This window comes from Artibeus jamaicensis, unplaced genomic scaffold (genome assembly GCF_021234435.1).
Source record: "Artibeus jamaicensis isolate MK-2021 breed Jamaican fruit bat unplaced genomic scaffold, CSHL_Jam_final scaffold_537, whole genome shotgun sequence".
NCBI classification, from domain to species: Eukaryota; Metazoa; Chordata; class Mammalia; order Chiroptera; family Phyllostomidae; genus Artibeus; species Artibeus jamaicensis.
Window position 1 is genome coordinate 6241524 of NW_026522047.1, and position 288358 is coordinate 6529881.

The 288358-nt window shown below is 43.3% G+C and overlaps 1 protein-coding gene across 3 annotated transcripts; it reads left to right on the plus strand.

Annotated features, from left to right (window-relative positions):
- Positions 1–52376: 52376 nt before the first annotated feature.
- On the plus strand, positions 52377–206110 carry FAT4 (FAT atypical cadherin 4). Of its 3 annotated transcripts, none has more exons than XM_053658327.1 (17): positions 52377–58281; positions 113729–113860; positions 123148–123409; positions 124716–125066; positions 132541–133463; positions 134370–134544; positions 150560–150740; positions 155081–155331; positions 157101–161450; positions 168043–168147; positions 172140–172447; positions 181977–182062; positions 183939–184118; positions 188212–188336; positions 189987–190204; positions 194388–194649; positions 205034–206110. In XM_053658327.1, exons 1-17 carry the CDS (start codon positions 53107–53109, stop codon positions 205117–205119), a joined length of 13170 nt encoding a protein of 4389 aa, XP_053514302.1. In that variant the 5' UTR covers positions 52377–53106; the 3' UTR covers positions 205120–206110. The 3 variants fall into 3 exon arrangements, with proteins under 3 accessions (XP_053514302.1, XP_053514303.1, XP_036985754.2); XM_053658328.1 differs by lacking the exon at positions 205034–206110 and adding an exon at positions 198909–201170; XM_037129859.2 differs by lacking the exon at positions 205034–206110 and adding an exon at positions 196477–201168.
- Positions 206111–288358: the final 82248 nt, after the last annotated feature.

A 288358-nucleotide genomic window follows, 5' to 3' on the forward strand; every position in this document is an offset into this window, starting at 1 on the left:
TTGGTGCCATCAGAGCCCTGCTTGCCTGGGTCGACCAGCTGGCCGTGGCACACGAGGGTAGGCCAGGGGGTTGGTGAGGACCAAATGGCTCTATGCAAATTTTCAACAGAACAAATTTTAATTCCTTAGGAGTATGTAATGTTTTCAGAAAGACAATGGGCACAGACGCTCAATAATATAAAAATCATTCAAAGTAGTATAAACAGGAATGGAAAGAGCGGAGGGGGGGGGGATGACCCGTGGAATCGACGGGAAAACAAAACCACTAGAACCGAGCAGGAGGAGGGGGCGGGGTGACGGGCTGAAGGGTAGCGTACTGGTTTCACCACACTCAGTGAAGGCTAGTGAAAAATGAAATAGTTTGTACTGTTACCCTAAGTAAATATTTACTAATCACTCTGTAAGAGTTCGATTTTTCTTTAATTTCTAAAGCTGTTTATTTGATCATTAGTTTGTGGGTTAATAGCAATATTTGGGCTCCCTTTTGCCACCGTAGTATTTTTTCAGTCTTCAGTGTTTGATTTGTTTTATATCTTCCACTTTCTCTTTTCGGGTTGTGAGGGGCCTGTGTAAGGATGATAAGAGTGCATGTGCGTCTGTGTATGTTTTATTTTCATTGGTAATTTTTTCCCTGGAGGTAATCCTTTTGTCACTTACTCACTGTGTCTGTTCCAGCCACAGCCAAAAAAGAGAATCAGGAAGCAGGAAGCCATGCTCTCTCTTTTAACACGCTCCTCCTGAACTCACATTTTTATCTACACCCCAGTGTGGCTAATTTAGTTATTTTCTCCCACCTGGATTTGAAGGGAATCGGGAGACACAGCCTTTTTCTGGCAGTCACGTGTCCAGCTATAATTCTGGGGTATAGCTACTGCGGACACAGGGAGAGGAGACTGGGGAATATGGGCAAGCAACATGGGTTGTAATATCTGCACATTACTCTGCTTTTAATTTAATAATTAAGGTCTTCACACACATTCCTAATTTGCATTCATTTAATCATCTCAATATAAAACAGAACAATAATATGTGTTCCTTCTGACAAAAGATTTTACAGTTCTGCTTTTTTCTTTCTGTCCTCAACCCTTTCAACTTGCTCATTTGTGTTTGCAAGTTTCTAAATTCACCGATCTATGGGTTTTTTTTTTCCATTTCTCTTTGTATCCTGTTTCTTTCAGAATGTCCTTCAGGGTGGACACCCTGTGTCCTAGGCAGACATAAATCTCAGCCAGAGGAGGTGATTGGAAATCAAACCCGGGAGATATAGACAGAAATAAACAACCCAACCAAGTATGTGAGTTTCTTGTCCACACTGGGCTCCTCTCAGAACAAGAGAGGGTCTGTGAGTTAGGCCAAAGGCCCCTCAGTCAAACCAAACTATCGAGGAACTAGAACCTCCTGAACACCTGCATCTACGTGGCCCTTCAGGTTCAGGAACCTTCTCCCTGCCTTCTTCCCACCTGCCTTAGACCCCAGAGGATTGCTTTTTCTGCGGTTTAAATATACAGAGTTAGCAGCATCGGTCTTAAATTCTTCTCATTATTAGTTACATAGAAACTTATTTGCACATTTTAAGTGTTTTAATCCTCACTTTAGAAACGATTATCGCACAGAAGGAATTTCTCCCCTGGTTTCCCCTCTGGTGGCCCAGTGTGTCACCAGGCCGTCCCCAGAGGTTTGACGGCAGAGCATCTGTATTTGCAAATGCGAAGTAGTGTTTGAAATGACATTACTCAATTTCAGTGAGCGTTTTGTAAACACTGCGTGGTTTTCCTTAGGCATTTATTATACTGAAGGAAAGGTTTGAATTCAACTTGATTTTAGGGAATGGTTTTTTTAAAGTGTTTAATGTCATTATTATCTCTCCTACTCACTGTGGGTGACAGATTTGAATTCTCGAATATGCCCTCACCTTCCCCAGCTCGATGCTATTGCCAGGCCCCGAGAGCAGCGCGGTCCGGTCTGCAGGCCGTGGGACCCGGCCCAGGTTCCAACGTGATCCCAGAAGGCAGCTCGCTGTGTCTCTGATTACTGGTTCTGACCCTGCTGTTTAAGCTTCTTGTTTTCCTCAGTCATAACTTAGATTTCTCAGGTTAGTTTTCTATGGCCACCCTCTTCTCCGATATTTTTCATTTCTAGTTTTCGTATAGATCCTGGAAATGCATCGTAAGTCTGTTTTATGTATTGTTCACTCGAATTTCTTGTGTTTAAATCTGCTTTTTACTCCTTTCAGTGACCATTTTATTGGGCAATTATTTCCCATTGAATTTCGTACTTTTCTTGTCCAGGCCTGTGCTTGTTTAGCAGAACTGAAGCTTTCCGTTACATTACCAGGAATAAGAAACAAATGTGCCCTGCATTTCCTTTTGTACCGTGCACTCAATTCATCCCAGGGGCGGATTTTCCCCTGAGTCAGCACCGTTCACTTCTCTCTTCCTTATGTCTCATAATGCCTTCTGATACATTAGTTGACATTTTCTATTAACTCCTGTTAGAACTTGATTTGTTAATATTTATTCATGCCGTGAGAATGGCTGATGCATCTTATTTCAACATCCGTCCCCCGGATCTCATTGCAGGGGAAGGGACTGGTTCGTGCCCAGCACTGGGGCTGAGTAAGGATGTGGGTTTTCAGTTCCTGGTCCTCGGTAGCCTCCTGGATGCTGGCAGAGCCCCCAGTTGAGCTGCACCCAGAGGGGAGAACACATGGGAAGTGAAGCACAGTGGTGTTCTCAGGGTGGCACTTAGCAAATCTAGGTTCCTTAGTAAGTCTGTGTGCCTCTTCAGACTGTCCACTAAATGCAAGACCTATTCAAAAACCATTGAAAAATGCATTTCTTTAGGCCTGAGGTCACGGTTCAGAGAGCGAGGAGACGCAGTCTGGCCGGAGGTTGCCAGTGCTGCTCCCAGGATGTACCAAAAAGCGTAGCTGTGACTAAACCCAAAAGGCAAGCCAGCCACGTAACTGCTAGCGACTGCTCACTGTGTGGCTTTGCTGCTCAGCATCAGCTGGAGGCGGTTCAGGGGACAGGCCTGGGGAATGGGCGGTGAGACCTCCGGGCCTGAGGCCGGGGCACAGCCTGTCAGGGAAGCTGGGAACGATTACTCCTGGTCTTCCTGGCCGAGCAAAAGGGCGTGGAATAGAAGGATGGTTCTTAATTCTGATTCATCTGCACAAACACCTACACAGGCCGAAACGCGCTCGCTTCTCACTTCTCACTGCAAAGATGGCAACCTTTCATTTCCAAACGAAGGGCTGTTTTATTAACAAATTTTAAAACAATGAAGGGGCAGGGGCCAGAGCCCCTGCCAGTTGCACTCACCCCCCTACCCATCATTCTCCCCAGGGGGCAGTAGGCAGGGACTGCACTGGGAACCCTCCCTCCAGGACCTACAGCCAAACAGCCAGGAGCAGGGCATCTGGGCAAAGGAAGGCTACATCGGAAGATGCTCGCTCCTGTCCAGGGAGGGGGAACATGAGCCAGCACATACTGAAGAGTTTTAAATCCGTGCACATGCGCAAACCCAAATCCGGAGGGAACTAGAGATGGGGGTGGGGTGGGGAGAGCCTAGAAACGGAATGGGGAGGAGTGTCAGCAAGATCTGAGGATGCAGCCGGGGACCAAGGAAAAGCTACCCAGAGAGTGGAGAGTGGGAAGGGAGAAGGCGCATGGGATTGTACCCGTGCCCGCGCTCGTGCACCCAGAGCTGATCTTCCGTCTGCTCCTGCAGGCCAAGGCGTTGGCCTGGTGATTTCTTACCCTGGTGATTGAGGGAATCACCAAAAGAATACGAAGAGTTTCAGATTAAAACACGGTGGATCATTTTTAGAGAGATGAAGAAAATACCTGTGAACATCAAAACTGCCTTTCGGACGAGGTGTGCGCATGCACAGAATTCGGCTTGCGAATGGTTCCGGAGTAAAATGGCATCGCCTGACACCATTATGGTTAATAACAGTACTTAGCACATCGCCTGCATTCAGTGCACCGCGTTTGTCCTGGGCGTTTTATGGGCACTCTCATACCAGGTTTCCAGCGACTGTTCTGAGCTAGTTACTGCTACTGTTACTATAGTTACTGCTACTCCTGTTTCACCAGCGAGGAGAAGCCTCCCACTTCACCAGGAGCTGTGATTGCCCCAGGTAGCTGAGCTTCTGTATGATGGAGCTGGGATGTTAGGTAGGTGTTTCAGAATCTAAGGGCCATGACTTCTGCCCTGACCAGAGTGGCTCAGCTGGTCGGGCAGGGTCCTGCAAAGCGAAGCGTCGCTGGTTCGATTCCCAGTCAGAGCACATGCCTGGGTTGCGGGTTTGGTCCCCTAACAGAGCACATACCAGAGGCAGCTCATAGATGTCTCTCTTGCACATCGATGTTTCTCTCCCTCCCTTTTCTCCCTCCAGTCCCCTCTTTCTAAAAATAGATGAAAAAAATCTTAAAATAAAAGTAAAGGCCACGGTTTCTCTACGATAGCATGACAGCATCTCAGGGGAGTCCCTTAAGTTCATGGGGTCCGAGGCAGGCGTAAGGCCTGTCCGCAGCCTTTTCATCTTGGGTATCCAGGATACCTTCCACCACCGTGGAAACTTTGAGAGAAGGATCGTAAACAGCCCTCACTTCACACATCCCCAAATGCCACTCCGACCACCTGGAAAACAGCTCAGCCGCTCCCGCGGGGCCATACCTGGCAGGCGTCCCTCTGGAAACTCATTCCCATGCCATCTGCGCTCGGGAGGGGCTCTGGAATGGACGGTGGGCGGTGGCAAAGCCTGTCCCAGCCGGCCCTGAGCCAACCTCACGGGTGAACACGGGAGAACACGGATGAGGGCTGGTGTGGCCAGTGCGGCAGAGATCAACACAGCTGCCCCGAAGGCCACGTGGCAGTTTGTCCCTGACACCAAAGTACGAGAAGAAGGAGCCTTTACTTCTTGAGGAAGGGAAACCCTAACACAAAGAACTGGCTGAGAGCAAGGCAGGCCAGCAAGGAGGAGGAGGAGGAGGAAAAGCAGAAACCAGAAGGGGAGAGACAGGGATCTTCCCAGCACGTGCAGGGGAAGGGCGAGTTCTCTTAGAGTTTCAGAAACCACGCACAGTGCCCTGAGAGCGATGCGGCCTTGCAAGTCCAGTGTCACCCCCAAGGTCACCTTCCACTGCTAGAGCTCAGTTTTTGGCCAGCCAGGAAGCCAGTCAAAACAGAGACGCCAATAGCTCCATTTTGTGACTGGGCTTTTTTCCCATTTAATTCTTTTAACTATGACTTGCTTTGAATATGTTTTTATTTAATCACTGCTAATTCACCAATTTTACAGTTTAATGAACTCTTCCAGAGGCAATACATCAGTGAACTAGAATCTCATCAGATTCTTCCCTGTCCCTCAAAGTACTGAGTGAACAAATGAAATTTGCTCAGTTACAGCATGAACTGAGAAACGGGCCTGTTGCATTAAAGGCATAATAACTGCAGGGCCGCAAGGATAAAGCATCTTTTTTTATTGGTTTGTTTCCAATTGCCTGTTTGATTTGTTCCAGTGCATTTTTTTCCTTATCTGTGGGTGAACATTCAAGAATGATCTCTGACATTTCCGCTCATACATAGGCCATGTAATTCCCTGTTCTCAGGTCTGCTTCTAATATATGTGTAAATTCAGTTTAAAGTGCTCAGATTTGAGAATTCCTATTTCAGGGCAATGATATAGAACCTGAAGAAACATCACTTCTATTTTTACCTAAAAGCCCCCTGCAAATATTAACAACTTTACCTGCACCTGTTAGAAAAATGAGCTCCTAGGAGCACCAAACGATCTGAAATCTGAAGAAAGACAAGTATTTGCAGTTATGTAAGTTTATATTACTTACATACATATGGTCTATAAACATGCATATTAATGTTATATGTGTATATGGTACATACATAAAGCTGCATGATATATTATAGATGCACATAAAACATGTGCATCATACGTTATACACATATATGTTATATATCAAAAGCTCTCACATATATACACATATGTGTTATATAGATAGGTGTATGCATGGTATATGCATATATCATGCATATATGAAATTTAATGTATAGTATATTCCTATATACATTTAGATGTTTGGCATAGTTATAACTGTAAATTTGGTATATATATAAATTTGTTTCATACTGTTATTTATTACTCCTATTAGATATTTAACACTAACCTTCACTTTTGTGATCTTCTTTCAAATATTATAAATTGAAAGTAGCCAAGAATTCACCTACTTAAACCATCTTCATAAAACGTACTCTGCAGCATTGACCTGCCCGGCCCCCCGAGAGCACAAGGAGGTGGGCATCCCTGCTGACCTTTACGTCTGGGCTGTTTCAGCAATAGGCAGGGAGAACCCCGCAGGCGCAGTGGGTAATGAAGGCTGACATGTGTCCTGCGCTGGTTTCTCTGCTGTGTCAAGGGCATTATTCTGAAACAGTGGACCCTGAAGACAATTTCTTGCCCCTTTGAAGAGAGTAGATTATGAGACTAAAGAGCATACAGAAAAGAAATCCTAATTTATTTTTACTTTAAGAAGCATTTTTTTCTTATCGTAAACTTACACACACAAAGGCATGTGCTTAAATAAATATTTGGCAGTTTTTCTTGAGGGCGATTCCCATATTTGCATTACTATTCTGTTCTTCCTGCTCTTTGTGTGAGAATTAAACTAAAAGTCGAGTAAAAGAAAGGGAATTTTGCCTATTAATTTTAATTCTCTTTTTATCTCTGCTCACATTTCCAGTTGAACACTCCCATGCTTACTTCTTGTGAGTGATTGAAAATTCGCTCCAGACTGTCTATGGGCCGGTGGTTACTGGTTTAGACGGGGTGGGGAAGGAGGCGTGAAGGTGTTTGCCCATCTCCTCTGCTTTGGTGGAATTCCAAGATAGACAGAGAGGGGCGGACTGGAAAGAAAACTCTGCATTTGATTAATAACAAATTGCTCTGTGAAGGTTTTATAGCAGCGATTTCAACTGGTGTGCCACCAGAAGCTTTAAAACATGCAATACTTGGCTATTTAGTCAGGGGCACGGACCTTTTTTCCCTCAGATTGTCAAATTAAAAAAATGACAAGAGCCAGCACAACAAGAGCTGTCTGGGGTGAGCACCCCATCTTGAGCCATAAATATATAGGTCATGGAGCAGAGTTGCATCTCAGTGGTCACGATGCATAATAAATTGCATCTGATTGGTTAATTCTTGCTACCAGAAACCCTTATATACTATTATAGGCATCTGATTTTTAAAAAACTCACTTTGGAGCAAAATGGGTAGGTAATTACTATTATTATTTCTTTTTGTAAATCAAAATCATACCTATTTTGTCAGATCAGCAAAAATATATTTTTACATGTGCTGTAGAATCTTAGTAATTAGTTTTTGTGTGCCATGAGATGAAAAGGGTTGAAAATTGCTGCTTTATAGAAATCAAAAATAAGAAATGAAATAAACTTAGGCTAATTAACTAGATTTAAAGGCTTATATGCTCTCCTATGGTTGGTAGAAAATTGCTTTTTCTAAGCAATGCTGAGACTTTATTATAAGGTTGCAGAAAGCTCATTAGGCAAGAAATTCTTGGAATCTCTTTTTGGTTTATAGCAATGAACTGTTTGAATGTAGCCTTACTTGTTTTGAGCAATTAACTTTGTGGGAAAATCCCCTGTTACATTATCTTTGAAGAATATTCACAAAACGACCGGCAATTGTTTCTCCTATAACTAAGTTTTTGTTATTTCTTTGGCCTTGTGGTGTTGCTGTTACAGAATATTTTTTTCCCACGTAGAAGGCCAATTTCCCCTGGTCGCTGCAGGGAGAGACCAGAAGGAGGGGTTAGAAGGGATTATACTGCGCATGCATTTTGCCGCCTCTGGTGGGTTAGCAGTCCAGGGCAGCAGGTGTCTTCATTAGTTTGCAGCCTTGACTCCCAGGGACCGAAGGAGATTCTGGACTAGTTCCCCACCACCCCAGTTTCTTTTCCTTTCTCCTTTTTGCCATTCTGGCCCCCAGAAGAGGCTGGGCTATCACAGACCAGAGAAGGGCAGAGGTGAGACAATGTCCTCCCAGTTGGGAACCAGGGGACCCCACCGGCCCGTGGCCCCTGGACTTTGGAAGGGAGAGGAAGGTGGAAGGTGCCTTCCTCCTTTTACTTTTAAACCTTTGGTTGCAATTGGAAACTTTCCCGAGTTTAGAATATTCACTTTCCTGAAGGCAGGAGAAAACGCCCCTGCCTTCCACGGGCAGTTCCCCTGTGGGTAACCTCTGCTTACTGTTCAGGCGGAGTGGCATTGCTTGCCTTTAAAACGTGTATTTTTTCACAAACATAAATCAAGTTATGCCTGAGCCTGTCCTCCAAGACTCCAATTACCGTAAGAACTTAATGCTTCAAACAAAATTTAAGAAATTATTTTAGTGTAACTTCTGTCAGTGGATGGACTCAAGATTTATTAAAAGCACAACATGTTCAGGTACATTTGATTCTAAGCACTTTAAAAACAATGGAAAGTCCTAATCTTTTTGAAAATCCTCACCCAAGGATATGTTTATTAATTTTAGAGAGAATGGAGGGCGGGGCAACAGCAGTCTGTTGCCTCCCGTAGGTGCTCTGAATGGAGATCAAACCCACAAACTAGGCGTGTGCTTTGATCAAGAATCAAACCCACAACCTTTCGATGTACGGGAGAAGACTCCAACCAGCCTGGCCAGGGCCTTAATCATTTAATATGTCAAGGATATACCTCTCGACAAACAGCTTCCGGCATACTGCTGGGCCCTGCTGGTGATGGACTGTCTGACCTCGGGACACCAAGCAACCAGGAACTCAGCCAGCCCTGCTCCCCGACCCTGGGCCCTGCGAGCCCCACCGGAACATAACCAGGAAGCCCCCACAACAGCCAGTGCCAGGGGGAGGTGGAATGTTCCGAGTGGCGCACACAGGCAGGCCGTGGGAGCAAGACGCCTGGGCCCTCCGTGCCCACGGCTGCTGTGCGGCCTGGCCCTCAGCTCGCGCCTGTAGCTGCACCGAGGTCTGTCGTGGCCAGCTGGGAAAGAAAGAAAAGCCAGGTCCTTTAATGGACGGGGTGACCCGGCATGTGCGTACAAGCTCAAAATGGACAGCGTTGCATGACAGCCTCGTCTTGAAGGATAGTGGCACGAGAACATCCCCCCAGAGGGCCAAGCACTGGGTGGTGCCCCTGGTCATACACTTTGTGTGAATAGAAAAGTAGCCCAAGGTTAGAATGTGCGTGGCCTGGCTGGATCGTCATCACTTTAGTTCGTGTGATTTCTATCAGGTATAAATATGGCAAGAAGAACATTGGTTGTTTTCATATCTAGGCTTACCCTCCCTTTCATGCTGAGGGAGAACTAAACTGGCCGTCTGTGCTCTGCTGTACACACGCAGCGTGCACACTGTGTCTGTGCACCAGCATGGTGAGCCGGTGCCTCTCTTGTGAGACCAGGCGGGCGGGCGTCGCACAGACGTCTAAGGAGCAGGCAGAGACTCGAGCTCAGATCCGTCTGGTTTCAGAGCCGATGTTGTTTTCCTCTGCACCACAGTGTCCTTCACATCCTTCCCAACGTTGAGGGTGGATCCCAGAAAACCAGGCCAGTGCATGCTCCCCGCTGCACTGCCGGATACCTCGTCAGTCGAAGGATAAAACTGCAAAATCTGAGGGTACTTCCCTCCCTCCCTCCTTCCCTCCCTTACTTTTCTTTTTCCTTCCTTCCTCCCTCTCTTACTTTCTTCCTTCCTTTCTTTCTTAGTTTTCTCCTTCCTCTTTTCCTTTTCTCCTTCCTTCCTTCCTTCCTTCCTTCCTTCCTTCCTTCCTTCCTTCCTTCCTTCCTTCCTTCCTTCCTTCCTTCCTTCCTCGCTTTCTTCCTTCCTTCTTCCTTCCTTTCTTATTTTCCTCCCTACATCCAACCAACATCTGAGCATCTATTCAGTGCTAAAAGCCTTATTACACAAGACAAATTACTTTTTCTAAATAGGTCCCATTCGGATTTGAAAACGAATCACAGGACTTGGAAACAGAGCCCCGCACATCATGCCATCGTCGCTCACAGTGATGCTTCGCTCCCTTGTGTAGCGGCCAGATTGTCATCTTAACGAGCCGTCCGCCTTATAAGTTATATGTAATAGCAGAATCACACCTACTGTAATTTGTTATTTGTGCACCTACTCTCCACAAGGTTTTCCTGTAGTAATTGTTGGAAAGCATTATTAATTTTAAGGGATCTAATGATCAGGAAAAACTGAGGCTTGATAAGTGTTGCTCATTATTGCTGTTTGCTTTGAGTGTACAATAATATTATTACTTCTTGCCCTCTCACTACATGTAAAGTTGTTAGGAATTTATTATTTCTGTTTTATAAGTGAGGAAGCTCAGGCCCACATGAGCTCAGCGCTTTCCTGAGATGGCACAGTTGACAATTCGGCAGAGCTGAGATTTCAACCCGTGGGCTTTGCCAGATCCTGCGCCCCCACCCACTCTCCTGGTTAGCCCTGGTGAAGGGAGAGCAAATGGGTTATGGATCAACCTAAAGGAGCTTTTAGAACAATAAAGTGTACTCTCCTCAAAGGCCTAATTATCTGCGTAGTTCCAAATTGCAATGTTGAAACAGATGGTGTAACTCTAAGATAATGAATGTCCTCTTATACTTGTAAATTTGTAATTAGGACAAAGACTAAATATATGGTTCCTACACGTACTTTCAAAAGGCCCACAATATGATTAGGTGGTTTTTCTGTCCTAATGAAACTGGGGCATTGAAAGGATTCATCGTGGCACATTTGTGGGTTTAGTAATTTTCCATAAATTGTTCCGTATTTCTCTTCAGAATCTTAGTTTCATTTGTTTCGGGAGAGAATTAGAGTTTTCATCACACTGACCCAAGGATATTGTGCTTAATTTCCCTGAAGGGCCAAGTTTCCGTGCCACACCGGTCACTGAAAGACACAATGGTCAGAAGACGGCGTGGCCGCTTGGCCACGGCTTCGATGGAGATGGGCGTAGGGGCACTGAGGGTGAACCGAACGCCAGAATTCTCCAGGCACTCACGGCTTCCATCGCAAAAACAGTGTTGGCCAGAAAACTGAGCTACGTAAAAGCTAAGTTCCTTGATGTTTTCATGGGAGTCAAGTAGTTTCTTAGCAATCCTTAGAGCCACCCCGACTTCGTTTTGGTAGTTTTTTTTCCCGAAGTTGGTAATATTACTGTTTCAAGGTATATAAAATCGAATGCACGAGAACTGAGCATGTCCACACGCACACTTGAAGGTGGTGAGGGATCCTGACCCCTCGGGCCATATATGAGAACCCACGCAGGACTTGGTGTTCCATCTCCTTTGGCAAATCTGGGGTTTCCTCACTATTGTGACTCATACTTTGGAGCAGAATATTCTAAGGGGAGAATATTGTTGATAATAATAGCCTTCTCAATATGACTCAAAGAACTTATAATAGAAGCTGTAAGAGACATGGTTTGGTAATGGTTACATTGTACTGTGTGAAAATGGATCTTTATCTACCTCAGCTGAGGTTGAGAAATTTGTAAACATGAATCTTGTCCAAACCTTCACAAATGTGTCACACTCCTCTGCTGGGCCTGTGACGTTTGTGAAGACTCTGGTCTACAAGAAACAGCCAGTCCTGGAGGCTAGACAGTCTTTCTGTCCTCTCCAGCCGTCAGGAGAGCCAGCCAGGCTCTGCACAGCGGCCAACGCTCTGCCCATCCCAGCCTGGCACAGGGGCCCTGTTTACGCTGAGTCCAGAACATCGAGGAAACAGACTCATGAAGGACAGGCTCCACCTTAAGTCACCTTTGTCCATTGTACCTTTTACTGAACGTGTGCGTCACATACAGATGGATTCTTGCTGTTATAACTGGGGACACAACACGTTTGTAACGGCAGATGAGAGCGAATGCCAGTCAGTGACTATGTAATGGAGTGCGTTCAGGATGAATGGATAAACATAACACCCTCAGACACCTATCTGTGGGCACTAGGGAGCCTCTGGCTGCGGTGTTTACGTAAGAACTCTTGTTTTCCTCTGATTGCTCTGGGCAGACTCTGAAAATGCAGCTCCTTGACTTCTATCATCCACTGTTTAGGACAGAGAAATGGCTTGCAAATGTTTAAAGAGTTTGCTGAGCTGAGCAGAAACATAAGCTTCCTGCATCCTTACAGGGACCTACAACGACAGCCCTTTCTGTTTGCCGACACGTCTAGTTGTTTGTCGTTCGGTTTGGTTTGTGGGCTCTTTTCTGAGCTACAGAGTTTGAAGTGTGGTTAGTCCAGAGTATTAGTTGCAACAATAGAGCATTGTTTTCTTCGAGGCCAGCCTTGTTCTGAAGTTAATTCCAAACAGTGTTTATAAAGAAACAATTGTCATCTCAGGGGTCCTGGCTCCTGTGTATATTACAGTGAAGATCCTGAGCATGTCCTTCAAAGATAAACTCTCAAAACCTCCACTTGTGCAAAACAGCATTTTATGTCCACATCATCTGTTCTTGTGTTAGAAGCAGAAAGCCAAGTTGGGTAAAAAACACAACTGTTCTAAATCAACAGATTATACTCGACTTCAGAATCAGAATTTTCTCAACCCATCAAGCCAAAATTCTAAGAAAATATTTGTTACATATTGAACTACTCTTTGGAATTTGGAATGTGTCTTCAATTTTAAGGCAGCCCACCACTTGCAATATTAACATGGGAACAGATGCTGCAAATATAACCATATAGACACTGAGAGATTTGGAAATAATTTCATAGTTAGAAGTAATATTGCTAACATAGAAATGATACATTTTGGGGGGAAACAAAGATGTTTATTTTAAGTATAAAATAGATTTACTTTCTTTAAGATGTTTTGAAAATTGAATTTAAATTTTATGTTAAAACTTATTCCATCACATACACTTAATTTTTTCTTTATGCTGAAATCTTCGTGCATATTCACTGTTCATCAGGAGAAATGTGACATTATTTTCACAGCTGTGCCTTCTGTTCTGCTAGTTGTATAAGAGAATTTCTCCTGCGCAGAAGAGAATTTTCTGTTAAGACTGTGTGTCACTCCCACAGAGGGTCATGTAGCTGACTATCAGGCTACCGCAGTCCCCTGCAGACCTGGGGACAGTCAGTGTGACAGGTGTCAACTCAGTCTTGTTCAGGTACATTTACTTAAGTTCCTCTCCCAGCTGTAACGCAAATAGCCCCCGCAAACTTTTGGTTAGAAAAAGGAAGGTGCAAGAAAACGTTTCTTTCCCTGGCAATTGAACAGAGTGAAAGATTCCATAGCTTTCCTTTTACAATTTCTGAATCTTAGTATTTTTGTCGATTTTTCTTGCAATTACTTATGAAATATCATTTACTTTTGTCTCTGTTCCTCCCCAAGTTACAAGTGTATATTCCATCCATACTTGAGTTCCAAGAAACCAAAACTGTGTGTAATTTTAAAGAGAGGATGAGACTCATTTCCAATCGCTATTTATTTACTTGTGTCTATTTATCATGAGTGGTTTCTAAGAAACTATTATCACTGGCACATTTGGTATCAAGGTTTTTGTATAACAAACCCACCTGACCTTCTGCATTCGGAGAGTCCGTGGGACTAGGGGGTGGTCCTCACTGGGGGTGCCCCAGGGAGCCCCACTACCCTCGGTGTGGAGGGCGTGGCCAGAAGGACGGGAAGGTCCTAGTGCAGCAGAGGTGCAAGCTGTCTGCTTCGCTCAGAGCTCTGCAGCAGATCTGGGGGGGCCGAGGAGTTGGAGGCTGGACAGGCGTCCTTCTTCCCAGCGGCCCCTCGAGGTGGCTTGACCTCACCCACTGCTGGGTGGTGAGAATTACCGCGTGCTCACAGCTCAGTTCTCCCAAAGGGAGTGTTCCGAGAGAGCTGGGCTGAGGACTCAAAGCTGGAGTGAAGTAAAAATCGCAACTTGCGTTTGGACAACCAGAGTCAATGGTAGAATTAGTCCTCTTAAAAAATCTGCCTCTTGTTCTGGCTGGTGTGGCTCAGTGGACTGACTGAGTGCTGGCCTCAGCACTCAGAACCTAAGTGTTGCTGGTTTGATTCCCAGTCCAGGCACATGCCTGGGTCGCTGCCCTGGTCCCCAGTGGGGGTATATGCAAGAGGCAACCAGTCAATGTCTCTCTCACACACTGATGTTTCTCTCTCTCCCTTCCCCTCTGTCTAAACAAAACCTTTTAAAAATTCTCCCTCTCCAGGAAATTAGAAGTTGTCCAGAGATAAATGATAAATAGTGTATATATAGATATAGATACATGTAAGTATATATTATAAAGGGTGGAGACATTTGGAAACTGGAGACAGTTTTGAAACCCATTTCAACCCCCTCTTGATCACTGAAGATGGACTTGTACAGAGGATACAAAGAGCTACTGGGGACAGAAACAGCACCGCAGCGAGCGGCATGGAAGACATCAGAGAGCTCCATGCCACGGAGAGAAGAGAGTTTCCACTCGGGAAGTGGTTGTAGTCATTCCAGATGTAGTTAACTAGTTCATAAACTACTGTGCTCTTAAAGACATATCTATCTTAAAAAAACGTGTGCTAAAGACCCATCAAATACCCCAATAGAGACTCAGAAAATACATTTATTTTTTTAGAAGCTATTCATTTATTTAATATTTATCGAATGACTTCTTTGTTCCAAGTAGGGCACTGGATAAATAACACAAATGCCCCTCCCTTTGGAGTTTGCCGCCCAGTGAGGAAGAAGATAATACACAATCAGCAGTCAGTCGGTCCCAACTGCCCCAGTGCCACGAAGGACCCAGATTCTCCCGAGAGTGTTGTTCTGTGGAGGTTGTCTTCACTGAGCGTGATCGAGGAAAGACTCAGAGTGGGGGATACTTTACTACATCTAGTAATCTGACTGTCTAGCAGCAGTTAATGGAAATAAAAGCTTTTATGAGAACAAAAACTGTATGTTCAAGCGCTCTAACAAGAGAAGTCACTAGCACATTGTAAGAGGTTGGTGAGGCCCATTCAGCTGAAATGTGGACGGGGAAATGAACTTGGACAAAAAAGATGGGTCGGAGCATTCCATGTCCTGTACACCGATGTCGGGAATTTAGATGTTCTCTGAAAGGAAAAAGGAAGCCAGTGAAAAACTTCACTAAGATATCCGATTTGTGGTTTTAAAATATAATAGTCTGTAATTGTTTGGAGACCCAGCTGAATGAGAGCAATAGAGAGAGAAGGCAGAGGCCGGAGGAGGGGCCTGGGGCTGCGCTGGGGCCTCCTGGGAGGGAGAGCGGGTAGGGCCTGGCAGGCTGCTGTGAGCCTGAAGGTGAAAAGATGAAAGAACAGTTCCCGGGAAAGTAGATTTTGGAACTATACGGAGGGTAGTGCCCTTCGCTAACATGAAGTAGACGAGGCTTCAATGGTAGCTCGGACATTCAGTTTTAGAATTTTAACTTTGAAACCCTAGTCTGCTATCCAAGGAAAATGTCAGGTACATCATTCTCTGGACCACGGACATACATTCAGGCCCTGCTGAACCACAGATGGTCTTTAAATCCACAGGATCAGGAGAGCTTAGCAGGGACAGGGCGGCCGGAGGAGGGGCCTGGCCGGTGGGAAGGAAAAGCAGAAGAAGCCGATGTCAGGGGACCCGGGAGAGCCAGCGCTCCACTGGGAGGGAGCAGGGAGTCCTGCCAAATTCCGTCGGGGCCCAGAAACAGGACAGAAGGAAAAACCTCTCCACTGCATGTGGCACCTGGCGAGGCCATGGTGACGCGCTGGGTCAGAGAGGACTCCAGGGGGACTCCGTGTGGCTCAGGCCCCTTTCAGTGATGCAGTTAAAGACATACTCAAGTTGCCAATAATAATTCATTAAAACTCTTGAAGTTCCCGCGTCTAAGAATATTAAAGGATATCCCATTCATAACCTAAAGTGAAAGTTCTCAAAACGCCACGTTCTCTCCGTCTCCACTCGCCCACACACTTGGACTTCCTCACATCCTCCAAATCTTCATGCCTGCTGCTGCTTTCTTGAACTCTCTCTCTCAGTTCTATGTCTATTTGAATGGAAAACCTAAACATCTCTGGATCTCCGTTGATTTTTTTCTGATGGCTGCTTTTTTTCTCTATCCACTGTTGAAAAAAACAGAACTTTCTCTTATTCTTTTTTTAAAAAAATATTTTATTTATTTTTAGAGAGTGGGGATGGGAAGGAGAAAGAGTGGGAGAGAAACATCAGTGTGTGGTTGCCTCTCATGTGTCCCTTACTGGGGACCTGGCCTGCAACCGAGGCATGTGCCCTGACTGGGAATTGAAACAGCGACCCTTTGCTTCACAGGCCCATGCTCAATCCACTGAGCTACACCAGCCAGGGCTACTTTCTCTTATTCTTTATGTTTATATTCTCTGAAGTAAAGGAAGGAGTGGCAAATACCCCAGCAGACACCGCCAGTTCAGTCTCTCCGGCTGTGTCTGGGCTCTCACGGTTCCCTCACCGTTCCCTGCTGACGTCCTTTGTCATTCGTCACCAGAACATTGGGGCTGAGATTGGCAGGGGTGGGCCTTCCCTTCAGTGGAATGAGGCACTCAAGGCACAAAGACAGAGTTCACATTAGTGTATAGGAGGAAAAGCCTCTATACAAGCCATGCATGTGTGTGAGTTCAGAAGCAAACATTGTTCCTTGTCACGTGGCAGTGACGGGGATTTAGCAGGCCCGGGCCACCCAGCCAACCAGAGGCATCCAAGCCAACCTTTCTACAAAGAGCCAATTTGTTGCCGGATTCGAGGGGTGGGGAGAGCCACGGGACCTTCCCTGACAACTCACCCCAAGGGCGTGCGGGTATCAGCTTTACTACAGGACACTTGCAGGCTTAGTGGCCTTAGCCCTGAGGGGAGGCTTCAGCAACTGAAGAAGAAACGAAGGAGCTGCATGGACAGCCACTTCCCTTCTCAGCAAAGCGCAGCCTAAGCCTCTGCAACTCCTAAATTAGAAACAGTGTTTGAAACGCATTCAAAAGCCAGAGGACCTTGGGAGTCGGTTTTTGCCTTTAGGTGTGTGCTCAGAACTGTGAAAATGCTCAGAGGTAATTCAAAGCCGCACCCACTTGGAATATGCTCCACTGAGATTTGCCCATAGGGTTCCAGACACCAGCCTCTGGGCACCAGCTGAGGCTCAAAAACACTGTGATTGTTGCCCTGGCTGGTGTAGTTCAGTGGACTGAGCATGGACTGTAGACCAAAGGGTTGCTGGTTCAATTCCCAGTCAGCGCACATGCCTGGGTTGCGGGCCAGATCCCCAGTGGGGGTGTGTGAGAGGCAACCATACACTGATATTTCTCTCTCTCGCTCTCTTTCTCCCTCCCTTCCCCTCTCTAAAAATAAATAAATAAAATATTTTGAAAACCCCCATTGTGATCGTGAAGGCTGTCAACCATGAGTGAGAGCTGGACACACGGCAGAGAGTTTCTGAACTCGGTGAGATCTGGGTCCTACCATTTCCATGACACCCCAGGCACCGGTGGGTGTGGACGGTGGCTTGTGGACAGACCCATTCAACTGCAGAGGGGACAACACCCGTGTTACGTGGCAGTTCCTCTCTGACTAGTTATATCATTGGCGTAGAGTTGGGATGGCCGGCTTTCGTGGAGGTGGGTAGAAATAACTGCACCTTAAAAAGTTAAACATTCTGTATGACCGACCATAGTCTGCTGCCAAAAATATCCGTGGGCACTATAAAATGCATAAAATTAACCCACTGACTGAAAAGGTGTTTCTCTAGTTCATTTGTCCCTAAGAAAACAGTCAGCTTTAGTTTACTGATAGAGTCTTTGAACTTACATGTGAAAATGTTTCAGCTGTAAAATTTGTATGCTTCATGATTTCATAAATGCAAGATTTTATTCAAAATACATTTTGAACGCTGGAAGCTCACTTCTTCATGAGATGAATAGCGAAGGTGGTGAGTCCCGGAATATGTTCCATCTGTTTCCGTAGAACAATGGAGCCCTGCGTTTGGAAAGGAGTCACCACGGTCTACACAAGCTACAATGAGTGAAAGATCAGAAACCACCTACACTGAAAGCGAGGTCTTCCGAGTCCCCAACCTATGCTTTAAAAAGCACACTGTTACCACGTCAAACCGTTGTCTGGACGGGATGTCACTGTGCACGCCGACTCCTGGGAGTTGCTGGGCCCCTGCCGCTGCCCGCCACTCCCCCTCGTGCAGCCCCCCCCCCAAATCTCTCTCCTCAACCTTCCTACCCCTCCCCACTGACTTCATCCAGCGTGCATACACTCGCTCTTTTCCCCAAATCTGGATTCCAAACTCAAAATGCCTCGGCCCCTACTCCCGCCTCCACACACTCTCCTCCCCGGTATATCCGTTGGCACAAGGGTTTCCTTTCTCCCAGGAGTCTCTGCTTCACAGCGCTCCCTCCCGCATCATTGGTCTTCTTGGCTGAGGACACCCAGGTTCAGCCTAATAAGCCCCTAGGGGTCTGGAGAATCCGCCAAGTCTGTGGAATAAGGACTCTAAGGGCAGCAGCCCGTGGCCGCGGCGTGGTTTCACGTGGCGCCAGGCTACCGCGATGCGCAGGGGCGTCCTTCCCGCTGCAAACGAACTCCTTTCCCGCAGGCCCCTCACCTGCGTTCTCGGCGGTTGTCTCAGTCATCAGGATGGAGTAAGTCTGATAAAATAATAGTTGGTGTAAATCTTCAGGTGTTTGGATCTCCACTTCATGCTTACTAGGCATAGAGAAGTTAGCTTGCTCGAGTTTGCACAGCGGATTTTGGACCAGAGGCCGTGTTCCCCGCGTGGTTCACGGAGCACCTACCGCACCCTTCCCGAGAGGCCCCGGCGGTTTACGAGACCGAACATTCAGGGGAGAATGCCGAGGAGTCCCTTTCCCGTGGGGCTTGCGTAAGCCGTGGGGAGATAAACAGGGGTAAAAAAGAGTGGACACACCGCAGAGGTGTGTGTTGAACCACGTCCAGGGTCAGAGTGAAGGGCGTGCCCTTGGGAAAAGGGGGGCAGGGAGGCCGTGAGACGGGCCTCGTATATTTGTTCCTGAATGGCCCAGTTAGCTGTACCTGTAACCCGGTCAACCGGTCCATCATTTTTCATTCTTTTCTTTTGGTAATTGACTCCAAAATATAAGGACTGAGTTTAAGAGCTTCGTAGGAATTTCAGGACCGGGGCCATTCAGCGCCCCCCTCCCCACAAGGTGGCAGGACCCAGTGGTGGGAGAGATCTGGGAAGTCACCGTGGAAGGCGAAGGGCCATCCATCCCCAGAGGCTTGTGTTTTGCATTGTTTTGTGTTTTGGTGGAATGATGGTAAGAAGCTTCATTTCTTCCTCTTCGAGGACGCGGTGCGCAGGTGCAGCCGGCTTCAGACCCCCGGGCTTTCCTCCTCTTTGCGCGTTCCGGTCCCAGGCCTCTCTTCCCCGCGTGAGCGGCTCACCTCCCCCAACAGCCCAGCGCTGCCCTGAGAAACTGCCCAGGCGCTTTACTCGTGGAGAAATGGCGCTTTTGCTGCTTTTAGGAACAGCTGATCTTATAGAAATAAGATTCTAGTTTTTACTAAAAAGCAAAAAAATTAGGAGTTAAAATAAAGAAGTTAGACTATGATGTAGGTGTTATGCTTCCATGGACATTTTATCATTTTCATCTGTGAACTTTGTCCAAACAAAATAACTTAGTGTGTAGCACATTCCGTGAAACTAGAATATACAATTGCCCAAAAAAAGAAAAAAAAAGCCCCAAACTTCGGCTATTTAAAATGTTAGATATCATCATTTATACAAGTTTACAGAATTCCATAAGTTGGCCGTAAAACGAATACTAAAAATATCCCCTTACTGTTGCTTTGGCACAGTGTTTGCGCCAAACAAACCCACTATGTGGATCGTTTCCTTTCCAGCCACTTTTACTGCGAACCAGGGATTCGTGTCTGTGTCTGAATGGAGACTCTCAGCTGTGCGCAGGGGTGCGGAGAGAAGAGGTTTCAAAGGAGACGTCTCAGCAGGCAGCAGCTGCTCCCTCCGCTGGACCCACCCCCCAGGCTCACATGTCAGGGATCTGAGCAAATAATGCGCCATTGTCCGCACTGACAGAACCGGGCTCTGGCCCTGTAAAGGAGCGGAGCGTTAGAGCTTCAGGAATCGAGCCGGCACAGCGCACCCTGTTCAGCGCCTTGCTGACGGCCTTCAGGGAGGGGGAGGGGAGAGCAGGTCAAATCAACCGCTCCCCAAGGTCTCCGCTGGAGACTGTGTCTTTACCTTCTCTGCTGCTCGGGGTAATAATAACAATTCTTTAATGCCGCAGATGGTGACTAACACACATCTCTGTTCAGTTGCTCTTGTCCCCTAGCAATGGCACAGGAACTTAACAATCACAATCTTTAAATGAGCCTCACAACCCTTTTTGTTCACGTCACTTTTCTGCGGAGCTCAGTGTTGCACACGCCGGTCACCACCAAGTGGGATGGCTGGAGGGTTGTGACTTCTGTCCTTTTGAGGGTGGAATGCTGCTGTGGGTAACTTAGCAAACAGGCCTTATCCGTCTGACCTGACAGTATCTGCAACTGTATGGCAGGGACTCCTGCTGACTAGCTACATGGTTTTAGAAGCATGTGCTACAATTATCTTTTGTTTTCAGAAGCGCATGCAAAATTGGATATTCACAGCTGTTAGGCATCAATTTGGTTGGGAAACCATCTCACCACACACACACACACACACACCCCAAAAGTGACTGATTCCAGATTATTGCCAGATCAGGCGTCTGTAGTGCAGCAGAGGACTCAAGTTTAAGTGCTACAAAAGTAGCCACGACCCAGGTGGGCTATAAGGTTTCACCAAGCCACGCCAGACTCTCGTCTGGCGATCCTGCCAGATAGCATCTAGGAATTCCTAGTAGTGGGGTAAGTATGGCAGCTACAGTTTTTTTTTCCCTTCTTCATAATGACTGTACTGAAGCAGACAACCAACAGAGAAATTACAAGATTGAAACTAATCCATGTCTGCTTGCTGGGAAACTGAATCAAAGCTCCTCTTTACAATATAAATAAAATCGGGACTGCATTACAACACGAGACCCATAGAGAAGCGTGGTTTCCATAAACTGATCTGGACTAAGTTAAGAAGCCATGTGTATGGAGTGAGCCTGGAGCCAAGGAAGATCATTTAGAAAGCAATTCCTTATTATTATTTTAATTGCCTCTCCTTAAATATCACTCTTGGAGCCCTCGTTCAAATTTTAAGAGGAACAATTATATGAGAAAAATCATCCTGGCCACTTAAAAAGGTGGAAAGTCATAACAGAAGGCAACAAAAACGGGGGGAGTATGTGCAGCGCTCTTTCGTACCCCGATAAGAATTCTTGTCGATAGCTGCAAGAATGAGGTCAGTTCTGGATGACTCATCTCTGTCCAACTCTCCGTGTGGCGTGTTTGTTCCACAGAAGAATTACTGCTATAAAATAGATCACACGTGCTTTCCAAGAATCAATAGGATTGAAAACATCGCATCTTTTAAAACTTAGAAATGAGCCTGAATTCACACGAGGCATCACCCTGACAATCTCTGCAGAGATTTTGCTTTTGCTCCGCCCGCCTCCTGTACTCTCAGCAGAGGCCTGCTGCTCCGCTCTCTGCGCCTGCGGCACCCAGGCATTTCCACGTGACTGTCCTCACAATCTCCACAGGTGTGCGCAAGTTACTTACGTGTATTTCTTGTGCTGTCAGCCCCGCCCTATGCTAGACGTGACAGTGGCGGTTCCAGTCCACCATCAGCCTTCACCTCCACCAAGCATGGTTTCTGCTTTCGTAAAATGAGCTTTCTCCACTTCTCTTTGTAGCCTCTTTCAGCTGTCTACCTACTAGATGTGTCTCTGGTAAGAACACCCAGAATAAGAACTACTCAGAGACCTCGCTGTACCTAAACTCCCAGACTCTACCCTGCTGCGAGTCCTTTGCCTTGGAGGCAGAGTGACATTAAGAAAAATGAAAACAAAGGGCCACGTAAGAGTCAGGGCTGGGTTTGGACAAACAGAAACCAGGAGGCCATGTTGCTGCATGTGGTGGGCTGGTCGGTTTCCTTACACGAATCTCACGTGGCCCGTGTAATACGAGGATGAGGGAGAGAGGGCCTCCCCAGCCTTTTCCAAATCTGAGTTGTTAGAATCGTTACTATAACAGACATCTGTATGTATATAACCTTATTACCAGTCTTGGATTTAAAGATGAACAAGCCATGGGCTTGTTTTACATATAGCTGGACAGTTGGATAATAGAGGAGAGTACGGATATCAGTATAGACACACAGATTTATCTTGTTTTGCCTTTTCCCTGCTGGTTTTCTACTGAATATTCATTCTCTCTCTTTTCTGTATTAAGAATAGGCATGACTGTATTTGGGGTTGCATTGGATACTGTTAAAATTTCTGAATTCCCACAGCCTCCTGGCTCGTACAAATAGCTATATGCTATTTTAAATCTGACCAAGAAGATCTAAGTTGAAATCTACCAGATGGATTAAAAAAAAACTTTGTTATGTTAAAAAAGTGACAGGCCCATCTAGCAAATATTACCCTTTGGAGTCCCCTTTCGGTCTGAGATTCAGAACCGATGGATGGAGACGAAGCAGCTGTCTTGCAGCCACGAGTGGGAGTTGGGTGAGGCCTGTACTTCAGCAACGAAGGACGACCATCCGGAGAGGCGTCTGCCCTGGGGCCCTGCCTGTTCTTGCAGGGCATTCCAAGAATGCAAGGTCCCCACCACGCTCCACCTGAGCCATCAGGGCTGGGATTGCCGCGAGCAACCTTGAGAGGAGAGATTTCCCCGCTCCCTGGACAGAGAGCAGGCTTGTTCTTACTTGTTGTAAAAGCAGTAAATCCCCCAAGCTCCGTGTTCCTTTGCTGTAACGCAATCCACTGCATGTTCGAGCATCGCGGGGCTTGGAGCGCATGAGCGGACTGGCACAAGGCGAAGCTCTGGCTGCTGCTGGCTGTGGGTGATGCAGCCTCCGCCTCTGACTCAGGGATTCCGCGTTTTCTGCAGCATCGGTGAAACGGTAGCAACAAGCTCACCTTCTAGTGGGCGGTAGGGTGACCTCTCAGACTCTGCTCAGCTCTGGGTGATGTGTGCATGTACATGTATGATTTGGGATGTATAATTTCACAGACACATGCACACATACATGTATATCTCATATCTACTTTTTTGATGGGGGGGAGCTCTTGTAACACTGCATTTGCGGTGTATAATATTGGGCCATTTAAACTCCCTGTCTCTTAGTTTTCTCAACTGTGCACTGAAAATACCATTGGCAGGTAACCCACGGACCTGTTGTGTGTAGAATCAAATGGCACTACAAATGTGACCATCTTGGGACAATGCTTGGTATTCGGTAACTTTAACCCTCCCCTTTATCTTTGATTTCCATGAGTGCCTTTTAGAATCCATCATCTTTGAAGAGATATTTCATTGAAAGTAGATTTATGACCTTTCTATTAAACCAATGAAAGGCACAGGCTTTGGGGGAAATAAATGCCATGTGAGGAGTAACATTTATATTTGTATGTAAATGTGACTCAGTTTTTAGAGGGAAATTTCACATTTTGTTTTAAGAGTACTGGACACCCATTATTCATTTTAAGTACCCCGACTGCACAAAAGATCATTAATATTCACATAGTTTCCCTCCTGTTTTTAAAATTGATCACTGTTGAGGTTATTCAGAGAGGATGAAAGGATTACAGTTACAAGACAGATCCAAAAGACAACAGTGCTCTCTAGTGCTGGTGTAAGTGCCTGCACGTTCTCTAAGTATGTGCACTGATGCCGGATTTGGAAACTCACCTACATTTCAGTCTATTAATGCTCGGCCTGGAGGGGAGCCCTAGCCTTTCGCTTCCCCTGCAACCACCCAGACTATGACTGTCGGCTTTGGGACAGTCTCCGTGGGACCCTCCGTCGTCGTCACGAAATAACCTCATGTTTCACGTCTGACCTTCCTGGGCAGGGTGACCACGTAATGGACGTGGCCTTGGAGACTCCCAGCCTACGCTTGTTATATTGTGTATTTATTTTTGGGGTCTCCTTGGGGGTCGTGATAATACGTGATGCAGTCTGGTCCCCTTCCCAAAGCCCCCTGCCCCTCCGGCCGTCCCTTGACACAGTCTGGACTAAGGAAGGTCAGTGATCTGCCACAGTCCTTCCAGCCTTCCCTGCAGATTCCTCTCCCCTTCTCACCCAGCTGTGGCCACGCTCCCCTGAGCAGGGAGACCTCCAGTCCTCGCCAGCAGCAGCCGATTCCCACCTCCTGCTCTCCCCCTGGTGAGATGCCAATGGCATCCTGTCTCGTTCTCCTCGTTGCTTCCGAACCCTTTTCCTACGTCCTGCCCTGAGAACTCTCCCCCGAGAATTTTATAACAGAGGTTCAGCACGACCCAACGACCCTCGTTGCAGCTCCTATGCCCTTCTCCCTCTTTCCTTCGAGATTTAGTATCTTGTCCTCTTGTTCTGTGTGTGCTCATCACCCGGGCACGCACCCCCCCCCCCCCCACGGCCGACCCCAGGGCTTCATCTTCTGCCCTCTCTCTGGGCTGAGCCCTCCCGCCCACGGCCACCACACATTCTCTTTGTTGCACCCCAGACCTTGTTCTCAGGGCTGCAGCCTCTCTGTAGCCACGACTGCAAGCATCCCGAACTTCTCCCCACCTTCAGCTGGCACCCCACAGCATCCTGACTCCAGTAACCTGTTAGCCCTGGGGGGCTTGGACACCTGCCATCTTTTACTTCCTCATGCCTGTCGTGTTGTCAGTTTGCACGTTTAAATCTTACCATCAAGCGTTACAACCATCGTCTTACACGCTCCCCATATGCAGTGCTCTGCGTACTCCGCGCCTGCATCTGTGATGAATGGGACAGAGGAAACACACACACGCACGCACACACACACACGCACACACACACGTGCCGACCCATCCCGCTGCACGTGAGCGACCACTAACCCAGTAAAGTGGAGAACAGCTACATTTCCCCGTCCGCTCACTCATTTTCTCCGGAAGGAGCATTTCCTACTCCCCATCTCCCGCTCTCACCTAATCGTCTGCTTCCTGTTTTGCCGAAACTCTCCAAAGCCTCAGAGGACAGTTGCTCTCCCCTGCCTGCCCCGCCTCCCTCTGTCTAGTCACCTGCAGGTGCCACTTCTCTCGTCCCCACATGCGAATTATTAGTGCCCCCACTCACCGCAAAGTACGCACTTTGTTCTGCTGCCTCTCACTATTCACGGCCACCTCTCCTGGGTTCAGATTCTCTCCTTCATCATGAATTCTCTTCTCCTCTCTTGCCTGTGCCCATTGGGTACCATGGTTTCTTCTATCTTTAGAAGAGAAAAACTAAACAAGGCAAAAACAAACCTCTCAATTTCACTTGCCTCTCCCGACTACCACTTCGACTCTCTGACTCCTTCTGACAAAATTCGCGGGAATGGGGTCTCCATTCACTGTTTCTGGCTCCTCCCTGCCCCTTCTCTCTGGAAGCCCTGGATGAGGCCTTCAGCCCCGTCTTTCTCCGGAAACTGCCCTCCAGCAGGCAGGTGTGGCCTCCCCTCCGCCAGCCCGGACCTCGGTGTTCAGCCCCCCTTAGGTGATCTGCTGGCTGACATGACGTTGGCTGGTCACTCCTTTCTCCTGTGAAATGCTTCCTTCTCTTCGACATGGCCCACTCAGGAATTTGTTTTTCTACTTGGCCGGCTGTGTTTATTCTCTCCTTCCCTGAATGGCTTGTTCCCATAGCCTGTCTCTGTTGAAATGGGATGTTGCTAGCAGTACAGAGTAACAAGCACCACGCGTGCAGTTTGAAACTATAAGCAGGGCACCGAGGAAGACTTCACCAAGAAGGTAACAAATGAGCCCTTGACAGACGGGAAGGACGCAGCCCTGTGGGTGTTTAGGGAGGGAGACATTCCAGCCAGAAGAAATACAAAGTGCAAACGCGGTCTGTCACGAGTGGGTTGTTTCTGCTCCCGAATCAGCAAGGAGGCCGGTGTGCGTTGCTCAGTGGGAGCACGGGGAAGTGCCAGGCAGCAGCCAGACCAGCAGTGACCTGGGGGCCTTTGGGAAGGCTTCCGTCCTTCCAGGGTGAAGTGGGAAACTGTGGAAGGAGTGTGAGCGGAAGGAAAGCACATGTGTCTCCTCTGCTAACGCAATTACTCTTGTGTTCTCTTTGAGAAGAACCTAGAGAAGGGCAGTGGTATCGTGTAATCAGAAAGATGAGTTTGAAAGCTACTATAATTATCTAAACCTTCTATAGTTCACTTTCTTTAATTCTGATGGCTTTTGGGAGCAATATTATTTTTCAAGATTCTTGGTGAAGAAATACTCAAAATATTTAATGAAGAGCGAGTCCCAAGCATGTACCAACAGGGAGAGTCACAGTCTTAGTCCCTGAATAGACCAAGTCCATCAAAATGAGGGACAGCCAGCCGCACAAGCTGGATGGGTCATGTCTGTTTTGCTGGGCCTCCTAAACAAGAGACGCCCCCCCTGCCCCCGTAACACTTGTTAAAAGGGTGGTCTCGTGGGGCCTGGCATGTGGGGCCCACCTCAGTCCACTGCCTAAAATTGAATTTCCAAAGCAATTTTTAAATCTCTAGAACTTTGAATGCCCCATATATGCTAAAAAAAAATCACTAATTTTAAAAATTCAGAAGTCACAACACAATCTTATGCTAAATAACTGGTAAGTATTTACTTTCATTAATTTATTATGCCACATGCTATTCAACATAAAATTGCACGTATGATTAAATATCTGAGAATTTTAGCACAGTACAGTCATTACATAGCATGATCTCACTGATTTTAGATGAAGAGGATTCATTGTTTACAGGCTACAATTTCCTTGATCTAAATATCATTTACACATGTACTTGAAGAAAATGATCTTGACTGTCAGGAAAAACAGATAAAAACTCCTGTACAGTTTGATGGCTTTCTTTACCATGTTAACTGAGCTAATACGCTCTCGTACCCAAATGTGAATCAGACAGTGGTGAATTGTTGCCTCACCAGAGAATTCGAGGCATCCATCTTCTTGGCCGCAAGCTTTCTAAAAATAGCCACATAGCTACAAGCCAAGCCTGTGAGATCAGGTTGAGATGCACACAGGAAGTCCTGCTTTCCTGGTTAGTTTCTCTAATAGAGGGTCATGTGCAAACATTATATAGCATGACCATTTTCTGTGGGAACAGACTCCTATACTTTCCATGCTGATGACAAAACACAAATACAGATACATGGGTGATTTTTTATTTTTTACAGAAATAAGGTTGCTATTCATGTTAATCTAAAAAATTAATTTTTTTCCCATTACACAATTTTTGTAGTCATTTTTTCAGGTCAATCATGCAAATCTAACCTGATATCTTAAATAGAAATGTAACATTTTCTATGGACAGTCAGATGATTTCTACTTAAAAATTTCAATTTAATGATAGGTCCACGATAACTTATTTGCAATTTCAAAATTAAAAGTTTTTTCTAGTTCATTGGTTAGGAGACTTAACCTGAAGCAATACGAGGCTATTTATAATCTCTGTTCAGCCCACTTAATTTGAATATTCATGCGATTTGCTGTAAGACTAAGGATGCGTTTGATGATGAAGTGCTCCCCAGGCCCCCCCTAGTGTTAAGTGTATGAAAATGCTTTACATTATTGTCAGAGAAATCCCACGCGGCAACGTTCTCGCACACGTCTGGCTCCGAGGTTTCAGCAAACGGCTTGTAGGTCTGAGCAAAGCACGCTGCGTGGCCCCCCACCCTCTACCCGGTACTTCTGCCATCAGACTGGGACTTGGGTCTGTATAAATTAGATTCTGGAAGTGAGCTTGGATCATGGAATACGCACTTCTTCAGTTCTTGAGGTTTTAATTCATGCTTCTATCAGGTAGGTGATTACACGTTTCTATTTCCCCTGGTTCTCAAAGCACAGACTTTTATTATAACGACGTGGGCTGCCTTGAGTTTTACCCTGAGTGCCCCCAAGGCGCACCCGCCCCAATGGGGTGACTTGCACAGCGCTCCACCCGCAAGCCTGAGGCCAGCAGGCAGTTCGGAAGAGGCGGCTGGGGATGTGTGCAGCGTGGGAGTTAGGTTGCAAGGCACTTTCTTCGAATCGTTTGCAACATCTATTCATTACCTCACTGCGTTCACTCTGCACCCTGGACCTCCATGCTTTCTACGCCGCTGTTAACTGTACAGTTGAGTAGCACCCGCCTTAGTGGGTCATTCCCCTCTTCCCGCCTAGTTGATACCTGGGCTGGCTGGGAGGTTGGTCTCCCAGGTTCACCCGAATGCTTGGCGAGCCCCTTTGCTTCCATGAGGTTCTCCCTACCTGAGCATTTCCTCTCACCATGGTGGCATCCAGCTGATAACCCCACCTTTATTTCTCTGCAGTTTTGTCCCCGTTCTGCACACACAAAATGTGCAGTATACTATGCGTTCCATACATGCTTCTGGAATATTCCATAGGCTTTTCGCACCCCACCGTTCCCTCGCCACCAGCCTTCTCAAAATGCCCGGTTTGCATCCCCCCCACCCCAAACTCCAGGATCCTGTCTTGTTTGGCCTTTGAGGGACTCAGGAAATGTTTATAAATTCAGGAATGGCGCAGAACAGTGCTTCACACTTCTGTGAACCATTTTCACAGTCATCATCCGCTGTTCAAACGCAGTCAGAATGGTTTTGAAGTTAAGCAGCCGGGAGCAGGGAAGACTCGCATGAGGCAGGATCAGGAGTGAAACCAAGTTTTCTGGCTCTGCATTTACTTCCGGACCGATCTCATCGTGAGCTTCGTAACTGGTGACCCCTTTGCTCGGTCACTTTCCTACGGCACATGCTGTCTTTGATTTTTTCGTTTGTCCATCCATTCCAGCTGTAAGGTATAGAAATGTTGAGTCACTGTGTCGTACACCTGAAACTAATATAATAGTGCCTACTAACAATACTTACATTTTAAAAAATAAAAATGAAAAGTTAAAAGGATGCCCTGATTTTTTTGTTTTGGTCACGCTGTAGCTTAAACATATTGTAAAAACTATAAAACCATGCTGGCATACTACATAGGCTGATAAACACTGACAATGATCCCTATAATGTGTAAACAGATGAATGCATGTCTGTGAGCGTGCATTCTGAAATCCAGTTTTCTTGACTTACAGCCATTTTCTCTGGGAAAACCAAAGGCGATGGTCCAGACGGTGGTGTGTTCTGTGCCCATCTGCCTGGGTAGCTTCTCATCACGTATTTCCTTAGGCGCAGCATGAGATTGCAAAGGAACGCTACCTTATTTTCATGGCTGGGACGTAGGAATTGTACGCCGTTCTTTGAATTTTTTCACAGAGGTCAAAATGAATCCAAGAATGATACTCTTAGATACTCTTTTCTTATCTCACCATGTTCCTGAAAGCGTGTGACCGGCAGACACCACTGCCTGTGTTCCTACATGTGGGAACATGTCCCTAGCTTGTGGCTTCTCCTCGTTTTGTGCCTAAATTGGCAGAACAGAGTTTTCCCACGCTGGCTTCCTCCCGGTGACTCAGCCAGGTTTCGCTCCTCAGGGAAGCTTGCTCCACACTGGCCCGTGCCAGGGTGTTGCACAGCCCTGTGGCGTGCACCTGTCAGGACTTGGTCCGGAATCCGAAGGTGGCTCTGTGCCTGGTGTGCATTTCAGACTCACGCAAACAGTGGGCAAAAGTGTCCTTCCGCAGCCACTGACCTTGCCCGGAGAGTCACCCCACTCCTGGGAGCACCGTCAGGGCTCCCCCTCCACTTCATCCAGACCATCATTTCTCCATGTACTTTTAGACGCATTGCTGGTTAACAACCTTCTAAAAATTCACAGTGCAGAGACTATTCACAATCTCCTCTGTAAATCTAACGTGAGCTTATGTGGAGGTAAAAACCTATCCTGACTAGACATGAGGTTATTCGTGATCTTTGTTTATCCCATTTACTGTGACGATACATTCAGTTCCTTGTAGAAATATGAATGTGTTTGATTATGGGCTGCCACCCAAGACATAATTAGAAAGCTGTAATAACATACAGTGTATGTATTATGTTCCTTTTTAAAAAAAAAAACCCAAAACCCTGGATTTCAAAATCCATTTAGTCCCAAGATTTTAAGTGACAAAAGTATGGACCTATAAAGATATACCAAGTTACATCTGTGTGAGCCTGCAAAGGTTGCAATGATATATTAAGTGCTTAAAAGTCTTTTAAAATATGGTACAATCCCATTTAAAACAAATACATATATGTATTTCTGTGCATAGCATGTGTGTTTAAGTACAAGCATGAGCAGAGAGGTGCCTGGAAGTATGTTATTCTACTGTATATTCTATTTTATATTGTTCGACGCACATGAGTGTCTCCATACACAAGTGTGTGAAGTTTCCTTGAGCACTTGGGGAGTGGGGGGGCGGAGAGTATGTGTGGGAGGAGGAGTTATATAATGTTCTCTTACTACAAATATAATTATTTCTAATTCTGGTGCTGTTAGCATAAACATTTAATAAGGATTTATTATCAGGCAAACACTAAAATAAGCATTTGTATTGACTATTTAATATCCAACACAACTTTTTGGAATAGGTACTACTATTACTCACATTTAATTCAATACACACTTTTACTCTCTGAGTCTTTTAAAGATGACCAAAACTCATAGGACCTAGAATATGGCAGAAATTTTTATTTGACGGTATACATTTTTAAGTAGTTAATTTATGCTCCTTTAATAAGAGATTCAATATTTAACATGCAGTAAGTTTTCCATAGCACATTTAATTACAAAATATCCATAAGTGAGAGTAATAATGAGGGATGTTGAACAGCCTGTTTGTCGGGTGGGAGAGAGGAAGGGGCAGGGGAGGGAAGCCAGATGGGTTGCATTTGTCTGTTTATGTCGCACAAATGCCCTTATTGCAGTTGATTTTTTTCTTTAAAAAATTTTTCTTTTATTGCCGGTGGAGGCTCACTTGAAAGGGAGCCCAGGAAACCTGCCTCGGATGACGAGACTGTTGCGGTTGATTTGAGGTGATCCCGAGAGGGCCCCATGGACCATGGTGGCCCTGACCTGTGTGAAGTCACCCTTGGACACTAGAGCAGGCTGGCACCTGTGCCCCTTGGAAAGATGACTTAGTGACCTTGGGGACGAGAAGTTCACTGTCAAGCAGGAGTAAACATGCAGTGCTAAAGTGGTGTTAGGCGTGCTCAATTAAAAGGGAAGAAATACAAATGAAGCAAACAAGTACAAGCAAGATTATTTTAACTGAGTTCATTACACTTTTAATACCCAAATATAATTTTTAGACCAGAGGGTTTTTTTTTTAAATAAAAACAAGTAAGTAGCTATAATTATTGAATACAATTGCATCTATCTAGAAAGTCAGGGTCATTAACTACATTCCAGAGTTTTATAAAGCGGGTTCCTTTGAGGTACCAGTGCACATCAGGTCACGGGGTTCAGGGTGAGAGCGTGTGGCATTTCTACAGCACTTTTCGAAGCTTGTTTCCTCAGGCTGCTGCTTGTGGAGCTCTGAAGAGTGTTGGCCAGTTTCTCCGTAATGAACACGGGAGGTTTCTTTTTAGTAGAGTGGATTAGAAGGTTAGGAGAGGGGAAAAAAAGCCATCTTGCAGACAAAGTGAAGGTCCAACTGCTCCGATCTTGAAAGTGGTGTCAGTGGAGTGATGAATGTTGGAGTTCAGGTAGATTTTTCAAAGGAATCGGCACACCGTTCTTAATGAAGTGTGGGGAAAGGAGGAGGCCGCATCCACCGACGTCGACATGGTGGGGTGAGCGCACGCTCATGTCTTCTTCCGGACCATCCGGGCATGGAAGTGAGGAACGCCAAATCCTGTGGTGGTTAGCCTGGCTGGGCAGTGGGCGGCCCAGACACCCGGTCAGACTCCGGTGTGTTCGTGAGGGTGAGAAGAAATCTGAATCGATAGAATGAATAGATCAGAAGGCCCTCCTTGCTCATGTGGACTGACCTCATCCGATGACTCGAAGGTCAGAACAGAGCAAAAAGGCTAAGTACGAGAGAGTCCCTCAGGCCCGAGTGCCCTAGAGCTGAGATGTGGTTTTTGTCTGCCTCTGTACTCAATGTAAAAGGTCGGCTGTTCCGGCTACCAGAGCCTGCAGGCCTCTGGACTGAACTCCCCACTCCGCTGGCTGGGTCTCCAGCTTGCTAGCAGCAGATCTTGGGGCCTGTAAGCCTCCGTAACCACCCAAACCGATTCCTTATAATAAATATGATCAGATCAATATGATATATTGGAGATATCCTACGTATGATATGTCTATGGATATGCTATATCCAGGGGTGTGATATGTTGGATATTTCCTATGCATATGTTTAAATTTTCTAGGTTTCATTTAAAATTCAGCATCACCAACCCAAGGTTGCATTACATGCTTTTCAACATACCCCTAATTCTGTAATGATACAGTATCGTGATAATAAGACACTTCATTTCATTTCATTTTAATGAAGCCACTGAGAAACAATGTTTTGCTGTACAGGGCACAGTCCCAAGCTACAGATCCGTGAATTCTGGGACCCAGCCTTCCACGTACGAGCTGAATGGTGGTAGATCACTATTTTACCTTTCTCTGCTGGAGGCCCCCATGTGTGGGTCAGAGGAGGTCATTTCTCAGGCTAATCATTCCAGTATCAAAGAAATGACACTTCTAGAGACAAACCTGGAAACTCCGCCAGAATACCACCTACCCAGCAAGAGAGTGTGCATATCTGACAGGCTTAAACATCCCAGAGCTTTTACAAGAGTCACTGTCTTCTCTTTTGCAACTTCCTGGAACCTACGAGTTTGGCGCACTGCAGTGTGGGGACACGGCCCAGGGATTGTTTAAGGCCCTGCCATGGAGGCCTCAGTGTCTTGTCTTTCTCGTCTTGCTAGGAGCCTGGTTTTTGTTTCATGACAGAGCACCCCAGGCCCTTGCTCCTGGTTTACTGCCATTACTTCACAGATATTGCACTTTTTAATTTTCGCTGGCTCATTTTTGGGAACCTACAGTAAGAATCAGAGAAAAAGTGCATTTTAAATAAAGATATTTGTCTTTAAGAACAGGTGAGCCTTAAAAATCTGTATATATTGTGGGTCTATGAACAAAGAGAAAGGGATACTTTTCAGGGATGTGGGATTTTTATTAACAATGTATTTATAATAGAAAATAGTAGTGTAACTGGAATAACTGAATGGTTGTAAACAATATCCACTATTCATCTGTTTTGTAGTAAAAAGACCGAGTGAGCTCCTTTCTCCGCCATAATGGCACTTGACAACGTACCAGCGGAGGGGAGAGAACATGAACCCCACCTGTAAAGAATGCTAATTGGGCTTGTTGAGGGAGGCATTGAGAAAAAGGTCAATAGCAATGCATACAAGATCACAGAAGAGAAGGTGAAGATTAAGTTGAATCAATATTGTAGCTATCATCTAACTTGAGGCACGGGAAAGGAGATTTCCATAGCTGTCCTGTCCTTGACCCTGAGTTTTCGGTGGAGTGGGGACCACTTGCGTGGGAGCTGCAAGCCCAGACAACCGAGGATGTTGAAAAACGGAAAAAGAACACGGGGCACAGAGAGAAAACGCCCCCTAGCGTCTCTAGTGTTATAGGACGCGTGGCCCACGGCCCTTTCTGGGGGGAGCGGGTGGGGTACAGTATCGGAGCCCCCACATTCACACAGCACAGGACACCTTATTGCAGCCTTGGAAGGTGGGGTCACTTCCTGAGAAGGGTTCACAGGAGAGAGGAGGGAAATAAAACTGATCTGTTTTCCTATTCCTATGATCACGGTCCCCCCAGGAGGAGCCAGCGCCTCCCGTTTCTGGGTGGCGTCTTACGGGGCTGCCCAGCTCCAGCGTCCCAGGGGCTTGGGGTGTGGTCATCTGTGTTCCCAAGAAAGGGCCATTCAGCTCAGGCAGTGTGCGAACCACGAGAGAGAGAGGGAGAGAGAGGGAGAGAGGGAGGGAGAAGGAGGGAGAGGGAGAGGGGGAGAGGGAAGGGGAGAGGGAGGGAGAGGGAGAGGGAGAAGGGAGGGAGAGGGAGGGAGAGGGGGAGAGGGAGGGAGGGGGAGAGGGGAGGGAGAGGGAGGGGGATGGAGGGAGGGGGAGGGGAGGGAGGGGAGAGGGAGGGAGGGGGAGAGGGAGGGAGGGGGAGAGGGAGAAGGAGGGAGGGGGAAAGGGAGGGGAGGGAGGGAGAGGGAGAGGGAGGGAGAGGGGAGAGGGAGGGAGAGGGGGAGAGGGAGAGGGAGGGAGGGGGAGAGGGAGGGAGAGGGGGAGAGGGAGGGAGAGGGGGAGAGGGAGGGAGGGAGAGGGAGAAGGAGGGAGGGGGAGGGAGAGGGGGAGAGGGGAGGGAGAGAGAGAGGGAGGGGGAGGGAGGGGGAGAGGGAGGGAGAAAGGAAGTTGTTAAGACAAGTCCGTGAACACCAGGGGTTGGAAAGGCCAGAGGGAATCCAGGGGCTTGCGTGTTGGCTTTGGAGTGGGTCAAGTCTGGGTGACTAAGGAAAAGAGAGCACGTTCCTGGTGGGAAAACACTGTGAGCGAAGCAGGAAAGGAAGGAGTGCACAGGGAACGTTATGAATGGACAGAGTGGAGGAGTTTTGGGTCAAGATGCTGCCGGACAGAGGGTCCGAGAGCGCGATGAACAGCGCTGGGCACGTGATGCGCACCGGCATTTACAGCATCTGTGGGGCAGCGGCGGACAGCGCCTCTTTGAGGCGTGAGTGTGAAAGAACGATAAAATGGAGATATTTAAAAAACTACTATTTATTATATGTATTTGTTGTGATTGATACTATGTTAAAAACTTTTGTACAGTGTCTCATTTAATTCTATGCAATAAAGATGTGAGGCAATTTTTAATTCTTTCTTAAAGTCCTGGCTGGTGTGGCTCAGTGCATTGAGCGCCATCCTGTGAACCAAAGGGTGGCTGGTTTGATTCCCAGTCAGGGCACATGCCTGGGTTTCGGGCTAGGTACCCAGTAGGGGGCGCATGAAAGGCAATGGCACACTGATGTTTCTTTCCCTCTCTTTCTCCCTCCCTTGCCCTCTCTCTAAAAATAAATAAATAAAATATTTAAAAGTAAAAAAAGAAAAGATGAGGAAAGTAAGGCTCAGAAAAGTTAAGTAACTTGCCTGAGACCGCACAGCTGATAACTATCCCATCCTGCATTCAAACCTAGACCAACTACAAACTGCATATTTTAACAATCACATCACAGGTCTAAATATTTTTTATTGGACATCATTTTCAGTGTAATGACAGCCAAATATGTATGTCATAACGTTTAGATGTGAAATCTCCATCGTATTATCATTTCACCCAAGTCCCAAATGCTGAGATCAAGAAATGTGATAAACCCTCAGACCCTCACAGTCTCCGGGGGGACACCATACTTCCGCAGAACACTGTGAGTCTGCGGATGCCTCAGCATCGGCCCTCATCCACATCTGCATCCTCGCAGAGAGAACCAAGAGTGAGTTTACAGTTGACTTTGGAAGAGCCCGCCTGTGTCCTGCCCCCTGAAGCCCCCAGCCCCGCCACTGTAGGGAGAGGGTGTGCGTCCTTTCACCCCAGGCTAAGCCAGAGGGAGGCTTAACGTGTGTGCTCTGGGCTCAGAGTAGGAAAGACATCAAGAGAGTGGGAAACCCGGGACCATGTCTGCAGAAAGTTTCAGGAGAGGCACGTTCTGCTGGGTTAAGGGAGACATCTGGGTGAAAACAAGTGTGCTTGCAAAGAAGGCATTCATTCAAGAAGTCCTTCTGACATCAGGGAGGTGACCGCTGAAGGGGGGGCACGAAGGTCAATGTTGAGCAGCCAGAAGAGGCAGCACCTGCACCAGGCACTTCAGTGGGAGGCCCGTGCAGGGAAGCCTTGGAGAAGCCCTGAGAAAAGGCAGCTTGGACACTTGTCACCTCTGATGACACTTCTGCCCCTCCAAAGGGCTTCGTCCATCATTGCAGCTCCTCCCAGCCTGGAGATGGAGTTGCCCAGGGCAATGAAGGGCAGAGGGGCTGCCAGCTGCAACCCCCCAGCCTGGCTGCCAGGGGCACCGTTGGGGCAGGCCCTCAGTGGGGCAATGACAAATCCTTCAAATCGGTGGACAATCTGCAGGTTTGAGAGTGGCCTGCGGTGGACTTGAAGTTTCTACACCTCTACAGCCCACCAAGATTTTATACAAGCGATGGGAGAGTGAGCGGCACCCATGCCCACCAGGTAGGCAGGTGAGAAGAGAATGAAGTTTGTTCCTTTGACACCCTCAAAGCCCAGGCTACCAGCTAATCCGTTCACTTACTCTCTTTGTAGCTGCGTCTCCAGTACGTTTAAAGCTGCACTAACGTATTGTAAAACAAGTAAGACACATCTTCAAAGGAAAAGACCCAAATTAACAGAGTTCTGACCTGCTCATCCACTTTGAAAGTTAATCCACTCACTAATTATCTCCCCGTCTCCACGGAGGGGCAGGGGTGCGTGTTCAACGGGAAGAGGTGGCCATAGTTGTGTGCATTTGTACGGGAGAGCTGCCTGCCAGGGAAATCACTCTGAGGCAGCAGAGGCAAGCTCTAGACTTGTGGCAGAACTCGAACACACCGCCACACCGCGATGTGTACTCGGGTGTGAGTTACACACTCAGAAAAGTATCTATACCAAAGACATTTTTTTTCAAAGTAGCTCATAGGAAATTTTGACAAAATGTGTTAAGGGAAGGGAGGCAAACATTGTATACTCGAGGGGACTTCTCAGTGTGCAGTGACCATTAAATGCTGGAACCAGGCGGGAAGAGCAATGGTCTTTATAAATAATGCAATTTAATTCTTCGTGCTATGTAATCAGTTTAAAAATTTTCAGTGACAGATATGGGCTTTTTATCATCATTTTATATAACTAATTGTTGCAGTGGCAGGAATGGCTACATTTGTTTTATTGTTTTATAGGTGACACTTACGCATGCGCTCAGTTAATCTCCGCTTGTCTCTGGTTTCCCAGTTTTCCATCTTCTCCCGTAACTTTTCCGTTACTTCATTTCACACCAGCTCCAGCTGCGCTCGCTGGTGTCTAAGGCAGAACTGGGTCTCGTAAACGTGTTTTTGTGAGTGAGGGAAAGGAGAAATGGGCGACGTGTTTATCTCTCTCTTCACGATGCACTGCGCGAATGGCAGCTTTAACTGGAGTTCTCAGCATTTCCTTCATGTCCTCAAGCTGGGTGAGAAAAACTGAAGTAAATACGTAACTTCGACCTGCAGTCTCTGTTCCCATAGAAACAGAAAAGTCTCTGTTCTTTCTGTGGCTTTTCTTCCAATAACCTCTGGGCCCAACGACTCTCGCCTGGCTGCCGGCAGTGAATGGGAGGGAGGAAGCAGAAACCCCCCCCCCCCCCCAAATATTCCTCTGCTTCCTTCCCTCTGCCCTGGGGATGCTGGGCCCAAGTTGAGGAGAGAGAGTTTGATGGGGGAACCTTCTTCAACTTTCCCTTACTGTAGGGCAGACCCGCCATTCAGCATTTCTGTGCTACTGCTGTTGCTGTCTCCAGACGCTCTCCAGTGTTCCCACGCCTGGACGATTCCAGACGGGACACTCCCTGTGTTTCCGGCCCTTCAGCTGTGGTGCGTGCATCTGCGTCTGATGTTCACAGGGGAGTCACTGCTGTGGGGCTGGGAGGCTGGGAAGGTGGGGTGCTGCGGGGAGGGGGCCGTGGACCAGGAACAGAGGAGTGGGAGCAGGGGGCAGGTAGGAAAGGACATTTGTGCTGGGGTAAGCTTTCCAAACGCTGAGCTATCCCCCCAAATTCTGCAAATCAAATTTACTAGGCGATATTTTCCTAATGTTCAGTTCCGGGCGATAAGCACTGCAGCCTTTCCTCTGCTTCCTTTTGTTCGTGATGACAGATAGTCACAGTAACAGCAGCGAGCATGGTGTTCACTGTGTGCAAACTCTCTCCTGAGTGTTCCGAACGCACATTCCATCCTCACAAGGAAACTTGGAGGCAAATGGTTTTATTGTTCCCATTTTACAGTTAAAAAAACTGAGGCAAGGACCATTAAGAAACTTGTCCAAGGTCAGTCAAGAATGTAAGGAGGAAAGCCAGAATAAGGATCTACTAACATCTGTGATCTTGACCCCAAGATTCACGTTCTCGAACTCTCACAGCACAATAGGCTTTTCCTGTTAGAACCTGTCTCCACCTGGTCAGAATGAGCAGTCCCGAGGGGGAAGGTGTCCGGTGCCAGGGAAGGTGAGTCTCCTCCCTGCTGAGCACCTTTGCGCCACGAGAGAGAGGCCCCACAACCGATACCAAAAACAACTCCCTTTAATACAAGAAATCCTATTTCTAGGTTTCTAGACTGTAGAGATGAGGAAGTTATGGTGTCTGTCCTGGGTGTGATTTTGTACACTTTGGACTTTTACTAGCATCCAAAGAAAACTGAGAGGTTGCCCACAACCTTAGGAATATTGTCTCTTTCTTGTGAAAGTCTGCCACCATGTGGCTGCTTTGAAAAAGGACATTTTTAGAGGCGATCTTCAGCATTTAGATCTAGAAGGGAAAACAGCGGATGTGCACAGGAACCACGTGAGGTCCTGTCGTTGTGGACCCGGTCCAGCCTCACCGATGTGGAGAGCCGTCTGTGGTGGTCGTGTGATTATGCAGAGTGTTCCATGTGCATGATTTCTCCATCCCCCACTACCAGCCTTCAAGGTAGATGCGCACGGTGGGCATCTCCCTGGTCTGCAAGTGGTACTTCCTTCAGACTCCACGCTCCCTCCTCCCCACAGACACCCTGAGATTCTAGATTGGTCTCTAATGTCAGCGAGCTGTATATCTCAGCATCACAGGACGGCGCCCTGGTGGTTGGATTTAACCCACTTCCGTCTGAAACTAGATTCATCAGAGTCTAAACTTTCCCCTCAGGCCTTGAAGTCTGTAGCTACTGTTCAGTATATTAATTATCTTCGTCAAGTAACCAAAATATGTAAGCTTCATTTTGTGCAGGTTCGACCTAACATTAATGGTGTTAGTAGTACTAGTATAGTATAGAATTAACAGTGTAAGGATAACTATGGATTATTTTATTGGGAACTAGTACCTGAGGATTTCAAAGGTTTCTTTTTCCCCACATTATGCCAAACAAACCACACACAAAAAGAATAAATAACACCTACTACTTATTGGTGTGATATTCATTAGTACATATACTATGCTTGTTTCATGAACTTCCCACTGAAACAAGAAATTGTTATCACAGTGTGAAGAAGTATTACTAAATGTATGTAATAGCAATCTACAGCAATATAGTTGAATGAAGGATTATTATTAATTGTTAAAGCTTATGTTTTAGACCCCAAAACATACTTTATAAGGCGAGGGGGCCTATTTCTCATCCTCAGAATTATCCCCAGAATTACCCTGGGCCACAATGGTTCTGACCTTCACAGAATCCCCTGATGAAAAGAATCTGTTTCCGTAAGAGCTAGTCATATATGCTGTATTTTCATTGTAAAACTGTTTCAATTGTATGATTTATGTAAAGTATCATTCAAGGGAAAGATACCTTATTATTCCAAATGTTTTTTCTCTTTTTTCTCCCTTATAATGTTATGCCAGAAAGGAAAAGAACACGGCTGACCACCCTCTTTTAATCCCTTCTAAAAATTATGGGTAGAGGAAAGTCCAAAAGTTCTTAAATAAGAGTTGAGTCTTTTTGTTAACCCCCCAAAATTTTATTGGCAAGAACTGTGGACTAGATTTCCAGCCCACAAAAATCTGGGAAATTTGAATATATATTTTTTCATAAGTCACAACCCAATACCACCAATTTGAGACTTACTGTTCTCATCTGACCTTTCTGCAATCCTTTAAAGTCTGAAATATGCTCTCAAAAAGCCAAGATCCAATGATGTTAGTGTTTGCTATCCTCAGGATTTAAACTGATTTGGCACTAGGGGGTGATACATTACTCTCCCTTTTTATATTAAAAAAACTGATCATGACCAGACTCCCGGTCAAGGTGGGGTGTAGGCAGATATGGCTTCTTTGCACAACCACATCAAAATTACAGCAAAAATATAGGACAGCCAGCACTCGGGAGCATCAGAAATCCAGCTGAATGGAAGCCCGACAACTACGGAATTACAGAAACCACATGTGGTGCGAAGGGTGCAGGTGTGGAATGGACTGGTCCTACACGCACGTGGATAGACATTCAAGAGGCCTATCTCCACCGCAAGGAGTCCCAGACCCACGCCAGGTCCCCCAAGCCCAGGGTTCTAGTGCCAGGAAGATAAGTCCCCACAGCTTCTGGCTGCAAAAACCAGTGGTCATTGAGTCAGTGGAAGAAACTCCCGGAGCCCCTAGCAGTTCCTCTTAAAGAACCCACACACAGCCCCGGCTGGTGTTGCTGAGTAAACTGAGTGCTGGCCTGCAAGCCAGGGGGTCGCAGGTTTGATTCCCATCAGGGCACATGCCTAGATTGTGGGTCAGGTCCCCAGTGGGGTGCATGCTAGAGGTAACCACGCATTGATGTTTCTTTCCCTCTTTCTTTCTCCCATCTCTTGTAAAAATAAATAAATCTTAAAAAAAAAAATAGAACCCCCACACAGATTCATTTCTTCCGACTCACTCGCTCTGAGCTCCAGCACCAGGGTAGCAGCTCGAAAAGCACCTGGGGTGCACAGGGAGGGACCGAAGTGTCTGGGATGAAGGTGAGCACAGGCCATTGTCCCTTTGCTCAGCCTCCCCCAAGAGAGCCAGCCAGCTGGTGCCGTATCGAAGACTCCATCAACCTGACTAACAGTATGTGACCCACCTGAGAGATCCCCAGAGGCTCAACCCCACCCAAATTATGGGCCCACCCGAGCTGCTTTCTTGTGAAAATGGCTGGTCTTGGCTCTTAAATCCTGTCAAATAAGCAACAGCTGGCCTGGCTTCTGTGAGCCCTGGCAGCAGCCAGATTAGATTCATAGTTGGCTTCACCAGGGAATCTCCCAGCCCAGCACAAGCAGCAGCCATCTCAGATTGCTTTACAGCTCAGGGAGGGGGCCCCGGGAAAAACACAGGTTGGGTCTGACCTTGGCCTGCATCACCCTGGAAACTCCAGGACCAGTGCACCCAGTGGACAGCTACAGACCACCCCAGAGCACCACCACCCTGCCCCTGCACAGCTGACCCTCCACAGAGGGCGGAAGTGGGTGGTCAGTGATCACAGCCAGTCCTTGCAGCTGACTGGCCTGGGTAAATCCCTCCCATTGATCTGCCAAGAGCAACCAAGGCTCAACTACAAGAGGAGGGTGTACTCAGCCCACAGGAGAGGTGAACTTGAGTACCCAGCTTGGGTGATAGGGAAGGCCGTGTCACCGGACCCTACAGGACACCAGCTACATTAGGCCACAGGACCAAGACTCAGTCAAAGCAGCTCTGCCTAATACACAGAAACAAACACAGGGAGGCTGCCAAAATGAGGAGACAAAGAAACACGGCCCAAATGAAAGAACAGATCAAAACTTCAGACAAAGAGCTAAACAAAATGGAGATAAGCAAAAATAAATAGCCCTTAAGTGTTCAAGATGTGTGTTGAATTCTTAGGTATGAAATGACATGATATCTGGTATTTACTGTACCTAACAGAACTTAAGTGTTTTTTTAAAAGAAGTAGATGAACTAAGATAAGCAAAATACTGATTTTTCTGAAGATGAGTGATAGATACTATTATCTTTCACACGTTTCAAAATCTGCATTAAAATTAAGAAAAATACATTCTGCAAGTTGAAGCTGCCACAACAATTCTAGAACTCATTCACTTTAGTGAGGGCAAGAGAAGAAGAATTCTCCAAGATTTGAGTTAATGTTCACCATGAACTTGAATTTACTAAAAACTTTATTAAAAATGTGATGACATGTATATGGTTTACTATTTTTGCTAACACACTCTTTGTTTTTGACAAAAAAAATCATGACTTTATTTTTTAAAATACAGACCCTGAGTCTGTCCCCCTGAAAGAGCCACAAGACAGCGGTGCCTGGAGCAGTGGGCACATCGATGCACAGTCCTCGTATTCACACTCACGTTCACACTGAAGGGGATGGGGACCCATGAGCAGTGGCTGATGTGGGCTTTCGGTGAGGAAGGGGCTGGTGAGTCTTGATGCATTGATGTGCCAGAAACCAAGGAAGGACTAAGAGAGAATGTCTGAAGGGCAAAGGAGCCAGTGTGATGGGGCTTCTGCTGCTCAAATTTGGGACATTTTGAGCATGAAAAAATGATACTAAGTGTATGTGGTAAAATACACAAAACGCGCACATCCGTAATGATGGTAGCCCACACTCGGCCGCCAGCTCTTCATCAACGTTACCGTCTGTGTGTCCCTACCAGCTGGTCCAGGTAAGCAGATCTCAGCTCTACCTGAGCTGGCTCTGGATTTGCCTGTCTCTCCAGATTTGGGGGAACTTGTTTTCTTGTAACCTCACTTCTCCGAGGAGTTCACCAAAAGTTATTGCTTTCCAGTTCTTGTTTTCTCGTTGTGAGCCCAGGAATGATGGCTTTCGAGCTCTTTGCACATTGGCCTTTCAGCTGGAATTCTGTGACATCGACAGTTTTATTGTCACCTTCATCAGGTTTCCCTCCATGGGACAGCATCTTCTCCGTGAACTCACCAGGTGAGAAGGATCCCACGGAGAAGAGCTCAGCATGGTGCCTTCTAGTTCGGGTTCATCAAACAAACAAGCAGCAAGTACGGTGGTCCCGCCAGGCACCGCGCTTCAGAAAAGGTGGAGATCTTCTCCAGCCCCCACGTCTGGGAGATGCCGTTTCCACTCTCCGTGGCTCCAGAAAATACTTGATCGCCTGCATTTTGCAAATGCTCTCTTCCTATCTCGTTGACTTGACGGAAGATCAACCAGTGGGCGAAAGACAAATCCAATCCCATCCCCGAGTCACCGTCCGGGTAGTTACTACCAGTGATGTGCACGGCAAACACGCCTCCTGGTTAAGTCCGGCCGCGTGGACGTTACTCAGATATCAACACAGAGCTGCCAGTCGGCCCCCAGAGGCAGCGGGGCACTTCTGCCTCACCCAAGGCACGTGCTGCGAGAAGACGGTGTTCCGGAGAGAACAGACTGTCAAAAACACGCGCGCCCCTTGTGTGCTGCCGGGGCAGGACAGACAGACGGTGTTCGTTCTGAGCAAACCTGCAGTGAGTGGAAGGCAGCCGGGCCTGGAGTTCTGGTGCACCAGCCCCTCATTCCAAGTCTCTTGACCACCAGACTGTTTTCATACAGAGCTTCTAAAAATACTCCAGAAAGGGGTCTGTAACATGCAAATCAAACAAAGAAATGAAATGATGTGCACCACTGATTTCATTTGTCCTTGGCACGCGTCCTCTGGGTCAGCCTGGGGTACACCTCGTCACCATGCCTTCGTCAGGGCTCTGGGTCCTGGGCCGTCCTGGCTCAGCACACCTGGCCACAGGCAGCGGTACCTGCTCCTGCCTACGCCCTGCTCACCATTTAATCCGACATAAATTATTAATTAAAGAAGAAAAAATAACATCACAGACCCACTGGAGATCAGTAAGAGTTTGGACAACCCTCTAACACATATGATATAAACCTATCACTACCAATCTCCTGGCTTAAAAAGCAAGCCACTTTTATAAACCAGCACTGTAAACTTTGAAATTCTATGTATGTAACGATGCAGTGCTGTTTTTAAAGAAATTTGTTTCCCTTCCATAAAAATTAAAATTATATTCCCCAGTACTTCCCAATATAAGTACAATGTTCTGTATTGAATTTTATCTGAAACGTTTAATCTGAACTTTTTCAGATATAAACTGAAGTATGTTTCATATGCTGACAGTAACCAATTCACAGTTACCATGTGATCTGATTTCTCTCATTTTTACCTAAAAGAACTCAATCATGTGGAAATGACTTACACTTGACCCGACGGTGAATAGGATGCAGAGTTTAGATGGGATTCAATGATTGTCAGATTCTAAAGCTGATCTTCATGTAAGAAAAACAATGAGGAATCTTAACCACCATGATGTTCTCGACATGATGGACCACATTATTCCAGATTCACTTTGTTTTCAAATATTAAGATGTCGCTTTTTATTGGTGTGTGTCTCCAGAAACATCTCCTTGGGATAACCATATAAAGGAGGCATTTGAACTGAAAAGTCGTTTATTTTCCTGTGCTTTGTTTACTTATTTTGTGTTCCCTGTTTCCTTGTGTCTTGTGAGTTCCTGAGCAGGGTGGGGAGGGAGGGGTTAATGTAGTCCTCCCTCCAAAATGCTGCCCACAACCAAAATCATAGCTTAGTTTCTTCTCAAAACACATGTTTGCCATTTTTAATCACCGACTCAGTGATTAAGAATGGAATGAAAAAGAGACATGACTAAGGAGCAATTCAAATAAACAAAGAATTAAGATGTTGTGATATGTTTATAAAGACTAGAGACATCTGGAATATTCCAACTAAATAGTACCGGCAACGCACTCTTTCTTTTAATAAGGGCCTGGAGTACCATGAAATATCAAAACGCTCAAGTACTACGGAGGCCCTCTCTCTTTTGTCCTTGACTTCTAATACGTGCGAGTTCTGAGGTTTTTCTTTATTCCAAAGTATATCGTGTTCACTACTTCTCACTCGTATTAGACTTGAGTCTTCTTCACTAAAGAGAATCTATTTGTGCTCAAACACTATTCTATTAATCAAACCTTGACAAACCGTGCTGGCCACACATGACTACGTGTGAGTATTCACTGGAGGTTAATATTCTGATACCAACCGAGGAATTTCTCCCTTCTTGAAAGATGAAGGAAGTGGTGTGATATTTTATTGCATGTGAATGTACTGGCCAAGGTCCAGCTACAGGAACCATCAGGTAGTGTAGCTATTTCAAGAAAGACACTCAGTGCTTTCAGGATTATCAGGACAGTGATAGAAACAGGTGTTGTGACTTTTGTAACCACCCACAAGGTGGGGAAGGAAGAGGCCACCGTTGGAAGAAGTAACTTCACCGACACACCAAAGTGTCTGGGATCCAGGAGTTTGGAATTTGCTGCAGCCCCAGATGATACACCTGGTGCAGCTCCAGGTGATACACCTGGTGCTTCGCAACACATGCCACTGAGGGCAGGCATCCGGGATCCGGGGCGGTGCTGGCTGGCAGCGAAATGGAGAAAGCAAAACGAAGACAGCTTCTGCGTGTGTTTGCATAACAAATTCCATGTATGCACATTTAAATACAGGAGCAAGGGAGAGTCTGAGAAACAGCCTCTAGAAATATGCACACACTGGAGGAAGGCAGGGAGGTTTGGATGGGAGGTGAATGTCAAGATAACGGTACCCACCGTAGCATTTGTTTAATTATTCAAGTGTTTCCTTGTCTGCTGTTCGGTATTCTGAGCATCGCCCCCACCCAGAATCACGTGTGACTATGACCCGTGACCATGTTTTAAAATAATCACGTTTTTAGATTGTCATTCAAACCAATTGTTATTGCCTTTTTTAAAAAACATTTTAGGCATTGTATGTGGGATGAAATTGAGCAGACATTTGTTGAATACTCTGAATTCCAGGCATCAGGCTAGACCAGGAGAAGACCAGTCACTCACTTTCCAACTGGCACAACTCAAATCAAAATGAAGAAGTAGAGGGAAGAACAGAGTGAAGAAACTAGAGTTCGAGTTTTACGAATACATATTTAGTTGATGAATAAATGAAATAAATTATAAGTTTAAAAGAAAATTAGGTGTTTGTAGAGGAAAACAAATAGATTTTACAACAGCACTAGCAACACCAAAAAAATGGTCTGAGACCCGAACTGATTAAATTGGCAACAAACGTGAATTTTTTTAAAAAGCAAAACAAAGAGCTAAGGTATGAAAATATAGTAGAAATGCACGTTAAGAGAAGACACCCTTTTCATCTTCCTTAATGCATTGGAAAATATTTGTTTCTTTGATGCAGAGACTTTGGTTTTGATTATTAACTGGGATATCATTTCTGGGAAGCAACTTGGACATGAGAAATAAGGATCATTAAAAGTTAAAATTCCTTTTTAGAATTTCGGAAGCTGCATCTGTTTTATTTGCCACTGTGTCTGCCGTAGCTTTTCAATTAATTGACAACATAGTTACTTACCAATACACTTTATTGGATGAATGAATGAATGGTGATCAAAGAAGCATGAATTTTCACAGCACTATAACTGAGAAAAACACTGAATATCAACTTTAAAGGAACAATTAAAATTTTTGGCCAGTTCATATGATAAAATATTTGGCCAATAAAATATTGAGAATCCTCAATAAGCAATAACACAATATAAATTAGTCTTATAGTGGTATCTACTTCTTTATCTTAAATACATTTAAAATAGAAACCATGATAAAATAGTAGCTGTATGTTGAGGTTATTTGTGTTTTCAGAACCAACCCTCAGGTAGGATTCTCCTACTTCTCTACTGGATACAGAAGACAAAAACTGCAGTTCACATTGTTTTGCATTCCCACAATTTTCCATGTGTTAAATGGAGTGAGCCTGGACAGAACAGCATATCAGCCTACTTAATACTTCTCTGACCTGACATACATATAAATTAAAGGTGTCTACTTTCTTTATCCTCCTTATATTCCATCATGAAATTCAATGCCAGTTTCATTTTTTAACGTTAATGCAGTCTTTGAGTATTATCCATATCAATATATTTTAGTTTGAGATAAATTGGATTTTATTTATATCTAATTTGGGTTGCATTTATACCTAATAAAGATTAAAATGTGAGCCACTATTCACATATTATATATTTCAACAAAAGGGTAGATTGTCAGAAACAGTTGTTGGACTGAGTAGTTTCTCCAAATTATGGTAGGTAATTACTAGTTTGTGGCAAATGCCACAATACCCAGAAACCTGGTCTCACATTTAGCATAAGCAATTTCCATCCCAGTGGGTTTGCTCACAGACTCACATGCACTGCATTATGAAGGATTGTAACCCTAACCCTTTATTTGGCTTCTCCCATAAGTGTGATGTTAAAAAATATGATTTTAGTTTCTATCTTATACTTTCAGATTTATTTGCATGTACTGGTGTTTCCATAAAACCTTTGGGAATTGAACACTGGCCAGAAAAAAAAATATATATATGTATCTCAAGGAGATATGGATACGAAAGGAGCAAGCTTAGTACCAAATAATAAAGGTCAGAAAGTTTTGATGAAAGACTACAAAGATGACTGGAAGGAAAAAAAAACCAGCTTTTGCCTCTACCCTGTGTCACCTTGAGGCGATTATTGTGCGATTTTCTGCAGAAATTCGCAGCAACAGCCAAGACGTCAGTGTCTTCAGGAGACACACGCATACACACCTGTCGCCCTTAGGCACTGAACGTCCCACCCTGCTCTGAAAACCGCAGCCTGGGATTACAATTCAGGGCCATGGGCACTTCCCAATCACACTGTACTGCAGAGTTTAACATCCAAGATTACAGAATGTCAAAGGAGAAAGGTAAAAAGGCAACTCATGTAAAACATAGAAATGTTGAATCTTATTCAAAATATTGACTTTATTGACTATGCATCTATGTAGGTACATAGATGTAAAAAAAGATCACAAATGGAAATGATGGACAGTGGTGGTTCTAGTCGAGACTCCTGTACAAGGCGCATCTCCTACGCTCTAAAACAGCGGCCATCCTGAGGGCCAAATTGGACCTGCTTTCTGTTTTGATGAATAAAGTTTTATTGGAACACAGCCATACATTCCCAGTGATTTCCACATTCTCCACAGCTGCTGCCTCATTACAAGGGCAAGTTTAGGTAGTAGCGTGACAGAGACTGTCGGGCTCTCCAAACCTAAAATATTTACTATCTTGTTTTTTTAGCTAAAAATGTTGCCAAGCCCTGCTCTCAACTCACAGACAGGCCGGGCCTTCAGAAATCCCTCCTCAGCACATGTTACCAGCTCAGCTGACTCTGAGCACAACAAGAGCTCACTAGCCCAACAGCTAACACGTAAGGAAAGCAATGCCTCCCAGTAAGGCAAGCTGGACACACAGGAGAGAGACCTTTTAACAGGTGGAAGGAGAATCTAAAAGGCATTTTAAACATCGAGAGATGACTGACGAATACTGTCAATAGAAAATGGGTTAAAACGCATTTAAAAACAAGATAGAAATATTAAGTATGAAAAAATGAGTTGGTATAAAGAGAATAAAAAATTAGTCAGTGGTAGAGTGGATATACCTGAAAAATAAATGAGTGAATTGGAATATCAGATTGTGGAAGTTTCCAGAAGACAGTGAGACAAACTATCAACCCAGTTTATGGGTAAGTAAGTACCAAATAAGATTTCCCAAAGGAGAAAGAAAAATTGGAAAGAGGAAAATAATTAAAGAAATAATGGAGATTAGGTTTCCTATTTTGGCAACATGTCAGGCTATTATTACTACTAAAATTACTTCATTTTAAAATATTTTCTTAGAAGATCAAAGAGCTGACACAATATGATAGGAATTGCCACATAAATTCTGGAAGATGAGAGTCCCCTTTTGTAACCTTTGCCGCTGGGGTCCCGTGATGGGGAGTGAAGAGGGGTAAAGACAGGGGAGGAGGGTGGGGTTGAATGAGGTCAGTATGATTAGCCTAAACTTCTTCACCTGGGGTCTGAAACATGCACAAATAGTAGTAATTTCAGACTTTGAATGAAGTAATGATGGCTGGTGCGTACAGATCAAGATAACAAATTGTTTTAAAGCTGTTTGTTTTTAAGTATTCCCTACAGTTCAAAGGAGCTAGAATCTCTAGTTTCTTTCATGCCTGCACATCAAAATGTAATTTTCCCTACAGCGTATTAAAGTTGCTGAACATCGTCTTTCTCATCTCATTTCCTGTTTAGTGAAAGCTTTCACTAAGTCATCCTTTTCTTAAAATAATTAAGCTTTTGGTGGAAGAGCAAAAATAAGCTATGTCTTTATTTTCTTTCATTTTACCTTTTGGGCTGCATATTTACTTAATTTTTTAAAATTAAAAAAAAAATTAACAGCAGCATCCTTACTTTTTAATCATGCATCATATCGACACAAGTTTTGAAACCCAATGGAGAAAAATAAAATAAAATAAAGTCTTTGTTCCTTATCTTTTGTTAAAACCATTCTCTATACTGTCCTTTAAATTATGTGCCTAGTATACATAAATTTTAACTTTAAGTGTAGGTTTTACCTATAAATGAATGTGTTACTTTAAAGTAGTTATCATGGGAAGCTTCCATTATTCAAATAACCGTACCATTATCTAAATCATTTTTGCTACTCCTTATTCAGAATTGTTCACAAGTTATTTCATGTACTGAATATATACATATGTTCTGTTTTACTTAATTCTGCCATCTTATTTTAAAAATAAATTTATATAATATAAAATATAGATTACACAGAATGGACACTCCCATTCTGCAGAATGAATGATTTTCGCCTGTTGCCCCAGATTAAATCCGCCCATAAATGATACTAATGTAACGCGCTGATACTAAATAGGAGATGTCCCACAGGCTCTCTCCGCGGTACTTGCTCTGCTACAACAAGTACCTGGTGTTGCCTTTCTACCTCTTGCAACTCGAATGACCAAAGTATGTTAGCAAAGAACAACACACAACAGAAAAACCCCTACTATTCTTTCAAAATCACACATCATAGCCATGGTTTGTACAAAATTTCGGTTCTACTTTAATGTACAACTCTTTGTTCGCTCAGTTACTCTGAAATAATGGTATTGAGATTGTAACTTTTTGGCAGGGGAAGGTTTGAGAAAAGACTTAAAAGGGGTCTCCCATAAAAAAAAAAAACAGCTTCCAAAGCTTTAAAAACTTTTTCGTTTCTGAAAGTACAGGAATGGTGAAATTTAACTTTCTTGTCTGTTTCCAATTCACTGATTACATATACTGTATGTGCCATTACGTATATCCACGCAGTGGAGGGGCGTGCAGAAGCGAACCTTCTAACCTAAACAAAGGAACTGGCGATCGCGTTTTTTAGTATTCAGGTTTCCATGGATGCTTCCGTTACAGGCTGTCCGCATCAGAGGACTTGCATTTGCTGTTTGCTCGACTGCTTTCTTTTCTTTTTTTACCTTAAATAAAGAAAGGGACTAGGAGATCCCTAAAGATCTTTTTTCTTTGCCACTATCCCTAGGCAAGAAGGAGGAATGAGCCGTGTAATCTGATCTTTCTGGTCTCTGCGTTTAATTTTGAGCAAGAAACCGGGCAACCAAAGACATAAGAGCGACCGAACAGCAGAGGGCAGCATTGACGCATGGCTGCGTCTTCCTCGGGCTCAGAAAGTTTTAAATTGGAGGGGATCAGGGTGGCAGAAGTGTATGAGATACGCCCTATACTGTATTTGCATTGCTCGTTTAAATTCTTATTTTCGAACTGGTTTCTCTTAAAGGGAAAGGAATACTGACCTGATTTCTAGTCTTTTTTTTTTTTTTCTAGACGCGATGCATGACACCACCAAAATTAGCCACAGTAAATAGCAGGGGAGTTAATCTGAGTGTAGTACAAGACACATGAGCAATTTTCAAGTTTACAATTCATTGTATTTACTTATATATTTTCCTCATATTTATCCTTTCCCCAGACTCCCCCCTCCTTCTCATCCACCCCCCACCCACTCGCCCCGCAGCAGCGCGCGCGCGCGCACACACACACACACACACACACACACACACACACACACACAAAGGTCGGTATTCCTTTGGCTACAAAATGTCAAGGGGAAACACTCCAACAGAGATCAAAATCCCAAACTCTGCAACCGGAAAAGAGCGCCTTCTTTCCCAAGGGCTACCATTGTTATCGTTGAAACCGTAAGGTTTGGCTACTGGCACCTGGGATCCATTTGGGGAGGGAAGCAAAACAAACACCAAGTTCCCCCGGCTTTTCCTCTAGGAAGTCCAAAGTGCAGTGGGTACCGAGGCCTCGGTGCCCCCCCGTCACCTAGGGGTTGGGGAGGCGAGATGGGTGCAGGTTTAGGGTTGAGCCAGCCCTGGAGGGCAGGGAGCACGCGCTGCAGACCCAGCAGGAATGGGGGAGGGGGAGTTGGTTTAGATTCTGTCCGATCCATCGAAGGGAAGGGGCAGGAAACGGTTAAAGCCAATCTGCTCGGTGCATTCCCAGACAGGCTTTGCTTAATCCTTCCTCCCCGCGCTAACAGACCCTCGCCCCCCGCCTTTCTTTTCTTTCTCTCGACCCCCTCACCCCTGAGTTATTACTAGCATAACAACCGAACGGTCTTCCCCCAGACCCCGCACGAAAGTTATTTATCTGCAAACCTGACCTAACCCCCATCTATTCTGCAGCAGCTTTTTGCTGTTATTGCTCTGACGCCGGCCAAGATTTGACCAAAAAGGAAAAAAAAAAATCGCCCCCTTTTCAGCGCCTCCGACTCGCGGGGCTCCCGCCCCCCCACGACCGCCCGCAGTCCCCCGGAGGCCGCCGGAGTGATTAGCGTCGCGAGCAGCCAGTCGGCGGTCGAGGCGGCCGGGCGCGCGGGCGGGGGCGGCGCGGGGCCCAATGGGCTGGGCGGGGGCGGGCCGTGGGTGACAGGCCGCGAGCGAGGGGGCCCCCGCGCGGGCGCAGCGCGGATCAATGAGTGGCGAGCAAAGTTTCGGAGCCGGGCGCGCCCCGCGGTCGGCCCGCCCCCCGGGTGTGCGTTTCGGCGGCGCGCGGAGCGTGTGCGCGCGCGCGCGCGGGCGGCGGGCAGGGGGCGGGGACAGCGAGGACCCGCGGGGGCCGAGAGGGGTTCCCGAGCCCCGGCGTCTCCGCCGCACAACCTCCAGCCCCGCGGGCGAGCAGCAGATCGCTGACAGGCGCCGCCACGGCCCCGCGCCCGCGTCCCCGCCTGCCCCGCCGACGGCGCAGCGGGAAGGGAGCCGACCGCCCCCAAACCTAGCGCCTTGCGGATTACAAAGTGAAACTGACCCGGGACCTCAAACGCAAAGGTCCCCGGGGCGGGGGCGAGGCGCACTAGAGTGGGCTCGGACGGGGCCGCCCGAGGACCGTGGCCCCGGCATGCCGAGGGGAGGGGACGCGGGGACCTCGCGCCGCTGCTGTCCGACCCCCGCGAGGCCGAGAAGAACGGGGGGCCTGCGCTCGCAGTGGATGTACAAATAACGGGCTGCCGGGCGCCCCGGCTGAAGTAGAATAGAAACATGCCGAGGAGCGCTGGACGTTGCCTGTGCCCGCAGCTGGGGCGGCGGCGGCGGCTGCCGGAGGAGGAGGAGGACGCGGCGGACTGCGCGCGGGCTCCGGAGCCCTAGCGCCCGCGCCGGGAGCGCAGTTCGCGCAGGCGGCCGCCGCCTGGGCCGCGCAGCCCCTCGTGCAGCCCCCCCGTGGAAGGGTGTCGCTGTTCCTGACGGGGAGGGGGGGGACTCGAGGAGCCCCCTGGTCTCCAGCCTTTAGGGAAGGAATTCGCCCACCTCCTGGCTCCCCACCGCTCCTCCCCGTGCGCCGCCGTCCTCTTCCCGCAGCGCCACCCGCGTCTGTCCTGCCCTCCTGTTTCTTGGCCACAGGCGAGCTCCAAAGTTTCTGGAGAGTGTTTGCAACGATTGCTCCTACACCTTAAACACAGACCACCTTTCCCTCCTCTCGGCGACCGGGGCGAAAACGCTCACACTCTCCGGATTCAAAACCAACGCGCTCACGGGGAAATACTGGAGGTTTGAGAAACTTTTGTGGAACTCATCAGCTCCCAGGAGCGCCCCGCGGAATGCCCGGCCGCCTCTTGTCCCCGCTTCCCTCCGGCACGACCTGTCTACATGGCCACCTGGTTGGAGTCCTTCCTTGAGCTGACTTGCTTCTTCTGCCGGGCTGGAGGCTCTTTAGAGTAGCAGAGTTCTCAGGGCTATCGGCTGTTTTTGCTGGGGCTGCTGAATTCCGCTCATTGCATTCCTTTTGCCTCACTTCTTCCTTCTGTTGGCCGCCCCGTTCCAAGGAGCCGGGACCATGGACTTGGATGCGGGCCGGGCTCCTGGCCCCGCGCGGCTCCCGCTGCCCAGCCCCTCGGCGCTCCAGCTCCTGCGCGTCTTTGGGCTGCTCTTCCTGCTCCCGGGGCCAGCCCGCGTCGGCGGGGCCGAACAGCGCCAGGTGTTCCAAGTACTGGAGGAGCAGCCCCCTGGCACGCTGGTGGGCACCATCCAGACGCGCCCCGGCTTCACCTACAGGCTCAGCGAAAGCCACGCCCTGTTTGCCATCAACAGCAGCACCGGGACCCTGTACACCACGGCCACCATCGACCGCGAGAGCCTGCCCAGCGACGTGATCAATCTGGTGGTCCTGTCCAGCTCGCCCACCTACCCCACCGAGGTGCGAGTGCTAGTGTGGGACCTGAATGACAACGCCCCCGTCTTCCCGGACCCCTCCATCGTGGTCACTTTCAAGGAAGACAGCAGCAGCGGGCGCCAAGTCATCTTGGACACAGCCACCGACGCGGACATCGGCTCCAATGGCGTGGACCACCGCTCCTACCGCATCATCCAGGGCAACGAGGAGGGTCGCTTCAGCCTGGACATCACCGTGAACCCGAGCGGGGAGGGCGCCTTCCTGCATCTGGTGTCCAAGGGCGGGCTGGACAGAGAGGTCACGCCGCACTACCAGCTGCTGGTGGAAGTGGAGGACAAGGGCGAGCCCAAGCGGCGGGGCTACCTTCAGGTAAACGTGACTGTGCAGGACATTAATGACAACCCCCCGGTGTTTGGCAGTTCTCACTACCAGGCGGGGGTGCCTGAGGACGCGGCCGTGGGCTCCAGCGTCCTCCAGGTGGCGGCGGCGGACGCGGACGAGGGCACCAACGCGGACATCCGCTATCGGCTGCAGGACGAGGGGACCCCCTTCCAGATGGACCCCGAAACGGGGCTTATCACCGTACGGGAGCCCCTGGATTTTGAGGCCCGGCGCCAGTACTCGCTGACGGTGCAGGCTCTGGACCGCGGCGTGCCTTCCCTCACCGGGCGCGCGGAGGCGCTGATTCAGCTGCTGGACGTCAACGACAACGACCCGGTGGTGAAGTTCCGCTACTTCCCCGCCACCTCGCGCTACGCCTCGGTGGATGAGAACGCTCAGGTGGGCACGGTGGTGGCTCTGCTCACCGTGACGGACGCGGACTCCCCCGCGGCCAACGGGAACATCTCCGTGCAGATTCTCGCGGGCAACGAGCAGCGCCACTTTGAGGTGCAGAGCAGCAAAGTGCCGAACCTGAGCCTCATCAAAGTGGCCAGCGCCCTGGACCGGGAGCGCATCCCTTCTTACAACCTGACCGTGTCCGTCTCAGATAACTATGGGGCGCCCCCTGCCGCCGGGAGCCAGGCGCGCTCCTCGGTGGCCAGCCTGGTGATATTTGTCAATGACATCAATGACCACCCTCCCGTCTTTGCCCAGCAAGTGTACAGAGTGAACCTGAGCGAGGAGGCGCCCCCGGGAAGCTACGTGAGTGGAGTGTCTGCCACAGATGGCGACTCTGGGCTCAATGCTAATCTGCGTTACAGCATCGTTTCTGGCAATGGACTAGGTTGGTTCCGTATCAGTGAACATAGTGGCTTGGTGACCACTGGGGCTGCTGGGGGCTTGGACCGTGAACTTGCTTCCCAAGTTGTACTGAATATCAGTGCTAGGGACCAGGGTGTTCACCCCAAGGTCTCCTACGCCCAGCTTGTAGTAACTCTGCTGGATGTGAATGATGAGAAGCCAGTGTTTAGCCAGCCAGGAGGGTACGATGTATCTGTGGTTGAGAACACCCCAATAGGGACAGAACTGCTAGTGCTTGGGGCAACCGATGGGGACCTGGGTGACAATGGGACGGTGCGCTTCTCCCTACAAGAGGCCGAGACTGACCAGAGGTCCTTCCGCCTGGACCCGGTGTCCGGGAGGTTGAGTACGGTCTCCTCCTTGGACAGAGAGGAGCAAGCGTTCTACTCCCTGTTGGTCCTGGCCACAGATCTGGGCTCCCCGCCCCAGTCCTCGTTGGCTCGCATAAATGTCAGTCTCCTGGATGTGAATGACAACAGTCCTGTGTTCTACCCAATCCAGTACTTTGCTCATATTCAGGAGAATGAGCCTGGCGGTAGCTACATCACTACTGTGTCTGCCACGGACCCCGACTTGGGTCTCAATGGAACTGTCAGATACAGCATATCAGCTGGGGACAGGTCTCGGTTTCAGGTCAATGCTCAGAGCGGGGAGATTTCTACCAGAATGGCCCTAGACAGAGAAGAAAAAACAGCTTACCAGTTGCAAATAGTGGCTACTGATGGTGGCAATTTGCAGTCTCCCAACCAGGCAATAGTGACCATCACTGTACTGGACACTCAAGACAACCCACCCGTGTTCAGCCAGGCTGCCTACAGCTTCGTGGTCTTTGAGAATGTGGCTCTGGGATATCACGTGGGTAGTGTGTCTGCGTCCAGCATGGATCTCAATGCCAACATCAGTTATCTCATTACCACTGGGGATCAGAAAGGTATGTTTGCAATTAACCAGGTCACTGGGCAGCTTACAACAGCCAGTGTGATTGACAGAGAAGAGCAATCCTTTTATCAGCTGAAAGTGGTGGCCAGTGGGGGCGCTGTGACCGGAGACACTGTGGTTAACATAACAGTTAAGGATTTGAATGACAACTCTCCCCATTTTCTTCAGGCAGTGGAGAGTGTGAATGTGGTGGAGAACTGGCAGGCAGGTCACAGCATTTTCCAAGCCAAGGCTGTGGACCCTGATGAAGGTGTCAATGGCATGGTGCTCTATACCCTGAAGCAGAACCCCAGGAACCTGTTCGCCATCAGCGAGAAGAGTGGGCACGTTAGTCTGCTGAGGCCCCTGGATGCCCACGCTGGTTCCTACCAGATAGAGATCCTGGCATCTGACATGGGTGTGCCCCAGCTCTCCTCGAGCGTCATCTTAACCGTTTATGTCCATGACGTCAATGACAATCCACCGGTATTTGACCAGCTCTCTTATGAGGTCACGCTTTCTGAGTCAGAACCTGTGAATTCTCGGTTCTTTCAAGTGCAAGCTTCTGATAAGGATTCGGGAGCAAATGGCGAAATTGCATACAGCATCGCTGAAGGAAATACCGGGGATGCTTTTGGCATATTCCCAGATGGTCAGCTGTATATAAAGAGTGAACTGGACCGTGAACTTCAGGACAGATACGTTTTACTGGTTGTAGCTTCCGACAGAGCAGTGGAACCCCTGAGTGCGACTGTGAATGTTACTGTAATTTTAGAAGATGTCAATGATAACAGACCTCTTTTCAACAGTACCAATTACTCATTTTATTTCGAAGAGGAGCAGAAAGCTGGGGCGTTCGTGGGCAAAGTGAGTGCTGTAGATAAAGACTTCGGGCCAAATGGAGAAGTCAGGTATTCTTTTGAAACGGTGCAGCCGCACTTTGAGCTGCACGCTCTTAGTGGGGACATCACAAGCACCCACCAGTTCGACAGGGAGTCTCTTATGAGGCGCAGGGGGGCTGCGGTGTTCACCTTCACAGTCATTGCCACAGACCAGGGGCTCCCGCACCCTCTCAAGGATCAGGCGACTGTGCATGTTTACTTGAAGGATGTAAATGACAACGCCCCCAAGTTTGTGAAAGACTTCTACCAAGCCACCGTATCCGAGTCGGCAGCCAACCTGACGCAGGTTTTAAGAGTGTCGGCCTCAGATGTTGATGAAGGTAGTAATGGACTTATTCATTATTCTGTAATAAAGGGAAACGAAGAGAGACAGTTTGCTATAGATGGCACCTCTGGTCAGGTGACGCTCATTGGCCAATTAGACTACGAAGCCACAGCTGCCTATTCCCTTGTAATTCAGGCGGTGGATTCCGGGGCTGTGTCCCTCAATTCAACCTGTACCTTAACTATTGATGTTTTAGATGAGAATGACAACACCCCTTCCTTCCCTAAGTCGACACTCTTTGTGGATGTTTTGGAAAACATGAGAATTGGTGAGCTGGTGTCCTCTGTCACTGCCACTGACTCAGATTCCGGTGACAATGCTGATTTACAATACAGCATCACTGGGACTAACAACCACGGAACTTTCAGCATTAGCCCAAACACTGGGAGTATTTTTCTTGCCAAGAAATTGGACTTTGAAACACAGTCTTTGTACAAATTAAATATAACGGCAAAAGACAAAGGAAGGCCTCCTCGTTCATCCACAATGTCAGTGGTGATACAGGTGAGAGACTTCAACGACAACCCTCCTAGCTTTCCCCCCGGGGATATTTTCAAGTCCATTGTTGAGAACATTCCCATTGGGACATCTGTCATTTCAGTGACTGCCCACGACCCCGATGCAGACATTAATGGGCAACTAGCTTATGCGATCGTCCAGCAGATGCCCAGGGGCAACCACTTTGGCATAGATGAAGTCCAAGGCACCATATATACAAACGCTGAAATAGATCGGGAATTCGCTAATCTCTTTGAGTTAACGGTGAAAGCCAACGACCAAGCCGTGCCTGTGGAGACTAGACGGTGTGCTTTGAAAAACGTGACCATCTTGGTTACAGACCTCAATGACAACGTCCCAGTGTTCATATCACAAAACGCCCTGGCAGCCGACCCTTCGGCCGTGATCGGCACCGTCCTGACCACAGTCATGGCGGCCGACCCAGACGAAGGTGCCAACGGAGAAGTGGAGTACGAGATCATCAACGGGGACACAGACACCTTCGTCGTGGACCGTTTCAGCGGGGACTTGAGAGTAGCCTCCGCGCTGGTGCCCTCCCAGCTGATCTACAACCTCATCGTCTCGGCCACGGACCTTGGCCCCGAAAGGAGGAAATCCACCACTGAACTGACCGTCATTCTTCAGGGCCTTGACGGACCTGTTTTTACGCAACCCAAGTATATAACTATTTTGAAGGAAGGGGAACCCATTGGGACTAACGTGATATCAATAGAAGCGGCTAGCCCCAGAGGGTCGGAAGCCCCAGTGGAGTATTACATCGTCTCCGTTCGCTGTGAAGAAAAGACCGTGGGCCGCCTCTTTACCATCGGGCGGCTGACCGGCATGATGCAGACGGCGGCCGTCCTGGACCGGGAGCAAGGAGCTTGCCTGTACCTGGTGGAGGTGTACGCCATAGAGAAGTCCACTGCTTTCCCCAGAACACAGAGAGCGGAGGTAACGGTCTCGCTGTCCTTTATGACTTCTTTGTTGCCATGCTGTTTTGAAACACCATTCTCTTTATATTACTTTCTATGATTATTTACCTTGATTGTTGATGGTTGATTTTACTGATGGGAGTATAGGAAAATACTCTGGCACAGAGACTTACAAGAATGACATAAAATTCAGCTTGATCCCAGTCAGATCTAAACAATGTATGGTTTTTAGGTTCTGTTTCCCCTCATAGAAGTCATATGTATAAGGCCAGGGAGAAATCTTTAGCCATTTCAGAAGTGTTCTTCCTCCCCTTCCCTCCACCAAAAAACACAGACCCACACCCAATTACCTAAGCTGAATCCCATCGCTAAACTAAACAGCTCTCAGTAAGGAAGTCTACTAGAGAATGGCAGTTCTCAGACTAAGACATTTCTGTTCCAAAATGAAGAACTGGGGTAGAAGTTGCCAATAACAGCCTCCCTGTCTAGGGGGGGCGTGGCCATGAGGACAGACTGACAGCTTAGATCCCGACCCCGTTCACTTTCCCATTCTCAGCAGCCTTGGCGGTTTCTGTAGAGGGAGGGACTGATTTCAATGTGCGGAGCCAAGTTTGGGGAGATTCCTGATTTCATCTTGCCTTCACATTTTAGACAATGTCTTCTGACTTAGGCCACTCCTTGCTCTTCCCTTCTGACCTAAAACATGTAATAGGCTGTGAATGGTCAGCCAGGAGAGGCTGTTTCCAGAGACAGGACTGCATTGCTCAGGCCATGGCCCGGGCGCTCTGTCTGCTGACCTGTGAGAAGTCCGGGTTTCGCGGCATAGGCCGGGAGAGCTGCAAGCTTGGCTGCCCATGCTCCCTCCCTACATCACTGGTCTGCTTTTTAATTGAAACACTTCCCGTGTTGTCTTGAGATCCATCAGAAATGACACAGCTACACTCTGGAAAGCTCATGTTTGCCATTTTCCAAGTTCTCTCTGTCCCTCCCTTCCCCCGTCAAAGACATTCTGGTGTCATTCAGCCAAAAGCAGAAAACATCAAATGTGGTTTGTGATACTTGGCAGTGACCCAGACATAACATGCTTGGGAGACGGTGGAGGCTCATGAATTTGTTTTCTTGCTTTTCTGTTTGGGGGAGGTGAGGCGTTTTCTTTATTTAAAATGCTCATTTATTATTATTATCTTTTTGAATCCCCTGTGATTTTTTCCATAATAGCTAGCTGTGTCTGTTCAATGGATGGAGCAACATATCCATGGCCTAGAGGATATTACAGATATACTTCTTAATAGAGATATAATTCTTAGAAATACAACCCAAAGTAGAATTCAGTTTTATCTTTTATACATAGCCCTGAAGGGACTTCTAACCCAAATGTCCTCTTTGACCGAATTAGTTTTTTGAAGATTGTAACATAGGTCTTATACGTTAAGCTGTTTGGTTTTACTCAGGCCTCGATTTACAAAATTTTATTTTGAGTTGGTATATTCCTCCCCTGAACCCATTCCCTGTCTCTGCCTGCCTTCTTTGGAATCACTTCTTGGATGAAGAGGTTCCACTGGTTTGAAGGCTGAAATATTCATTAAAGACAGGCAATTAAGTCCTTCCAGGTTTTAGATGCATTTGCTAAACTGTAAGACAAGTGATGTTGTTGTTGCTGGTTGGTTCCATGTATTCCATTTATTACAGAATATGGAACATGAGAGCGAGTGTCCCCTCTTATCATTAGACAAGAGTCTTGTTATTTACTCATTAGATATGCAAAGTTTGGCTTATATTAAATTTTTAAACAGTGCTGTCTCTGTAATAGGCCTGCGGATTTAAAAATCATTCTAAGTCATTTTGTTAGTAATAGGGGGTAATATGTTCGTTACTTTTTCTGGCCTCAAATAATACCCATAGGAAAAGTTATTTGCATTTCCTGTAACCTATTTACTTAGAAATCTAGGAGAATTCATTATGATGATTGTTTTATAAGAAAAAAAGTGGTCAGGGTGTCTTCTGTGAACTGAAGTGCTGAAATTGTAAACCACGCCTGAGTTCCCAAGGCCCAGCCACTCTTCAAATTGAAAGCAAATGTGCCTTTCCCCAAGAATATTGGAAGCAGTAGTTGGGAGCTAGAGTTTCATATTATTATTGGTTGTATCTCTTAAGTATATACAATGAAGTACTTTTTTTCTTCTGCCAAAACAATTAATTTGCCATGGTTCTGCAAAAAGAAGTTATACATTATGTCTGGTTGTCAGAGGTGAATTTTCAATTGTTTGTTTCCATGGGCAAACTTGCTCCAGTGGATTTAAAAAAAAACTTTATTCCTGTTCACTGATAGGAATCTGGGCGGCTTGCTCAGGTTTCTGGCTGGAGTCACGGCTGACCACATTCCCTGGGCAAGCCCAGGGTCAGGGGGTGAGAGGGAAATGCTTTAGCTGGCATTCCTTTTCCAGCTCTGACACCGTGGGGCGGAGCTGGGGTCTGGGGCTCCTCTAGTGCTCATTCCGGACATCTGTCCAGGGTGTACCTTCCCGAACCCTGCCTGTCTCACAGCTAAAACGTTGGCCTGAATAGGAGTGTCTTTGAAGGATGGTGTTGGGTTGCAGACATAAGGTTTATTATCTTTTTATTTTGTGTCGTTACATCCTGAGAAGAGTCTTGGTTGTGTGAGAATAGCTCGTATGCATTTTGAACCATTGTTCTGGGTTTGAGAACAAGTGGAGATACTGCACTTCAATAAGCACTTCTCTTTTAACGTGGGTTGTGTGAGAACTTGCAGCTGAGGGGCTAGGCTGGACCTCGTCAAGGTCAGAGGCTTTGCTGTGCTGGTCTGTGTTAGAGCCTGGTGTGTTGGCCGAGGTGCAGTAGCTGGTCTGTCTGTCCATGCTGAATGAGATGGTAGCAGAGTGTTCTTGTGCCTCAGAAATAAATTAACCGAGAGCAGCTGGGGGAATGCAGGAAGTTAGTAAAATCGATCTTGATCATTAATTGAACTTAGGACATAAGGGCATACCAGTTACTCCTGTTCTACGAATGAATTGAGAATTGTCAAAAAAACTCAAAAAGGAAAAAGAGGAACCTAGGTGGGTGGACTCACATGGAACTTAGAGTTTATTTATTTATTCATTTATTTTTAAAAGATTTTATTTATTCATTCTTAGAGGGGAAGAGAGGGAGAAAGAGAGGAACAGAAGCATTAATGTGTGGTTGCTGTCCCCCACTGGGGACCCGGCCCACAACCCAGGCATGTGCCCTGATAGGAAATAGAACCAGCAACTCTTTGTTTCACAGGCTGGCTCTCAATCTCAATCTACTGAGCCACACCAGCCAGGGCAGACTTAGGGCTTAAATGGGAGGAAATACTATACATGTGTCCAAGCTCTCAGTTCTTAAATTTGGTGGTCTCAGGACCCCTCCCTACTCTTAGAAATTGGCAAGGACCCCAAAAGACATTGGCTCAGGTTTGTCTTATTTATTGACATTTACTATTTTGAACATTAAAATTGAGAAAATTGATAAAATGTTAATTCATTTAAAGACCATATTAAACAATATATTTTATTGTATTGTATTAGATAAAACCTTATTTTGCTAAACCAAAAATAATGATGAGAGACATTATTTTATATTTTCATAAATCTCTTTAATATATGACTTATAAGAGAAGATAGCTGGATTCTCAAACCTTCTTCATCTATTGCAAAGAATGTTGCTTGGGTAATGTATATGTATATGTATATGTATATGTATATGTATATGTATATGTATATGTATATGTGTATGTATATGTATAAGAGAAGAATCCACCCTCACTCAGAGGTGTGGCTTGGTTACAGGAGGAACACTTGAACACCCTCTTCCGGTAGCTGTCCATTTTCTTTGGTGCTTCTCCAGAACTCCATCCACGAGGGCCAGTTTTTTAAAACCTACTTGCCATGTTGAATTCGAAACCCTATCAGTGAAGTATTCATACTTTGTTGAATACTAATATATCACTCTACTTTGTATTCTGAATGGCTGTTTACCTGTACGTGACTTGCAGACATCAAGGCATTGGTCCTTTGGAAAATATTGGTGTAAATGGATCTTATTGAAAAAGTCCTTAATTGTCTTGGCTCCCAACTTCATTGTGATGGTTAGAAGTGTTTCAAAATTTGACTTTTTCCCTAACAGCTCAAATTTTATCATTAGTAACATGGATGATTAGTTACTTTCCTTGAAGAGTCAGATTCCCTTTTTTTATTTTCAATCAACAAAAGAACTCTCTGCCAGACTCTCGAGTCTAAAAAATCATAGCATCTCTGTGAGTTGCCCTGCCGAGTAACATTCCGTCAACGAAGTAGCTAGTTCAGCTCGCAACTCCAACAGCCGCACCCCGCTTGGCTGGGAGGCAGCCCAGTTCTTAGGGGCAGGTGCCTGGTTCTTTGTGCAAATTTCTCCGTGTATCAGGACAGCAGGGAAGAGACCTCGAGATTTAAGGGTCTAGAATTAACAGAATTAATGATTTTACTACTTCATCAAGGAGAGTCCTCCAGTTTTTAGGTGAAACTGGCTCTTGACTTTCATTGTCAGTGCTTAGCCCTGAAGAATACAGTTACTGTGGCAATACTTGGGAGCTACTGTTTTGATTTGAGCTAGGGCAACAGCCTTACCCACCGGGGCATCTGCACCTTTAGTGCAAACGGGAGCACAGCGAACCAGGCAGACACTGGTTTTCGTTCTTATGAAGACAGTTTTGATTTCCCAGCCCTCTTCAGCAGCACTCTGGTGGGCCTGGAACCCATGTGCCACAGTGCAAGGACCGTGGGTGTGGATAATGAGAATTTTACAAGTCAGTAAAAAAAGGGGAAAAAGCCACTAGAAATATTCCACTAAATGTGTGTTTAGGTGACTGGACTGTGATTCACTAAAATTAGAAGGGAGTTTTAGCAGTTGGATAGCCTTTTATTTTCACGAGGAAACCGTCAAGGTTTCCAAATGCGGTGGCGCTGCGTCTCAGATCGCTGCTGACCACCAAGTGTGGAGACGGTTTCCCTGCAGAGGGTCTGGGTCAGAGTTCGTGCATCTTGGATTAAATGTGTGTGCATCTTGTATCATCCCCCCACAGGCAAGAGGACTGGATCTATAGTAATAATGATAATAATAATAATAATATAAAATTAATTATAAATGTATTGGGTACTGCTAAGTGCCTCTTTAGGGATTTTATCACTTGAGCCTCACACAGCAGTAGTAAGAATTATTCCCATTTTATAGCTGTGGAAACAGCCTCAGGAAAGTTAAAGGGCTAAGGGTCAAATACACAGTGATGGAAGGAGATTTGACTTTGGGAGGTGAGTGTAATGTGATATACAGATGATGTATTTACGGAATTGGACACCTGAAACCTATGCAATTTTATTAACCAATATCACCCTAATAAATTTAATAAAACATTAAATATTTAATGATTTGATTGAGTTCATTTAGACTTCCATAAATCCATTATTTGTACTCACAGCCGTTACTCCAAAAATCCAGGGCCGTCTATGGCTTTATTACAAGCTGGACCCTCCACTCTGTAGATATGAAGAGATGCACGTGATTTTGTGAATCTTGCTTTCATACCCTGTTGGTTCTTGAAAAGTCTTTGAGAGGTAGTGTTATGTATTGTCTGGACTACAAGGGACATGTGATTGTTGGCTGCCTCAGTCAAGGCCATGGGCAGATGCTGTACATGCCAGTGGGCTGGTCAATAGTGGCAGCTCTCGTCTGCATGTGGGGGGTGGGCAGTGGTCTGTGGCAGTGGCTCTGGAGGAGAGAAGGGGGTGAGATCATGAGAGGGGGGCCCGAGGCAGATGAGCAGTGCAGGTTTGCCTCCAGCCTCCCCTGCTCCGCGATGCCGTGCAGTTTGGAAGCTGTGGCTGTGATGTATAGAGGGGGAGAATCTGTTTTTGGATTTTTCAGATGATAAATCTTACCCTCCTAAGAAATAACAATAGAGTGTAGAGATTATATTAAAAGTAGAAGAGACTTTAACCCTTCCTGTCTTTTGATTTCGAGTGATTTTTTAAAAAAAAGACAACCTGTGATTATTTTAGATTTGCTTGTCTTCCTGTAAATTTATTAAACACGGTCCTTAGCAGATTGAAGGGCTCTATACGTTTTCGAGATGTGTACAAATGTGTACATAAGCAGGACTGTTGATGGGCAACTAAGCACATGCTGCATGTTTTATAAAGGGCTCTGGGTGCTTGCCTTGGTCTCTCAGTTTTGGTAATTGATTCCATAGACATAATTTGCCTTCCGATGAATTTATTGGGTTTTTTTGTGTGTCCTTGTTCAAGCCCTAATCATTTTAATCCTGCATTGTTCCATGGACATTGAAGAGACTACACTAGGAATAGTGTGGAGAATATTTATCTACATAGCAGCTTGTGGAATCGACTTTTCATCGCAGTGTGGGCATCTTGCAATGAAAAGATTTCGTCATCATTACGGAGAAAAATGGCCCAGGAACCTCATTAGTCGTGAGGACTGTTGAGTTAGTGACTTTGAAAGGATTCCCCAGGCCCTGAGGTGCAGGGTCTGGTCCAAGAAGGAATAAATCTGGGGCTCAGCTTTTCAATACACACAAAAGTAGGCGGCGTTCTGAATTAGAGCTTGTGACTGCAGATAGGAAAAGAATAATTGGCAAATTATATGGGCCAAGATGAATTGAAAGGTTCCTTAAAGTATCCTAAGTACAGAGTATGGTCAATATTTTCTAATGCTTTCAGGCTTTAAGTAACCTGGGACAACAGGAACCGATTTCAGTCACACATTATTAATTAAGGAGGAGAGATGATGAGGAATTCAGACAAGGAAAAAATTAAAAAATATATTAGACAAATATCTCATAAAATACATATAATATGTGATATGTTTATATATCATATATTAACATGTATGTAGTCATACAAAGACTGCTAGATTATTCCTGGTGGTAAAAATGCAATAATAAAGTTGTGAACATAAAATATAACCTAACTGGCAGATAATGTATATGTGTTCATCAATACTTGACTCTAGGGACACAGTCATTTTTCAGCTTCCAGACATATTTAAGAAGCAATCAGGGAGTAAGAATCGTCTCTTAGGTGTTGAAGAAACATTGAAAGACACAAGCCATGCTCAGCAATGGGCAGTTAGGAGCCAATGGCATTGTTACCGATTTTTTTGTTGCAGATATAGGAGACTTTTCTGAAATGTTTTGTCATTTGTGGATTCTAACATATTTAAAGTGCTTATTACATGGCACCTGGCACTGACTTGCCCTCACTGTAATCCTGGAGGGATGTACGGCCTCTCACCCTTTGACAAATGAGAGTACCGAGGCTAATGAAGGTCAAGTTTGTGGAGCTGGCTAATGGCGGATGTAGGACTTCACCCCAGTGGATTGACCCAGAGGAGGTCCAGTCGACCCCAGCACAGCACTGGGGAACACTCTGTATTGTGACAGTGGTTGATGCTTTGTGGATTCTCACAGGCATGCAGTTTTTACTACGTAAACAGTTGTCTTTGTGTTTCTGTTCCTTCACACTAGTCACTGAAGGAATAGAGAGGGTCAGGTGAAATTTAGGTGATGACCCAGTGGTAGGATCAGTTTAGGTCCCTGTCGGGTTGATTTAGGTCAAGCTTCAGTAAATGGACCTATAATCTGTCAGCTCTTCATTTTATTTTCTTAAACTGAAGGTGGAAATAGGTTTTTGTTCTTCCAGTGACTGCCTCATTTATTTTCTTCCATTTTCATCAAAATTTCCTGAAAGAGTTGCCTCTACCGGCCATGTTTCTTCTCATTATCTCTGAAATCCTCCCCCACCAGGCTGGGCTTCTGTTGCTCCAGTGAAATCCCTCCTCTCAAGACACCATGACAACCACGTTTCTGTATCCATGGTCACTTCTTTGTTCCCATGGATACATACTTCTAAGTCATCATACTCTGTAGATGCTTCTAAATCATCACACTCAAGATTTTTATCTTATTTCTTAGACCAAGTTCTTCTGTCTCCTTCACCAGCTTCTCTGCATTGTCTCAAATTCTAAATGTTGGACTATCTCTGGAATCAGTTCTTAAATCTCTTTTTAACCTTTACTTATTCCCTTGAGGATCTCAGTCTCATGGTTTTAAGTCTCACACACATGCATGACTAAGGTTTTGTCTCCAGCCCATATATCTCTTCTAAACTCCGTGTTCATGTGGCTTAACAACTACTTATTAGGTTGCATTAGCTTCTTCATACGTATTTCACATTAACATTCCCCAATCCGAGCCCCTGCTGTCTTCCCCGATAAACACCTAGCCCACCCTCAGCCACCTCCTTCTCCCTTGGTGGCAATTCCAATCTTCAGATTGCACAGGTCAAAAAACTCGGGTCATCTTTGACTCCTCGCTTTCACACCCTGTGTTACTCTAATCTGTCAGTGAAGCTAGGCTCTGTCTTAAAAATATATCCAGAAAATGATTATTTCTCATCATTTTGCCTTGGTCTAGCAGCCCATCATCCTCCCCTTGGATTGTTGAAGCCGTCTCCATATTGATTCCAACATCCTTTCCTGCTTCTTGCTTATCTGCTCCACCCACACGGGCTTCTTGTTTTCTCCAGAGCTTCCAAGGCACACACCTGCCAGCGATCTTGCTCCTGGCTTGTCCTGCACCTGAAGCGCTTGTTCCTCCCAACATCTGTTGGGGTGATTTCTTCCCGTGCTTCAAGTACTTGTTGATACCCCACAATCTAAGTGAGAATCACTCTTCCTTTACTAATGCCTGTACCCACCCCTCATCCAGCCCGACGATCTCTGTTTCCTTGTCCCCATTTTTCATGTTCCTGCCCCTTGATGTTTACTAGCTTCCTTCAGGTTCATCTCATCTCCCCTGTTTCCTCATCTGTAAAACAGAAATGATCGTACCTATTATATACCTAATCGAGAGGAAAACCAGAAAGAAGAGGTACTCAGAAAGTGTGTTCATTCCTGCTCTTTTCCCCAAAGCACTGGTAACTGAATAAATTACCAGAAGTTATATGTTTTGTAAAAAACAAAGTCGTCCATTAACATTAAAGAACACTTTCTACTTAGCTCTCTATTCTTCATTTTCCTTGATTTCTCTAAGTCGTGAGGAGGTGGGTCAGGCGTCTTTCTCTTCACTTTAAGACAAAGGCACAGAAGAGTTTAGGATGGGGCGTGGTCACATATCCAGCCAACCCCCAGGCTTTGTGACTGGGCCGAGAACATACTTGACGTGAAACCACACGGCCCATCCTGTGATTAAGTTAATGCTGTGTACCCATCCTTTTCTACTATTTTACTGATGTTGGGATACTTCTGTGACAGTTACAGTTCCTTAAGGAAAGTAATTTATGAATCCAGAAAGAGACTTAGTGGCTTATGAAACAAGCAAGTTAAAATACTGGGTTTTTCAGTGTTTCATATTGGAGCCTCACCTCTCATTGACATGGGGAATGTTTGTCTCTCACTTTCCTGTGATGATAGTGGGATATTGACCACCAGGAGTTGTGTGTTTATCTGTGAACCTATTTTGAAAGAAAAAATTTGTATTTTTAAACTATTGAATGCCCTTCTCATAACTGAAGTCAAATTGGCTTGGTCAAACAAGATATAAAACTATCATTTCTTCCAAACAACTTTGTTTTTTACAAAACATGTAAATTCTGGTAACTTATTCAGTGAGAGCTTTATAATTCACAAAGAAAACATTTCCCTGAAAAATGTTTTATTGATTACTGAAAAACTCAAAATAATAAGCACCCAAAGAGGGTGGGCTTCCCTTCTGCTTGGAATCGTGATCTGGAGTGTGTAAGTCTTTGTTCCTGAGTCAAAATGCTTACTATGTACATTACATATACATCCACTTCATTCTACCCTGAGTGCATGGAAATGCATGACTGAAGTGGACCTCTGAGTTTAAGTGGCTTTGCAAAGACCACATGAAACAGAGACATCCAATCAGCTGTGTAAGTCCTGGTGTCCCAAGACTAAGCGCAGACGTGCATGAGAGAGTTAACAAAAGAAATACAGATGCTCAAAAAGAGGCCCACTTCCAAGTGGGGGCCCTCGCAGTGGTGGGAACCCTCACAGCACAGTGACAGAATTCGGCCACTCTTTAGTGTGATGTCTTTAGTGTGGGTTTAGGGCACATTGTAGAAATGCAATTCCAGCAAATCATTTATTTATGGATCCAAAGAGACTCCCCATGGTAAAGTGCTTACGCTTGCCTTTATTTCATGGAGCAGGTTAATATTTTATAGCCACACAAAGAACATTTCTGTTGACGTTTCACATTAGCATATCCACAGCACATCATGGGGAGAACCAGACCATGGAAGTTTTCAGTAAAATTTTAGTTTAATCCACCAGGAGACTTTACGTGCATTTTTAGAGGCAAAATTGGTTAATTGAAGGCAACTGGTTAAAATACTTGACCCAGATCTAGAGATCTGGGTCAGGTTGTGACCACTTCTCGGAAACGTAACGTGGAGTTTCCTAAATGTTGCTTGACCTGATTCTGTTGGTTCATTGTGGCATTTCCCTCACCAGCAGCTGTATGGCTGTTCTTTAATTGCTACCAAAAGTTGACTCATAGTCTATTTTTTTAAGATGGTAAATTCTCTACTAAAAAGATTAAAATACGAATTCACGTGTATAACTAAGTGGGCAGCACTGCCTGTGTGGCAAGCCAACTTAATATTTAATGAATGTGCATAATAAAATAGGGGAAGTTATTTATTCATTGAGGCTGTAATTAGTTATAAGTTAGTACCAAATCCTTAGTATTTCAAGTCCAGCACCTGGGCGATTGACTGCCACGTGACCCCTGACTGGCTGGAAGATGAGAAAAGCTGGAGTAGAAATTTTCTCTCTAGGACAGGCTGGTTTGTGATGGGAGGGATGACAGACACTTGCCAAAATTTGGGTCCCACTGAATACAGATGGACGTAGCTCACAGAGGTGTCTACTGTGTTTTATCCTCAGCGCTTTTCTGTGTGTGTGTGTGTGTCTCAGTGTGTTTACACTTGGATGAAGGATGTTTGTTGCTCAGCAACCACATAAAATACATTCAAAGAGTCCATTTTTGTTAAAGAAATAGGTGGTCGTTGTAGATCCCAGAGAGCAGGGGGCAGGGTGGTGCTGTTCGGGTACCAAGGACATCAGGCAGTGGTGACGTTCCAGGACAGGGTGTCAGTTAGTCGTGTTTAAAATGGGACAGGTCTCACTGTACGTTTACGTCTGAGCGTGTCTTTGCCTTTCTCCTCAAACAGTGTTTGGAAAAAATGGCCTGAGTAAATGCCTTACATACCTAGTATGTTATAATGCACAGGGGTAAACATTTGAAGGAACAAAACTATAATTTAAATTTTATTTTTGTAAACTTAATATAGCTTAAATTCAATTTGTCTCAAACCATGATGAAAGGATTTAATATGTATTTCACTTTCTTTTTTAATTTTTATTTAAAACTTTATTTACTTATTTTTTAAGTACAGTTTTCTGTCTATTTCTCCCATCCCAGCCCACCCCACCCTGTGCTCCCCACCTCCCTCCCATTTCCACCCCCCTTAGTTCTTGTCCCTGTGTCCTTCATACTTGTTCCTCCAAATCCCTCCCCTTTTTTACCCTTAAATTCCCTCCCCTCTCCCCTCTCTCATGTGGCCCCCAGTGGGCCCCATGCAACCCAGGCATGTGCTCTGACTGGGAATTGAACCAGCGACCCTTTGGTTCACCGTCCACAGTCAATCCACTGAGCTACACCAGCCAGGGCCTTTTATTTGTATTTCACTTTCTGCAGGAGTTCTGTTATTTATAGTACTGAGTGCATTGCACAGTCCGTTAAATACTAAAACTAAGCAGAAATGTGGATGTCAGAATAGCTGTGTTCAAATCCTGGCTTTACCCTTTCACAAGGCGTGACCTTGAAGCATAAGCTGAACTTCTCTGAGCCACAGAGCCTTCACCTCTTAAAGGGGGAGCGTTCTAACCACTAAGGAAGCATCGTGACAAAAATGCTCGCACGCAGAGTGGTGCCCATTCCTCTGAAAGGCGGTTCAGTCCACTTTTACTGATGGTGCTTTCAGTTATTTTCTCTGTGTGTGGTCTAGACGGCAATGATTTAAAAAAAAAACGTAAACAGTCCCCCGCATGTCAAGAGCTACTGTCCATGCGGGAATTGTGATGACATCTCTAATGACACCCTGCAGATGGGAAACGGAACCACTTACAAATTCTATTTCCCGGTTTTAGGGAAATGGCTGAGGAAGCACGTTAATGAGGTGCCTCCATGGTAATTTTCCTCACTTTACTGTATGAGGTAGAAAAATAAATTTTAAATGACAGTGACTAGTGAGCTGAAAGGCAAAATGAAGAACAGGAAGGTTATTAGCTAAGAGAGAGAAATGGATGTAGTTTTCGACAAACTGACTTTGCATATGATGTAAGTAAATCACAGGATTCTATTTTAAATTTTAATGTGATGCAAAACCAGATAAGTATTATGCAATATATCGGCTGTGTCCTGATGAGAGCATCAAACACTGAAGACATTTAAAACACAGGCAGCTTACCTCGAGCAAGCGATAAAAATAAAAACTTTATGGAAAGATGGGATGAGCAGTTTGTTAATAAATATGCCAGAAATTGGACCTCAAAAATCTATTCAGGCTCTAAAAGACATTTATTTCAACTCAGTGGCCCAGTTGAAACCTTCAGCACAGACCTCTAAGAATTCCAGCTAACTTCCATTGACCAGGAGCCCTGTGACATCATGCAGAGTCTGTGCCAGGTCACCTTTCCCTGCTGTGTGGGTGCTGATGGTGGCTCTGATCAGACGGGGGAGCAAGGATGCAACACTGAGAGCTGTGTAAATGACACCCCAGTTCTTCAGACCTGCCTTTAATAGAGAACAAGCTCGAGAGCTTTCTTGCAGTGCTTCCCAGTTCAGAGGGCAAGCTACCTGAGGTTCCCAGCTTCCTTCTGAGGTGGAAGGTGGACATAAAGACACAGGAGATATTTGTATTTTCCCTGGCCATTTGCCCAGGTGTATATGCTAAAATATACACCTGGGTATACACCCAGGTGTATACCTGGTGTGTATACACCTTGGTAAAAAATATACACCTTGGTAAAAATCTTGTTTCTGGTAAAAATATACACCTTGGTAAAAATCTTGTTTCTGCACATTGTCACTTAGGCAGTAACTGTGGACTTCTGAATCAGGAGGGATAAGTACTGGGACCTTCTTCTTATTTTTCGTGGTGAACCGTTTAGTTCCCTTTGTAATGGCTTCCCAGCCCCAGCTCCCATCCCCGTATTCACTGTGCCAGACACAGTGTTTAGTAGCGGGGATTCACATCTGCGTTTTCCAGATCCATGCCTTCAGAAGACAGTCTAATGGGAAGAGAAAAGGCCCATAAATCATTTAGCAGAAAATGTAGAAGGTTGCTCTGATGCTAAAAAAATGTTACCAATTCGTTATAGTAACTGGTTTCACGCAACTGAGATTATGTATCCGACTCAAGGGCTCTGTTTTGTACTTCCCAAGGGGTTGGCTGCGTAGTTTAAATGATTTGCAGTGAAATCATTTTCTTGGTCTGTATTCTGAGAAAACATCTGTAAAACAATACCTGTCTTTATGGTCTCCATGACGTTGGAATATTGGATATGACATATCACCGTGTAAGTAAGTGGAGTCTGGTTTGAGGTGTGCCCGCCCTGGGCTCTGCCCGCGGGTACGAGCTGGGCACGCAGGCGACCTCTCAGTCCCCCTCTGCGCTGTGGCCCAGAATGCTACCTTTGCTCTCCCTGCAGGCTTAGGTTTCATGACGCATTCTTACTTCCTAGCCAGGAAATAGATTTATTCGTCAGTCCTCAACAGTATTTCCATCCCTGGTAATGGTTATTAAACAATAACAGACTGCTCATTAAACTGCAATTTTTAAACAATAAGAACATTTACTCTAACACCATATGATCTATTAAGAACAGATGGCTATTTGTGACTTTTAATTGAAATCTCAAAATAATGCTATGAAATAGAAGTTACTAGCATTTTATAGGTGAGGCTTAGAGAGGATAGCTTTGCTCAGTTTGGGTCACACATTACAAGCAAGGCAAGGAGCCGGGACTGGGTTCCAAGGCCGTCACTCGACATTCCGTCCCCCGACAGCGCACTGTGGCTGAAGTTTCTAATAAAGACGTCCGTTTGGGCACTTGTAACTAAGTAACTAATGCTTTCACTGTGCAGGATTTAGTGCTGGCATCATGTTATATGTGCATAGAGCATAGATGGTCTCAAAGATGTCATCAAGTCCTTTTGGGGATGAGTCATAAGAAATAGTTAGAATTTAAGAAGCAGGGTTTTCGTCAAATGAAACTGGAAAAACATTTAAAAAATGACTGACCCATTCAAAGTATAGGAAAGGATCCCCCTCAAAACCTGAAATTATCTTCTGGAGGGTGGGTCCCTTGTAGTACAGGCTTACCCCACTAGGGGAATGTTCTAGGGACCCATCTATCAGTGTACCAGCTGGTGTTGTTGTGAGAGGCTGTGTTTGGCTTTGGTGAATTTTTTTGAAGATTGTTCAGTGCATTTGTCCATTTCATGATGGGTGATTTAGGAGCACACCTACCCATACGGTGCTGAGGGTTCAGCAGTTTTTGACAAAAACCGGCAGGATCCCAGGGCCCCACCCTCCCAGGGCCCCACCCCCCAGTTCCCCTGATCCTGCCCTGAGCGATTTTCTTTTGTTTCCCCAGAGGAAAGTAGTCCTCTAAGGGGAATGTTTTGCCAGTGTGGAAAAGGTAACAAAAAACAGCAGAAGCAGAAAAAGGCATCAAATTTGATGAGTTCAAAAACTGTTTTGAGCAGTGGAAAAATGTCTTCATAGGTGTATTGCATCAAGTGGAAAGTTCTTTGAAGGTGGCTGAGGTTTAAACATATAAGAATAAATATACAATTTTTATAAGTAAGTTCCACTTTTGGGGGGGTCTCCCGTTGTATGAGAACATATGAAACCATCCTTTTTAGACATCTTCCCAGCCTCTTATGTTTCTATTTTGTAGATATTTAATTCAAGCAAATTTAAACTTCTGAAAAGATTCCGTTTTCATGTAGTGACATTATAGTTTCATTAGTTCTCAGAACCTAAAGCCTGTGAGAATCCCTTGCCCTGATGCCTATTTACAATGCAGATTATTTTTCAGAAGATTCAAGAAAGGTCCTTGGCGCCTGTCATTTTAACAGCCCCTGCAGGATTCTCATGCAGATGGCCAGGACCTCACTGCTGGGGACCCTCTTTATGAGGCTGGGGGGCGGGGGTTATACAAGAGATTAATTACACTTCTGCAAATCGGAACTCCCTGCTCTGAAGCAGCAGCAGTGGTGGAAATGGCGGTGGGGTCCGTGCGTGGAGCCCAAGGGGAAAGCAGCCTTGTCCCATCTCCTAGCTGCTCAGAAAGTGGGTGAGACTGTGGCAATAGGTGACGAGCTGTGTGTATCTGTAGTAAGTAGGGAAATAATGAAATCTAAGTGGGAATAAATAAACGTGTAGACTGTCCTATTTATGGATTAAGTTTGTGAAGTGTGTCTACAAAGCAATGTAGCCCTCAGAAGCCCCTCGCTGCCTTCCCAGAAATTACCTTTCATGGGATAACCTTATTTTTACACGTATTATGTATTTAGAAAGAAGAAGAGAACAATAGATTTTTGTTGGTATTCAAAAATAGATTTTTTTGGAGATTTAAGTGTTTTAAATCTTCTTAGGAAAACAGTATTTCTGAGAGATATACAGGAAGAAAGGGCACTGTGAGAGAACTGTGTAGTGTTCCAAGTACCAGGAATGGCTGAGTCATTCCTGAGAGACTGTATTGAAAAGGAACTGAAATAAGGATCTTTTGCTTAGAACAGGATGTATGGGTTTTTTAAAGTATATTAAGTGACATTTGGCAGCAGATATTAAGGAATTTGTGCTAATGTTAGAGATTTGTATTTAACGGTATCTGATATATTATGGGCTTTATTGGTTTATTGGAGTAAGGGCTCAGTTTTCTTACTATAATTCTGTAACTGTGGAATTACTATTAGTATAGAGTCCCAAAGTGTTTCTTGTTTCTGAAATCTGAGAAGTAAAGTCATGGAAGATAGACTAATATCCACTTATGAGAACACTGATTAATAATTAATAGAACTTTTTAAAAAATTAGGATTCTCAGGTGCTCAGTATCATTTTAAAGTTCTGACTTCATGTAATCTGTAATGTCATGTCTAATTCATGTCTATCCTGCCTAACTCATGTCTGTTCTCCTTTACTAAAAAGCATTTACATTTACAAAGCACTCAAGAGCCACGCACTTACACAACATTTACACTTTACCTGGAGCACTCAGAATACAGTCAGTAGCTATGGGTAAAACAGCCTTTATGGAGCAGACTAAGAGAACCTTCAAAAAAATTGTAATTCAGCTTCACTGAAACATGTGCCTAACCATCTGGAGCACTTCTGCATAATATAAAGACATTTGGCATTTTAAATAAAGGATTTTGAATTAAACCAGAAATCTTTTGTGTCTTCCAAAGACAGTGATTTATTGAGACTATGTGTGGCTTTCCCTCGTATAGAGAAGATGAATGATTCCCTAAATGTCCAGTCATTCCTTCATTTTATAAGGTGAATGCACAGAGTATTGAAATGCAATCTTTAAGGTTCTGTGAACAAAGGTGACAGGAATTATTGCAAAGCCTATTTCAATAATTCATTGAATGACACAAAATGTAAATTTTCCTAAAGTAAAAACTGATCTTGGCCTTATTGAATATTGTTGAGTGACTAATGAGTGGGAAAATATATGATTACCTTAACATTACATAAGAGTAATTTTATGAAAAGTGACGGAGCACTATAAGGTGATTCTAGCTTTTGATCTGTCGATTTCTAAAGTTTCAGTGTGGGGCTGAGTGTTGATAAACATAAAGCGGGAAGCAGATATCATTTAACTAGTATGAAGTCATTTACATAAAGATATTTTTTGAGAGTAAATTTTTTATTAAGCACAAATAATTCTAAATCTTATCATTCAGGTGATTAAAAATAGCTTTTGTGTTCTGAAATATGAAAGTGCTTTTACAACTAAAATCATAAAAACTGTAGTCACCCGAGAGGTAGACTTTTGTTATTTTGTATCCAGGACACATGCAAATCTCCACAGTCAAGTAAATCAGACGGTTTTATAAACACAGGGCTGGGCAACAGGATTACACCAGCAAAAACAGGCAAAAAATTTAGGATCACGAGCAAAACCCTGAAAACCCACTTACAAGTGGATGAATTTAACCAATTAGCTCTTTATTAGCTGATCAGATCCCTTTCACTGACTGACACATACATATTCTGAATAAAAAAATAAAAGCACATATTTTTAAACTGTTATGCGTGCATAAAGCCGACTGCATGGTGTCCACAGTGACTAGTAGGTGGTTTGTCTGCTACAGAGCATCCGCTGGGTCCCCCAGTAGTTATACTGTGGTGAGATGTTACAGTTAGTTCATGGGTCATTCTCAAACAAAGTGATATGAGAATTTTTTGAGGTACTTTAATTATGTTCGCATGAGAAACACACTGAATTGGTAGAAAAATTAACACATGCATTTAAAAAAATTAAAATATACTTTTATATTGGTTTTTAACTGTAGTAAATGCGTTGGCTAACAGTGGGCTTCTGATTTAAATATTTAAGTAATTTATAAAATAGTTACATGATATATTTTATGTAATGTTACAGTGTGTTTTGAGTTTCAATGTGAATATGTCTAAATTCTTAAAAGCCAGCTAAAATTGTATTTTTAATATGGAGAACATGAGGTATATTATATATATTTAGATTAGAAGAGGATTTTGTTTGGCATATATCACTTTTAATTTAATCCACAAAAACTTAGGTTTTTTTGTATTAAAAATTTAGGTTTTTGTATTTTTACATTTTAAGGGTCTTGTTAGGTTTGTAGGTTGCCGAGTTCCCTCTGCGCCCACTATTTTGTTATTAGTGAGTCATGGCTGTAGTGTTGCTTTTTGGTTTTGTTTCTTGTATCAGGTAGTATGTTTTGATCTGCATTATAAATCGTCTCACTACCCTTGCGAAATACTATCTTTTCTTTGGAAGCTTATTAGGCTGCTACTACCAGTTACAAGGGCAGAGTCCCAGTTTTGTTAAATTGTTCCCTCTCTCTCTGCCCCCCACACCCATTAATCAAAAAATGTAGTGAGCTCTTTGTTAATAGCTTATATTTAAAGCCAAATAATCATGTTTGGCATTGTATTTTATTTTAGCTTAGGATGCTGAATTGGAACAATTGCTTTTTAAAAGGGTTTTCTTAGTTACTATGAGTATTCTTTTAAATATTAAAAATTTCTAAAATGGAATTTTTGTCTAAATTTAATGGCTAGCACCTAAACATTTTGTAGACGTCATCATTTACATATAATTCTATGTTTTATAGCAAGAACAATGGCATGAAGGGAGAAACACGATTTTATATTACTCCACAGCTAAGCTTAAAATGAAGTTTAGAAATGGCGCCGTGTAAAGCCTTAGTCATTCATCTTCACTGTTGTTTTTATTTCTGTTATGTTAAATCGGGGTTTTTAAACAGAGCAAAATTGCTTCTTTTGGATAAAGGTTCTACAACAGACACATCAGTGCTATCTAATTTCGAAGCTACACATTGGCTTGTCAAAGCTACACTACGCTTGCCAGTATTGGTTGTGTGAGTTTCTTAGTTGCTAGGTAGCAAAAGTTCAGCCCAATTTGAAGGTGACCTGGTAAGCTATGTCAGCGTTAAGCCCTCCATCCTGCCCAGGTGAACTGCGTCCGCACTGGTTTAGATGGTCATGAGCCAAGCAGCCTCGGCTGTGGGGCTGAGTCCGTGTCCCACCTGCGACTGCCCCTCTCATCCACTGCTGGTCCCCGTGGACCTCTAAATCAGTCAAGAATTTTCAACGGATTTGTGTTCCATTTGGTTCAAAAAACTGATGGAACTTTAATTATACTTCTTAATAGTAACAGCAATTCTTTTTATTGATCTCAGACTTTTGAACGTGTTTTTAAAATGGGAGTTGGAGTAGTGACTGCCTTCAGGAAAATAAATTATTGTTCTTGCTCTGGTAGCAAATTTGAGAGGCCACACTATGGACAAAAAAGAAATGTAGCACAAGTTGTGTGAGGTGCTGCAAAGCACATTAGTTAACGGTATTGGTAGGTAGGTTAATTTGCAAGGGCTCCCTCAAGAGAAGTTTGATCTTGAACTTGCAGGAATCGCTACACACAAATGGGCAGGGAGAAAACCAGGCCTGTCTAAGGGAGAGGTCAACCCAGGACTGCGTTAGAGGCAGACCAGAACAGGGGTGGAGCTGTGTGGGGGCACCTCGTCCTGTTGTCAGAGGTGAATGGGGACAGCTGGGGTAGGATGAGATCGGGGGAGGGGGCTGGCTAAGGAGACTGAGTGGAAATCCATTTGCATTTTTAAAGTTGTAGGGCCTGCTCCTAGCCCACTCAGCAAGGTGCAGGAAGGTCCCTGTGAATTCACGTGGAGCAGTGCTATAAAGTTTGCTAGAGGCCTATCCAAGACACATCGCATGTGGATTTTGGATGAGAGTATCTACTTTATAAGTTTATTGTTTTAATATATTGTCCTCTCGATTGCCCCCTGAAAAATTGGGAGCCAGTTCATTAGGTAAATTATTTCATTATTGTGTCATTGAACAAACAACATGAGCAGAGGGAGAGTAGCAGGTCTGGGCCATTTTTCTTTGTGACCTTATTGACATGGAGATAATTCCATTCGAGTTTTCATCTCCAGAAACTTCTAGAGTATACCCCAAACACCAGCCACCCCCCTACCCAGTTTGGGGGGTGGATATTCTCACCTTTCCTATAAGGAAGACCCCTTTTCATCATTCACTTCATAGGCCAAGAGCAACCCTGTGAAACAAACAAACAAAAACCCTTCAGTTGCCTTCCAGGTAAAAATTAATTATTCCCTTCTCCCGAGACTCCTTAACATTTTGTTCACATCAGCAAGGTAGGCTTGCCGCAGTGAACTGCACTTATTTGCATTTGCAGCTGTCTCCCCACCTGATTCTGACTTGGTCCTGCCCAGTGAGTCTCTCTGGTCCCAGTGTCTTCCAGTCTTCGGTCCTGCCCAGTGCATGGCCGTGACCAGTAAATGCCCAGAGAATGCGTCCGCCCCGGGCAGTTGTTGCACTAACTGGCCTTTGCTGTTACGCGGCTGTTGCAACTTGTTCTCAGATTATTTCCCTCTTTCACTTTCAGAAGGTACCTTGTTAATGTGGTTGCAGCTTGCGTTGCTAATAGAAAATGGCCACCCTTGACTCCCAGCCCTACAGTAGCTGCCACTTGCTTGCACACTTCATAGGCGATCAGCACATGTTCCTGAGGTGGGTAGGGGTGAGGGAGGGCAGCCAGGTGTCTCCCAGAGGGAGGGGCGAGTGGAGCCGGTCGCCATCCTGTTTCATCTGCCCCCATAGTGTACCTCGTACATCAGAAAGGGGGACAGAGGCGGGGAAATCTGTAAAAGAAAAACACTGGCAGTGAAGGTGCTAAGTTTGCCTTTTCTGTATTTTGATTTGTGGGTCTGAGATGATGTTACCATACTTCAGGGTTCTTCCAGTCACCCTTCTGCTTAAGGGCAAGGAGAAATGTCTGTGGGACTCGAGAAGCATTGGGGGGAAAAAGAGAAGAGTGGTGATAAGAATACATATTGTTTTCATTTTAGTAGAAAATTGTTGTCCTTTAATTGTGTTTCTGGTATTTTGTTACTGTTGTCATGATAACCATTGAAATATAGCTAATGTTAAAGATTACTTTTGATACCACAAAAAGAAAAATAGTATATAGTGTGTTTTTTCCCTTTCCTATTAGTAGGAGAAAGCATACCTTTAAAAAATAATTCATATCTTTCAAGCCTATAGCAAGGGTGTAGACTTAGGAGCACTTAATAATTTTCTTTCTCCTACATATTGCCTGGCATGCATTATTAATGAGCCTTAATTTGCATTTGCATTGTTGGAATTTCGTTTTGGCTTATAATCAAATTACAGTGCATTGAGAGTTTTGGAAGTGTTGTAGTTTATATAGCTTACATTATTAACTATTTATAGACTTACAGATTTATTCTTCAAGAATCAGCAACATCTGAATTTAAGCATCTCTGTCCACATGGTGCTTTAACACCAACCAGGCTGTTTTCCCAGCTGCCTGGCCAGGAGACCTGCACCCAGTGACCCAGGTCAGCCGAAGGGCCGCTGGCTGCATGGGCTCAATCCTTGGGAGAAGGCAGTGAAGGTTTTCTTATTTAATTTGCTTTCAACCAGACTTCTTCTCTCTCTCTCTCTCTTTTTTTTTAAAATTTTAAGTAATGCTCTTAGTAGGTCATTAGACTTTGAGAGTTATTCACTTTGTTTGCCCAAACACTAAAACCTTGTGTCTTTTAACTCTGATTAGTGACACTTTAATAAAGTCATTTGAAGTTCAGTGGACTGAATTTTCCAACTCTTCTGATGTTTCTATGGTCACGGGAAAGCAACCTATATTGAAGCTGGTACACAATCTTTTAAATGCAAATCCTGGAAAACTGTGTAATTTTGTAAATCTGACTTAACGCTGACTGTGAATGGGAGGGACTGTGACAGAAGCAGTGGCGGCCTCACAGGCTTTCCTTTCCTTTTGTGTTTCAAGTTGGGGTACAGTAAATGTTGGGAAACAGGGAAGTCACTTGACTGAAATTGGGTGTCTGAGGATAGACGTTGGTGGTTAAAACGTTTATGGCTATGCTTTTTTTTGTTTAACCAATCAGACAAGACCTCGTTTTCCTGCATTGAGTAGATAGTACAGGCAGTGCAAAAGTATTGAGTGAAAAATTCTTTGCAGCTATGGCGTTGAGTGTTCTTTTTACATAAAGGAGAAGTATGTCCAATTGCCTATAATTAAATCATGCACGGTGAGCTCACTTTGGAGGAATTAATGCATTTTGCATTAGACTGTGGACTTGAGTGAACATTTACAACACGTGAGAATGGAAGGGATGAAAAATTATGGTTGTCTTCTGGTTCACAAGAAGCCAAGGAGGCAGGTCATTGACTTGATTTTCATGGGAAGACCGGCTCCGGCCGGCTCGCATGTGCAGGGGCCCAGCAGCCCTTGCGCGGACAGCGAGTTCGGGAAGCAGCAGCATTGTGCCCGGCCTGGTGGGGAAAACAAGGGGGAAGTTGACACAAAGCTGTGAATGGGAACAGTGCTCCTTGTGTTTTGAAGCTGACTGACTTCTCCTCTGCAGTGCTTCACGGAAAGGGTTACCCTTTTCTCTAAATCAAGTCTAAGGCAGTGCTAAGGGAGATATTTAAGTTATAATTCAGCACCTCTCACGAGACTGAAGAAAATAAGGTGAGAGCAGTTAGTTGCAAATGGCATCAGAAAGCAGGAGTCTGAGAGGTAGCCCGCTGCTAAGTTGCGGCATATAAAAAATAGCGGTATGAACAAAATACACTGGTAGCCTTGTGTGGGTTTTAAAATCTTAATACATTTGTGTGTTTGTATTATAAATTCACCTATGGGAGAAAATATGGCTTAGCAATTAGTTATTGCTTGGTGGATTTTAGAAGTCATTGTTTTATATCATCCAGAAATGTTATTGTACAGGCAGGTTCTCCCATCCAATACTAACCAGGCCCGACCCTGCTTAGCTTCCGAGATCAGGCGAGATCGGGCGTGTTCAGGGTGGCGTGGCCGTAGACTGTGCAGGCAGGTTCTAACTCCAAAAATATCAGTAGGTTCCCTGGGAACTGAACACGCGCTTGTGTTTAACAAGTGAGAACATCAGTGAATGATGACAAAGTAACAGAGAGACTCATGGCTGACAGTGCATACAGAGATTTATTGCACTTCTAATGAGCAATCATGTATATCATGCCATGAAGAAAATGAATATTTGTTTTTAATAAAGCAGTCTTCCAAAAACTGATAAAAGAATAAAGATTTTCTTTGAATTGATATTTTGTGATTTAGTAGATAAGAAATGCTTTTCTTTTGGTTCCTCTAGTTTTAAATAATGAACATCAACTATAGATTTATATCACCAACTCTACAGTTTATAGCACATACATACACAATATATATAATCTCTGCATATTTCAATCATGTGACCTGTAACTACTTTACATGTAGAGATACAGGCATAGAGATAGAAAGACCTGCCAATTAATGGTACTAATTAAAAATAATACAAAAAAGGTAAAAGAAGATTAAAGCCAGCATAATAACAGACAAAGATATTTTTTAAGTGGAAGTAAATGTCAATTATCCTTACAGTGAAAAAATAGTCAGTGTTCTAGAACTACTTCTATTTTACCTGTAACTCTTTGTTTTGTTTTTAATATTTAAAGACAAGGCTGCAAACCCTGAACTAAAAACATTGGAAAAGAGAAATTAATTTGTATATTTGAAACTATATTTGATATATAATTTGAATATTATATAGGAAATATATAGCATTAATGTAAACCATGAATAAATGATATCAGTAAATTTACTTTGTAAGAATTCTCACTTGCTTATATTTCCATTGGGGTTTGAATCCATTGTTCACCAGACTGAAACAATAATCACATTTATCTTTCTTGAATCAGTGTAGCTCAGTTAAAATGCTGAGTTATTTTAATACATACTTCATGAAATTTTGAAGAGACCCCAAACTTTATCATCATTGAACCTGTGAGATATGCGGCTAAAAATTTATTGACTTTTGGATTTGGGTGCACAACCCATTCACTTAGCCATGGCAATTGGGTTCACCGGCTGTTAAGGGTTAGCGATTTTATCAGCATAATCGTACTGGTGCACAAGGACCTTGCCGTCTCCCATTTGGGAATTTTAGAATTAAGAGGACTCACAACACAACCACACTCCCTGGTGCAGAAACATCAAAAAGTTGGGAGTCGGTGGAATCAGGGTTCAAGTTTCACACCACTCAGCTTCTGAACTAGCTCTATGAATTTAAGAAAGTTGTTAAAAAACGTCTGACTCTCCTTTTCTTTATCCACAAAACATTATGTTCATATCTACGTTTTTAAGTTATTGTTTATCTTAATTAGTTAATATAGCAGAACATCTAATGTAGTGGTTTCTATATTCTAAATAAAAATGGACATGGACAATAGGGCTGGTGATTGCTGGGGAGAAGGGGGTGTAAGGGCACTAAATGCTAATGGAAAATGTAACAGATTATATATTTAAAAAAATAATTGTTTATCTCATAAATTAGAACCAACCCTTTCTTACTGTAAAGTGGCCCAATAAGTACATCACTTCAAAGGCCAGAGACCATCACAGCACAATATCAGGTACCCACATCTGCACCAGCAGGAAAGTCTCCATCTAGGGTGTCCACTTCGGAACCACGAGGGTCCTTTAAGGGTCCTTTCTGTCTTTATTGGTCCTGCTTGTCACTGTGTCCCTTGAGCAGAGGCCAAGGCCTGTCAGCAAGTGAATCAGCAAGGATTTATTGAGGAAATGAATAAACATCACGGGACTGGAGTGGGAGAAAATTAATTCATGTGAAAAGTAAATTCTGAAGCTCGCTGTGCCCTGGAGGGACCACCTCCCCGTGGTATGGGTCCCCAGGGTAAAATCCCAAGGAGTGAGTGCGGGCAGCGTGGGTAAATGCCGAAGTGTGGAACCACTCAGTGCTGTCCGTGTGGGTGGACTCAGCCCACGCCACGTCGACAGTGCTGTGCCTTACTTGAGGTTGAAGTACAACTTTATTTTTTAGAGACTGGGCTAAATTTATTCTAAAAATGCAGATAATTCATATCAAAATGATCACATCAAAAACTGCAGGCATTTTATGATGCTAAAGAGTATGATCGAATCTGGGAGTTATATGTAGATAATTCTCTGAAAGTAGTTCTTTTCCAAAATTCCAACCAAATTCAGGAGGAAGATTAGAAACTAAATAAATCCCCACATAAGTAATAAGGGATCTATGCAGTAGGAATATTGTATATTGTTTTGGCTGCTTTAACGGAGAAAGATACAGTGACATTGAGAAAGGAACATACGTTCTTCTCCAAAGCGGTTTAGAAGAGTATAATGAAAGTATAAAAATTAGGGCTTTTGAGTCTAGAGAAGAAAATTTTTAAAAAGGCGTTTTTGGTGAAGTTTATAAAATGATGTCATGGATTGCCTATACTGGCCTGTTTTTCAGATTCCCCAGTGTATTAAACGTAATGGCTAACACTTGTAGCTTGAAAGAGATGTGTTTAGGAAAAGTAGTATTATAGAATATTCTATTATATATTAACACATGTTACAGATTAAATGACATGAATAGCACAAGAAGTACAATGTGTTGAAAGATACTTGTAAAAGAGGTTTAAATTAGTTGGAGACTGGCTTTCACACCCTTCCACCAACGGCCTTTTGCCCCTGTGGTCAGAGATGAGGTGTGGAGCCTAGTGCACTGAAAGGCTCACCTTCCCGGTCAAGGTCACACCCAGAGAGATTTACAGGGATGTCAACTGGCAAATAACACAAATAGCATTGGGTACGTAATCCATGCCATGGCATGATTTAACATATATGTCCACTTTTAAACTTTTAAATATGCCAACAGTGCATTTTGGAATATAATACTAAATTCATTTAGAATACTGTCCTATTGTTTGACACTTATATGTCACATAAACTAGATTCAAATTATATGAAAAGGCACAAAGGCTCAGTGCAGAAATAAACAGCAAATAGTGGTTATTAATTTTTACAAAAATGAAAGACAATAAAAACTGATTAAAATCTGGCTTTACTATAGCTCAGAGTATTCCCAGGGCCTGAGACTCAATGCGAAATTTCAGACATGCATATTGAATTCACAATTACTGACTACGTTACCTTTGTTTTGTAACTGTGCTCAGGTTTCGAGGTGTGAATCCATTAACTTCAGGGACTTCATAAAAATGCACAGCTCACGCGGTGAGTGAAGAATCTATATTCTGAGTTCTGTCGGGGAGGACAGCGTGTTTTGATTGCAGCATTTCATGTACCTTAGAACCAGCTGAACCAGGGTGGAGGCGCTCACTGTGTTCGTCTTTGGTCACGGTCCGTGTTCTCTGTCGTTCTCGTCAAGTCTCAGACGAGACACTTGAAACTTTTTCTCTACGTGGGTCCTGTAAATTGAAAGAAGACGAGAAAACCATAGCCCTATAATCATGGTACTTTTAGCTTTATTTTCCAAGGGCAAAAAATCAAAACTGCATCCCACTTTATTTGGATAAGCTTTCAGAGTTCTTGCTCCTTCATGCTGATTTTTAAAAAAAAAAATCCGTTTCAGGGACTTGGTTGCTTGTCTAGCACGGAAAGAATCCGGCCTGGTCTTTGTAAGGAGTGAAAGACTCGGAAGGGTGTGCCGCACAGCCAGTGTGTGGAGTTGGTGGTTTTCACTTTTGTTTTCTGTGTTTCTCATGCAGTCCGAATGCTCCCTACCGGTAACAGCTTTGGAGAAGCACCTTTGTCCCCAGAGCTGGCCTGCAGAAAGGCGGAGACTTTTGCAAGTTTGGGGAAATGGGCACTGGCTGACATCCGCTGGGAAACAGAGCTCCTGCTGGTGCATCGGGATTCTCCCTCCCCACCCCCCACCCCCACCCCCAGTGCACTGCTGTGAGCCGCTCACTGTCGCCAGGGACAGACACGGAGCAGGTGTGTTTCAGGGGCATCCATCCGTCCTCTTCAGGCAGGCCGTTAAGTTTGAAGAAGAATGCCTGACCCTTTTGGGCAGGCTGGTTCATCCTACTTCCTATTCTGACGAGTTAGAATGAAAGGGCCCTTAAATGGTTACTACTGTCAGAGTTGAAGCCTGAGGATGGTGACTGAGGCTTCCCACTAGAAGATTCCTGACTCCAGGCCCTGGATTCTTCAGGAGCCAACACAGCCAGGTCTTCGTGGACCCATTCATGTTCGGCCAGATTGGCGCACGCCTTGTTTCCGACGTTCTGTTCGACTCCTGTGTTTAATGAACTTGTACTCAAGGTCAAGGAGTCATGGGTGATTTTAGGATTAAATATTTTAGGTATATAAGTTTGATATCACCCATTTGGAATTAGATTGTACAGATGGAACACAAGAAACACTGCTGATATAGTAGCTACTTTGCAGTGTTTCATGCATTTCATTGTCGTGTTGATTTTGATCAATGTGCTTTTTTACTTTTACAACTTACAGTTCCAACAGCATGAGACACAAGTACATGAGCAAAACAGACACTCAGATTTTAGAGAAACCAGGAATAATGGGTTGCATTTTCTTTTGTTATCAGTTGCTCTTAAGAAATTATTTTTGTCTACTCATATTGCTTGCACCAGCCCGTCTCATCCTGTGAATCTTTTCGATCAGAATGAATTTTGTTTCATTGTATGTGTAAGAGCTTTGGTTCACACACCGCTAAACCATCGCAGGTGGCGGCGGGACTGTGCTAACGCATGGAACTGAGCTGCCTGTGAGGTCAGAGAACAAAGGCATCCCCAGTGTGGGCGCAGAATTTGCTGCAATTTCTCAGAACTTGTCGGGGGACATCCCGATCCTCCGGGTCATGACCCATGACCAGCTTCGGTACTCTCGGTTCTTCCTCCTGTGAGCTGGTCTTCGTTCTTAGCAAGGTGGTGTCTTCAGAACTCTTTACAATCCCCCTTCTTCCTAGAAATTCTAAACTCTTTTCTACTGAGGATAAACTTGTTTTTGAGGAGTCCCTCACTTTAGAAACAGGATTTAGTGCAGGAATTCAGATCACTTCAGAAAGAAAAGTACCTCTTATTGAAGCATTTTACATTGAAATTTCAACAAACAGTTGATGTATCAAGCTTTTAGCTTTATTGTAACTTTTTCTCCAACGAACACTTTTATTTCATAACAGACTTTAGATTGTTACAAATAGTTGTTATTGTAATTTTCATCACCTGTATAACATATACAGTAGTAGTTACACACACTACCATACATTGAATTGATGTGCTTAACTGTAGCATAACTACGGTTGACCACATGATGGGCAACTAGAATATTCTGGAAACAGTTTTGATCACCCGATGCAGTGATTTACAAACTCAAGCTGCAGAGGCCTCAAGGCCAGGGGACTCTGTCTTCTCTCCCTCTTTTCTATTTTGACCAAAGCAGTTCCAACTTGAAATGCTTCAAGTTTTCTCTTCCCCCTAACATTTATTTTTAGTATCATAATTCGTCTTGCATGAGTTTGAACAGAATAGGTCATCACTAAGTGTTTTGTTTGAAAACAGACCAGTGTGCAGGGTGCCAACAGATTTGGGAAGTGGATCTGCTCTGCTTGACTGCTCCTCTTGAATAAAGAGTTCATTTTCATTGTTACTTTTAAGCCTATCCATCAGTATCCGCAAATACTCCATGTGTGCACGTTACAGTAAGGGTATGTGTAACGTGGGGTTTTGAAAGGTCCCCGATTTCGAGAGGGGTTCTTTGGAATGCTTCCCCAGAGGTGTCACTGGAGATGGCTCACCCGCCTCCGTGATTGTGGCCTGTCTTCCCCTTTCTGTCTTTTTTCGGTATCGGTTGTCCTCCTGTGCAGTGACACTGGGACTTTCCTGTGCTTCTCCAACACGCCGTGACCGTGGCATTGGAGTGAAAGAAGCTAGCAATTTTACAGGCAGGACAGTGACATTAAATTCTATGGATGCGGCGGTGGTGTGAGAAAATCGAATCATTGCCATGTTTCCCTGTCCCCAGCAGAATGCTGTGCACAGAACAGGCCCTCAAGGAATGTGGTTTTAACTCCTAATCCATAATTAGGCCTCTTTGGTATCGTAATGTTAAAAATATGATTCCACTCTAATTTGAAGATGTTTATAAATCCTTCTGAAATCGTCAAAGTTGGCAAAGTTTAGAAGGAAGCAAAAGGTGCATTCTTAACAACTAATAAAGATTGTAAATGACCCAAACCAGATCTCATTTTTCAAGAAATGTCCAGTTCTATAGAAAGTTTGGCATTCAGTTAGAATGACTTCTTTATTCAAGCTGTTTTATAATAATTTGAAAATGAAAACCAGCCAGCATTTAGTGATGATAGTCTACAGAAGTTTCACAAAACCATTACTTCATCACAAACAAAGAAACTATTCATTGCCTGCTAGGCATCATCGCAACATCTGTCCACTATTGACTTGTCCATTTTTATATTGTCTGAGAGCATGATGTAAATTTAAAAACTTATTGTTTTCTTTTTAGTTTAAAATTGGACTTTGCCCTATTGGATTTGGCCCAAAAGTGAGATAAATATGTTTTAAAATAAATCCTTTTCATAATATGTTCATACATTTTTTGTCAATCTGTTACTTGGTCTAAGACTTGGTAACGGCTTTAATATTTATCTTTTTTTTTAATCTTTTTTTAAATTTTATTTTTTATTGATTATGCCATTACAGTTGTTCTATTCCCCCCTTCATTCCCCTCCACCCTATCCCCCATCCCCACCATTACCCCCCCTTTAGTTTATGACCATGTGTCCCAAGTTCTTTAGATTCTATATTTCCCATACTATTCTTGCCCCCCATCTGTTTTCTATCTACTGTCTATGCTACTTATTTTCTGTATCTTCTCTCCCCTTCTCCTCCTCCCACTCCCCTGTTGCTAACCCTCCTTGAGATCTTCATTTCTATGTTTCCACTCCTGCTCTAGCTGTCCTCTTAGTTTGCTTTTGTTTCAGGTGTGGTTCTTAATAACTGTGAGTTTGCTGTCCTTTCACTGTTCATGTTTTTTTAACTTCTTTTTCTTAGATAAGTCCCTTTAACATTTCATATAATAAGGTCTTGGTGATGATGAACTCCTTGAATTTGATCTTATCTAAGAAGCACTTTATCTGCCAAGTTTTGCTGGATAGAGCAATCTTGGTTGTAGGTCTTTGGATTTCATGACTTGGAATACCTCTTTCCAGCCCCTTCTTGCCTGGAAGGTCTCTTTTGAGAAATCTGCTGACAGTCTGATAGGAACTCCTTTGTAGGTGACTGTCCCCTTAGCTCTTGCTGCTTCTAGGATTCTCTCCTTCATTTTAATCTTGGCTAATGTAATGATGATGTGCCTTGGTGTGTTTCTTCTTGGGTCCAACTTCTTTGGGACTCTCTGAGCTTCCTGGATTTCCTGGAAGTCTATTTCCTTTGCCAGATTGGGGAAATTCTCCTTTATTATTTGTTCAAATAAGTTTTCCACTGGTGGCTGTTTTTTTCCCCCTTCTGGTACCCCTATAATTCGGATGTTGGAGCGTTTAGAGATGTCCTGGAGGTTCCTAAGACTCTCCTCATTGTTTTGAATTCTTGCTTCTTCACTCTTTTCTGTTTGGCCATTATTTGCTTTCTTCTGGTCCACTCCATTGATTTGAGTCTCAGTTTCCTTTTCCATTCGTTTCAATTAGTTTTGCCTTCATATGTTCCTCTAATTTGTGGCTATAATCCACCAGTTCTGTGAGGATCCTGATCACCAGTGTTTTAAACTGTGCATCTGAGAGTTTTGCTATTTCTTCATCGCTTAGATTTATAGGCTCTGGGGCTTTGAGATCTTCTTGAGCCATTTTTGGTCTGTTCTCGCCTGTTGTTAAGTGAGAGGAGCGGAGCCTTGGACTCCCAGGTCGCTGGGTTGTGACGCTGTATGTGGGGGCGTGGTCAGAGCAGGGGAGTGGCGGCCCCCTCTGCTGTTTCGGCTGGGTGAGGAGCAGAGCCTTAGGTGGTTCACCAGGGCGGGGCCACTCAGAGTCGCTGGGTTATGACGCTGTATGTGGAGGCGGGGTCAGAGCGGGGAAATGGCGGCGCCCTGTGCTGCCGCTCGCTGTGGGGCCTGCTCAGTCCCTAGTCTCACTGCCCACGCCCTCGCTTGTCTATCTGCGCAGGAAAGCGCGACCACAGTCAACCCGCAGCCCTGGTCCCTCGCTGTTTCCCCGCGGTCGCTCGCTGTGTCGCTCACTAGGTCCAACCCTGCGCCTGGATTCTGGGAGCCCGAGTCCGTCTGACCGAGTTTTCCTGTGCTACCTGCTCCTCCAGCTGTTGGTTTCGCCCCTCTTACTGGTCAGGCTGAAGAATTTGTTGTTATCAGACTTCTGAAAAGTTCAATTTTCTGTGTTCTGGCTGTGTTTTCTGTTGCTAATATTTAGTTGTCTCTAAACTTGGTTGTGAGAGAAGGCATAGCGTCTCCACCTATGCCTCCATCTTGGCGGAAGTCCCAGTATTTATCTTTAGAATAAAATACTGTTGTAACAGAGATTATAGTTACACATATTTGGAAGGACCATGGGTCAAGCGATTTATGCATATATATATATTTCTATCTCCCTGATTTCAAAGACCGGTTCTTCGGATCACTTCACCAGGTGGGTAACTAGTGATGGGATGGCTGTGATCTCTAGAGTGAAATGTTTAATGACTGTAAAGTTTCAGACGAATACTAAGTAAATTATGCTTTGGTTCGGCTGTGGCATTTGAGAATTTGCAAAGCCATCATTGTAAAATTGACCCAGAGGTCTCAGAAATGTTACGTAATCAATCATCCTGTTGTTCAGACTGAACTCAATTTTAATCATCACAGGCAAAGAGGTGTCTATGCTGTGATTCAGCAAGTCTTTCCAGACTTAACATATAAGTCGATAAGTAAATCCTGATAATATACCATTTAAAAATAATAGGAGCTGATATCTATGGTTCAAAGACAAAGGTTGGAAATTATGTTGTATTTTACAAAACTCCTGTAAATCACTATTACTAAGGTGTTTTTAAAAGATTTCACCCCAGATCTACGTGGGGAATGAGTGAGCAGGTGCATAATATTTTTCTCCAATCAGCTGTGGTTAAAATCAATAGTTTTTTATTTATAAGGGATTTCTTTTATTAATGAATATTTTCTGTTTGTAGCATTCAATATATACTTTCTCCTCTTTTGGGTACAGTTTGTGGCCCCAAGGCAGAGAGGAATAACTAAGATGCTGATGGTGATATTCTATGTGCAGGGGCAGATTTCAAAATTAGAGACTCTGTTGATTCTGGTTGGCCAAGACAGTTGCGATTCACTCTGCTGATGGAATACTGAGCAATGGCCACTCCCTCTTCTCATCCGATGTACAGTACTTGTGTGTGCCAAGAGAGGAGAGGGAGTCCAGAGGCCACTGAGACAGTGCAGGAGGTGACAAGGCCAGTTCAAGGGGAGAAATTAAACCACGGTCTAGAGGGTCAGAGGCTACAGCTGGGGAATTGTGGTGGTCAAGCCCCAGGTCCCACAGGGAAGAAGGGACATGCACATGTGTGTCAGAGTGACAGCGAGACCTGCAGGTGGGAGAACCACGAGAGGGCCAATGGGAATAACTAGGGAAGAGGGAAAACAAACCTAAAGTTTACTTTTTAACTTGATCGGAGTCCCGGATCAAACACGGTGTCCTCAGGAGCCGTTCAAAGCAGTATTCTTATTGGGTTCTGAGACTCCCTGAATTCGGGGGGTTCAGGAATGTGGGAGAAAATCATAATAGTTTAGCTCTCACTGTGCACTTATATCATGGCCACTTTCCCCCAAACCCACATGTTGTTCCATTCAGATACTCATAGAAAGAAAGTTAATACAGTCTCCACTTATTATTGATTTCACCTGCTCGCTTTTCCCAAATAATTCCCTGCATATCATCAACTATTTGTGTTTTTATCCCATTTGGTTTTAGAGGACCGTCACGTGGTATATCGATACTGATAAGAGAGGTAATGACCTTTCTAAAGAAATATTCGCTTACAAGCAGATGATTTATAAATGCCTTTATTATTTTTTCTAACCCTAAAACATGTGAGAGGGATATACTCTGTGGTGAAATGAAATGGCTTCTCTGCTGCTGTAACGGTGTACTCAGAGAGGACTCGTGGTGAATCCATAGCCTCCACGTGCTCTCCCATGACACAGGATAGGGAAAGCAGAACTGCCTCGTCTCATAACAGGGTGTGTTCCAGGTCCGGGTGACTGGAAGGAAGCAGTTGCCTTGGCGTCGTGGTGACGTGATGAGCACATCATCACCGGTGTGGTTTGAGTCCCAGCTCCTTCCCCGGGGCTACGCTCTGGGTCAGGTGTGTTCACTTGTGTGGGCATCAGTTTTCTCATCTGTGAAATGGGCAAAACATGTGAAGGGTTTTGTAAACATTAAAGGATGTAATTTATGGATAGCACATAAAACGCCTTTTGTGGTCCAGGTGAAATAATTTACATCTCTAGCTCATTGGTTTCCGGTGATGTGGAGATAGTGGTCGATTTTTTTTTCTCCAGTGAATTGGAGTGGATGGTGCTTTGTGGAAGAGAAAAAATAGATATGATAATGATGGTGATGATGAGGAAGGTGTTTTCCAGATCCCCTAGCTACAGGGCCTTGACAAATTACCTAACTGATAGAAGCACAAAGAGTCCCCCTTACCCCGCCCCCCAATATACTTGTGTTAGAGGCTTGTTCTCTCTCACAGCTGCTGCTCTTGATTGACACAGTAACATCCTCCAAGCCTCAGCCCCGGCACGTGGAGCGTGTTTGGTTTTCTGTCAGCTGTGTGTCAAAAGTGTTTTCTTCCGTGGGATCAACAGACCCCACATGTGGGGCCGATAAAAGCAGCCTCGTCTCCATGCGTCACTTTGAAAGATTTCAGAGAGCAGAGATGCAGCTGTGACAGTGCCCGCCGGGCCACACGGGGTGGCCTTATCTTTGTGGTCTGACGATCACAGTGCAGCCTGGCTGGCGTTCTGCAGCTCAAGTGCAGTGAAGTCGCCCAAGAATCATACGTTTTTATTCCTCAACATGTCTTAAAACTGGAGCTGTGATAAGGGAGAGGCATTGTCCTTGCCTCCCTGGGTAATCTGTCTTCAAAGTCAATGTTCAGAAGTGCTGTGTGTGGACTTATGGCAGGTCCGAAGCAATATTATAATATAGAGATTCTTGAACTCGTAGGTTACAGATTTGTATTTACGTAAGCAATTGGACATTTTTAAAGTTTGATTCGTTAAGGGGAGAGCAAGAGAGGGAAAAAGTCCCTCTTTTATGTATGAGGTCCTACATGTATAGAAGATTGTAATAATAACTATAGTCTGCTCTAAAATTGTAGACCTAAGTTTTTGTTGCCATTTTAGAAGTCATGAGCCAAGTTGGCATGCTTGAGAATGCCCTGTGTGAGAGTGATTTCCGAAGGTGACTGTGTAATGCAAGTGGTGAGGCCTGATGAGAGGAGCAGGAGGATGTCGCTGACCGGAGAGTGTTTCACATGATTTAGCCGAACGCCATGCACGTAAGAGACAGGAGTGGTTCCCCAGAGCCTGGATGGCAGGACTCCGCGTGGACTCTTTGGGAGCTAGGTCGGTGTTGAACAGTCTTGGATTTGAGCAGACGACATCGAGTTCCCCGAGCATGTGACTGTGCCTTTGCCTGTCTTCTTCTTTTCCGTCTCACCCTAAGTCCCAACTCTGCTGCCTGCGATCATACACAGCACTTGGCTGTAATGTTGAGTGAATGAAATAAGTGGATGCTCCATATGGTTTGCTCCAGGAAATGCAATGGGAAGCACTTCTGAAATGGGTGATCATCAGTGTGCTCAAGTGGAAAAGCCTGTGGGCTGAGCAGCCCTACGCAAAAAAGCACCAGCTCCTCTCAGGCAGTGCAGGCGATGGTGGAGTCAAATGCTCAGTTTGTTTCTAGCGATTAGCTATGTCTGAATAAGATGTTCTTGATTCCAGTTTTATGATGATCCCTTGATCTATGATAAAAACTGTCATTGGCTCATTGAAATTGATACAGAGTCCTACAGAGCCCCAAAGACCTACAAATCTGTCCCATGATCAGGGACAGATTTATACAGGATCCAGCAGAGAGAATGCCCATTTTTTATTAGACAGTCTTTTATTAAATAAGCATGTAATTCTGTGATGTGACAATATCACACTCCAAAGCACACCATATAACATTGTAGGTGAAATGTTCAAATTAAAACTATAAGTTATTACATCCATATCACTACCCTGCCAACCACACTCAAGCAGGCGTTACTTCTGCAGAACCCTGTATGTTAACCTAGACAATTTTAGATCTTTAAGAAATAATAACAAAACACAGCAACCAAATGGAATTCCCACAGAAGTTATTTTTACTAACAGGCCCTCCAGCATTAAGCTAAATGAACTATATTCAACATTCCATCTGTATTCGATAGCATTACGTTTTTGCACAAAGATATGGAAGATATTATTTGCCTGCTCATTCTTGTGGATTTTACGCCTTTCGCTAGAGAGAAATGAAATAGTTGTCTCCTCACGGCAGCTCAGGCGTGAAGTCTAAGAACTAGAGCGTAACCCTGCCGGCACACGCTCCGTGGGCGTTTGGATCAAGGGGCGTTGGGAGAGTTCAGACCTTCCTCTCGGGGTGTCATTGACTGTGGGTGCTTTGGGTCACCATGGGAGATGGCCCCAGAGCACCGCTCCGCTTCACCGGTTGGGTCCTGGCGGTTAACAAGCTGGGCCGTGGCTTCTTCTCCCGCAGTTGTGAAAGGAGGAGCCAACACTACACAGGGCCATGGGGTTCTTTTCCTTTGCCCTTCAGTATTTGTTTCTTTTATATCCATTTCATCTTGCAATACATGAATCCAACCAGGGTTCTTTTAAGTGAGTCAGCAAGGGCAACAACACCCACTCTGGTTGTGTGTAGTTAGACAAAAGGAAAAGGGACTGATACTAGCTCTTTTTTTCTAGGAAAGGAAAATTTTAAGTCTCTATATTTTTTAAATAATTGACTTATTATAGACACATTACTTGTCATGTTATCGTTGACATCCTCATATTCTGTATTTTGTGAGGACTTGGTGTGGGGTCGTGGAGTTAGCAGCCCCAAATCTCATCTTAGAAGAAAGAAGGCAACAGAAAGTGGGAAGTATGACCAATTCATTGCACTTTCATTAGACTGGGTATCACTCACCATGCAGACTTGTTCTCTGTACAACACACAGTTGAGTTTGTACCATTGTTTTAAGAAAGAAGTTAATTGTGCCGGAGCCATGATCCCCACTGTTGACTCGTCCGTGTGGGTTTATGACCAGACTTAGGAGCTAAATGTTGAACAAATAGTGGACGCAGCAGTGGGGACATCTGTACAGTGCACACAGGACCTGTGCTGGCACCTTGCCACGTGGCAGGTAGCACCTCTCACGCCCCCAACAGTCCTGTGAGGCGGTTCGATCGCTGTCTCCATCTTCCTGCTGATAAAAGCGTCATAGGCAGGTGGAGGGAACCCATCCACTGTCCCTAAGGCCACATGAAAACATCTCCTTACTGTGGGGGGTTAGGTTTTGTGTGAGGTGTCCTTGGAGTTGGGGAGATAAGTGTTTTCTTAATATGAGAGTTACCTGTATCAGAATTCTGGTAATACATGTTGAAGGCTGATGTGTTATGAAAATGTACTGTGCCCATGTATCTTTGCTAAATGGGACAATTTTAGGCAATATACTTCTTATATATTCAAATGCAAATAATCTCCTCACTGTGGCTTGTCTCAATATTGTACTCAATAAATTTACTAATGAGCAGTGTAAGATTTATCAGCCTGGAAAACATAACTATGCGATCATTATTTCTAACTCTCTTGTTGTCTGATTTTCCTTGTAAATCAAAAACATGTACCTTCTTGTTGGTATTGATATAGCAACCCAAAGGAAGAGCGGAAGCCTGAAGGGAAAGCTGAAATAGTGGAGATGAACCACTGCAGGAAAATCAAATTGATGTTGAAATATGACTGTGACATCAGCATTCAAGAGATGTGTTGAGATTTGTGGGTTTTGTTTTTTTCTCTTTGGTTGTTGATGTTGTTTTTTCAGTTTCCTTGCTTGTTTATCTTTCTTAACTCACGGCCCTACTTGGATCTCTGGGGAGAAATAATCCCCAAATTGACACTCCTTATCCTTAGTCGGAAAACCTCAAATCAGTACTCGCTGACTTTGGAGTGCACTCGGCTGGCTGCATGCCCTACGTGGGTTTTCACATGACATCACGCGGTGTCCTAAATTCAGGTGGCCTGGTGTCCTTTCTGTCCCTCCTGCCTTCACCCTTGCGTGAGCATCTCCACTGTAACTTAGCTTATTTGTTATGCTTTTCTGCTAACCTCAGACAGTGTGGGCGCTCTCAGGCCCTTCACTGTGCTTCTTGTACACACATTACCAGTCCTTTCGTTGCCCTGGGAGTGACCACCTGTTAAGAGATCTGGAGGCATGATGTTTGCATCCATATCCCACCTTCACAAGTTACTGGCTTTGTGACCTTGGAAAGCCAATTAGTTTCATCAGTAAACTTCCATTTCTTTATCTTAAAAACCTGGATACCAGCATTTCCCTCACAGTCTTGGAAGGAGGATAAAATCACGTCACAGGTACAAAGTTCTGAGCGGAGAGCCGGACACAGACAGAGGTCACATATGCGCTGTGTTCTTGCTCCCTCAGTGACACTCCTCTGCCAGGTCATTGTTTCTCACTTATCAGCTAATCCAGGAACGTTTTAATTGATTCGATTATGTGCAAGGACCTGAGGAAATGCCACTGTCCTCAAGGACCTCACAGTCTGGTAGGGGAGGCTGAGCAGTCGAGAGATTAGTTAACACCACTGTATCATTTGCATGAAAAAAAAAATACATGGCACCTCATTGCAGCCGCGCCCTGTCAGTAGTGCTAAGGCTCAACATCTCTCTGGGGGAGGGGATGCATTTCAGATATAATGTGGGAGGCATGGTCATCTTTACTGCATTAAAACTTCAAATTACCGAAGGAAAGATTCTAAACATGTAAAATATGGTTTTGTTTAATTCTGGGGTAAATATTTATGGATACGAGTGCACTAATGTGTATTGTTTCACATACTTTTCATTAAAGCCAGTGTCAAGTTGCTGGTTACTGGATAGGCGAAATATTGCATTTTTTCCCCTGTGGGGTAAAGTTTAATTCAATTAGCTGCAATGAATATGTATTAGACCTCTGCTCTCTCAGAGAGGTACTGTGATAGATGTTGGAGGGAATTCAAAGATAATAAAAAAGTGTCTGTGTTCTTTGGGAGTTCAGGCAATTATTGCAGAGCATAGAAAGCTATTTCATGAGTGAGGCGGTTCAGCAGAATGTAGGGAATGAAGGAGACAAAACAAGGTGCGGGGGGTGGCGGGGGAGTCAAGGGAAGGAGCTCCATCAGTTGGGGTGACCCCGAAGACATCGCGAGGGGGGCAGCATTTGACATAGTAAATGCAGGATGATGCATTTTCAGCAGTTACCAATGAGTAGGGGCCACGTGCCCATGAGAGGTTCGGGAGCTGCGAAGCCACTGACTTTGTTTTCACGCCAGGTGGTAATGCTGGAGGTGATCTGACAGATGGTCCCCGCAGCCCTGCCGCTCTGACCAAGGGGCTGTTTTAGATGATAGAATAGAAACTTGGCCCTAATGACGAGGGCAGGTCAGTAAGTGGTTGATTTTAAAATTGCAATGTTTGCAAACTTCGAGATATTATAAGCCACAAAAGCCACCTAGAGAAAGACGGCGTTACTCACGCCATCTGTAGAACAGGACGGGACAGGGAAGGTGCTGCTGGTCCCAAGGTTCGAGGTAGAGAGCAGGCAAGTAGAGGAAGGCCCTGGGCAGTCAGCAACATCCACGTGGAAGGGCGATTGTGTCCTCTCACCGCGCCGTGGTTGCTGAGCTCTGACCTGCTCATTAAGGGTTGGTGAGCCCGTTCACCACCCTTGTGTGCAAGTTCAGACTCACCAGGCTGCTTGGGTGGGATGCTTCTCCCTGTGTGCTTGGGGTGTTGCATTCTGGTGCGTTCCCGGTAGATGCGGACCAGACTGTCTCACGGAAGGACTGTTTCTGACATCCAGTCTCTGTCCTCGTGTTGGTTGTTGCACCGCTCTGGGCTTCTCACCTCCTGATGACACCACAGAGGTGGCTGGTTCTCAGTCCCGTTAGGCCAGGGCTGCTTCTCCGGATGTTTCCAGCCACATCCCTCTCTCTCCCTGCATTTCTCTTTTTCTCTCTCTCCCTTCCAGCTGCCATCTTGCTACAAATTAAGTGGCGGTTTTCTCCAAGACCTTTTCCTGGGCTTCCCCTCCTGTCCCTGTCTCCTGGCAGTCTCATGGTGTCGTTCGTCTCATTCACATCTCTTTTCCCCCTCTGTCTCTTTTCTTCAGCATCACTTCCCAACTATTTGCTGGAAATTTCTACCTGGTTATTTAATCCCCCAAACCAGTTCAAGTCCCCCCTGTCCATTGAAAAAAAGTTAGTAACTATTAGATATTTCAATACATCATGATGAGGGTATGAGAAGGAAAAGAACAGGGCACTTTAAGAAAATATGGGACGGAAACTGAAACTAGAATGAGGGTCACTAAAGCTGCCACTTGGACGTGATGTTTCAAACTGCAGCTTGAAGGATCGGTGGAAATTAATTAGGCCAAGTCCAGTGGTCAGGAGTCAGCGCTCCAGGCAGAAGGAACTGCCCGTAGCAGTGCCCGGAGCTGCTGGGGGTGTGACGCGGAACACCCGGAAAGAGAGGTTTGTTGAGTTAGCCCCTGAGTGCTGGAAGGGAAGACGGGAGCCCGGGCTCTGGCCACCGCCCTGTGGCTGGACGCGTGCTGAGCAGCGCGAGTGAGCGGCGACGTTTGCTGTTTTTCATATGGCGCCAGGATGTGTCATCCCAGAGCTTTCGTCGGACTATGGATCCCGTCATCTTCGTGTTTTCATAAATGCCTTCTAGCTGAGTGGGGCCCTGAGTGGATGCAAAGAGGCCGGGGAGGAGCTGGGGGCCCTGTGGTCTGTGTAGCTCACTCGGGCAGCTGGCGGCAGTGAGCGTGGAGACCGGCGCTGGTCTCAGGTGTGTTGAGGAGGTGGTGCCCGTGCTGCTCGGTAAACTGAACGCGAGTGTAGAGGGTGAGGGAAGGGGCGAGATGCTGGCTGCGGTTCTGCCTGGAACAGCCCAGTGGGTGGCGAGTGAGGGAGCCTTGGAGGAGGGGCGGTCACAAGGAGGCAGCAGGTGTATGCAGCTGGGCCTGCCGCCTGCGAGGATGCACTGAGGCTCCTGGGCGGCGGGTGCCCGTGGTGGACATTTGCGTCTGGACACGACAGAGCACTCTAGGTTAGATTTTCGACCTGAGGTTCAGCGTCATGAAAGGAGGCGTGAAAGCATACGTGTTCCAGAGGGAGCTCGCTTTTGATGTAAAATGTCACCTCTGCAGCTCGAAACCTCAGCTGGACCTTTGACCCCCCCTTCCCTTCTGTTCCCTGTGTATAAATCAGTAGTCAGATCTCACCAGCTTTGCTCTCTGTTTCGTTTCTTGTTTATGCCAATAGTGTAATATTGGTATAATATTGGAAATGGTTTTTCTTTCCAGTAGTCTAATTAGATCCTTTTCGTTTCTCGCCAGACCTAGCAGAGTTGAGGGCAGCGGCGTGGTTGCCAGGAGACTCCCAGAGCATCGCTCTAAGCCGGGACAGTCATGACTGTCATTTGAACAGGGGTAGAGGCTGTGGAGATGGAGGAAAGTGGATGGAGTTAAGAGAGAGGATATGGGAAGCAGGGGTGGAAAATGACTATTTGACTAAAGCTTGTTGAGGAGACATGAGAAATTCCAAGTGAGTTGAGTTCAATGAGAGATGGTTGAAATGAAAAAGTTTTTTTTTCCTTTTGGAGACATTTGTGGGTGACCGTTACCTGTTAGAGTCAAACATCTACAGCATTCCCATTTCCTGAAGCGGCACCTGTGGGCTACCGCTCACCAGCATGTGACCACGCTCAGGCTGCTGCCTGCGGATATACGGTGCAGATTCCACGCCGTCTCAGGCAGGTGGGTGTCATGCACAAAAGGGGAAAGGCAGTTTCCTACCTAACGGTGTGGAACTTTCTAAATCTGCCAGTCCAGCATTTCCCCCCTTCTGTTTTACGTTTTATAAGGCCTAAATAGTCAATTTAGTATTTGTTACTAGTTTGGAAATTATTTTTTCTGGAGCCAGTATGAAGTGTTAAGTATTTATAGACAGAAACTTTGGCAAAGGCTATAGACAATCTTGGAATGGCCTTTCACTGTGGCAGAAGAGCTTGAGCAGATTCGAGTGCAAATCCAGATTTGCAGAGAGTAGGTGTGGGTTTGTGGAAGTTAAGTGTATGATGAAAAAAGTCGGTTTTTCTAGGATGACTTAATGATTATTAAATAGCTGTGTCTCTTTTTCTTTATCTGAATTGCTGGGAGGGAAGTGCCATAGCTATAGCAGTAAACAGTTTATGCAGTTAAAATATAAAAGAGACAAAGAAAAGCAAACCAAAAGGACGCTTTAGAGTAGAATGGGAATTAAGCCAGTGAGCCCGACTGGTAGGGTCTCTGGAGGGAAGCCAGGAGGGTCTGTGCTGTTTCTCCAGTTAGGATATATATATGTGGTGTTGGGTAAAAAATGTTAACTCTTTCCATCAGATTTGAGACTTTCCTGATTCTGAAACTCGAACTGAATGCAAATTAAGATTTGGAAAAGTATGATTAAAAAAACAACCGCACGCACACATGACATTTGGCAATGGCTAGATCTCCCTAAAATGTCAAGATAGAAAAATATCCAATTTTTTTTTTTTTTTGAGAAAAAGAGAAAGTTGGATTCAGGCCAGATGCCTGCTGAGGAATTCTTCTGAGAATTTCTGGAAACTGCACTTTTTAAGGTAATCACGTTCTCTGCGCTTGCGTGGTCCCCATATGTTACTCGAGTTAATTTAAAGTCTCATCTCTTTGTGCCTTGTTGTTGCACATCCTCAGACTTCAGTGGTCGAGTTTCAGTTTAGCGAGATGACAAAAAAAATATATTGTGTTTGGCACTACACAGTCTTAGAATACTTCAAGAACATATATGCCAAAAGAGAGTCCGGTTATGTAGCTTAAATTATATTTTTCATCTATGGTATGTATATCTCCTTATGTTAGACAAATCTATAAGGGGTGTTTTTTTTTTTTTTTGCCTTTCTAGTTAGATAAACACACATGGGTACCTGATATACATGGGTTATGGTTGGAGAGCATAAGTGAATTTATCAGGTAAATACTGTGAAGTCAGCAGATCTCTCATCTAAACTTAATGTCCTAAGTCTTAACCTAGTTTTAAAGGGAGAGGGAGTAACTGTCTACAATCAGAATGAGGCAAGAAGAAAATGCCTAACTTTCCTGCAACAATGTGGGGCATTTTTATCCCTTTATTGATTATCTCATTCTTTCATGTAATGTAAATAGTGAAAATGTGGCATAATATTGAGGGTTTTTTAAAGTGTATAAGTCTGTCACCACCATCCGTGTCCAGACCTGGAACTCTCGATCCATTAAACTTTAACTCTTCATTCCCCCAACCCCACCCTGGCAACACCACTCTGCTTCCTGTCTCTCTGTGAACTTGAGTATTTTCGGCACCTTATATAAGCAGAATCATACAGTGGTTTTCTTTTTCTGACTGGCTTCTTTCACTTAGCACAGTGTCTTCAAGGTTCGTCTGTGTTGTAACATGCCAGAATTGCCTTCTTTTGAAAAGCTGAATAGTGTTCCCTTATATGTACATGCCACGTTGTACTTATCCATTGGCCCATTCACGAACCCTTCAGTTGCTTTCGTTGTTTTGCATTGAGTGTTAATACATACGATCCTTCAAAAAGGGACTGGGGACATAGAAGTGAGTAAGACAAACAGTGTCTCCCTTTTGGGAGGATCAGTCGTGGGGAGAGATGGAAGATAATCTGGCGAATGTACACACTTCATTATTATGGGTAGTGAAGTACTTTTTTGAATAACACTAATCCCAGTGCTGTGATGGACAGTGGGGAAGGTACCTGGAGACCACCCATTAGAAAGGGCCGTTTTGGAAGCGGCTCCTGAGAAGGGGGCGTCAGAGAAGCCGTTCTTTCCACTGGGCTGCCTCATCAGGATCAGAGTCATGTTTTCCTGTGTCCCCGGTGCCTCGTACAGAGACAGCATCAAATACTTGTCGCACATGAGAGAGGGAAGTGGCGTAGCGTGAGCAGGCCTCCTCACGGGAAGGCGCGGTCTCCTCCTGCGGTTCTTCCTCCGTCTCCCCTGCTCTCTGTCCCTTCCCTGCAGCATCCCAGGCAGCCGGGTTCAGACAGTGGCAGGCTGGGGTTTGACGGAAGGGAGGTAACTAAAGCCTGTGTGAATAACGAATAAAGAAGGATGATGGATCTACAGTCGCGATATCAAAAGAAATGACAGTGACAGCAAAGCATGGTACGACAACGCTTTTTAAGCATAAATTGCTGTTAAATATTGTATTAGAAACATTCGTTTCTTAGTCTTTGGAACTGCCTGCGATAGTGTGACGGGAATTGTTAACTAACTGCCTGGCGTGAGTTTGAAGTAGGTGTACTGCACACGTGCGTGAAGGGCAGGGCTGGCTTTAAAAGAAGGAAGTGGTGGGGGTGAGGAGGCTTCTAGAACAGTCCTCTTCTCGTTGATGCCAGAGGGATTTGTGATTAGTGGTGTTAATGTGGCTGTGGAATTTTTATCAGCATGCAAATCCCATCCATTCATTTGCATGACAGTGGCAGACTGACTTCAGAGCGTTTTGACTGGTGCTTGTAGCCTTAGGGCGGTCCCATTGGAGGAACATTGTTATCATCCCGTGTTTGTAGACTTGGATCTTTCCTCGTCAAGGTGAAACTGAGTGCAGTGCAAGAAAGTCAACCCGTGGTCGCTCAGGCTGTCTTTGAAGTTCTTGCAGCACTCTGGAAGTGTGGTGACAAGCCCGTCTTCAAAGCGATTGAACATCAGTGTCAGTTGGTGAGCTTGATAACATTTCACTACAGATCACTGAAGATGTCCTTTGGAAAAACTCAAGAGTGGAGGCACTATCTGAAGGAGCCATATTGGTTTCTGTACAAACAAATGGCATGCGGTGAGTGTCGCCCCCTTATTCTGTAGATGCACTGATTTCAAAGGCCCTGTTACCTACTTTTAAAGAACTTTAGTAAGATATGACTTACATACCATAATTGTCACCATTTTAGAGAGTACAATTCAGCCCTGGCTGGTGTGGCTCAGTGGATTGAGTGCCAGCCTGTGAACCAAATGGTCACCTGTTCAATTCCCAGTCAGGGCGCATGCCTGGGTTGCAGGCCAGGTCCCCAGTAGGGGGCACGTGAGAGGCAACCACACATTGATGTTTCTCTCTCTTTCTCCCTCCGTTTCCCTTACTAAAAATAAATAAGATCTTTCAGAAAAGTTTAAAACAACTTTAATTGGGTAAATAACTTTTCTTTTAAGATGTGCGTGATTACCGAGAACCTGTCTACTCAGAATCTCTGGCTTGTGGAAGGGGCAAGGGAAACTTGAAAATCATATCTTATTTTAAGTGGGCTTCCTAAAAAATATGGCGTGTTAAGTGAGAATGGGAAGCTACACAGGGCGGGACGTTTTATTCGTAGGTTCGGAGTAGTAACTCCTATCTTGCAGTACAAGGCATACCACAGAGATCAGTACACGTTAGCTTTTTTCTCCTCTTTTTGCCTTTTATTTTAAACAGAACAGTAAAATTTAGAACATGAAAATTAGGTAAAATATTCAGTTGGTAAGCCCATTGTTTTGACTTGGGTGTCTGTTTAGTCTTGCTAAGATCTGTGGCATGGCAAAGTGCCACAACACCTCAGAGACTTGGGGCCCTTACTCATCTACTCCCACGCCTCTGGGGGTGGGTTCTAGGTGGGCCAACCCAGGCTGGGCTCCAGCACGAGGTCTGCTCCGGGCCCCACGTCTCCGAGTTACCTGGGGCTCCTCCACGCAGCACTTTTTGTCTTCCTTCTGGAACATCCTTTCTTTCTGGACTAGTGGGGACCTTGTTCTAGTGACTGTGGCAGACACACAGGAGACCAAGCAAGTCGATTCCAAGTCTTTGTTTGTGATAGAGTTAAAATATCCCACTGACTAAAATAATCATCAGAGATGAACCCAACGTCAAGAGGCAGAGAAAGAAGCTCCATTTTTAGTGGGAGGGGACTGTGAGTTTGCTTATAGTTGGGGTAGTGGTGACGAAATAGGGTCAGTGATTCAATCCACCGTAGCTTGTATGCTCAATGTAAATCAAACTACTTTTCTATTTGTCAGCAGTCTTAATAGAAGCCTTATGTATGGGATAAAATGCAGTACCTATTGGGCAAAAGCAAAAGTGAAGGAGAAAATGGTAGGATGTTTTTATTTGTTTGTTTTGATGTGTGTCCGCACCGTCCAGAGTCCAAAGCGTACCACCAGACGCCCTTGCTGGCTTTTGTTTTGAAGAACAGTATAAAAATGTCCACAGGTTTCGTCTGCAACCACACATATTTTAACTTGATCTTTTATTCTGCATTTACTTTTGGGAGCCCTTAAGAATCTGTTAAAATGCAGAAATTATGCAGTATTGATTTCAGGAAAAGTTGAAGTGGTCACGCATGATTGCCTTTGCCTTAAAAGGAATCCTTATTTGGTTCTAATTTGAACAATATTGAAAGCACAACAAAACTAGCTTTTTATTATGTCACCGCACATTTAGCGAGTTACGGAAAGCATTTTGTTTCCAGAAGGGAGTTAACTATGTCTTGTCCGCACGTCCAGCCACTTCTGGCTGCTCGCCAAGCCTGCCCGTGACTCGGGCCGATTTGTTTCCTGGTAAGACATGCGTTGGAAACCTAGGAACATGCTCCGCTGACTGCTAGAAGGCTTTCCGTTCTGCGAGATTAATGTACCGCTTTTGTTTGAGGAATATAATTGGTTACAGTCGCATATATGTAGTTTATATGAGAAATATGTTCTGCTTTAAAACTCATTATGTTTATTTTTACTTTTCTTTTAGAAATTAATCTAAAAAGAATCTAAAATGTGTATGTCTCCTTCTTTCCTCATATTCTAGAACACTTGGAATAAAAGCAATACACGTTTGTGCCAGATACATGCACGGATGTCTAAATTTACATAGTATATAATTTAAGGTCTAAAGTTTGAAATGACAAAATGCTGATCAGCCTGAAACTCCCAGAAGAGCATTCTAACACCCAGATTTAATGTTACTCCCTCAAATATCATCATTGTATCTTGTTCCTTTTGTGAAACTGGTTCCTATTAAACAATATAGTAAGCTAATGTTTAGTATGTATATTTTTAGTGTTCATGTTCTAGTAGGAGGCAATGATATTTCCTTTTTTTCTTGCCCTTCTAAAGAAAAAAAACTGTAGCTAAATGCACACGGGTACTTTCTGCTGTAACCGGGACGTGAGTCAAGTCTGGGCCTGCGCCAGCCACATGCTCTCAGGCACGCCAGCGTCACGCTTACGGCTGGGTGGCTCTGTGGATTTTCCCAGACAGGTCACGCTAGCCCCTGTCGGGCGTTCATAGGATGGGATGGGAGCAAAGGCCTTTTCTCCAAAGTTTAATTTCTCCCATTTTCTTGAAGATTTCATTGTCAAAGTCAGAAATGCTGTCTCGAGATGAGACAGGTACCATGGACTCTTTCGAATTTGGCCAGTTGTGTATCATCAATAAACGAATACCTAGAAGCATTGTTCACAGAGTGAGGTCGGACCTCGCATACTTATGTAGTCTGAACATCGCATCCCTGACATTCAGGGATGTGGACTGCTCTTTGCTAGGCCTTTCTCATCATAACTAAAATGTGAGTCACTTGTAAACCATAATAGATCTTGGCTCTCCACACGATGAAGTGTTCTGGATGTAGTGGAACATTCCACCCTGACTCAGGGCAGCGGAATATCCCCAGTGGGCATCCTGACCAGGGAAAGAGGCGAAGGACAAAATGAAAGGGGCTTTGCAGACCCTGGCACCCCTTCCATGGCCATGGGGCTCTTTCTTGCTTGGAGCATAAACCTGGAAATGAGAACACTAGTGGCTGCTGAATGTTCTCTTCGCTAATGGCTAAATTGCACTTGAAACTTGAAATGTTAAAAAGGCACCATCAGGTATATGTTCTACCGAGTGAAATTATGTGGTTAGTTCTTTTACCAAAAAAAAAAAAAAAAAAAACCCAGCAAGAACAAAACAACAAAAAACCCTAATGCAGAATGTCAAACTTCCTACTGAAATTTAATTGGACCTTCTGCTAGGAAATCTCAGGATACACTGGCTTTGGCATACATTTACTAAATAAAGGCTTGTTGGAAGTCTGAAACCATGCAAAATGTGTCGGTCCCATCGAATGAAATGAATCGTGTAGTAACTGGCTTCGTTTGAAGAGAGAGCTTGGGAAGCTATTGCCAAACATTTTAAGTACAAATTTGATTATTTACTGGAGCCATGTTTTTGATACTTCTGTCCTGCTGCCTTTGTTTAATCGATGTTGCCCTTGATTCCCAAGTTTAAGGCCAAGCTGCAGAGCGTTCCCCTGCATACTCCACTCGGAAGCAGCGATTCTGAGTTGTCCCTCAGTGCCCAGCCTCTGGGAGCCAGTCCCTCCACACAGAGCCTCCTCGCTGGCAGGAAAGGCGGCGTTTTCCTGTCCAGGGTCAGGGGAAGTGACCGCTCGGGCACCGTGGCTGCACTGGTCCTGCTGTGGCTTGCAATTCGCTTCATTTCCTTTCAGCGTCAACTCCTCACCTGAGCCTCCATATGGAAGTTAAGGGGTTGGTCTCAGCATATTGTTTCACTCTGATGAAATAAAAATTGTTCAGAGTGTAAGATTAGACGTTTTTCCTCACCACCTTTCAGTGGCACCCACTCAGTATAAACTGGGGCGTCATTTAGCAAAGTGTCATTGAAGGGACATTGCAATGATCGATTAGGGGCAATGCACATTTGAACGGGCCCAGTTATTCCTTCAGATTCATTCACAGCTTTCGTGGTGTTTGCTATAGCTGCTTCTGATGTAGTGGTAGTCTTGCTTGGCGTCTAATCCTCCAGTCTCAAAGTGGGAGACTTTCTCAGCACAGCATACCTTGGAGGTTTTCTGAGGCTCTTTTAATTCGAAGTCATCATTCTTAGTACAAATTTATTGAATTATCATCAACTCTGATTTCATATCATAAAACTATCACATGTGACAGCATGATGGGCACACATGACTAGGAAATCAGTGACATGAATTGTTTTTAATTATCCTCATAAGACGACTCTGATTCATGCACTTTTAAAAAATATATTTTATTGATTATGCCATTACAGTTCTATTCCCCCCCTTCATTCCCCTCCACCATGCACACCCCTCCCCCACCATTCCCCCCTTTAGTTTATGACCACATGTCTCAAGTTCCTTAGATTCTATATTTCCCATACTATTCTTGCCCTCCCCACCATCTATTTTCTATCTACCGTCTATGCTACTTATTTTCTGTACCTTCTTCCCCCTTCTCCTTCCACTGCCCTGTTGCTAACCCTCCATGTGATCTTCATTTCTATGGTTCCGCTCCTGATCTAGCTGTCCTCTTAGTTTGCTTTTGTTTTAGGTGTGGTTGTTGATAACTGTGAATTTGCTGTCCTTACACTGTTCATCTTTTTTATCTTCTTTTTCTTAGGTAAGTCCCTTTAACATTTCATATAATAAGGGCTTGGTGATGATGAACTCCTTGAATTTGATCTTATCTGAGAAGCACTTTATCTGCCCTCTCATTCTAGCTTTGCTGGATAGAGCAATCTTGGTTGTAGGTCTTTGGATTTCATGAGTTGGAATACTTCTTTCCAGCCCCTTCTTGCCTGTAAGGTCTCTTTTGAAAAATCTGCTGACAGTCTGATAGGAACTCCTTGGTAGGTGACTGTTCCCTTATCTCTTGCTGCTTCTAGGATTCTCTCCTTCATTTTAATCTTGGCTAATGTAATGATGATGTGCCTCGGTGTGTTCCTTCTTTGGTCCAATTTCTTTGGGACTCTCTGAGCTTCCTGGATTTCCTGGAAGTCTATTTTCTTTGCCAGATTGGGGAAGTTCTCCTTAATTATTTGTTCAAATAGATTTTCCACTCGTGGCTGTTCCTCTTCCCCTTCTGGTACTCCTATAATCCAGATGTTGGAATGTTTAAAGATGTCCTGAAGGTTCCTAAGCCTCTCCTCCTTTTTTTGAATTCTTGTTTCTTCATATTTTTCTGTTTGGTCATGTTTTTCCTCTTTCTGGTCCACTCCCTTGATTTGAGTCCCAGTTTCCTTTCCATTACTCTTGGTTTCCTGTGTATTTCCCTTCATTTCAATTAGTTTAGCCTTCACTTGTTCCTCTAATTTGTGACTAAAATCAACCAGTTCTGTGAGCATCCTGATCACCAGTGTTTTGAACTGTGCATCTGAAAGTTTGGCTATTTCTTTGTTGCTTAGAGTTATTGGCTCTGGGGATTTGAGCTGTTCTTCTTGAGCCATAATGTTTTGCTCTGTTCGCACCTGTTACGTATGAGGAGAGGAGCCTTAGGTGTTCACCAGAGTGGGGCCACCCAGGTTGCTGGTTTGTGTCCCTGTATGTGAGGGCAGGGTCAGAGAGGGACAATAGCGGTCCCCTCTGCTGCTTTCCACCACTGGGGCCTGCACGGTCTGTCTCAGTCTCACTGCTCGCTCCTTCACCGGTTATCTGCGCGTGAATGTGTGACCATGGTCAGCCCTCAGTGGGTCCACTGCCTTTCACCCTCAGTGGGTCTGCCCACTACTCCACACCTGGGATCCGCCCACTGCCTGTGTGCCTGGGGCTGGTAGATCTTTCCTGCCCCACCCCGCTCTGCTGCTGGCTCTGCCCTTCTTACCAGTTTGGCTGAAGGGTTCGTTGTTGTCAGACTTCCGTATAGTTCAATTTTCCGTGGTTTGGCTGCATTTTTGTTGCTAAAAATTTGTTTTTTTTAAACTTGGTTGTGAGAGAAGGCACAGTACTTCCACCTACGCCTCCATCTTGGTGGAAGTCCCATGCACTTCTTGTTTACCAGTAACGTGTCTATTTTATTTGTGGAACTGATCATATGGTTTGCTTTTTTTTTTCCTATTCATTTTTACCTATGCTTTATTTTTACTTCCTACAGCTTCTTCTGCTACAAAGGTTTGTTTTTTATAGGTTTATTTTAAATTGGAAATTTACTTACTACTTTTTAAGTTGATAATTTTATCAGTTACAAACATTTTTTTATTTTTTATTTTTTGCTTTGCAACCTAACTTGGGAGAAGAGGCCTCATGTCCACTTTATTGTATTGAAATTATACTTTTTTGAGGTATACTTGAATTACGCTGTCGTATCAGTTTCAGTTCAGGTGTACAACTTGGGGATTCTACATTTATGTACGTGATGAGTGGTCACTGTGAAAGTCTAGTTACTCTCTGTCACTGTGCGTTATTGCAGAACTATCGATTCTATTATCTGTGCTACTTGTTACTTCTTCATGATTTATTTTATAACTTGGAGTTTTTACCTTTGGTCACTTTGACCTGCTTTTCCCTCTGAGTCTTTCTTTTTTAGCTTTTTTTTAGATTTCACATGTAAGTGAAATTATACAGTGTTTGTCTTTCTCTAATTTCACTTAGAGTAGAACTCTCCAGGTCCATCCATTTTATCACAAATGGCACGAGTCCACTCTATTTACAGCTAATATTTTATTATATATGTATATACTATGATGCATATATAAATGAGATATATATGTACATGGTATGTGTATGAGATCCTCTTTATCCTTTATCTGTCAGTGGACACCTAGGTTGCTTCTATATCTTGGCTCTTAGAAGTCTTGCTGCAAAGGACAGAAGAGTGCATGTGTCTTTATGAATTATTGCTTTTATTTCCTTCCGATAAATGCCCAGATGTGGACTTGCTGGGTCATGCAGCAGCTCTGTTTTTGGTTCTCCAAGAACCACCATACTGTTACCATGGTGGCTGCACTGTTTACATTCCCACCAACAGTGCACAAGGAAGCCAGACATTGCTTTTCTTTTTTTTTTTTAGAAAAAATTTTTTTTTTGGGGAAAAGCACAAGCACGTGCACGGACTCCGCCCACCGCGCACAACCAGGGCCTTTTCTTAAAGAAATCACTGGACATTTTGATGCTTTGCTTTTGAGTTAAGGAGATAGACTTGATGATATTTAAGATTTTTTCTAAAAATTTTTACACATCTCTACCTGCAAACAAATGGATTTATGAACTTTTGGTGTACTATGAATTCTACAATTTTCCAAAAGGGAAATGTTTTTCATCCTCGTTTATTAGGAACCATTTTGTGTAGTTGCAGGAAGGTTGTGATTTAAAAATATGTTTAGATTTTCTTGATCCTGATTCATTGAGAACCACTTTCTTAGTTAGCTTGTAGAGAGGTTATGAATTTAAGGATGTGTTTTTAACCATGATTGAGATAGTGACCACAATGTAATGATCAGTTTATTAGCTTAAGAAGCTGCTCATGATGGACTTTGCTATTTCAGTCAATTCCTTAGCCTTGACTATAACATACCACTTTCGTGATACCAATCTAAAGCATTGAAATGCCATGTTTTACGGTTACATCTACACATATGTAATGATTTGATAATTGCTGTTGCTAAGTAACAATTGCTCATCGATTATATAGTTGTGTTCTCATGTATTCACTTACAAAATTAAAAATAAGTCCCCAAGATGTGACACCATTCTCAGTGCAGTGCAGAATAAAATTATAGACTGCATATTAGAGAAAAAATATTTAAAAGAGAAAAGCATCATACACATTTCACTGTTTGCACAATAAGATGTGGGTGTTAAATATCTGTTTAACTATTCAGCCAGCTGAATGTCAAGGTCTCTATTCCTCCAGAATAAAGAAGTTTGGTGAGAATACTTAAAGCCATATTTTTAATTTAACTTTTAGTTTCATTAAACTACCAAAAGACAGGCCACTTTTGAATTAATTGGTCATTAGCTCCACTTAATATCAACCATGTTTTTGTCTGTAAATATGATTATTCATTCACCAGGGTTTCATTTCCTAGGGATCGGGTATCTCAGACAAGAAAGACGTTATTCTGAAGGGTCCCTGCACAGGGAGAGAGATGGTGGCTGTGTGCAGTAGCTGTGGCTCAAGCATTAGCTGAAACTGATGTTTTTTGTTATGAATAAGTCAACCACAACACTACTGATTGCCGTTGTAATTGTAATAGTTGAAACCACATATGTTCCCAAAGGGCCCAATATCTAAGCGCAAAGGTCAGCGTTTGGTAGGCAGGCATGAAATATGCAAGTGCCTTATCTTCATGGGATGACGTTTCCTCCATCTTTCAGGGTCAGTTTTCACAAACTTTCAGAACCAATACCTTGAAAATGCCCCCTGGACCTAAATTATGGAAGCTACCGGCAATTTTTATTTGTGTTGCTTTATTTAAAAGACAGCCGTTGGTGAAGGGGAGTCCCTGAATTCACAATTTCATTTCTTTTTGCAAAATGAATATTTAAATGCAATTATTTTATTTATTTCAGGTCCAAACAAATCTAAAGATAAATGTAAAACACTAAAGGGATGATACTGCACCGAAAGCTCAGCTGTGTAGTGGTTTTGGTTTGTCTTTTAAAAGAATGAAATGTATTTTTCAACATACACATTTTTTTTGCGTGTAGGAACAATATTGTAGACTATTTTAAAAGTTCAGGATTTTAAAATAAACCTTCAATAGCCATGGTCTGTATTATTTAAAGCGATCTAATTTGTACAGAAAGAAAGAAGTCCTTAAAAATGACGATGTCTTCATTTTTGTTTCCAGGTATCTTCTTTAAACTTTTAGCATTTGAGTCTTGTGTTTTATATGGTAAGATTTCCAAACAAATCATACCAAATCATAGTCCAAAGAGGCCATAGTAATGGAACAAGACTCTTAGGTTGGTGGCAGATCCAACAGTGAGCCAAGCACGTGTAAGGCTTGGAATTATCGGCATGGTAGCTGTCACGGGCTCCATGTCTGGCTGTTCCAAGAATGATCCATGGTGTGGGGGACACATGTGCGAGGTCTGTCCAGAGGGTATCCAGCCATGAACCAAGAAAAGTAGAGACAGTTATTTAAGAAGATACAAGATACAAGAAACATTGTACGTAGGACAATGACACCTCAGTCCCCTTCAAAGTAGGCACTTTGGGACCTCACACAGTTCTCCCAGTCTCCATTGGCTGTCTCATGTTTTCCTGAATCTCGTTAATGGTCTCAAATCTCTTCTCTTTCAAAGGGGACTTTAGTTTTGAGAAAAGCCAGAAGTTTCTGGATGCCAAATCTGGGCTATAGGGAGGCTGAGTCCCTGGGGTGATGTTTTGCTAAAAAACTGCACAAGACGTGATGCATGAGTGGGTGTGTTGTCGTGATGAAGCTGCCAGTCACCAGTTGCCCACAGCTGTGGCCTTCTGAATCAGCTGAATAGTTTCCGTATGGAGTGTTCAAGCTTCACAAAAATCTGATGCAGATTCATTGCTCTACTCGCTCAGTCATTTTGAATACGACAGCCACACAGTACACACACTCACTCATTGGTGTTTACCGCCCCCACTAATTAGTACAGTGAAGTCATTGTTTACACATGCACATTCCAGTCCACTCTCCTTGACCGCCAGGTTACATTGCTGTCGCATGAACCATTCTTGTTGTATTAACTGTGGCTGGACTTTTTCTGGACAGACCTCATATATATAGAAAATCCTCAAATGCTTTGTGACATCATCAAAGTCTAGTTCTCATGAAATGCTGTAAGATACTTATTATCCCAATTTTAAGAAGAGGAGAATGAGGTTAAGAAATTAAGTCTTCAAGCTCACCCAGCGAATAAGTTGCAGAGCCAGCATCAGAGCTCCAGTCTTTCTGATTCAAAAACCTCTGCGATTTACCACCGTACAAGGAAGCTGGATGCACCTCTTAGAGGCTGCATTTGTGGTGTTGTGGCCTTTTTCTTAAAAGAAGTAGTCTGGAGGATAATGTTAGCCCAAAGCAGACCTGCAGGTGCCTCACTGCTGAGGCTGTCTGTGTAGTCATCCTCTAGGTCACAGGTGGCAAACACAAGGCCCAAGGGCCGAATCCCACCCTCCACCTTGTTTTATCCGGCCTGGCACCTTGTTTCTGCCCGGCAGCAGTACCGAGCTCCTTGCCCCTAGTTAAGGAATAGTTACATTTACACAGTCCTAAAATTACATTCAGCCCTTTGAAGGCAGCTGCAAGGCTGATGAGGCCCCTGGTGACAATGAATTTGACACCCCTGTCATGGACTAATCCTAGCCATTGGCAATGGTCCCAACCCTCCTACTAAAGGTGGACCTGGAGATATAATAATTACTTAGTATTTAACTTTGTATACTATTTTTCGGTTTTTCCATTTTTTATCAATCGCTCATCCATTTGTGTGTCTTGCTCTCCTATATTTCCCACTGATTCCTTGTCGCAGGATAAGGACAGTTTTAGCTGTCACTCCCTTCGTCACTCACCCTCACCCTCACCCCACACCCTCCTCCCGGGAGAAGAGAAACCGGAATCCTTTTGTTCTCCTCATTTTCCTCCTCACCACTCGTGGATCTGATGGAGTTTTTACAACGTAACTATAACAGATGACGTCTCATCCTCTGAGAAAAATGTCTTGGTTATATGCTAGCTAAATGGATGGGCAGATTTTTTTCCATGACTTAATTTTGTGACCCAGCTGAGGAAACTCTCAGTTTTATTAGCAGCTGTCTTCTCTTCTCTTATCAGATATTCAGCTTTTAGCACCTAGCTCAAAAGAGAAAACACAGGGTTTGAAGTTATTATTTAGACTTCACAAATCCTTCCAAACAATTTTTCTTAGGTAGGGAAACAGATAAGTAACTCTGCCTACGGATCTTTCAAACAAAGCTGCAGTATTTGCAGTCTCTATAAACACGACATCGGAAAGGAACGCTTGCTTAGCTTTTAGTCTCGTTAAGAAGTGCTGATAGGAGTGACAATAGGAAAGAAGATGCGTGTATTTAAGGGAAAATGCTGAGTGTTTCTTAAAACAAAATGGGAATGTCTCTATTTCCTCCAGACATGAGCTGCCCATCTGTAAGCATGTCAGGAGGAAATTGTACACCATCTCTCTGCACATCAAGTGACATTTAATGGTCAGATGACAGGCACACTGGTGCACAAATATGGGGACTGAAATGACAGTCGATTGGTGGGCCTTTTCCAGCATAAATGCCAAGGAGACTGTTTAAAATCAGTTACTATCAACAAGTCAAGTGATTCTTCCTCGGATTTATATGTTCCTATAATGGTCTCGCAGCTTTCTCTGGGGCATTTTCTGTTGTTTGGATGTTGGATGTCAACGTCCTGGTCTCTTGGAAGGCCTCGTTGAGTGCAGTCTTGTATACATTTGAACTCCTGTCTCGCAGACGCGCAGGTCATTCATACGATGTGCCTTTCCTCTCCCTGTAGGTGGAAATAACACTTCAGGACATCAATGACAACCCGCCAGTGTTCCCGACTGACATGCTGGACCTCACCGTGGAGGAGAACATTGGCGACGGCTCAAAGATCATGCAGCTCACCGCCGTGGATGCTGATGAGGTACCTGCATTTCTGAGACCTAGGATTCCAGTGATCTATCCGATTTCTCCTTTATCTCGGCAACTTTTCTAGCCAAGAAAGCTAAGGTGAAGCAATGTCTTTTCCAAAGACCTGTGATTATTGAAATGTGTTCTGAGAATACTGATGTAGGGACTGTTGAGAGGCCCTCGGGTCAGCAATTCACAACTCCGCTTCTTGCTGCAGTGGAGATTTCTTGGCTAAATTATTTTAATTCCCAATAATAAAAAATATCCCTGTCTTATGCTTTTATTATTATTCCAATTTGTTATCTTGGAGCAGCTAAGGATTGATTTTTATTGGTCATTTAAAAAAGCAAATCACTTAAAATGAAAACATTTTAAGACTAGTTATCTTTTTATTTCATTTAGATGTACATAAAATATGTAATTCAATAATAGCCTTATGTATTAAGGAAATTAGTCATGCTAATGACTTTTTCAACCTCATTAATAAACAGGAACTTCTTTCCTAGTGGTAAATGTGAAATTCGGGGGCGCAACTTAGATTATTGTCTTCTTCTACGTATATGTTACGTTTAGCTGTGTTGATAAACATCATGCCCCAGATATGATGGCAACTATATAGTTTGTAATTTATATATTTTTCACTAAAACATTCCATTGCTCATTTTCTCCTTCTTGCTAGGAAAACAGATTGATTAAAGTTCTGGAGTTTCAGGGAGAGGAACCACCTCCTTACACACTAATGCCCTTTTTCTCCTGAACTAAGCCCAACGTAGATCAGAGAGGTTAATGTTCTCATCTTAAATCAAACTGCAGAAGTGTCTGAAAACCTGATTTTTGGCCTATGAGTAACATCTTCATATATTTCTCTGACTTTAAAAAGGTCAATAAATTAAAAAAAATATTTATTTTAACAGTCAATACAGAAATGTAGTGACTCAGTCACTTGTAATTTTGCCAAAATGTAACTAACGTAAAGGAAATAAAATAAAGCATAGGCATTTAGATAATTGTAGCTTTGTACTTAGGAAGATCGTGTGTTTTTAATTTAGCACCTTCTACTCAATTTTATGTAGCAAAAAGTTTACTCCCAATTCCAGCTACCCTTAAGAGTTATGTGACTGAATACTTCTATAATTATTGGTAAATATGAGATAATAGCAGCAATAATTTAGTGGACACTGCATTTTCACAGCTCATCATTGATAATGTATATTTGAATAACCTAATCATAAAATTGCATTAACTCATTTTGAAAAATAGAAAAAGAAGCTCATGCAGGTGTTCTGAGACAGTTTCTGTCAAGTGACTGTGACTGTGGCGACCGTCTCCTTGGCTGTGTCCTGTGGGGACAGGACAGAGGAGCCTCATTTACTTCAAGTGATTTATCCAAAAAAGCAAGGCAATGACCACATTACTATTCAATATTCAATATCTAATTAGAATATACATTCTAATAAGATATTCTGCATTTGTGTGTGTAATGCATATTTTTTGCCCAAATTTTTAGGGAAAAATAAGAATGCACATTATACATGAGTGGTGCCTGAAATACTGTGTATCTGTTCTTGTGTTCTGCGTTTGTTACATAAAATTTCTTGTACCATAATATGTTTAAAAATACTAAAACTTCTGATAATATAAAAACATACCTAAATATAAATAAAATAAAAATTAAAACAGGAGATTTTTTTCCCCAAAAGTTTGGTCCAAAAACGTGGGTATGCATTATACACAGCAAAATACGGTAAAACTCTCTTAAGAATCGATTGAAAGAAATGCTAACATTCAAGTCTTTCAATGCTATTATATTGTACTGTTATAATTTTACTTCCTCCTTTTTTTTTCAAGATATGAGAAATAAGGGTTAGTACCAATGCTTTGCTGCCTGCGTGTTCGTTTGTCTCCACCAGACTTTTCTGTGCGCGTGAGCACCCATGTGTGGGTGTGTGTGCATACATGCTTGCATTGCCTCCAAGTTCATCCTTTGAGATATGTTTGCATGTATTGAGATACATATATGTTTACATGTATTAAGATACATGTCTCAGACATATTTGAGATATGTTTACATGCATTTTGAGGGTAGCTGGGGAGGTCGGTCCTTATATCTCTGTTTACATCCACATGGTTTAAGTGCATTTTGTTTCATTTCTGTCGAGCTTCGTTTTTTAAAGACTGGTATGGTGGCTCTCAGAGGGAAGTGGAGGGGGCGGTACAGGGGTCAACTATGTGGTGACAGAGGTGTGGTGACAGAGGTGACATGACTGTGGGTGGTGAGCACAGGGTGCAATATACAGATCATGGACCATAGAATTGTGCACTTGAAACCTATGTGATCCTATTAACCAATGTCGCCGAATAAATTTAATTTAAAAAATAAAATAAAATGACCACTGAAATTTGTATGCCAACAAAAATGTAAGAAAACATGCCAGCATTATCACTGAGACAGTCTAGTTTTAAACAATACTGACTCTAAGTATTGTTACTGAGGATGCGCCCAAAGTGCATTCAGGCGAGACAGGCAGGAAAGGGAAGGGCCGCTAAGGAGCAGAGCGGAGCGGGAGCAGACCTGGGACCTGAGGCAGAGCTGCGACTGCCTGAAGGCACGAGATTACCCAGCACTTGTGACAGGGTCTGTGTTAGGGGTGGGGGGCGGGGGGAAGCAGGAGAGGGGGCGGGGAGGCAGGTGGTTCATCTACAACTTTAAAGGCAAGGAGGACATCCTGTAAAATTGCTTCAGGACTGCTTTTTAAGGATTAAACTCATGAGGTTGCCTTCCTTCTTGAATACATGTTTCCTAAATTTTTTGATAGCATTTTAATGACTCTTGACTATTTTTCAACTCCTGACATAAGGGACCAACTTTCTTTGTCCTGATGTAATTCAGGGACGTGGGTGCAGGCAGAAACCCCAATTACGTCCCAGTTATGGGGTGTAGGCAGGGAGTTTGTCATGAGAAAAGGAAGGGAAATGAGCACCTGAGTAGAAGAGAGGAGTTCCTGTTGGTGCTAAGAGGCTAGGGTTACCCTTCAGTTACACATGGTGGTGACATCTGAAGAATGGCCTGCACATCGGCGCCCGAGGTCAGGGGGTCTGCTTCCCTGTTAGCTTTGTCACGGTTTGTGAGACAGTGTTGGTTCGGCCCAGCCCAAGGCTATTGTGCTCAGTTTGAACATCCCGAATGTTCCAGGAGTAAGACGTGGGAGGCGGCTTCTCTGGGATGGCGCGCAGACACCTTTTTGAAACAGCACTGATCATAGCATTTTTCACTTCAGCATTAAATTGTCATGCAGTTCTCCAGTGGATTGGTGTTGAGACATTAGTAGGATTCTTTAAAACACTAGGATTATGTAGGCCATCAGCAAATTATGTGTTGATGTATTCTTCATTATTTGTACACTTTTCCCTAATAATTAAATCAAACATAAAAGTACTAGAATGTTAGCCCTGGCTGGGATGGCTCAGTTGGAGCATCATCTCCTGGACCAATGGGTTGCAGGCTTGATTCCTGGTCAGTGCATAAACCCAGGTTGCAGATTCCAGCTCTGGTAGGAGCGCAGAGGCAAGGAATCGATGTTTCTCTCTCACATGGATATTTCTTTCTCTTTCCTCCCATCCCCTTTCTCTCTCTTCAAAAGCAGTGAAAAAAATGTCCTCAGGTGAGGATAAACTAAAGAAAGAAAAATAAAAATACTGTCATGTTAAAGAAACTGTAGTAGGACACTGGAGAATAATACTTGGATCAAGGAATCATTCCCAGAAAGCAACAGGAACATGCAGACATTAAGTATTATAGGAAACATGCGCTGGAGCAAGACACACACCTTTCAGAAGCATCTTTGAGTCTCTCGTTTCCTTTCCTGAATGGAGTTTATGCCTGTGATGGGCCAGGCTGCTCCAGCTGATACCTGTTTCACGGTACCGTGCTGGTTTTTGAAAATACTACATGAGGTTGTAAAATGCATTTGCGATTTATAGCTGTTTACTCTCAGAATCCCTTTCTCGTGCTTTTCGCTCTGTAGTTTTTCGGGATAGTGTATTTTTAAACAGCATTATTTCCACTGGGCAGCAGCGGAAAGACGGTGTTCGTTCCTCATGGCATTGCTGACACTGCATATTCGGGATATTAAATAAATAAATAGAGTTTTCAAGAGCCCTAATTAAATCATTATTCTTGGCCAGACCCTTCCAGGTATTCACTAGAGCTATTAATTCACCACGTCAGCTGATTCAAACATGAGAATATATCAACAAAGTCTGGTGCCTTTCCTTCTGTGCAGGAAGGTTACCACAGCTTTGGGAGATAGGGCACTGCTAACTTTTAGACGATTTGTGTAATAACTTTAAAACTGTTTTTGTTCCTTTGCTTTTCCCTAATTTCCAAATGCCATTTTAAGAAGTCAGAATTTAAAATAGCACTTTTCATACCTGGACTGCTTTCCTAAATGGAATTTCTTGTGAAGCAGAACAGAGAGTACAGAATATGGTCAGATTAGAAGTCTCAAATTTTTATCAAATGTTTTTGTTAGACCATACAATTAAAAGGAATGTGTTAGATATTCCATGTACACCTGAATATACAAGATAAATGTGGGCAGTATGGTAAACTCAGCTGTTTCGTTTCTAAATGAAAATGTGCTTTCAGGCATTCCCTTTATGAAATGTTAAGATTGGCTTGGGGAACACAATCCAATACTAAATATAGCAGACGCCACTAAACATGCATTTTGAAAAGAGAGTTTTTGCCCTTGACTGTTAGAAATCATTGCCTTATGTACAAGTGTTTGACTCTGAAGGAGAAAATGTACGTAATGTCTGATGGAACACAAGTATAGAAACTCCGATTCCCACTGCATTGGCCTTATATTCCTACACACCCGAAATGGATGTTCTTCCTAATGCCCTTCTTTTGAGTTCTTGGCCTGCATATGCTAATAAACAAACTTTTGGAGGTTACCAACGGTAAGAGACATATTTGTTTTATGTGGGTATATTTAAATCAAAATGTAATTTCTGAAGTTAACTACTCCAACATTACTTATACCTCAGGGTCAAGACTCAGTAATTATATAAAAATAGGAAATCAGGAAACATATTTTCCTTGGGATATATGGCAACTCTGATAATAGTTCAATTTATTCATCTGCAGACATTTTAGTCATCAAATACTCTTAACCGATTATATTTTCTTGTAAGAAAACACTAGAAATGGGAATGAAAATAACTAGCATGGTCACATACTTAAGTGTGTCTCAAAGATCGTTTTGGTTCTACACATGTATAGACTCATTTAACCCTCACAACAGCACCACTGGGCAGGCGGGGTCGTTCCGATAGTCCTGACCAGGGAACGTGGGCTCACAGAGGCCGAGTGGCCCAATGACACAAAATTGGTAAGTGGCGGAGCATAGATTCCACCCAAAAGCATCAGATCTCGGCCAGTTCAGTGTAGAATATTTAACCCAACATTTCCGTTATAATATACATTATTTATTTATTTAGTTAGTTAGTTATTTTTCAAGTACAGTTTTTTGTCTATTTCTCCCATCCCAGCCCCCGCCCACCCCGTGCTCCCCACCTCCCTCCCATTTCCACCCCCCTTGGTTCTCATCCCTGTGACCTTCCTATTTGTTTCTTCAAATCCCTCCCCTTTTTTCCCCTTAAATTCCCTTCCCTCTCCCCTCTGGTCACTGTCCCCTTGTTCTCTATTTCAATGTCTTTGTTTTTATTCTGCTTGCTTGCTTGTTTTGTTGTTTAGCGTCCTGTTAAAGGTGAGATCATATGGTATTTGTCTTTCAACACCTGGCCTATTTCACTCAGCATAATGCTTTCCATTTCCATCCATGTTGTTGCAAAGGGTAGTAGCTCCTTCTTTCTCTCTGCTGCATAGAATTCCACTGTGTATATGTACCACAATTTTTTGATCCATTCGTTTACTGATGGGCCCCTAGGTTGCTTCCAACTAATATACATAATTTAAAATATCGGAGTCCAGCTGTTTACAGTTTCAACAATATATAGGTAAGTTTATAATAGAATTAAAATACCATGGAGTTAGTATCTCCCATCATCAAATCTAGAAGGGTGCTGTGATTTAAATTCTCCTTAATGTCTTTATTTTGACTTTGCTAAATCCTGCTCATCCTTGAAATCTTCTTTTAACCTCCATGGTAGGCTGTTCCTCTGGTTTCCCCCGAGGTCCCTCCTGCTTCCCTCAACCCCTGCCTCCGCTCCTGCCTCCCACTCTTCTTGTTTTGTTTTTTAGTTGAGTTTATTGGGGTGACATTGGTTAACAAAGCCATACAGGTTCCAAGTGTCCAACTCAACAAAACACCATCTGCTTTCTGCATTGTGTGCTCATTGTCCAAAGCAAAGTCTCTCTCTGCCCCTCTCCATTTGTCCCCTTGTCGTCTTCCACCTCCCCCACCCCCTTTCCCTCCGCCTGTCACCACACTGTTGTCTTTGTGTGTGTGTGTGTATATATATATATACACACACTTAGATATATAGATATATATATACACGCACACATAGATCATCTGTCCAAAAGGTATCCGGCCATATAATATGAAAAAGAAAGACACGAGAAACAGTGTACATAGGACAATAACGCCTCAGTTCCCTTCGAAGTAGGCACCTTGAGACCTCACATAGTTCTCCCAGTCACCATCAGCTGCCCGGTCATATTTTCTTGAATCTCATTCATTGTCTGAAATCTCTTCCCTTTCAAAGGTGATTTTAGTTTGGGGAAAAGCCAGAAGTCACAGGGCAGGAAATCTGGGCTCTAGAGGGCCTGAGTCACCTGGGTGATTTGATGTTTTGCCAAAAGACTATACAAGATGTGATGCATGAGCAGGTGTGTTGTGACGAAGCTGCCAATCACCAGCTGCCCACAGGTGTGGTCTTCTGAATTACCTGAATAATTTCTGTGGAAGAATGTTCAAGCTTAACACACAATTTGATGCAGATTTGTTGATCTACTCACTCAGTCATTTTGAATGTAACAGCCACACAGTACACATGCTCACTCAATGGTGTCTATTGCTCTTACTGACTAGTACAGTGAAGTCATCATTGTTCACACATGTGTACTCCAGTCCACTCTCCTTGGCTGCCAGTTACTTCAATGTTGTGCAAACCATTCTTATTATATTAACAACGGTTGAGCTTTTTCTGGACAGACCCTGTGTGTGTCCATACACTTATGTATTCCTTCTTCTCAGTCTTAAAACATCATATTTTTCCCTGGCCAGTATGCTCAGTGGATTGAGTGTCAGCCTGAGAACCAAAGGATCACCAGTTCGATTCCCAGTCAGAGAGCATGCCTGGGTTGTGGGACAGGTGCCCAGTAGGGGGCACATGAGAGGCAACCACACATTGATGTTCTTCTCCCTTTCTTTCTCCCTCACTTCTCCTTTGTCTAAAAGTAAGTAAGTAAGTAAGTAAGTAAATAAATAAATCTTTTTTTAAAAGTCCATATTTAGTTCTTACACTGCTGTTCCTTTATCTAGTCTAATTTTAAATTCTCAACAAATCTGGGACTTCTACTGCCACGTACTTACATTGACCTTAAGGTACTTTTTCGAACCTTTTCTCAGATCTCTGACTAACACTGACAATTTCTATGGAATTGGTTATACACTGACCATTTCTATGAAATTACCCATCCGTCTCAGACCATATGTAACAGCTCACAGCCTCATTTCTCCTGCGTCAGAGCAGATCTTACTATGAAGTGTCTTTATCAAGAGTAGTTTCTTACTTCCTCCCCAAAGCAAGTTGATGTTTAAGTATTTCTTTTCTGTCACTCTTACCCATCACATAGACTTGTTAAGAGACACGAGGACCCGTGAGAATGCAAAACAAATGACACTGTTGTTATTTCTCCACCCAGTAGCCTTTAAGCCACATCAATGGCCTTCTGATTGGTCCTCTGTGTTGTGCCAGGTGTGTGATGACTTAACAGTGTAGGTTCTGGAGCAAGACGGCCAGGGTTTAGATTCCTACCTCTCGGCCTCTTTATCATCAGAATGGGGATAATAATAGTACTTACCTAAGGGTTTGCCTTTAAGGATTAAGTCATTTAGTACCCAAGAAGTGATACGCTCAGAGAGGTGCTTAGCACTTAATAAATACTTAATGAGTGTGTTCTTTTTCTCAATTTTCCATTCCTTCTGCCAACTTCCTAGTTCATACTTTAGTTCTTGAGGGCCACGGCTCAAAGGGAGAACACAAGAAATTATCCCTGGTCTCATCTTACAGAACAGACCCCTGGACCCTGTGAAGAAGGCCGATGGCAAATGGTTCCACCCTGAGGAAATGAAGCTCCAGTTTTTGGGGCTCAACCTCCTCACTGTTCCCCTCCCCCGACCCCTCCCCAGGCTTGTCCCTTCTCCTCGAACAATAGCCTTAAAGGATTGTTTCCAACTCAAACAAGCTCAGTGGTTTCTAGACCATAGAATTCAAGCCAGCATGTGTTATAGTCGCAATTCTCCAACCTGGATCCATCACCTCATGTCAGCTTGACTTTCTCCTTTTGTTCTGTATTGAAGTTTTTGAATGCAACCGGCCTGTTCAACAGCGAATGAGCCAAGCTTGTCATTCTTCCCTTTGCCCTTTTGCTTATACTCAGACATACTTCCTTAGTCTTTGCTTTAAAAAACAAATCTTCCCTTCAAAACCCACTCTACACAGTCTCCTTTGTATCTTCCCAAAATAAATCAACTCAAAATACATCCCTCTTTCCCCTTGGCTCTAATAGTACTTTTTGCAAGCTTCTCCCATGTGCTCTGGCCTCGGTTAGTTACCTTTTCCTGCTGAGTGAGAAGGGACACAGAGCTGGTCAGGCATACTTGGGTTTGAAATCCACACTGACACTTACAGGGTGACAATGTGTAAGTTAACTAGCCTCTGGGGTCCCCGTGTCTTCCTTGGAGAACTCGTGCCTTGTGGACTCATGACAGTGCCCAGTAAAAAGCAAGCCCTTAGCAAACTGGTAATATTATCATGGGTGATATCACAGAGAGAGCTTCACTCCTTTCCACGTGCACATGTCATGAATTAATATATATACACATAGCTAATCCTGAAGGGTGAGACTTGTTGTGTGTTTTCACGGAGTGAAAGGGGGACAGCTGGCTCTCTAAGACGCGACACTGGCCTGCTACCTTTTGAAACCTTACTGTATCCTACAGAATTAGCCCAGAGCTTCCCCTTGTCCGATCCATACTTAGTGTAAGGAGCGGTGCTCTTCCTCTCCCACTTCTAGCTGTTCAGGTGCCGGTCCTTTCTTCTCAGGGGGCGAATGCTCTTGTCACGTACACCATCATCAGTGGGGCCGAGGACAGCTTCCGCATTGACCCCGAGTCCGGAGACCTGATAGCGACCAGGAGGCTGGACAGAGAGCGCCGTTCCAAATACTCTTTGCTGGTTCGTGCGGATGACGGTCTCCAGTCCTCGGACATGAGAATTAACATCACGGTCAGCGACGTGAACGACCACTCACCCAAATTCTCCAGGCCTGTGTACTCCTTTGACATCCCTGAAGACACCACCCCAGGTAGGGGGCACGCCCTCAGGTGCATTTTGCAAGGATCGCCTTTGGCTCCAGTGATAGACCGTGTTTTCACGGCTCTTCATTGATCACAAGTTTTTCCCATCTGCTGCTAGGTCTAAAAATATGTGTGCTGGATTTTTGAATCTTTTAATTCGCCCTCTTTGCTATAATTCCCAAGCAGATTGGTAGACTTTTGAGAGCACTAGTTACAGAGATTTCTGTTTCTGAAAGTACTTGTGACAGGGGTTGTTAATTCTTCTGGCAACACAGTTTTGATTTTATTTTTCCACTTGAGAAATGTCAATTGTAATTATGCTGCTATGTATAGAAAGAGCAAAGAAAAGCACAAGAAAACCTGCGAAAAGTGGTCTTAGCCCCCACTAGCTGTGTGACCGGGACAAGTCAGTTCATTTCTCTCAGCCTCAGTTCCTTCTGCTGTGAAATGGGAAGGGTCATCCGTGTTAGAACTGGGGCAAAGGTTAATTTAGAATGGAGGGGTGAGTTTGCTGCTGGGGGGCCTGAGAATTAGCTGCTGCTCAGTGAGCCTTAGTGGAATATAGTCCCTGAATGGCCATCCTGTGTCTCTCAGTGTATTATGTTATGGTTTTTGTGTTTGAGAACAGTGTCTGTGTTCGTGGTGTGTGTGCTTCGTGGCCATTATGGGAAATTCTTATCTGAAATTGAAATTTGATTCGGAGTCCTATTTGGAACGTGTTTGCATAATAAGGCATATGTTTGGGAAACTCATCTGACAAGGAAGGAAACATTTATAGAAGACGACTCACTCCTCACTGCAGTTTTCTCTTCGCTCCCCAAGATGAGCTGTGCCTGTTCTGCACAAATTCCCGTCACACTTATTTCTTGCTTGATTACAGCGATGGCCATCTGTGCGGTCAGGTGGTGTCTCACGGGCATACGTCTGCATTATCACTCGGAGTCCCCAGTTCCTGACACTAGCCGTGGACCCCCATGCATGTTCCCTGAAGTCATCAATATGTGGCTATGAATTGGTAGCTCCAGGTAGTAAAATAATGCCAGAAGGAGCATCAGTGCCCAGAGCATTTGCACTGCAGCACGCAGCCTAAGATCTACTGGCTATCAAAGATGCCGCATGCTTTGTTAATATTTGGAAATGTTGGTATCAGTGTTCACGCAGAAATCAGCCAAATGTTGTGTTCGCTATTTTTTCATAGTGATTCTCTAGTTAAAAGATTTCATTGCAGAAATAATTTTTTTGGTGTCGTATATATATTCTCTTAGTGGCGCCCATGTCCCATTAATTTAGCCTATTCATTTATTCTTTTGGTAGGTTCTTTGGTGGCAGCGATTTTAGCTACAGATGACGACTCCGGTGTGAATGGAGAAATTACCTACAGTGTGAATGAGGACGATGAGGATGGCCTGTTTTTCCTGAATCCAGTTACCGGAGTCTTCAATTTGACTCGGACATTAGATTATGAAGCTCAGCAGTATTATGTCCTCACTGTTCGAGCTGAAGACGGTGGGGGGCAATTGACCACCATCAGGGTTTACTTCAATGTACTGGACGTGAACGACAATCCCCCCCTTTTCAGCCTCAGCTCATACAGCACATCTTTAATGGAGGATCTGCCCCCAGGGTCCACGGTGCTTGTGTTCAATGTTACAGATGCAGATGATGGTACGTACTTTCTTTTTTTTTTAATTAATTTTTTTATTGATTATGCCATTACAGTTATTCTATTCCCCCCCTCATTCCCCTCCATCCTACCCCCCCGTCCCCACCATTACCCCCCCTTTAGTTTATGACCATGTGTCTCAAGTTCTTTAGATTCTATATTTCCCATACTATTCTTGCCCCCATCTATTTTCTATCTACTGTCTATGCTACTTATTTTCTGTACCTTCTCCCCCCCTTCTCCTCCTCCCACTCCCCTGTTGCTAACCCTCCATGTGATCTTCATTTCTATGGTTCTGCTCCTGATCTAGCTGTCCTCTTAGTTTGCTTTTGTTTTAGGTGTGGTTGGTAATAACTGTGAGTTTGCTGTCCTTTCACTGTTCATGTTTTTTTAACTTCTTTTTCTTAGATAAGTCCCTTTAACATTTCATATAATAAGGGCTTGGTGACGATGAACTCCTTGAATTTGATCTTATCTGAGAAGCACTTTATCTGTCCTTCCATTCTAAATGAAAGTTTTGCTGGATAGAGCAATCTTGGATGTAGGTCTTTGGATTTCATGACTTGGAATACCTCTTTCCAGCCCCTTCTTGCCTGGAAGGTCTCTTTTGAGAAATCCGCTGACAGTCTGATGGGGACTCCTTTGTAGGTGACTGTCCCCTTAGCTCTTGCTGCTTCTAGGATTCTCTCCTTCATTTTAATCTTGGCTAATGTAATTATGAAGTGCCTTGGTGTGTTTCTTCTTGGGTCCAACTTCTTTGGGACTCTCTGAGCTTCCTGGATTTCCTGGAAGTGTATTTCCTTTGCCAGATTGGGGAAATTCTCCTTTATTATTTGTTCAAATAAGTCTTCCATTGGTGGCTGTTCCTTTCCCCCTTCTGGTACCCCTATAATTTGGATGTTGGAGCATTTAAAGATGTCCTGGAGGTTCCTAAGACTCTCCTCATTGTTTTGAATTCTTGCTTCTTCACTCTTTTCTGTTTGGCCATTATTTGCTTTCTTCTGGTCCACTCCATTGATTTGAGTCCCAGTTTCCTTTTCATCACTATTGGTGTCCTGTGCAATTCCATTCATTTCAATTAGTTTCACCTTCATATGTTTGTCTAATTTGTGGCTATAATCAACCAGTTCTGTGAGGATCCTGATCAGCAGTGTTTTAAACTGTGCATCTGAGAGTTTTGCTATTTCTTCATCGCTTAGATTTATAGGCTCTGGGACTTTGAGATCCTCTTGAGCCATTTTTGGTCTGTTTGCGCCCTTTAAGTGTGAGAAGCGGAGCCTTGGACTCCCAGGTCCCTGGGTTGTGACGCTGTATGTGGGGGTGTGGTCAGAGCGGGGAAATGGTGGCCCCCTCTGCTATTTCGCTGCTGGGTGAGGAGCAGAGCCTTAGGTGGTTCACCAGGGCGGGGCCACTCAGGTCGCTGGGTTATGATGCTGTATGTGGAGGCGGGGTTAGAGTTGGGAAATGGCGGCGCCCTCTGCTGCCGGTTGCTGCTGGGGCTGCTGGCTCTCGTCCAATGGCCCACTCCCTCGCTTGTCTATCCACGCACAAATGCGCGACCACAGTCAACCCGCAGCCCTGGTCCCTCGCTGTTTCCCCGCAGTCGCTCGCTGAGTTGCCCACCAGGTCCAACCCTGCGCCTGGATTCCGTGCACCTGAGTTCATCTGACCGAGTTTTCCTGTGCTACCCCGCTCCACCACCTGCTGGTTTCGCCCCTCTTACCGGTCAGGCTGAAGAATTTGTTGTTATCAGACTTCCGAAAAGTTCGGTTTTCTGTGTTCTGACTGTGTTTTCTGTTGCTATTATTTAGTTGTCTCTAAACTTGGTTGTGTGAGGAAGCACAGCATCTCCACTTATGCCTCCATCTTGGCGGAAGTCCGTACTTTCTTTACATTCTTAAAAAACTTCCCTAAAAAGGTATCCCATTGCTAGTGTATTTTTTTACATTGTTCAGCTGTCACAAACTTGTGTGTTGTAAATACAGGTCCAAAGTTGAGGATTAGGTGTGTAATTTAGCTTTAGAGGATTAAACAAATTAAGTAATTTGTCAGTTAAATTCTCACCAATGACAGAGAGCATGCACTGTTACTGTCTTATAAACTTTTCATCTTTATCTTTCTGTCCCCACTAAATGTGTGGCTATATTGCGGTTTAATAAAGTAGAAGTCACAGCTTTTCAGTGGGTTTTTGTCAGATAAAGAAAATATTTATTTACACATATTATTTTAATGTAAAAAGGATAAAATTTGGAAGCAAAAGTAAAACCGGTCTTCAAAACCACTTAATAATGTATAACTAGTTTTATATTTGACTGAAAACTGCTAATAATATCTTGGCAAGCTTTTAGGCTTTGACTCAAAGGACAGCCTCAGCCCTCTCAGGCTTTGGAATCGAGTTGAGATTTTCCATTAAATCTAGATTTTACATGTGTTTGATTTTTACTTACTGCAAAAGCATTTGATGCATTTTTTTTTTTAAGACTCCCCTGGCCTTTCTCCCAAGACTCATTTTGTAAACACACACATGAGATGATTGATACATTGGTAGTGATAACACTGTGCAGATTATCAGTCTTGAGCTGACCTGTTTTGGAAAGTTCATATGTTCTTTTGCCTCCCATTGGATGCACCGAAATGTCCTATCAGGAGAGAAAACAAGGCGCAGTAGTTTGGGGAGGAAATGGGTCTGTAGCCCGAGGCCTGGTGGCACCAGCGTATCAACCCTAATTTAGAGTTTCCTGGTGCCCCCCGACAGGGGTGATTTATGTCATCTCGGAATGTCATTCCATGTCAACATTCTGCCCTATACTTAGCGTCCTTTCAGGAGTGTCTAGAAATGCCCTGTACAAAGACATGGGAGGCAAAAAGCACAGTATTTTATCAGGTTTAATTCACAAATTTGGAAATGCTTTCTTTTTTTCCCTTTTCATTGAGTTTATGGGGAGACACTGGTTAACAAAATGACACAGGTTTCAGGTGCCCAGTTCTTACAACACACCCTCTGGACACTATATTGTATGTGTGTTCACCACCCCAAGTCAAGACAGAAGTGCTTTCTTTAGGACTTATTGAGTCCTTTAGGAAGTTTTCTCCTCGAATACACCTCAGATAGAAGTGGCTGTGAGGGTACCACTGCTATTGCTAATGACGTGAATGGCAGACAGTGACCAACCACGTCACGTGCGGTGTTCATTGTTCAGCAGCCCCGGCCCAGGAGCCCTGCAGATGGTCCCCTGTGCCCCAGCCCAGCTCTGGGGTCTGGCTCCTAGCAGACATTCAGAAACGAGTCAGCTTAATCTCTATTTGGGATGCTGATTTCTCTGGTATATGGGCTCCCCAGATGGGGGTATTTTCTAAATTGTCCTTGAGACTGACTGGCCCAGACTTTTCCATGGTGAAGACTTTTATGTGCCATGTTTTTTTTTGTGATTTATTTATTGTGGGTTAGAGAGAGCCGTTGCTTCATAGGATTGCATGCTTTTCTGGAACAAATTTCATTTATCTTCATACCTCAAAATGTAGGGAACTGGGAAAACAACAAATAAGAAATGTTCTCTGTGAAAACAGGCTGGGGTGTGCCACGCACTCACACACGGTTAGACGTTAACCGTTGACTTCGAGTTACTTTTCATGAAACTTTTTTCCCTTTAATTGTGTTGAGTAAAAAAAAAAAAAGTCAAGCTGCATTTCCCCATTGTTTTAGTTTTGAATACTTTTATCTGGGTAATTTCCTGTACCTTGACCTAAAATATAGGACACAGTTCCTATTCTCTCTGAATTTCAAGGATGATGATAAGGCCGTACAAAGGTAAACTTGTTTGTTTAAAACTGCCAACTCAGTTTTATTAAATAGTTCTCAAAGCATTTTATAAACAGTATTGTTTAGACTTTGAAAAATTAACAAATTCATCTTATTGTTTGATCAAAATGTTCCCAATGTGGTAATATTGACATGTTCATAGATGAAGTAATTTAATAGGATAATAAATTTAAGATTTACTGTTATCAATATCTAAATTCTCTAAGAGGTTAACCTAAAATTTTAGGTTCCACGATGATTTAATAAAAAATAAAGCAAATATTTTACTTTTTTCAGAAGTAGTGTTTTGTATTAAAATATATTACAGCGAGGCAGACTATTGAAAATTGAAGCTTTATGGAAATATTCTGGCTTTACTAATATGTCATTACTTTAAAAATGCATTTTCTAGTCTTCGAAATATTGAGGAGTCACAGGGTGTTTTGGGGATAAAATGATCACACTTGTTGCAAATGAAGTCACCTGCACGCCCATGGCCCACAATGCAGTTTGTTTGACCTGTGAATGGTTTTCATATTGCGAACGAATATGCACATTTTACAGTAGAACTATATACCTATAGTTATGTCCCTGGAACTAAATTATTCATGAGACTGAAATAAAAAAAAGAAAACCCCTCAAAACCCAAAACCAGCACACCCCCACAATAAACCTGCCAGAAAGAATCATGTACCTACACCACATGCAGAACATTGAACACAAAGGTGAGAAGTACGGGCTGCTTTACGTTCAAGGATCTGCTGGGCTATAAAATCTCGTTAGATTCAAGTTTCAATGCTTTGGATAGATCATAGGACTTGAAAATAATGTGTTTAGTGTTTTCTGATTCTAATATTCGGTGCAAAAAGCAGAGAGAGAAAAATGACCTGAGCTCTTCGTCAGGATACTGCCCATGTTCAGGGAGAGTTTTGCGTCTCAACGTGTCCGCGTGTATTTTCTGGATGTAGAACACATGCCCAGTCACTTCACCTTGTCAGGGTGCAGGGTGCTGTTCTCTTCGGTGCAGTGCGCGCAGAAGGCTTCCCTGGTCTGTGATCGCTCCGGTGACCAGTGGAGGGCTGGTTTTTAGATGGTGTTGCAATGTTTTATGCAGAAGTATAATGATATTTTCATGTGTATTTTCTCAAAGATAGTGATCACTATCATCAGTTTATATTTAATATTATCACCTAACATATTTGTCATTATGAATTTGACTAATCCAATTTTTCTTTTTTGTAATCCTACTTAAAGTTAAACTTACTCCATCTACTCACCCCACTGAACTCTTTCCCTAAAACAAAGGCTCTTCTGCTGTTTACTGCGTGGCTACAAAATCTTGGTATCGGTTCTCTTTCTGCCTCCGCAATTTGGTTGTTTACTCAGGGAGGCGGCGTGCACAGTGGGCCCTTCCACTGATTTATGCAGAAATGCTAGACCGACACTTCATAGCCACGGGCACTTGTGTCAGTATTTTTCGTTTCTTTCCATCTTGGGCATGGAAGATTTTACATGTGTGTAGAGAACTAAATTTTATATCTCTGTTTGTTGGTATTATTTTTATCCATACGTTTTCACCACTTTTTCTCAAAAATAATTGTGTCTGAATTTGAGCCTCAAAGAATAAGAATTCAGTATTCACTAATGGATTTAAGTATAGGAAATGCAGAAAATGTCCTTAGAGAGTAATTTGATTTAAAACATATATTAAAAATGTACATGTATTATCTATATAAAATGTACATATGACTATATATTAAATCAGGTTACTTTAATTTTAATTGTTCATGTATACATCTCCTTAGAAAGGAATCTATTTGTGTACTGCACCCATTGATGGGACTCTTTGAGGGGCCATATATTATGATGCTTTTTTATCCCCAAACCTGTGGATTTCTAAGCTGAAGAGTTAAAGTAAGCTGTTGACCTTGTTCTACCCAGATCTTAAAATTCTTTTTATCTCCTGCTATTGAATTGACCGTGGCCTCCATTAGCTTTATTTATTCATAGTTTGAGTGATCCTCAAAGTTTTAAGCATTCTGAACTTTATAACCTCTGCTTTGTTCACTTGTGAATAGCCATAAACTACGAAGGTTAGAAGTCACAACTCATAACAAGGAGGAAAACCCTACCTTTTTAAAGATCTATTCAACCCTTATTTATCTTAGAAACTTTTGTGAATAAGCCAGTGACTCCAAGTTTTCTCATAAATATTTTTCCCTGCATCCATATATAGACTGAGGACCTTAGATAGAGACCAGAAAATCACTGGAAAAGAAAAACTCCAGCATTTTTTAAAAAGGACAGGCCCTACCTGGTAGAAAAGAGAATCCCATTACTCAATTAAAACTTGCCTCTGCTAGGAACTTGATGAATTGTAAGAAAAGGCAGAAGGCAACTCAAGTATTTATAGAGTTCTGAGAAAGTCCTTTTCAAGGGGAAAAAAGAGAGAAAAGGGTTGACCACATTGTCCTCGAACACTCTTGACAAACAGTGAACACGGCTTCTGCCACCTGAGTAGTTGGAATTAATTTCAGAGAAAATAGGAGCTATTTGTAAGCAATTTATTAACTCAATAATTTTTTCCCTGGTATAAAATCCCAGAACATAAAATCCTTATTAAGGAGGATTTAACCTAGGTACACAATACATTTCTTAGCAAGTTTTACAATATCCTACAATACCCCAATATTTTTATGATAAAAAATATACATGTACATGGCATTATGGATCAGTGGATACAACACTATTCTTGGTCCAGAAATCTGGGGTTATTTTGTTTGTTTGTTTTCATTGCTGATCTGTTATTTGCCTGTAAATTATTTACTAAAGCAATAGGTTGATCTGTTCTCCATATCTTCTCAGTTAGAAGAATGTCTGCAATCAATTTCTGAAAGGATTTATATATCATTCTTTAAATTAAAAAGTCACACATTTCTAGGAAAAATAGATAAAATACTGTCTAAATATAGCCCAATAATAGTATGAACATTTATATTTGGAGTCTTTCATGTATAATTTTACTGCTAACATTTCCTTTAAATAATATTTTTAAAACACATTAAGTATACATAATAAAATTTGAGAGAGAATTATTTTCACAAAGGCCATTAGCCAGGTGCCTAATAGGAATTAAAAAGTATTTATTGGCCTGACAAGAAATGTAAAAGTAGACTTAAAGTATCCATGACTAATGCCATACATTAGAAAATTTTATTACCCTCCTCTGAAAATTGGTGTCGGCCTCAATAAATTACTGAAGTTATAAATTTTTTGGCTAATAGTGTAGCGAGTGGCACTGTTATGTTCAACCTCAGGAATTATGTGCTCGAAATGAGGAAGTGTATAGAAAAATATACACTCTCTGGAATATTGTTTCCTCTTCACTCATGTAATTTAACATTTCAACACCGTGGTAAATAGCAAACAGTATATATATCATTTGTTCACCAGGTTGTAAACATCTTTTCAGATCAAAAGTAAGTGGGAAAAGAATTACGTGTATGCGTTACTGACAGAGAATTATGCGTATGTGTTACTGACAGAAGATTAGCTGCCCCAGGCGTGTTTGGAGGCGCCATATATCAAGTGCACAGTTCCATATTGCAAAAATTTTGGTGCGGCTTAGTTGTCAGCACACACTGAAGAGAATCTGATATTTTCCCCCTTCATTTCAGGCATCAACTCCCAGTTGGCTTACAGCATCGCTTCAGGCGACAGCCTCGGCCAGTTCGCAGTGGACAAGAGCGGTGTCCTGACCGTCCTCAAGGCTTTGGATCGGGAAAGTCAGTCCTTCTACAACCTGGTGGTTCAGGTGCAGGACCTGCCGCCGCTTCCGGCCCCCAGGTTCACCAGCACTGCCCAAGTCTCCATTATTTTGCTGGATGTAAATGATAACCCACCAACATTTCTCTCCCCTAAATTGACCTACATTCCAGAAAACACACCGATTGATACCGTTGTTTTCAAAGCTCAGGCAACAGACCCGGACAGCGGCCCGAACAGCTACATTGAGTACACCCTGCTGAACCCCTTGGGGAACAAGTTCAGTATCGGGACCATTGATGGTGAAGTGAGGCTCACTGGAGAGCTGGACCGGGAGGAGGTTTCTAACTATACTCTGACTGTGGTGGCTACAGACAAAGGTCACCCATCTCTCTCCTCGTCGACAGAGGTCGTGGTCATGGTCCTCGACATCAATGACAACAGCCCTGTTTTTGCACAGGCCTTGTACAGGGTGGAGATTAACGAGAACACGCTCACAGGAACAGACATCATGCAAGTGCACGCGGCAGATGGGGACGAGGGCACGAACGGACAGGTCCGCTACGGCCTCCTGGATGGGAACGCCAATCAGGAGTTTCGGATCGACTCCGTCACAGGCGCCATCACGGTGGCTAAGCCACTGGACAGAGAAAGGACCCCAACCTACCTTTTAACGGTTCAGGCAACAGATCGGGGCAGTACCCCCCGAACCGACACCTCCACTGTCAGCGTTGTCCTGCTGGACGTCAATGACTTTGTTCCTGTGTTTGAGCTGTCTCCGTATTCCGTACATGTCCCTGAGAATTTAGGGACACTGCCCAGAACAATCCTTCAGGTGCGTATATTGAAACACCTGTGGGTTTTCCATACGGCATTAAACTTTGATGTTCAGGCTGCCCCCCCCCCCTCATCCTCCTCCCTAAGTGTGTAATTGCAGAGATAGCAAATCTTGAAAGGTTTTTGAAAATTAGATCTATTGATCTAATTTTGTAGATTGAATATTCCATTTCAGTTTCATTCTTTCCTGTATACTCATGTTGTACACATTTAGGTATTTGTATATTTTTGAATCTTGTTTCACTGTAGCAGGAATATCTGCACACAGTAAGAAAATATAATGATGCAAAAGTTTGAAAACTTGGTTGCAAACCTGGTTCTCGCTTCTCAGTGTACAAATCCAAAGACCTAGTAGAACTCCTGTTTGAAAGGTTTGAAAAGCCTTCCAAGAATGCAGTGCATTGATTTTATGCCTGTTTTCACGCAAATAATACATACTATTCTGCACCATTTGAATTTTTTACTTGACACTTAAAACAATCTATGTCTTTGAAAGTTTTTATTGGTATATATCTGCAATTTTCAACCAGCATGTTGCAAAGATTTTAAAAACATGCAGTACCTGACTAAACTTAATCAGGGGCACTGACCTCTTTTCCCTTAGATTGTCAAATTAAAAAAACAAAAAAATGAAACCAAACAAAAGACAACAGCCAACACTGCAACAGTTGCCCAGTGTGAATGAATCAGAATTACACATTTTTTTTTTTTATCAGACTGGCAAAAACATATTTTTGGGTGAGCTGCAGAATTTTAGTAATTAGCTTACATGCTTTGAGACAAAAGGGCTGAAAATCACTGGTGTATAGGATTCTATCCCATCATTTTTAATGATGCATTTTACCTTGTGATGTGCGTTGTGTGCTTTCCTCACGTCCCTGCCATGCATTGTCCTCTCCTGCAGGTGGTGGCCAGAGATGATGACCAGGGTTCTAACAGCAAACTCTCCTACGTCCTGTTTGGTGGTAATGAAGACGGTGCTTTCACCCTCTCAGAGAGCGGGGAACTCCGGGTAACACAGAGTTTGGACCGAGAGACCAAGGAGCACTTCGCCTTGACGGTCACAGCTATAGATTCTGGTAAGTCTGTTGTAACCTTGCTCAGTTGTGAAAAATTTCTTCATAGAGCGAGTAATAAAAAGTATTTGTGTCTCCTGTTAAGTTGAAATTTACTAATGCTTGGAGCTCCATTGGTAGCTATATAATGCATTGCACATATATCACTTTATGAAATTACGCGTAAGTGGTAAGGGCTTAAGCACGTCACAAACTAAGCTCTTTTCCTGTAAGACAAAGTGTGTCCTTGCTCAGTGATAAGCTGCCCAATGCCTGGGGGGTGACCTGAGACTCTGCCAACTGAGCCAAGAGGCATTTCAAGTGCTTTAGCTTTGAAAACATCCAGGTGGTTCTACCTGGTAATGGAGGTAAGAGAGTGGCTGCTGAGTGGAACTTGGTGGGGCCTTAGGGCCCATGTAATTCTAAGTACTGTCCTAGGCGTGTGATGAAGTCCCACAAAGGCCCAAACAGCGCATCCGAGGGAAACCAGGGTTCTCACCAAGTTAGTGAAGCAGTGAAGTACCATAGACAGAATGAAAGCAGCATGCTGGCTTTAGTGTTGGAAATAGGAAGTGCAAGAAGTTGTGTAGCAGGTAGCATAAAACACGATCCGTTTTTAAAAAGTAGTAGTATTGTTTACCACTACTTTGTGTTGCATGCATTGACTCTCTTCATAAATATCAAGCACGTCTAATTCAAAGCTGAAGCAATTAAAACATTTTCAAAGAATATGTATGCTTTGAAGAAAGTAGGTATTACTTAAATATTTGTTGGATAAATGAGTGATTGAATGAATAACTCATTCATTTTCATAATACCGATGAATTACGGAACATCGTTCTTATGGGACGTTTATTTATAAAAATCCTCACAACTGTTAAAGAATTTAATAATACTGGCATGTTTTTTTTAAATGTGTTGAAATTGTTTTAAGATGAGGCAGATTTGTTGGAACGTCAGATGACTGAAATCACATGTATATGTTCGGTTCGTGTGTGGGTCCTGATGTTAGAGAAGACTTCTGGGTTTCCAAACAAGCTATTCTTACTGTGGTTGAAATTTTTAAAATAAATGTAATAAATTAACATTTTAGTTATATGGGACCAATTTCAGAGTATCCAGTATGTTGTTTTATTTTACCACTTCTCATAAAAGAGGAGATTGTGAGATTGTGGAGGATGACAAATGTATGTTAAGCATTCAGACGACAGTGCCACTGATTGCTTACTGAGGCGACTCTCCATTCTCTGCATTCACTGTGGGGAGTGTAGTCTTTGGAGACTGTTGCTTTATGGAAGAAGCCAGGCTCCCTGTATTTCTTTAATGTGTGGGAATGACCAGGTTACGTCTCATGCCAATAATGCAGTCCCGAGGAATGGTGAACCACATGCGGTCTGGTAAGCACGGAAGACTTCACCCGAGTTGACCCAGAACGTGGTTCATTAGGGGTGTAGTCAGCAGATGCCTTGTGGTCAGTGGTCAGCAGGCACGGAGGGTCAGCCTTCTCATGAAAATCGCAGCACTACCGCATGGCTTAGGTTGACCTGGGGATTTCACAGTCACCTGGAGAGGAGAAGATGAAAATATGTAGAAACTGGTAGAGATACTGATATTTAAAATCAAGTGTGTGTGTGTGTGTTTACTAAAGTGTCCCAGTCTCAGCTTCTCTCTCCAGTTGGGGCTGGACGCGTGTGATCAACACCAGGCACGCACAAATGCAGGACCTTTGTGGGGGAGGGGGGTCCAAGACCAGGAATCGAGGTCACTAAGGCATTGGTGACTTTAAAACTGGATGTTTTAAAGTGTGTCCCATGTAGGCCATCCCAGGGTGGACGCCGGACGTGATCTGGGGAGTCGGGGCAGTGGGGTGCCCAGGATGGGTGGGGTGCAGCCCACAGAGGTTCTCTGTCCTGGCACCTGGGTTGTGGGACTTTCTAGGTCAAAAGCTGTGGCCGAGAAGAATGCAGCTGTGTAGACAGGAGTACCCATTTTCAACAAACAACTTGGAGAATTTAATTAAGAATCTTTTTTTGTGCCTCTGCAGCTAGGGTCTGGCTTGGGTATTGTGAATGGGAAGGGAAGGGTCGTTTTCTAGTTTAGGGGCCCCGGTGTCACCCAGTGTGTATGCCGGGTTTTCCAGACACGGACCCATTTGTACGCATTATCTTTTCCCATTGTCTCAAAGACTCAGGGGTTTTATTTCCACCTCACTCACGGTAGACCCGGGCTCAGAGCGGCTAAATATTCCCCCAGGATTACACAGATGCTACGTACCAGAGTAGGGCTCAGACCCTCGCAGGCCTGACTTCCACGTTCAGGGTACATGGAAGCTTTTAGTTTGTAGGTAAAGTAAAATTAAAAAAAATTATTTCCAAAATTATTTTATTTGCAAAGCAGACCCAATGATAGGCTGTAGAATATGATGATAGTCTTGAATTTGACTTGACCTTTGAGTTGAATTCTGGTTCCGTCATGATTTTCTTTATGATTCAGACAAAGTGTGTGGTCTCTGTCAGCCTGGGTCTCCTTGTCAGTAAAACGGGGACACACTATCTACAAAGTAGTATATTATTACAAGGTTAAATATGCCTCTCACATGGTATAGACAATGATTTTAATAAGAATTGTGATTCATGCACTTTAAATATTTTAACATTCTTAGAAATATTTATCCTGTTCCTTACTACATATTTTTGTTAAATTTTATGGATTGGTTTAAAAAAACATTTTTAAAAATTTGCAGCTTCAGTTTTATTTTATAGATTACTACATTAGGAATTTCTCTTGTGCACCAGATATTTCTTTTTAAACTTCCAAAGAATATATTGCACGGTAAGTGTTTAACTATTTCAAAAGACCACAGATTTGGAAAATTGTAGTTCAGTTAAAGTATGTTTAAGGAGGATTTTTGTGAGCTCATCAGCAGACTTAACCACCAGTTATAATTCTGTTTCTCTGTTAACATGGTGACACAAAGGGACATTTCATTAAGGAAAAAAGGAAGGAAACTTGAGATCCTAGAGCTGAAATATTGTGACGGACCCTGTGAACAGGAGCCTCCAGGAGGAGGGAGGGGTTAGAGAGAGTCTCGGTGCTGCCGTGCAGCCTGTGCAGAAGCAGGCCCTGGTTCGCGGAGCACCGTGAACTCCTGAAGCCTTGATCCTGAGGAAAATCGGGTCCTAGAATTCTCACTATAAGGACAAAGAATGCAAGGAAACCTCCGCCTCCCATGGGGGACTGTTGTCGTTCCGTGAAAACCAGGTTGGTAGCGATTCTGCCCACTGCTGAGACAGGAGAGTTATGAGTTGTGGAGAGAGAAAATGCAGATTATCGGTAAAAGGAAGGCATTTGGGAATTTGTCACTTAAATGTGGCGCCAGGAGCATGAGCGAGATTCAGTGTCCCTGGTGCCTTAGGTGACAGTATTTTGACAGTTCTGGAAATTAGAGAATTGATTTTACTTTGTCCCAAAGCACAGATTTTTTTTTTTAGTGCTTTCTAAAAAAAAAATTGAGTCGCCCTGCAATGCACTGGTGTTTCTGAGGCCACTGGGGTGAAGTATTCGATTAGGTATCCGAAGATCATTTAATGTGGATCATGTGCAGAGCTGAGGGAAGACGTTCAGACTCCCCGGTGACTGGTTGCACATTCAATTCCTCTGCATGTTTTTGTTGCCCTAGATAACCACTTTATGGGAGAATGTGGGCGTTTTCGATACCAGGCTTTGGAATCTGCAGTTCAATCTTATGTTCCAGGACTGAAGTCTCTGACACAGGATGCAAAATACACATTCACTGCTGTGATTTAAAAGTCAAATTGGTGGATGACATGAGAAAATTGAGGAAAATATGGCAGCTCGTAGGTCCCAGATGCCATGTTATTCTCAAATTTGCAGCGTTCTGAGAACCGGGAAAATATCAAAGTGTTCTAAACAAAAAGTGTGGCCGTTTTATTCCCTCCCTCACAAATCACTTTTCCTTCGCTCTTTTAAAATTCTTACCTTCTGTCAGCCCACAGAGAGGTCAGCTTTGGTAAAATAGCAGAAATGGAAGCAGAACCCTTTCTTTATCACCAAAAATCTTTGACTATTTTTTTGGAGAAAATATTAGCATTGCACTCTTATCTTACTTTTATTTGCTGACTGCATGGCTCTGGCGTGGCACATCTGGAAACTCTCTAACTGCTCCTGACTGCAGTTTCAAATGAGCGACCACCATATGAGCCTTTGGGTGTGAGACTGAATGCCACGTTGCTGAATGACCAGGCCAGAACAGGGTGTCATAATTCTGCCTCGTCTCCCCACCCATAGGATTAAATGACTGAGCAGCAGTGTAATGAGTTGCAACTACAACTCAATGAAAGCTATTTTATTTAACTGTAATTCAAAGTAGGGATAGTCTGCCTTTACCTTATATTACTTACTGTTATTTCTTCTAAAAATATGAACTGTACCAAGCAGACATTGCCGGGGGCTAATGCTCCCTTCAGCCCCGTGCAGTGAGGCAGGCTCTGCAGGGAACCTGCACTGTGGTCCCCTCTCCCCGCCCCGGCGGGCAGCTGCTCTCACCGCTGCTGTCCCTCACGGGGCACGGCCTTCTGTCCCCAAGGAGCCTTCCTCACAAGGCTGCTTCTTACCGTTTTCTCATATCCGCAACACATCCTGCTTATATATAGTTCAGAGAGTTCTTCATAATTCAGAGAATTAATTTACAAAATAGAAGTGCATCTTAGAAGTAAACACATAGCTTTATATTTTTTAAAGAAAGGTTCAAATCCCACCTCTGCCATTTCTAGCTATGTGACCTTGGACAACTCACCTTCATGTTCATATCTATAGAAAAGGAATGCTAATTCCCACTTGAAAAACGTATTGGCAGGGATAAATGAGACAACGGTTTCTTGTAGTTGTTAATGTTAGTCAGCCTGTGCGCTGAACAACTCGAGCCTGGTACGGCCAAGGGAAACGTTTTGACTTCTACCCACCTGCCCAACCTCCGTCCACAACCTCTGTCTACGATTTCACAATGGCTAAAGGAAAACCTTGTTACCATTCTCCATTCCTCTTTCTCTGTACCGTACATTGAACAAGTCCATTTACAAGTACTCTGTGCTTCTGATAATATTTAAAAATGGCCAGAACATGTTCCCTTTTCTTCATTTCTACTCCCACCACCCGAGCCTAAGCCAGGGCTGATGCGATAGCTTCCTAGCCGCCTACCTTTTCTCTCCCTGGACCTCCTCCCACAAGCAGCTCGGAAGCTTTAACACTACAAATTAAATCATCATGCCATGACTCGCTTACAAATCCTTTGGTGGTTTCCGAGAATAAAACCTAAACTTCTTACCACTGACCACACGGCATTAAATGCCCTGGCCTCCGTCCACTTCTCTGGCCTCGTGAGAACACCCTCTCTTCCTGCCCTCGGCCCCATGTACTTGTGGCTGGGTGATTACTCTGGAAGAGGCTGCTCCGTAACAGGCTGCTTGGTTGCGGTTTTAGGGGGCAGCATATTTGTGTCTTGGTTGTTTGTTATCGCATCCAGGTGCAATGTCTTCTCGGAGAGGACTTCCTTGACCCCCAGTCTGAGGGTCTCGTCTCTTTCTACTGTCACTTTCCATCTCTGTACCTTGCGATTTCCCCCTAATGCTAGTTGCTCCCTAAAATCATATGCTTATAGGTAAGATGACATAGTAGGTGGATAATTTGTTCACCCTACATATATTTATCATCCTTCCAGTAGAGTGTAGACTTCCTGTCTTGTCCAAAACTCAGTTTCCAGAGGCACCCAGAACAGAAGCTGCACCACAGCCCTCATTCAAGGTTTATTCATCCCACATGAAGGAATGAATGAGTCGGTGAGGGCAAAATGACCAGCGTTATCCACGAGTCACCGCCCTATTGTTTCTCTATGCAGCTGTTACTTAATATTCATTTACCACACTTAGATTTAGTTTACTGTTACGCATTCATCACTTGCAGATTTTCAAAGGACCTACCAAAAGGAAGAATGCCAATCTTTAAAAACCCGTGGCTGAAATTCCGTAAGTTTTTGCTACTGTAGCTGTGGTCATCCACATTGACCTCTGCTTTGAAAGCCAGCGCCAGTATTTAAGGCTCTGCGGTGTTTAGTACGATGTGATAAATTGCAGTTATATGGAAGGGCCCATGGAAGCATTTTATGGCTTTAATTCTATTTCAAGTGCTTCAAATACTGTTTGAGCTATATTCTCATGACTCTCCGCTGAACCTTTCGGCTCTTATTCAAGTCTGTTACCTACAAGGCGTTTCTCGGTGAATCATGTCTCTCCACCGTGTCGTGCCACGCTGCTTATGTTCCATGTCCACCAGATTTCCAAGTACCTGTCAGCTACAACAAGTACACTCTCCGTGTGGTTTGGGCTTCACTTAGTTCACCTGTAAGGCCTAAGTCTCTTTACATTAGCATAATATGAGAAGTTTTGCTTGTTTTGATTTGTGTTATGCAAACTTTGGTGTTTAAGAAAGTATTTCAATCAATAGACATCTATACAAGTAATTTTTCCTGGCCTGTTAGGGGGAAAATGTTTGTTTTTTTTAAATTGAGGTGATCTTATGCCCTCCCCAGTAAATTCAAAATCTGTGAGCCATTGGTATCTGCCACTGCTTTTTCAAGGAAGTGAACTGATACGCCAGAGAACAGTACCACAAGCTGATAGCCCAGTAGAGGATGTTACAGTTATAATTCTGGGTATGATATGGAGCCATTTTTTTTTAAAGGAGAACTACATATGAAAAAAATTACAAGTTTGAGAAATCTAACTTGAAAATGATAATTTTATAACCAGAAGACTTCTTGGCGCTAAGCCAGTTCATTTCCTTTATTTTGCAGATAAGGGAATTGAGGCCCGGAATAATTAGGCAGCTGGCCAGAACTCACAGCCCCAGAGTGGCGGAGCCAGGCTGGGGCCCAGGGTCTGTGCCGCTCGGCTGAGTCCCCAATGACCTGTAGTGACCAATCAGGATCAGCTGACTCTCTGCCTGGGGTCCATCTCCAAAAACACAGATTTGAGAAGCCTTTTTTTTCTTACTGCCATTTACTTTGCCTCAATGCATAAAACGCTTAATGGTTATTTTTCTTTCTGCAAATAAGTAAATAGACATTTCAAAAACAGTTTTAAGTGAAACCAAATTAATTGTAATCAGTAATTTCAATATCGATCTTTTGCAAATAAGTTTACATTTAGGCCTTGCTCAGATGAAATGCCAAGTAGGAGAAGACATTAAAAACCCGTTAGACTTTGCAGGTGGAACATGGTAATTACGTCAGTCAGTACTGCCAGTTGCCATTTTGCATTTATTAAAGTCAAATCAAGATGCTAATTGAATAGAGCCGATGAGTGAGGTTTGATTGTAGTCGACAAGCCCCTATGCTTCTGTGAGCTGCATGAATACATGAGCAGTATCTTGATGCTGTTTGGTTAGGAAGTATTCACAGAGCCATCTCTTCCAGGTATTCCTCTGTCAGGGGCATCCACCCTGTGGCCCGTGGGCCGCATGCCGCCCAGGACGGCTATGAATGAGGCCCGACACAAAATCATACATTTACTTAAAACGTGATGAGATTTGTTTGTGCTTACGTGTCACGGTGTATTTAATGTGAGACCCAAGAAAACTCTCCTTCTTCCAGTGTGGCCCAGAGACACCGAAAGTTTAGGCCCCCTGCCTAGATGCTGGAGATACAGTGGGGAAAGGGTGCACACCTTCGTCCTCAGAGGGTTACCTGTAGGCCAAAATACAGGCAGTACACAAAATATAACGTGTAGGCCAGGAGTGACTGATACGAGATACTGCGAAGTTAGGAAAAGTGGGTTAATGGCGAGAGAGCAAGGAACAGGAGGTGTTTCACTAGTCCTCAGAGTTAAGAAGGTGAATGGGAAGCTCAGGGTGGAGTATTGCAGGTGGAAGGGCCTAGGGCCCAGCAAGGGGGATGAGAAGGAGAGAGGGGGGGAGGTTAGGAGGCGAGGCCGACAGAGGGTGCATCAGTGGCATGGAAACCCCGCCAGGAGCTTTTATTTTCTTCTGACAGTGAGGAGGAGAGGCCTCAGTGGGATCTGGATCAGGGAAGTGATGGGGGATTTGGGAGGGGTCTTTTTCATGGAGAAGGAGGGAGGACCAAAAGGCCATTGCAGCTGTCCCTGAGGCAGCTGCTGGTATGTGGAATTGGGGGACAGTAAGGAGGTGGCCTGAAGTGCTTATATATTTTGTGCATTGCAGGTGGAGCCCCTTGGACTTGATGATGGACTTGGAAGTATAGAAAGTTAGGATATGAGATGAATCAGCCTGAGTCCCGGGTTGTTGGTCTGAGAAATTTGGAGATGGCGAGAGAAAAGAGTTTTGGGCAGATTATCAATAACTATCTTTGGCTATGTTATATTTTCAATACTGAGAGATACTCTGAGAAGCTATCAGGTGGGTGGTTCAATATAGAAGTTCAGTTCCCAGGGCAGACATTTGAGTGGGGAGAGAACTTGGAAAGTCGTAGCCTGCAGCTGCTATTTATTCCGCAAGTACTGAGTGCTCATACGTACCGTGCGAGCCGTACATGGGTGCTGTAGGATCGCATGTAATCTCACAACAGCGCGGTGAGTCAGACACTGTTGTTCCAGTTATACAGATTCAAAAAAAAGCAAAACTGAGTTTTGGGGAAGGTGGCAACCCGACAGGCATGCAGCCATTATCATCGAAAACAGGATGTGAAGCCAGTCGGCCCGATGGGGGGCAGTTTCTCAGCCACCACTCACTGCGTCTCACCTCTGACCTTGTCTGCCGTGTACGGTTTTTACAGACTGTCTTTATGAAGACCGTCTTCTCTTTGGGTTGCACGTTACTTTATATTAAAAAGAGCACTGACTTATGAAGCAAAAGAGAAAAAAAAACATTCTAGTTTTCTGCCATTAAAACAGCTCATAAAATAAGAATAGTCACAAGTTGGAAATCAAAGGATCTCTCTTCTCATTAAATCAGGAAATGCATAGGGGTTTTATAAAGCATGAAGTGCAAAGCAAATGTCAGCTATCGTACTAAAATATACAATCAGTGTGTAGGCTCTGCACATGCGTGCACACACAGGGAGGCAGCTGAGCTGTGAGTAGGTGTGTTTGCATTTAACTTGGGGATGGGAGATTAATTTGTGCACATATTAAACGCATTATTCTTTATCTGTGTTCCATTTAATATGCAAAAGGGATGTAGAGATACTCCGGCTATAGATTTAGCCAAAAGATTTAGTTATGAAGTGTCTATATGTCAGCATAATTAATTGGTCTGAGGGGAAAAGTTCAGTTATTAGCATTTCTAATTAAGAGCATTTATCATCTGACTGCAAAAGGAAATAAACTTCATTCTTAGGCAGGGATTGGAAATTACTTTTTAATGGAGGGAAACATGACGCTTTTGCCGAAGTTCATTCTAAAAGCTACGAGGGCTGACCATGCTGCTTTACGTTTTTGGTGAGGATATGATGACATTTTGAATTAACACTACCTGCACATTGTTCAGGGCAATGCCCTACAAATAGCACTGGAATCCAAAGAGGGGTCAGAAGTGTGCACTGAAGACAGTTGGTTTTTGTCACTAAGATTGCATTTGTCACTATTAGTTGTGGGAAAACTTTGGCAAAGCATTTGCCTTGTCTATTTTGATGAACATTTTTAATAAGAAAAACTATTGGAAAACTTTTCACAGGCACTAATGTTTCCATAAATCAGGTAATGTTAGGGTTACCTTCAATTTCTGCAAATTAAATGCATTTAACTTGCTTCTATATTTGAGTCTAAGGCAGTTTTGGTTATTTCTAATGGAGTTGTAAAAATTTTTTTTCACGAGTTATTGATGTAGGGGGAGTTTTATTCAGTGATTGGCGATGAAAACAGCATCCAATCTAGCAAGTAGAAAGGAGCTTTGAGAACTGTATGAGGCAAGAGGTTTTTACAGACCAAAGTGAGAGGAACAAAGAAGTTATAGCAGACATTTGCTGGTTGGGGAGAGCGAAGCTACTTGGAACAGGTTAGGGAAGTGATGCTGAGCAAGCAGGTGCTGATTGGTTGGCCCAGGGCTTCCTTGTTAGGTTCTGATTTGCTGACGTGGGGCTTAGCACGAGCGACTCCATGGTGGGCCTAAATCTGCTGAGTTTAACAGAGAATATTTGTCTTCAATGGGAATTTTGTTTTTAGGGTTGACAAGTGGTGATTATTTTACTTTCTCTTGTTCCTAGTAAGACTTTGTACCATATCTATTAGTGATATAAGGAATAGAAACCATTTCTTTAAATTATTTTCTTTAAATCAGCTATTCTTTAGTAGGAAAAATTTAGAATTTCATTTGTATATTCAAATAAAAATACAGTAAAAGATTGAACTTTCAAAATTTTATTAAATAAGAGGTAGAATTATGTTGCATAGAGTTAAAAGTCGATAAAATAATTTCATTTTATTCTTCATTTACTTCATGTAAGCTATAAATATGAGTACACTAAGGAAATCCAACTGTGAAATAAAAGTAAAATCTTAGCAATATTCAAAAGTTTGCATAACCTAAAAGATAATCATTAAATATTATAGATAATAACATGATCTCATAGTATAGAATTATTTTTCAAAAGTTCTCTAATTTTACCCTGTTAAAACTCTTTCATTCTTTGTAGCCTGTTTTTATAAGGATTCCATAAATATGTAATTTCATATTTTCACTGAATAGGCAGGAGGCAGGTTGCGTTTAGAATTTGGTGGTGTCCTCTAGTGATTCAGAGTTTCAGTGTGTCGCGTTTTATTTTTAATGTCCTCTAAAGAGTAATTTCTGTGACTTTTTGTGGGGATATAATATTTAGTTAACATTATGTATTTCTTTATAAACTTAAAAATTATGGTACATCACCTGGAGTGGAGCATTTTCCCTGTTTTAAGTGTGCAGTTCGGTGGCGCTAAGCATATTCACAGCGCCGCACGGCTTTCCAGGTCGTTCTCATCACATCAGTGACGTAAGCATTTATGGTAAAGAAGTAGATTGTTTTGTCAAGATTCTTTCAGAAGTCATTAACCACTCAGGTGTGACTTACATGTGTATATATGTACCTAATTTATATAAATGTATTTGTAGAACTAATTGGTAGTAATAAACTACTGTATGAAATTGAATTTTCAAAATACAGAGTCGTTGCTCATATTTAAAATGTTCCATACTTGTTTGCTTTGTGCATTTTCAGAAATTAGCATCGTCAATGTTAAGATAGACTGGCTGGATTTCAGTACATTCTGAGTGCTCACTGTGAGAAAAACGCATTTGCTTCCCTGGGCGAGGTGGGTGGGGGGAGACGAATACTTTATTACAATGAACACAGCCAGTCACAGGACACATTCACCAAATGTTTAATGTCAAGAATGAAATTGTCTTGTTGCAAAGCAACAGATTTCAGTTCAGCAAAAATCCTATTTCTGCTGAATAGTTTTTCATGCTTTAGGAAAGTATGTTTAATTTATAGGAGCTAACATAGAAACATGTCATCTACTTGTAGTTTGAACTTTAGTCATTTAGCTCATTCATTACACTTATTAAAGATGTATTTTCTCATAGAGCAGCTGCCTGGAACTTTTTTCTTTTTAAATTTACATTTTAAATTTTCCTGAACTGTTTCAACGGTGTACTTGAGCTTATTAAGGCACTAATGTTAAAAGGCAAAACTAATGTGGTCATTTCACAAATTCAAGACTATAAGAGAAGACTCCCAGCAAAGTTTGGAACTACTCACAGTATCACAGGCAAGTAGGAGGTTAAGCTGTGAACAGTCCTTCCTCTGTGTGTGTGTGACTTGTTTATGCACACTTAAAAAATGCTTTTCAGAATTTTATGTATTCTTTGCTAGTCTAAAAACTTCAGAAGCTTCCTATCCATTTACCCATTTTTAATATTTTTATATATCAAAGGTATATACATATATACATATGTATATGCACAACACGTATAATTTTATACCTTGAAATTGTTCATTTGTTTTCTGACTGTAGTTGTATTCCACCGCACGCTCCTAGCCTCTCCAATTCTCCATTTCCGAGACCTCGACCTGATATTCATTTGTATCTTCAGTCTTTGCATTGGCTCACTGTCGTCTGCCAGGAGCCTGTTTGCATCCTGCCTCTCTCTGCTGACTGCATCTGGTTCTCATAAATAATCCCAGATGAAGTTGAGCAATCTCGCCCTGTTACGACACTACCTATATAATTCATCATTATCAGCTCTATTCAAGCTCAACGTTGGCCCCTAGTTTTCAGATTCTTCTCATGGGATTCAGGATTAATTGGGACCCTCTGTTTGTAAGTAGTCAGCTATCTCCAAAATGTTGACCTTTGTCTGCAGTTGCATTCTCTGACTCCAGCCTTAGGCTGAGGGCTATGTCCCAGATGTATATTTCCAGAAGTGTTCAGCTCTTTGAACTGTGAGCCATGCAGTTACTAGCACAGATTCCCAAATATAGGAATCAAAGGGAAAAGTTAATACGGATCTAGAACAGAGCCCAGTGGAGTGAATTATGGGTTTAGAGACATGAATTAAATGGAATTATTCCTGCTTTTAATTAGCTTACAACCAAATAGAGGATATGGCAGAAGTACCTTGGTGATGATGATAATAATAATAATAAAGTAATAATAATAATAAGTACTTGCAATGAGTGGCATTATGTTATCAGAGCCTAAAGAGAAGAGTTTTTTTTTTAGCTCAGAATTGGCTCTCTTTCAGTTCGCTCTCGCTGAATGCAAATGACTTGCTTAAATTCTTTTTCTCAAGTTCTTCATGAAAAAAATTGAATTATAATGCCTACTTCATGGAAACCATACTAAATGAGTAACATATATGTAGTACTCATACATATAGCTGGTATCAAATAAGTGTTCAATAATAAGTATATAGATGAATACAGATCTATATGTATTTATCTATACATGTATAGATGTATACATGTATATGTACTACGTGTTTCAATTTCTATATAAATGCGTGGGCTAAGTTTGCAGAGAATAATTATGGTTTCAGTTGTTGACATATGAATGCTGGGCCCTTCGGTATCTGGTTACAAAGAGAGACAACAAATAGTCACTCGGATGTGTCAGCCTGGAGGCAGCCGAAAGTTCTGGAGTGAAGATAAAGTCATAGTAAGCATTGTACAGTACTTCCCATGGGCTATAACAACAACAAAAAAACAACTCTTGGGAACCAGCAGCATAAGCTGCCATTTCTTCACGCAGTGAGGAGGAAAGGCTCAGAAAGAGGCAAACGATGACACAACCAAAGGCGCCATCCCGAGCTCCCAGGCGGGAGGAAGCCCTTCCTCTGTGCAGAGCAGTGTGCGACTTGCTCTCTGAAGTCAGGGGGTGCTCTGCTGAGTCCCTGGATTTCATCTTCCTGCCCAGTGCTGAGAGGCAGGAAGCTCATGCTCTCGGTGGACAAGTCAGGGGCTGGACTGGGGTGTGGGTGGTCAGCCCTGCCCCCAGGTACCAAAGTGAAAAATCTTGCAGGCAGAATTCAAATTGGAGATGAGTTCAATTGCAGTGAAAGACTTAGAAATTTAGTCTTTGTTAGGTTTTCTTGGTAAAACCAGGGGTGGGGTGGCGGGGAGATAGTGAGACTGGCCTGCACATCTCGGGGGACCAGAAAGTGAGGCCGTGGGACAGGCAGTGCTTGGATTTATCCATTACCAAGTGGGGGAAAGAGGAAGTGAAGAACCCACCTGCTTCTAACATGGGTCGTGGCAGGTAACGAGGAGGGAAGAAGCGACTCTGGGGGTGGTGTGTGTGGAGAAGAGGCCCCTGTGGATACAGGGTGCCTGCTGGGGCTGCTTCTCCAGCCAGAGCCCTTTGTTGGCACTGGTGTGCTTTTAAAATCGTCTGGAAAAATGAGTCAGTCTCTGGTATGAGCACAGTGAGATTGAACTTGCTGAATATTTTCGTGGGTAAACAATTTTTTTTTTTTTTGCTTACTGAGAAAATACATCACCAACAATATTTATGTAATTTATACACAAGGAAAGAAATCTCGTGTTCCTGACCAATGAGTTAGTAGTCACCAGTTCATGTCGGTTTTCCTTGCATGTGTCGTCCGTCAGACACTTCAGAATATCAAAGACACAAGCTTTGCTTGGCAGTTGCTGGGCGATTTCTTAACAAGTTGCAGTGTCGCTGATGAAAGAGCAATGCCTGTATCAGAAAGAGTCCAGTCTTGTTGAAACTCTTACTGTAAATTAAAAAATTCTGCACTTTGTATAATTAACAATTCAACATGTCTTCCAAAAAGCTGTGGAATTTTCCAGAGCTAAATGTCCATATATTTATACTTCAAGGGAATCATTAAGAGGAAAGGATGATTTAAAATGTTTTCCTGAATAATATCATCAGAACATCAAGTCAAAAGTTTTGGGGGGGCAAACATATCCAGGGAACTATGACACCGAAATTTGTTAGATGAAAACCAGATCATTTTTATGAGAGCTTTCCATTTTTCTTGTTTTTACACATCCAAAACCAAGGGGTAACGCAGAATGCACTTTATGTGCCAGCATCATCCTGAGCAGGTTACATTCCCTCAGTACTTCTCTGGGGCAGGTTCTGTTCTCGTTATTCCCACGTTGCAGATGAGGACACCGGTTCAGTGAGCAGAACGTGGTATCAGTGGAAGAGTTGATGGAGCCCTGCACGTCCTCCCGTCCTTCGCCTCTGACACCTTGCTTTAGTTGTCCTTGCTCTCGGCTCACCGTGCGCAGCTCACGTTCCTATGACTTGCCCTTTTGATCACGCAAATGCTCATGCAAATGTGCTCACCCAAATTAAAATTTTTTTTCTAATTCAACCAGTGTGAGAAATACTAACATGATTCAGATCATTAATTTCCATTTTGCCAAATTGTATATAATTAAACACACATTGAAGAGATTAAGGCTAACCACCAGCCATTAATAATACCTCTGAAAATATTGATTTTAGCATGAACCAGGTCCCTTGTGAAAAATTCAAAATCTGCGATGGGATTGTTGTCTTCAGTTGGCCCATGGAGTTCAACGGGCATATCCCTGGGCTTCCTCATGGTGGGCGTCTCCTCGAGTCTGTTCCCAGTGCTGTTCTCTGGGCTTAGCTTGTCCAGTGTACAGCAGAAATTAAGGTTGGAAAATGATTTCGAAGACACAGCTGAAGGCAGATGATTCGCCTTTGAATTGGGGGACAGATCGAAGCATCTGAGCAAATAGGACATCTGATCTTCACCACGAAGAGGCTGCCAACTTTGTGAAGCAGAGATAGTATAGCCAAGGTTCTGTTAAATGTTAGATTTTCACTATGTGTGGATATCAGAGCTGGAACAGGAAATAAACATGATTTGCTTCCCATTTATGTTAAATATGAAATAAATGCAATAAAAGTTTTTGCAAGTTAGCTCACTGACATAATGTTATTTCCAGAAAGTGGGAGACTACAGTTTTGAAATATAACTGGAAGCTGCCTTTTTTCCCCTGCAAACAAACATCAGTTAGTACAGTAATGGTGATTTCAAGACCTCAGGAAGCCTGTTGCAATTTTTGACATTAACATCGAAAGTCACGGCTAGGAATACAGTTCTTAACATGCCTTTGTTTACACGAAGCAGGCCAGCTATTCCGTGCCCATGGGTAATTCTCCAAATCTGGTTTGGGTTATTGTAATGTAATTTCAGAGAAACCAGCGGTGCCTCTCTTGTGGTGTTTAAATGATATTGTTGTGTTCTGTGCTGTCGAATCAGCACCTTCAAAATAGAGTAAGAAGTTGCAACTCTGGGCAGCATCACTAGGAAAGAGCTGAAATACCAGTTCATAAAGGAAAACTTTTGTCACAGAATTAAAAATGAGTCACTTGTCTATGATGAGAAATTTGAGATGCTAACTTCTCTCTGGCCGTGCTGACTAGAACTCGTTATTAAAGTTGCTGTTCTTTTTGTTACTTGTAAGCATTAAGACTTCTTCTTTTTTTTTTTTTTTTTCTCCTTCTAGGATCCCCTGCTCTGACTGGAACTGGAACGATCAATGTCATAGTGGATGATGTCAATGACAATGTCCCCACTTTTGCCAGTAAGCTGTATCTCACTACCATTCCCGAAGATGCGCCCACGGGAACAGACGTCTTGCTGGTGAGCGCCTCCGACGCCGACGCCTCCACGAACGCCGTGATCAGGTGCGTCTTTCCCCTTGTCCCCGTGGGCTGTGTTTCTTGGTGAACATGAGTCCTTGCTCTAAGTGAATATAGTGCTTCATTTTGCCAGAAATGTCATAATATTAACACATACCCTGTTGTGGTTATCTATTGTTGAATAGCCAACTGTGCCTAAAATGAGGATCAAAACAATAGTGATTTTAATTATTGTTTCTAATTGCAGTGTAGCTAATTTAACATTTCTCAGCATCAGTTTTCTTACCAGTGGACTAGGTATAATAATAATAATAATAATAATAATAATAATAATAATAATAAAGCTGACTTTATGGAGTTATTATGGGGATAAAAAACATTTATTTTAAGTGAACTATGCAGAATAGTGCCTGTAACAAAACATACTCAGCACCTGTCCGCCTGTACTGTCCTAATCCACGCAGAGTGCCTTTCTCCCCACCTGCCGTCTGTCGGTGCTCAGTATGTTTAGGGAAATTCGGGAGAGGTGTCCTGTCCTCTGTAGTGTGACCGTCTGGTAAACCTTCCTCTGCCACACCGAGGGGACTTGCTGCACAGATGTGTGGGGGGCATGGTGGATGAGCAGAAGGACAGTGCTCCGGTCTCCGCCGTTTCAGCCCCCAGTGTGAAGCTGGAGGTTTGCAAACCCATCCCCACATACGGCTGCTGCAAGAAGGCGCTGGGTGGCAGGACGTTTTCTCCCAGTGAATGCCCGTTTCATGCTGAAGGCTTTCTGTGTTTGGGGGCGATGGAGGCCAGTGGGACGTGGGCCTGGGAGACCCTCTTTGTACTTTCAGAATGCTCTGCCTTGTGCTCCTGGCAGGTCTGGGGTGGTTTTTTTTTGATTTGATAGTATGCGTTTTGGTTGTTTGGTGGACTGGTTGGATTTTCTTCTTCCTTTAATCTCGGAGAAGGAACTTTATCCTTTTGCATTCACTGAAATCTATCAGACGCATCTTCAAATGACTCTACTGTTATACATTCACATAAAATAAAAAATTGGAGCTATTTTTACCTTCTAAAATGATTAAATTCACTTTTAAACTAACTTAGGACAGTTACAGTTATTACACCTCAAATTAAAATATTTGCCTAGATAGAGTAAGTAGTTATGCCAACCTAAACCTTCTTTATCTGCCCTGATTTCTTTTGAATGGACTATAACACACTTTTGTGTTAGGTGTTGGTCACTCCTTGCTGTTCATGGACTCTAAAAGAAAATCCATTCTTCCTTCTGGTTAATGGGACTATTCTGTGTTAAATTTTATATTGCCTTTTTAAATGTAACATATTGAAGTAATTCACCTAGTTACCAACGTGCTTCCTCACAGCACTCCCCCCGATGTGCCATCTAATTTGTTCATTTTACCCCAAGATGATGGTCTACCATGCTCTTGGACACAGCGGCTATTCAACAAATATGTATTTATATTTTCCTTTCTACTCATTTGATTAAGCTCTACATTTTCATGGGTCGCGCAGGTACTTGGAGTTACACACTTCACTTTAATACTTTCCCCTCTAGTAAGCCATCGGCATTCACTCCCAGTCTCTAGCTAGTCTGTACCTTTGCTTCCCAGACTTAGCTTTTGTATGTATGTACCCGCTCCTCTCCCAACTAGCCATAGCTCCACTCAGACCTCAGGTCCCCTACTTTTAGGTCACAACACTGGAGAGAGTCACACAATAATCTACAGGGTCAATGTTCAAAGGCGAATTCCTTACTCTGTGCTCTGAATCCCATCCTCCTCAATTTCTACCCAGTCTTTAAGGGGGCAGGTACTTGCAGTTCCCTCTTGGATCTTCAGGTTATCCCTTCCCTGGATGCTCTCTTTGTCTTTGCAGAATGCTCTGATTCTCTGGGTCGGAATCTGCTTCCATCATTTCCCTGTCGTGACTGGGAAAGGCATGCTAGTGTCTTTATGGTTCAGTATATCCATCAGTAAAAGTGGGGATAAGAATTGCTACTTTAACGTTTGTGAGTTGAAATTAGTGTTTTGCTCGAAGTTAAGATAGGTTTAGCATTCAGTTTCTTAAGTATTCACTTGCAAACCAACCTAAAGAGTGTTCTTTAATGAGTGCAGGTGAGTACCGAACACTTTTTAGAGGAACTACTAGGAATCTGGGCATATTATCTTGGCATCTATCCATGTACATTGCCACATGTGTTTCTTCTATCTCTTTATCTTTTCAAACTTACAAGTATAAATCGCCTTGAAACTGGGATTACAGATACCATGAAATATTACAGAAATATACTTGTGGTAAACTTGAGAATAAAGTCTAGAAAAAAATCACATAAATAATTTTTTTAAAAAGATTTTATTTATTTATCTTTAGAGGGGAAGGAGAGAGGGAGAGCAATGTATGGTTGCCTCTAGTGCATCCCCTGCAGGGAACTGGCCTGCAGGGAACCTGCTTGCAACCCAGGCATGTGCCCTAACTGGGAATCGAACCGCGATCCTCTGGTTCACAGGCCTGTGCTCAATCCACTGAGCTACATCAGCCAGGGCAATAATTTTTAATTTAGTAAGTATATTACCTACTTTTAAATAGACATCGTATGGACCACAGCGTGTACAGCAGCACGGAATAAAGAATAAGGGTTTACGGTACAAGATTCCTTTATGGATTCTGGACTTGAACCTGTACCAGAGCTCACACCATTTGCCATTCAATACATTGTTCTTTTTTCTAATATATCACAGTTTTGTCATATACAAACTATACCAATCCAAATTTGTGTGCAGTTTTTCATCATTTTTATTTCTGAATGCTTGAAAGAACACTGCTATTTGCTGTCATAAAGCTATAGGAAGGTTGGTGGCACTATGAATTACTTCCTTTTCCCCTGTTAAGTTATTTGGTGATTTCTACATCCTCTGATAGAAACAAGGTTTCCCAAAATAGTTACACAATTTTTGTAATCCAGGTTCCAACAGACTTTCTCAGAAAGGTCAGGCAGTTTGATTATTTCAGGAGTGTTGAATTTCTAACTTAAAGAATTCATTTCCAACCTCTGATATTTTCACTTAGAAAAGGGGACAAGATATCTTCAACCAAGGAAGGGCAGTGACTATAAAGAGTAACTTCTGGTCCAGGAAACAGACCCAGTGCTATTCACGTTCACTCCTGGCCCTGGCACAAGCATGTCGGGAGGCCTTACCAATCCAAGTGATGCCCAGCGCTTCACCAGTATCGAAGTCATTGCTCACCCTAACACCCTCTCTATTCTGTTTCCACTTTTCTATCAAATATTCTGTTTCCATTTTGGTATCATTTTTGCCTTTATGTTTTTAAAAATATCAGCTCCCTGACAGCTTATTTATCTGTCTTATAAAAAAAAGGATGAAAATGCTGAAATGTGTCTTTTCAACTGTGAGCATAACAGGAGGCGTGTTCTCGCTGCTGGCGGTGACGTGGGTTGTTCTGCTGCTGCTTGTAGACGCACGCTGTCCCTATGACTTGATGAACTCAAACCAAACACTAGAAACACACCCTTAATTCCAGCAAGGCCATGTCTTTGTTGGTGCGAAGGAGGACGCTTTTCTGTTTCCTTGCTACCTCCAACTTTAAACATGATGGACTCCAGCCGGCACTTGAACCTTCAAGTTCAGGAGCGCCTTCCCTGGCCGATCTCTCAGGGATATGCGCTGATAGCTTCCCTCTTCAGAAAGAAGAGAGACGCTGCTCTCAGTGGAAACTCCTCTCTGTTAACCAATCTGGTCAGCATCAATGTGTCCATGGCAATGTCATTTCTCTCCTTACAAGAAAGCCAGGCCGTGTGGCTGTGTGAGGAATGATGAATGAGAGAATTAGTAACTAGGAATGTCTCTGTATAAATAATCAGTTCTCCTGTTGCTCTGGATGGTCAGTATGTATCCAGTGCAGTGTTTACTGTCTTGAAAGAACTCCATCTTCAACTGGTGTTCTCTGGGATACTATGGTGCACAGCAGAAAAATAATTTTGAGATGCATTTAACAGATGTTCATCTGTGACCCTGGCCATTAACGGCAGTGGTGGAGCAATGCCTTGATTTATGCTTTCTGGCTCGTCTGTTTCAAACACAAAGGTCTTCTGGGTACATTTTGGAGTTGGGCATGATTTAAGAAGTCCACAGACCTTGCAGAGACCTGCTTGAGGTCATTGGACATCTCGCAATAAAGACTGTCCATGTATATTTACATAAACTTTGAAGTATTTACCTTGTAGTCATGGTCTTTCATTGTTGTGTGATCCTTCTCGTCCTCTCTCTACATTTCTGCCTGAGGTTTTAAAGCGCAGTGCACAGACGCTACAACATGAGAACAAGGAGGAGTGTGTCCATCTCTGCTCTCTGCTTCAGTTACAGGATCATCGGCGGAAACTCCCAGTTCACCATCAACCCCTCCACCGGGCAGATCATCACCAGCGCGTTGCTGGACAGGGAGACGAGGGGCAACTACACGCTGGTCGTGGTCTCCACGGATGCCGGGTCCCCGGGGGCGCTCTCCAGTTCCACCAGCGTGCTCGTCACTGTGACTGACGTCAACGACAACCCACCCAGCTTTCAGCATCACCCATATGTCACGCACATCCCATCCCCAACTCCTCCAGGTAATCAACCCAACTCGGAGGCCGTGGGCGAATGGAGTCTGCACATTGGACTTGTTCTACAAAACACGTGTCTTATTAAGTTTTACACATATTCTTTGATATGGCCCAAGTTAGTAAATCCTCTGAAATTCAACTAATTTTGCCTATCAAAATTAAAGGAACGCTGAATCTCGTAAATGAATTCTTTCTTCCTTGACAAATGGTGTGTAAGACTTTGTAACTATTACATCTTTCCTACTAATATTTCTTAATATTACTGGAATATGATTAAGTGATTAAATAGATAGCACTTTATAGTCAGGGAGGGTTCTGCCTGGATATACCGTGTTTCAGTTCCTGAGACAAGGGGCTTTCTCCTCTCTCTCTCTTTTTTCTCCCCATGCCATATCCTAGCACCTGAAACTCTACCTGGAATTAATAAGAATTCAGCTATATTCATTTGTGGAAAATTAATATTTCACTGCAGTGCCTCAGATATTTTCAAAAATGTTTTAACAAATGAATAATTCGAAATAATTATTAATATTATGTTATTCCAGTTTTGAGGAATGCAGATTAGTTTGTTAGTCACTGTATGGAGCCATTAATGAATGAACCACTTTCATTTTGACAATACGTATTGATCAGTCAACGTCTCTTTGGAACTTATTTTGGTTGCCTTTGCTTGTCTGCAAAGAATGTCATACTCTCTTACTAAATCTCCCTTGCTTTGAAACATTTTTAATCCAGAGGAAAAATAAATGGGTCCAGGATTCATCCTCAGTGACCTTTGATCTTCTAGTCACCCAAGAATGTCTAATTAATAGCAGCTGAAGGCATAACATCCCCCAATTTTTGCCAACTGTCTATCAAAGTAGTAACTCACTGATGACAGCCTTCGGCTGAGAGGGTGCTGGCGGACGTGGCCCTGATCACACCTGGCGTGGGGGACGCTCCAGCATCTTTTCCTCGTCAGATGTAGTCCATCAGAACCACTGGTGGTTTTTTTTTTTAATGGGAGACTTTTCCGTTTTGTTACAGACCCTTCTGCAGGGCTGGGAGCACAGGTTTGGGAGAGGTTCCTGAATGAATGTATTAAAAGCATGTCCCCCTGGCAACTTGTTCGCATATTTCCACGGCAGTCTGTGCCGCTGGCGCTCGTCCATGTCGGGTCCACTCCCTCTCCGTTCCTGCTTCCTGCTACTTCACAGTTGCTCTCGGTGATTTATAGACTCGCCTGTGTGTACATGCACAGGCTTCGTCTCCATATATTCTTGTCAGAGAAAAGCTTTCTGCTACGAAACAGTAGGTGGAAGGAATCAGCAATGATATCTTAAAACATTATTTATGGTGACATGATTACCTATATGGTAATTCAAAGATGTTTTAAGACTTAATAGAGCAATTATCTTTTCCATCGGGCAGCGGCAGGGCCGTCAGCAGAGCGCACGGATTGCCGTGCGAGCTGGAATCGTATGACATACAGATTTTTCTCCCAGGAACGACAGTGTGGAGTGATTAGCCATCGCCCTTCCCTGGGCCTCCCGCAAAGGCATAATGGAAAGTATTAGATCCAGTGGACTGCGTGGGGTTCAGTTAGAAAACAGCCCGTCAGGCCCCGAGGACTATTAAGCAGACTTGACTTTGCAACTTTAGAGGCAGTGCAGGAGATGCTGTCCTCCTTGAGGAGTCCCGGGAAAATAAGGCTCAGCAAGTAGCAACGTAGTGTTTGACGCCCATTGCCGCATGTTCTGTTCGGGCCGCCTAACCACATGCTCCCTCTCTTACAGGTTCCTTCGTCTTTGCGGTGACAGTCACGGATGCTGATATCGGACCCAATTCTGAACTGCATTACTCTCTTTCGGGCAGAAACTCTGAAAAATTTCACATTGACCCGCTGCGGGGAGCTATCATGGCAGCCGGACCACTAAACGGAGCCTCTGAAATGACGTTTTCTGTGCACGTAAAAGATGGAGGTGTGCTTCCAAAGACGGACTCCACAACAGTGACCGTGAGGTTTGTGAACAAGGCGGACTTCCCCAAAGTCAGAGCCAAAGAACAAACCTTCATGTTTCCCGAAAGCCAACCGGTGGGCACTCATGTGACCACTGTGATGGGGTCCTCCCTGCGAGGGGACCCTTTGTCCTATTACATTGCTAGTGGGAACCTCGGCGGTACCTTCCAGATTGACCAGTTAACCGGGCAGGTGTCCATCAGCCAGCCTCTGGATTTTGAAAAGATACAAAAATATGTCATTTGGATCGAGGCCAGAGATGGCGGTTTCCCCCCTTTCTCCTCCTACGAGAAACTTGACATCACTGTGTTGGATGTCAACGATAACGCCCCAGTTTTTAAGGAAGATCCATTTGTATCTGAAATATTGGAAAACCTTTCCCCTCGAAAAATACTTACTGTCTCAGCAATGGACAAGGACAGTGGGCCCAACGGACAGTTAGATTATGAAATTGTGCATGGCAACAAGGAACATAGTTTTAGCATCAATCATGCGACCGGTGAGATTAGAAGCATTCGACCTTTAGACAGGGAGCACGTCTCTCAGTATGTGCTCACGGTGATGTCCTCGGACAAGGGCTCCCCTTCTCAGAGTTCCTCGGTGAACGTCGTCATTAACATTCTAGACGAAAACGATAATGCCCCTAGGTTTTCTCAGATATTCAGTGCCCGTGTTCCTGAAAACTCCCCATTAGGGTACACGGTCACCCGCGTCACGACCTCTGATGAGGACATCGGTGCAAATGCCATTAGCAGATACTCCATAATGGACACCAGTCTTCCGTTTACCATTAATCCCAGCACAGGGGACATTGTCATTAGCAGACCTTTAAATAGAGAAGACACAGACCGTTATAGGATCCGAGTTTCCGCGCATGATTCCGGCTGGACTGTAAGCACAGACGTCACGATCTTTGTGACAGATATCAATGACAATGCTCCGAGATTCAGCAGACCCTCCTACTATTTAGATTGCCCTGAACTTAGTGACATCGGCTCCAAAGTGACTCAGGTGTCTGCAGCAGACCCTGATGAGGGGACAAATGGACAAGTGTTTTATTTTATAAAATCTCAGTCAGAGTATTTCAGAATTAATGCCACCACAGGAGAGATTTTCAATAAACAGATCTTAAGATACCAAAACGTCAGTGGCTTCAGTAACATGAACATCAACAGACACAGCTTCATAGTGACATGTTCTGATCGAGGTAACCCTTCTTTACTCAGTGAGACCACCGTGACCATCAACATAGTGGACAGTAATGACAATGCACCCCAGTTTCTCAAAACCAAATACTTTACTCCAGTCACCAAAAATGTGAAAATTGGTACAAAATTAATCAAAGTTACAGCAGTGGATGATAAAGATTTCGGACTGAATTCCGAAGTGGAGTATTTCATGTGGAGTGAAAATCCCTTGGGGAAATTTACGCTGGACAAGAGTACAGGGTGGATCTCAGTAGCGTCTTCCCTCATCTCTGACTTGAATCAAAACTTTTTGATCACTGTCACTGCAAAGGATAAAGGAAACCCCCCACTGTCATCCCAAGCAACCGTTCAAATAATTGTCACTGAGGAAAACTACCACACTCCGGAATTCTCTCAAAGCCACATGAGTGCCACCATCCCTGAAAGCCACAGTGTTGGGGCCGTAGTCAGAACGGTTTCTGCAAGGGACAGAGACGCTGCGATGAATGGCCTCATCAGGTACAGCATCTCTTCCGGAAACGAAGACGGTCTTTTTGCCATCAACTCCACCACTGGTGTGTTAACACTAGCCAAAGCTCTTGATTACGAGCTATGCCAGAAACATGACATGACCGTTAGTGCCACAGACGGCGGATGGGTCGCAAGAACGGGTTACTGCAGCGTCACTGTCAATGTGCTCGATGTGAATGACAACTCGCCAGTGTTTCTCCCTGAGGAATATTTCCCGACGGTTTTAGAAAACGCCCCAAGCGGGACCACAGTCATCCACCTAAACGCCACGGACGCCGACTCTGGAGCCAATGCCGTGATCGCGTACACTGTGCAGTCATCTGACAGTGACCTCTTTGTCATTGACCCCAACACGGGCGTCATCACCACCCAAGGCTTCTTGGATTTTGAAACCAAGCAGAGTTACCACCTCACTGTGAAAGCATTTAATGTCCCCGATGAAGAAAGGTGCAGTTTTGCCACAGTTAATATACAACTAAAGGGGACAAATGAATATGTGCCTCGTTTTGTTTCCAAGCTTTACTATTTTGAAGTCTCAGAAGCAGCCCCTAGGGGCACGATTGTTGGGGAAGTGTTTGCCAGTGACCGGGATTTGGGCGCTGATGGGGAGGTACACTATCTGATTTTTGGTAACAGCAGGAAGAAGGGTTTCCAGATCAATAAGAAAACGGGACAAATTTATGTTTCTGGACTTCTGGATAGAGAAAAAGAGGAAAGGGTTTCTTTGAAGGTGCTGGCCAAGAATTTTGGCAGCATTAGGGGCGCAGACATAGACGAGGTCACTGTAAATATCACCGTTCTGGATGCCAACGACCCACCCATTTTCAGTCTGAACATCTACAGCGTCCAGATCAGTGAAGGGGTCCCAACGGGAACTCACGTGACCTTCGTCAGTGCCTTTGACTCAGACTCTGTCCCCAGCTGGAGCAGGTTTTCTTACTTCATCGGGTCAGGGAATGACAATGGTGCATTTTCCATCAACCCGCAGACGGGACAGATCACCGTGACCGCAGAACTGGACCGGGAGAGCCTCCCGGTCTACAATCTCACGGTGCTGGCTGTTGATTCGGGGACACCCTCGGCCACAGGAAGTGCCTCTTTGTTGGTCACCTTGGAAGATATAAATGACAATGGCCCCGTGTTGACCACCTGCAAAGGAGAAGTTACGGAAAACAAACGCCCGGGAACACTGGTGATGACCCTTCAGTCCACCGACCCTGACCTCCCCCCAAATCAAGGCCCCTTCACCTACTACCTGCTGAGCACCGGTCCTGCCACCAACTATTTCAGTCTGAACACCGCGGGGGTTCTGAGCACCACCCGAGAGATAGACAGAGAGCAGATCGCAGACTTCTACCTGTCGGTGGTGACTCGGGACTCTGGCGTCCCTCAGATGTCGTCCACTGGCACTGTGCACATCACCGTGGTGGACGAGAATGACAACCCTTCCCAGTCCCGGACGGTGGAGATCTTTGTCAATTATTACGGCAACCTGTTTCCTGGTGGGGTTTTGGGCTCCGTGAAGCCACAGGATCCGGACGTGTTGGACACCTTCCACTGCTCCCTTACTTCAGGAGTGACAAGCCTCTTCAGCGTCCCCAGGGGCACCTGTGACCTGAATTCCCAGCCAAGGTCCACAGACGGCACATTTGACCTGATGGTGCTTAGCAACGACGGCGTTCACAGCACAGTCACGAGCAATGTCCGCGTTTTCTTCGCCGGCTTCTCCAACGCCACCATCGACAGCAGCATCCTGCTGCGGCTGAGTGTCCCAGTTCTGCAGGACTTCCTGACGGACCACTACCTGCACTTCCTGCGCATCGCGGGCTCGCAGCTCACGGGCCTGGGCACTGCCGTGCAGCTCTACGGGGCCTACGAAGAGAACAACAGGACGTTTCTCCTGGCCGCCGTGAAGCGGGGCAACAATCAGTACGTGAATCCCAGCGGGGTGGCCACCTTCTTCGAAAGCATCAAAGAGATCCTTCTCCGGCAGAGCGGGGTCAGGGTAGAGTCCGTGGACCACGACCCGTGTGCCCGAGGCCCGTGTCAGAACGGCGGGAGCTGTGTCAGGCGGCTGGCTGTGAGCCCCACGGTCAAGACCCACGAGAGCCTGCCGGTCATCATCGTGGCCAACGAACCGCTGCAGCCGTTCCTGTGCAGGTGCCTGCCGGGCTACGCCGGGGGCTGGTGTGAGACGGACATTGATGAGTGCCTCCCGTCCCCGTGCCACAACGGGGGGACCTGCCACAACTTGGTGGGCGGGTTCTCCTGCAGCTGCTCAGAGGGCTTCACGGGGAGGGCCTGCGAGAGAGACGTCAACGAGTGCCTGCCCAGCCCCTGCAAGAACGGCGCCGTCTGCCAGAATTTCCCCGGGAGCTTCAGCTGTGTGTGCAAAACCGGGTACACAGGTAGGGTGACGTCCAGCTCTTCTCTCTGACTTGAGCCGTGCCCCTGTGAGAGAAAGGAATCCTGTCATTTTTAAGTGATTTTTCTGTGATAAAACGGGTATAATCATAGCAATGCTTTCAGCACTTACTATGGGCCGGATACTGGTCTAAGTCCTTTACCTGTATTTATTTTATTTACGTCTCATAAAAAGCTCATGTGGTAGGGATAATTATTATTCAGTTTTTATAGACAAGGGAGCTGAAGGGGAGAGAAGGTAAGTCGGTTTTCTCAGGGGACCCAGTGAATTTGTTGTAGAGTCAGGGCATATGTGAATTCCAGAGTGCGGGCTTCTGGGACGTCACCTAACCTCGCTGACCTTCAGCATCTCCATCCGTAAAATGGGTATAGTCGCACTTCTGTCTTAGCATTGTTGTGTTGAGTAAAAATGAAGTTTCGAAAACACCTGGCACCAAATCTAGCACTCACAAGTGGTGAGGACAATTAGTGGCATCTGTGGTGGGTCAATGCAGTAGCAGTGGGGACAGAGGTGAGCCACAGACTCTGAGAGGACAAGAGAACTTAATGGCACCAGGGCGGTGTGAGTCCTCCCAGAGCTAGAGTCTTAGGACCATGAATCATGGGGCTTCATGCGTGTTGTGAGTTCGAGGTTTCTAAAAACCCTCCCCTGACCCTTGGCGAACAAAAAAGTTGCTTCTTCCACTGGGAATTCAACAGTAAAGATGGTTGCTTTGTCTCATGTTTGTATACTCATTCACACTTCCATGTAGGGTGAGCTTACACTCAGCCCTATGGAGAAAGTGTGTGCGTTTGGTAGTAGGTAGGGGGTCAGGGAGTATGTCCCGTGGGCGGGAGACGAGGCCCCGCATGCCGATTTCAGCAAGCCTGTTCCCATCGCCTCTTTCTGGTGTGTTTCTTTCTTGTTTCATTTTATGTACTTTGCAAACTTTTCTAAAGGTGTGGTTGAAAAATTTAGGAAAGCCCTTCTTTTAATTATGAAATATGAGTAACATTTATCAAGTGGCCATCTAAGCATTGCTTAAAGCTTGCATCCGAGATGTTGTTATTCACTTGGTTATTCATTTAGTTCTCCTTATAACTCTATGAAGAATTATTATTCCCATTTCAAAAGCAAAAACCACGTATCTTAGGAGGACTTAAAGAGGTAACTAGCTGGTCTCCAGCATGGTGCAGAAATGGTCTAATTGCATTTTGACCATGAGCTTGACTCAAGACCCTCTGCTTTTGGTATGCACGCCACACTTCCTCACACTTCCTCACACTTCCATGTGCCCTTCCTGTAGAGTATGATGGCAAGTCCATGATATCTTCAAAGAATTTTCTGTGCGGGTTTCTACTTGGTCCTCACAAAAAGCCTCTGAGATCATGTATTAGTCTGAGACCACTCAGGAGCTGAAATTACTGTAGGATTTTCAGGTAGAAAGGTATACAACACAAGGGAAAAACTTACAAAATGTTCAAACTGGCTTAGCGCAAAGGTCAGGAAAATTCACTAACATAATCCAAACTCGCGCCCAGCCGGAAGGGAGTCTGGAGAAGGCAGTGTTCCCACTCCCAGCGCCTGTAATACAGGAGGGCAGAAGTGGTGCCAGGGTCGGCTGGTGATACCTGGCTGGGGAAGATACTGCCCGGACTCCTGTCTTATGTTGTAGAAAACTGAGCCCACACTGGTGACTCTAAGGGAAGCTGCCAAAGCCTAGACCATCACTGCTTTCTGTCCAGGAAGTCCCTTGAAGTCGTGTGTTGATTTTACCTGCCGCCCCTCATCAGAGCTCACATTAGTTTCCACTCGCTTCATCAGAGATAACCCAGGAATGATGTAAACACACATGAAATTGAACCACTAATATGGATCCTAAGTTTTTAAAAAAAATCATGCAATTCATTATTCCAAATTCTCTATGCAGAGTGCATCCTGTAAAACTAGCAGGTAACCAAAGTCTGATAGTTTTGTTTCTTTGTTTTGCAGGAGACAGTATAACAAAAAGAATACAGTGACAAATTATTAATGTACACACCACATTAGGAACGCACCGCTTTCGTGCCTGTCTGTCTAAGGGTCTTTGCCAAGGTAATCCTGCAGGCTGGCGGTGAGCTGCCCTGTCCAGCTGGTCTTTGCCAGGTGGCCTGGCTCAGGAAGGTGGAGCTCCTGTGCCGAACACCCAACACAGCCAATCAGAGCCGAGAAGCCTTCAGACCTAATTCATGCTTAAGCATAAGTGTCTCAGAGAATGAATTTTTAAAAACACTCATCCAGCTCGGACTCCTGAACATGAACCACGCACTAGGGCCTTAACTAAGCTGTCTTCAAAGCCTGTGCATGTTCCGATATTCTGGGGTCATCAGAATTACTTCAAATCACCAAGGTTTTCATACTGTGTTTACTTTTGTGGACTTTCCCCCTGCCCTTTTTCAGTGATTTTTGAAGTCTTTGGCATCCAGAATAGGAGCTGTGAGACTTTCTTAAATTTCTGTGTAAAATAATTCTCAGCCACTACCTCCCATCACACACACATACACACACTCACACACGTATGTACTCACACTAACACACATTCAAACGTACTCACACACATACTCTAAGACATAGTCATACACTTACAGACACACACTTGCACGCTCCTCACAGACTCATACACACCACTGCATACTTCATGTGGAGCTAGAAATTGTGCGAAAGAGTATGAATGAGTGGCTTATGTATGAATCCATGCAGACTGATTCTACGGATCCCCTGGGCTGCTAGGACGCATCCATTTTCATTGTCAACAATTCACACTCTCATGTGCTGTGAAACTTCTGGCATCTCAACACCTTCTACCTGTGATAAATACCGTACGTCAGCACAGTTAGCTGAGGGATGTCAGGGCAGTGAGACCAGTTTATTTTCCGAAACAGCTGCTGACACTCAATGCACCTTCATAGAAACAGACTCCTCAGCCGCCCTGCTCCGTGGAGGCCTTCCCGGTCTCTTCCTGCCTCAAGGTGCCAACACATACCGGTCACTGGTTTGCAGCACTAAGTAAGTTAATGATCCAAGATTTTGTTTCACGGAGCTTCAACCCATCAAATTATTTTCCCCGGAAGCGTGTTAGAGAAATCCAAACTGCTGCATTCCAATAATCACTGTGTCGTCAACACTGGAATTAAAGTAGACGGACATGTGCAGAACAAAGCAGTCTGTTGCTGAGTTCCAGTTGGGTAATTGCGCATGCGTGAATGTTCCAAACCCAGGACATTTGCATTTATGAGCCTCCTTCTGATTTGAGGTAAAATTATGACCTCTTTCCCCTCACATAAAAAAAGTCCTTTTAATAATCATTTAAATCGCATTGAGTTTTCAAACTCTGTCTTTGGATCTTCATTTCTAGCAATGGCAAACACTACCAAATTTATGAATTGAGAAAAATATTACAAATTAAATGGATCCTCAAACTAAATGTTTGAGTGGTAAATAATTTACATGTGCTACCACCCTACACATAAGACTGTTTTTCCAAAACTTAAACTCCTGACTTTCACTCCTACCAAAGTCATTTTTGATAATTGCCAAGGAAAAATAAGAAAATAAAACCCTTTTAATTAAAGGCTTAAATGAAAATTTGATTTTTTCTCTTACTATGTTTATTGGTGTATACACAAAGAATCAGATTCAACTGAGAATTTATTTTAACCTTTAAAGGAAATTTATTCTAAAACTAATATTTTCTTAGATTGTAGTTACTGCTATTTCTGTTTCATTATATGTTTTAATAGAGTATTTCTGGGTCTGTTGGGTGTCTTCCACCCCTCCATTTGAATTAATTGTCATAGCCTTAAGTTGATATTTAAATTAAATTCAAATGTCTGTGTTAAAACCTCATTTTGTGAGGGGTAAATAAGACAATTAATTTATATAAACCCCCCAAAACTTTAAATTTCCTTTATTGTTGCTGATTTTTGTTGTTTAAATCAACATTTAAAAAGTGATTTTTTTTCAAACAGGATTCAGGAAGAATATATTTGAGAGACAGGATTAATGATTTGGGTTTTTATACTCCCATATTTTTCTTGGGGACACTTTATTCAAATGTTTGAGTAACGTGTCATTATGGTGTCCCCTAAAGTGGTTACCCTTTGTTTTCCCATTTCCAGTCTCCACTCTGTTAAGTCTGTAATTTTGTAACCCACTTATAGTTTTTCATGATATAAAGGTTATACTGAGCACAGTTGTAAAGTATATTCATCTAAGGATTTAATACATGCTACTTTTAACACAACTCTGGAAGAAACTATCAAAAAAAAAAAATGAAACCTCACTTAGTCCGATAACACATTGGGGCAATTACGTCTGTTCTTACAGTAGGCAGAAAATGGTAGAAGTTGTGACTTCCTCATGGCAAATACGCGATCAAAGGTGTAGCCAGTAGGTCTTAATTTATTCTCTCTTGGTGATAGATATTCTATAAAGGAAAAAAAAAGCCCTTTAGAATGATTTGTCTCGAATCCAGTTGGAAAACACCGCAGGAGAGAGTTCGCCTCTACACTGCGTCTCTTTGGGGGAGTTTTTCACAGGCTGAGGGTAGCGTTGTCCTGCCGGAGTCTCCAATGTGACGCATCAGTACAATACTTAAAATGTAATTTCTGTGCTTCTAAATCGGTACTTGTTTATTTTCATGCCTTCCCCTTGGAGTAGGAAGGTATTCTGAAATTGTTAGTGTTTTGCCTTGTAAGGAGGTTCCCAGTTTTATTTATGAAGGAAAGAATGCTGTGTTTGTGACCCCATGATGCTGAGTGAAACATGTTTGTTAGCGGTGTCATGAGGTCTGACTCACACTAGAAACTTCAGACCAGAACCACTGTGGCCACATAATCAGGCTGCAAAACCAGAACCAGGCAGGAACTTTGACTGAGTTTAGAGCAGATTTGTGATGAAGTGGATGTCAATGCTCAACAGTAAGTCTTGATTGTACCCATCAAACTCACATGTTTCCATGGGACATAAAAGCATTAGTGCGATCATGCTGGGAAGTAGAAAAAAGCTTTACAGGAACAAACTCTATTCAGTTAAATAAGTCATTGAACCCTTCTGTCAAGGAATGGAAATTAAGAACTCAGCCCCATTACATTGTTTCTTAAACTCACAAAACCAGAAACTCTTCTAATAATTACATATCATATGCATCTAATAATATCATGTAATCAGTCAAATAGTCATTTAGCGGTACCAAAACACATTTAGGTTTACATAAGAAAAGAATACCACCACAACTACAACAAAAACAAATGGGACTCGCATTCTGCGCTCAAATGTGACTGCAGAGTGATTAACTGCTGAGTGATAACTGTGAAACCTGGGTGTGAGAGCCAGCCTGTTATCCCTCAGTTGGTGCTGTGCTGTTACCATTTCTTTGGTAAGATACTAGTCTCATAGGACCTCTCCTCCTTCATCTGTGAATGGAAACGTTCCCTTTTGACTGTGTCATTCCCCCCACTGCAATGGCAACACTGCGTTAAGACCCTTGACTGTTTTCATGACTGCAACAGCCCCAACTTCTCGCAGGCCTAGTTCATCTTCAGTGCTCAGCCAAGACTGGTTGAGTCAACGTATAAAGATGGTGTGTGAGAGAAAAGTCTTTATAAACTGAAAACTATGCAGGTTAGGTACTGCTGGTTTGGGAAAAGACAAAGTATTCGTAATCCATAGTCAAGAATACATCTCGATAAGCATTTGAAAATATATCGGATGTGTTTTCTTATGTCTCATTCTGCTTTACAACAGGTAGGCCTGCCTAGAGTCAAGGGCCACTTCTCGGGAGTGAAAGGACTGTAGTTGGACGAACTAAATGAGATGAATTACTTTTAACAAATCCGAGTCAAGGAAGTCTCTACAGTTATAAAATGGGGAAAATGTAGCAACACAACTTGATGGACTGCTGCTCAGCCATAAAAAAAAAAAAAAAGAAGAAACTTGTGCCCTTTGTGACAGTATGGGTGGACCTGGAGAACACTACGCTAAGTGAAATAAGCCAGTGGGAGAGAGACAAATACCATATGACTTCACTCACATGTGACATCTAATGGACAAAGTGACCTAATAAGGACATGGGGGCAGACTCATAGGTGGAGAGCAGGATGACAGCTAGTTTGTGGGGGGAGGGGGGAAGGGACTGAGCAAAAAGGAAAAGGCACTCATGGACACGGACAACAGTGTGGGGACTGCTGGGGTATAAGGGGACTAAATGGTAAGGGAAAAATACAATAAAGATTTAAACAATTTAAAAAGGAGGAAAAGAAGGTAAGTTTAGTGGAAGTATTGAAATATGTTCACCATGTGTGATGTCCCTGAGAACAGTAATTCCTTTCAAGACGTACATATTACTTCCTAATACCACGATGCATGTCTTTACAATGGGACTAAATAAGGGTTTGAATTCTAAGAGAGTCCAGTGTCCTCATGTCAAGTAAAATGTTCTCGTATTTCTTTTCTTCAAGATGTAATGTCTCAGGATAGATTTCTACATATGGTCATGAGTGGTGCTGTTAACATATTTATGCATCAGATTTTTTTTAAATGAATTTGTTGCTTTTCAGGAAAACTGTGCGAATCTTCGGTCAACCACTGTGAATGCAACCCCTGCTTTAATGGCGGTTCCTGCCAGAGCGGTGTGGAGTCCTACTACTGCCACTGTCCCTTCGGTGAGTGCAGCTCTGCTGGCCACAGGGAGCAGCGGTGCATTCGTTAAAAAAATGCATTTATTTACTTTTAGACAGAGACCGAGGGAGGGAGAGAGGGAGCGAAACATCAAAGTGTGGTTGCTTCTGGCACACCCCCTGCTGGGGAACCTGAACTGCAACCCAGGCACATTCCCAGCCACCAGTTTGACTGGGAATTGAACTGGTGACCCTTTGGTTCACAGGCCAGCTCTCACCCACTGAGCCAACACCATTGACAGTATCAATGCATTTTGACTTGCAGGTCATCAATTTTGTTTTATGGCGTCCCTGAATGATTCAGAAAATATTAAATGTTTTAGACAGGAGGTTTTGGCAAAATGAAATCTCAAAAGTTTAATATTCTTAAAAGTTATTTATGGAAATCTCACTGAATATATTGCTTTGATCATTATCAGAAAAATAATCAACTGAAGAGAACTGAATTTGATGTTGTGTTCTCGGGACACTTCCCCTCAAATATTTATGGATGTCCTTTTTTTTAACCTACCAAGTGAAAAAATCTTCCAGCTACTAGTCAACATCATTCTCTATTTCAAATCTTTAAAAATAATCCATCAAAATGATTTTTTGTTTTGTTTTGCTTTTGTGTTTTACATTAACTTAGCCACTGTGTTAGAAGGCTTTAGTAACCACAGTTTTCAAGATAGGCTTTTTGTAGATAGTATCAGCATAACTAATCAAAAGTCATGCTGTGTTCTTTTGTGGAAGGACGTTGTTAGAGTTTTTTTGTTGTTGTTTTTATACACATACACATATATTTGACATAGTGAAATGAACTAAAAGGCTCCTTCCGGGTGGCATTCGCATGTTGCCCAGCACCGAGACAGTCACGGGCTATGAGAAAAGCTTTGGAGGAAGCTCTCATTTTACCTTGACTTGTCTCATAGGTTTGTGATCATTCCATTATTTTAAAGACTGACTTGCCCTACACTGTACTGTCCATCTCCAGGTGCCCTGCAGTGGGTAGAGACCCTCAGTAAGCAAACGAGGAGGAAGGTAGTTTTCCGGTCTTTCCCTGGATGTGTTACTGTGGACCTGAAAAGTGAATCCCAATGTAGAGAATGGAACTTAAAAATAATCAGAGGTTTCTAGTAACCATTAAAATGTACAGTGAATCCATTTTCAAATAAGTCCACATCTAGTTGTTTTTATAAAACATATACAAAGAATAATAAAGAAAAACAGAATATAAAAACCTGTCATTATGAGCCATGCATTTTAACAATGGTTCTGAGGCCCAGACATTGACGGTTTTTCATCAACTCAAAACATGAAAATGAAACAAAACTATCCCGAGGTGATAGAGTGACTAGAAAATTTTGTTTTCAGTCCAATAGGACATTCAGAGTGTCCTTCTCTTTAAAAATTTATTTGAGATTCTCACAGATGCTTCCCATGAAACAGAGAAAGGTAGATCAAGGTGAGAATGACCACAACTTTCACTCTCCTGCAACTTCTTTCTTTCCGTGATACTTTGTAGTCCCACAGGGTGCTGTTTTCCACATGTAACCACACCCAGGTTCATGGTTTAACTTAAGTTTTGGAATAAAAGGTAAGCGGATTGGAGTGGGAAGTGGAAAAATGATTCTAGGTGACTGGACAAAGGTTGTTCATGTTTTTAGAGATTCCTTTGCCTTCCAGTGACAAATATGAGGATTGCGACTGATACTAACTCCGAACAAACTGTCGCTGCAGTGTGGCTGAGACACCCGTCATCACCCGTTGGGTGGAAGTGTTTGGGGGTCCCCACCCACCTAGAGCTCTGGGGGAAGGGGAGAAGCACGACCATGTAAATTAAAGCAGAGGCGGACCCTGTGTGGCTGCCAGTACAGGTTTCTCTCCCTGTTCTTAACAGTGCCCAAAATGAAAAAAATTATTTAAACTAGATATTGTCAGACAACAGCAGCACTTATAAAACAAAAAACTCAAATCAGTAATTCATGATTTGAAACAGAGAATTAAAAGGAAAATGTCTCTCCCTTTTCCAATTGAACGTGAGTGACTCACACATGACAGTGGTGGAGGGCGGCCTCAGCCAACAGCTGCAGGGAGCTGCCCTTGGAGCCTAGAAAACATCTCACCTGGAATTCCGAACTTGGGACAAGTCTCCACCATTCACCTTCTCAACAGTGAAAGATTTGTTGTTTGGATTTCCTAGTAAAGTTTAGATGTTTTAGATTCTATTCTAGAAAAAAAAAACCCATAACATTCTTAAGATCTTTATAAAGAGAGCCTATATATTTAAAGCTTCATATAAATGTATATATGTATAACTTTATATATATATATATATATACACACACAGATACATACACATACACAAGATCCCTGATTAGGGTAATTTTAATAGTTGCTGTTGACTTTTATGTAGGTTTATTTTGTGGCATTTCACTTGGAAGGCAGCTTTAAAGTTCTCATTAAATTTTATTATATTTCAAAAACAAATGTTTACCTTTTTCTAGAAACAATACCAAAACTCCTTAAAAAATATATTCCATATAGAAATATTTTTATGTCTGGATATATAGTATTACTTTCAGTTAAAATGTCAACATCTTTCTGGGATCTACATATACTTTCTAAATATATGAATATACAACTTAAGCACATTTCCATAGATATATTGAAATTTAATCAGAAGAGAGTCAAACACATATGAAAGAGTTTCTTCAATTATCTAATTTGTATGATTTATTTTTGCTTTTTCTTTAATGTTGGCTACTTCTTCTGCATATGTAAGGTATAATGTTTAAGATAAATAAATTTTAAAGTTTTATTGTATATGAACATACTTTATAGTTACAACATAAAATATAGATACTATATGACAGATAAGATATATTTATGATATAAAAGTATAGTATATATGATATATACTATATAATTCCTTTGCCTTTTTTAAAACTTCAGTTAATAATGAATATTATTTCAGCCTTGACAGAAGAAGAAGACAAACACATGCTTTTATAGCAGCTACCAGGCTGTAGTTCAGCAAAACTAGACAATCAGTAGATTTGGCCTCAGTCATTGGCTCTGAATCCCACAGTTCTGTAGCCTCGGGCGAGTTTTAAATATCCTATAAAATAACGGCATGGGTTCCTTCTGGCCGAACAATTCCCTGACTCTCAATGTAACACATTTACAAGAGATGTGTAGCCAAAATTAAGGAGTGAAACCTTTGCAAGCTAATAGGAGTCATGATGTATTGGCATGGATTAATATTCCAATCATTTGCTACAGTCTACTAATATTTGTGGGAAAAGAATTTTGGCATAGCATTGTAACATCAATAAAACTCATTTTTCAAGTTTGAAAAAGAACCAGCACAAACAAATGGGAATGCTGGACCTTGGAAAAATAGAAAGCTATTTCCAAGGAGCCTGGTAGAACTCATACCCTAAGTGGGCATGAGACAAGGAGGAGCTAAAAACAAAGACAGTTACTTCCCTAAAAGCAGTGAGTCCCTTCCTTAATTTTGTGATCCTTAAAGATACACAAGTGCAGGAACTGATTTTTTTTAAATCAGAACAAACTTTACCACGTTTACCTGAATTAAAATTGTTTTTCAGAACTATGTGTAATGAAGGAAAGTATCTTCTTTGAAAATTATAGCATGTTAGAACTTGAAAAAGGTTGACCAACTGATGTTAAAAGTTTTCCAGGAAGGAAACCTTTTCAGACAGACTCCGTTTCCCTAATTCTAATTTTTAGAATTGGTGCACACTGAGACGTGCTCCCTCATGGGCCAGTGGAAAGCAATTAAACTAGCGTGTCATCTCTGTTATGTGTTTTAAAAAAATCAATCCATTCTATTTCCATTTAATTTAGGTAGTATTCTTTGGGGAGTAATAAAAAAATGTGGTAAGTATAACTTAAAACTATGTTAATTAAAGTCATTTAATAAAACTTCACCAGGATTTGACATGTCGCTTTGCCCATCTCCCCACCCCCAGGTGTCTTTGGGAAACACTGTGAGCTGAACAGCTATGGATTTGAGGAGTTGTCCTACATGGAGTTTCCCAGCCTGGACCCCAATAACAACTACATTTATGTCAAATTCGCAACGATTAAAAGCCATGCTTTACTGCTTTACAACTATGACAACCAGACAGGGGACCGAGCAGAGTTTTTGGCCCTTGAAATTGCTGAAGAAAGACTAAGATTCTCCTACAATTTAGGCGGCGGTACATACAAACTCACCACCATGAAGAAGGTGTCGGATGGACAGTTTCACACCGTAATTGCCCGGAGAGCAGGAATGGTAAGGCGCTGATCATTTCCTAACACTAACAGGACAGCCTCGAAGGGGACAGTAGGTACCATCTCACTCCAACTCTGAGAGCATATGTAAGGCAGCTGTGTAGCTAAGATGTTGTCGGTAGACTGGTATATGGAAGAGATGATCTTGTCTGATACCTTCTAAGGTCTCTCTGAATTTCACAAGCATTTTTGCTTACATGTGGGGTTGGGAGCAAGAGAGAGAGAAAAGAAGAAGGTACTATGAGGCATGCCCACAGGGACAGAGAAAGAATTCTTTCAGTTTGTTTGTAATATGGGACCACGGTCATTGAGTTTTGAATAGTACTAAATGTAGGGGAAAACACTGTTGTCATAGTTACTTCAGTGGGAGGAAAAATGTCTCCCTACTTCTGAAAACATCCCAAATAAAGACCTACTAGATTCTGAACCTGACTTCTACAGTTCAAAGGGGTTTTGTTGGAAAATGGCAAAATCATCAGCTTCTCAGCTTTGAATCCTTTTGTAGACAGGATAGAAACTCCTCATTTGACAGCGGGACTGTTAAAAAAAATTAGCATTAAAGAAGATGTATTTAACTCTGAAGATTAAATTGCATGAGGTGCTACTCAAATTTCTTCAAGTTGCATCACCAAACTTTTAGAAAATAAGAAAAATATATTATATTAAATGCTAAGTTTGACTGATTATGATACCATTATTTAAGTTGTTTTTTCCTAAGCTGAGGCTTTCATAAATATCCATGTGATACCCCCAAGTTCACTGTGCTTGAAGGATCTCTAGAATGGTTGGGTACTTTGCACAGCATGCACAGAGAGATTTGTTAACATTCCTTTAGAAATAAATAGTCTATAGAAGCAACACAAATTGTATCATGAAACCTTAATACTGCCTATGAGAACTGTCACTCACTTTTATAGACTGACAATAATTTTTCCAACTTTTTTGAAAAATTATAAATTATTGAAAGCGTTAATGAAGTGGGGCATAAAAAGTCTTGTTAGAATTTAATATGATTTCCTTGAGAAGGTGGCAAGAAAAATATCTACATTGCTTGTGAGAGTTCATTGTATGAAGCATGTAATACATTGTAATAATTACATTGTAATAATTGATAGAAATAATTTAAAATACTTTAGCGAGTAATATTTGATGCACAATAACTGTACATTGGCCTCATTATTTCTGAAATGCAAGGTATTTAAGATATGCTTTTACAAATTTCCCATGTAAATATACATTTTTATGGACAATTCCTAAAAATCATGTGCAATATTGACGAAAATGGGAATATTAAGGAGATGAATAATTTCTATACATAACGGAAGGGACCTGATTCGGGAAGACCAAAAACCAGCTCTGTGACTTTGCGTGTAAGTAACAGGTGATGCTGGTCGACCTGCTTGACCTCCCCCTGCTACTTCCTATACTTTCTCTGCTTTTATTAAAGTGAACTGCAAACGATAACCATCCTTACAGATTAATACTTGCGTAGCAGAGTTGGCCCTTGAACAACTCCAGCCTCAACCGTGTGGGTCCACTTATACCTGGATTTTTTTTTCCACCAACACTGGTGGTGGTGCAGCCTATCAAGGCCTGACAGGGTCCAGGGATTCAGGCAGTTGGAAGAACACTCACTGAGCTGTGGGGACGTCCGCCACGGCTTTATTCATGAGTGGATGAGCAGCACACTCTGCATGTCTCCCTGCATGTCTCTGCGTGATACACATCGTGGCCCTTGCTCCCCAGCGTGGCAACCAGCAGGGAGCCCCTAGCTCCTCTTCAGTAGTAGAACAAACAAAGCTGGCAAAAAGCCAGAAGATTATATAACACAGCATAATTCGGCACATGCAGGCCCACTGCATGTTATGGGAACCATGTATCTGACCCAGTCTCAAGGCTATGGGAGCACTGCTGTCCTTAGACACCCAGACACCTGGGTGAGGAAGGCAGACTGCCTCCACTTACCCTACAACCCACCCCTTCTGGTTCCTCGCCTTACAGTCTCCATGAAGTTGTCTTCCATGAGCTTCCTTGGTGAGGAGGGCAGAGCCCTGCACCCAGAACCCACAACAACAGTACAGGCTACAGCAACAAGCCAGCAAAACACAAGCGCTGCCGCCCAGGGCAGCAAGAACCCATCACCTTTCAGTGGTCAGGGAGGCCCGCCATTCCAGCAAAGGATCGCCTGTCAGGCACACGATGACACAGGTCTCAGGGGCTAACGACAGTAAACCTAGACTAACACTGTGGTGAACACTGGGAACATACACACAGCCTTCTGCCCCGACTAGGGCACATACCCCACCTTGGGATGCAGCGAGCAATCTAAAGCCATATGATTTTGCAAGGCTACTTTCCTTAATTGATACAGTTCCTCATTTAACAGGCTTAAGGAACATGTGTTGCACACAGTGCACGAGCAGTGTGCAAAGCCAAAGCAGTCATCTCAGTCTCAGTGACTATAGCAGCAGCTTGAGGAGAAAAACAGCCAATGGGTAATACCACCAGGGAGTGCACTTTACCCGGTATCACACTTTAAATGCTTCCCAATTTGTGGGCTGGCTTTCAAGAGTTTTCGGAACTCAACCAGGCAGATAGGGCCATCCCCAAGTATAATGACCAGTCCAGTTTTCAGGCAGGTAAGACCACCCATGTGAGTTACACACCCACAGGGCTCCGGTAGGAGCTGCAGCTCATGCCTCCCAGAAATGCTCTATGGCACAGGTGGCCAACACAAGGCCCCCCACTTTGTTTTGCCCGGCACCTTGTTTCTACCCAGCGGCAGCACCAAGCTCCTTGCCCCTAGTTAAGGAGTAGTTACATTTATACTGTCCTAAAATTACATTCAGCCCTTTGAAGGCAACTGTGAGGCTGACATGGCCCCCGGTGACAATGAGTTTGATACCCCTGGTATAAAGTCTGAGTCTGACACAGACCTGTCGGAGTCTAGCCCACCTGGGCTTGTCCTTCAGGGTTCTCAGTGCAAAGGGGAGCCGGTCCAGCCAGCTCCATGGCCCCAGCTGTGAGCCACCCCAAGCCGTCCCATATAGAGTAGCCGCTAAACAGTCATACCACTGCTTGGCCCCAGCATAGATGTCAGCCCAGGTAGCACTCCACAAGGGATGTTCACTGTTCCGCTGGAGCCACATCCAATTTGAGACAGAAGCAGGAGAGATGCGTCATGGGAGGCTGGCCGATGTGCTCAGGGGGAGTTCAGTGCAGACCCAGCCTGCTGATTGGTCAGCTACTGGGGCATAGGTGTGAACCCTAAGCAATTACAGGCACCAGTAAAAGTAAGTCACAACCCTCAGGCAATATACAAGCAAGCTTCTGGTCGGCCAATAAGACAGTGGCTGGCAGAGGGGTCTTCCTGGGCATGAACACCAGACCTTTCCTGCTTCCACTGGGGTCTCAGCATCTGTTTGCAGTAACGGGAGAACTCGTAATAGGCCATAGGGAAATCACAAAGGCGTCACGAAGAAGCATTTCGTGGTCTGCTGGCCCTCAGTATGTCACCGTCAAGACTGGGGTCCTGTCCCAATCACCCAGGGCCCTATTTGTAAGTTTCTTTCCACCCCTTGGTCCCAAGGGGCAACAAGATCCAGCCAATACAAGTGAGGACTTTTACTTCCCAAGGCCCCATCCAAGAGGCTGTTTGCCCTCGCCCCAAGCCCTCTGGAGAGGGCAAGAGAATATTCCCGTTTTCCCATGCCTGGTTTCAGCAAGGCATCCTTAGTCTGCCCCTGCAGCTGAATTGGAGCTGCAGTCGGATGAAACAAGGCTTCCACCGGAGCTGGGCCCCCCTCCGACTCCTCTCATTTAGTCTGGAGGACAGTTCACAAGCGTTTTGCCCAACCCCTCAGCTGCAGGTCACAGGCCCTGCTTTGAGACCACTGTACCATTCAGGCATTTCAGCAGCTTGGGGACAATAGGCCACAGGAAATTTTCAGTCACTCTGCCAGTCCCGAGCCCATTGTTTTACCAAGGCCCCAGTAAAACGCATCCCTGATCACTTCCAATGACAAGGGGTCGCCCATAAGCAGCACATAATCACTCTAGCACAGCAGTCACTGCTTTCTGATCTGGGCGCCGTGCAGGGTGAGCAGCTGAAAGTCCTGTGGCGGTGTCCACACCCGTGATAGCAACTCTTATATCCCTCTGGCCTAGGTGGGGGCCCAATTACATCCACCTGCCACGGGGTCCATGGTACCTGTCTGCACACTACCTGTCCAGAGTCTCCTACAGGGCTTTGGGAATGCTCTCACAAGCAGAACACACAGGTCTCACACGCTTCTTGTACCTCTGCCAACGTAATTAGCCAATCCCTGGGTTCTGAGGGTGGACCACGTGGTCTTCTGCCCAGCATGTAAGAAGCGACTGTGTAGCCACTGGGCTACTTCCCTTCCTGAGGGACTGCCAGGTACTGTTTCCGGCCACCGCACCTTGTCCAGAGTATCAGCCTCGTCATGCCCAGGGGAAGCAAGAGAAGCATGTCCAGGAGCATGGTATGCAGTGATTTGTTTCTGGTGGCCCAACTCCCGTAAGTCTTGCCACAAAGCCTGTCCCCATCTATGATGGTCTATGCACGACCATTTATTTATTTGTGTGCCATGTAGAGACCCATAATGTCAGATCCCAGTACACTGCCCAACTATCTGTGCTAATAGTCAGGGGCGGGGCTTCACTGGCCGCCATCAGCCATACCGCTCAAAGTTCCGCCCACTGGCTGCTCTGTCCCACGCCAGTGTCAAACCAGATCGTGTCTGTCTCTGGTGGAACTGCTGCAGTGGTCCACGCAGCAGGCTGGGCCCCGCTGGCCCCATCAGCATACCGTGCATCTGAGGGAATAGGTGCCTGCCCCCCCTGGGAGGGGCAAGCTTCCATCTCTGCTCCAGGGACAAGGACAGCAGATTGCTCATCCCCATAAATAACTGGACCTAACACTTCCTGTAGCTCAGCTCATAAGCGGCCATGGACAGAGTACTCCTTTGTTGCAGATAAGCCCCCCGCTTGGCAAATGTGGGCGTCTGAGCTGTCCCACTGTGCAGCTAGGCCATCCAGTCCCGGACCCACCCTGCAATGGGCTACATCGTCCTAACTCTCTTGGGGGCAGTTTCTGTTATGGCCTCCGTGGCCAGCAGAACAGCACATACAGCAGCCATCTGCTTTTCAACTGCTTTTCTGCTCCCTTCCATAGCTGGGACCAGAAACCCAACGGTTGACACAGCCCTTCTGGTCACTGTCACAAACCCATCCAAAGCCTTCCTGTGTTACATGCATGTCTGGCTCACAGGGAGGAGCAGGATCCAAAGCATGCAAGGCCTGGACGTGCGTAATGATGCACTTTGCTCCTTGGAAGGCCTGTCCCGAGGTTGGGGTCCAGTCCCAGCTTGCTCCCTTTTCCACCAGGAATACAAGGGGCAAATGACCGGAGCGAGGTGAGCACACATGCTCTCTAGTACCCCAGCAGGCCCCAAAATGTCAGGAGCTGTTTCACAGTGGTAGGGGTCCAGTGTGCCTGATTCTTATCTGTTATCATATCAGGGATGACTTTTGTCTTACCTGACCAGACAGCTCCCAAGAATTTGACAGTCCAGGCCCCTGCAGCTTGGCTTCGATGATGGCCCAGCCAGCTGACTTCAAGTGTGACAGCACTTGAGTCACTGCCTTCTCTAACCTTTGCAAGAGGTTAGCAAGATGCCGTCGATGTAATGGAACAGATGTATCTCTGAAGGCCATGGCCACTTAGCCAGATTGTTCCCCCCAAGCCTGTGACAGACATTTGGGTTGTGCAAGTGCCCTCGAGGGAGCACGGTAAAAGTCCACTTCCCTTGTGGAGGCAAACTGGTCAAGGGAGGAAAAGGCATTGGCCAGGTCAGCTCCAAAGTGGTAGGCTCCCAGCCCATTAGTTCACCGGTCCATTGAGTCCACAGAAAGGCCAGCTGCATGCAGTAGAGGAATGACCTTGTCGAGCTCCCAGTATTCACCTTTCATTCTCCATGTGCCATCTGGCTTTTTTTTTTTACCAGCCACGCAGGAGAGTTCAAAGGACTGTGGGCGGCCCTGATTAGGCCCACCTGCTCCAATTCCTCTGCATTTGCTGGGATTGCCTCATGTCCTCCAGGCGGCAGATGGGGTTGCACTGCTGAACCTGTTGCGGGGGTGACAATGGTACAGGAGGGTAGTCAGCATGTTTCTGCAAATGGCTTTACCACCTGCACTCGCAGGTGAAGCTCTCCTGTGGTCGTGTGTAGCCACAAACCCTGAATGTCAATACCCAGGACGTACTCTGAAGTGGGGGAGACATAGTGTATTCACGGGGGACAGTTGCCCTCCCTGTCCCCACCTTTCCCCTATGGACGAGTTTCTTGGCCCTTTTCCTACTTACCTTTTCAAGGGATATTTCTTCCCTCCTTTTCTGAGTCCTCTAGACACAGAGGAGGGGCCTCTGGATCTACGCTCCTGGGTTTTTGACCGATAATCTAGGCCTGCACCCAGAACCGGTGTGTGGGCTCCAGGAGCTCACCCAGGTGCAGCGTGCCTGGAGTTCTGCGCTCACTGCAGACTCTGGCTCCTTCCTCGACTGCGCTGCCTCTTCTGCCGGTGCATTCAGGCCCCAGCAGCAGTGTCTGCTGGTGCCTAGTCTTCTCTTGGGCCTCACCCACAGGCGCCCCGCTCACCTGTGCTGCGTGAAGCCCGCGGCTGCTGTGGCTCTCTGGCCCCTTCCTTAACAGCGAGGTTTCCGAGAGCCAACTCCATCTGGCTTTCTAGCAGCGTCCCAGATTGCTTCACCAGCTCTAACAGCTCCCACAGGTACCCCACCTTCTGGAACACCCGCAAAGTTTGGCGGGGATACGAGCTTGGCTGCGTCCAGAGAAGGGCAGAGGGAGCAGAGCACGCTACGCCCCTCCCCTTAGGGATCCCAGCCTCTTCTGATTGGCAGGCTGGGAGCAGAGCTTCCTGGGCGGGGCCTCAGCCCCTGGGCGGGGCCTCAGCCCTCGGGCCAGGTGGCTCTGGGCAACTGAGTTCCACGTGTGTGGGAGGAGGGACAGGAGAGGGAGGGGTCCAGACCTAGACTTCCCCCAGGTGCCACAGGCTGCTGCCCTAGGGAACTCGATTCTTTTTTCACTACATGGGGAGGTAGAGTGCCGCAGCTCTGCTGTTTGGAGGCCTTTGACCACCACGCAGGTTCAAGCCATCAAGGCTTTTTTTCTTGCCTTGGAGTTTGGTAACTTTCCACCTTGGGAAGTGCAGTCTCTTCGTCAGCCTTCACGGCTTCTGCTCCTGAAAAGCTGAAAGAAACACCCAGCTTGCGCCCCGTGGCGCCCGGGCACTGGGGTTTTCTAGGGCCTTCCCCACCTCCCACAGGGCTTTCTCCACGGAGTCTGTACACCACTGACATCAGGCCAGTCCTGGGGGAAGGCCGAGCTGCCAGGAGCCCTGCCACCTGTCCAGGAAGCCCCCAGGGATCCGGCTGTTGGCTCCCGTGCATTCACCGCCCTGCAACCAATTCCGCAGACTTCGCCAATTATGTTGCAGCCTATCAAGGCCTGGCAGGTTCACGGGATTCGAGCAGTTGGAAGAATACTCACGGAGCCATGAGGACGTCTGGCTTGGCTTTATTCATGGGCGGGCAAGCCACTCACGCTTCAAGCTGCATGTCTGTCTGCATATCTTGGCGTGGCACACGTCGTGGCCCTTGCTCCCCAGCGTGGCCCACAGCAGGGAGCCCCTAGCCCCTCTTCAATACTAGAACAAACAAAGCCGGCAAAAAGCCAGAAGATTATATAACATAGCATAATTTTGTGATGTAAGCACAACTGATGTTATGGCAGGGGTGTCAAACTTATTTTCACCAGGGCCACATCATCCGCACGGTTGTCTTCAAAGGGCTGAAATAATTTTAGGACTGTATAAATGTAACTACTCCTTAACTGCTAAGGAGTAGATATTACAGTCAGCCCCTTGAAGGCAATCATCAAGCTGATGTGGCCCCTGGTGAAAATGAGTTTGACACCCCTGTGTCATGGGAATCATTTAGCAGACCCAGTCTCAAGGCTATGAAAACACTACTTATCAGGCTCATCCATGGTTGTGGGGAACTGCTTCCCTCAGTTACCTGGACAGCTGCCTCCACTTACCCTGGTTTTGGATGCAGGATCAGGAGGCCGAGCATGCGGAGGGCTGCCGGAGCTCGTTGGTCTGCACCATTTTCTGTGGCGCATCCACAGGAGGTCCTGAATTAGTCCCACAGACACTTCCCTCAGTATCTGTCCCCAACTTATGTTTGGGGGGTCCGGATTTTCAACCTCATGGGGGTTGGCACCCCCTGCATTGCTCAGGGGTCCACTATTTCTATTTCTGCTATCCCAAAGGACAAAACTGGATTAGTCCTGTTCTCTGGTACTCAATGAAATTAAGGTAGAACCTTTGTTTGCATTGGAAGACAGACCCTCAGTCCTCCTAGATTTGGGTTTATGCCCCTTCCTGTGATTTACTGACCATGTTCATAAATACCGCACTTTGAATATCGTCCTTAAAATTTCACAAAATATGCGAAACTTTTTTATTTGCAGAACTTACTGCAGCTTGGGGAACAAAGGAGGGGTCACACCAAAATTGTAGAGCTCAAATAACATGGATATACAACAACCTTGGCCTTAAACTAGACCACAGACAACCCCAGTGGTCACTGGGCAATTTAGAGAGTCCTGGCTTCTGTCTATTCTTGGCCTTGCGACCATGACTTGATGACTTTGTTTGTTGATCATATGGAGCATTCATATGTTCTGCTACACAGAAGACTTTTGTCTTGTGGTATAATGCATGCCTTAGGATGCAAAAACAGCTACTATCAGTTGTGATTTAAAAATTATTGGGAATTTCTACTTTATAGTAATATATAATAATGCACTTTGATTATACACAATTATGCTATATTTGCTTTAATCTATAGTCCTTATAAATAAGGATTCTTACCAATGAAAAGAACATCTAATTTCTTTACATTATCTCAAATTTTTAATACAAGTATAAATCCTCAAAGGTTGTTGTAATCATATTTATGTTGTACTTCAAAATATTTTTGTATATATGCATGAAAGATTATTGAAAGAAGACTTTTGAAAATCAGGAATAAATATTTTTTTCATTGGTTGGCCCAGCTGCATCATAGAATAAATGGGCTTATGAAGAGTGTAACCCGAGGAAGCCATCTCAGACCCCCTGCATAACATCTAACAGACGTTAATGGCGTTTTGATTTATCTGTGAAACAAAAGGGCTGGAGAAGAGTTTGCAAAGCACTTTCCCACCCCTTATATGTAATTCTTTCACAATGTTAGTTTTAGACATAACCAAGAAATATGTGTCTATAATTTACTGTTGTATGGTATTTCTTATACTAAATCAAAATGTTACCACAATTTCAAAACCATGCCCACACGGAAACCAGCCCTGGGCAGCGCTGGCCGACAAGGCCAGAGGGGCCAGCGCGGCCCCAGGTGAATGCTCCCATCTCTTTCTGTGCAGGCGGCGTCCTTAACCGTGGACTCCTGCTCCGAGAGCCAAGAGCCCGGCTACTGCACCGTCAGCAACGTGGCCATCTCCGAGGACTGGTGAGTGCAGCGATTCGTTTGGTCTGTATTATCGCTCGACATTAAAAAGGGAATCCTAGGTTTAAAAGTAATTTTATTATGCTATGCGTTCCATAGAAGTTGAAGGTAATTCATCCTCTCCAAAGGGATTTTTGTTCTGTAAAATAAAATGTTAATAATTAGTGTATAACACAGGTAGAAAAAAAAGGTGTGGAACAGAGGGGTAGTGATGAGAATACAGCTGTAGAAGGGAGATGAACACAGCCTGTCCTCCAAGAAGCCTCGTGAGACAGTAGCCTGTGACTTGGGTCCTGCAAGGTTAGGACATCTGGACATTGCATGTGACAGTGACTGACAGGTGTTTCTCAGTAGTGCCTCAAATTGGAACACAGCATTACCCCATCTAAAATGTAAGTGATTTTAGTAGAAATAGCAACAAAGAGAAAAACAAATATTGATGCAGAATCCACTGCATTAACCAACTTACTGGCATTCCTTGTCATCTCTGTAGTGAGGGAAAAATGCAATGTGACATAAGTATTAGAATTGTCACTACTAATACCTTTTATCTTCTTCCAGATAGTGTGCTCTCTGCTAACATTGTTACATAAACATATCTCGTATGACTATCTGAAAATATCACTTCCATAAGTTTTATTATTATTATTTTTAAAGACTTTATTTATTTTTAGAAGATGGGGAAGGGAGGGAGAAAGGGAGAGAAACACTGCCATGTCCACAGTTGGATCCCTTCCTTGACAAAGTCAGGAGGGGAGGTAAGCATTTTCCAACCTGGTGGACGTGGCATGGAGGGCCCTGCTATACCCATTGTGATTGTTCTTGCTTTGGGGATTTTGACCTCTTCCACCCTGATTATTTTGAATACCATTGCTGTGATCCAAATAGTACAAGCAGATCTTTCCCTGTTCACTGAACAAAGTAATAATATTTCAGAAAGTACATCGACCCTGTTCACTGAACAAAGCAATAATACTTTAGAAAGCACATTGAGTGATGTGACTCCAGATGATTTAGAGAGTTCTTGGAACAAAGAAAGTAACCATAGTGACACACCAGAAGAAATCAGGAAGCAAAATATGAGTATTGGAGAATCAATAGAAAGTTAGAAAAAGCCTCATAAGATATTTTTCTGGGCCATGGTACCTTACATACTGGCCCGAGAAGAGAGAACAAATATTAAAAGAAATAAAAGAATTAGAACCCCTAGCAAAAGAGGAAATAAGGAAGGGCATAGACAAGTACACAGGTCAACCAGGAGGGCATGTTTACTCCCCGAGTCAATTTTAGACATATCTAAAACGCAGAATAAGAATAGGCCCCCTGCCACAGCCTAACCAAGGCAGACAGCCAAGTTCCTGTTCAGACCAAGAAGCATAGTAACTAACTGCAAAAGCCAATGAATCCGAAATCGCTTGCCAGCTGAAATCACTTGCCAGCTAGAATAGTATAAAAGCTTCAGCCTTACTTTCAATAAAGGTCTTCAGAGCATCACCTGCCTTGAGCTGCGTAGTTGCCTGATTTCCACGCCGACTCCTACCTTCACCTCGAGGGGACCCTTAGACCCGCTGCGGCCGGACCGCGGCAAAACACCAGTGTGTGGTTGCCTTTTGCACGCCCGGCCTGTAACCCAGGTATTTGCCCTGACCGGGAATCGAATCAGGATCCTTTGGTTCACAGGCCCATGCTCAATCCACCTGAGCTACACCAGCCAGGGCAGTTTTAGTATTATTTAGACCTTAAATGATCCTGTACGTATCTGTCTGGTGGACATGCTATATAACACATGCCAGAAAAAGCTATCTTCTCTTCTTTTCAAATGAAACATTCTGCTGAAATCTATCATGTCGGTACTAGCATACTTTTCTTTCTTATGGAGGACTCTTGACGTTCAGCCAAATCGAGTCACAGTTGGAGGCATCAAGTCTCTGGAACCAGTTCTGCAGAGAAGAGGGCACGTGGAAAGTCATGATTTCGTCGGGTGCATCATGGAGTTTGCCGTGAACGGGAGGCCCCTGGAGCCCAGCCAGGCTTTGGCTGCACAAGGCATCCTAGACCAGTATGGACATTTCTTTCTTACTCGTTTAAAGACAATGCAAAAAGTGTGTGATAACTGAACCCTGAAGGGCGATGTTACTGTGACGAAAGCCCTAGAGATGCCAGATGTTTCATATTGTTTTGAATTTTAAGTATTTATTCATAGCTGTGAAATTTTGCTTGGCATGCCATATAATATTTAACTAGGAAGTTAATTCTTATTTTCTGGAGTCTAAGGAAAAAATGTGTATGCGTGTATGTACGTACAGACTCTCCCTTACAGAGTTATGGTAAAGACTTTATGTAAAGCAGGGAAAGGAACTTGGCACATCACGATGCATAAGTGTGAGCAATAATACACACAAAAGCGTGCTTGAAATTATGTAGTGCTACATAAAACATATTACACTCTGCAAAACCTGACACACCTTTAACAAGGAATAACTTGATTAATTGCACAGTGTAAAACAGTTTTTTTTCCTATTTGATTATTGGTTGGGTTTCCACCAATGATTTAGAAATTGTAAAAATAACATTTTAAAAATTATCCTCACTTATGTTGAAAACTCAGGAAATTCAGAAAAAATATGAAGCAGCCTATGAAGTGGTTCCCCGCAGACACGCTCAGGTTGTTGGCATGGTGATGATGCTGTAACATGGGGAGCCTGTTCTCGCTACGGGTGTACAGTTTGGTCGTTTCCAGTTTTAGTGATACATTAATAACCCCGGGATTAATATGTGTTCACGAAATTCTTTGCTCACACTACATTCTTGCTTGAGATTTCTAGAAAGAAAATTACAAAGACAAAGCTGTGAATAATACTTCTAGTGTTTGTAACTTAAGTATTTTAGTGCAACTTGGCATTTGCCTTTACTTTTCCATATGTTATTGTCTGATTCTGAAACAGTGCTGTTGCATTACTTGCATTATGATTAAACCAACAGGAGAGAGAAACAGAGTTCTCACCGCCGACCACTGTAAACAGTGGGGTGTGCGTCCTTCTGTCTCCACGTTCACACAGATATTTTTCAAAATATTGATGTTTTTGCTTTTAAATATGTTGTGAACATCTTTTTAAGTAAAAACATAGAGATCTAAGTCACGTGCACTGCCAAACTACTTACCAGAAAGGTGATAGTTGTGGTGCATGTACATAGTTTGCTACTTGTATACATGGTGTTTTATAAGGAATATTCTTACAGTAACTTTCTTTCAAGTTATGTGCATTTTGTGAAGTATACCATTCATGATTTCCCAGAAAATTTGTAAATTGAGATAGAATTTTCATCACTCCTTGTTATAGCAGATTTTAAATTTAAGACTGCTGAAGCATCACTGGAAACATTTTATGCTCCATACGTTGGGTTTTATTTCTAAACATATCTGGGTTTGAGATGATGGATGTCATTCTCTTTGGATATGTTGGAATGGTATGAGATTTAATGACTAAATAGTTCAAAGCTCCCAAATTTGAGGATTCACTCCTACTTTTTAAATTTCAGATTCATCTAGTGTCTACAGAGACTAACATTTATTGATATTTTAACTATGCACCAGACACTATTCTCAATATTTTACAGTGTTAGTTTATTCAACCTTCACAACCATGTTGTGAAATAGATATTATTTCCACTTTATAGATGAGGTCACTGAGTTACTCAGACTTTTAAAAACTTGCCCCAAGTCTACCAGACAGTGAGTGAGCAGCAGACTGTTGTAAATCCTGGGCTGGGCAGCTGGGCTGATATTAAAGGCAAATGATGGGCCAGGCAGATTCTCGCTCCTGAGCAGTTTGTATTCTCCTTAAATTCATGATTTCTAATCTCTGGTGTGGCTATAATATTGCCTGGCAATATATTATATTCCCTTTGTTTAGTCATTTTCACACCCTCTTCCATGACTAGATCACGCCTCCTTTTCCCACAGACACCAGCCATCTCCTGCATCCTTTTCTCAGTTAATGAATTTGCTTCCTAAGTTCAGAAAGTTGAAGCGATTGAAGGAAAACCCCCCAAAGCTCATTCCTTTACATCTGCCCATGCATCCTGTAGTCGTATCCCTGGTAACCAGGTGTTGTGAATGGATTCCTCCTGCTTCCACAAAGACCAAGCCCTTTCATGCAGGAGACTCCACCCCTAAACCTCCTAAAAACATGGGGCTGCATCTCTCACAGTGTTGCTTTTCTCCCACACTCCATGAAGTTATTTCGCCCATTTTATTAAAAAAAAAACTTTATTAATCCCATTTCCCTTTCTTTCTCTCACCCCAAGTCTCTGCCTTTATTTGAAGAATTACTGTCTTTGTCAAAGTAATTAATCCCTTCTTTTGCTAAAACCAGTGGTCAGTTCTCATCTTATCTGGACTTCAGCCATGGTTGGACCAGTCAACCACTCTGTCTCCCTAAAAACTCTTCATTGGCTTCTGCACGTGGTACACTCTCGGTTTGCTAGTCTGATCCTTCATTTCCATCCTAAACCTCTTCTACTTTGAGTCTGTATTCATTCTTCAGGTCACTCTGTCTGGTGCTTGGTTTTAACTACTGGCTGTAAAGCTGGTGACCTTCAATGGTATCATCAACTCAGCATCTCCTCATACCTTAGACCCTCACAGACAACGTGCTCCTCCATTTTCCATGTGCGTTTCTAACAAATGTCTCCAACTTGAGTTTAAAGCTGAACTTCTGGCCTTCCTTCCTGACTCTTCTCAACCTCCTCCTTCCACAGATTTTCTGTCTCGGGTAATAGCTCTCCATCCACCCACCTGCTCAGCCAAAGCTTTTAGACTTGCCTTTGGCTTCTCTGTTTCAGACAAATGTCACATCCAATCTACCAAGAACCAGGATGACATTCTAAAAACAGAAGACAGCTCTTACCCTGACTTGCCAGGCTTTCCTGATCAGCTTCCTCTTAACCCCTCACCACATGGCTTTGCGCTTCTCCATTTTTCTCTGTCCTCCGACCAGGCTGGGCCCCTCCCCTCGGTGCTCCTCCAGGGCGGCAGGGCTTTCTCGCTTACTCTTTCCTGTGCCTGGGATGACCTTCTACCAGACTTACTTTGTTCTATCACTTTGTTGGGGAAGGGCTGCCCAAGTGCTTGGCGTCTCTGGGCCACATTGGAAGAAGAGTTGTCTTGGGCCACACATTAAATATAGTGCAACATATCATCACAAAACAAATCTCGTAATGTTTTAAGTAAACTTACGAGTTTGTGTTGGGCCGCATTCACAGCCCTGCTGGGCTGCACGTGGCCTGCGGGCCGTGGGGTGGACACCCCTGCTTCTAACTTAGGCCTTCACAGGAATGACGGGCACTTCCTTCCCTGCCTAATCTGGAGACCCAGCAACTCCCCACATTCCCAACACCCATCTTAATTTTTCCATAGCACTTCCTTCTTTCTCAATACTATACATTTGTATCATTTTTGGTTTTTGTCCATTTCCCCCACAAGGAAAAATAAATATTTCATGAACACATGGACTTTTTTTCATCGTGTTTTTGCTATGCTTGGAATAGTGCTTGGCGAAGAGCAGACATTTGATGCACAGGAGCAGCGTGAGTTGTCTGATGGGGAAGATGAGCCCTAAATAAAGATGTAGCCCAGACAGCACATTCTCTGATGTGATTATGGGGCCAAGATGTCTTGCTCCATTAGGAATCAATTTTTAAAAAGATTTTATTTATTTTTAGAGAGAGAGGAAGGGAGGGGGGAAGAAAGGGAGAGAAACACTGACATGCCAAAGAAACATCTATCAGTTGCCTCTTGCATGAGCTCAACTGGGGACCTGGCCCACAACCCGGGCACATTCCCTGACCGGGAATCGAACTGGTGACCTGTAGTCCTGTGGCACGATGCCCAGCCAACTGAGCCACACCGGACAGGGCAAAAATTAATTTAAAGAAGAAATCATCACCTCTTAGTCTTTACTGTGCAAGCAGTCATTCTGTTTAATCTTCTCCTTTGTGAAGGAGGCAGGTCACGTGCCATGGTGTGATTAGATGCTACACGTGCAGTTGTAACTTGAGTTTCAAAGAATTCAGGACGTGAAACTAGGCAGGTGAATAAACACTGGTGCTCACATTGAACCCATGTCCCCCACCTTGTGACTTGGTTTCAGATGCCCCAGGCTGGAAGGCGCCTGCACGCGCAGCCCCTGCCAGCACGGCGGCACGTGCACGGACTACTGGTCTTGGCAGCAGTGCGCCTGCGCAGAAGGACTGACCGGCAAATACTGTGAGAAATGTGCGTGAGCACCCCCCTCCCCCCACGGGAACTTACAGTAACCGTGACAGGTGTACACGTGTGCACCTCGATGTGTAACTAAATTATGCTTTCATTCTAAACGCTGCAGATATTCAACTGGCAATAATTGGTGAAACATAGTGGCATGTTAAGATGTATATTTTTAACTTGGGGAAGAGTGATGTCCTTTCAGAATTACTTACTAGGTGCACCATTACTTTCCATTTTATAAATATTTTTTTGGTTTACCTATAGGAATGCTAGGCAGTTTACAAGGCTGGGGGATATATTTAGACTTGAGCTTCATATTATATGCCTTTTAGGTAATACTTCTCTGGTGAATATTTCATATTTGGTAGAAAGTGTAAGTGATCACTGCACACTGAGCTCAAAACATCCAATAATGCATTATAATCTATGACAATAAAAGTGATACTCTAATTTCAACTTTAAATTATTAGAATTGGGTTTCAGTATTACTTTTAAAATCCTTTTCTTAGTTGTTCGTTTCTAAACCTAGTGCTCCTGTTGATAAGACAGGGCGGCGGCCCCACCGTCCTTGGGCTGTGGGGCTCCCTCACGTCAGGACATATGTCCCACAGACTAACAGACCCCGATGGGCTCTCTGTTATAAAAATGGCTTCATTTTCACATAAGTGCTTACCACTTAAACCACTGCATTGAACTGACTACTTTTTAAAACAGTCATTTGACTCTATTATATGAGAATGAATTGAATTCATGATTAAATCAAGGATACTATAATCCATAAGATGTTAGTACCAGAGGTATAATTGTGTTTAATTATTTAGGATAAAATTCAAACATAGAAAAAACACTTTGACACACGATAATTTTTAAAGTAATGAGTAGAAACCCAATTATATCTGTAATATAAAGTGAGTCATTGGCTTTAGAAATGTCTTGTTTTTCAAAAAACAGATATAATTTACATACTATAAAAATTAGGTTTTAAAGGTATACCATTTAATGCTGAAACCCATTTGAGTTCATTCTCTGTTTTGTTTTTAGTTATGGTGCTAGAACAAACTTCCATATTTCACTAGTGTAAAAAATTTATCAGATTATCACAAATTATAATTATATACCATAATTATACATGATTAAATACACATGAATAAATTCTACGTGGTTATTACTAATCGTAAACTTCATTACAAAAATAAATATTTGGTGGTACACTTTTTTCCTTCAAGTTTCTAATGTGCTAGAGACTTTAAAGACTGCAAATCATGTTAATATGAAAACATATATTCATTTATGAATTATGGAAAAAGAACACAGTGTCAACAAATAATGATTCCCTGTGTTTCCCCCAAATTTAATAGGTGGCTTTTTCTTCAGCTACTCATAATTTACCTCAAGCACCAAGTATTTAATGAATATTTCCCAAACGATTAATGCCTATCATAAAATGTTTTACATTTCATGATTCTGAAATGGATTTAAGCTTTGAAATCCACTCAGACAGTAATTCACGAGTAGGAATTATTTTTTCAATGGGGGGGGTACATTACTCCTAACTGTTAATATTATTTTCACTGTCCCTTTTTGTAATTTTTTGTCACCTGTAATCACTCCGTGAGAAATAATGGGTGCCTTTATTTCCCCTCCCTCGCTGGCTTGCAGCGGTCACTCCTGACACTGCCCTGTCCCTGGAAGGGAAAGGACGCCTGGACTACCACATGAGCCAGAACGAGAAGCGGGAATATCTGTTAAGACAGAGCATCCGGGGCGCCACGCTGGAGCCTTTTGGTGCGAACAGCCTGGAAGTAAAATTCAGGACGAGAAGCGAGAACGGCATTTTAATGCACATTCAAGAAAGCAGCAATTACACGACTGTGAAGGTAAAGTGAAAGCTAATGGTGACTCCCCCCCCCCCATCAGACCGCCTGCTGCGTCATGGCTCCAATCGCTTCTCCCGTAATTCCTGTCCTTTGCTTTCACAGCCCATTGGAGTTCCCACTGACGCTGGGCACGATTCCAGTGTCGTCTGTCTTAACCATTTCCCAGGCATTGGCCAGCGTAACAAAGATCTGCATGATTTGGTTTCTAAACAGTTTTGTCTTGGTTTAGAGGAGAGACCACTGCTAGGTAGGCAGGCCCAGAAAGAATGTTTGTGATCTGTTTTACCTAATAAAAACTTACATTGCTTTTTCCCTAGTGTTAAACATAGTAAAACAGAAAGATAGTGTATCTTTGAAATGGAAAAATACTTTTCTCCAAGAATTATTTCAAACACTGATATGCGTGCGTGCAGGGTGGGGCAAAGGGAGGTTCACAGTTGTTCATGTGGAAAAGAATGCAATAATTAATAGGTGATAATACGAGAATAAATTAGGTTTTGTGTACCACAACTGTAGACCTACTTTTACACACCCTGTATATTAAAGGGCAGGAAGGGAATTAGGCAAAATATTTTGAAATTATTTGACTTTACTCTGGAGCATGCATTCAATTTACTATCTGGGTAAACCCTGTGAAATGAAGTATCTTCAGAATTATTGTAAGTAAAATTATAGCTAAATTCTCCAAATAATTTTTAAATAAGTAATTTTTAAGCATTACGTTTAATGAAAACCGTGGATTGATTTATCACTAGGCTTTTACATAATTTTTAATTTTTTTTCTCAGTTGTAACTGAGACACGACACTGGTAAGCAATTTTATTAGATAAGCCTTTTCCATTGGCTCAGCAGTTTTAATTTCTAAAACTATTATTCTGCTTTCTATTTCACAAATAAGATATCTCTTTTATCATCACCTTTCTTCAGTTTAGGTATATTAACTACTTTCTATGTTATTTTATATATTATAATTTTACGTGAGTTTTGGTAAATTCTTTAAAAAAAGATTTCCTGATTTTTTCACATATAAATCAACATTTTGAAAATTGCTAAAAGCTTAGTTAATAAAAAATCAAAATGCATAGAAAATGCTAGGTTTAATGCACGCATAAAACTAAAAATAAAAACAGATGTTCACCTTTAAACTTCAGCCTTTTTATTCTCAAAAATTGTCTCTATCCAAGCCAACTCTGGTTGTTATGTTCCATGTACACATCTTTAATAAGAAGTAAAAAAAATATACCAGTCTTTTAAAAGCTCTCATATTATAATTCCCCAGTCCAGTCCTTCCCGACTGGGGGTGGTTGTACCCCTGCAGGCACATTCTGCAGGTCCACACACACTTTTCATTGTCATGATGGGGGCGGTTATGGGGGTATCTAAGGACCCTACAGTGCACTGCCCAGCTCCCGCAAAGGGAGAACCGTCAGTGTGAAATGTCAGCAGTGCCCCTGTGACAGCCCCTGCCCTAACCCAGGACGAGGACGAGGATGAGAGCGCATGCTCAGCCAGCAACTGCACCTCCCCTGGGGGCACCAGGAGCCCAGCCCCCAAATTCACAGGCCACTGCAAAGCAAAGCACACAAGTCACAGAAGAAGGTTATTTGTCCGTGTTTGTAATTTGCATTGAAAAGTGTCCTGGAAGCCAAGAAAATAAAGAAGTAAAGAGAGAAGTCGACCTTCCCAGCCTGCGAGAAACATCTTTCCTGCACGTTGAGAGGCGTGGACATGGAGCTCTGTGCCTTATCGGTCAAGCAGCTTCCAAGTCCTCGTGCCATTTACATGACATATGAAATGTTCCTGCACAGCATCTCTTTAAGCCAAGACATGCAAAATACAATGTGGCTGAAGAAATCAGTGACAGCACTTTCCTTCCTGAAGGAAGAGGCTGAATGTCAGGATCCATTTTTGTCCACGGAAAACCCTGCACGTGCAGCCGGTCCGGACTGTGTGGCGCTGGTACTGAGTGCTCTGAAGGAGGACGGGAGGGAAAATGCCGACGGGTAAAAATAATGCCTAATGAGACCAAATGCACCTTGCTTCTGCAGGAAATTTTGAAAAGCAGCTTTTCGGAGATTAAGGGGCTTGACAGGTGAACTAAGTACATGAAAAAAGAAATAAAATGCAACAGAAAACATTGAATAAGGAGAATTAAATAACGGGAGAAGAGTGGTCATTGTTAGCAGGCAAGTGATAAGGAAGACAGGAATCTGATCTGCTCCTGCAGCCCAGGAAGCTAGTTCAAGGGCACTGTTGCTTATCAATCAGCTTATCAGTGACCAGGGCCCCTGGATTTCTTCTTTCTTTCTTTTGGCTCACTTTCTGACAGTTTCTTTTCTTTCTTTTTTAAATTTTTTTACATACTTTGAATCAGTCAGCTTCTCTCTCTCTTTCTCACGCACACACACACACATGAAAATGAAAATGAAAATGAAAATAAAAGGGTGAACAGGATTCTATGCATTTGGAGGAGAGAGGGTCGGGGTGGGTATCCATAGCAATGTGAGAAGAGATGAGAATGTATTAGTCCATAGAGTCTGTTTGGATGTAAATGAAATTCAGAAGCAGACAGCTCAGGGGAAAAGCAGGAGGAGAGCCCATGCCTGTGGGAGCGGGGAGGCACTGCAGTTCGAGGGGGCCGCCGGCCTCCCCTCCTTCCTGGCGCATCACGTGTCTCCATGTCTGGAGTTCCTCCAAAAACATGGATGGTGGACTTTCTACTCCCAATCCTTCCTGCTGGTTGGGTACAGAGCTTTTTGCTTTGTTTTTGTTTTTCAGTGAGCCTAGGTATCTTGTACAGACTTGGGGTGAGGGATTCAGAGCTCTATAGATTAAAAAATAAATAGATGAACAAGTAAACTGATGGATAAATAAAGCAAAACATTAGCATGATGTTTTGAAAGTTAAAAAGAATGCCGGAGTTTGGTACAGTATTATTAGGGAAAGGAAAAACCTTCGGGATGTTACAGTCTTCTCAGTGAAACTACTCCACAGGATATCCCAGAAACACCCTCTTCAGAGAAAAGGATGAACGTGTTGTGATCACTCAGGTGAGAATCACGGAGCCCGAAGAAGGCTCTTCCCAAAGCGTGTTTGCAGAAGGGACTCTGGCTGCGCCGAACACAAGTTGCTCTTTCTGCCATTTGTCATGAGATGAAATGTTATCGTCATTTAACACAACTGTCTTTTTTCCTATCTGAGTTTGGTACGGAAATATATTATTATCTAGAGAGACTGCTTTAATAAAATATTACAATATGAATAACATATGTAAATGTGTTAGGCATATTTTCCACAGTACAAAGGAACTGATTTTTCGTTCTACTGTCACGGGAGACTCGGTGTCACTGCATCCCCTTGCCGACACACCGGCTCTGTCTGGTAGCTTCATGGGATGGTGCTCTCTGAAGTGAATGTTCATCTGACTCATAAATTATTTTATTTTCTAAAGTGTCTCTGCAGAGCTCTGGAAACAGGAGTAGGAGCATCCTGTTAGCCCACATTCTTTACTGGGCAAAGTAAGAGAAACCAGATATCCCACAGATAAACTGGAAGAGGGCGCCAGCGGGAGGGCTTGCCCAGGCCCTTCAGGATCGAGAATTCACCCCTGATTCGTCATAGTATTTTTTTAACTTCAATAACTGATATAAATAATAGGCATAATTTTTTCCCAAGATTTTAGTGTGTCATAGATAACAGCTAACGCAATTTATTTTGTCTTTATTTTTGCCAACTATGCTCCATTTTTTAATCTAAGCATTGATTATTTTGCAAGTAGTTTTGCCTTTTTTTAATCATTTTGTCCATTTACTAAACTAACCTCTTTTTTTTTTTTTTTTACTTTCACCATTGCCATTAAATTACAGGAAGTCACAAAGTTTTAATTTACTTATCTTAAAATAGGTATTCACCCCATTATTATCTTTGCTGCGTTCTGGAATGTAGTTAGTTCTATGCATCTTGAAGGCACAAATACAGTAACACCTTGAAAACGGTCGAAACTATTAAACGTGAAGGTGTATGTTACCAAAGTCATAGAGACAGATGGGTAAATCCTCTCAAATACAACCAGGCTCTTCACCTATTCTGTCTGCTTTGAATTGAGCAATAGTTCAATGTTTTGTTTCGCTTTGTTTTTATTCAAGCATATTATAATTTTACAATATTTTTGATATATTTACAGATTAAGAACGGCAAAATACATTTTACATCAGATGCCGGAATCGCTGGGAAGGTGGAGAGAAACATCCCTGAACTGTACGTTGCCGACGGTCACTGGCATACTTTTCTAATCGGCAAAAATGGAACAGCCACAGTATTGTCCGTCGACAAGACATACCACAGAGATATCATCCACCCAACTCAGGATTTTGGTGGCCTCGATGTGCTCACTATATCCCTTGGAGGAATTCCACCCAATCAAGCTCATCGAGACACTCAGACAGGTAAATGCTGGTGCCGAGTGCAGTCACGAAGGGAAGTGAGGGTTGGTTCTCTCGAAGTTGTTGCATTTCTAACACTATCTATTACGAATATTCTGACTGTCGTAACTATCCTCAGAAAGTTTATGCTGGACTATCGGCCTTCACTTACTTTAGACACTGGCATTTGTTCTGCCAGATGGTAATTCAGCCTGTGGTGCTTTGATGGTAGAAATTAGAGTAAGTCCAGGATTACTGAACCCAGAACCTTGGGGAGTGATGTCACAGGTAAAAGATGAAATTGGGGAATGAAGCAGGTTCTTCTAGATCATGACAGAGTTTTGGTCTTATTCTCAGAACAATAGGAAGTTACCAAAACTTTGTCTTAGGAGTGTCCAGTGATGTTAATGGTCTTCCAGGCTCCACCAGGGAGGATGCACTGGCGGACACTGGTGGACTCGCTGAGATCAGTGGGAAGACACCGCAGTGATGTGGGCCAGGTGTCCCGTGAGCTTGGGCAAGTGCAGTGGCAGAGGAGTCGTAAAGGAGCGGATAGGGGAGAAGTGTTTTAAAAACTTAATGAGACTGTTGGTGACTCGGGTGAAAGTCAGGGAGGTTCTGACTTTCCAGCTAGAAGGAGGGCAGTGTCCCTGAGAAAGGCACGCACAGGACAGTACAAAAAGAAACAGGTCCTTGGGACATACCCAGATTTCAGTAGGGGACACTGTGGGTGTGCAGCACCTTGGAGAAAGACCTTTCTGTAGCTGGGCTAGAATCAAGAGTGGACTGCAGCCGGAAACATGTGTTAGGAGTCATCAGTGGCAAGCAGGTAACTGGGCGGGGGCAGGATGGAATGAGAAAGCAGCTTACGTCGTGGGAAGGACTCCAGGAGAACAGGAGCACACACAGACGTCGTAGCCCATGGAAAAAGAGTGGATCAGGGATGGAAAGATTGAAGATGGACGATGCACTGGGAAGAGGAAACTTGACAACTGCATGGGAGACTAATGCAGTTAAGGCATCGAAGTTCAAGTCCAGGTCATGGGGTATTTACATTTAGCTTATTTGAGAGTATCAATGTCGATTCATTGGCATGTTTCAGAAAAACATATCGATATAAATCTTGCATTTTGTTCATGACAAAATAGATTCTTGGGCTCCGGGATGAGAGCATTAGCAATATTAGTATACTCTAATGGAGTTTCTCAACTTCTTAAAAAGTAATCACTACCCTGTAAGAAGCCATTTTAGATGGTTTTTTTCCTAACCCCCTCTGTCTCCACCTCATGAAATATAGAGTTATACTCTATATCTGCCCTCTCAAGTCTCACAAACTACTGTCAGAGCTGAGATTTTCCTTTTGCTGCCCAAGAACCTATGCTCAGCGCTTGGAAGCAATATTAGCACCGTGGAGAAGGCGTGGTCTAAAGACTGAAGCTATCGGCCTATTTTTTTGTTCTAAGTATTTGTTAAAATACATTTTATTTCTATGTATGCACTTCTTGGTTTAAAGACTATAAAAGTCAAACAAATAGATAATTAAATAATAAAAAGAGGGAGAGCGAGCAAGTGCAGCCTGTCCGAGCCATTCATGAATCTTCAGGAAGAGAGGGGTCTGACCCATCCTCCCCTCAGTTTGGTTGTGGAAATCTCCCCCATCTTGCTAAGTTAGATTGTGAGATGCACAGATTTATTGCCCTTAAACTTCATGGTGGCTCTTAGTCTGGGGTTGCAGAGCTCTCGTGATGTGACGCAACATGACGTGACGCTTCTCTTGACCAGCTGCCACCTGGGCGGCGTTGGAAGCCTGTGCTGTTCTCTAAGCCACCCTGGTCCTCCTCCTCCCCGCAGGGTTTGACGGCTGCATCGCGTCCGTGCTCTATGGCGGGGAGAGCCTGCCTTTCAGCGGGAAGCACAGCCTGGCCTCCATCTCCAAGACGGACCCCTCGGTGAAGACAGGCTGTCGGGGGCCGAACATCTGTGCCAGCAACCCCTGCTGGGGCGATCTACTGTGCATCAACCAGTGGTACGCCTACAAGTGTGTGCCCCCCGGCGACTGTGCCTCGCACCCCTGCCAGAACGGGGGCAGCTGCGAGCCAGGCCTGCATGCCGGCTTCACCTGTAGCTGCCCAGAGTCACACACCGGGAGGACCTGTGAGACGGTGGTGGCCTGCCTCGGGGTCATCTGTCCTCAGGGGAGGCTGTGCAAAGCTGGGAGTCCCGGAGGGCACGTCTGTGTCCTGAGTCCTGGTCCTGAAGAGATCTCGCTGCCCCTGTGGGCCGTGCCTGCCATTGTGGGCAGCTGCGCCACGGTGCTGGCCCTCCTGGTCCTGAGCCTGATCCTCTGTAACCAGTGCCGGGGCAAGAAGGCCAACGGCCCCAAAGAGGAGAAGAAACCCAAGGAGAAGAAAAAGAAGGGGAGCGAGAACGTTGCTTTCGATGATCCAGACAACATCCCGCCCTACGGGGACGACATGACTGTGAGAAAGCAGCCAGAGGGGAACCCCAAGCCCGATATCATTGAGAGGGAGAACCCCTACCTCATCTATGATGAGACCGACATTCCCCACAACTCCGAGACCATCCCCAGCGCCCCGCTGGCCTCCCCGGAGCAGGAGATAGAGCACTATGACATCGACAACGCCAGCAGCATCGCCCCATCGGACGCCGACATCATCCAGCACTACAAGCAGTTCCGCAGCCACACCCCGAAGTTCTCCATCCAGAGGCACAGCCCCCTGGGCTTCGCCAGGCAGTCCCCCATGCCCCTGGGGGCCAGCAGCCTGACCTACCAGCCTTCCTACGGCCCGGGCTTGAGAACCAGCTCCCTGAGCCACTCGGCCTGTCCCACCCCCAACCCGCTGTCTCGGCACAGCCCCGCGCCCTTCTCCAAGTCCTCCACTTTCTACAGGCACAGCCCGGCCAGGGAGCTGCACCTCCCTGCCAGGGACGGGACCGCGGCCGAGATGCACGGCGACCCCTGCCAGCCTGGCATTTTCAGCTACGCCACCAGGCTGGGCAGGAGGAGCAAGAGCCCCCAGGCCCTGGCCTCCCACGGCTCCAGGCCCGGGAGCCGCCTGAAGCAGCCCATCGGGCAGATCCCTCTGGAATCTTCCCCTCCGGTGGGGCTCTCCATCGAGGAGGTGGAGAGACTCAACACGCCCCGCCCGAGGAACCCGAGCATCTGCAGCGCAGACCACGGAAGGTCTTCTTCGGAGGAGGACTGCCGGAGGCCCCTGTCCCGAACCAGGAACCCGGCGGACGGCATTCCTGCCCCCGAGTCCTCCTCCGACAGCGACTCCCACGAGTCGTTCACGTGCTCAGAAATGGAGTACGACAGGGAAAAGCCCATGGTGTACACCTCCAGGATGCCCAAACTGTCTCAAGTCAATGAGTCGGACGCGGATGATGAAGACAATTACGGCGCCAGGCTGAAGCCCAGAAGATACCACGGGCGCAGGGCGGAGGGCGCGCCAGGGGGCGCGCAGACGCCCGGAGCGGCCGACAACACGCTGCCCCTGAAGCTGGGGCAGCAAGCGGGGAACTTCAACTGGGACAACCTGTTGAACTGGGGCCCCGGCTTTGGGCATTATGTGGACGTATTTAAGGATTTGGCGTCTCTACCAGAAAAAGCAGCAGCCAATGAAGACGGCAAAAGTGGGACGAGCCAGCCAGCGCCCAAGGACGGCGAGGCGGAGCAGTACGTGTGAGCGGGTGTGCGCGCGTGTGCGCGGCTGCACCAGGAAGACGAGGGCACTCCCGCAGCGCACGTCTGGCCACGGAGCAGCGCACACGCGCACGTGCAAAACCGGCCAGTAAGCACGGGTGTCGGAGGGAAACTTTAAAATAATAACCACAATGCTGCTGAAACCGACTCACAACAACTTTAATTTAAAGTGCTTGGTTGCATTCCCCCCCCCTGCATGCATTGTATTGTGTGAGTAGTGATGTGGCGTGCAGCATTCAGGAGTTTTTTTCTTACCACTGTTGGCTGTGTGATTTTGAAAAGTGACGCCGTGCCATTGCAGAAATGAACTTGTTGCTCTCACAGTGGGGTTGAGTATCGTTGCCGTTGTGTTAATTACTGTTTTGCATCGCAAGATCCTGGAGGTTTAACAGATCCTTGTAAAGCGGAGAAAAGAGCCCTCCTATCCGTGAATGAAAGACTAAGTATTAATACTCTAAGGATTGTAGATTCCATATTCGATGTTGCTCGGGTGTGTCTCAAGAGTTGAATACGTTTTACATGACCATGGGTACTAAAATGAAGTCATTTTGTTCAGCACTTTAGGACTTTCTTATGAAATTGTGTTAAAACTTCTGAATCATCTTTCATGTGAGCAGCGATGGTATTTCGACTGGTGTCAGGCGTCCACTAGGAGCGAGGTGACCGCACGCGGCCCCCAGGACACGGCCACCTTCTACCGTGGAATGACGCGCTCCACCGCGCCTCCCAGAGACACTGTCAAACGTTATTTATTGAAAAATGTTCTATGCTTTTAAAATTTTAAGAGTCGACTTAAGAAAGCCTATGATCGGACTTACTTTTCAACCATTTAGCATTTACCCCAAGTACCCAGTTTTTATAATTTATATAAAGTTCAATTTCCACACTTCTTACTTTCTGTCGTTTTGTAGATCATTTTTAATACTGTGTAAAAACTTTTTTTTTTTACACCTAAGCCGTGTTTTTGATACTGATATTTTCCTATGCTGAATAGTTTTCTTACTTTCCGGGAAGGTAAGAAAATACTTTTTTTACATTTGTTACTTATGTAACATTCATATTTTTCACATTTTGATATTTGTAACATACTGTATGCTTTCTACTTGTAAATGCCAACAATAGAATTAAAATATTTATTTAAAATATGTTGTATCCACAGTGTAATGTTAAATTTTCATCCCTCTGTAGTATTTCCTCCCCTGATTGAAAATAGCCTCCACTTGTCAGGAAGGTATGTCAAGTTGAACTATAAATGGGCAACCTCTTTTTCTTTAAAAACAACACGAGTGTGGCTAATTGCCAGAATAGATACCTTAAGGTCACTTTAGTGGCCTCCTACCTGCTGCAGTCCTTGGACTTCCCTGGAGCATAATGAGCTTCGACTGGACTTGTCTCAGGGGCCTAACTCTGTGAGGAGCTCTCTGTAAGCATCCTGGCAATTTATTGCCAGCGGTTGCCAGTTCCCCTTAGAGTACGTTCCCTGAAGGGCAGCTTCGGACCAGGCTTACGGTTCCAGGAACAGCCTGGAATTAGAGCTCATTACGGAAAAATGTCTGGGTCTCACTTTCTCCCAACTTTCCTTGAAGTCCTGTGGTATAGCAAGAATGACGGGGAAGGTTCTGCACTCGCATCTAAGTCCTTCATCACTCTGCGGCGGTCATTCCAAACAAAATTTACATTATTTTTGCCAAGACAAACCCCTACTCTCGGGTAGGCACCCAAGAGTGAAAGTTTAGGAGAAGGGTCGAGCCAGGAACAAAACCATCTGTGCAGAGATGGTTACATCTGGGAGCACAGGATTCCCACCAATGACCTCGCAGCCTCAGAACATTCTGTAGTGAAAACTTGCCCCAGCCCGATTGATATTGGCTGTGCCGCCGACTGCCCTACATCCAATAGGGGTTTGAACAATATGTGTAGAAGCTTTCAGTAAATAAAATTCTTTTAAATGAATACCAAGACATTGAAATTTAGTCCAGAATTATTTTGTCACTTCGTAATGCTGGGATTGTGCTTTTTGTTTCAGAATAGGAAATCAAATGTGGGTTTAATCTAAATTACAATATTCCTATAATGTGGTGTAGACTGAGTGCAAGACACTAATTTTTTTGTCACCTGTGATGAGCAAATGTGTTTTGGTATTTCCTTATGAATTTTAGTACTATGGATTTATGAGCCAAATATGGGATCATGCTAAATGCTTCATATAACTCAAAACAGAGTACATTTTTATTCTCTCTCGAAACTCTGAAGCATCTCCGTGTCTTCAAGGATATAAACTCTATAATTGAGAACAGAGCCCAAGTAAAATGATAACCACAATTATTGCCAAGGGTTCAGGGGAAAGAAACAGATTCTGTGTTCTAATTCTCTAAGAATTCTTTGTGAGACAGAGGATCACAATGTGCTTGATTAATCCATCCCAGTTAAAGAATAATGTTGGATTTTTCTAGGACAATTTCTAGCCTTTGGTTCTCCTCAGAAATCTGTTTCACCGAAGCAAGAACGACACAGTGTAACAAATCAGAAACGCGGGTCACTCACATGCAGATGAATACCAACACGCTGAAAGGGCAGAGCAAGGCGTCGGATGTTGGGGTCGTGGGAGATTCTAGACGGAGTGACTAGGCAGCGATTTCCTCAGATAAATGGTTAGTGGTGCCCTGCTCGTTCACGCACAAAATCGTGACCTCAGAATTTTAAGCCAGCCCCTGTAAGGGTTTATCGGACTTTCTGGGATACAGTCACTCTGCGGGGCTCCTCCTGTGCGTGTGTTGTGAAAGTGTGACTTCCTTCGGGTGCACACTGAAAACGCCCTGGTGGCCGGGCGGCCCGAAGGGGCGGCATGGACCTCTCGGATTGGCAAGCTGGCGGGCACAGGGCTCGGGCGGCCCACTTCTTAAAGGCACGTTGCTGCTGCTTTCAGGACTGTTTCTAAAGCAACGCATGGTGTTAATAGTTTATTCAGATACATTAAAATTATTTTAAGAAATGGAGCCATCAGAAGGGCTTGGAGACCTTCTCACATGTTGCTATGAAAATATTTAACAACACCATAGGCAATGAGAAATATAACTGATAAACTATTGAAAGTTATGTCCTTTATAAATATTTTATTTATAAGGGAAAATAAAATACATAACTGTGTGATTTTATTACTTCCAGACACTCCATCTAAGAACAGATCACTGTTTTCATGAAAATGCATTTTTACTTACTTGAATTCAACATTTCAGCCATGTACCTTTTCTTTTCCCAACTCATGTTATAGATCTAATTAAGGGACTAACATTTCTAAGTGACTGGATTTACATTCCCCTAGGAAAAATGAGCCTGGACGTATAATGTGTTTTAGCAGACATTATCAGAGCTTCTACTGTGAAATAAAACATGAAAGCCTGTGATTAACCTAGTACATATTTCTTAAAGATATTTTGAGTGAAGTGCCACACGATGAATAATTGACATGGTTGCCACTACTGAGCCAGCTAATAGCTTTTTAAAAAAGTCCTTACCCAAGAATATGTATTGATTTTAGAGAGAGAGGAAAAGAGGAGAAATCTATGCACCTGTGATATCATTGCAAACTAATACGTTCTTGACTGAAGACCATGAAGTATAATAACATCCTTTAAGAGAGAAATAAACTGAGATATAAAGAAGTTCAGTACCCTGGGTAAATCCATTTATCACGAACAATAATTAGTACGCCTCACAGGCCAGGAACTCTTCTAGATCATGGGATGAAATAGTGAAAAAAACAAAGCACCTTCTTCGATGGAAATACATTCTAGCAGAGGAGATGAATCATCAACCAGTAAATACAGAGGTGAGTAGGTACCATAATAGCCAGTAGAGGCAAGTGTCAGCAAGCCAAATGGGGCCAGGCAAGGGGGAAGTGGGGATAAGGAACCGTGCATGCTATTTTAGGTGGTTATTCAGGGAAGACCTGTCCGGGGAGGTGACATTTGAGCTGATTGCTGAATCAGTGAGGACAGTGAGCCAGGGACACACATAAGTGACACAGACAGGCAGTGGCGTGAGAAGGCACGGACTAGGAAAGCTCTCCATGTTGGAGGAACAGCAAGAGAGTCAATCAGCCAGATCACTGTCAACACATCAGCGAATACCGCACCACAGAAACCTTGGGGATGAATGAACGTGAAGATAAAAAGGATGATAATTCAGAACAGGCCCAGAAACAATTATTGTTCAAGCAAATATTTGTGTATTATCATGGAAAAGAAAAACATGTCCAAATGCAAAGTAAACCCAAGAATGTAGCTATGCACTCACTCTGCACTGATGCTGAAGGTCCAGGAGATGGAAGGAGAGATGTATAATGGAGATGCATGTCTGTGCTGATATTGACTGAGTCAGACCGTCTTCTGGGACCAAGCTCAACCTGTAGGCATATTAATAGAAATCATGTTAAGATAGACGACCATGAGGCAGTCTATTTCTTTATTGCCGAGGTCTTTATATATCCAAAGTATGAGATATCTACTGACTAGGATGTTGCAGAAATTTTCATTGTAAAAACTGACATACTAAAAAGAAAATGGGTCATTCAAAAGGAAAAAAACCCCTCAAATGGAAGGAGATAGATTTAAATTGGTAAGAGGAGGTTTCCAATCAAGGTGGTGAGTTACGCAGGTATGGCTGGCCTGTTCACACAACCACATCAAAATTACAACTCAGATATAGGCTTCTGGCCAAGATGGAGGTGTAGGTAGATACACTTCACTTCCTCACACAACCAAAAGAAGAATAACAACCAATTTAAAAACAAAAACCAAACAGAACTGCCAGAAAATGAACTGTATGGAAGTTCAACAACCAAGGAGTTAAACATTCATCCAGACCAGTAGGAGGGGCAGAGACAGGCAGCCAGGGCATGTGGCGAGGTGGCAGCTGGTGGACGAGGTGGTCCCACATTCATGTGCGGATAAACTGGGAGGAACAAGTTGGGAGTGAGACAAACTGCACAACCCAGGGTCCCAACACAGGGGAAAAAGCCTCAAAACCTCTGGCTATAAAAAACCTGCGGGGGTGGCGGCAGGAGAAACTCCCAGTCTCACAGAAGAGTCCATTGGAGGGGACCATGAAATCCTAGAATGGAAACAAGCCCACCCACCTGGGAATCAGCACCAGAATGGCTCAAGCCACTTGTGGGTAGCAGAGGAAGTGACTGGAAGCTGGCCAAGAGCCGAGCAAGCAGCATTGCTCCCTGTCTGACCCCTCGCCTACATCCAGAACCACAAAGCAGTGACATGGGTTGCCCTGCCCTGGCGAATACCTAAGGCTCTGCCCTTTACAATGTAACAGGTGCACTGAGGCAAAGAAATATGGCCCAAATGGAAAAAAACAGATCAAACCTCTTAAAAAAGAATTAAGTGAGGAGGAGATAGCCAACCTATCAGAAACAGAGCTCAAAACACTGATAGTCAGGATGCTCACAGGAATGGTTGAGTCCAAACTCAAAATAAAGGAAGAAGTGAAGGCTATGCAAAGTGAAATAAACAAAAATAGAGAATCAACAGTGTAGGGGAGGAAACCGGGATTCAAATTGATGTTTGGAGCAGAAGGAAGAAATAAGCATTCAACTAGAGCAGAATGATGAAACAAGAACTCCAAAAAATGGGGAGAGGCTTAGGAACCTCCAGAACAACTTTAAATGTTCCAATGTCTGAATCATAGGGGTGCCAGTAGGAGAAGAGTAAGAGCAAAAATTGGAAAATTTATTTGAAAAAATAATGAAGAACTTCCCCAATCTGGCAAAGAAAATAGACTTCCAAGAAGTCCAGGAAGCTCATAGGGTCCCAAAGTAGTTGGATGTCAGGAGGAAAACACCAAGGCACATCATCATTAAATTATCAAAGATTAAAGATGAGAAGAGGATCTTAAAAGCGGCAAGAAAAAAGGAGACAGTCACCTACAAAAGAGTTCCCAAAAGACTATCAGCTGATTTCTTGAAAGAAACCTTTAGGAAAGAAGGGCCTGGAATGAAGTATTCAAAGTTATACTTTGAAGTATTCAAAGTATTCAAAACACAAGTGGGAGTTGACCTTGGCCTGTATCACCTGAAAAAAGCCAGGACCTACAACCCAGATTACTCTATCCAGCAAAGCTATCATTTAGAATGGGAGGGCAGATAAAGTGCTTCCCAGATAAGGTAGAGTTAAAGGAGTTCATCACCATCAAGCCCTTATCATGTAAAATGTTAAAGGGAGTTATCTAAAAAAAAGAAGGTCAAAATTTAAAAAAGTAAAATGATAATAAACTCACAACTATCAACAACTGAATGTATAAAACAAAACAAAAACAAAATCAAACTAAGAAGATGATTAGAACAGAAACAATCACAGAAATGAAGATCACATGGAGGGTTATCAGTGGGGAGGGGGAGGAGGGAGAAAGGTACAGGGAATAACAAGCGTAACTGGTACACACAAAATAGACAGGGCGGGGGGGTTAAGAACAGTATAGGAAATGGAGCAACCAAAGAACTTATATGTATGATTCATGGACATGAACTAAGGGAGGGGAACGCTGTAAGGAGGGGGTGCACAGTGGAGGGGGGATAAAGGGAAGAAAAAAATGAGACAACTATAATAACATAATCAATAAAATATATTAAAACACATACACACACAAATAAATGGCTCAAATTTTTTGAAGGAAAAAATGCAACTAAAATACAGAACAACCATCAGTCAGAACTGTCAGAAATCGAGTTGAATGGACGTCTGACAACTATGAACTGAAGAACCCACATCCATGAAGACTGGCAGGAGGGGTGCAGATGCAGAACGGGCTGGCCCCACACCCACGTGGATAAAAATTCGGGAGGGACATCTCTGGAGCGAGGAGCCCCAGCCCCACAGCAGGCCCCCAGCCCAGGATTCCAGTGCCAGGAAGATAAGCCCCCCAAACTTCTGGCTGTGAAATCCAGCAGGGATTGAATCTGTGGAGGAAGCTGCTAGAGCCCCAAGCAGTTACTCTTAAAGAACCCACACACGGACTCACCTACTCAGACTCGCTCCCTCTGAGCTCCAGCACCAGGGCGGCAGCTTGACGGGCACCTGGGGTGCACAGGGAGGGACTGAAGTGTCTGGCCTTGGGGTGAGCAGAGGCCATTGTCCCTTTGCTAAGCCATCCCCCAGCAGAAAGATAGACTGGTGCCATATCTGAGACTCCGTCAATCTGGCTAACACTGTGTGACCCACCTTGGAGATCCTCAGAGGTTCCACGCCACCCAACTTACAGGCCCACCGAAGCTGCTTTTCCATAATGGCTGGTCTTGGCTCCCAACTCCTGTTAAACATGCAACAGCTGCTTCAGTGAGTCCCAGCGGCAGCCAAATTAGAGTCACAGCTTAGCTTCACCTGGGAGTCTCCCAGCCCAGCACAAGAAGCAGCCATCTCAGATTGCTTTTCAGCTCAGGCGGGGGGCCCCAGGCAAAGCACAGGTGGGAGTTGACCTTGGCCTGTATCACCTGGGAAACCACAGGGCCAATATACCCAGTGGACAGCTACAGACCACCCCAGAGCACCTCCACCCTGCCCCTGCACAGCTGACCCTCCACATAGGGCGGAGGTAGGTGGTCAGAGGTCACAGCCAGTTCTTACAGCTGACTGGCCTGGGTAATTCCTCCCATTGATCTGCCAATAGCAATCAAGACCCAACTACAAGAGGAGGGTGTACTCAGCCCACAGGAGAGGTGAACCCTGAGTACTCAGGTGGGGTGATGGGGGAGGCTGTGCCACTGGACCCTACAGTGCCACGTCTAACGCTGACCATGTCATCTGACAAAGTCATGGCATGGGGACTATGACTTCACAGAAGCGTGTTCCTGCCAGGTGGACATGGCATAAGTGGATATATGTTGTTGATTCTGTTCGTGCTGACTCTTGACATTCTGACATTTACTTTTCTACTAATTTGGAATCTCCTAGAAATGATGGCCATTCTCAGAGCTGATCAACAACTAGTTCAGACTGAAAAAAATGCCACCTTGGCCTTTCCCCAAAATAATACCCTCTCTGGGGGCCAGAGGAGGAAAGGCCCACGATGTCCAGTGAGTCCAAGGGGAAGAATGTTTCCTTCCCTGACCCAGTTAAGCAGATGCAGAACAAGTTAACATCAGGTGGCAGGGAGCCAGAATTACCCAGCGCGCTCCCCCAAGTTAATCCCCTTTAATGAAATAGCCCCTGAATATCTAAAAGTTGTTGGAGTAACAGCCCCTCCTTTACCTTGAACAGGAATATATATTAATTAGAATTAAGCAGGCAAAGGAACAGGAGAAGCTTGTTAGATACTATAAACTAAGCACGTAGATACAATTACCAAGGAGTTAGAGTCCATGGTACATAGAGAAACATTTTAGACAGAAAGATAGATACCTAAGTTAGACATCGCAAAGGCCTTATAATGAATTTCCTAATCTCTGCTCGGTCTAGTGTACCTTTTGCCCCATGCCAAATTCTAGACCTTTAATAAACAATAAGACATTCAAACTCTGTACATAGAGCTATTTCAAATTGTCTGATTAATGGTTCTCCTGGTCAAAACAATTTTTGTTTAATATAACTGAAACTATGGAAATTCTTGTACTTTTCCTGGTTACCTCTGTATTGATTTTTTTCTGCTTAACTGATCATGCTATACACCTGCAAATGTTAATCACTACCTAAAATGAAAATATAAAAACCTGCTTGTACTTGCAATAAACAGAACAGAGCTTCACTGTCCTTTGAGGCGTGTTGTCATCTGTTACCCGTCACTGACACCTTACCCACCTTCGGGAATCCCTAAACCCTGCTACATTAGGCCACACGACCAAGACACGGAGTCAAAGCAGCTCTACCTAATATATAGAAAAACACAGGGAGGCTGCCAAAATGAGGAGACAAAGAAACATGGCCCAAATGAAAGAACAGATCAAAACTCCAGAGAAAGAGCTAAACAAAATGGAGACAAGCAATCTATCAGATGCAGAGTCAAAACACTGTTATAAGGATGCTCAAGGAACTCAGTGAGGACCTCAGCAGCATAAAAACGACCCACTCAGAAACGAAGAATACACTAACTGAAACAAAGAAGAATTTACAGGGAAACGGCAGTAGTGGACAAAGCTGAGAATCAAGTCACTGATTTGGAACATGAGGAATCAACAAACAACCATGCTGAACAACAAGAAGAAAAAAGAATCCCCCCAAATGAGGACAGTATAATCAGGCTCTACAGTTTTATGAGGTCCAACATTCTCCTCATTGGGGTGCCAGAGGAGAAGAGGAAGAACAAGAAATTGGGAATCTATCTGAAAAAACAGTGAAAGAAAAGTGTCCTGATTTGGTGAAGGAAATAGACACTCGAGTCCGGGAAGTACAGTGAGACCCAGTTTTGATGGACACAAAGAGGCCCACCCGAAGACGCATCATTATTAAAAGGCCTAAAGTTAAAGATAAAAGAGACTCTTAAAAGGAGAAGACGTTAGTTACCAGAAGGCTGCCATAGGGGAGCGGGGAGGGGCAGAATGAGTGAAGAGGTGAGGGGATTAAGAAGTACAAATAGGTGGTTACAGAATAGCCGTGGGGGTGTAAAGTACAATATGGAAATGAAGTAGCCAAAGAACTTCTAAGCATGAGCCATGGACGTGAACAAGGGTGGGGGGATTGCCTGAGAGAGTCGGAGGTGCTGGGTGGAGTGGGACAAAGGAGGAAAAATCAGGACAACTGTAATAGCAAAATTGATAAAGTAGAATTTTAAAAAGAGAAATACAATTTTATAATACAACAAATAATAATAAAGTAAACTGGTAGGAGAGTGTGATGGCAAACCTGTGCCTGTAACACCCAAGGGTACATCTCTGCCTCGACTCAGGGCAACGAAGCCCTGTCCAAATGCTCACTGACGGGTTCCTGTTGGTTTGCTCATAATGAGTGTAGTTAACCCTCATCTCTGCATCACTAATAAACCTTTGTCAAAGGACGTTAAAGTCCAGTAAGGATCCAAGCCAAGTGTGGTGGACTGAGGATGAAGCTCTCAAGGCACACTTTTGGCATTTCCCACGAAAACGCTCGGAGGCAGAGTTTTGTGTGCTGTACGATGCTAGAATTCACACAGGCAACGCAGACACGGGCGTGACTGACACCACACAGGTAAAGGGAGGACTCTGAACTCACTGAAGAGATGTGCTGAGTGAATGACAGACTCACTGGATCTTTGCACGAATTGCGATACATGTCCAAGGAAGGTACGCTGAAACCCTTTGTGAGTGAGCCTCCATGTCTGAAGATACGTAATGAAAATGGAAATACCCACCAAGCGTTTAAAACACATTGCATGAAGGCAGATAATTTCCAGGTGACCCGTTGGGACAATTCCAATTTTATCAGCTTATGATTCAATTTGCCAAACTTCCAAATCAGGTTGCAGAGGACAAAGTGCATTCCTCCAGGTTTTCCTGGCAGGTCGTGGGGACCTGAATCTGGGCACCACTCTAGCCCAGATACAATAACCAGCTTCGTGCAAAGTCCCACAGCAATGTCGCTGTGCTCCCCCTTTCAATGAAAACCCTGCTGCCTGTGGCACAGATGGCGATCGAAGTCCGATTCTATTTCGTCCAGAGGTCTCGAGTTTTCCTCCTCGGACTGGGTGCAGTCTCAGGCCAGACTGCTGCTGAAAACACTCACTGACGCTTTGAAGTCAAAAAGGGAAACATTTCGGATTTGTTGAGAAGTGCTCCTTTAGGAAAATGGCCTGGTCAAGACCACATTGCCCAGCATGGCTTGCTCCAGCAAAGAGTTGGCTCTTTCACAGCTGTGAGTCTGAGGGGAGAAAGCCCCCCAGCACCAAGGGAGTGGGGGGGTTGGGGGGGACGGGGTGTGAGGCAGAACATCCAATAAGGAGGTGGCTTCTACGAGACACAGGCATGTGGGGGCGGGCTTCAGATAAACAGAAAATAGAGAGAGGACTGCCCTCTTCCACTTCCACGGAACTGTCACCAAGGAACTGGAGTTGGCAATCAGCTACTATTTAACGGAAAAACCGTTCCTGCCTTGGAACTGTCTCTTCTGCCTGCACATACAGTTTAGGGGAGCACGTGCGGCACACACTGGGGTGCGGATCTGGGGAGCAAATCAAAACCAGCCCCGGCTGCGTCCTGCCCGGCTTCTTGGGGCAGCGCGCAGGGGGCAGTGTTCTTTGGAAGGGGGCAGGTTGGGTTGCGCTGCCAGGACTGTGAGAGAGGAAAAAAACGCAGATTTGCATTTGAGATGGTCTTAATTTACCCGGCTTCGCAGGAAGGACAGAATGAGTCCAAGAAGTGCTCAGCGGATTTTAAAGTGGCTAAATCAATTATCTCTAATTTATAGACAGCTTTCTATCCAAATTAAAGCACAATTCCTGGCCACTCTGTGTTTAACGGCCACGTCTAAACAGATGTTTGTGGGACATCAAATTAAAAACATAATATTCCTATAAATCAGCCCGTACATGGGGCTCGATGATGAATTTCTCGATCGTTAGTCTGCCCGGCACAGACGGCCAAACACCAGGTGATCCAGGCACAGGCAGCTGACCCTTGCCTGCAAAGGGGCTTGTCATTTCTGGCAAAAAGACTCTTTTCCAAAATACTTCGAAACTGGCACAGCTCTGTTTTCCGAGAACCACTTCAATATTTTCAAAGATTCTCTTTTTGTACCCATGGCAGCCGCATGCGGTCTCTGGGACAATCACACCGTCGGTGCCCTCCTCGGCTTTGGAAACCGGCTGCATTTTTGAAATGACAAAATAATAGGGTTCGTGAGTTTTAGAGGACGTTTTCAGCAATGAACTAGCTGTATTGTCTAATTATGTAAGACTCGGTTAAAATTCCCGGTATATGAAGGCTACTGCTCTGAGCTATTCCCAGCTAAGTGCTGTCCTACCATGTGCAACTCATTTTGAAGCTGGTCATTTGGTTCCAGGATTCCACTGCCACAAAATTTGGTGTCATCTCTGGTAAAAAAAAGTACACAAGGTTATCCAAATTCATCACCTTTTGCCAAGTTGTGGTAAACAGGACTAAAGTCTAATTTGGGTAAAATAACTGAATTATTACCACCGGTGGGTTGTGTAGCTATCTCCAAGTTTTGATGGCTTTCTAACTCCGGAGATTTTGGTTCTCCACTGTTCATTCTCGGGGCCCCTGCAAACTGTTAAAGGATAACACTTGTGGCTAGACTCTGTGGGAAAAAGACAAGAGCTAAAAGAGTAACCAAATTATTTTTCCCCCCTGACATTTTTGTTTTTCCAACCATATATGTGGGGGGATGCCCCCCAAAGCACAACATTGTCTTTTGGAGGGTGGCCCCATGTAGTCCAGGCTCCCCCCACTAGCTGCGTGTTCTAGGGACCCATCTGTATCAGTGGGTCAGCTGGCGTTGTTGTGAGAGGCTGCCTTCGGCTTCAGTGAAGTTTTTTGAACACTCTTTCAACACATTTGCCCATTTCATGATGGGCGGTTTACGAGTGCACCTGCTCACACTGTTCAGCAGTTTCTGATCAACAACAGCATGACACCTGTGCCCCACACTCCCTGTTCACCCAATCGCTCGCTGAGCAAATCACATCCTTACTGGTTCTTTGCATTTGACATGGTCTTAATTTACCCGGCTTCACAGGAAGGACAGAATGAGTCCAAGAAGTGCTCAGCGGATTTTAAAGTGGCTAAAAGGGGCCCTCACAGCCGCAGCCAGCCCACTCCGATGCATACACGGCAGCTGCGCAGGCCCGGCCGTCTTCCTTTCTCTCCACCATTCGGAAGCGGGGGCACTCTGTCATGTAAACACATTCTCATTCCTTAGAGTTGCGCCACATAATTACTTCGTCAACAGAAGGCTTTCCCCTTCATTCTTCCATCAAGCCGCCAATGAATGGGGCTCCTTGAGCACCAGGAATCCATCAGAGTCAGGGCGGGCAGGTGTTGACTGCGAGTTTGGAGATGGAAGGTCACCATTCCACCTGTTTTGTTTGCATTCAATTCATACGTTTTTGTTTTGCATTTGTTGGTGTGTGTGGGTCAGGAGGACAGTATAAAACAATGTCCGAGTCACAACATGATTGCTAGATCAAATGTACTGCAGTCAAAAATGAAAACAAAATCATATTTGGCAATAAGATTTAGTACTTGTAAAACAGGTAGTATGTTCTCCACTTTTAGCTATAAATGCCGAGGACCAAACAGTGGGACTTCTAATCACCATCACTACTACCAAATACTGGTATATGTGTTTTCAACTTTCAAGAAGTTTTCAAATGCACTATCTAATCTGAACATTGCATCACACCTGTGGGGTTGATCTGACAAAAATGATCATCACCAAGAGGAAAATACAGACAAAGAAATTTGCTCAAAGTCGTACTTGATTAATGGTGGAATTCATGCTTCCCTCGACTTACTGACCACACTGGAAGCAGCTTTTGTCCCAGGCTATTATGATATAACAACAGAAAACAATAAGTGTGGAAAGAGTGACATTAAACTGAAGACATTTGAGGAATATTGGGCCAAGAATTGTCATGCTGAAAATAATGATGTCAGAATATGACTCTGGCAATGGTAAATGTATTTGAAATTAGACACCAGTATTGAACAGGACTGTGGGACATCAAATGGTTAAAAATAAAGAGCAATGTATTGAGATCATCAGCACATACTGAGCACCTACAGGCCTCGTTCTCATTGAGTGAACTACTTTTAGTCAAGCCTCACGATTGCCCTAAGAAGGAATAATTTTTACATAATATTCAAGAATAACCTACAAATGGATAAAAAACTTAAAAGTAAGTTTCACGACCATAAAACTCCTAAAAGAAAATACAGGCAGTAAAATCTCTGGCATTTCTCTTTGTAACATTTTTCCTGATAAATCTCCCCAGGCAAGGGAAACAAAAGAAAAATGAACAAATGTGACCACATCAAACCAGCATGTTTTTGCACAGCAAGGGAAACCATTGACAAAATAAAAGACAACCGACTGAATGAAGGACATATTTGCCAATGATACCTCTAATAAGGGGTGACTATCCAAAGATCGCAGGCAACTCAACACCAAAAAAATAAGCAATCTAATTTAAAAAGTGGGCAGAGGACTTGAATGAGCTTTTCTTCAGAGAGGACATAGAGATGAGCAATAGACATATGAAAAGATGCTCAACATCACTGAGCATCAGAGAAATGAAAATTAAAAGCACAGTGAGATGTCACAATGGCCAGCACCAATGCATCAACAAGCAACAAGAGGTGGTGGGATGGGGGGAAGCTGAGCCCTCCCCACTGTGGTGGGAATGCAGACTGGGGCAGCCGCTGTGGAAATCAGTGTGCGGATTCCACAAGAAATTAAGAATGAAACTGTCTTATGACCCACGATTCCACTTCCAGGTATAAATATTGTGTACTCAAAAGACAAATTTGAAAGGCTATCTGTTCTCTGTGTTCGTTGCAGCATTATTTACCACAGCCAAGCTGTGGAAGCTGTCCAAGTGCCCATCGACAGACAGACGAGTAGATAAAAAAGCCATGGTACGTTTACACAATGGAACATTACTCAGCTGTAAAAAAGAAGGAGATCTTACCATTTGTGACAGCATGGATGGACCTAGAGGGTAGTATGGTTACTGAAATAGGTCAGTTAGAGAAAGCAAGTGCCGTATGGTTTCATTTATACGTGGAATCCGAAGAACAAAGTAATCAAACAAAATGGAAACACACTCATACAGACAGAGAACGGACTGACGGTTGCCGGAAGGGAGAGGGCTCGGGGGACTGGGTGAAAAAGGTGAAGGGATTGAGAAGTACAGATTGGGAGTCACAAAATGGCCATGGGGATGTACGTACAGCACAGGAAATACAGTAAATAATATTGTAATAATGACGTATGGTGCCAGGTCTGTACTGGAATTATCGAGGGGACCACTTTGTAAAGTATATGACTGTCTAACCTCTACGCTTACTCCTGAAACTGATACAAAAATAATGTTGAATGTAAACAGTAATTGAAAAATACAATTTTAAAAAGTAGTAACTTTATTCTCTGAGTTGCATATTGGGAAATTGAGGGTTAGGGTCTTGTTCAAAGTTGTGTAACTGAATCAAGGGTAAAACTGGAATTTAAACCCAGGTCTCTCTGAGTTCAGGTCAACTATACTCCCAAGTATACTGATAGCTTTTGAGTTAGTCACGTTGCCCCCTGCTGACCACGCCCTGACTCTGCCTACAGTCCCTCGTGTGGTGCGTCCTTCGTTTTTCACAGTGTGGCTTCTACAGTGGGCTGTCCCTGTTTCTTCTTACCTACGGGGCTGACCCTGCTCCAGTGTGCCTCTTCCTTTATGTCCTCTCTTCTGCTTCTCTCTGTGCATGATGAGAGTGATAACGATACCCACTCACCAGGCGGTGTGAACGTTCGGTGGATGAATGTATGTGCAGTGCTTGGAACGTATGTGCCTCCTGCCACATAATCAGAACTCCGCTGGCTGTGAGAAGGATGAAGTTCACTCTCAGGGATTGTAATCCTCTGGCCGGCGTTTCCGCCCTCAGACCAGCCGAATAAGATCTGGCTTCTAGTCAAGTGAGTAGAGAGATACTAAATGAATCCTCCAATACTCCTGGTTTTAGAAATATAAGCTTTTTGCTCCACAACGAGGCAAACAAATCTGAAAGATCTTTCTGATACCATTGCAAGCCTCCAGGCAGTTGCTAGGTAAGCAACTTTTCTAAGTGGAAAAGCTCAGAACCCAGACCTCAACACGTGTGACTGTGATGTATCACCAAATCAGAATTCTCTATTAGATGTGGGGTAATGGGCTCACATTTGAAACCATTTCTTGCCAAAAGTAACTTTTTTTCAGAAAGTCATTTTTTCATTGGTTTACGTTCCTCTCCTGGTGAAATGAGATTGTTTTCCCTTACAGTTTGCAGCCAGAGGAGTTGCAGGCTGGGCGCAAACGGAGACCAGTTTAGTTAAGTGATGATTCTGAGACCAGCCAGTTCAGCATCTTTCTCAAATACCCACATTATAAATCATCGTAACAGTGTCTGGGAGAATCATCGCTCTTGTGAAGAAAAAATGTGTGTTTCATATTATTGCTCATCAATTTTTATTGTGAAATAGATTGCTCAAAAAAAGTTTCAAGTGAAATAAGTTAAATAGAGAAAGATAAACACTGTGTGACCTCGCTTATATGTGGAATCTTAAAAACAAGCAAACTCATAGCAGCAGAACAGATGGGTAATTGCCAGAGGCAGGTGCACTGTGGGGAGTGGTGAGGATGAGTGAAGACGGTCAAAAAGTACAAACTTTGGTGGAGAGTGAGCCCTGCAATTGTGGTGCACAGTGAATCGACCGCAGCTAAAGATACTGTCCATTTGAATTTGTCAAGAGGGATCTTAAAAGGCCTCATGAAAAGAAACCATTCGTAACCAGCCGAGGTGATGGATGCTAACTAAACATTGGGGTAGTCATTTCTGCAATACACACATATATTAAATCACTATGTTGTATACTTTACACAAATGCAATGTCATGTGTCAATTATGTGTCAGAAATGGAGAAAAAAGAAATAACATAACACCTAAGTACAACTGATGGAAACCTGCAAATGAATCGTCACCGGAATGTAAAGCCTCCAGTGGTTTATCAGCCCTTTGCTAGATAAAAAAGATCACTAAAGAATCAATCACTCATAAATGCATAAATAATTCATTTGTCCCTAAAGTATTTTACGTAGACACAGTCATGATTCAAAAATGTAGCTGTGAAATTTAAACTTTAAAACCCAAAGTGCTGATTTAGAAAACTCTCTAACAACAAGGTAGTGGGCATACGCCCAAGACGAAAAGCCCCCTGAAGTTCTTGACAACAATTAGGTAAAAACAGTATCTCAGAAAGACAATTTTAATTTTCTGAAATGGTTTTCTTCTTACAGTATTTCATATTTGACAAATAAGTTCTAAAGAAAAGAAATGTGCTGGACAAAGAAAAGGTATATTTTCAGGCAAGTCCCCCTAAAATAAAAATTAATAGGGATTAAGCATTTTTCACATTTTGTTCAGAAGGGTACCTTCTGGTTTAGTTCGTATTTAACTATAATGCTAAATTACAGATACTCGTGCCCACACGATTCCCTCCTCATCGGGAGCCATGTCATCCAGCAAAACTGGCATTAAAATACTAAATTAACATTAGCCGGCGGCTATTGTTTAAAAATTAGTTTTTTCCTGTTTCCGTGAGTTCTGTGAATTACTTTGCGTAATTTACTTTCTCTTAATGGCCATGGGATGTCACAATGAAAATAACTGCGGCCTACAAACAAACAGAAAGAGCTTTACCTATTACAGAGTGAGCTTACTTAGGAAACGGTGTTGTTAGGAAATCCTTAGTTTTCTTGTGCCCGATATCTGTGAATTAAAAATGTCACCGCATGCTAACACGAGTGGGAACTGAGGTTCCCAGACACAAAACAGCCTTTGTCTTCTACAGATTCTTAAAATGTTGTTCCATCCCTGGCTGGTGTAGCTCCATGGATTGAGTGCAGGCCTGCCAACCAGAGAACCGCGGTTCGATTCCCAGTCAGGGCACATGCCTGGGTTGCAGACCAGGTCCCAGGCAACTCTCTCCTTCCCCTCTAATCTTTTTTAGAAGATTTTATTTATTTATCTTTAGAGGGAAAGGGAAGAAGAGAGGGAGAGAAATATCAATGTATGGTTGCCTCTCATGCATCCCCTGCTGGGACCTGGCCTGCAACCCAGGCATGTGCCCTGACTGGGAATTGAACCGCGATCCTCTGGTTGGTAGGCCTGCACTCAGTCCACGGAGCTACACCAGGGATGAGTAAAATCTTTTTTTAAAAAGTTGTTCTAGGTCCTCTCCCCCTTATTTAATTACCTGTGCACACACTGTGTTGATTTATTTTGTTCGTATTTCCTCCTGAGTGCCGTTTGGTGAAATGCTGTTTCCCGTTGATTACAACAGCCCCGAGAAGCCCACCATGGGGGCAGAAAGGGGAACACGGCCTTTGAAGCACAACACAGAAACACATTAGCCAGGAGAGGCGGAGCGCCTCGCAGGGGTGTCCAGCCTGTGGCCCAGGGTGGCTGCGAATGCAGCCCAACATGAAGTCGCAAATGTACTTAAAACCTTTTTTTTGCTCATCAGCTTTTTTTACTGTCTGTGTATTTAATAAGTGGCCCAGGACAACTCTTCTTCTTTCAATGTGGCCCAGAGACGCCAAAATTTGGACACCCCTGTAAGCTTCTCTCCCGGTGTGTATGCTGGGCGGAAGCGGGGGGCTGCTGCCCCCTAGTGGCCTGTTGAACACAACCCCGTGGGGGCGAGGCAGCGGGCAAAGCCTCAGCTTGAAGCCCACTCTCATCTCACGTCTCCCTTCACCAACCACATTGGCTGTCTCCAGCTGTTCGAGGGTTCTAAGTGACAGTGTCTTCCGTCCTCCCAGTGACCGAGAGACTAGTGAAATAGAATGTTCGACAACACAAGCAGAGACTGTCATGCAAAATGCAAAGATGCTTACAGGTGCCTCGCAGTCTCCATTCTTGGACGTGTGGGTCCTTTCTTCTAATTTTTTCTGAAGACTGGCTAAATCATTTATACATGAAAAAGAGAATAATTTAAGGTATCAAATAAGACTTTGCCTCGAAGTTGTATGTTGTATTTTTCTACTTTAGATCTTGAGTGTTGTGTCAAGAACGAAGACTAATACAGAAAATGAATGATATAATTCTGAGCGAATTCTGCCTTTCAAGTTACAAAGTATCGGATCCCTCAACGCAGGAGAAAGAAGGCATTTGAAGGTGCAGTTACAGGATTTTTTTCTTTCTGATTTTGGCTGAGGAAGCTAGATGATTAGGGTTCTCAGACAAGAAATACCACAGATGGAGATATATAGTAGGGAGACTAAGATTTACCGGGGTAATCAAATATCTTTGTTGTTGCTGATGTCATATCAATTAAAATGCTAATAAATTTTATTCTTCTTGTGCGTTTAAAGACAGAAGACATTTCTCTCAGGCGTCGGGAGTGAGCTCCTGGGGCCACGTCCCGACTGCAGCAACAGGGAGCTGCCAACCTTCGGCCTTTAGCTTGGAGTTCGACTTGATTGCTTTGGGTGATGAATTTGTAGGCTCCGCAGATGACCTCATAGTTGGAGCAACATCTTTCTGCTCTGACAGTGCTTTGGTATTTAGTAAACTGTGAGCTGTTCTTAAAACATTGCCAATGATTATAAAAGAGCCTACTCCTAGGATTACAATATGGGTTTAATAGGGAGACTTCTTATCACTATCTCTTTATGTGCAATAATCTCTTTATTTGCAATAATGGATTTGCAAATCCATATCATACTGCCCCTATTTTTAAAACTTTTCATTCTATTAATATGGAATACACCACTGAATGTATTTATTCATGTTATTGATTAAAACCTCAGAATAGGAAGTGAACTGATTCTAATTTCAGCCTTTTGATATGACTGAGTAACTCTTAGATTAGACCTACAGAAGAATAACAGTTTAAGAAAAGTATCCGTCCATTGTGGGAAGATATTTGAGTGACAATATCAGGTTTTTCTGACTTTCAGCCACTACAGGCAACTTGCAAACGCACAGCAGCATATTTTATAGTCAGCTGCATGATTTTTTTTCTGTGCGGTCTAGTCTCAGTCTTCTGTGCGACACTTCTGAGCAGATGTGACAGCAGGCTCTAAATCACCATCATTCCTTTCTCTGGTCCTGAGAGTGGGTCGCAGGAGGGAGACCTGCCCCTACCCCCGGTTGGGGACTAGAACCTTGAGCGTGGAGCCCAGAGCTGCAGGGACCTCGAGGGAGAGGAAGAGAGGAAACTCTCCTCCGCCCCTGGAAGATGCGTGGCTGGTTGCTGCGGCAGAGCCCACTGCAAGCTCACAGAACAAAGACTTCGACCATTCTGAGCTTCAAGTTTAATAACGTAAGATGTTCTTAGAACAAAACTGCAAAGATTAGGTGGTGTAGAAGCCGCAGAATAACCCTTCACGCTCTTTTATTACTTAGATCAGATTAGTTTGCTGAGCTATCTTGGCATATAAATAATGCAAATATATTAAGATAGAAAGGCTTAATTCTGCTTTTATCTTCCTACAGAGGAGAGCATGTGGGAATTAACTGGTCTGTGGGTTGCAGAGGTACACTCAGCCATCTGTTGATTGAATTATTAACACCCTCGCTGCGGCCCTGTGTTGCTGGTGCTTTTCCTTTGGTGACAATTAAGCAGCACCAGTTTGTAGATTCCCCTTCTTCCTGTAATATAAGTTTAATTTATTCTCTATCATTAAAATTCGAATTGTAGAGGAACACATTAAAATATTCAATGGAGGGCAATTAGCTGTCTGTGTTGTATATGTGGTAATAATGCTGGAAACCACTTCCAAATTGAGAAAGTAAACTCAGGCTGCAGGAGAACAAATTGGTGTCTGAAGTTCACAGTCAATTCAGACAAACCGAGTGACTTACAGTCCCCTGTAGACATTTCTGTTTTCTCCTAACTCTCAGTCTTCTAGTCAGTAACGAAATCAAAATGACAAATTTTTTATATGTGGAGACATACATTTCGCCAGTGGCGCTCTCTGCAGGGGCGGTTGACTGGGCGGAACTATCAGCAATGTTCCAGAAATCTAACAGATACTGTGGATTTGATGCAATAGAATTTAAATTTGCTAATTAATTTTGCTATTTCAAAAGCCCAGGACATTAAGGCATCAAAACTTCGAAGGCTCAAAAGAAAACTCACTAAAGAGTGACTTCGAAATATTTGATTAACTGGTGTCTGCCTACCTTTAAAAAAAGGGGGTCTGGGAGCAAAAAGACAAGGTCAGTGCTGGTGACAGCTGATCATTTTTCCCCTTATTTAGTGGCAAATTCATCTCCTGTTTTATTTCCAAGGCATGGACAGCAACTCCATGTTGAGTCAGCTGGAGTTGCGTGGCTTGATAGCCAGCTAGATAATTTCCAAATGCACAGTTGTACATTCAATATGATGTTTGCAGGTTTCGGATTCTAGTCTCTTTAACTAAAGTGGACTTCTTGTAAAGAGATGTAATATTTCCTTCCTCTAAACAATTTTAAAAGGCCAAGCATTTTTAAGAAAAAAAAAAACCAAGAAAGGTGAAAAACAAAGCTGACCTTCTGCTCAACAATGATGGGGCACAGAAAAAAGTTTGGAAGAGAGTTGAAAAGCTTGAAATATTCTGTATCCCAGAACATTGGGTTTTGCATGCTTATTATTATTTTTTGTTTTATACTCATTTTCCCCTCTCAAGAAGTCAATATAAGTTTCCCTGAACTCTTAATAGAACATATCTAAAAGATCATGCTTCCCTATTGTATTTAGTTTTTTAACCAAATGTCTTTCTTTTTTATTTAATGTATTGGGGTGACACTGGTTAATGAAATTATACAGGTTTAAGGAGTACAGTTCCACAACACATCATCTGCACACCGTGCTGTGTGCTCGCAACCCTGTCATCTCTCCTTCCATCACCACTCACCCCCCAGACCCTCCTCCACCTTCCCCACTCCTCTCCCTGGCCTTATTTTTAGGCAAACCTAGATCAAACAAAAAGAGGTTCTAGAGTTTTATAATTATTTTACAACAGTCTCCATAAATGATCCTGAAGAAAATGATTCCCAATTTTTAGTTCATTAGTAAAAAATACTATAGCATGACTTTAATACATGTAGATGATTTTGAGGCCCAATAAAGGTATTTTTTGGTCAAAATTTAATTTACTGTAAGCACTCCTTTCAAAAGAGAGCACAGTTTTCATACGTCGTTGTGAGAGAAAAACAGCCCTACACTTTCACTCCTGGCATCAGTATTACTCTCCAAATGAAATAATGTGGCTTCACCATATCCACACATTCTCAAAAAACACATATGTAAAGGTTAAAATTGTTTCTTTGCACATGCAAAGTGTAGTTCACATTCTTAAAAAAAACCATATGAATCTTTAAAATCATAATTTAGAACACAACAGCAAGTATAATTTATATGTCAAAATATTGAATAAGAAATCCACTGACAGTCTGATGGGAACTCCTTTATAGTTGACTGTCCCCTTATCTCTTGCTGCTTCTAGGATTCTCTCCTTCATTTTAATCTTGGCTAATATAATGATGATGTGCCTTGGTGTGTTCCTTCTTGGGTCCACCTTCTTTGGGACTCTCTGAGCTTCCTGGATTTCCTGGAAGTCTATTTCCTTTGCCAGATTGGGGAAATTCTCCTTTATTATTTGTTCAAATAAGTTTTCCACTGGTGGCTGTGCCTTTTCCCCTTCTGGTACCCCTATAATTCAGATGTTGGAACGTTTAAAGATGTCCTGGAGGTTCCTAAGACTCTCCTCATTTTTTTGAATTCTTGCTTCTTCGCTCTTTTCTGTTTGGCCATTATTTGCTTTCTTCTGGTCCACTCCATTGATCTGAGACCCAGTTTCCTTTTCATTGCTATTGATTTCCTGTGTAATTCCATTCATTTCAATTAGTTTCACCTTCATATGTATATCTAATTTGAGGCTATAATCAACCAGTTCTGTGAGGATCCTGATCACCAGTGTTTTAAACTGTGCGTCTGAGAGTTTTGCTATTTCTTCATCACTTAGATTTATAGGCTCTGGGGCTTTGAGATCTTCTTGAGCCATTTTTGTTCTGTTCACGCCCATTAAGTACTAGGAGGGGAGCCTTGGACTCCCAGGTCGCTGGGTTGTGACGCTATATGTGGGGGCATGGTCAGAGCGGGGAAATGGCGACCCCCCTTTCTCGCCACTGGGTGAGGAGCAGAGCCTTAGGTGGTTCACCAGGGCAGGGCCACTTAGGACGCTGGGTTACGACGCTGTATGTGGAGGCGGGGTCAGAGCCAGGAAATGGCGGCGCCCTCTGCTGCAACCTTACAGGCAAGAAGGGGCTAGAAAGAGGTATTCCAAGTCATGAAATCCAAAGACCTACAACCAAGATTGCTCTGTCCAGCAAAACTTTCATTTAGAATGAGAGGGCAGATAAAGTGCTTCTCAGATAAGATCAAATTCAAGGAGTTCATCATCACCAAGCCCTTATTATATGAAATGTTAAAGGGACTTATCTAAGAAAAAGAAGTTAAAAAAACATGAACAGTGAAGGGACAGCAAACTCACAGTTATTAACAACCACACCTAAAACAAAAGCAAACTAAAAGGACAGCTAGATCAGGAGTGGAAACATAGAAATGAAGATCTCAAGGAGGGTTAGCAACAGGGGAGTGGGAAGAGGAGAAGGGGGAGAAGGTACAGAAAATAAGTAGCATATATGGTAGATAGAAAATAGATGGGGGGCAAGAATAGTATGGGAAATACAGAATCTAAAGAACTTGAGACACATGGTCATAAACTAAAGGGGGGTAATGGTGGGGATGGGGGGGTAGGGTGAAGGGGAATGAAGGGGGGAATAGAACAACTGTAATGGCATAATCAATAAAAATAAATAATTAATTAAAAAAAAAAGAAACCTTACAGGCAAGAAAGGGCTGGAAAGTATTCAAAGTGAAGAAAGGAAAGGACCTACATCCAAGATTACTCTATCCAGCAAAGCTGGATAGTTAAAGGAGTTCATCATCACCAAGCTCTTATTATATGAAATGTTAAAGGGGCTTATCTAAGAAAAAGAAGAAGATCAAAACTATGAACAGTAAAATAGTAACAAACTCACAACTATCAAGAACTGAACCTAAAAAAACCCCAAACCAAAAACAAACTAAGCAAACAACTAGAAGAGGAACAGAATCACAGAAATGGAGATCACATGGAGGGTTATCGTGGGGAGAGAGAGGAGGGAAAATGGGGGGAAAGGTACAGGGAATAGAAAGCATAATTGATAGTAACAAAATAGACAGAGGGAGATTAAGAATAGTATGGGAAATGGAGAAGCCAAAGACCTGGAGGTTGGGGAGAGAATGCTGTTGGGAGGGGTTGCAGGGTGGAGGGGGATAAAGGGAAGAAAAACACGAGACAACTATAATAGCATAATCAGTAAAATATTCTTTTTTAAAAAAGAAAAAATATATTGAATAAGAAATACTCAAGACCCTCAAACTTGGCTCTTCCTAATAGCCCAGAAAAGAACAGCATATGAATTTTCATACAGGTACTTGTACTCGATATGTTAAAACGTGGTTTGTAAAACGAGCTCAACACATCAATGTCTGACAGTGATAGTCCATGTTAGAATGTTCCTACAAAGAATTTTGCACAAAAAGTTAATGAAGAAGGCCAATGTTTTGTCCGCTGGAACCAATTGGACAATAGAAAGTTACTGGATCAGGTACAATATGATTGTAGGGGTAGTTACAAGAGAAGACCCTTGGTACAAGTTGGTCATTGGTCAGCAGGTCGCAAAACCAACTGTGATCAATTTGCAGCATTCCTGAAGCCCCGAAGGAACACCTCTTTGTAACCTTTTGCCTGATCGCAGGTGCTTTTGTCTGATAGAAAATGACCACTCTTGTCCGAAAGCTCAGTGGTTGGCGATATCATGGTCTGCAGTGTGGATGGGTTGCCTGTGTTTTTAGTAATCAGGAACTTAACTTGCACTTTTGAAGAAAGGTGAATTATTCACATCCTGTTGCTTTCATTGATTCCTTTCTAGTGCCTTCAGTAATGGGCATCCTGTGTGGAAATGGAACTGAGAGAATAAGAGAGGAGAAAGCTTCCAGGAAATCAGATACTCTGGGTGCTTAGTAATGTCCTGATTACACTTTTCTAATTGATCCTGTTGGAACAAGAAAAATAACACCCCTGAAGCCATTTTCAAGTAAACACATTTACTTTTTGATGTTCTAATCCGATCAGTCACTCATTTATTTAATGAATTTCTATTCAGTGCCTCCTTATGACGGAGCCAAGGATGAAGAAGGACTACTCTCCTTCATCCATCCTCGAGTCTACAGGCACTGCTCATCTCTGAGTCAGGAGAGAGTTTCAGGCATATTAGAAAATGAAAGAAGGCCATGTGGTTGGGTGGGTTTCTACCGCTGCTAGAACAAATGACCACACATTTAGGGGCTTAAAACACCACATGTTTATTATCACACATTTCTAGAGGTCTGGAATCCAAAATCAGTTTCAGTGGGCTAGAATCAAGGTCAGGAGGCCTGCTTCCTTCTGAGGGATCAAAGGGAGAATTCACTTCCTCACCGTTTCCAGCTTCAGGAGGCTTCTTACATCCCTTGGCTTGTGGCCTCTTTCTTCACGTTCCCAGACAGCATCACAGAACCTTCTCTTCTTTGATTTCCGCTTCCATCCTTACAGTCCTCTCTCTGACTCTGGTCCTCCCGCCTCCCTTTTCAAAGGATATATGTGATTAGGTTGAGCTTAACTAGATCATCAAGGATAATTTTTTATCTCCAGATCCTTAGCTCGACCACATTGACAAAGTTCCCTTTACATGTAAGGTAACATAGAGATTTCTGGAAATTAGGGTGGGACATTTTGGAAGGCCATTATTGAACCTACTGTGGTGACCCACGATCTGAGACTGAGCAGGGAACAGTGGGTGGTACTCGCAGAAGGTGACAGGTGAGGCCGGGATCAGTTCTTTTAAACCGTTTAGGCTCCTCCATTAAGTTTGAATTCACTATTAATACCAAGAAGAATTTGTGAAGTTGTTTCTCAAGCAAGAAAACTATATGCCCTAATTTATCGCACGTGTTTTCTGCACAATGGTTAGAGTTGAGGGAGAGTAAAAATAAAGACGTGTTTGTTCTCTATATTCTCGTATACTCCTTTGGAAAATGAAAGAAGTAACAATTAGCCTGGCATTTGTGAGATAAAATGCATGATTTTACTAGTTTAGTTCGCCATAAAAAGGAGCACTGGTTTTTAGCCTCTTCGTGAGAAAAGTCATTAACCTCGAAACTCGGGAGATGGAAGTCATACGATACATTGGATTTTACACGAGTTTAGAGTCCAGCAGTGAACTCTCGGGAAACTAGGGTTTGCTGCACACAGTTCATTGAAAAAAACAGTTGCAGCATTATGTAACTAAAAACAATTAATCTAAGACACAACAGTCACAGCGATAGCTGGCACCGGAATTTGAATTTGAACATGAGGTCCGGGGCCAGTACGCGGGCAATGCTCGTAGAAGTCTGCAATGCCCTCCTCGCAATTCTTCACTTGGCTTGTGAGGAAGTATAGTCACCAGGTTGGCAGCCCCAGATATCTGTCATGTAATTTATTCGTGGGATGTATTTGGAAAGCGCTTCGCCTGAAATTCGAGGCTGCTATGAATCCTTGACATTGTTCTGGATGATTTTCAAACCTGGATCTTTGAAGCCTGCCCCCTGGCTGCTGTGGCCAGGCAGTCCTGAAAGGAGGTCCATCTCCACAGACACCCACGCCAGTGACCACACCCACAGGACATGGTGAGAGAAATCATTATAATTATAAAAGAGAGTCTGGGAGTGGCAGCAGCGGTTGTAGCTAGGTTAGGACAATGCTCCTTTAATCAGCTTTTAGGAAAATCAGAACAATTAGTAAAGAGGTCAACTGGCCCAGGGTTTTTGATACTTTTAAAATCTGACAAGTACTACGCTCATTAATGCCATTCCGTTTCACCTCTTCACGAGTGCGCAGGGGCTCTTGCAGAGAGAGGGAGCCTGAGCAGCACGCAGTCCCTCTGGGCAGCCGGCCTTCACCTGGTGACCAACGGCCTGCCTCCGCACCACCAAGCCCACTGTCTTCCTTACCCACAGTATGAAAGGAAGAGCATCTCTGTGCCAACCCCACGTCACATAAAACCCTAACAATGTGTAGAGTGTGACTTAAGAGACCACGATGCATTTTTCATGAAGGTAAGGAAAATCCATTACGGGCATTAATTTGTGTTTGGAGAGCTACCTTTCTGCAGCCAGAAACATTTGTTCTGTGAACTGTGGTTTGCTGATGCGCGAGGGCAGTGCTGTCCTCTGCACTGGTGTATCTTCTGCAGGTGGGTCGCTCGTGGATTAAGGAAACAGCAACTCTCAGAGAGGGCCATCAGGCTAGTGCTACATTGTCTCTTTTCCTTTTTGGTAATTATGATGGCTAGAGGTCAAAAAAGACTATTCCATGATGAATAATTTCTTCAGGAATATTTATGTTGTGGAAGCTGCATTTCTATGTCCCCAGGCTACGTTTATTTGCTGCTACTCTGTTAGAACTTTCTAGAATGAAAATTGCAATGTCTACAATACATTGTTTAATGGATTGGCAATATTATAAATTGAAGGAAGATAACTCATTGACTTGAGTTGAATTCTGCGGTGGAAAATTTTTGAAATAATAAAATGGATCTTTTATGTTGTAAATAATGGAAGTCACACAAACTCATGCCAATGAGGAAGAGAGCAGATTGAGTAGTTCGAGCATTATACGCTGCTCTGGTTCTCAACTTGGCCCACTGAAATCATGTGAAACTCTATCTATCTATCTATCTATCTATCTATCTATCTATCTATCTATCTATCTATCTATCTATCCACGTACCTACTTACCTATCTATGCATACGCCCGGGTCCCGCCCTTGGCGTTGCTGCCCTCACTGGTTTGAAATTGAGCCCAGGGTAAACTGTTTTCCAAGTTCTCCAGGTGATCCCAATACCCAGCCAAGGTTGAGAAGCATTAAGCCAGAGGAAGAATAAAAACTCTGAGTGGAACGTCCTTGCTAGAAATGGGCAGGAGAAAGAGGAGAAAGCAGATTCTAATTTTACCCCCAAATTCCTGTTAACCAGCCAGGTTTCATGTTTTCCATCTAGGCTTCTTCTAACTTCGAGGTGTGACTGCTGAGGTTTGCTGCTAACGGTAAAAGCACCTGAAACACTAGCGTCCAGGTTTTGGCTGCTGCTTTGGTCTGCACACGTCTGTGCAAGGTTTACTGGGCAAGGACACACCCCTGGTGAGGAAATCTAACCCGTGTCCCCCTTCAGCCTGCACCCTGCTGCAGGGTTTTCCCTCCCACTGGGGGGATGACCCTTTTCCAACTCATACAGAGGGGCTGCCCAGGACCGCGGCAGACCTGGAAGGAAGGACAGACTCCCGTTGTGGACCATGTCCTTACGTTAGCCTGGAGAGGGGGTGCTTGCCCCCACCTGTGTGCTGTATCTCAGAGGAAAGAAACAGTCCCAAGGCAAACAGCAGGTCCACCTGGCCTTGGGCACCGGGACAGAGACGTCACGCCCACTCGGCAGCCAGGCTGGACTGGACTGGACGCCAGGGGCCAGAGGAGGACAGGAAACTGCGGTTGTGGCAGGAAAGGGAAGAGCCCGGACAACCCCCACCTTCTGGAACAGCACCGCCCAGGCTTGGCCATACTCTGTGGAAACGCCTCTGTAGTGATTACCCTGTAGCCCGTCAGCCACCGTTTCGTGTTGAAGAGCTCAGTGGTTTGAGACGGCTGCTTCGGCTTTGCACAAACTCATGAGGACGAAAAGCGGCCCTCTAGGGTCTTGACAGGAAGGAAGGGGTGAGATACAGATTACTGTAGGTTATGAAAACACACAAACACCCCCCCACACACACATACACACGGATTCACAGAACGAGCACACACTTATTTCATGAGAATTTCTGGCTGTGCCAACCGAGCCATGTCTGGGATGTAGAGAAGTGAGATACACAGGACAGCAAAATGATTGGGACCGTGGGGCCTACAGTCAGACTGAATACAACTGTAATTCTGTCTGACTTTGAGGAATTGCCCCAACTTCATCCCCTCTAGCGCCTTCAGTTAAGTAAAGGGGCAATGACAACAAAGGAACCTACTGTTCACTCTGGTCCCGAGGGTTAAATGGGAGAATCCCTGGAAAGGGCCGAGCGCAGACTACTTACTAAGAATTCGTTATTCCACTTTTGAGCAACTAGTTCTCAATCCAAGCTTTAACGAAAGAATAAACACCTTAACATTCCTTCTTTGCCAGCGTGTGACAAAGTGCTACAGAACCGCCCTCGTGACAAAGTGGTCTTTCCCACTGAGGAAGCTTGTCCTCTTAAACAGTCTCAGTTAAATAGTGTCATAAGCTTGGAGAGGGACAGGTTTTTCAAATGTTGGCAGGGGTCCTGGAATTTTTAGAAATAATAATTCTAATCGCCTTTTCCATCACCTGAGCCCCTCCAGGCACCGCCAAGAGCCTTCTTTGTTACCATAGAGACCCAGGGAGATGCCCACATATTAAATAACAAACGTGGCTGAACCAGAATAGAAGTGAAGATGAGACACTCCTGTTCAAATCCCTGAATTCGATCTAATTGGGGCAGAAATAGTCATAAAGGAGATTTGGACATAGGAAGGATTCTGCACGTTTAATTGTGAAGCAAATGTTGCTCCTTGAAACACAGTAGAAGCAGGACACTGACTGAGGGGGACTCCCTGGGTGTCGTCAGAAATTAAGCTTCTTCCCTAAGGAGTGCTCCTCCACAGCCTTTCTCTGGGGTGCTCTTGCCCACCTTCCTGAATACGATTTTCTGAATGCTCTCAGGTGATAAACCCCCTCTGGTGACTCCACCTTCCGACCAGTCTCAATTTATAATAGACTTTGTCATGTTTGCACGTTCAGGATGGTCGAATCGTCCAAACTCTGCTGGCTTTGGAGGTGTGGGGTCTGTGGGGGTCAAGGTGAACACTAATTGTTGGTAAAGAAGTGCCCCCAAGTCCCTCCACCCCTCTGTAGCACTCCAAGAAGGTAAAGGCAGGAAGAGCAGACACATGGCAAGGAGCGACCCCTCCCTCTGAGTGTCCCGCCCAGGGTGTCACCGAGCCTCACCTGGGAACCTGGGAGAAGCTGGCCTTGGATGTTTTGGGGCCTGAGTTGAAAAACTTTCCTTTTTATTATTCTATTGTATAAACCTGTGTGTGGGGAGGTACATCTTTGATAGGACAAAGGCCAGGTACTGAAAGCTAGTTTTGTTTTTTTCCAATTTTTGAAATTCTGGAGTGTTCAGGTTAGCCACACTAACTTTTGTTTGTGTTTTCTAATTAGGGGACCGTCATCCGAACACAGTGCTGCCGTTCTTGACTCAGTCATGTCACTGCAAACCGTGAGAGGTTACCAGGAAAATTAATACGGCGCACCCGAGTCACTGAGTGTTGAAGTGTTTTACATCTTCTACTCTCTCCTCCCTCTTTTCTTCCTCCCTTCTTCCTTTTTTAAAACAAAACTAACACAAACAACACCTAGAAAATGAGGTGTTCTTTGTCTCACAGTGGCCAGGTACATATAATTGTCCCCTGAAATTTGGCTAAGCACAGCACTCGACAACACTAAGTACTCCATTATAAAATTTATCCAGAGGGCGAACCCCCCAGATCAAACATTATGAGTTTCAGCCAGTGCTTCGGAAAGTTGGGGTCTCCGAGACCCCCCCATCGGCACCAGCATTTCTCAGCTCTCAGTTCCTGAAACCACTTGGGGCCAGGAGAGCCAAGCTGCCATGGGTAATGCTTATTATTTAGAGAAGAGTGGAAAGGCATTTTGTTCTCTCTCACAATCCGGGAAATGTTTTTGTTCAACTGAAATATTCCATTCTCTCTTCACAAACTGTGGCAGCAATACCTCCCACCTGTCAGAGTTAAATATAAGCCTGCAAGACGTTTACTCATTTCCTGGGTCCCCAGCCTTGGGCACAGGCCCCTCCCCGTGGGGGATGGGCCCCGAGTGCGTGTGCCTGAGGAAGGGACTCTTTAACTCCATTGCAAGTGTGTGCTTCAAAGTATCTGTTTGGTGGAGGGTCAAGAAAGGTCATGTAATTCTCGTCTTCATCAACTTTTCCAAAACGTGAAAGTAGACTTGTTTTCTTTTGAAAAGACAGGGATGCAGGGTGGGCGAATGGAGATAATTCCTCTAATTGTATCATAGACACTTTCAGGCAGACATTTGGGAATAAAAAATGATATGTGTAGATTTTCAAGGGTTTAGAGCTTTTCAAATAAATGTATGCACCATTAACTTTCACTCAGCTCTAACGGCTTTGATCTTCCTTTAAAAGAAGCAAGGGGAAAAAAGGAAGGAGTAGAAGAAAGAAGTGAGAAAGAGAAGCTGTCATCAAGCTGAATGCTGCCAATTATTACAGACTTATAAAGAGCTAATTAAACACCATTGCCTCCAAGAAGAATCGTTTTTTATCTTTTTGTGTTCTCTTTCTATTTGTGCTCTAAAGAGACTTGATTATTGATAAGACCCACGTTGCAAGCTAAATTGGAATGTCTTTCTACAGCAATGGTGCCATTCCTTTATCTCCTCAAGTTCAGTCTTTATTGTTCAGTCTTTCTGGTTGAGAAGTTCTATTCTCATGATTTCAGCCTTAAGTTCTAGTTCAACAGTTTGTAAAGAGAGTGCAGGGCTCCTCAACCTCCCTCTACACCTCCAGCTCTCTCTCCGTATTCATACCAGGATGTAAGTATAATCTATTTATTAATATTTCCAGCAGCTAAAAATGATTGTCCAGTCATACACCCAAGACCTATGACTCATTCTAGAGAAATTCTTCCCTCTGACTGCCCTCATCTTCAATAAGTCATTAAGGCTTGTCTGTAACTGTCTCCTACACATCTGTCCCTACAATGGCCTCCTACCTTCCTGTTTCTATGTCCATCCTGTTTGCTCCAGCCCTTGTTCCTCATCTTGGGCATTATTGAAATTTGCTCTCAAACGCTGGTTTCCTCCTCATTTTTGAAGACTCTCCTCAATAATTCTTTTCTCACAGAACCTACATAATGTCTTAAATTGATTGTAAGTCCTTTTGGTGAGAAAATATATGTTTTGGTTGTTCTTAGTGCTTAGCTGTATGTTTTTAGATCAGTGTATCAGGTTTCGATTGGGATTACGTGGATTCTAAACCACTGGGAAGTGACACCTTCACACTACGGAGTCCTTCAAATGATGACTATGTTTTATCCTAAACAAGTCATCCACTTGTTTAGGTCTTTTACAATTTTATTCATAACATTTTATTCTTTTGCATAGAGGTGTTAGAAGTCTTCCACTCCTTCTATTACATTAATTCCCACTTATTTGAGATGTCTCAGAACTATTGCAAGGGCCTATATAAATAGATTGATATTTAATTTTTTAAATATTCAAAGATTGAACTTAGAAACACAGTAGATCATTTGGATTGAAGCACATTTTGCAAACATCATGTTAATTCAAATGATTTTTGTAGATTTTTGAATTGCCAAGGCATGCAATTCTAAAATATTCTAGTAATGATAACTTAATTTTTCTTTCAGTTGTATGTATTTTTTAAAGATTTTATTTATTTACTTTTAGAGAGAGGGGAAGGAGAAAGAAAGAGAGTGAAACATCAATGTGTAGTTGCCTCTCTTGCACCCCCTTGTGGGGACCCGGCCCACAACCCAGGCATGTGCCCTGACTGGGAACTGAACCAGGGAGCCTTTCCTTTGCAGGCCGGTGCTCAGTCCACTGAGCCACACCAACCAGGGCTCAATTGTATGTACTTTATTTCTTTTTCTTGCTTTACTGCACTGGCAGGAACATCTGTTGCATCTGTAGATGCAGGAAGAGTAATACACACATGCTTGTCTTTTTCCTCTTCTTCAAGGAGAAGTTTGTACCATTAAACATGATGCTGGTGAAATGGCGGGGGCACCTTTATCATAATATGGAAGTCCCCGCGTATTATTTGTTTTCTATTCTTTTCTTAATCGTGAACAGTTATTGAAGTTATCAAATGCTTTTTGTTGCTGTTGATTGCATGAATTTCTCTTCTGTTAATGTAATTAGTTTCATGAATTGGTTTTTCCAAACAAGTAAACTTGTTTTTCTGGGATAAATCCCAGAAAGTAAAATAATAGTATCCTTGAAAATATTTACTGGATTTCATAATATGCACATGTCTAAATTGTCTGCATCCAATTAATGAATAAATTGCTATGTAAACATTTTTTATATAATACTTTTCAGGTTTTGGTATGATGGCCTGGCTTCATAAACATGACTGTGGGATTATTCTCTCCTTTTCTGTTGTCTCAAGTGTTTGTAGAAAAATGGCATTATTTATTTTTTAAGATTTTAGCAGCAAACTTGGTAGTTATCTAAGCATATGGATTTCTTTATGTAAAGTTATGAATAATGCATTCAAGTACTTTCATTTCTGTGGAAATGTTCATATTTTCATTATTTATTTTGTTAATATTGGCTAGTTTTGTCTTTAGAATTTTTCAATTTTATCTAAATTTGCAAATTAGCTTGCATAAGATTATGCATACTATTATAATTATTAAACATTGTGTATAATGTACATATGAATGATACACTAATTATTATAGGAATATATTATTTTATTTTCTGTAGTTCTTTGTAGTTCTTTCTCCAAATCATTACTGACATTTGTTATTTGTGCTTTTCCCTTTTATTGGGTTAACAGTTCCTTAGAGGCTTAATATTTTAAAAGCCTTTTCATAAAACAACTTCACCTTTGTTAATTATTTTAGTATACAATTGTTTTGTATTTTACTCACTCCTGTTCTTATTTTCCTTATATTCTTTTCACCTTTTTATGAATTTAAGTTGCTTGTAATTTATTTCTAAATTTCTAATTGATGTTTATGGTTTCTTTTTCCTTAATTATGGATTTAAGGCAATAATTCTTTTTAAACATGACATAAAATTTACACATAGCATTTTATGTGCTATTATTATTTGTTTGTGAATAATTTCTATTAGCTGTGATATCTTATCTGACTTCTGAGTCATTTAGGTTTTTAAAATTGATTTTAGAGGGAGAAAGGAAAGGAGAGAGAGAGACATCGATTTGTTGTTATACTTATTAACGTATTTATTGGTTGATTCTTGTATGAGCCCTGACTGGGCATCTAAACCACAACCTTGGCGTAAGGGGACAATGCTCTAACCAGCTGAGCAAGTCTGTTATCTAGGAGTGCATTGTCTTATTTAAGAACATATGGTATTAGCCCTGGCTGGTGTAGCTCAGTGGATTGAGCTCAGGTCTGAGAACCAGAGGATCGAGGTTCTATTCCCAGTCAGGGCATATGCTTGGGTTGCAGGCCAGTTCCCAGCAGGGGACACACAAGAGTCAACCATACATCGATATTTCTCTCCCTCTCTCCTTTTTTTCCCCTCTAAAGATAAAGAAATAAAATCTTTTAAAAAAAGAACATATGCTATCTTTGTAGTTATATTGTACTATTGCTTTCTTGCTTTATTATTTTGCTGTGAGATTAAATCTTCTGTATGATTCTAACTTTGAAATGTATTGACACTAGCTTTAGATTTGGCATATGGTTATTGTTTTGCTTATATTTTAGATGTGCTTGAAAATGATGTGCATATTGCAATTTGATGGGTTAAGTTCCATATATATCAATTAGTTCAGTTCGTCGTAAGACAGTATTTACTGCAAAAGTCCATGAACAGGTGATGTTGTCCTGCACTGCCATATTTCTGGAGAAGGCTGGGGAAGTGACCAGATCCCAGGATACTTCTCTTCTTTAAACTGAAACGTCTAAAACCGAACTTTCCATATGTCCCCCACTTCCCTCCCTCCTATTAATTCCTTTAATGACCTTTCCCCATCTCAGAAAATAAGGATGCCATTCTTTCAATTGTTTAGTTCAAAAATCTGGAAAGTATCCTCACCTGCTCTCTTTCTCCAGCACCCTGTACGATTCTCAGGGATGCAGACTACCGTGAGGGTGTTCCCTCTGCCCACTCTCCCACTGCATTGTGGGTCTACATGGCTGGTAGGTTCGCCTTATTAAAATAACATCTGCATGGGTGTCTCTCCTTTCATGCTTCCACCTTAAATAAACATTTTCTTAATAAAAATATTGAGAGAGAGAGAGAGAGAGAGAGACTGTTTAGACACACCAGATTGTATCAGTCCTTTCTTTGAAACCCTGCATCAGCTTCCTGTCTCCCTGGGAGTGGCCGCCCAAGTCCTGCAGATGGACTCCAAGACCCTACCCCACCCACGTGCTCTGCCATCATCTCCTTTGCCTGGTCCCCTTTCCTCTCACTTTCCCTGCTCAGGCCTCTTCCTGTTTCTTGAAGAGTTTAGGCACTCACTATCTTAGTCTTCGGTATTTTTTCCTCCTTTATTTGAAAAATCCTGTCCAAAGAAATTCATGCGACTAGGTCTCTTATATCCTTCAGGCCCTTACCAGAATTATCTCCATGAAGTCTCCCTGGCAACCCCACCTAAAATTCCACACCCCACACCTCTGCACACACACTCCTTTCTCTCTTCTCTGTTTTCCTTCTTCACACTTACCACTCCCATTACTTAATACAGTATGCGTTTTGCTTAGTTAGGTTGTTTATTGTCTATGTTCTGAGTTAGAATCTACAACCCATCAGGCCAAGCATTTTTGTTTCTTTGTTTATTATCTCCTGTCTCCCCAGCATCTAGAACAGTGTCTGGCATATAATGGATGTTTAATAACTAGTCATTAAGTAATGAGTAAGTTAGTGAGAATAGATCCTACTTCCTAGAATAAATCCAGGCAATTGATGATATGATCATATCTCTTATTAAAATAAATGGTCTGTTTTTTATTTTTGGGAGAGAACTGAGAAATTAAAAGAAGAGAAGAAAAGATGTATCTGCATGTGTGTGTATAATCCATTTCAGCCAATATTTTTTCAATACTTGCGTGCCCCAAGTCTTTCGCTTTGATGTGACTGGTATAAAATCAATAAGCTATGCTTCTTCACACAAATGGTTCAGAATTTGTATTTTTTAAGTTGCTATTTTGTGAACATGTCATGCATGTCAAGAATGAATGTATTTATCTGAGCTACTAGAGAGTATTCTTTTAAATTTAAGGCTCATTCTCCTAAGACTATGTAATCTGTAATGGGATACAGGGGCAGTGACTCAAACAGAGCCGAGTAAGAATTTATAGCAACTTCCCAAGTATTTAGTGAAATGGCATCGAGCGAGTGATAATGAAAATGCTTAAAAGTGCAAACATTGAAAAAATGTTATAAAAGAAGTGACAAAAATTCGAGGTTTAATTATTTGTTGCTTTTTAAATTTCAGTAATTCTGAGCTTTAAACAATATGCATCTTTAACTTTCCCCTCTACTAAATTTTTAACTCATTTTTAACTATAAGGGACTAGAAAGATCAATATCTATAAAATGCAGGGCTTGTCAGCACATAGATCATTCAGAAAATTTCACTGAACTTCAATGTAAGTTTTTAAAAAGCTAAAGATAAAATAATAAAAATAAAATAATGTTTTATGGAATAGTCAGTTGAATCGAACCCATTAATTTGATTTTCAGATGCTGAGTTACTGAGTTCGCAGATTTAATGCAGAAATGGCTCCCCCCATCGCAAAGAAACTCTTCTTTGGAGCAGCCTGGCAGGAATATTTCCTATGTGTTCATGTCCCCTGATATCACGTGTGTGCAAAAGTTTTATTATGCTTAAAATATCTTGAAATTTCACTTTTAATGGACATTTATTCCAGTAGCAAACAATTAAATGTAAAACAGACTATTATTTGGGAGACTAGTGATTATTACAAATGGAAAATTTTAACAGAAGCTTGTTCTTACAAGTTGCATCACCCTAATGTTCAGTTTAATCAAACACAGATGGTGTGTACAAAACTAAAATGTTTATCTTTTTTCTCGGGTGTTAGAATCTAGCCCAATTGCTTATCAGATCAGATTCTTTCCTTAAAGTATGTGTTTGAATAATTAACTATTATAGCTTAACAGATGGATGTTTATACCTAAATTGAATGTTATATAATTTTCATGGTCATTTTTTTCTTTCTGAAAAGTCTGTTTTGGCTTTTGTCCAGTTTCCATCCCCTTCATTAGTTCTCCATGAATTGTCCAACAAGACAGTTACTTGATTTAACTGATTCAAAAGCATCCTACTGTGTCAGTAATCACAGCCTGCAGATTCCACATCACAGTGAGGGGAATAACTGTTTCACACTGGATTGTCTTTTGATATATAATAATGAACACTTGGATTCTCAACTTGGATAAAACCTGACGTTTTTTCAACTGAACCATCCAACCAGGTAAAGACTCCTCTTCTTATGTTTAAAAATACTGAACCCTAACCTACATAGACAAGAAATATACTGAAGATACAAAACAATGTACACCAAAAAAATGGCACTAAGGAAATAAAAATGGGGACTTTTGGTCAAGATGGCAGCGCAGGCAGACATAACTCTCATCTTCACACAAGCACATCAAAGTTACAACTAAAATATAAAACAACCATTGCTCCGAACTGTCAGAAATTGAGCTGAATGGCAATGTGACAACTACGAAATCGAGTTGAATGGAATTCTGGCAACTATGAACTGAAGAACCCACATCCATCCAGACTGGTAGGAGGGGTGCAGATGCAGAACGGGCTGGCCCCACACCCACATGGATAAATATTCAGGAGGGATGTCTTGGCATTGAGGAGTCCCAGCCCCACGTGAGGCCCCCCAGCCCAGGATTCCAGTGCCAGGAAGATAAGTCCCTACAATTTATGGATGCAAAACCCAGCAGGGATGGAGTCCGTGGAGGAGGCTGCTGGAGCCCTAAGCAGTTCCTCTTAGAGAACCCACACACAGACTCACTCCCACTCAGAATCACTTCCACTGAGCTCCAGCACCAGGGTAGCCACTTGAAAGGTGCCAGTGGTATATAGGGAAGGACTGAAGTGTCTGGCATTGGGGTGAGCACAGGCCATTGTCCCTTTGCTCAGCCCTCCCCCAAGAGAGCCAGCAAGCTGGTGCCGTATCTGAGACTCCATCAACCTGGCTAACACGGTGCAACCCACCTAGGTCATCCCCAGAGGCTCTGCCTCACCCAATTTATGGGCCCACACAAGTTGCTTTTCTGTAAGAATGGCTGGTCTTGGCTGCTAAATCCTGTTAAACATGCCACAGCTGGCTTCAGTGAGCCCCAGCAGCAGCCAGATTAGATTCACAGCTTGGCTTCATCTGGGAGTCTCCAAGCCTAGCACAAGTAGCAGCCACCCCAGATTGCTTTACAGCTCAGGCAGGGTGCCCTGGGTGAAACACAGGTGGGGGCTGACCTTGGCCTGCACCACCTTGGAAACTCCAGAGCCACTACACACAGTGGACAGACCACATCACAGCACCACCACCTGCCCCTGCACAGCTGATCCTCTACGAATGGCAGAGGTGGGTGGTCAGTGGTCACAGCCAGTCCTTGCAGCTGACTGGCCTGGGTAAATCCCTCCCATTGATCTGCCAACAGCAACCAAGTCTCAATCACAAGAAGAGGGTGTAAATTTTCAAGTCCATGTTTTCAAGTCCATGACTGGGACCAAGGCAAGGAAGGAAGACCTTGTCAGCCCAGTAAACTTGAAGTTAGATGAGGGAAAACAGTTTCCAAAAACTCTCTTTGCATTTTTTTTTCTCCAAAGTTTCTTTACATTTCAACATGTATATGTTTGAAGAGGGTGTACTCAGCCCACAGGAAGGTGAACCTTGAGTACCCAGCTTGGGGGATAGGGGAGGCTGTGCCACTGGACCCTACAGGACACCTGCTACATTAGACCACATGACCAACACACGGAGTCAAAGCAGCTCTTCCTGATACACAGGAATACCGGGTGAAGGGAGGAAGAAACGCATTGAAAATTTACTTGAAAATGAATTCTATTATCTCCCTCCAAAAACAATTTCTCCGAAGTTGCAAAACAATTAAAATTGTTTAAAAATTAAAAATTAAAATTAATTTAGTAACCAAGTAAGTTACTAAATTATTACATTTGAACTTAAATTACTGTATCAGACATACCACTATCAGTTTAGGATGTAAAAAGTATTAAGATTTTAACAATGACACTTACCTAAGAGTATCTCCCTCTTGTTATCACAACTTCGGGCTGAATAATCTGCACTTCTCCAGAGCTAATTAGGCCTTTTCTTTCACGTACTTTGAGAATGTCAGTAAAATTCTAGATGGAAAAGAGAGAGAAAATTCCAAGCTGGAAATAAATCATTTATTTTATATTTATCATAGAGTAACATTCATTCATCAGTTCAATCCCTACCGGCATGTGTCCTTAAAATTCTCATAACAGAAAACAAACAGTGGTTTGAAATGCTGTTTTCCCCCTAAACCCACGCATGAGCAGCGTGTTGGGAGAAAATTCCGTGTTGTGAAGACAGTGACTTCACATTAGAGGCAAACCGAGTGCAGGCTCTTCCGCACATTCAACGTGACCCATGTCATCGCGCCGCGGAATGTGGGCCCAGACTATCTGTATTTTGCAGGAAGTAGACGGGGAGAGCATCAGAGCTTTCCATCTGAACAGCAGCCCTGTGTCATTTCAAGTCCATAACTGGGACCGAGGCAAGGAAGGAAGACCTTGTCAGCACAGTGAACTTGAGTTCGATGAGGAAAAACAGTCTCCAAAAACCCTCTCTGCATTTTTTCTCTCCGAAGTTTCTTTACATTTCAACATGTGTATGTTTGAGGAAAGCAATGCTGCCCCGTGACCTCTGAAGGATAAAGTAGCCCCCCCTTGATCACCAGCAAAGCCATGTTTATTCTACAGATAATGGTGGAAGAAGCCTGTGGTGCTCTCGAAGGTGAAGTGTACGTGAAGGTGCGTCTCGTAGTTTTCCACTAGGACGTGGGAGACACTTACACACTTGAAGGGATCACAGAATAACATGCTGAGAAGCAGAGTTGACACTGTTATGCTTCCCGTTTTCCGACCCTTTTGGTAGATGTAACTACTTCTGCTTTGAAATTCTACTCTACTCAGGAGCGTCTGGTTTGTTCCTTCACTGTCTGCAAAGCTAAAAGACCTAAACCCCCTTCTCTGCCCTGTATCCCAATGGAACACACTTTCTCTTGATTTTCTTGATTTTTTCATCAAGTCTTAATATGTTCTAGATATTTCTAGACCCTATTTTGAATACTTTTATGCATGCCTCACATAGTGGTTGTACTTATTTGCATTCCCTGTGGCAATGATAACAAAGTTTGGTCATGGCCATCTTTCACTCGTATGCAGGTACATACAAGTATCTCACTTTAGTTCTAAGTGCCATTTCCCCAATTGTTGAGGAAGCCCAACACCTTTTTCCTGGGTTCATTGTTAAGTACATGACGTTAGTGAATGCCTCGGCAAGTCCCGTGTCCATTTATTACTGGGTTTTCTCTCTTTTTCCTCACTGATTTATACATTATATGAGATATTCTTGTGTGTGGCAAACTTTTATTCCAGTTTTATTATCTTTTAAAATTATATTTTCTTGATTATGTTATTCTGGTCATCCTGATTTTTCTCCCTTTGCCCCACTGCCCCCAATCAGGTTGAAATCCGAACCCTCACAGGCAATGGAATTAGTGGGCGGGGCCTTTGAGAGGCTCCACCCTCATCAATGGACTAGAGCTCTTATGAAAAAGCTCCCACAGGGCTTCTGAGCCCCTTTGGCGATCTGAGGGCCCAAGAGGGAGCCCTCACCCACCTGTGCCAACACTCTGATCTTGGACTTCCAGCCTCCAGGACTGTGAGAAATGAAGTCCTATTATTTACGAGCGACCCAGTCTGTGGTATTTTGTTATAGCAGCTTCCACAATCTAAAACAGCAATGCAGGGGGCAGGGTGGGATTTGTTCAGCTACTTGTAATGAGGTAAGTGAAAATAATGATGGCAAACTGTGGTGGGAGAGCGGAGAAAGTGCTCCTTCCGGTGGGGCAGGAAGGTGGTAAGGGCCTGCACTGGGCTCCCAGAAGAAGGTGAGATTCCAGTGGATTCTAAAATATGAATGTTATCCTAGATAATAAAAAGATAAACTATTCCAAGCAGAAATGAAATTTGGAGCAGAGCTATGGTGGATGATATAAGGTAATTCACTTCTGTTCACCATCAGTTGGTTAAAATCAACTCACAGCCTTGGCCTGGTGAGTTGGTTGGTTAGAGCATCTTCCCAATAGGCCAAGGTTGTGGGTTCGATCCCTGGTCAGGGCACATACAAGAATCAACCAACGAATGGCTAAATAAGTGGAACAACAAGTCAACGACTCTCTCTTTCTCTCTTTCCTCCCCCTTCCTTCCGCTCTTTAAATAAAAGCATCAGTAAATAAAATAATCTCATGGACACCCTTTGAATACAAGAAGGTCTGCAAAATACAGCCCACAGCTGCACAACTATTTCTAGCAAAAATAAAATGGAATTCTGGAGACACGATGGAAATTATTCCATGGCAACCAAATCAAATAGTTTATTTTTCCATTTGCCTACTGCTGTGTAATGTACCTCCACAAAACACAGTGGCTGAAAACTAGAATTTGCCATCATTTCCCCCGGTGCTGAGGCTGGTAGAGGAGCAGGTGGGTCGTTCTCACTGGGAATCTTTCCTGGGGACAGTCAGCCAGGGCCTGGGGGTACAATCATCGGGAGGCCCCCGCGGGCAGAGGACCCCCAGCACTCCCTCCCCGAGAGCTGGCAGCTGATTCTGGCAGCCAGTGGAGGACACGCGCCTTTGTGGCTTTTCCACGCGGCTTCAGCTTCTCGACTGTACTCTAACAGCAAGTCTCCCGCAGGATAGGACGTACCTGCTGTCATTGTCTTGAGGACAGAGGCAAAAATGCAGTCTCACTCACTCCACTGGTCAAGGCAGTGGAAGGAGGGGAAGCAGACCCACCTCGTGATGGGAGATGTCCCGAGGGATGTGTGGTCATCTTGACTACACCACAGTTCTCCCTGTGGTCACGTACTATTTATATTCCGACCTCCTTCTCCTAACAAATACATTCACCACGTTCCAGGACCTTTCCAGTTTCACCCCAACACAGCATCAGCTCAAAGCTGTGCATCTGACCACGTCGCTGCCACGTCACTGTCAGGTGTCAGGATCAACTCTTGAATGGGCACTTCTCGCCCTAAAGTGGAGTGAACGGACTGCGAGCTGTGGCCCCGCCCCTTCTCCCCAGACACCCGCTGCGTGGTGATAAAACTGAGGCCGGATGACCACGCAGACCTCTCTCATCAGAAAACGGTGATTCTTAGGCATGGGGAAGTCACGGCCTGGAAGAGAGGCTGCATGTCCGCCCGGACCACGTCACCAGCTCCTGATTAGGGCTGAGCCCTGAGTTCTGGGAATGTTTTCTCTGGCTCCCAGCTCTGTCCTGCGGGCCCCAGTTCCAGTGTCTGAAGTCTCCGTCTTGGCCCGTGTTCAGGACCACATGGCCTCCTTTGCCTGATTAGAAGACAAGGGGGCTGTAAGGTCTCTCCACTTCGTGCTATCTCTGTCCCTTTTAGTCTAAGCTATGGTGGCTTCTGATGGCATCATTCTCTTAAAAGTGTTACAGGTTTTCAGCTGCCGTGTGAGGCTTTGCCAGGCACAGCCTTTGCATGTGGGAGAAACACTCCTGATGTAGAAGAGGTGGATACAGGAATCCCTTGGGTTTGGGCTCATGGACACAGTACGTACTGCATGGCCACAGGTCTCCCTGGGGTCTCAGCACAGGACATTTCAGCTATAAGCAAGATTTTGAATTTATCCCAAAGCCATTCCTTACTTTGAGCATCCTTTGCTGGTACAGAATATGGAGAGAAATAGGGTGATTTTCCAACCCAGGGAGTTCTTGCTCACTTGTATTTCCTGTAGACTGTGCTCGAAAGCTCAGTAGTTCCTGTTTGAGTTCATATCTGCGTTTGGTGTTTTCTTACAGGCATTTAAGAGAAAGGAGTTGGCGCCTCCTACCTTCTGCTTGGAGAGCTTCCGAGCCAGACCCATAGGCTAACTGGCACCCTTTCCATTTTCTACATCACTGCCAAGTTTTCTGTCGCATGTTACAAGGATATCATTTCCTCTAACCACTGACTGTAGATTCCTCTTTGTCCTTGCAGCCCTCGCCAATAATCTCCTTGAGAGCCTTCCAGACTTTTGTTTAGAGTTTGCTCTAGCCTCCTCCAGCTTTGCCTACCCATGGTCCAAAAGTCAGTGATATTTCCAGATTCCAGATTCCATTTTGTTGCACAACAAATTATCTCTAAAATTAGAGGTTTAAAACAATAAAGACTTTTATCTCATGATTTTGTGAGTCAGAAATTCACACAGGCCAAATCTTCTGCTCCATGTGGTACTGATTGAGGACACTCAATAGCATCCAGCTGGTGGACAGGCTGGTCCAGAGGGACCAGAGCAGCCTCACTCACGCGCCTGATGCCTTGTCAAAGGCGGCAGCAAAGGGAGACTCGGCCTGGACGATTAATCATAGTGACAGCCCTTGGCCTTCAAGCTTGGCGGTCGGGGTGGTCAGACTGCTTCTGTGGTGGGTGAGGTCTGCTGGAGAAGGGAGTTCTCAGTGGCTGAGATGGAAGCTGTCGATCTTTTATGGCCTAAGCTTGGACACGGTGTCACCTCAGCATTTGTGTTCATGAAAATAGTCACAAGCCCTGTCCAGGTTAAAGGTGTGTGTGTGTGTGTCTGTGTGTGTGTACGTGTGTGTGTGTGTGTTTGGGTGGGTGGTATTGGTAAAGGAATCAGCACCCCCACTGCCTCCATCATATGCGTATTTGAAAAATGAAGTCACAGGGGTATAGCGTGGGTAAGAGGGGAGATCAGGAGAGCAGGTGGAAATCGGAGTCACAGCAACCTTGAATGTCATGGAAAAGAACTTGAACTTAAAAAAATTATTAATTATGCCATTACAGTTGTTCTATTCCCCCCTTCATTCCCCTCCACCCTGCATCCCCCGCCCCCACCATTCCCCCCTTTAGTTTATGACCACGTGTCTCAAGTTCTTTAGATTCTATATTTCCCCTACTATTCTTGCCCTCCCCCCTATCTATTTTCTACCTACCATCTGTGCTACTTATTTTTTGTACCTTCTCCCCCTTCTCCTTCTCCCACTCCCCTGTTGCTAACCCTCCATGTAATCTTCATTTCTATGGTTCTGCTCCTGATCTAGCTGTCCTCTTAGTTTGCTTTTATTTTAGGTGTGGTTGTTAATAACTGTGAGTTTGCTGTCCTTTCACTGTTCATCTTTTTTATCTTCTTTTTCTTAGATAAGTCCCTTTAAGAACTTGAACTTTAATCCTAAGAAGCAATAAGGAAATATCAGATACGGTACTGTCCAAGAATTATAATGAAGAAATTTGATGTAATTAAGACATTTGATGGTGAAAAGAAAGAGAAATGGAGCAGAGTCTTGATGGAAAGGTAAAGGTGAATGAAGGTCAACAGCTTTTTCTTTGTTAGTTTTAAATGGCAGGACAGATTTGCACATGACTTTAGGCTTCAGGGAAGGCACTGGTACAGGAGGTGACTGGGCAAGGCGATAACTGATGGGTTAGGTTCTGGGGCGAAAGCAGAGGAAATGGGGTCTTGAGTACCAGGCACAGGATTACTTTTGCAAAGAAATGAGGCTGCTCTTCCATTGGGACCAAAAGAATGTGGTAGTTATGGCTAAACAATTAAAAAATTTGAATTGGAGTATACTATAGGTTGAAAAATTTATTCATTTCCTAATTCTTGGATCTTGTAAATATAACCTTACATGACAAAAAAAAGTCTTGGCAGTTGTGATTAAATTAAGGATTTTGCAGTGAGGAGATTACTCTGGATTATACAGGTGGTCCTTCCCATGACCCATATAAGCAGAAGGCAGAGGGGGACTTTACACAGAGGAGCAGGCAGTGTGAAGACAGAACAGAGGTTTGAAGAGAGTGACCTTGAAGATCGAAGTGATGAGGCCCCAAGCCAAGGAATGCGGACAGCCACCAGACACCAGGCATGTCAGGGAAAGTTTCTCCAGAGCCTCTGTGGGGAGTGCAGCCCGGCCAACGCTGTGATTTGGATGCATGCCTTTTGTTTTAAGATACGGTGTCTGTGGTCATTCGTTACATCAGCCACAAGGAACTGGTAGAGATTATCCAATTGGAATAGAATGGATTAGAATTGCACAGCGATACTTTGGCACGCCAGTTTTCGAAATCCCCTAAGTGGAGTCCTGCACCGGTTTTCAGTTATCAATGTACATAGATGGTCTCAGAGTCTGGTCAGGGACACAGAGTGGCATCCAGAGAAAGTACGGGGCTCAGGTCCTGACTCTGCGTCGATCCACGTAGTGGTTCTAGGAGAATCGATTAAGCCCTCAACATCTTAGTTTTCTCAACTGTGTGATGAGAATGAGAATAATACCTATTTTACAGTGTTAATGAGAAGTTAAAAATAAATGTGTATGTAGAAGCAAGTACAGTGGCAAACTTATTAAACGCAACTGATCGAGTGTGTGTTCAGTGAGTATGTACATAAGTGTGTCTGCATGTACGTGTGGGTGAGGGTGTGAGTGTGCATGAGGGCAAGGGGCCCAGCACACAAAACATCATGGCTGATTTTAGTCTTTGGAGTCATTCTCTATGTTCAATTTCTGGAGTTGCTGTTTTCTGGAATTGTAAACTTGGACAAGTTAATGAGCTTTTCTGCGCCTCAGTTTTATTCTTTAACAAATGATGATAATTATAACATCTATTTCATGGGATTGTTTTGTCGCTAAAGCAATTATGTGGCTGTAACTCATTTGTAACGTCCCTGGGGCTTTGGAAGGGGCTAATGTGCATGTATACGTCCCCACAGCCAAAGGAAGGCGTAAATGATGCTACATTTTTACAAAGCCTCTCTTTTCTCCATTCCAGAATTTTCCATTTTAATTGGAATGATCCATCATCTATATGTGAACTATTTATTCTGGCTCACATACCAGTGTATAGATGTAGCACCAACCTGGGGATACAAGTAAGTGTTTTACTACATGTAGGAGCTGAGTAAACCAACTGATAGAGCTAATGTGGGACATTAAGTCATTATGTTACCATTTCGCACTCTGAACAATGGTCTTCACCAAAATTTAAGTTTACGGCTTCTGTGAGCTAAGAGGTAAGGAAGGTATGCAAAGATTAGGTCTTTGTGGCTAGCTCTCTGAAACCTATAGTTTTAAATATAAAAATTACTCTCATCATTTAGGTTTACTGCTCTCATTTTGTCTTCAGTCAAACTTACTATAACTGAGTGTTCAGGAAATCCTTAAAGAGAAGGTGGCTTTTCTTATATTTTTCCCTTTTCTTATACCCAACCCATAAGGAGATCTCATTTGAAGTCAACAAATGGATATGTTGTGTTAATTTTATCATAACCGTTAGCACATAATTAAAAATATGCATGTTACATTTGATATGTCTATTTCTTCTACGTGAAAGTGAAACCTCAGATGTTGAGAGAGAGCTATGAGTTTATAAAAAGCATGACATCGGCACAATTTCCAGCGCCCCTTTCCCCTCTCCCAGCCTTTGGGCAGCTTTCACCCTGTGGAGCACCCGCTGAGTCCATCCCACGGGAGACAGGAGCGAGCGCTGGCAAGAAAGCCAGAGAAAATGGTCTGCTTCAAGCAGTAAACTTAACGCTCACATTTCAGGAAGAGGACAGGGAGTGGGGGGAAAGGATAATTAAAAATAAGAGAGAAAGAAGAGTTGGATTTGAAATGTCGGTAGTAGAATGGATAAAAATACACGAACAAGACAGAGAGGACGAAACACCCAGTAAAGACTGGGTTGTTGTGAACATTGAGGTTCCTGACAGAGGGCTTGAGGGAGGGCGGGTCCCCCACCCTTGTCTTCTAGGTTACTCCGCCTCCCACTGCCGGGGACGCGGAGAAGTAGTCTGGGCAGGAGTGGGGGCTGCCAGAGCCACCCAGGAAACTCCGCGTGGCAGTAGTGAGTGCAGGGCTAACAAACACAGAGGAACAGCCAGGGCCACCGCATGTTCAAACGTCCTGATGAAAGGAGGGCTCAGTGAGACACGTCTGAGCATCAGGGAGCTGATGACGAAGAGTCAGGAGTGACTGGGCCAGAAACCCACGCCTTTCATTCCTTGGCCTTTAAGTCCCATGGAAGATACGACGTGTTCAACAAATGGGACATTGCACAAAACAAAGTGAGCTTTCGCACTCACCGGGAAGGGTGACCAATCACCCAAGCTTAGTTTTCTGAAAGGGAGGGGAAAAAAATAAGCAGTGCATGGCACACAACTCGAAGCCGAACCTCTAATTTACCCACTTCCTTGGTTAGAAGACCCAAAATGCACAGAGGGCTGCTTGCTTCCACACCCTGCTCTGGGGAGTGCCAAAGGCTTCACGTATTTTTAAAGAACAAGATTATGGGAGTGTGAAAACCCAAGCCTCTGATTGAAAATGGAAATAAGTTCAGGTCACTAGTTTTAAAAAATCTGACTTCCTTTCCAGCCCCCACTGTATACGAGCGCTGATTTAATCTGTATCGTTCCAAGCCGGGACCGGCCTGGGAGTAGGCACGTGTGCGAACAAAATCGACCAGTACGTGAGAGGGTTTGCTGGGGGGACATCGGCCACTTAGCATCTTTCTCTTTTTAACCTTGTTGTTTTTCTTTACGGAATGGTGTTTACTTTTACAGTGAGAAATTCATGCTGAGCTTGATGTATGTGAGGTAACAGAAGGTCAAATCCAATTTTGAGGATTTTACAATTCCCTTTATGTAAGGGTTTTACATTGTGAGTAGCAATTTTGATTAGTTTTCGGAGCATAAATTTCACATAGGGCCAAAGGCTGGTATTCTTCACTCACTCGAGGGAACCTAATTTGTAAGCACCAGCTAGGTGCCCTGCACTTAGCTAGACTTGGGGGCAATAATTAAACGCAGAAGTGTCCTGGTGTGTTAGATCCTATATTCTACAGAGAAAAAAACAATGAACAAGTAAGCCAGGAAGTCAATTCAATAAAGAGAGGTTGGGATTCATATTATGAAGAAAACAAAAAAAGTATTGTGGTGGGAAAATGAAGGGTGAGGTGGGGTAGCAATCAGAGAACACCTCTCTGAGGAGGTGATGCTTTTACTGGGGTGGAAGGGAAGAGAAAGAGCCAAGCAGGAGAAGACCTTAGGAGAGACCTCAGGAGCTGCGGCAGGGAACGAAGGAGCCCCCAGGAGAAGGCATGTCTTCCAAGCTTGTGGGAGACAGAATTCTAAGATGGCCCACTGCCAAGATTCCTGTTCCCTGTGTATCCAGCCAAGCATGAATCAAGGCACTGCTGGAGGGACGTAATGGAAGCACCAAGGAAGTAGGTCCTAGAATACAGACATCACCTGCTGGGCCCGAAGCTGTCCCTCGGGCCCTGCAGAGACAGAGTTCCCTCCAGCCATTGGCGGGCAGCAGAGCGCGAGCACTCACTGGCCACGAGGAGGAAAGCACATGGGCAGATGCTGGACTGAGAGTCCCCTGTGGTCTACAGCGCACACGGAAACAGGGAGCCTGGTCCAGCGACCACGAGGGACGAATTTTGCTGCCCACTGGAGACCTGAGGGTCCCCAACCCTCGAGGCCCCCTTGGTTCCAGCTGTAAGGACTGCACACCAAGACCCAACTGAACTGCCTTGTGCATCTAACCCATGGAAAACGTGAGCCAGTCACACATTGTTCCAAGTCACTGAGTTTGTGGTAATTTGTTTCAGAGCCGACGGACAAACCTATTACACAGCTCTAGGGCCTAATGAGAGAGTACGGTGGCTGGGGCTTCCTGGGCGAAGAGGTGGGGCCTGAAATACCACCGGGAAGGGAGACACTGAGTAGTCCAGAAGTCGCGTGAGCGCACACAATGTCACGGGCATCCAGTCATATTAGATGTGACGATGCAGAGGAGGGGAACGCGTGGTCGCTGAGTGACGGTGAATTTATAATTCAGGGCACTAGAATGTACACACACAAAAATAGCTTTAGTTTTTGATAGAAAGAACTATTGATAAGGGCTGTATGTGTTCAGAGGAGCAGAGAGAGAATTCAGAAATATGTCCTGGGGGACTAATATGAGGACTGTGCCTCGAAAAGTGAGTTTAAGTGACTCAAACAGACTGTGTCTGTTTATTAGTATTTAGTATTAGTATTAGCATTATTAGTATTTTTCCTCATGGATCTTCTCTAGGAAGTACACAGCACCAGCTTTGGAATAGCCTTGTCAAGTTAAATAAATAAATACAACTAAAGAAAAGGGAAGGAAAGAAAAGACTTAAATATGGCCAAGACTTCAGAGATAACTAGCAATGTGCAGGAAATACAAGTGATAGAAAAACGTATTAAATGACCCTGGGGTGGAGGGCACATTCGGCCAAATAAAGTGCAGAATGTAAAAAATTTCAAGAACGAATGATAGGATGACAAAAATACCCCAAAACCTTAAAATAGATTTTAGAGATACACCAATGAATTACACAATAGAGTGTATGGAGACAGCAATGCAAAAATATTTCCATACAAAAGTATCTTGCCACCATTGTGTGAAAATAAAAACAGAATAGCTATACAGTAGTATTTAATTTTGGTGGGTGTGGTCATCTTTAGAGTATTATATCCATTAAATGTGTACTTATGATTAAAATGAAATGGTAACATATACTCATTTATTAATTGTATAATTAGAAAGTAAATTACAAGGGAAAAAAGATGAAATGGAGACTCTTTGGGGGTTGTTTTTAAACAAACTTCATAAAAAATACAACGTGATCTTGAGAAAAGGCATTCCATTGATAGGTAATTGAAAGAGAGTTTTAGGAATTTAAAGTTGTCATGCTTGTGTAATACTTGAGACTACATTGGAGATAAGTATAGATGTATATTTTAAGTCCAGATAACAACTCTTGAAATATTCAAGAAGTTTGGCCTTCATAGAATACAGGCATTCCTGAATGTTTGGGGAAAGTATGTCGTTATTTCTACTGCCTTATAATGATTTTTCCCTCTGGCAAGTGAACTTGCCCTTTCACAAGTCAAAAACATTCTTGGCTCAATTCGAAACACTCATCTGCTGTCCATAGCTCTTGGCTTTCGCTTCTCTCTTCGACCGTGAAGTTGGGCGTTGGTCAAATTTTCCTCCTCCCTCGTTCCCTATCTAAATGATCCCCCCATGGAGCCCTCTGCTGTCGGCCTTACTGAGGTTTTAGTTTCCAGAAGTGAATCTAAAGGAATCAGGCTCCTGCCAGATCTGCTCTCCCTAGCTTCATCTCATCCACTCTTGGGCAAGAAAACTGAGCATCCACGGATTCCTGACTGTGCTGTCTGACTGCCACCCCTCATATACTGTCAGAGGGCACGGACCTGAGTTCCCATGTTTCTCATGTATGTTACATCCGCTTTATGGTGCCTGTCAACAATCCCTTTCAGATGGGTATGATTATTTCTTGCAAGAAATGCCTAACTGGTCCTCTCCTTTCCACTGATTTTAATGTTACTTTAATCTGTTAGCTCAGACTTTCCCTTAAGTGAATCTCAGTGCTCTGTTCAAAATCCGAGAACATCTGGCCAAGTTGATTTAAGCATAAAATCCACTAACCCTGACATTCAAGAAGCTCTTACTTATTTTCCTCTTATGTATAATACAGCAAGGACCATTGAAGCATTTGGTTACACCTTCATTATTACTATAGTGGTGGTATCGTATGGTAGTACAGTCATCTTTTGTTTTCCATGGAAGGGTCATTCTAGAACTCCCCCCAGACTCCAACATCCATGGGACTGAAGTTTCTTATACAGAATGGCATAGAACAATGTGTACAATTGGCGTTCCACATCCGCAGATTCCCAAGTGCAGATGAAAAACGCTGTCTTCAACCCGTGGAGGAATGGAGGTGAAAGCTGGGGAGATGGCGGGCCAACTGTAGTGCTAGTGGTAGCAGTACTAGTACTGGTAGTAGCAGTAGTAACAGAATACTCACTATACCCCCCTTATTATATTTTAGGAGTCTAACAACACAACTATGATTAAAATCGACCTTCTAGTTTTGAAACTAGCTTTGAAGTATCCCATCATTTTTCACTCAACTACCCAAGTGATTTCGGTTGAAGTATGGGTAGTGTCCTCATAGCGTCCTCTCCCCCACACCTTCCTTCTTCTCCCAACAGCCCCTGAGGCAGCTTCTCTGGAGTTTTAAAGGTCCTGATCACATCTGTAACCCTTCACGACAGCGTTGTGGCCATCCTCTGCCAGCATGATACTCTCTACTTAGGATACGCACTCCTTCAAGGTAAGAGTGCGTCCTAATATTTTATATTTTCCCATCTTAACATAATGTAGAATAGCATGTTGCTCATAAAAAAGTTGATATGTATTTAATAATTAATAATATCGAACAAATATTAAAATGCATATTATTTGTCATATTTCTATCACAGTTATAGAAACTTTCCTAGTTAGATAGCATAACTACAGAAATATCACTTTTGATCAAGAATCTATAATCTTTTTATATTGTTATGTATTTAACTATCTAGAAATGTGCTATCCACAGAAGTAAAATTTTCCTGCAGAGCTCTTTCTTCCAGATTATTTATAAAAATCTTAAATAAAACCAGTGTTAGTAGTCAAGTATGAACCTTGTACCCAAGATATTTGAGGAGTATATATCAAGACAAGTTCCTGTTTATATTTATTCCTGGTTTCACATATTGTAGACACTTATCCATCCATGAAAAATATCTTTCTGCTTATAGTTTTGTAGTAACATGCTTATACGACATGACTACAAAACCCTTCAGATACTGTCTGCCTTTTTTTGTGAAAGCTTCTCAAGAATATAAATATTAATTTACACTTTGGACTTTCATTTACATGAAATGTAGCTAACAGAATAATGATAATTCTGTATCATATTATTTTTGATACATATGAACTTGAATAACCAAGACTAAGTAAATGAATGATGGGTCCATGTGAAGGAGATGTGCTGTGCGGAAAACAGAATCATATGTTAGAATGATTTTCTTGTGCAACAGGCGATAGCAGTTAATGCTCCAGAAATAAAGGTTTCCTCATAATTTATTATTTTTGAAGTTAAATCTACTGGGATGAGTCTGAAAATTGATAATCATATACTATTAGCATTAGTATAAAAAGTTAGTTCTCAGTTCTTACAGAGTACAAATTTAAACATTCATATTTAGAAAGCATACTTTTTCTTCTTTATTTAAAATTTATATTTTATATACCTTAGTGACTGTTTTAAGTGGGAACAGTTGATCCTTTGTTTAAAAAGTTTTGTGAATCTTTAATAGTCAAAACCCTCCACTAGTTTAATAATACATGTATATATATTTTGAACATTAGAGTATGATTTTTTATAGTTTTATGATTTTTATATTCACGGACTAATTTGTGCTTCTATGTGTTGCATGTAAATGGACGGAGATGATTTGTTGAGACCCCACACATCCACTGTGCACTTCTGTTCCTGGCTTCCTCCTCCGTGATACACGAGGGTGACCTCTCACATTGTGTCATCGTGAGGAATAAACAAGTCAATCCATGTGAAATCCTTAGAGTGGCTCCTGAGACCTAAACTTTTAACGAATATTAATTATCATTACATGTTCTGTTCTGAAGTGATGGAAAAAGTGTGTCTCTGAACATGTAGAGGGGCACTCTGAATGTCTGTCTGTCTTCCTGTTGGACAGAAAGTACAGGGAGAGGAGAGCTCTTGTCCACTTAAGTCGGCCTGACCCCCCCAGCGATGGCCACGCTAGTTAGAGGGTAAGAAGACTGCGGTGAGTAAGGCGCTGCCATATGTAACTGGTATTATATTCAATTAAATTAATTTAAATTGGGGGTAAGTAATTTAAGAATCTTCTTCTATGTTTTGATTTAGCTCTGCTAAGATTCTAAACAACCCCAAATGCAAAATAAATGCATTTCAGTGCCATTTTTTTCTTATGTGATTCAATGACAATGTAGAAGACATTTTAAAAGTTACGTTCAATCAGTATTTCATATTTTTGGTAAATATTTATATTTTCATTACAAAATATATATGAAACAGAAATAAAATATTATTTCAAATAAATAAAATATTATTCACCTCAAATACTCATTATGACATGCAAAGAATAAGAATTTTAATGAGTTCATGCTTAAGACTTCCCAGGCATTTTTCTTCCCCACATTTAAAACCTTTTCCTTAGAATTACTATATTACCAAGTACCTAACTTTTTGTAAGATTAGAAACTAAAAACAAACACTTTTTATGAGCAAAGAAATGTTGTTTATCTTATGTTTACCAAATATACTTCATTCACCATTTTGCGATTATGAATCTTCTACCATTTTTCTTTCTGCTGCCATTAAAAATACATTGTCAAACAAGATCCTGTCTTTTAAAGAACAGTCCTCTCCAGTGTTATCCTTTCGAAGTCATGCACGTCTCATAAGCAAAATATTTACACATGATGTATAAAACCAAGAACTTTCTCAGTATCACTCGCATTGGAGAAGCCTGTTATATACCACATGACACAGAAAATATATGTTTGCAAAGTGAAGATCTGCCAAATATTTATGTCACATTACAGGGTTATCTGATGGTGTAATGGAAAAACCCGGTCACGGTGCAGAACAACGCTGCTAGTTTGAAGTCACTGTGAGAACCCAGCTCCTGAATGTCTTGATTTATATGAGCTTAACACTGATATAACTTTGTTACACTGGGAATTAGAAGCATGTGATCTGTTCATGGGAGTGTGTGTGTGTGTGAATACACAGGTGTGTGCTCACACATACAGCAGCTTCATACACAACCCTGCACAGCTGTGGAAATTGTGTGCGGATTATCGACGGCAGGGAAGATGGTCTCACAGGACTGCTTGGATGCTGAGGCAGGTATTGGAGCTAAAACATCATGAGTCAAAGAGAAGAATAGCTTCCTATGCTCTTTTTACATATGGAATCGATTAATTTTAGTAAGTTGGCAACAAATGTCTTCTTGCAATCAAATGTCAATCTGTTAAATTTTTATTAGCTTCATTAGAACTTGGCTCCAATTAGGATCCTCTGAGGGGAACAGAGCTGTAGGCCCCCAAAACTCAATTTTCTATCAAATATTTCAATATGCTCTGAAATCTAAACTAAAAACTGTAGTTCATTGGTTGAATATGCCCCTTGAATTAGAAACGTAATTTGTGAATCAGAGCCACATGCTGTGTTCTCCATATACCCACCAGCAAAGTAGCAATAAAGCATTATAAAATTATATAAAATCAATTTTTCCTTAGGCAAATCTGTCATCATTGAAGTTGTTGTTTCTACATGCCAATATGAACAGGGCCTGCTAGGGAAGAGAATTATTTTAGTGTATGGAATTTTATTTTAAATGATCTGCCTATAGAACTGAAAAAGCAAGGTCTGTGTTGTTATTCTGAAAAAGTAAAGTAATAACCTTAGGCTAATTTCTAAAGGAAATTAAATTTGAGTTAGAGCACACCAGACTAAGGACCAGGTTTTTCATAAAGACTCTGTTTACACAGGTCCTTTCAGCAAACATTTCCTAAGGGTCTCCCGGGGAGAACGACTGCCCAAACGGTCAGGTCCAGCCATGCCCCTGTTACAGAAGTGAGGAGGGAGAGGCAGTTCCAAGAAGGTAAAATGGTCAACAAAAGAATCCCATACTTCTGGAGACCAAGACGTTGTGATCTTAAAAACCACTAGCGTGACGGTCTCCAATTCTGAAGCGTCTTCGGGCCGTCGGGGGGGACATATGCAGATATGAAGGCCCCCGCCCTGAACTGGGGTGGGAGCCTGGGCCTCTGTGTTCTTAGTTGCCCACATGGTCTGTTCCAGAGCATTGCCAGCCGCTGCACCAGCTCCCCCAAGCCCTCACTGAAGTAGGGTGGGGACATCAGCACGAGTCCAGCAAGCACACGGACGGGTCAGCTGTCAGCACTCAGAGATCCGTGAGCTCTTTCGATGGGGAAGTCAGTGAGAATTCAGAGAAAGCGGGCACAGTGTCATGGAAATGTGGTCCCGTCGAGTGGAATGCTGTCGGGGCTAGGTGGTCCGGTCAGTGATGGGTGCATGGCATCGGAGAGGAAGCAGGACTCAGAGGGAAGGAGAAAGAAGAGAGAGAGGTGTACTGAGCTAGAGATGAGAGGCGGCCCCAGAGCTAGCTCCATGGCAGGGATGAGTTAGAGAAAGGGGGCCATGTCTTCCCTCGGCCCAAAGCGGAGAAGGTGGATGAAGACAGCAAGCCGGGAAGGCGGGAGTGGGGAGAGGACACTGGGGACCTGTGTGAATGCGTCTTCATCTCGTGAAGGGGAAGGAGCACGGGTCTGTCCACAGTAAAGAGACAGAAACAAAAGTGACTGGAAACAAATGCATATTAAAGTCCGAAGGGCCCCGTGCTATCACGAGAACTTGTCACTAGGCATTTTGTATCATTAGTCTGAAATGTACTGGAATAAAAGACGCCCTAACAAATACAAACGTATTTCCCAGTTTACAAAGGATCGACATTTAGACTACTGAGTTCTGACCCATCTGGCAGTGAAGATAAATTCATTCAGTCAATGTTTACGGGCTACCTACGCGGGACACTCTAAAAACTAGGGGCGAGGTGGTAGACACACGGACGGGCCCTGCCAAGCCATGGAGCTTCCATTTGGAAGTTAGAAACGTGATTTGTGCATGTGTGCGTGTGTGAAGTGATACTAATTTCTTTTCTAACATCAAGGTAGGAGGGGAGCTTCCTAAACAAGCATCTGCAGTGACAGTTCATTTGAATGCAGACTTGCAGGGGCAGAAAAGCCACAGGGGGAACTGGAGGAAAATTATCCCAAGCAGAGGAAAAAGCCTGCCGGTCTTCCTTGAAGGCGGACAGGAGAGCTAATGTGTCAGGAGATGAGAGAAAAGGCCGGCGAAGGTGAGTGGTGAGAATGGAAGTCAAGGACACTCGGGGACCCGGAGGGGCAGCCTCTGTCTGGGGGCCGGCTCGCACCGCAGGGGAGGTGGACAGTCTTTGTGTGACTCGGTCCGCTGAGTGGCCGAGGCTGATACTCACTGTGCGACAACTGCTTGGACTGCTCTGTGGGAGTAAACTGTGGTGACAGCAGGTACGGAGACAATGGTCAGGCTGCAGTCATGGGGACAGGTCACGGTGGCTTGGCCCACACTGGCAGGGGGAGAGTCTCGGTAAGTTGTAATGGTAAACCCACCTGAGGTTGCTGGCAGGCGGGAGGGGCTGGGGTGTGGGAGAGAAAGACAGAGGACAGGACTCCAAGGACTTCGGCACAAGCACCCAGGACAACTATCACCAGGTATACGTTTCTGCGAGGGACTGACTGGGGCAGAAACATGAGTCCCAGTGTATGTCTGTCCTTTGCTCTCAGTGACTATGATCCTTTGATGCCAACAAGGGACAAAGCTAACAGGTATGTGAGAGATATTTCCATGAAGTTCAGAGGACCCAGAATCTATAAAAATACATGGCCTGAGGTCTGAGGATCTAATCCCTCCAAGATAGATATGGTGAAGGAGGCGTGTGTGCCCAAACCCCAGGAACACTAGGGAGGGAAGTGAAAAGACTGAATATTTAGCTTAAAAAAAGAAACAAAGGGGCTAAATAAATTATTGGACTAGTCAGCCTTTACCTTTAGTGTCTCTGCACGAACTTGAATGAAAATATTACGCTCGGTTGTGCAAAACAAAGTTCACTTTCTGTGTTTCCTGAATTGGACCTGATCTTTATTTTGTGCTTGTATCCAATATTCCTGCATTACTTTAACTGCTTTCTGTTAGTAAGTTATTTGAGCTACATGGTAAAGGCCAGAATTTTTATTTTGATTGGCTAAAAAGTAAAAAATGTCAATAAAATCATCTACTCAGTATGATAATACTTTTCTGTGGCTGGTGCATCAAATTATGCCAAACATGAAGTAAAATAGGGGAGTAGTTTCCTTGGAATAAATTATTTTCATTTTTCACTTCTGTAAAAATATTTATTGGTTGGAAATGATTAAGAATGGCCCATTCGTCAGTACAATTCAGATGCTAGGCTATGGTGATGAATGAGACGGAGCAACTTCCTGCATTCATGGCACTGAATATCTTGTTACTGAGACAGATAATAATTACTAGGTAAATAAATAAGTAGGTAAATAAGGAGTGACCATGTCAGTGGTGTTTGCTATGAGAATCAAGTTCGGTGAGGGGTAGAGAGAGACAGGGGATGGATTCTTTCAGATGAGGTGGTTAGGAAAGGTGTTCCTTAGGGGCCTTTGTGAAGAGATAGCAATGTGAGGAGAGAAAAGCCATATCCTTGTACCTTGATTACAGATAGATGATAAAGGTAGATGGATCACAGACGTAAACCAGTGAAGAACCTTGTCTACCTTACCTTCTACAGTCTTTTAAAACATTGAGTCATAAGAAATATGTCCCCCAAATCACGACATCTGGGTGGGTTTTGTGTGTAAAGAGCGTGGAAGTCACCATGCGGTCCCAAAGCAAGTATGGAGAAGCCACCACGGAGGGACTCTTTCATCTACTGGGGTGGCCAAAGGTCCTTTCAGTTTCCCCATGAAACAAGGGACACGGTTTTCATTTTCACCGATTACCTTATTAATTGGGATATTTTGGGTATGTCATGTGGTATAAAGTGGATCATTCTCAATGGCTTGATTTGATCACTGTTCAACTGGTCTACCTGACCATGGAGCATTGTCCAGAGAGAAATCTCCAGCATGAAACTTCGTAAACCACTCTTGACACGTTCAATCAGTCACAGTACCCGGGGCACACATGTGTATGCACTATTTCTCTAATGCAGTGTCGTGGTACCCTTGGTGTATGCAGTATTTCCCTGAGAAATGGTGCTGTCCCCTAATGTTGAGGGGGTGGGGCAAACACTGGCCTATGCAACATTTCCCTGTGAATTCATGAAAAGTTGCCTTTGAAATACCTCCGTGGGGGATTCACACCACCTGCGTGCCTCACAAGGATCCATTTTGTTACAGGCTAAACACAAAGGACAGAGGACAGGCTGGGCAGCTTTAAAGAGATGGGGGTATTCAGCCTGTTAACAGCCAGCCTCCTGCTGGTGACGGGCCTACCTGCTGTACCTCAGTGGTCGGTCTGCATGGCCACCCACTGGGTGTCCATCAGAATCAGGACCTGTGCTGGTTCACGTATTTAGAGAGGGTCTGGTGGCCAACAGTGCCATATGCAGTATTCCCTAAGAAATATCGCCATGTCCCAGTGTTTGGGGGAAGGCAGACATTGGCATAGGCAGTATTTCCCTATGAAATGCTCAGTTGAAACTACAAGAGGCCAAAATAAGTGGAAGACAAAGATAGGAACAAAGAACAAAGGCAACATATACAGAAGAGTAATGAATATATATATGTATATATACACACACACATATATATCCAATAATATGAATAATTACTTTAACTATCAGTAGTCTAAATTCACCAACTAAAAGACAGTCACTCTTGCGGTGGATCTAAAAACAAAACTCGATTATTTGTTGTCTAAAAGAAATTCACTTTAAATACAAATGCATGTATAGATTAAGAGTAAATAAATAGGGAAAAATATAGCATGCTAACAATAATCGAAAGAAACCAAGAATAACCAAATTCATTTCAAGCACTGAAAAGAAATGAACTATTGAGCCATGAAATGGAAACTTAAATGCGTATTAGTAAGTAAATGAAGCCAATCTAAGAGGGATACATAAGGTTCCAAGGACATGATATTCTGGAAAAGTAAAAACCAGAGACATTAAAAAGATCAGTGGTTTCCCCAGGTGGAGGGGAAGGAATAAACGGGCGGAGCATGGAAGGTTTTTAGGCCGGTAAAAACACTCTGTATGAAGTTATCATGACGAACACATGTCCGATCCCACAGAACGCACAACACAAAGGAAGAGCCCTCAGGCAAACTGTGGACCTGGGTGATGATGACGTGTCAATGGAGGTTCACGGTGGTAAAAATGTGTCACTCTGGTGAGTGATGTTGGTAAATGGGGAGGCCACGCATGTGTGGACTCAGGAGTATATGGGAGCTCTCTGTACCTTCCTCTCAATTTTGTTGTTAACCTAAACCAGCTTTTAAAAATAGAGGTTTTTTTTAAAGCAAATCACAGAAAGAAAAAAAAAGGGACCTCAATGTCCATACCTAGAATGAAGTCATTTTATTCATGATTTTCCTGAAATGAGTTTCTTTCTCTGATCATTAAAGAGAAAGATTTTCTAAGACTTATTGGCAAACAGGACAAATGCCATGGGTTTTAATCCCAAACAAATAGATGTCAGCAGGTAATAGATCTTTATTTTTATTTAAAGTAACTTTGGATGATTACCTATTAATTTAGTTGAAAACACTGAAAATTATTGAATTAATGACATCCAGGTTTTCTTCATGAACTCGTGTTTATAATTTATTTGTTCTGGGCTCTGTCCAGGGAATACAAGGATAATAATTGGTACAGGTAAAGTGACTATATCATTTATTGCTGTAACTGACTCTTCTGATACTCAAGCAAGGTGGTGATATTACCCCGGGGGGTGGGGTGCAGCAGGACAGTTATACAACTCACAAATGGCCAGCCTCGCTCTAAGTATGCTCGGGCTGAACGGCTTACAGAGAAAGAGCTGAAGCTAAGTACCATCTCTGTTTTGTCAGGCATTCAACCACTCCAATGTGAATATGATTCTGAAAAAACTGAATTATTGGAAACGCTTTACAAGACTATCCATTGTTGTGAATACATGTATAAAGTAAAACTTACTTGTCCTCATAAAAAAGGATGCCCTTGTTTCTAATACCTAAAAAAACATAATTTATTCCTTTTATAGTATTGTGGCCATTGATTATTTGTCACTTCTATGTTTAATCAATATGTATGTTTCCATGTTATCGCTGACTTCTAAAGAGCACACTTCTGTTTTAAACCTTTAAAACAATACCCGTGCCATGTAGAGATCTCGTTTCTGAAGGACTCATCCCAAGGACTTTCAGCTTCTTACATACTTTCTGAATGAATGGCAAGATGGAGACCCCAGGGACATGAGATAATCTTGCTTTATCGGTATAATCAGCAGCCATGTTTCTGGCTTCTTAAAAAAGTAGACCATTACAGATGGAGAACTAATATTTTTCAGTCAAGCCAGATTGGGGAAGATGAAATTTGGCTGATGACCAGAACTAGTGGAAGAAGAGCTATTATTAATTGGACCAGATGGTGACCAATAACAGCAAACTGTAGAAAACAATTCAATTAAATTGATAGCTGTTAATTAGCATGAACTAAATATTTCTGATTAAAATTCTTTTTCCTAAAAGCTTACTTTCTTAATTTTGCACCTAGATTACATCCTTTGGTGTAGGTGGTACCAAGGCAACAAAGTTTGTTCACAGTATGTAGGAGCCATAATGTAGTCATTCGTTCATTTTAAAATATATTCAAAAATATTTATTAAGCATGTACTGGGTGCCTGGTAACTGGGGACAACATGAACTTAAGTATTCTCAGGAGATTAAGACTTCGGGTCATAGCATATTTCAGGAGGCATAGAATTCTGAATATTTAAATAAAGTAAATTAATATACAAAGGGGATAAAGAAAAAGGAACAAATGGAGGCAAAAAGAAGAGAGACATACAATGAGCATCTGAGTAGCAACCAGAAAGTTTATATGCCAGATGTCAACATCAGCAGGATATTATATATAATTGGTGATGGAATCCAATTTAAAATTTGTTCTGGAGAAAGGGGCCAATTGGATAGTAAACTACAATATTGGGACAGAATTGATGGTCTAGTGAGCCTTTACATCATCATTTTTTCACAATAAAACTGGCTCTTGGCTTTTCCTTTATCGTATGCCCTTTTGATTTACGGAGCTGAATTTTGCAGTTCTAAGTAGAAAACTATGAATGGAACAATCCCCTTGGGCATTTATATTCTCTTCTGGTAACAGGTGCTTTTATTTTATTAAAGAGAACAGACTTTCCCCAATAAATCAACACAGCATTTCTTTGTTACAACGTCAGCTCCCAGTCTTGCCTCGTCCTGTTGGATTTCACTCAGTTCTACCGCCAAACTTACTATATATAGCCCTGGTGGATCAGTCCACAGCACTGGGGTATCTTTTGTCCTTAACGAGGCACATACAGAGCATATTCTTTTAAAAAACTGGCAGTAAAAGTAATTTCAAGTGATTTATCAAGGGTTCATATCTTCCTCAAGCTTTCAATTTTTATCTAAGAGAACCAGATTCTTTTACTATGAAACTTCTGTGTCTACTTAACTTACTACATGTCTTTGGGAAACTCATTTGCCATCCTTATGGAAAATGGGAGAGATATGTATTGGGTATGACAGAGTCCGCTGAATCAGTGGAGAAGGGCTATTCTAGATTAATTAAATCCCACTTAACATGTTGCAGTAATAACTGTGAAGGTCTTGAAAAATGCCCTTACTTTTAGAAACATTAACGCTGGGAACTTTAATTGGAAGAAAACTTAATATCAAGTGATGGAACTGGGAAATAAAACTTCCAGCCTCATAAATTAGAGAGCTGTGCTCTTTCCCCAATAATGAAAATCTGAGATTTATTGATAGTAATATAATGGATGCCTCTGGGCTTTGGACGGCGCAAAGATACTCCATAAAACTTATTACAAAGTCTTGTTTTAATTTTGCGTTTGTAAACAACACTTTGTTTGGAAAATTCAGTCCCTAGAAAGGAGAAGGCCCATCTGACTGAACTGTGTCGTTGTGATGTTTGTAGCAAAGTGAACTAGAGGCGGGTGTGACACCGCACAGGTTTCCCCCAGTTTTCCTGGCCGTGACCTTCCTGGAGATGACAGGTGGTGTTTGCAGGGCACAGGTCATGAACTGTCCCAGCTGCCAGTGGCAGAGGGGAACCCTGTCCCGCACGGGTGGGACACTCTGCTCTCTAAAACGTATGCTTCGTGGGAGCACAGCTATGATTTTTAGGCGATTCTCCCAAAATCTTTACAGCCAAAGACTATTTGCTATATACATGCAAGTGATATCATTACATGTATTTATAATTTTCACAAGTCCTTCGACTTCATTTAGGCTTTCTCTCATGGTGATTTCTTCTTCTTGTTCTCTTAGAATTCATGATCACCCTCAAGTCCTGGTGCCCATGACTTTCTCCACTTTTCACTATCTCCAGCGTCCCTCAATCCTCTGATGTCAGGCACAGTGTCTCTGTGAATCTTGGCAAAATGGACTCCATTTCTTCTATTAGTCTAACCAGACAGCCGTCACGTTTGGCTGGATGCAGAATTTGGGACGGGGAGAGTGAGAGACGCTATTGCTTTCCTCTTCATGTTGTCACGATCCTGATCCGCGGCTTCAGAGACAGGACCCTGCACTAAATCTAAACACCGTGGGCCTGAGCCTCAAACCACAAAGCTGAGCGATGATGTGCGGCCCCCGGTCAAAGCAGCGGCGGCAGTGGCAGCGCTGACCTAGCGCCGCCCGAGGTGAGGGCCAATGGGTGGCATACTGCCACTCCACATGCGAGGCCGTGACGGGCCCACACTGTGGTGACAGCCCTGAGTGAATTAGTGGGTGAGTAAAAGCTGATTTGGAAAGGTCAGACAGATAGAGGTCGGAGATGCATGCCGGGAATTCCACAGTTACCTGCCTGGTGATTTAAGAGTAGTGGGGGAGGGGGTGGGGGCGTTGATCTGGGTTGGCCTTTGGAACCCCGGGAGGGAAAGCAGAGGTTGGTAAGACTGTCCTTCCTCCGTTTTCTCCCTGTGAGCCCCACCTGTTAAAAACCACCGTTCTGGTTATCAGCTCAGAATGTTCTGCGTACTTCCGCAAGAGAAATCAATGCTGTCTCAAATTTTAAATTAAGCTACTTAGAGAAAGGAAACTAGATGCTTTTCTTCCTTCCCTTTGTAGGATAGAAATAATGTGTTAAATATCAGCAGGTAAAAATGGACAAAGAAGGAGACTCATGAGTAGTTTTCAAGCTCATGAGCCAGGGCCTGTAAAAGTCCCTGTTTCTATGTCACCGCCCACCGAGCTACGGACCAGCACTCACGTAGCCCGAGACGTTTCCAGTCACTGAAAGTTACACTGTTCAGACAGAGTAAATGAAAGGCGTAGGAGACGTGAATAAAAGAAACCAAGACTTTAGAGTGTTTCAAAGCTCTCTTTTTTAGAAAAATAAAGGACTGAACAGTCTGAGACAAATTTTTATGTGTACACAAAATACACTAAGAAATCCTCAATTGTTTGTGCAAGGTACTTTTAAACTTCATGAATAACTAAAAATTCGTGAATCGTCTAAAGTGTAGCATGTAAGAAATTCACTCTCGAGAGAATCCACCCAGCAATTTTTCAAGTATAAAAAACTGCTTTTGATACTGAGCCCTGATGGTTGTTCATTCTTTCTTGGTAAGTTTTCATATTCTCCCCTCTCTTTACTCGTCCCTGCATTTGTCTCTCCTTGTGTGTGTGTGTGTACATGTACGTGTTTGTACATGTCCATGCATAAAGAGATGTGCACGTACGTGTGTTTGTACATGTTCATTCATAAAGAGACGTGCACACACATGTATATGTTTTTGTACATGTCCGTGCATAAAGAGCTGTGTGTGTACATGTATGTGTGTTTGTATGTGTCCATGCAAAAAGAGATGTGTGTGTATATTTTCCCCCCATTTTCAGTTGTTGACTTTGAGGCTGTACATTAAATAAAAATACAGTGACTTGTTACTCCAGTCAGGGCACATACAGTTGTGATGATTTCCAAGGACAGATGTCCAATTTAAAAAATACATTCTTAGAGTCAAAAACAGAAATAGAAATAAAATCATTTTTCCAATGTTTCAAATATTATCATCACCTTAAAATAGACCTATATTGTTTTATTTTTATTCAAACCATAGATTAATAGTGAAATAAATACCTGCCAGAGTGTCAAAATTTTTGTAAATAAATATTTTGTGTGAAATAATCAGTTCACTTACACATGCGTGGTTTCTGATTGTGGAATTTGAAAAGCCTAGAGATGGCAGGTAATTAATACTATAGTTTTATTTTTCCATGACAGCATCCTTTACTTATATTTAGCTTTAATAGCTTTAAAATGATTAACCTTGCAATTTAACATGTAGAAAAGTGTGCAGCCTGGTGAGGCAGTATAAAGTGTGTTCGGTGCTGCTGACTGGAGCTGACAGAGTGGGGCCCTGAGAAGGGGTGCGGAACAGCCAGGGGCTGACCAGGGAGATGGAGGAGGGGCCGAACCCCGGGGCACCCAGGGTCTGGAGAGCGTCAGGATCATCCGTCGGGCGAAACAGATACCCCTCTGCTTTTCCCATGCACGTGTATACATCCTGGAAGAGGTACAGTGGCTATAACTTTTGGATAAACCATCTTGGGTCTATATTCATCAGGTTTAAAATAAGTAAACCTGGATGGATTTTGGAAATTAGGATGAACTGAGAAAAAGAAAAAAAAAGAAGAAGAAAAGATGGCAGTGGGAGGGAGAGGAGGTCCAAGGGCGTCTGGAGATGCTGGCGCCTGGACCGGAGGAGGCACGTGCACACGGAGGTCAAGACGGGCAAGTGGAAGGTAGCATCCTGCAGTCAGGCAACCAGGGTAGGGACCCAGAAACAGCCAAGGAGGAGATGAGAGAACCAGGGACACAAGGAGTGGTGTATTCCCACTGAAAACACAAGCCAGGAAGAGCCAGCCTGGATGGAACAGCCAGCCCAGGCTCCCAGCAGTGAATACTAACGGGACTTTTGCCTGTGGATCCCAGATATTTACTCTCTCTGTCTCTTACACATCGTTTTACCTGCTCTTCCTGGCCATCTCTACAAGGACTCTCGAATCCCACGCATACCTGGGAGTCAGACAGACCTGTCCTACAATCCTGTCCTCCAAGAATGTTGGGGACCTGAACGCATGGAGCCAGGTACTCTCTGCTTTAGCTGAATTGTGATTTCCGGGACTTAGGGGAATAGAAAATGTTATTGATGATGATGTTGACAAATAGGAAGAGAACACACAAGACCAAATCTTAGTATTGGAAAGCTACTTGAAGCTAAAATTGTTTTCACAACTTTTCACTCCATGCATTATATCCTTAGTGACAAGATTTGGCAGGACAAGGTCGAGGAAATGTGTTTGCTAAGTAATATACTATGGAAAGAAGTTTACTTTCTGAAGGTTTTAACCAGGATGTGGCTTCTTTTCCGTTGGAATTTATTGCTTTAGATTTCACTCCAGAGCATCCTAAAAGGATCTTGTGGTTTTTGATATAAAGCAGAGATGACTTATACAACAATCCAAAAGAGGTTATCAAGAATATGCCAAAATTTGACTCATTTCAATTTAGTACAGATGAAATTTCTTCATTTTCTTGAAGCCAAATCCATCTATTTACAGCCCCTGTCCACCGGTTCTAGGTCCCCTTTCTGGAGTTAGGCTGAGTGAGCCCAAATTCTATCCTTTCAAATATTTTAAACTTTCTTTTCATCACATCTGCAATAAGATACCATAACTTCCATCTAACCCTCCTTGACCCCCACTGCGTGCATACACACACACACACACACACACACACACACACACACACACGTCTCCAAACTGCCCGTCTATGTGCTTGATTGCCTTTAAATTTGCTCAGAGCCCTAAATGTTTAACCAAACACATTTACTCTGCATGAAACCTTTCCCAGACATACACAAGCCCTCTTTGTGACCTGGCCTGAATGTGTTTTGTAAATCATACCTTATTTCTCTTTTTAACCATTTGCTTGTGCTTCTATCTCCTTCCACAATACAACCTTACAGATAAATATATGCATTTCAGTTATCGTTTTTATCATTTCTTCCAAACTTGACTTTGTGTCTTTTTCCTGACAAAGCTAAGAAAAACCCCCAAATAAAACAAAACTCTAAAGCTCAGCTGGGTCTTTGTTGAAGCTTGGATGTTGTGTTCCTAACACAACCGAAGATGTGCCTAGGAAAGCAAAAGAGTCCCATTGCAAGGAACAGAATCCAAATAGAATTACTTTTAAGTACAATAAAGAAATGCTTTTAAGTACAGTATCCCCAGGCTGTGCCGACACATTTAGTTCTCTGCTGTGCCTCGGGCTAAAAGAATATAACATCATCCTGAGGTAGTCTTGTGAGGGGAAAACCCCCTGCCTAAATCTGATGAAGCTGGCAGACCCAAAGATCAGATGACGGTAACATAGGAAGAAGAAATGCTGTATTATTGCAGCAGTATCTAGAGAGTGAGAATCTCTAAAGGATGAATACATTGCACAATAAAAAGACATGAGCAGCTCATCTACACATTATAAGTTGAAAACATTTTTTCATTATTTATAAATTGGAAATTTGAACACTAGTGAATGTTTGATGACATATAAAATTATTTTTACTTGTGGCAATGGCATGGTGGTTACATTTTTAAAAAGAGGTCTTGTCTTTCAGAGATCATGATGAAAAACGTACACCTGAAAACATAACTTCTGGGATTGCTTCAAAGCAGCCATGAAGGGAGAATTGTGTGAGTAGAAATGAAACAAGGTTGGAAGTGAGCTGGCAATGGTTACAGTTTGTGGATGGTTATATGGGAGGTTGTTGTAGTATTTGTGTGTTTTGTACATGTATACATTTTGCATGTTTTTCAAAGTTTTACGTATTTAAATGTATGTATTTTATGTATCATTGGCTAAATAGCTGATGGAGAAGCACACACATGCAAATATGCTGAGGGGTCATGGGAGAGACTTTTTGATTTAGGTTCTAAAGGACTCTGGACCTCCAGAGGGTTTAGGAAATCTATAGAAAAAATAATTTTGAAGTTAAAATGCAATATTAAATATTAATATTAATGGCTGGAACAGAGGCTGGAGAATAGAATATGTAAATTAGATGAGGTTGCTGTCTGTGACAAACTCATAGTATAACGAAAGAGGCAGATAAGCAACTAGCCACAAAACAATGTGATTAATGTTCTAATATATGCAAACCAACTGCTATGGAAACAAGAGGAAAATCTCGACTAATTCGCCTGCTTGGCTACAGTATGAGACACCTGGGTGAGAGAGGGCAGGAGGACAGGAAGTGGGCTGACACTCAGTTTTGAAAACTTCCAAATAATGTAGCAAAAAACCCGGAAGTTAATCATGCCGGGAAGTCTTAGAGTTCTGTATTACAGCAAATTACCTTGATAAAATAATGTTGGGGTAGATGTTAGGGGGTGGAGAGATTGAGCAAAAAGGAAAAAGGACTCACGGACACGAAGTGTGGGGATTGCTGGACGGGGAGAGGGGAGTATGAGGGGACTACACAGTAATGGAAAAAAATACAATAGAGATTAAATTAAAAACAAGAAAAAAGAATGTTGAAAGTTAAAATAGTCTGGGTTTTTTTGGTAGGGTGTGAATAGGAAAAGGAAGATATTTTTTTGAAAAATGTTCAGTTTCATTTTTCAGTTCCAGTCTACGTTTACTATTATTTTGTATGAAAAAGGAACGATTTGCAGACAGGAGGCATGGTGGAGAGCTGTTCTGAACGCGCACATGCGCACGGAATGTGTATGAATTACTGGCTGATTTTTCTTTCGGCTTTGGCCCAGCCCTTCACACGACAGCAGCTGTGTCGTGCAGGCCTCACAGAGACTGGAAGGAGAAGATAAACCCACTTGGCTGACACTCCCTGGGAAGTCACAAGCTTGAAGTTGAGACTCCTTCTACTTACATGTTACTGTAATCGTAACTACTCAGAGTTGACTCATTGATAATCTCCCAGTACTTTTTTTAGTCTGCTAAAAATGTATATAGTTATATAAAATGCTTCATAGTTTTCAAAACTGTGCTTAATAATTCTGTCAAACAAATCTCCCGGTTTAATTTTGAAAGCAATAACTAGTTTTATTTTTCTCTGTAAGAAAAACCCCTTAAAGAAGCATTATTAGCCATCCATATGAGTTGGCTATCCTTTATGTCAGTGGGCTGTGTGAGATGGAAGTTTATGTCTTCCTCATATATAGTATTTCTTATATAGTAATTCATATATAGTAATCCACTTCTTCATATATAGTAATTCAATGGCAGACAGGCACCTGAGGCTGGCATGAGCTCTGCCGATCCCTTTCCGTGCTAACGTGGGGGCTCACATGGCCACTTCAGTCCTGATGTCTCCGAGTTAGTGGAAAAAGGGTAAAAACTTGGGCGATGGTGCCTCTTTGTTTTAAATAAAGACCTGGAAGTAGTGTTCTCTTTAAATGAGTGCGCTCCCTCTTCCTAAAATGTAAATAGTGCTTATCACATACCAGGTATAGTTTGAGGATGTCACGGGACTTGACAGATGAGGACTAAGAGCCACAGCATTTCAGTGGCCATAACCAGTCCCAAAGGAAGCTGGGAAACACGCCTTTGGCGTGACAACCAGGCACCCAGCTAAAACTTTACCACTGTGGAAAAGGGGAGAGCAAATGTTGAGAAAGCACTAAGTATTTGCTGCAGAGACAAGAAAAATTACATACAAGATGCATAGTGAGGTGGAAGATATGTCTTAAAGAAAAGCAATAGAGTACCTGATATGTGTAGTGATAATTTATAGAAGTGTGTTTTCCTTCATTTTCTTGTAAAATTTGATCCTGGAGTGTTACTCATAAATAAAGTATTGTTCAGCTGACCCCCAAAAGGGAAAAAGTAGGTGGACACAAATAATAATTTTCTTCTATAATGCTCATTTTTCTCCTTTAAGGTACAAGGAAAAACTCAAGATAATTCAAGTCTATTCCCTTAAAAACATTTATGCAGGTTAATTGTTCAATTTCTTTTAAAAATATCTTGGTAGTATTGACACATGCATTTTTCTTATTCTAGAAATAGTCAAATTTGGTGTCATCGAGTTAGTCTGGAAAAGACCCTGAAGAAAATTGCTCAGATGATCTTATCACATTTTATAGTACCAAAAAAAATCACATGGGCCAAAAGGAACACAAACGCACCTAAACTTTAAAATGACAAAACACCTCCTAGCACTTGCCCGACCCATACAGCACATGAGACCAAACTGTAAAAGTCATTTGCCGACTGCCCTTGTGGCCAGAAGCGGGTGGACCGAGAGGAGCAAAGCCAGCCACCCAGCTGCAGGTCACTGCCACCTGCACGGTGCCGTCTCCTGAGGGGCCTCTCGTAATCTCCTCCCCTGGGCTGACGTGGAGGATCCAGACCACTCAAAATATTCCACTGCTGCTGCCTTTCAGTTCAATGGGCACCAAGCGCAGAGGAATGGAAACAAAGGCAGACTGTGAGCTTCTGCTACTTCACGTGAACCCCCATTTTAAACACACATTTCCCAGCTGTTGGTTCTCACTTTGCTGGTAGAGCAATATTTTTGACCTCACCTCCCTGCCGAATGCTGTTGCATGAAGCTAGTAAGTGTATTCCCCCCTGGGATCTTTGAAAAATGACTTAATTTGACAAAGAAATAATCCCTCTCTCTCTCTTTCTTTTTGACCATGAGCCAACGTTCGACCTGAAAAATGATACTCTACCCTTCTATCAGCAGACTTCCCGAAGCTAAGTAACTGGAAAAGGCCTGCTAAATAAACTTCTGAGAGACACCGATCGTTCCTTCACGGTGCTTTTGGCTGTCTCATTAGGCAGGGCCAGGAAATCCTGGCGTACAGTGACGGGCAGCCATAATGATATATGCGAATATTATCTGGCTCATAAAATTAACAAAAAATTAAGGTCTACATTGTCTTTGATGCAGCAAAAGTTAAATTTAAGAATTTAAATAAATCTCAGAACAGTCTGACATGTCAGGACCCAGAGCAAAATGCCCTTTTTCAGCTATAAAAATTTGCTTGGAGGGGTGGGGAGAAAATACAGACAACTGTAATTGAACACCACTAAAATAATTGAAAAAAGGGTTAGTCATTGAAAAGAAAAGAGATAAAACTGTCATTATGTCTACATATAAATAAATATATGCCATTTTATTTATTATAAAAATTTTGCTTGCCTATAAAAGAAAGCAAAAGCAGGAATAACAGATATGTGTGGCATCCAATTATTCTTGAGTTTTATTGTTACCACTAATTTAATGGCGGATGATTATCTTAATTTTAATCCTAAAAGTGGAAAAAATAAATTGGGAAAACTTCATTGTCGTCAGTCTACAAATTCAGAGGCCTCTAGAAGGTTTTGTCAGTGAATGAAAGTAAAAACACTTCTTGTTTTGGTCACACTTTCTTCTTAGATTCTAGCTGATGGGACCAGTGTTGTCCAGAAAATAAGCCTGTGTACAGTAAAGGGAAGTAAAATTTCCAAATGCATGCTTTTTAGACTTAAGAGTTTTCTTTGTCTCTTTTGGTAAGACAATGTCAATTTAAAAAAAGTCTTTATTGACAACATTTTCCTTTTTTTCTGGAAGGCTTATTTGGGTGTGGAAGGTAGGAATGGTAGATGCAAAAAATGTTTTCCAGTTGAGCAATTTTTTTGTTTATGTATCATGACACATGATTTAAACTCCTTTCATATCATTTATACACATCTCACATTTGATTGTTTTCTTTTGAAAATTATTTTATTATTTTCCGCTACCATTTAGTCCCCTGATACACTGACCCCAATCACTGCACTGCAGTCCATGTCCACGAGTCCTTGCTCCCTTTTTCTCATTCTCTCCACCCGCTACCTCCCCCCCCCCCTTAGCTGCCATCCTGCCCTCCAACAGTGGGTCTGGCTCCATTTTCCTTCTTAGTTCAGTTTGTGCATTAGATTCCACATAGGAGTGAAATCCTATGGAATTTGTCTCTGACTGGCTTATTTCACTTAGCATAATGTTCTCCAGGTCCACCCATGCTGTCACAAAGGGTGCAATTTTCTTTCTTTTTTCCCTTTCTTTCTTCCTTCCTTCCTTCCTTTCCCTTCCTTTCCTTTCCTTTTCCTTCCTTCCTTCCTTCCTTCCTTCCTTCCTTCCTTCCTTCCTTCCTTCCTTCCTTCCTTCCTTCCTTCCTTCCTTCCTTCCTCTCTCTTTCTCTCTTTCTCTCTCTCTCTCTCTTTCTTTCTTTCTTTCTTTCTTTCTTTCTTTCTTTCTTTCTTTCTTTCTTTCTTTCTTTCTCTTTTCTTTTTTCTTTCTCTTTCTTTCTCTCTCTATTTCTTTCTTTCTCCCTTCCCTCCCTCCCTCCCTCCCTCCCTCCCTCCCTCCCTCCCTCCCTTCCTTCCTTCCTTCCTTTCAACAGCTGAGTAGAATTCCATTGTGTAAATGCCCCATAGTTGTTTTATCCACTCATCTGTTGATGGACACTTGGGCTGCTTCCACATCTTGGCAATTGTACTAGCACTGCAATGAACATAGGGGTGCTTATGTTCTTTTGATTTACTGTGTTGGGTTCCTGCAGATATATTCCCAAAAGTGGGATCACTGGGTGAAAAGGCAGTTCCATTTTTAATATTTTGAGGTCCCCCCATACTGTTTTCCACTGTGGCTGCAGCAGTCTGCATTCCCACCAACAGTGCATGATGGGCCCCATTTCTCCACATCCTCGCCAGCACTTGTTTGCTGATTTGTTGATGATGGCCATTCTGACAGGTGTGAGATGATATCTCATCCTGGTTTTAATTTGCATCTCTCTGATGATTAGTGATATTGAGTATCTTTTCATATGTCTTTTGGCATCTCTGTGTCCTCTTTGGGGAAGTGTCTGTTCAAGTCCTTCGCACATTTTTTAAATTCAGTTGTTTGATTTTTGGTGTTGAATTTTGTAAGTTCTTTATAAATTTTAGATATTAACCCCTGACCACATGTAGCAGTGAATATGTTCTCCAATTCTGTGAGTTGTCTTTTTATTTTGTTGATGATTTCCATTTTGCTGTGCCAAATGTTTTAGTTCAATATAGTCCCATTTGTTTATTTTTTTCTTTTGTTTCCCTTGCCTGGGGAGATATATCCAATAAAATATTGCTACAATCAATATCTGAGATTTTGCTGTTTATGTTTTCTTCTACTATTTTCATGATTTTGGGTCAAATGTTTAAGTCTTTGATTCATTTTGAATTTATTCTTGTGTGTGGTGTAAGAAGATGGTTTAACTTCATTTTTCTGCATGTATCTGTACAATTTTCCCAATACTATTTATTGAATAAGTTATCTTGAGCCCATTGTATGTGCTTGCTTCTTCTGTTGAATATTAATTGACTATAAAGGTGTGGGTTTATTTCCGGGCTCTCTATTCTGTACCACTGATCTATGTGTCTGTTTTTATGCCAGTACCATGCTGTTTTGATTACTATGGCTTTATAGTATTGTTTCATATTAGATAGCATTAGATTCTTCCACCTTTGCTCATCTTTCCCAGGATCACCATTGCTATGAGGGACCTTTTGTAGTTTCATATAAATTTTCAAAATATTTGTCCCAGTTCTGTGAAATATGACATTGGAATCTTGATAAGAATTTTATTGGACCTATAGATTGCTTTGGGTAGTATAGACATTTTAATGAGGTTAATTCTTCCTACCCACAAACACAGTATGTGCTTCCACTTATTTGTATCTTCTTCAATTCTTTCTTCTATGTCTTATAATTTTCCAAGTGCAGTTCTTCTACATCCTTGCTTAGGTTTATTCCTAGGTATTTTATTCTTTTTAAAGCAATTGTGAATGGGATTGTTTTCTGAATTCCCCTTTCTGTGAATTCATTATTGGCATGTAAAAATGCAACTTATTTCTGGATATTAATTTTGTATCCTTCTACTGGCTGTATTCATTCATCTGTTCTAGTAGTTTCTTGGTAGAATATTTGGGGTTCTCTACATACTGTATCATTTCAATTGCAAATAAAGACAGTTTTACTTCTTCCTTTCCAGTTTGGGTGCCTTTTATTTCTTCTTCTTTTCTGAGTGCTTTGACTAGGACTTCCAGTACTACAATGAATGAGAGAGGTGAAAGCAGACATCCCTGTCTTGTTCCTGATCTAAGGTGAATACTTGTAGTTTTTGCCCACTGAGTTTGATGCTGGGAGTAGGTTGGTCATACATGGCCTTTATTATGTTTAGGTGAGTTCTCTGTATTCCCACTGTGCTGAGATTTTTTATCATAAATGAGTGCTGGATTTCTCAAACTCTTTTCTGCATCTATTGATATGATCATGTGGCTTTCAGCCTTTATTTTGTTTATTTAGTGAATCACATTGATTGATTTGCAAATGTTGTACCAACCTTGCATTCCAGGAATAAATCCCACTTGATCATGGTGTATGATCTTTTCGATGCATTGCTGTATTCAGTGTGCTAGTATTTTGTTGAGGATTTTAGCATCTATGTTCACCAAGGATATTGGCCTATATTCTCTTTCTTTGTAGTGTCTTTATATGGCTTTGGAATTAGGATAATGCAGGCTTCATAAAATGAGTTTAGGCTTCCTTCCTCTTGAATTTTTTGCAATAGTTTGAGAAAGAGAGGTGCTAGTTCTTCTCAGAGGAATGTGTGATAAAATTCACCTGTGAAGCCATCTGGTCCAGGGCTTTTGTTAGTTGGGAGTTTTTTATTATTGCTTCAATTTCACTAGGTGTAATCTGTCTATTGTGATTCTCTGATTCTTCCTGGTTTACTTTTGGTAGATTGTATGTTTCTAGGCACTTATGTATTTTGTCTAGGTTGTTCAGTTTGTTAGCATATAGTTGTTCACAATATTTTCTTACAACCCTTTGTATTTCTTTGGTATCAGTTGTTATTTCTCCTCTTTCATTTATGATTTTTTAGTATCTTCAATAGAGATTTAAAAGAATCATTATAGGGTATGGATAGTCCTGAGAACTTCACACTCTACTTTTTAATTTTTTTCTAATTGATGCTATGCATCTTTAGAGGTAGTACACTAAATTTAATGACCTGTAAATGATATTATTTGATGAAATGGAATCAAAGAGTGAAAAAAAGCTACCTTGTGTGACCAAATTAAATGAAGTTCTAGGAAAATTTTGTTTCACTTTATGTACGTGTGCATACTGGGTACAATGCATTTCTTTTTTTGAGGGTATGATCACAAGTTTCAGTAAACCTACACTGTGTGCGGTTCAGAAGCCCCCCAGGGCATTCACACTGCCCTCTGACCCCAGCTAGTTCATTTCCAGCCCACCCGGGAGACTCGAAAGCCTCACACCTAAAATTCTGCTTCTGGTAACCCTGGTGAAAATATAAAGGCTGCAGTTCCCTCCAAGGAGAGCAACAGACCCCACCTCCAAACAGCCCAGGCTAACCATTGCAGGGCTCCATACCTGAATGAAGAAAGCATAAGAAGTAACCCACATGCTTGGTTTGTTTCGGGACTTGAAATAGTAGTTTCTACCAACTGTCCCTTTAAATGACTAAAATGGAAAAGTCAAAAATAGTATCATTATCAGAAATCGAGTCTCTTAAATAAAGTAATGCCAGAATTTGGGACAGTTCTCCATTAACTATAAAAATGATGGAGTTAGACTGTGAAAAATTGCCCTATTTTTAAAGGAATTCAGTCTTAATCAGGAAATTTGGCATCCATTTTTACACTCTTTTTTTATTGATCTTAACATTTTTAGAAAGCTGGAATAATTTACTATATCAATAGCTAATGTTTAATGAATAGTTGATATGTATAGTAGCTTGCATGTTATATGAATAAGTATCATAGCCATTCCACCAATGAGGAAGCTGGGCATAAGTAACTTGGCCGAAGTCCCATTTCTACTATGTAATGGAAGCAAATTTGACACCAGCCCTGCCCACCCTGGGCTGCATTCAAACCACACCAGGGCACTGCTGCACCAAAAGCAAATTTCCAGAAAATGTTTATTATTTTCAGTGGACTTCAAGAACTCTGTGAAATACAGTCCATTGATTAAAATAAGTTTTCAAGTCTTCAGAAGAACAAGAATTTTATATAAAATGTCTTCAATAGGCTAACATTTATGGAATTTAAAAAATTTGCAAGGGGAGACTATCTGAGAAAAAAGTCAATAGGACTAGATGAAAATAAAATGAATAAACAAAAGAAGTATTCTTAAAAGTCTAAAACCAAGAAAATAGAACTAAAAACATATACTAATGCTATAATAGCGAGGCTAATTAAGAAACCTTAGCTACAGAACAAATGTCAAGTAGATTAAATAGTAAGATGTGATTTGATGGATTTGGAGGAGAAAGAATGGCCATGTCTGATGTTCTTGAAGAACAAACAGGTCATATGGAATCTTTCCTGACACAAAACAATGAATCAATCAAAAAGGTACGCCATATTTCACGGAAAGCTACGATGTTAAGGACTCTTACCTAACCAGATAAATGCTAGCAAAGTCTTTTTACTGACAAGGAATAGGAACAGTATTATTTAGGGTTATAAACAGAAGAGAATTTTACTATTAGGAACAATTTTGTATCAAACTGTGTAACTTTAAAAACAGAATGCAAGGTACCAGCATCTAGATAATGTTGTGGAAAAAAACGTGTGTGCTGAAATTTCACACCAAACACTTTGTGTGCGTATGACTGCAAATACATGTGTCCTTAGTTATGCAAAACCAAGAAAATATTACTTACAAATCTCTAAACATTACTTTCTTAAAAAGTTGCTATTTTTCCAGAAGAATGTTCTGGGCCATTGAGGATTTTGCATTATTTCTTTAATCGTAAAAAATTTAAAAAAGATATAGATGTATATGTTCATATATAGATGCATATATAGATATAGATATAAATTATATCTAAAAAGCAATTTAAAACGGTATGAAATATATTTATTTTTTAAAAAATTAGCACTTAGTAATATAGCTATAAATCAGCGAATTAAATTTAGATGAAGTTTAAACCAGTATTTTGGTTCTATTATATAAACACAACTATACTTTAAAGAACACAGGAAGAAATTTCCCGAGTACCAAAGTATGTATCTGTGTAGAAGTCTATTAGTAATTTTTTCTTTCCTCTTTTGGGTATCCTAAATATTCTGTTGGTAGTCATTTATTTTTTTCCTGTAATGGGGAATAAGTAATTAGACAGGAAGTCCTCACTGTCCCACCCTTCCCCAATCATCCAACAACCAGGAATGTTTAGGCCACACTGTTCAGTCCTGGTGCGTTACTGAGTCCTGGTGGTGTTAGAGAATAGGAAACCTTAATAGCACATAACCTCAAGTTCCAAAGTCTGAAGGACTGCACTTTCTTTGACCCATAAGCATATCGTAAAACATACTTAAAATTCCCCCAAAACCCTCCTCTGGCATGAGGTAGAAAGGCTGAAAAGGCCCTTTTTAGCCAACTTTTCTCTTAGGCCTTGTTTACAAGAACCCTACTTTTACAGAAAGCAAATTACCTCATGCCCAAAGTCTTCAGCCCACTTTTTAATCCAGCCATGTGGCATATAACCTGAGTAGCAAAACCTGAGCGAGCCATGGGTGATATTGAGAGAAATGACAAAATTTCTGAGTCACAAAACTCGTATGTGTTTTAATGCCTGGAAATTTGACCAGAGGAAACTGGTCCTTCTAGGGCAGAGGAAGCAGTTCCTTCCAGGACAGCCGACCTTGTGAAGTGCGTTGAGAGCCTCAGGTTGCAGGGGCGACCCTGGTAGCTTTTACAAATGTCTTATAATCACTTATTAGCAAATAATTTACGTGCCTTTAAATGCTTGTATGCTTTTATTGACAAAATATATTCCTGCACAAAAGAGAAATAATTGGCTATGTCAATTTATATTCTGAACTTTATATTGTTAAATTTTACTTTTTAGGGAAACACTGAGATGCAGTTATAATTGCTGACAATCAAAGAGCATCTACCGAGAACTTAATTAAGAAGTGATCATTTTTCTTATTGAAATGTTTAGGTCGTGCGTCTTAAACTTCATTAAAAGCAATTAGCTTCCCTGTCTACTTATCCTGTGCCTTCAATAAATCCATCCATGTCTTGTGATAAAAAAATTAAAAAGCAAGAAAAGATGTTGGAAAAATAGTGCTTTCAAGGGTTGGGGTGGGATTTGAACAAATAACTTCTAATAAATAACAAGAACTAAGAATTTTTGCCTTTTTTCATTTTGTTTTGTTGTTGCTATTTGGATGAAGGTTTACATCGCTTCAAGGGAGTAACTGGGAAAAGTCTGAGCATATATATTGGTAGAAGGAAATAGTAATACAGTAAGAAGGAGACTAAGAAGAATGTATTTTGCTCAAAGCTTCCTCCATTACAGAGCATTTTTAAAAGACAGTGACTGACTTGGGAGAATCATGTAACATGTATATGTAATTGAAAACCTGCTGGGTTTGGCTTGGAGATCTGGAATAGGGATGATTTTAAAGCCCTCCAGGAAAGTGAAAGTGAGTGAGGTTAATAGACATTTGGAATGCCTACTTACTACAAGTGATCCCTAATCCCCGTGTATAAACACAGCATACTTACACGTTGCACACACACACAGTGAGATTATATCTCAAAATATTCGTCTTTGAGCTTTTCTTGCTTTCTCCAACTCATCAGTCTTCCCACAGAATCCAGAAGAATTAAGATTTTTGTAGCAGAGAAGATGTGAGCCAGGGAAGAAGCTGTGTGTGGTGGACAGACCTCGGTCGTCCTAGTTTTCATCTCGGAGGGACCTGACAGAGACCTTTATGATCCGGTGCAGGCTGTGCAGCCTTCTAGCTGCTGAGCCCGCTGTAGGGACTTGGGCCCACTAACTGCCAAGTGCATTCCCCAAAGTAAATTATGAGAGCACATTCATTTTCACTGGATTTCACCGGTGATATTATCAATAAGAAACAGGGCTCCCGAAATGCTACCTGGAGCGCTGAGCGAGAAAGTCCACCTCACATCCCAGCTGTCAGTTTCTAGCGAAACAGTCATTTATTGCACAAATATTTATGTAGCGTCTACCATTTCCCCAAACACCAGGGATACCTCCACAAACAAAACAGAAAATTCCGATAGTGTTGCTTTTCAGGAAGCCAAGGGGGAAATGTTTCCTGAACTGTGGAGCAAGTATATTCGGAGACTCTGAGGTTGGGTGGGGCCTGCTGCTTCAGGGCCTGGGAAGACAGGATGTTGTCTACGAAAGCGTGTGCTACCTGGTGGTGGTCACCAGTAGGAAATGCGGGAGGAGGGACATGAAGGAGGAAGACTGTACTTGGCCTTCCACTTCACATCTCAGAGATGACCGCGGGAAAGGCAGAGCAACATCAGGATTAAGAGTGTGGCTTCCGGTATTCTGTGGCCCACTGATTTTCACTGGTCAAGCCACTCAAGCTTTTCCTAGGCCCTCAGAGAACCACCTCCCGTGTAGACAACAACAACAGTAACTGCCACATAGAGGTGACGGGAATATCTGTCAGAGGAAATGAGCTGCATAAAAACTTCATTCTTGCCACAGGCTCTGACAATGGGTGGGTGTTCACTGAATAGTAAATTTAATAAAGCATGTGAAGACCCACAGACCAGCACTTGTGAAACATTTCTGAGAGAACTTTAAAACAATTTAAGTCAATGAAGAGAGATGTATGTCCACGGATTAGAAGATTTAATATTGTTAAAACATCAATTTTATAAGAATAGATTAAAAAAAGATTGAAGGCGACCCCAATCAAAAGTGCAGTCATTTTTTTCTTTGCTGTCATTGTTGGTAGAAATCAACAAGTTCATTTTAATATTAAAATAAATGCAAAACACCAGGAACAGCCAACGTTACTTTGAAAAGGAAGGTTCAAGTTGAAGGACAGTTACCACCTATGACAACTCTAACTACAGACACTGAAATGGGCATGACCCCAAAGCTGTAGTCATTGAGCCAACATGGCATTGAATTAAAGACAGGCTTGTACATCAAAGCAAAAAAAATAGCGTGTCTAGAAAGAGAACCATACATACACGTGGTAAAGTCAATTTCCACAAAGATCGAGATAGTTGGCTGTTGAGAAAGTGATTCAACAATGATGCTGGAACAACTGAAAAGCCTCATATAAAACTCAACCCTGGTCCTTACTTCATGTTGTATATAAAAATGAACTGAGAACTGATCATAGACCTAAAGGTTAGACCTAAAATTAGAAAACTTCTAGAAGAAAAATTCCTTGCGGCCTTGGCTTGCCTGAATAGATTTCTTGGAGAGTTGCACAGAAAGCATGAATCCTGGAAAAATTAATAAGCTGGACTTCATAAATATGAAAATCTTTCGATCTTGCGTAATTACTGTGAAAAAATGAGAAGACAAGCCACAGTCTGGGAAAAAATACCTGCAAAATATATCTGACTGAGGAGTTCAATCCAGAAAGCATAAAGAAGGGTTTTTGCAACTTACTAATAAGACTTTAAAGAACTTGGCAAAAAGATGGTGTCAGGTTGACATCAAATGGGCTAGAGAAACTGTCTAGGGTTATGGACATGTCCCAGGTCACACTGTGGTGACGATTACAAAATGACACACATGAGACAAAATCAGTCAACTTTTAAATTTCCACTCGCTAAGTATTATTGTGTGTCCATTATAATGGATTAATTTTAAGAAAAAGGAATCACCCGTGGGTAGTTGTTGTAGAAAAGGAAGGTGAGGTATACCTGGGAAGTTACTGTACCATTCTCTCTGCAGGTGTCCATGGTAACAAGTTCAAGTTACACGCTGGTAAGTGCTAGACAGGAAAGCTACAGGGTTCTCTGGGATGTGTGACGAAATGGATGAAACCCAGACTGAAGGGGACAATGGTGCTGCGGAGGGCTGGGTAAGCAGGACGGCTCAGAGCTAACGAGTGAAAAGCATTCTGGGTTTTCGGAGAAAGTCTCCGGGCACAGGGACAGCTTGGTGGCAAGATTGACACTAGCATAATTAAGGGACACACAAAAAAGAGAGAGCAGGGCGGCTAAAGCTCTGAAAATAGATTTTATTATAAAGTTCCAAATGCAACAGATTTGATCATTAAAATAGTCAAGGCATAAATTTCAGTTGGCATTTTACGATGCCAGAGCCGAGCTCGGAGCCGGTCTCCTCAGTTTGAAGAGCACATAAAATTCATGCCTTTCCGTCTTGTCTCATTTAAATTGGATAAAATAAAACGTTTTTTTCAAAAACCCTTAAAATAAACTATTAGATAAGCTCGAAGGCAATATTCCAGGTCTAAATTACAAAGGGTTGAAGCATGCAAGAATTCATGCATTTACAGGTATGCAGATAATGTGTGAAGTGAGTTTTCAAGTAAAGATGGTGGAAGTAGAATTCTTTGAGTGGAACTTAGTATCGAGAGTGGAAACAACAGTTTCCTAACTTCCTCGTGGTAGAGTTACGATGAAACTTCTTGGCAGGTGCATATGAAGCCATTAGCTGACACCATGGGTTTAGGGAGCAAGGAGAGACACCACCTCTGACTCCCCACTGGGGGCTCTTGGAAGGTTCTGCTCTGCGCGTGGAGGGAAAACCAGAAAGAGACCTTTCTCGACTATTTGTAGCCACATTCTCCGCCAGGACAGCAGAGGGTCAAGCCAGTCTCTTTGTGTTCCCCGCACATTCAGGCAGCACTTTGCTTCCCTGTGGCAGGTCAGACCTTTCATGGTCTGCTTTTCCCTCCTGTATCCCCACTACCTAGAAGAGTATTTGACAGGCACTGAGCTCTGATAAATGTTTGTTGAGTGAGTGAATAAAATCCTTAACCTGAAATAATTGGCGCATTTAACTAACTGTAAGGAAGAGACTTCACTACCTGGAACATTTTTTTCTTCTTCTCATTATTTGTTGCCTTAAAAACCCCTCATCCACTGCTCATAGAGTTTTTTCTTATTTGAATTTTTGCTATAAGAATCACTATTTAATACAGCTTTTGTTTGAGTTATTTTATACATTCTTGAAGGAAAGGGGCTCAGGTCTGAACTTCCCATGACTGCTACAATTCACTCCTTTGCTTGTTTCTACAATATTGCTTTCTGTATCTTTCTTTAAAAAATTAATGTATTTTCAACTAAAAGATTTCCAGCCAATACACATCAAGTAGTATATATGTGTTTCTGTCTATCAAAGGCAGTTTCTAGAATCATACAGATTACTTAGCTAATAAGTTATAGATTGTAGAGAAATGATAAGGTTTTAACTTTATTTTGAACATTCATTCCTGTGTGAGTATGGTTTCTGTATTAGTGGACTGATTTAAAACTGCTGGAGGTTAGTTAGCTTTGAGCATTATATAAAAATACCAGTCTGAGAGGAAAATATTATAAGATACACCCTTTACAAATGAAAATGGATTGTGATTTAGGGAAATGTCCAGTTTTTACAATTTTTTGGCATCAGGGGTTACTGTAATGACGGCTATAAACCACAGAGCAGGGAGGCGGGGCCTGGTGTGTGATACTCTGCATTGTGCTGTCTACCTGAAACCCCGAGGCTTTTCCCCTGTTGTTGAAGGCAGTGTGGGGGGTCTGGAAACCGCCCACTGTGCTGGGAGCCTCACCCCGCCTCCTGTTTTCTACCCCCGGGGCCTCCCTCCAGCTATCTTGTCTCCACTTTGTGTTCTTGTCTTCAGTTCCTCTCTTCAGCATCTCGGCCTGCAGCCGGCCACTCCCCTGGTCCCAGGGGCATGGAGCTTTCACAATCATTTTTTTTTTTTTCTGTAAAAGGTAACAGACTGGAGACCTGGGTACCACACAAAGCTATGTCTGAGTGATCTTTTAATTGACTTATACTCATGTCACTTATAAAAGAAACTCCCACCCTTGGGTTCTGGAACCAGTCTTCCATCCTCTATGTCTGCGTTCTCCAAGGTTAGATAAAGTGCACCTACTGTCCCTGTACATTCCATTTCCTTCCTTCAGTTTCCTTGTCACTAATTTCTGTAGATGTCTGACACTGGTCAGCACTCAAAACAGAATAAAAACAACTTTGTAATAGCATAATCAATAGAATATACTGAAGAAGTTTTTTTAAGAAGATGACTTTTGATTGCATATCTACCCACACTCTTCTTGCCGGTTTCTGTAAAAGGGCTGCCCTCCAGACAGCGATGCCTCTGAGCCTCGTCAGAGGCTGTGGCTGCGTCCCGGTCCCTTCTCTGTAGCATTCTGGCTGGCGCGACCGGGCGGGGGTCAGGCAACCAGGTGCCGGCCCCACAGAAGTCATACCGCTCGTAAATCCAGTCATTAAAGTTTTTTTTTAAACAGGAAACACATCTTTGACCAAGTCAGGAACCTGGAAGTCCTAGGATTCATCAAAAAATATCATATGTGACTGGTATTTTCTACTCGAAAACTAAAAACAAACTCAGTTGTAGCAGCAGCATGTAAAATTTAAAAATGGCTCTCTCTAGAGCTAAAAACAGGGAACCAGGGTGTCTTGGTAAATATTCAACAGTGGCCCTTAGGGGAGAAGGAAGCCCTGGTGTCTAGCATTTTCTGCTTCCTTTGGTATAAATACTCCCAGTATGGCCCATTTTGAGCTTCCTGGAAGACAGACATCAGCAAACGTGGAACTGGGAAGGAGTGCACACAGCTGGTTCTCGGGAGCAGGTCTGAGCAACCTGCAGTGTCTCATTCTGAGACAGACAGAAGAATGTACTTGAATCTGGCTTTGGATATACACTTGCCATCAGTACTTTAGGAAGCATGCATGCTTGGTATTACCTGTTTTATTACTAAAAGAAAAACATCAGGTGCTTTAGGGTGAAATGTTTCAGATCAAATAAATAAGTGAACTGGAGAGGCAAGTGTGAGTTGAGAAAAGCATTATTTCTGGTGCAGGTTTGACTTCAGTTCCTGTAAGTAAACCAACCTGGTCACTGTGTCTGTCACTGAGCTTAATCTCTTTTCCTGTCCTCCATCGCTTCCTGGTGCTGGAAATGCATTCTAATTAATTTAAAATTGACTCTTTTGCTCAAGAGACATATAATATCGGGGAGGCTTAGGAAATCCTGGGGCACTGGTAGTGAGATGGCATTGTTAGTGGCATTTGTCCTTGGTATCTGCTGAGATAGCCGTGGAACCTTCCAGATCTCAATCCTGGAGCCAACCTTCAGGAATGTCCCCATTGCCAGTGGTACAGCTTCTGGCTTCTCCCAGTTCCACCCACTGTTCTCTTGGCCTTGCGGAAACACAGAAGGGAGTCGGACATCATTCTGGGCCACTGTCCACTGCAGATGTATCTGCGTGGACACTGTGCTGAACCGCTTCTTTGTGAGAACCATTTGGTGCCCCCTCTACTCTCCGCCCCCTGCAAACCTATCTGTGTGCTTTGCTCTTTCCTGAGCGAGGCTTTCATCCAAGCCCTCAGGTGCAGGGGCTCTTTCTCCTTGAGACACAGCTATAGAAAATTTCTCTTCCAACTGTGGCTCTCTCTCTACCAATGCCCCCTGGGGGTGTCTGTCCTTGTCTTGGGTTGAGAGGTGGGGTAGGGGGGCCATGCTCTGATTTGTGATGCTTCTTTCAAACCTTTGTCCAGGTCACGAGCCCCTTATCTTCCCTCAAGTGCCTTACATTTTGGAACCCGGAGCTGGGGAGAGAGCCCCCTTTCCCTCTCCATAGTGTTACTTTCCTCTTCAGATAAAAGAGTGGGTGCAGAATGGTCCAGCCTTTTGATTTGTAAGAGGAGAGAAGAGCAGGGAAAGGAAGTATCAGAGGGAAAAATCCTTTCTTAACATAATAGCCATATTGGACCACACTGCATTATTGGAGCCGTAATTCTTTTATTTCTACTGAATGTTATTGCTCCTAGTACAGAAGAGCTTGCAGCCTGCCCACGAAGACATTCTTTCCTCAGTGCTGGGTTCTGAGAGACTATAATCATAAATAAAAATGACAATTTGAAGAAACCCCTGGGAAGAAGCCTTGAGTGACTGAGGAAACCCCACAGTCTGGCGCCGCAGAGTGACGGACGGGGCTAATAGGGACTGCTGGGCCCCAGGACCAACACCTAGAAAGCGTGTGCTTTTAATAAACAAACTCTCTGGAGTCTCCAGAAGCCAAAGATGAAGGGGAAACCTAACGTTACAGCAATAAACTTGCAATAAACCTGCAATATGCTCTTAGGCCCACGCCGTGGTGGCTGTAACAGTGTCAGAACAGAGATGGCGTTGCTCCTTCCAGGACGGGAGCCCGCAGCCTCAGCAGTGAAGGGAGGCAGTGAGATCTGCGAGAGCTGCACGGGGTGGGGGCTGCCAGCTCCCAGGACAATGGGGAAACAGAGTCAGTTCCCGGAAGGGGAAAAAACACGGATAGATAGATAGAATCTCTCTATATGTGTATATGCATGATGTATAAATATATGTGTATCATATGCATATAATACACACATATATGCACATATATGTACATTTTCATACAAATATCTTCCGTGGAAATTCTAGTGTTGCGGCACCACAGGCAGTAAGCAATCCGAACTAACACCATCTGTGCGTGGTTGGCATCTCTAAACCAAGGAGTTGACATAAATTTGAGACTGGGCGGAAGATCCCATACTATTCCTCTGTGGTAACACTTTTCTTCCTGGGTCCTGAACTGTTTAACCTCCCCAGCCACTACCACCCACGGGCACGCTGCTTGATTTTGTTCCTTTTTCTGCCTTCTCTGCCGCACAAGTCAGGGGCTCCTCTCCCGCCTGGAGCACCTGGAACAGGTGGGGTTTGGGCAGAGAAGCCCAGGCAGCAGGTGCACTGGAAGAGACGGTCAGCAAACCCCACATGCTTATTATCCCCCCAAACTGCAAACATAAGGCGATTTTAAATTAGATTCTATAAGTGTCTCTTTGAAAAAGGATCAACTAGTAAACAATAGCAGATATGAACAGTAGAGTTCTAAAAATTACCCATGCCCACACATCACATATACAGGCATTTACTTAAAAGCACTGTGTTGCATAAAAGTAAAAAAAAAACAAAACCCAAAAGCCCCAAATAAACAAAACTATGCCCAAGCCCTTGGAAGCCACGGGGGAAGAAATGCCAGTCACGTGCAGCATGTGTCAGAGGCTAAGGGGGGCGCTCTGCAGTCAGACTCCTGTTCAACTGCACAGCTGTTCCCTGTGGTGCTTCCTAACACACAGTACTACAGGCAGAGACAGAGGGAGCGAGGGGGAGGGGGAGAGCAAGAAGCACAAAAACATTAAAAAAAGGAAGAACTAAGAGTGAGTTTCAACATCAAGGAGGCCAGTGGTTCTCAAATTGCAGAGAGGAAGGTTTGGCCAGTTCGTCTTGCTTTTAAATTTGGGGACATTCCCAGGGCTAACTTGTCCTGTACTTGCTATGACTTCTGGCCCTACATTCCCTAAAACACTAACTAACCCTTTAGGGTGATCATACAGCTTTTATGCAGTTCCTGGCGAAACTCTCCTTCATTTCACAGGTAAGTGACTGTGTGTGCATCAGTGTGGGTCTATGATCCCCCAATGTAAGGGAACAGAAGGAAATGGAATGAAGAATCTCTTTTCCTTTTTCTTCACTTTTAAACTATTGTGAATCGTTTCCCTCATCTGCAGGGAGCATGTTTCAGTTCCCCAGAGGATGTCTGAAACAGCAGAGCGTACCAGGCCCTCTATGCACTGTGTTATTTTCTTATAAATACATGCCTATGATAGTGTTTAATTAATAAATTAGGCAGAGTAAGAGATTAACAACAATAACTAATAATAACCTAGAACAATGAAAACAATAGACTACAATAAAAATGAGTCTAGTGAGGCGGTATTCAGTAAAATCTGGATCACTGTGACCCCCTGAGGGTCCACCTGATCACTGAGACATCTGCTAAGTGACCAGTGGTGAAGGAGGGTCTACAACATGGAGACACTGGACAAGTTGAGGGGACTCGCCTCCTGGGTGGGGTGGAGCAGTACCCTGGAGGGTTCATCATGCGACTCAGAGTGGTGTACAATTTTGTTTACTTCCAGATCTTGGTTGCCTGTGGGTAACTGAAACCATGGAAAGTGTGAGAAAAGATAAGGAGGCACTTCTGTGTTTATATAAATATTTATAAGTCAGGAGGAACAAAGGAACGTATACAATAAGAATAAGAATGCTTTGACATTCATCAACATGCTTGTTTCAGGGGATCAATGTGGACATGATGGGCATTTTCAGCTGGTTGGTTGCTGAGGGGACGTCTTGCCTCTTTGGGTCAGGAGAGCAGGGGCAGGGCCATGGGGAAGGTCAGGGTTAGTTGGAACAGGCTTGGAGTTCGGGAATTGGCTGGTAGCCTCTGCTGGTTTCTGAGAAGGGTGACAGATACATTCCTACAAGGTTCAGTTTTCTCTGTGTGCCCATGTTGATCTTCTCCATTTTGACCTGGGCATAAGTAACTTCATGGTATTCTGATTCTTTAATAGCCAAAGAAATAGTTTTTAAGCCTTTATAAAACTAGGATCATTACCATGTATCCTGATGGGTCTCATATATTGAGATGCTTTCCAGAAATTGCCCATAAACTCACAGTTAACATTTGTGGGATATAATGGTCAGAGGTAAGATGCAAAAGCTCCAGTTTAGGTCCATGTTCATGAGCCAAGGGCATCAGTGGGGCAACACATGTTGGGTGTGCAACCAGCTCACACGGTATGCTGTCTAAAAACCAGATGTTTTAATACAGACTTAGAAGAGAAAGGGATGTGGTGATTTCCTAGGCACAGAGTTAAAAGGAAGAAAATTCAAAGCCATTGAAATATAATTTTGTGTTTAATATTTATGAGCTTCCCCTCCAATGTTTAGAAAGGCAATTTTCTTCCTTTTGCTTTCCAAACTTAATGCCTCGGTTAATTAGTATGAGTAAACACACGAAACTAGTTTTCTGGATTAATAAATTATGTGAAACAAAGTCTAAACAATCTGTTTTTCAGTGAATCTTCACAAACAGAGGCCGCTTCTTCACAAAGAGTTGCAGTTTGCCTCAGCAAACTCTTTCATTCATTCACTAAACCCTCTGTTTAGTGGCAGCGGTCAGACACAATGTTAGCTGCCAGGCCAAGGCCAAGGGCTGGTAAGGAAGGCCACCATGGTGGCCAGCAGAGGGTTCCTGACTTCGAGAAGGTCACCATCATCTAGTGACAGCCAAACACGGTCTCAGCTAGTTTTGCGTCTGTGTGTTTTAATGTGGATGCCTGAGCCCTTAAAACATGTAAGTTTAACTTCTTCCAACTGTGAATCACAGGCAGAAATTACAATGGCTGATGTCAATGTATTTTTGGATGAAATTTCACAAAGAAATAAGTAAAATAAATTCAGAAGAATGAAGAGAAAAGACAGCTTAAGAAGTGTTGGATGAGGGCACCGAGTCCTAAATAACACTAAAGTGACTCGAGAATGTTGGAGGCAGCGCGCAAAGGAGCGAGTAACCAAAGAGAATTTCTAAATTACTGACGCGAGTAAAACCTGAATTTGTCCTCAGACCTCTTAGCTAGGAAGGACGACTTGGATATATTATACCAGGCTGAAATGTCAACTTTTTTTTTCCAGATGGAAAGAAACACTTAGGAGACCTGAACATTTCTGCGGTGTTTGAAAAACTGCCTGCCTGGCTGAAGGATAATTTATGCAAATCTTCTGAGTCTGCTTCATTAGCTTCCAATGCTTCACCAAGTGAAATCTGACCTGCCAGGGTTGGTGAGCAAGTCCTTCCAGCCAGGTGGTGAGCGGTGGCCCCTGCCATTTCCTCAGCAGGTAAGACTCCTGGGGGGTTTTCATGGAAGGGTGGGAGGAAGTTGGTTCTGAACCCCACCTTGAGGGTCTCGTTACGCTGCGGCTAATTTTGCCACTGACCCATGCTGGTCTTGCACAGCTTGTGGGGCCCTGGTGAACCCGGTGTCTTCTCCTCTGAACCTGGAGCTTCTCTTAAACACTCCTGGAGCTGAACCTCCAGCATCCACCCCACGCCCTCCCACCCAGAACTCTGTGTGGAGGCGGCTGTTCTGGGCTTCACCTCGTTCTGGGAAGCGACCTTCACACACAGGCCCAGCAGCTGCTATTGGTGAGTCTCCAGTGACCCTGGTCTCCCAAGAATGCAGCTCTTTGCCAGGAGTCCAGGTCCTGGAAAACGGGGGATCAAACTCTCCCTCCCAAGACGAATACCCTCAGGCCTCCTGGGGAACCCAGCAAAGCTATCCTCCAGAGGGCGATGTGACAGATGTCCTGAGTGTACCCAATTGTCCCCTCTCAGGTCATACAACTTCTTTTTTTTTCAATAAAAGCCAAAGATAAGTATCAGATTCTCAACACATGAAGGGAAATTGAAAATGGTGTTATGACTTTTGGAAGTAAAGTTAAAGCAGCAAACAAGTAAATAGTATCAAAAACAAGCAAGAAAAATGACTTTGGAATGTTTTCTTTCAGATAAAGATAATTACGGTACTCAGTTTCCACGGGCAGTTTTCTGGACTGGAGTTTTACACAGATTATGTTTCTCCAGGGCTCTTTTGTGTCCAGTGTGGAGATTTCAGTATCAGAGTGTTGCTGTTTCATTCCAATGCCACATGACCCTTCCAAGAAAAGGGTACATGAAGTCTCCAGGTGAGCGACCAGAGCCCTGTGTTGACCATTGCTCAATAGACTTAGGATTTTTACTCTTCATTTTAGAAGAAAAAATCTGTTGACAACCAAAGAGGTCACCATCCAAAGACCAGGTTACTAATTATTTTTGTTCCCTGAGGAAACTTGAAGGAATAGTTCTGAGGACTATGTTGTTTTGCTCAGTTGAGGTGTTTTGTTTTTTTTAACAGAGAAGTGTTAAGTTGAAAATGTTCTTTTTTCTTCTCTTTCTCTCTTTTAAGGAACCACTCAACCAAATCGAGTAACTGAAAAAATGGCACACTTTTTATGTGAACCAAAACTTGTTCACATACCCAGAAACAAATGCTAAATTCCACCTTAATAAGGCCAGATCACTTTACAGGGAATGAACTATTATCACAACGATCTCAGAGAATAGCAATAATTTGATTCTGTTTTAAAATTTGTAAGGCTATTGCCCTGTGCTCAATTGCAAAATCGTAATAACAAAATGAAATCTACCAAAAGCATTTATGAAATGTTGGAGGAAATCTGAACACACATAGAATATTTGATGGTATTAATAAATAATAAATGATCATCTAGATAGAACAAGAGTGTAGTTTTATATAAAATATCTATATTTTTCAGAAATATATATTGAAGTAATTATCAATGAAAAAAATGTGAGGCCTGAGACACATTTAAAACCAACCACTGGACGCTGGTACGGGTCACACAACATCAGTCACATTTATAGTTATTGGCTCTGGAGGGGGAGCACATCGGATTAACGATTTTTTTCTCTCTACTTACATTCGTATGCATTTTCAATAATAAAAGTTTGTTTTTGAAGTGATCGTGTTGTTTAGATTTCCATGCACAAATCTTAACTTCTGGGCTATTTCCCAAACAGGTTGGCGTAGTCTCTCTACTCTGTATGCTGTGCATCTCTCATTAATAATAGTAACGGCTGTGACTTACTGATCTTAGCAGTCATCCGTTTCTGAAATGCATGTGTTATATATAAAAGATGGATACACAAACAAATAGATAGGTACTTAACCTTTACAAATACATCATAAATTGAATTCTTGTCTCTAATCAGATTTTTAAAAGCCAGCATTTTAAAATTTCTGAATCTTGTGAGTGTTGGAAAAGTGGATTGAGAAAGAGCATTGGAAATGCCAGTGGGCTATTTGATGGATTTAACTGTGAGAGTCGGAGCTTGTCCCAGAAGTGACTTGAAAGAGGTGCGAGAAGAGCAGGAACTGCCAGAGCTGGCAGCAGCCTCCGGGTCTGGGCAGAGCCCGGCAAGTCAGGGAGAGGAGGGCAGATTGGGCCACCAGCCTGCCGGGCTACGTGAGGTACCAGGAAAAATATTTCTAAAAAAAATAAAAAACCATGTCCTGTGTCATGAATAAAACCTCTCTGCAGCTTTGTTTTGCCCTCAATAGATTTAAAAATCGGCTTTTAAAAAAGACTGATGATTACCTGCATGACATTTTTTTTTTACATTTCCAAGCAAGTTTATTAAAGTTTCTGAAAAGTCGGCATAGAAAAGACACTAAAAATGTTTTAACCTAGAAATTCCAGAATTATTCGGCTACTTTTCCCTGTACACACACGCTCACTTTTTGGC

Excerpts from the sequence above, each read along its gene's own strand:
- FAT4 (XM_037129859.2), top strand. The coding sequence starts at position 53,107 with ATGGACTTGGATGCGGGCCGGGCTCCTGGCCCCGCGCGGCTCCCGCTG. Across the intron at positions 113,861-123,147 it reads CCGCCGTGGATGCTGATGAG|GGGGCGAATGCTCTTGTCAC; the intron begins GTACCTGCATTT and ends CTTTCTTCTCAG. Across the intron at positions 161,451-168,042 it reads GTGCAAAACCGGGTACACAG|GAAAACTGTGCGAATCTTCG; the intron begins GTAGGGTGACGT and ends GTTGCTTTTCAG.